This window comes from Balaenoptera acutorostrata, chromosome 5, assembly GCF_949987535.1.
Source record: "Balaenoptera acutorostrata chromosome 5, mBalAcu1.1, whole genome shotgun sequence".
Lineage (NCBI taxonomy): Eukaryota > Metazoa > Chordata > Mammalia > Artiodactyla > Balaenopteridae > Balaenoptera > Balaenoptera acutorostrata.
In genome coordinates, this window is record NC_080068.1 from 10718225 (window position 1) to 11006582 (window position 288358).

Here is a 288358-nt window from a genome sequence, read left to right on the forward strand (position 1 = left end):
GCATTTTTACAGACAAGGAAACAGAAACACCAAGAGATTAAGTAAATTGTTCAAAGTAACACAGGTAGTAAATGACATAACTGGGAGTCAAACCTACATAGTCTACTTTTAGAATCCAGGATCCTCACTACTACTCCTGCCAACCTAATTAAGCAAGCACCCCTGATTATTTTTGGAAAAGAATATTGTATTCTTTTCTAAGATAAACACATAGACTTGCTACTATATTTGTTTAGATTTGACTTTACTGGAGCCCAGTTTAGCTTTGACATTTACAGATGGGCTAGCTTTCATCTCACTGCAAGATATAAAGCAACCTGGTATTTAGTCTACCTGCAAAAGGCAGTTAGGAAGCCCTAGAGGAACCTATTTAAAATGCAGCACATTTCCAAGGCACTGTATCTTGCTGTGTTGCCATAGAAACAGTGGGAATTTCTGGTCACTGACCTTTAAGGGAGTCTGAGAATACATTTTCATAAGGTTCATAAGAAGAGCTAGCCCAGTGTATTAACTATAGTTGCAGGATCAACTTTGGAAATCCACTGTGCAATCCTTCCTGACTTTAGAAGTATATTATATCAGCAAAACCTACTAGAGGCTCAAACTGGACTTTCTGAAGGAATGCTTTTTAACTGCTTCCAATATACCATCTGTACCACTGGATCTTAAATAATCAAAGATAGTGTTGTAGCAGCAAAGAAACATTAAAGAAAATCTTAGATAATTATACAGGAGATATTGGAACTAAAATAATATTTAGAAATAGTTTTGGTGTTATAGCTATTCTATTGCATTTGGATTTCTGAAATCTAGGTTTACTCAAAGGATAAAATAGAGCATTACTATATCAAAAAATATACCTAGAAAATCAAGGCTTAATATAATTTAAAAATATAAATTATTATTTCATTCACTTTCCAGTTTATTCATTTATAAATTCAGCCATCACATTAATAAATATGTATAATTGAACAGTTTTATTTATACTTTATATATATGTATGTTTGTCATTTGACAGAAGCTAAGTACCCATGATGCAATAGGAAGATGAAAAAGCCTGCCTTACAGTGGACTACTGTTATTATGTTGATATTTTTATCTTCTACTGAAAATAAATAACTTAGTTCTAGCAACAGGATGTGCATAGTTTAGTTATAAGGAAGGATCATTCAGGGTAATCAGGAGCTGGCTAATTTCTCCTAGAATTAGAAATAAATGTCCGTATACATGAATATGACTTATTCTAGACATAGATGCCTGAAGAAGGCTAGAAATATACTAATAATTATATCTAGAAAAGCAAGGCTACGATCCCATTCTCTAGACTTCTGGGGGGTTACTGACATAGTTGTATGTCCTCACTCTGAGAGATGATGTGACCTAGGGGCTGAGAGCACAGACTCTGGCCCCATATTGATTGGACTTCTGTTTTGGCCACTTCTTAGCTCTGTGGCTATGAGAACATTACTTAGCCTGCAGGTGCCTCTGTTTGCTCATATATAAACTGAGGATAGTACTGGAACTTAGAGATGTTTTGAGAATTAAACAAGTTACTATTGATAAATCACTTACATCTATATTTGACACATAGTAATAAAAAAAAAAAAGTATCTCCAATTTAAATTCCAGGGACAGAGCAAACACGGAAGTACCAGCCCTGTTGTACTCCTGCCCAAGACAGAAACAACACAGTGGGATGAACTCATCCCAGATAAAAAGAGTGTGGTGTCAGTGTGGTGGACGGAGGAACCTGTCAAGTTTTCAGTTAGAACATTGCGTTTTTTTCTTCCGCAGTGTGGATGTGGAAAGCACTATCCCTGAGAGCTAATGGGTGTTCTGAAGCGTGTGTATGTGTCTGTGTGTGCCGATCCAATAGTTAGCCACTGGATGAGCCAGAAGGACAGGGAGTATATCTCATACTGGTGGGAGGTTTTGAAAAAGATCCGACTTGGAATGCCAAACCATGCATTAGACTGTTGTGCTGCCAATTGTGGCCAAAGCCCATCCTGACCTGTTTTGCTAAAGCCCCATGGAGCATATGAGGCTGAATAACTCAGACTTGGGGGGATGATGTCTGCAAAATAAGCCTGGGAGCAGACTAACCCTCAGGCCACTTGTCAGGTAGTTGTCTCCGCAGTGGCTGTGAGACAAGAATCCTGAAAAGGCTTACGTGCCTTGCACACATTTTGTTTAAGTGCTTGGTTCAAGACGACCACTACTGGTGTATATCTTCCCGTGGTATTTTCTATGCACATATTGGTACTGGAAGGCTTCTTGTACAGAAAGGCTGTAATTTTCCATGTGGTTTCCTCATGAATGTATCTAATGAAACAAGAGACTTAACCGCTTCTCTGCAGTTTAAGACTACATACACAGCAGCTTAACACTCTAGTCTCTTTCCAATTAGGCAAAAAACTAAGTTTCTGTGGTGATCATGCTGATAGTCATATTCATTCTGCCTTCCTTCCTTGCCAATGCCTAATATACATCAGATCACTCATGATTACATATGAGCTGCCTAGCACTTCTAGAATATTTTCTTAAAATTATACTTTCTGTTGGGGACTTTTTAAAGGGGCTATGCCATTTGTCTCCTGAATAATTAAAAAGCTAAAAAAAATTATTGATTTGTGTAGGTCTTTTGACATTCAAGTTTATTGTCAGCACCTATGGGGAATTAACAGATTTTCCCTAAGTAGAAAAACCTTTCCTAAAGAAATATCCTAGAATTCATATGTTTACCAGAATTTAAAGGAGTCCAAGAGATTTTTATAAATCTAGAGACATGAAGGCGATTCTCTGGTAGTTCCCAGAGATGTTTAAAGGTACTTCCTGGAAGGAAAAGATTTGATTTAAAAAAGGAAAATCCTGGGTTAAAGTTAAGCAGTTTCTCTCAGAGCCGTTAATGTGCTAACGTTAATGTGCCTTATGAATACCTAAAGAGGATGTAGTCAGTATCATTTCTTACACTTCTGTTTTCTATGGAACCCACTTTTTTGTTTTATTTATTGATTTATTGAAGTATAGTTGATTTTGATTTACAGTGTTGTTAATTTCTGCTGTACAGAAAAGTGATTCAGTTATACATATATATACATTCTTTTTCATATTCTTTTCCACTATGGTTTATCACAGGATATTGAATATAGATAGCTCCCTGTGCTATACAGTAGGACCTTGTTGTTTATCCATTCCGTATATAATAGTTTGCATCTGCAAACCCCAAATTCCCACTCTATCCCTCCCCACTCCTCCTCCCCCTTGGCAACCACAGGTCTGATCTCTATGTCTGTGAGTCTGTTTCTGTTTCGTAGATAGTTTCATTTGTGTCATATTTTAGATTCCACAAAATGATATCATATGTCTCTTTCTGACTTACTTCAGTTAGTATGATAATCTCTAGGTCCATCCTTGTTCCTGCAAATGGCATTATTTCACTCTGCTTTATGGCTGTGTATTGGGTTGGCCAAAAAGTTCATTTGTGAAAAACCCACACAAACATTTTGGCCAGCCCACTATATATGTACCACATCTTCTTTATCCATTCATCTGTCGATGGACATTTAGGTTGCTTCCAAGTCTTGGCTATTGTGAACAGTTGCTATAAACACAGGGGTGCATATATATCTTTCTTTTTGAATTATAGCTTTGTCTGGATATATGCCCAGGAGTGGGACTGCAGGATCATATGGTAGTTCTATTTTTAGTTTTTTGAGGAACCTCCATACTGTCTTCCATAGTGGCTGCACCAACTTACTTACATTTCCACTAACAGTGTAGGAGGGGAACCCACTTTTTTAGTAAGGCCTCTTAAGGTACTAGTGCACATCAGAACATATTTTGGGCAGTGCTGCTTCAGGGAATTCCCACAATAAAGGATTAATGTTTCATCTCGTCTTTTTAAACTCCTCTAAAATCTATCCTCCTACAAATGGCCATTAACAACTTTATATTTAAGTTAATTGTGTCAGTTCTCATTGCATGTTGTTTATAAGCATGGTTTTATTATTAAAGTGAGATGGGATAAAAATAAGATTTTTGTAATGAGAACATTTTATTTTAATTTTCACCATTTATATACAAACACAAGATAAGAAAACACATCACAAAACTAACATTTTATAGTTAATATTTATAGGTGCATAGTTTCATGCTCACGTATTTAAGTATTGTATGTATTAAATTTCACAATACATCAATATATTTAGAATCATTAAAAGACACCTTAAAATCTTATAGTATATGCTAGTAAATCACTCACAATTTTTCAACATCAGCAACAAAAAATTAGTGAAGATTTAGAAATAAGTGGTAGTCACTTAGGTGTTTTTAATTTAATTTAACATTTTAGATTTGAAGCCACAATATCCACAGCACACAGAGACCCTGCTATCATATATTAGGTGAGAGGGAAGCACCGAAATGCTGAGTTGGGGCAGGTACAGATACTCCAATCACTGCTGATGGAAGACTTCAAAACACACTGAAAACTTTGAGAAAATGTCATGACGGGGCACGCTGGAACTGAGCACTTGTACAGGGTGAAACATCTGTCAGCAGATCTCAGGAAACTGGGAGCAAAGATACTTCTTAGGCTTCAGGTTCGTAGTCCTGATACCCTTCCTAATAACAGGAAAATCGGAAAGACAACACGAAGTTTTAGTATAAGTGACCAGTAATCAGGGCTTTAGGGCAAATGAGATGGGACATGGCTTGCCACTTTGAATAAAGGTTATAGTCTTAACAGTTCTGGAACTATTCTGCTACATCCAGTATAATTTTCTTTTTAATAGTTTTGTCTTCCTGTCAAATATAAAAGTGAATTATTCTTCTTGTGGTCAGCGTTAGGGTGTCTGAATTTCTACTTCCACATGCACCATTTAATAATCATATGACCTAGTCCTGTAGGACACAGTAGCCGGTCTATCTTATCTGGCTCTCATTTTCTTCAACTAAAGTGTTTGTTAGTTTCTTTCTAAGAAATCACCTGATTGATTTGGTTCTACAACATTTAAAGGCAAGTCACATTTTCTCTCCTTTTACTTTCCCAGTTGGGAATATCATCATCTGTGGCTTCAATTATTACTATTTCAAAGCTCCTCCTCTCCCCCTATAATACTTGGGTAACATATACAATAAAAATATTGATGGTCTTAACCAAAGTGGCCAGATTAGTCCTCCTAAAAAACAACTCTAATAATATCAGAATCCTGCTTAAAAACATATTTTCAATAACTCAAGCTGCTTTCTGAATGAAGTACAAACTTAAATGGCCAGGTTTTTCCAGTACTTTACAATTTGTCTTTGACCCATCTCTGCAGCCTTCATCTGTCACTATTCTCAAAGCTTGAACCACATTAAATTACTCACTGTGCCTCAGACATATCCCCATGCACTCTCAGACATGCATGCCTTGGAGTTTTCCTTGTGTTAGAATGTCCTCCCTTCATTTTGGCCTATCAATCATATCTCCCACCCCTTCCCACGCAGATCACTACCACCTCTGCTATAAAACTTCTCCTGATTGACCTAAAGAAATCTTGTAAAATGTTAACCTTTTTTGTGCATCGTGTATATTTTTGCCCCTGTGATGCCTGGTGCATAAAAGGCAGTCAATAATGTTTGTTAAGGGTATCATGATGAATAAATGAAGGGATACACTTGTATTTGTTTTTCAAACCTACTAGACTGTAAACTCCTTGCATCCTGGTACTAGCAATTACTCTTCCTGTATTTCTATAGTGTTTATTAGCATCGTGCCATGTATAAAAAGACCCCCCAATATTGGTAAAATTAATTAGGCAAATAATTTAAGCTCAATTTCTGCAAATGGAATGATTATCAATATGCCTTTTAATAATGCCATGAAGAAGAAGAAAAACCTAACTACAACACACTTTAACTCAACTTTTAATGGTGATGTCTGGTTTTGATATCAGGGTAATATTGTTCTCATAGAATTGGTTAGGGAGTGCTCCCTCTTCTATTTTTTGGATGATAAGTTAATTGGCATTAACTGCAATTAGTGGTATTTCTTCTTCTTTAAATGTTTGGTTAAAATTCACCAGTGAAGCCATCTGGTCCTGGAATTCTCTCCCTGGCTGGGTTTTTTAATAATTCATTCTTTTTTAATTAGAAATCTATTCAGATTTTCTATTTCTTCCTGAGTCAGTTTCATTCATCTGAAAGTATTTTCTAATTTCTCTTGTGATACCTTTTCTATTAAAGAAACTTGCTTTCAAATTAAAGTATGCTGTTTACAATGCTGGACTGAAATGTATCCATTATTGCAAACTATGCATTTATCATATTTCTACTCTCTAATTTTTTTGAGTAACTTTTATTTTACTATGCAAACATCTCACTAGGAATGTATGGCAAATAATAATTACGACTTATGGCATTTAGTTGACTTCTCTAACTTTCCATTTTGGCATTTGTTTTAGAAGGTAAAGTTTCTAGTAAAATAATTCTTCAACGTAGGGGCCAGCAATCTCTTTCTGTAAAAGGCCAGGTTGTAAATATTTTAGGCTGTGTGGGCCACATACCGTCTCTATCCGTGCTGTTGCCTTTTTTTTTTTTTTTTTTAAACTCTTTACAAACGTAAAAACCATTCATAGCTTGAAAGGTGTCCACACAATACATGTCCTGGATGTGGCTAACTTGCGCATCTAGAGAGTAAGTCATTCTCTTTAAGGACAAACATAAGGGGAATCTGACAGTGACAGATTTGGGGTACTGATTATGGGACCCAACTCAAACTCTTATTTATTTTCGGAGTTGCATGTGTATAAACTCTTACCTCTGAAGGCATTTCATAAGCCTCATTGTCAGGATCTACAGGTGTATCTTCCAGAATTCCTTCCTGGGAGGCTCCTTCACTCTAGAATTTAAATGAAAAGCCTTCAAAGACTTTGAGGAGGTACCATTATTCACTTTTAAAAATCACAATCATATTTTGAAAAAATTCTAATATACAGTACTGGAAGGGATGTAATAAAAATGGCACTCCTTAGCATCACTGCTGGCATTCTAAACTATGCAGTGCCTTTGGTAAAACATCGAGGCAACAGGTGTTATTAACGCTAAAAATGTACAATTTTTTGGCCAAGTAATGCACCATTTGGGAAACAGTCCAAAGCTAGAGAACAAAGGTGTTTCTCACAGGATCAATGACAGCAGTAAAAATTGTTAACCTAAATACTCAATGGATGATGAAGGATTAGGAAAATTATCATTCAACAATTCAATAGATTATGAAAACATCTATTACTATGACATAAAAATTATATAAAAAATAAGAACCTCTTTATGATACAATGTTTAGTAGTATATAAATGTTGTTGTATATAGTATGGATACAGCCTAGGTAGAATTCAGATACAAAGGTGAAACAGATTGGAGGAAGGCACAACAAAATATTAAAAGTACTTTTTGTTGGGTAGCTATGCATGGTATTTTTACCTTTTTTGTAAGTTTTTAACTTATATAACCATTTATAATGTAAAAGCATACATATTTTATACTTTATTTCTAATAACGGCAAAGAAACAAATTTAAAAAACAAATTTCAAGACTGAAACCATACATATTTGGCAGAAGAAAACTCAACTATTCGGTCAGTTTTCCAATTATCTCTCCTTAGGATACCACAAATTCAACCTGTTGTGGTCATGGTTTTATTAGTGTTCTTCATTAAATACCTTTTGTTGCTTTGCATTTATTCCAGAAAAGGAATTGTAAAAAGAAGTGGTTGAAAATTAAAAGAGCAGGGAGGCAATGTGAGCCTATATGAACTTGCTCAAAGATATCAAACAGTCCCTCAGTCAATGTGGCTTCTGTTTAAAACTATGCCTGATGTAAATAACATCTCCCCATGTCTTCATCTTGAAAATACTGACAGGTAGGGAAAGGGATAAGGAAATGGATGACGGTGAGAAAACGTCAAACTAAAGCTCATTCTTACATTAGCTGGGCAGAGAAGCTTATAGATTGTCCTGCTCTGCCTAATTCCTGTTCTATAAATTTAAAAAGTCCAAGTTATTTATGAATTAAATAAGATATAAACCATCCCCAAAATACCTTACTTCTAAACATGGAGTAAAGGTACTGTTTTCAGTGTTTCACCTCTTGGTTCAAGTCAAGAACATAGGTTCTGCTGATTGGTGGCTAGACACCAGGGCTGTAATATCACAAGACTTGAGTTCAGATCCTAGCTTCTACAGAATCTAGATCTTTTGTGATGCTGAACAAGTTTCTTAAGCTTTCTCTAAGCATCAAATAGCCTTAGTGATAAAATGGGGCAGCAATACCTCTTTTAAATTGGGAGGAGCCAATGACATCATTAGTCCTCTCATTAGCATTTAGATAACTTTTAGTGATAGTCAAGTATGAGGAAAATAAGGTAAATTTCCTGTTTCTTTGCATTTTAAGCTTTTAGGGATTTATTTTTCTAACCAATTTGTTAAAAGATTTTGATATAGACTGGACAAGTAAATATGCAGAACTGACTTGCTTTCTATCACAAATGAGGTGCTAATTATACAACTAAGACTGGTGAATGTTATTGGATATGTGTGTGTTTGTGTATTTGGGTGTGTCTGTTGCATTCTTCAAAGGTCATCCAAGTAATGGTCAATGTTGCTGGTGAATTCTTTGGCTAGATTGATCATGTATTGGGATCAAGTGAAATCCATCCCTATTAATTTTAAACAATGACTTACTTAGGTTGCAAGTACATAATAACTGCTATTTTTAAAAGTATATGTATTTCTGAGCATGTATTTACCTAATCTTTAAAACCATACTCCAAATATCTACAGTTTATAAAGTAAAATATGTATCACTTGTGGGTAAGGATTTGAGAAGCCACAGAGGAAATGCTAATATAATATTTAAAAAGAAGTCAAATAAGTGATGAGACAGAAAGTCAGCTACAAAAGTAAAGACACATAAATAAATGGGAAAAAGAGGAAACAAGTGAAATATAAATACCAGGATGGTCAATAAGTATCAACATGTCACAAGAAGACGCCTATACTTTCAGGTATCTTTACTCACTAAATGAATGAATATGTGTTGCTTTCACAAGTTTGCTAGACTTTATGTGTTGTTCTCTGGTGAATGAGATTATTGATTTCATTAAGATAAAAATACATTAATATTAATAAACTATCATTAAGGTTTAAACTGTATTACATGAAGTGGAAATAGCTCATAGACCTCCCATGAGGCAGGCTATCCTTAGCCACATCTTGCCAAGGAAATTTGGCTTTAGAGGTTTAGTAATTTGCTCAAACTAGCAGAGGTGACTCCAGACTCTGCCCTTAACCACTATCCTGAGCTTCTTCCCCGAAAGAATTTTGGCATTCAGAATGTTTTCTTTAACTATCTATAAATTTCAGAAACTGAGAAATAGGACATTCTCTCACGTCCCTGACTATGCCTTGCCTATTCCTTTAAGACCCAGTTAAGAGTCTATTCCTACTAAACAAAATTATCTTATAATTTGATTGCTGAAACCCATCAAAGAAGTTTTTTCAGAAGCACTGTATGCTCTGTGGGGCCATTATACCTTTCATACTATCAAAGTTTACCCAGAAGGAAAAAACAAACAAAAAGCATTAGTTAAAGCACAGTGAGAATTGCCTTTGTTTATCAAAACACTGATGAATTCTCTAGTGTGTAGAAAGAAACCACCTCGAGGGCATGGCTAGAGAAACCAGTGAGGATTAAGGAAATAGTGGGGATGAAGTTGCAGAATAAAAGATAATTACTCAAAATCCTTTAAGAACAGGGGTGTATGATATTCAATTTCCTATTTTTCTATCCAGTCTTGTGCTGCAATATAATTTCACCATCCTACCATATCCTTCACACATAGCCTGTTGGCCCTAAATATTCACTGAAGTGCTACCCAGTGGTCAGAATAGGACGCTGCAGTATGAGGAAAGCACAGCATAGGTAGGAGATAGATTATATAATGGAAGCAAGAAACCAGAACCAGAACTGACCAGGAAAAATGTAATCACAGGAAAACCATCAAACATGTATCTTGCCTTTCCTATACAAACTGTACCTTAGCACGTCATTGGATGCAATCAGCAAATTTTGGACTGTGGGAAATGATACAGGACAAATAACTACTTCAACAAATAAACTGCAAGAAAAACAAAAGTTTGGGGAAACATATAGATTAAAGTGGACTTCAGAGAGCATTAGAAAATTACAACTTAAGCACCTTATTTCACTCTTATTTGGAATCCTGTTTTCAGAAAAGAGAAACAAATATGAGATGGGGGAATTTAAACACTGACTGGATATTTAATTAAAGAGTTACTGTTTACTTTTAAAATGTGATATTATATTTGGGTTTTACTTAAAGTCCATAAATTAAAAAAAATAATCAAATGTTTTTATATCAAATAAGATATCTAGGTATTGCTTTGAAATTATCCAGGTTTGGGTTGGGAGAAGTGAATAGGCTGTAGAAGAAACAGGAGTCTATGTGGTGGTGATTGGTTGCATTTGAAGGGGAGCATAGTAAGCACCCTAAAATGTGGCAGGTAGATTAATGTGAACTGAAGGCAATTGAGGCCCAGCAGACTCAGAAAGAGCTTTTTACATCCTCCATAACTGCCTAAAAGAACGTAGATTAGAGGCCTGTACCAGAAAGAGAGCTTTCACCAGAGAGAACTTTTTGTTTATCTGAAAGCGTCATCTACGTGGCAGGGAAAACATCTGATTACCAAAGATCTGCTCTTCTCATCTTCCTGTAATCGTCCTCCTCCCCTTTGAAGCTCTGGCCCCTATCCCATTCTTTAGCTCAGGGTAGTATATAAACCTCAATTGCCCGACTGCCTTTGAGTTCCATATCTTTGTGGGGCTCTCATACATATGAAATTAAATTTGTTTTTCTCCTGTTAATCTGTCTTATGTCAATTTAGTTACGAGACCAACCAAAGAACCTATAAGGAATGAAGGGAAAATTTTTCCTCCCCAATAGTTTGGTGCCGAATGTGGGGCTCTCCTTTGGCTGGACATTGCTTGTTCTGGGGTTGCTGCAGCTGAGAGATCCTGGAAGCTCTGGTAGAAGGTAAGAATCCTAACCACATCAGTCTCCTGGATCTCTGCCTGCAGGATCTGGTGGAAGCAAGAGTGGGGAGAATCCTTTTCCTTCTTCTAGATTTAGATTAGCAGGAGACATCATTTGTGTGAGTCAGTTCCTTTGGTATAGTGACTCTGGTAAAGATTTGTTATGAGTATTCTGGCTTTCTATTGATTCCTTTCCTCCTAGGTCATTGTTTTCTTTTGTCTTTTGTGTTGTTTGTCATAAGGAGGAAAATCATAGGGTTGAATACAGGCATAGGTCCTATAAGCTTGTTGTTTGAGCTAGCCTTACAGACTGCTGAGTTCGTGATTCTCACCAGACTGGCATCTCTTTAGACAAGCTTTGCTGTGGTCCCTATATTAAAGACAACAACAACAACAGAGATGAAGTATTCTTTTTGTCTTGTTCATCTGCCTGTTTTAACTTCCCTTTCCTGTTAAGATCTGCAGAAAGCACTGTCCAGATCACCAGGCCCAGGGTATAAAGATTACTTGTGTAACTCATGAAAGCCAGGAGGTGAATTTAGCAGAATCACTTGGGATGGGTGGTAGGGCTGGCTTCGCTGCCCCTTACAACTCCTTCTACTTTTCCATCTACTTTTCTGATTACAAGGCCCTGTAATCGGGTTCTGCCAGCTTCAGGTTTTCCTATGCAATGTCCCTTGCAAACGTTTTCTGGACCCCCAATGCAAGAATTAATGTCTATGGATGGCGGTAGTTCTATTAAATTACAAAACCCTTTTACCTCTACTTTCAGTTCCTACCAAATTTAGGGAAGAGTTAAAAAGATTAATGTACATTCACAATCCCACTTACAGCTGCCAAGGTGTGTTTTTCCCCTCCATAAAAATTATTTTGGTTTATATATAATAAAATTATGTTGTAGTTAACAGACAAAACAGACAGCTCCTGGCGGTGGCAGGGAACTCTCACAGAAGAAACAGATGACCCAGGCCCTCCTATAAATGATCAGGAAATGGATCAGCTTGAGGCCAATATTCAGGGGCTAATAGAAGCAACAGTAGAGGTTTTTTCCTCCTGAAGTGAACTGGTCCAAGACTGAATTGTACATTCAGGAAAAGGAAAACATTTGAAGGCCTTTGTTAAAGACTTTATCCAGACTTTTAAAAGGCATACTGCGTTAAACCCTGAAGCTCCAGAACATAGAAATCTTTTGATTTCCATCTTCTTTGGAAATCTCCCTGATATAAGGAAGCAAATTAAAGAGAATGTAGTTGGATGGGTGGGCCAGCCCCTTGATATTATTCAGGCTGCAACCCAATCTTTGAGGAATTAAAATCAACTGTCCTTATCTTGCAAACATTTGCAAAACCAGAAATGCAGCTCTAGAAACAATTCAAAACACACCTATCTTTACCATCCCCCAAGCCTCCCCTATTCATCTCAAAATGCTTGCACATATTGTAAAAAATCAGGACATTGGAACAGAAGTGTTCTAAAAAGAAGGAAAATAGTAATTACCCTAGACTTCTGATAATTATAGAGAAACATATTCCAAAACTCCTTGGAGACAACTCACATTCTTTCTTTGTCCCTTGAAGATGTAAATCTTCCATGTCTTTGAAATGTAAACACCCCAAGGATATAACTAATACACAGCCCACAATCCTCTGAGACTGAAGTAAACAAAAAGGGGGGCTGGGGGGAGAGGCTTTTTAAAATAAAACACAAACTGCTATAAAATTTCCCTTGCCGAAAATTTAATCCACAGCTTCCATAAGATTACTTATTTTGGACAAATAAAAGTCCTTGCCACAAAAATTAAAGCATTTTACTAGCCATTTGAGTGGTAACCTTCACTTGTTCCATCTTCCAGAAACACAATTTGGATTCAACTGTTATTTACGAACTAATGAGTTTTGTATTGTTGTACCTGATTCTTGGCTAAAATTTAGGGTCCCTGTTTGTATCTGTGTGTTTATATGTGTCTATGGATGTATGTTATGTATATGTGATATATTTCTACCTCTGGATGGTATGGCCAAAATTAGTTTGCCAAAAAAAAAAAAATTTAACTGACTTTGTTTAACTGGCTTAAAGAAAAACATGCACTTATCAATTTAAATATTTTTAAACAAACAATCTGAAATATAATAGACACTAACCCAAATGCTTTTCAAGTTCATGTGGTCTGGGACAATCTTTGGTAAATAAAAGCTAGTTTAAGTTTGTTGGTTTAATTAAAATTGGCATGTCTTTAGAGTTTTCAGCATTAAATATAATTTATTCTACCTAGGTTTACTAAAAGTCAAATAAGCTCATGTTGTCTCTGTTACAGAATTTGTCAGAAAGAAAAATAACCTAAGGTGATGGCTAGTTGCTTTAATGTCTCATGAAATTTTATGAGTAATCTAAATATGATGGTTAAGAACAAGTGAATTAAATAATTTTAGGGGAGATAAAAATTTTAAGTGAATTTTTCAAAAATAATTATGGTTTATGATATGTCTACTTAAATAGTTTTCTAAATCTCTTTGGTAATTTAGAGTTTTGCTATGTTAAGTTAAATGATGGAAATTCATTGAGGTCATTTCCAAATAAGATAAAATACAGAACATAGGTTTATCCACTTTTGGCTTCTTATTACAGAGAAACTAAAGATATTTGGATCTGTCAGTAAAATGTCTTGTGTCACATTAAAAAAAAATTGTACTATGAGAAAGCATATACTTCTAGAAATTATGAAATGTACTCCTAAATTTGCCAGTCTATGGAATGATAGTATGACAGTTCACAATTGCTTACTTAGTTTTCACTAGATATTAAAGTTTCCAAGAGTTAAGGATTCTAATTAATATACGTACGTAATTGAAACGACTAGAAATAAAAGAAAAAAACTCTGTATGCAAGGGAATAAGATGTGTTTTTGGCTAAGAAAAGGTATGAGGTATGGAGATATGTTTTTATTAAGAGAAAAAGACTAATTTTGTCCTAAAATAAAGTAACTAATTATTTCAGAATGAGAAAGCAGAAAATAAAAGACAAACTAAGTGGATATACAAAGTTGGGGAGAAAGGGAGGGAGGGAGGGAAGGAGAGGAAAAGAGAATTCTGCCTTGTGTAGTAGTCAAACTGGCTAAAATTGAATGAATTTATTATAAATATTTAATAAGCTTTAATAACAATAGTATACTTATATTTGTGTAAAACTAAAACTTAATTTTCTTTCATCTGCTAAAAGAACAAGATTTTCTTAGACTAGTTTGCTCTTCATAAGATTGTGAAAGGTTAAAGATTCTGTATTTTATCAAAATAATTTATTGTGTTTCATGTTCTCTTTATCAAGTCTTTGATTACTTAAGAAAACTGAGTCTTCTCTATTAAAAGAACTCATTTTTTTTTTAACAATTATGTAACTTTCTCTATCTGCCTGCAAAGTATTTTGTTGTCACTTTGGTTAAATGGATGACTAAATATTGTACCACAATGACCTATGATCCTATTTGAATCCCCCAAATCAAATTCTAAATGAAATCTTTTTGTCCTTGAAATAATTGGGATTTTCAAGCGGGTCCCTGGAACATCCCAAAAGATTGGTTCTCTCACCTTATATTTAAAAAAAAAAGGAGAGAGAGATGTTAAACTAGTTAAGTTTATTTGATGTTAAATTACATGGTAAGTATTGTCAGGCAAGAAGTAATACTAAACCTTCTTTATGTTGTATTTCTATGGATGTATGTTATTAATATGTGTTCCAGAAATTGTATAAAATTCCTAAAAATGGTATGTACTGTTTTCAGTCACAATTCCAGTTATTACTTAAAAATGTTGTATATCACAAAAATAATCAAATTTCCTTATCAACTGCATTATAATGAACTCTCATCAAATCTTTAACTGTGACTTTTCTTTTGTCATTAACAGACAGTTACTCTTTTACTCTGATGCTTTGGAAAAGGTTTCTTGCAAAAGTGCTTCACCTTCAAGAAACTCCTGGAAAGGAATCTAACAAGTACAGGTTTTTGATAACTTTCTGATCATACCACTAAACTGGGTAAGAATTTGCATTAATCTAATGGAGAAACTGACGGCTTCATAAAACTGCTAACAAAAGATCAGTATCAGTAAGAATTAATTACATGGGAGTGAATGACTGATGAGGATGAACAACTTTTATGACTTTTTGTTTGAAATATTCTTGGTTCCTTGGTTTTGTTTTTCTAGATTTAAGGAAACCTTTTTCTTTCTCTCTTAAGCTATTAGCAATTTGGTAAATATACCTTTGTGAACAAAGATACAACAATTACTTTTTCTCACTATCTGATCCCTCCAGAATTTGGAGACTCTTAGTGAGTATTATTTTCATGGCATTACAATTATTTGCATAAGTTCAATAGGAATCTGTCCTCATAACATGACACAATTGGAAACATTGGTTATACACCAAGGCTTTGACTGGAATGTCATATTTGAGAATGTGCACAGAGTCAGATATGACCAGACAGGTTTAAGGAACTAAGGTTGACTTTATGGAGCCAATAATAACCCCTTGAAAAACCAGCCTGGTACCCTCCTTACAGGGTTCCTGGCAGCCTTATCAGATGAGTAAGGAAAGTCACTTCCTGGCAGGTGCAGGAACCTCAAGATATCTTGGGGACCTCAAGAGGAGAAGAATTACCCCAAATATATAGGTACTGCAGGCAAAGTCTGATGGTAAGTCCTTGGCTTGGCTGCGTAGCCTCCAGAGGCGTTTAAAAGGTAAATCTGAGATTCCTTATGAAAGGTTCCAACAAAGCAGATTTAAAAGAGCCTATATGGTCAGCCACTATTCTTGTTGCACTTATGTAAATAATAAGGCCAAGTCTGTTGAAACTAGACGTAATTTGCAGAGACATTAGTCTTACCATGATTATCTTTGGTAGAAATGAAGCTAACTGTAGAGAGAAAAATCATGTCTCAGTAATATACCTTTGTGTGTATCATATTCTAGTGCTATTAATTGTCTTTGAGGTTTTGTTTTCTACCTGTTAACTGGACTGGATCTTGAATTCTTCTAGTTTCCTTCAATATTTGGCTAAAACTCTCCAAGCTCACATTTCCAACTTTTACCCACTTTTTGACTTGGAATCACTAAGAACAAAAACCGCTCTCTTCCTGAAGCTCTGCAAACTAAATGTGAACAACTTGATATAAACTTCCCAGAAATCATCACAGCAGCTCATGTATAGATAGTCTTTATGCCTGTTGCTGTGTGGGCCCCTCAGAAAGTTTACCTGAACACCCAGTGACATCAGAAATATTCAAACTGCAAAAGATGTTTTGGCCCTGACAGCTAAAAATCTTCTTAACTGGCTGCCCTTAGGACTCAAACTGGGTTTATAGTCTGCTCCAAACATTAACCTTTGCTTTTCTTTTATTTCCACAGAAATGCTTTTTTATTGAATATCTAATTGCTTGCACAATATAGGCCTAACTTTGGGAGCCCAATGGCATCACTGCCTTCTGAAATGAGACAGCTCTTTAACTGAATTGACCCATTCTCAGGACTCAGACACTGGTTCAGTGAGAGGAGCAATCTACCAGCTCAACTTCTGGACTGTGAAACTTCCTGGAGAAGTTTTAAAGGTGGGACTGAAGAGGAGCAGAATGGGCCACCCCAAAATGTGCTACTTTGGCAGGTAGATTATTTTAAGCTGAAAGCAGTTAAGGCCCAGCAGACTCAGAAGAGCTTTCTGCCCCTGCCCTTAACTGCCTAAAACAATTTAGACAGGGAGGGGAGGAGACAAGATGGTGGAGTTGGAAGGACGTGAGCTCACCCCCTCTCACAAAAACAGCAAAATCACAACTAACTGCTGAACAACCATCGACAAAAAAGACTGGAAACTACCGAAAAAGATATTCTACATCGAAAGACAAAGAAGAAGCCACAACAAGATGGTAGGAGGAGCACTTTCGTGATATAATCCAATCTCATACCTGCCAGTTGGGCAACCCACAAACTGGAAAATAATTGTATCACAGAGGTTCTCCCACTGGAGTGAGAGTTCTCAGCCCCACGTCAGGCTCCCCATTCTGAGGGTCTGGAATCGGGAGGAGGAGCCCCCAGAGCATTTTGCTTTGAAGGCCAGCGTGGCTTGAGTGCAGGAGCTCCACAGAACTGGGGGAAACAGAGACTCCACTCTTGGAGGGTGCACACAAGGTTTCACATGCACTGGGACCCAGGGAAAAGCAGTGACTCCACAGGAGCCTGGGCCAGGCCTACCTGCGAGTCCTGGATGCTCTCCCGGGGAGATGGGGGTCAACTGTGGCTCACTGTGGGGGCAGGGACACTGGTGGTGGAGGCCCCAGAGAATGATCATTGGCGTGATCTCTCCTGGAGGTCACCATTTTGGCACCGAGACCCAGCCCCACTCAACAGTCTGCAGACTCCAGTGCTGGGACACCTCAGGCCAAACAACTAATAGGGTGGGAACACAGCCCCACCCATCAGCAGACAGGCTGCCTAAAGTCATCCTGAGCCACAGCCACTTCTAACACACCACTTGACCCAGCCCTGCCCACCTGAGGGGCAAGACCCAGTTCCATCCACCAGTGAGCAGGCACCAGAAGCAAGAGGAACTACGATCCTGCAGCCAACAGAATGGAGACCACAAACACAAAGTTAGACAAAGTGAGATGGTAGAGAAATACGCTCCAGACGAATGAACAAGATAAAACTAAGTGAAGTGGAGAGAGGCAATCTACCTGAAAAAGAATTCAGAGTAGTAATAGTGAGGATGATCCAACATCTCGGAAAAAGAATGGAGTCACAGACCAAGAAAATACGGGAAATGTTTAACACATTATTGACTGGGGGATTTTTACAGAAACTAATGCCTGTGGCTGTAATACATCTCCAGTCAAAAATGTGTTAACAAAGAGCTAGAAGATTTAAAGAACAAACAGAGATGAACAATATGATAACTGAAATGAAATGAAAAATACACTAGAAGTTATCAATAGCAGAATAAATGAGGCAGAAGAACAAACAAGTGAGCTGGAAGAGATTGGTGGAAATCACTGCCATATGGTGCTGGCATGAAAACAGACATATAGATCAATGGAACAGGTTAGAAAGCCCAGAAATAAACCCATGCACCTATGGTCAATTAATCTACAACAAAGGAAGCAAGAATATACAATGGAGAAAAGACAGTCTCTTCAATAAGTGGTGCTGGGAAAACTGAACAGCTACATGTAAAAGAATGAAATTAGAACATTCTCTAACACCATACACAAAAATAAACTCAAAATGGATTAAAGACCTAAATATAAGACCGAATACTATAAAACTCATAGAGGAAAACATACACAGAACACTCTTTGACATAAATCACAGCAATATCTTTTTGAATCCACCTCCTACAGTAATGAAAATAAAAACAAAAATAAATAAATGGGACCTAACTAAACTTAAAAGCTTTTGCACAGCATAAACAAAATGAAAAGATAAACCACAGAATGGGAGAAAATATTTGCAAATGAAGCGACGGACAAGGGATTAATCTCCAAAATAGACAAACAGCTCACGCAGCTCAATATAAAAGAAAACAAAAAACAACCCAATCAAAAAATGGGCAGAAGGCCTAAATAGACATTTCTCCAAAGAAGACATACATATGGCCAATAGGCACATGAAAAGATGCTCAACAGAGCCAATTATTAGAGAAATGCAAATCAAAACTACAGTGAGGTATCACCTCACACTGGTCAGAATGGCCATCATCAAAAAGTATACAAATAATAAATGCTGGAGAGGATGTACAGAAAAGGGAACCCTCCTACACTGTTGCTGGAATGTAAGTTGGTGCAGCCACTATGGAGAACAGTATGGAGGTTCCTCCGAAAACTAAAAATAGAATGACCATATGATCCAGCAATCCCACTCCTGGGCATATATCCAGACAAAACTATAATTGAAAAAGATACATGCACCCCTATCTATGTTCATAGCAGCACTATTTACAATAGCCAGGACATGAAACCAACCAAAATGTCCATCAACAGATGAATGGATAAATAAGATGTGGTACATATATACAATGGAATACTACTCAGCCATAAAAAAGAATGAAATAATGCCATTTGCAGCAACATGGATGCAACTACAGATTATCATACTAAGTGAAGTAAGTCAGAAAGAGAAAGACAAATACCACATGATATCACTTATATGTGGAATCTAAAATATGGCACAAATGAACCTGTCTACAAAACAGAAACACACTCACAGACATAGAGAACAGACTTGCAGGTGCCAAGACGGGGTGGAGGAGGGATGGACTGGGAGTTTGGGGTTAGTAGATGCAAAGTATTTCATATAGAATGTATAAACAACAAGGTCCTATTGTATAGCACAGGGAATTATATTCAATATCCCAGGATAAACCATAATGGTAAAGAATATAAAAAAGAATGTATATATGTGTATAACTGAGTCACTCTGCTGTACAGCAGAGATTAACACAACATGGTAAATTAACTATGCTTCAATTAAGAAAATAATAAATTAAATAATTTAAAAACACAATCCCATTTTAATTAAATGATACTTTTAGAGAAACCAGTCTTATACAGAAATATGTATTTAGAAGCTATTCATGCTCTACTTTGGATAATCTGTTAGCATATTACTCATTTTCTTGCCTTTTGCTCTTCTAACTCTTTCTTTAGTCTAGGCAATCCCTTCAGAAAGAAAGAGGGAGAGAGAGGAAGATAAAGTGAACAGATGAAATGAGAACTAGTTTGACTGTTTTTAATAAAAGGTTTGGGATTGGGGGAGAGAGTAAAGCTAATACATTAAATCTATTTTAGCGTTATTTTTGGATGTTCTTTATCAGTATCCTTGAATCTAGTTTTAAATATATTCAGCCATAAATTATAAAATAACTAGTCTATTAATTGGTCTATAAATCAGGAATCAGTGTGAAATCATTTTTTAGAAGAAATTTTCATTATATAGCAAAGAAGTAGTATTCTATCGTAAATCTTTACCCTTGGTAAGCATAACAAGTACCTCAGTGACTGCCATATTTATGAAAGTGGCATATAATTAGCTGACTCACCTAATAAGACTTCACAGCAGAGCAAAAATTGCCAGCTTTTCTCATGTTACTTGGATATAGACCTAGTTGCAAATACTAATACACAGTAGGAAGTCTGGGGATAAAGTATTTTCAGTTTTCATGTCCAAAGATTAATCCTCCTCATCCATTAATAAAATAATATTATTATATATGTCTAAATATATATTTATATTTGCTTATTATTTAAGTTTGCATGGATAGGATTCTTGAAGATCAGCCCCTTGGCTAGTACTTGAATAAGATATCATCAAAGTGAAAGTGGGTCAGCCTGAGGAAGATCTACTCTTCTGTTGAGCCCAGAAGGAGACAGTTCTTTCATCTTTGCAAATGCATTGATATTTGGAGGCAAGTCTACAACTAGCAACTGGGGGAGGAATCAGTGGGGAGTGCAGGTTTTGACAAAGAGAGAGATAGCGAGTCTGCTTTCATATCTTAGGGAACCTAGGGAAAGCTGAAAGGCTCCTGGGAAGGAGGAAATTCCTGTGAAGAGCATAGTGAACCAAGGCTTCAGTGTCTGCTTTCAAAAACAAGTGGGAAACTGGTCTTAATACCTGACTGGGAGAAAATACTTCAGGCAAAACAAACTGCTCATACACGAAAGGGTGGATAGGACCCATAGGGCTCTGAAGCAGAGAGAGAAGGCAAGAGCTTCAAGATTGGTGCATGTGAAACCCAGAAAAAGAAGCTTAAAGAATGAGTAAAGATCTGCCTTCTTCATCTAAGAGAGGAAAGACTAGGAAAAGCTGTAAGAAAGGCAGAGTGGGAACACAGTACAGTCATGCACAGGTGGTAACCTGAGGTTCCAGGAGTCTCCATGCTACTGGGAACAGATGCCAGTCCAGTGTGAAGGGCTTTCAAGATGTGGAAGGAAAACTCTTCAAGAGGATCTCAGCCTTCAAGTTGGAATATCTTTGTTTAGCATCTAAGATGGGATGTGAAGGGAACAATGCCCCACAGACCACAGTAGTCAATTTCAATAGATGTTGCAGTTACTCTACCCTATAATTTCTACCATTGTTAAGTTCTTTTCACATTAATTGTGGTTGTTTCTTTTGGTTACCTAGAAAAGCTTTCCTCTATCCTTGTCTCAACAAATCTGAGATAAAACGGAATTTACTTAGAAGAGTATCAAGAAAGATAATGGGCTGGGTATATCCTCAGAAGATCATTCAAATGAAGTATTGTTAAGTATTGTTAAGCTTAATTTTCGATCTTACTCTTATATGGAATAACAATAAGAGGTAAGGTTCATTTAGTGTGTACTCTGTATTTGTACTGTTCCAAGAGTTTTACATGCATTATTTCATTTTAAAAACCAATTACAGGAGGAGCTTCAAGATGGCAGAAGAGTAAGATGCGGAGGTCACCTTCCTCTCCACAAATACATCAGAAATACATCTACATGTGGAACAACTCCTACAGAACACCTACTGAACGCTGGCAGAAGACCTCAGACCTCCCAAAAGGCAAGAAACTACCCTCGTACCTGGGTAGGGCAAAAAAAAAAAAAGAAAAAACAGAGACAGAAGAATAGGGACGGGACCTGCACCAGTGGGAGGGAGCTGTGAAGGAGGAAAGGTTTCCACGCACTAGGAAGCCCCTTCGCGGACGGAGACTGCGGGTGGCAGAGGGGGGAAGCTTCGGAGCCACGGAGGAGAGCGCAGCCACAGGGGTGCGGAGGGCACAGCGGAGAGATTCCCACACGGAGGATCGGTGCCGACCAGCACTCACCAGCCCGAGATGCTTGTCTGCTCACCCGCCAGGGCAGGCGGGGCTGGGAGCTGAGGCTCGGGCTTCGGTCGGATCGCAGGGAGAGGACTGGGGTTGGCAGCATGAACACAGCCTGAAGGGGTTAGTGTGCCATGGCTAGCCGGGAGGGAGTCCGGGAAAAGGTCTGCAGCTGCCGAAGAGGTAAGAGACTTTTTCTTACCTCTTTGTTTCCTGGTGCACGAGGAGAGGGGATTCAGAGCGCTGCCTAAATGAGCTCCAGAGACGGGCGCGAGCTGCGGCGATCAGCGCGGACCCCAGAGACGGGCCTGAGACGCTAAGGCTGCTGCTGCCGCCACCAAGAAGCCTGTGTGCGAGCACAGGTCACTATCCACACCTCCCCTCCCGGGAGCCTGTGCAACCCGCCACTGCCAGGCTCCCGTGATCCGGGGACAACTTCCCCGGGAGAACGCACGGCGCACCTCAGGCTGGTGCAACGTCACGACGCCTCTGACGCCGCAGGCGCGCCCCGCCTCCTCCGTACCGCTCCCTCCCCCCGCCTGAGTGAGCCAGAGCCCCCGAAGCAGCTGCCCCTTTAACCCCGTCCTGTCTGAGAGAAGAACAGATGCCAGAGGGCGACCTACACGCAGAGGCGGGTCCGAATCCAAAGCTGAACCCCGGGAGCTGTGCGAACAAAGAAGAGAAAAGGAAACCTCTCCCAGCAGCCTCAGGAGCAGCGGATTAAAGCTCCACAGTCAACTTGATGTACCCTGCATCAGTGGAATCCCTGAATAGACTACAAATCATCCCAATTTGAGGAGGTGGACTTTGGGAGCAAAGATATATGTATTTTTTCCCTTTTTCTCTTTTTGTGAGTGTGTATGTGGATGCTTCTGTGTGACTTGGTCTGTATAGCCTTGCTTTTACCATTTGTCCTAGGGTTCTGTCTGTCTGTATTTTTTTTTTTTTTACTTTAAAAAATTTTTTTCCTCATAATTATTTTTTACTTTAATAACTTCATTTTATTTTATCTTACTTTATTTTATTTTATCCTCTTTCTTTTTTTCTTTCTATTTTTTCTACCTTTTATTCTGAGCCATGTGGATGAAAGGCTCTTGGTGCTCCAGCCAGGCATCAGGGCTGTGCCTCTGAGGTGGGAGAGCCAACTTCAGGACACTGGTCCACAGGAGACCTCCCAGCTTCACGTAATACCAAATGGCGAAAATCTCCCAGGGATCTCCATCTCAACGCCAAGACGCAGCTTCACACAACGACTGGTAAGCTACAGTGCTGGACACCCTATGCCAAACAACTAGCAAGACAGGAACACAGCCCCATCCATTAGCAGAGAGGCTGCCAAAAATCATAATAAGGCCACAGACACCCCAAAATACACCACCAGACGTGGACCTGCCCACCAGAAACACAAGATCCAGCCTCATACACCAGAACACAGGCACCAGTCCCCTCCACCAGGAAGCCTACACAACCCACTGACCCAACCTTAGCCACTGGAGACAGACACCAAAAACAACAGGAACTACGAACCTGCAGCCTGCGAACAGGAGACCCCAAACACAGTAACTTAAGCAAAATGAGAAGACAGAAAAACACACAGCAGATGAAGGAGCAAGGTAAAAACCCACCAGTCCTAACAAATGAAGAAGAAATAGGCAGTCTACCTGAAAAAGAATTCAGCATAATGATAGTAAAGATGATCCAAAATCTTGGAAATCGAATAGAGAAAATATAAGAAACGTTTAACAAGAACCTAGAAGAACTAAAGAGCAACCAAACAATGATGAACAACACAATAAATGAAATTAAAAATTCTCTAGAAGGGATCAATAGCAGAATAACTGAGGCAGAAGAATGGATAAGTGACCTGGAAGATAAAATAGTGGAAATAACTACTGCAGAGCATAATAAAGAAAAAAGAATGAAAAGAATTGAGGACAGTCTCAGAGACCTCTGGGACAACATTAAACGCACCAACATTCAAATTATAGGGAAGAAGAAGAGAAAAGGAAAGGGCCTGAGAAAATATTTGAAGAGATTATAGTTGAAAACTTCCCTAATATGGGAAAGGAAACAGTTAATCAAGTCCAGGAAGCACAGAGAGTCCCATATAGGATAAATCCTAGGAGAAACACGCCAAGACACATATTAATGAAACTATCAAAAATTAAATACAAAGAAAAAATATTAAAAGCAGCAAGGGAAAAACAACAAATAACACACAAGGGAATCCCCATAAAGTTAACAGCTGATCTTTCAGCAGAAACTCTGCAAGCCAGCAGGGAGTGGCAGGACATATTTAAAGTGATGAAGGAGAAAAACCTACAACCAAGATTACTCTACCCAGCAAGGATCTCATTCAGATTTGATGGAGAAATTAAAACCTTTACAGACTAGCAAAAGCTAAGAGAATTCAGCACCACCAAACCAGCTTTAAAACAAACACTAAACGAACTTCTCTAGGGAGGAAACACAAGAGAAGGAAAAGACCTACAATAACAAACCCAGAATAATTAAGAAAATGGGAATAGGAACATACATATCAATAATTACCTTAAATGTAAATGGATTAAATGCTCCCACCAAAAGACACAGACTGGCTGAATGGATACAAAAACAAGACCCATATATATGCTGTCTACAAGGGACCCACTTCAGACCTAGGGACACCTACAGACTGAAAGTGAGGGGATGAAAAAGATATTCCATGCAAATGGAAATCAAAAGAAAGCTGGAGTAGCAATTCTCATATCAGACAAAATAGATTTTAAAATAACGACTATTACAAGAGACAAAGAAGGACACTACATAATGATCAAGGGATTGATCCAAGAAGAAGATATAACAAGTGTAAATATTTATGCACCCAACATAGGAGCACCTCAATACATAAGGCAAATACTAACAGCCATAAAGGTAAATCGACAGTAACACAATCATAGTAGGGGACTTTAACACCCCACTTTCACCAATGGACAGATCATCCAAAATGAAAATAAATAAGGAAACAGAACCTTTAAATGATACATTAAACAAGATGGATTTAATTGATATTTATAGGACATTCCACCCAAAAACAACAGAATACACTTTCTTCTCAAGTGCTCATGGAACATTCTCCAGGATAGATCATATCTTGGGTCACAATTCAAGCCTTGGTAAATTTAAGAAAATTGAAATCATATCAAGTATCTTTTCCAACCACAACACTATGACACTAGATATCAATTACAGTAAAATATGTGTAAGAAATACAAACACATGGAGGCTAAACAACACACTACTTAATAACCAAGAGCTCACTGAAGAAACCAAGGAGGAAATAAATTAAAAAAATACCTAGAAACAAATGAGAATGAAAACAAGATGACCCAAAACCTATGGGATGCAGCAAAAGCAGTTCTAAGAGGGAAGTTTCTAACAATACAATCCTACCTTAAGAAACAAGAAACGTCTCAAATAAACAACCTAACCTTACACCTAAAGCAATTAGAGAAAGAACAAAAAAACCCCAAAGTTAGCAGAAGGAAAGAAATCATAAAGATCTGATCAGAAATAAATGAAAAAGAAATGAAGGAAATGATAGAAAAGATCAATAAATCTAAGAGCTGCTTCTTTGAGAAGATAAACAAAATTGATAAACCATCAGCCAACTCATCAAGAAACAAAGGGAGAAGAGTCAAATCAATAAAATTAGAAATGAAAAAGGAGAAGTAACAGCTGACATTGCAGAAATACAAAGGATCATGAGAGATTACTACAAGCAACTCTATGCCAATAAAATGGACAACCTGGAAGAAATGGACAAATTCTTAGAAATGCACAACCTTCAGAGACTGAACCAGGAAGAAATAGAAAATATGAACAGACCAATCACAAGCACTGAAATTGAAACCGTGATTAAAAATCTTCCAACAAACAAAAGCCCAGGACCAGATGGCTTCACAGGCGAATTCTATCAAACATTTACAGAAGAGCTAACACCTATCCTTCTCAAACTCTTCCAAAATATAGCAGAGGGAGGAACACTCCCAAACTCATTCTACGAGGCCACCATCACCCTGATACCAAAACCAGACAAAGATGTCACAAAGAAAGAAAACTACAGGCCAATATCACTGATGAACACAGAAAAATCCTCAACAAAATACTAGCAAACAGAATCCAACAGCACATTAAAAGGATCATACACCATGATCAAGTGGGGTTTATCCCAGGAATGCAAGGATTCTTCAATATACGCAAATCAATCAATGTGATACACCATATTAACAAATTGAAGGAGATAAACCATATGATCATCTCAATAGATGCAGAGAAAGCTTTCGACAAAATTCAACACTGATTTATGATAAAAACCCTGCAGAAAGTAGGCATAGAGGGAACTTTCCTCAACATAATAAAGGCCATATATGACAAACCCACAGCCAACATTATCCTCAATGGTGAAAAACTGAAACCATTTCCGCTAAGATCGGGAACAAGAGAAGGTTGCGCACTGTCACCACTATTATTCAACATAGTTTTGGAAGTTATAGCCACAGCAATCAGAGAATAAACAGAAATAAAAGGAATCCAAATCAGAAAAGAAGAAGTAAAGTTGTCACTCTTTTCAGATGAGATGATACTATACAGAGAATCCTAAGGATGCTACCAGAAAACTACTAGAGCTAATCAATGAATTTGATAAAGTACCAGGATACAAAATTAATGCAGAAATCTCTAGCATTCCTATACACTAATGATGAAAAATCTGAAAGTGAAATTAAGAAAACACTCCCATTTACCACTGCAACAAAAAGAATAAAATATCTAGGAATTAACCTACCTAAGGAGACAAAAGACCTGTATGCAGAAAACTATAAGACAATGATGAAGGAAATTAAAGATGATACAAATAGATGGAGAGATATACCATGTTCTTGGATTGGAAGATCAACATTATGAAAATTACTCTACTACCCAAAGCAATCTACAGATTCAATGCAATCCCTATCAAACTACCACTGGCATTTTTCACAGAACTAGAACAAAAAATTTCACAATTTGTATGGAAACACAAAAGACCCCGAATAGCCAAAGCAATCTTGAGAAAGAAAAACGGAGCTGGAGGAATCAGGTTCCCTGACTTCAGACTATACTACAAAGCTACAGTAATCAAGACAGTATAGTACTGGTTCAAAAACAGAAATATAGATCAATGGAACAGCATAGAAAGCCCAGAGATAAACCCACGCACATATGGTCACCTTATCTTTGATAAAGGAGGCAAGAATATATAGTGGAGAAAAGACAGCCTCTTCAATAAGTGGTGCTGGGAAAACTGGACAGCTACATGTAAAAGTATGAAATTAGAACACTCCCTAACACCATACAGAAAAATAAACTCAAAATGGATTAAAGACCAAAATGTAAGGCCAGACACTATCAAACTCTTAGAGCAAAACATAGGCAGAACACTCTATGACATAAATCACAGCAAGATCCTTTTTGACTCACCACCTAGAGAAATGGAAATAAGAACACAAATAAACAAATGGGACCTAATGAAACTTAAAAGCTTTTGCACAGCAAAGGAAACCATAAACAAGACCAAAAGACAACCCTCAGAATGGGAGAAAATATTTGCAAATGAAGCAACTGACAAAGGATTAATCTCCAAGATTTACAAGCAGCTCATGCAGCTCAATAACAAAAAAACGAACAACCCAGTCCAAAAATGGGCAGAAGACCTAAATAGACATTTCTCCAAAGAAGATATACAGATTGCCAACAAACACATGAAAGGATGTTCAACATCATTAATCATTAGAGAAATGCAAATCAAAACTACAATGAGATATCATCTCACACCAGTCAGAATGGCCATCATCAAAAAAATCTACAAACAATAAATGCTGGAGAGGGTGTGGAGAAAAGGGAACCCTCTTGCACTGTTGGTGGGAATGTAAATTGATACAGCCACTATGGAGAAGAGTATGGAGATTTCTTAAAAAACTAAAAATAGAACTACCATACGACGCAGCAATCCCACTACTGGGCATATACCCTGAGAAAACCATAATTCAAAAAGAGTCATGTACCAAACTGTTCATTGCAGCTCTATTTACAATAGCCAGGACATGGAAGCAACCTAAGTGTCCATCAATAGATGAATGGATAAAGATGTGGCACATATGTACAATGGAATATTACTCAGCCATAAAGAGAAACGAAATTGAGTTATTTGTAGTGAGGTGGATGGACTTAGAGTCTGTCATACAGAGTGAAGTAAGTCAGAAAGAGAAAAACAAATACCATATGCTAACACATATATATGGAATCTAAGGAAAAAAAAAACGGTTATGAAGAACCTAGGGGCAAGACAGGAATAAAGACACAGATCTACTAGAGAATGGACCTGAGGATATGGGGAGGGGCAAGGGTAAGCTGTGACAAAGTGATAGAGTGGCATGGACATATATACACTACCATACGTAAAATAGATAGCTAGAGGGAAGCAGCAGCAGAGCACAGGGAGATCAGCTTGTGCTTTGTGACCACCTAGAGGGGTGGGATAGGGAGGGTGGGAGGGAAGGAGATGCAAGAGGGAAGAGATATGGGAACATATGTATATGTATAACTGATTCACTTTGTTATAAAGCAGAAACTAACACACCATTGTAAAGCAATTATACTCCAATAAAGATGTTAAAAAAAAAAAAGCAACTACAGTTATTTACTTTTTCAATTAATGAACAGACAGGCCGTGTAGCTCCAAAGCCTGAACTCCTAGCTACGATGCAATATTATTTATCAAATTTCTTGACAAAAACTTCTTACTAAAACATTAAGTTGAGCTGCTAACAGAAGATAAAATTCAGTTTTAAAAAATTAATACTCTCAATATGCAATGTAAAATATGTTATGAGTAAATATTGAGCTATCTCTACTATTATTTAAATGTTTGTCACCATTTTATCAGAAAAAAGTTAGAGGCTGAAAGAATTGTTGATATATATGTGAGTGGTATATTTACAAGAGCAAAAATCAGAGAGAATATCATTTTACCCACATGGTTATTAAATCTGCAAACACTAAACTGATTAACTTGTTACAGAGTAAAATAGCTTATTATGAATTCAATGCATAACATTTTTCAGGTTTAGACCTTTCCATTAGAGTGGTTCTTACAGAATATAATGATAAAATTGTCAGAAATAAATTGTTCATTTTTTCCCCTAAATATGTGGCACAGAAATTACAGTTTTCACAATGGTTTGAAACATCATCACTTGAGTTTCTTTCTTCACTCCTTTTGACCAATCAACGAAACTTATGCCTGGGGCACAGGCCTACTCTTCCTAGCTTTATACTGGAAATGGTCATCTCTCCCAATCCCCAGCAACAGAATTTATCATTCTCATGATAAAAAGTAATGATCCAGGGACTTCCCTGGTGGCACAGTGGTTAAGAATCCGCCTGCCAATGCAGGGGACACGGGTTCGATCCCTGGTCCGGGAAGATCCCACATGCCGCGGAGCAACTAAGCCCATGTGCCACGACTACTGAAGCCTGCGTGCCTAGAGCCCGTGCTCCGCAACAAGAGAGGCCGCGACAGTGAGAGGCCCGCGCACCGCGATGAAGAGTAGTCCCTGCTCAACGCAACTAGAGAAAGCCACGAGCAGCAGTGAAGACCCAATGCAGCCAAAAATAAATAAATAAATAAATATATTTTAAAAAAAAAACAGTAATGATCCAGTAAGTCTCTGGGCAGATGTTACACTTAGTTATGATGTTTTATTTACCCTGCATTATTCCATAGAGAATTTGGAGAGGAATAAAAGATTATTTCCTTATCACAACAAATGAATAGCCTTTGCTTTGTCTAACATTGTCTTTTTTCTACCTTCAATTAAGCACTAAATGTTTATTTGTGTTCTTTTAATTACTTTTAAAGCATCCATTATTTCTGGATTACACTATTGAACTCTCAGTAAATCAATATAGAGCTCTGTATTTTTTTCAACCATTCTCTCTTCTTTAATTTGGTTCATTTATATCTCCCTTTGGGTTTTTTTTGTTTTTGTTTTTTGAGTAGAACTCCTGATTTTTATGTCAGAGGGAGAAAAGACAAAGAACACACAGAATATTCTGTGTTTAAGATGCTGCAACTGTCTCAATGGTCTCAAGGAGTAGGTGGGGTGGGTACATGCTTGTGTGTGAGTGTTTGTATGAGTGTGTGTGTTGGAAAACTGTATACTGAGGATAATTCCTAATTCTAGTTCTGCTGAGAAACTGAAACTGGCTGCACAATCACTGTGAACACCTTGTACAATAGTCCCTTTCCTCTAACAACTGTATGTACTATTTGTAGTTTGGAAGCACAGAAGAAAATACGCTTTAAAGTGCATGGGATATGGTGGCAGACTGACCTAGTGGCAGATGATATCTGTGAGATTTTGAGCAATTTAGATGTCTCAACTGGAATATGGTAATGATAAAACCTTTCTCAGAGTGTTGTACTAAATGAGGTGATAAACATAAATTAGCCTATAATGACCACAGCACACAGTCATAGTACCAAATACTTAACTGAGCATCTACTAGGTGGCTAAACTGTTTTAAGTACTTTATTTTTGTTATCTAAATAGCCTAATAAATGCACATCATATATTGTCTCAATACATATTACCTATTGTTTTTGTTAGACTTTCACCTTCTTGCTAATTTTTTTTTTTTAATGCTTTTCTTGGAAAAGACTGAAACAAACAAAAACCTTAAGAATGACTGCTTTTCCCTTATCTGACTGGCCACCTTTGACTCCCCGGTGAACTGCAGTGTTTTGCTTTGCTCAAACTGGTGCACAGGCTCTCCTCTTTGTTCCCTTTCTCTCAGCTGCCTAGAAACACAGCCGAAAACTTTTGTACTAAATGATAGATGGGCCTGTTACACCCTGAGTACATCCTTGTGATTTAGATAAGAGGCAAATGCTACAGAACTATCAGTGCAAATGCTACAAGTACAATGTTCTAATTGTGTTTAACTGAAGACTTTGAAGCAGAAGCAGTGTTATATTTAGACCATATCAAGGGTGAGAAATATTCACAGAACCAGTACTTGAAGATAAATATATTTTTCTTGATATTTATAATGCTGGTAAAGAAACACGTCTTATCCTTGCAATAACTAGCTTCTCATAATTGAAGCAGAACAAGCTATATATTAAAATCCCTGACTTTTCCTTTGTAGACTCTTGGGTCAACCTCACAAAAGGGTCAGTACTGTACCTGTGAAACTCTAGACTGCTAGATCAGTCAATTATAACCTCGCCATAAAAAATAAAACACAGGGAAAATATAGAGAACTGAGATCTTAGAAGTGGCAAATACCAATAGTGTAACATTACTACAGATTTTCCTTGATGTACAACGGGGTTACAACCCAATAAACCCTACGTAAGTTGACAACCTCCTATATGGAAAATGCATTTAATACAACTAACCTACCCAACATCACAACTTAGCCTAGCCTACCTTAAATGTGTTCAGAACAATTACATTAGCCTACAGTGGGGCAAAATAATCTAACACAAAGCCTATCTTATAATATAGTATTAAATATCTCATGTAGCGTATTGAACGCTGTCATGAAAGTGAAAAACAGAATGAGTGTACAGCTATAGAACGGTTGTGTATTGGTTGTTTACCCTCCTAATCGCATGGCTGACTGAGAGCTGTGCTAGCTGCCACTGCCCAGCATCATGAGAGAGTATCATACTGCGTACTGCTGGCCTTGGAAAAGATCAAAATTCAGAATACGGTTTCTACTGAATGCATATCACTTTCACACCATCATAAAGTCAAAAAATCCTAAGTTGAAGCATCATAAGTCAGGGGCTGTGATATACTGTCATAAATACAATCACTGGTAGCGTTGTGACTTGCTTCCAAAAATGTGCAATATATTTGTGTTTAAAGGGCTATAAGATTTTGGAAGGCAACTTTAGAATTAAGTTGTTCTGTATTAAGAACTGACCTTAAAATGATGATTTCTGTCATACTGTTTATCCATGAGCACCTCCAAATTTTGATTGAAAACTATGATACAGAAAAATGTTTCTCTACAGCCTAATTCAGAGATAGAGATTCTATGTTTTGTGTTATATTACCAAATATGCAATCATATTGCCAATATTAACCTACTCAACTAATCAAAAGAAAGTAATTAGCAGTATAAATCCAATAAACATAATTATGTATAGTACTTATATCAGGAATCATAGAATGTACAATGCTATATAAATGCTAGATAAATAAAAAGTTAGATAAATAAAAGTAAAACACAAGGTAGTAAATGTGATAAAAGGGCATAAGGAAAGTTAAAGTAAAATGTTCAGAATGGGGTATGATGACTTCTGGCTAGAGGAAACATCATTAGAACTGGGTCTGAATATTCTGGTTAGACTGGGAACTTCAGGGAGAGGACACATCATGGACAAAACAGAGTGGCAGGGAAGTGAATCTGTCTGGCTGGAGAATAGGGTATGAAGATAGAGGAGTATCCTGATAGCCATTCAATAGGGTTTAAACATTCAAGAATCGTTCTGTGTATCACACAGAGAAGTTATATGGTACATATTTTGTTTGAAAAAGAATGTTCTGGAAACGATGTACAGAACAGTTTGGAAGGAAGGGAAGCAGAGATGGATGGATCACGTAGGGGATTAGTCACAGCAGTAATCCGGAGAGAGGTAATGAGATGACCAGAGGAACGGGAGTGGAAATGGAGCAAAGGGATTGGTGTTGAGAGCTACTGTAGAAGTTGAATGGACAGAATTTAGCAACTGTTATTTATGACTGTGATAACTCAGATTTTATCCTACTTGCAAGCTAACAAGTTAGCCTGCCACAGCTTTATGGATGCTGGCCAAAGACACAAGAGTCCTTGGCCAAAGGGACAGAGACAAATGACTTTATTCCTCATAAAAAAAGCAGTAGCCAGCGTATCATCATTTTCTTGACCAGATTCCCCAAGCCCTAATTCCCACAGAGAGGTTCAGGTAATGCCTACACAGCCAGTGGGTTGCATTATAGAAGAGGAATCCACGGCTTAGGCAACCTGAATCTTTTATAATCACCAGTTAACATGTCTTTCCTTTGCCCCAGAAAGAGACACTATCTCTAACCAAGGCTGTAAGCACATCCGCTCTTTGTTTTAGAGAGAGAAACTGTTTCTCTCTTCCAAGCTGTTCACTATACAAAAATCCTTGAAACATAGCCTCAAATACAAGGCACAAGGTGCCTTGCTTGCACAATGTGCAGAAATGTGAGCTACTTGTTCTCTCAGCACTGCTTGGATGTGGGCAAATGACATAGGACATGGGATAAAAACAACCAGGTTTTGAGTTTGACTGACTAGGAAAATGAGGACCATTATTATGGCAATATAGTAAAAGAGGAGGAAGTAGATTTTAAGGGCCAAGTCATTTTTTGCTATGTTGAGTCTGAGGTGCTTCCGTAAATATATGTTGAAAATGTGATACTAGAGTTAAGACTTCAGCAACATAGAGATATGTTTTGAATATTTACTCCATAGAGGTATTTGAGGAAGTTGTCAGGGCTCACAAAACTAAGAAACAGAGGCAAGTGAAGAAAAGACAAGCTGGCATCACATGAAGAACCTTCTGAGTTAGGAGGCATGGCAGGAAAAAGAGGGAAAAAGCTAAGGCAAAGTAAGAGATGGAGTATGAAAAACAGCTAGCAACAGTGTTTCAGCAGCTAAATGAAAAAGGCCTTTTACTAATGGGTTGGTACTACTGCTAGCAGTTTCAGGCAATGAAAAAAGAAAAGGAGGAAGAGAACCACATTACATGTACTTCCAGTATTAAGCATTTTTTGCTTGGGGGATGCATGTATGTTTATTAAACGTTTGTTTAAGTTTGTTGAATAGTCCAGAAAAAGATGGAGGAAAAAGTCAAATTTCAGGGGACAAAGAAATAAGCAAGACCACTGGAGGCCATGACAGCAGACAAAATTTTGTGAGGCTATGAGTAGGGAACGTTGTTGGGACATTTAATTTTGAGAGCAACAGAATTTGAGATGAGTAGGGTTTTTGATTTTTGTTTGCTATTCTAAAGAAATGAAGAGGCTTATTAACGATTTCAATAGGAGCAGAATTTCACAATACAAGGCAGAGAGGGGTTGGTTCATAGAATAAGATCTCAAAAGACAGAGAAAGGGATGGAGTCAAGAACACGGGTGATGTTTACTTTGGGAGAGGCAGGACACATTAACATGCAGAGACCTTTCTAGATGGAGACAAGGGAACTCAAAGGAGCCTGCAGCAAGAAGTCCCTATTTTCTAGGTAAAATAGTAATGAGATCACACAGATGAAATGCTTAGGGGTGGAAAAGACAGGGGAGGGGACTTATATTTATTAAATAATCTTGTAAAGTAGTCAGTCATCCCATTTTATTGATGATAAACATGAATGTCAAGAGATTACGTTTTTGCCTAAAGTCACAAAAAGATGATTAATAGTCAAGGTGGGTTCAAAACCTTATCAATCTTATGCTAAAGCTAAGTTTTTAATTGTTGTGGTCTTTAGGGAAGTGGACCACAATGGACTCTGAAAAATAAAATATCAATTAGAAAGAAATAAAACAACTGCTGAGAAGCTGGGAGTGCCAAGTGGAATCTGGGTATCATCACTTGTTAGTTGAATCAACCAGCCCAATATCCTGATTTTCTTTAGCCTAAATTTTGAGGCTTTCACATGGGCTGAAACAGTTCATTGTGAACTGTTTTACAGCAATAATGTAAGAGTGCTCAACAGATAAAGAAGTGAAAAACCACCACTGCCTCAGAGAGTTCTACTGCCAGTTTCTCCTCTAGGCTGACCTTCTGGGCCTTATAGCTAGTTTGTCAACAAAGAATCTGGCTGGCCCAGATTATCTGACATTAACTAAAAGCCAAATCTAAAACACATAAATAATACCATACGTGTCTACAAAACCACCTTCTAGTCAACCAAATTTCTAAATCATACAATAAAAATTTTTAAATAATTCCAAGTATTTGGAAACAAGAAAAAAGTCACTTTGACATAAAATTGACATATATAAAGGAGACTGTGCATAATGCATTTTTAAATGAAATTCAAACTTGAAATTTGATTTTTAAGATAAAAACAATTCAATATAAATCTATATTTAATTATTCTGAATGAATATTATATATGTTTTAACCTCCTTCTAAACAAACTTGTTTTGGTTACCTTCATTTTAGATTCCTCTTAATTTTGTTTTATTTTGATATCTCTGAAATTTAAGTCTAGGGAACTATTCCATCTTCTGTCACCCTAACCTTTCTAAGTGCTGGCATTCTTTTATTCTGTGTGGCTTTCCTATTTCCATTTTTTACATCTCAAAGCATAACTTGGTGTGGAGTGTCCATGAATCCCATCTCCGTGGAAACCAAGACATAGGCAGCAGAAAGGTGATTTTATAAGAAAGTCCACTAGAGCAGAAGAGCCAGTGCACACAATTTACTTTCCTAGCAGACTCAGCAACTTACCCTGGAAAAGAACGTCTGCCTCTGTTGAATTTTACTAGGCCAATGGAATATTTGAAAGCCGTTGGATGTTTCAAACAAAACAAAACAAAAGATAGAACTGTGCTGGTGTTCTCACGTGCTTATGCCCAGAAAGTAGCAGGCTGAGCTTCCCTGTGACTAATTGGTATCACAGTGCAATTCCTGCCCAGAACTGACAATCCAGTCATTTTAAACCTTTTCATCATCATCACAGTGTAATTGCTATAAAGTATAAAATAACTACTTTTTATAAGAAACTTAAAAAAAATCTCTGTGTAAACAGATAAAAGTGGTTCCTGCCCATCATTCCCTGTCCCCCAGTACCAGGGACTTAGGCATGTCAAAGGAATTCATGGAGCTCCTTGGAGCAGGTGTGAAAACCGCAATGATCAACTACATCAATGTTGCCCGCAAAAGAGAGATACCAACATTTTACTTCAGGAAAAAAAGCAGCCTGATATAATAGAATATCACTAGTTAAGAAACTTCTCGAAGCCACTTTCAAGGTACTGCTGGTAAGTTATCGTAATTTGACAGATTATCTAATCTATATGTCACCTGCATACCTGTAAAATGAGACTTTCAAAACACACATACCCACCAGTTACACACAGGTGTTTTAAAACAAGTGTTCCCCGAGTATCTAAATGTGAAAGCTTAGATCTTCAATTTTACGTTCTTCACGGACAAGCACAATATGTATTGAATGCATTAATAAATTAACGAACAAGATTGACATGGGTTAATCTGAATCACATTCAGAACAGAAATCATTTCCATAAATATTTAAAGATGAACCTGCACATCCATTCCCCTTAAACCTCTCTGTAACTGATATCCCAATTTCACTCTTAGTAGCTATTCAGCCTTAGGTGTTAAGCACACCTCTCTCCTCTGGTCTTCTCTTTCAATTTCACAGCTACTTCTGGCAGGAAAGACAACTGCCTTTGTGAGTGTGAATACATATCACCGTGGAGTGCAAGGCACCTGAGAAAAGAGGATGCCAAGATAGGGAAAAAGACAGGGAGCTGGAAATATAACATCTATGCATTTGTCTGCTTATAATCTAATTTATATGTCAGTCATTTTAAGAAGAATAGAAGGTGTTTAGAAAGTCAGTGTTGCCTCTGGCTGTACTTCATGCTGTGACCACTTAATACGAAGCAGTGTCCTTACTTGGTATCACAAAGGACAATTTAGAATCGAGAGCTCAATCTCTAAGGACGGTTTATGCACTCACTCTATCTTGAGGTACACCAAGGAGAGAGTTTATCATTTTCAGAAAACACTACCATTATTCAAGTTAGAAAGAGGGCTGATGGGAAATTTATTTTTCTTTTTAAGATTTAGAAAGATCATGAAGGCAAGCTGGCTTTTAACAAAAAATATTTTTATGCATTTCCTGAGTGACTGAATTTATAAAGTCCAGAAACTCAGCTGATAGCTTAAGCTTTTTTTTTTTTTTAAATTACAATGGGGGAAACCTGAATATTATTTGGACTATCAGTTGTGAAATTAAACAAAAGGGTAGTTTTGCTAATGGGTGATTTTAATATTCGTGAATGTGATGGTTCAGCGTTTTCTCCAATGTTTCCCCCAGCAAGACCACTAATTAATGATCATCTTTACGAACGGAACATGTCATTGAGAATATTTTTTTTCTTTGCCAAGAGTTAATACTTCTTATTTTGAATATGTTTCATTATTCCACTCCACTTTTCTCTGTTTATTTCCACCTGAAAATTTCTTGATTTTCTTTTCATTCAGCCCTCTTATTCTCACTACAGGATTTTTAAAAGCCTGGTTTACTATATTGAAATCCTCCAACTATGAAGTCAGCAATGTTTTGATTTGATCCATCTAACATTAGGCTGAATTTGTGAAGCTTAGACATCAACATGAAAGAAAAGATTTTTTAAATAAAATGCCTGAATCAAAATGAGAGGTCAAATTTTTACAGGGTGTTTTGCGTCTTGAAAATCTTCCTGCTGTAATTATCTGAAGCCCTTTGCTAATCATTAAGGGACTCTTGCAATTGTCCCTTTTCTCTACATTAATTAAGACAGGATCATTGGAGACACGTTGCTGTTCTGCATCTTTAAGTATTTTTAGTTCTTCATTATCAAAAGAGAAAAAAATGCATTAAGAAACAGTGTGCTTCTCAGCCAAATTTTCTGATATACAGATATTCTCAAAAAGGTCTCTGGAATGGGCGTTAATCTTATTTCTGCACTTTTTTTTTTAAAGAAGGTCATTATGAATTTTATATTTTTTAACCTGTAATGTACTTTTCTGATTTGATTTCAATTGAGCTAGTAAAGAAATAAGAATCAGGTGCTTGCTGCAATCAAGATGCCAAAGAAGTTATATTTACACTGTATCACAGCTTAGGTAGACAAGAAGAAAACTGATAATTGATTAGCCCCAGAGCAATTCAGATCTACCTAGAGGGGCCTTCCCCACTTAATGCAGTGATAGGAGATCCTGGCTCCTGGCTATAGGGATTCGAACCAGAGTACATCCAGTCCTAACCTTTGGAGGATGTCATTGCATTGTGCTGCATTAAAATAAAAATACAAACAAAAGCAAGCAAACTGAGTGATAAGAAGCTGCTTCATTTTCCTTCATGTCCTTAATTATTTTTTTCTAAGGCCAGCTCACATGCCCACTAGAAGAGAAAGGATCTGAGAGAAGTAACATAGAAGTCTTTTAAGCACCCTTAGATCCCAGAACAGGGCATGCACCTAGTACTTGCTTTGTAAATTTTCATCGAATGACTGTACCTCACCTATGAATTCTTCCATGATATCCTCTGTCAGAGCTAATCTCTCTCCTGGGTGCTCCCCTAAACACCTTCCCCGTAGAGGTAGTTCAGCAGAAGCTGCCCATTTCGAAACTATTGGTGTAGGCTGGTGTCCTCTACTGGGTTGTAAGTTCCCAAGAGCAGGGATGACATTATATTCATCTTTTCCTTCTACATTTCTTTGCCCAGTGCCTAGCAAATAATACCAAGTAAAAATTTTTTTAAAAAAAAATGAATAAATTAATGTATATAAAACACCAGTGGAGAAAACAGAAAATCAGAGTTACTAAAAAATTAACTCAATTTAGTTGTTTTAAAATAGGAATCCCTCAGTGATTTATATAGCAGAAATTAGGATTCAGATCCAAGTAAGAAGAGATACGATCACCCCATAAAGATAGCACAATTTGTTGTATAATATGTTAAAAATATATTGTGTGATACTACGTTTTTACACAATTTTAAAAACTTATTTACCTTTTATGTATAGTTAGTTATAAAACATTAACACCAATATGCATGGGTAACACCTGAGGTTCTCATTATAAATGCAGAGTCCCAGGCTTTTGCATACACATTGACTGGTAAGTCTCCTTTTTTTTGAGAAAAGGACCTTTTATCTGGGGAGAAAAAAAGATAATCAGCTTTTCTGAGAGAAAAGCCTTGATCCCTGTGGCTCTATCACCCAAGGCAGTGAGAGCGACCTTCACTCTTTAACCCTTACTCCCTTGCAAAGGAAACTCCCAAATCTCATTACACACGGTGCATTTTCTATTCCTGGTGTTATCTATGGGACTCCCACAGCAGCTTAGGAATCTGGATAAAGAAAGAACCAGTCTTAAAGTACTTAATAATAAAAAGAGCAGCCTTTCAGAATTACAAAAAATGAATGGGTATACACAATGTTTTAACTGAAAGTGTCTTGACAATAGAATGAAATTGTAGGCTAGATATTAATAGTATATAATATATATATTTTTAAAAATTTACCACTTGTTAGATACTTATTGGGGGCTTTACCATAACTGTAGGAGGTAGGTGCTAGGATGAGGTCCACTCTACAGACATAACTAGTTTACCCCACTTCTCTCAACTTCTAGGAAATGGAACCAGGAAGCTTGGCTGCAGAAGATATACTCTGAACTACCAGGCCGAATCGCCTCTCAAAACAAGCCTGGGTGTATGTGGGTGTGTGTTTAGGCATATATGCATACCTGGGAGCTATTTGTGTCAAAACCGTCTACTACTGTTTACCTTAATGGTTGGAATTCAGGCAAATGGGACAATATTTATACCTTGAATACCGTTAAAATTTTAGCAGAATTAGTTAACAGTTTTATCCCTGTGTATCTCAGCAGTACATTTAAAATATAACAGTTAGATGGGAACTTTTATAACTGTGTGATTCAAACACAAGTACAAGAAATATTGAAGAAAAAAAAAACTTGCTCCAATTACCATCTACTCCTAAGTCTCTCCTTCCCTCTGGATTTGATGTTAAATCGTGCCACATTTCTCAGAAACTAATATCTTACAACTGACTTCTAAGAAAGGGTTTAGAAAAAGAAAAAAAGAAGTTTGACTACAATGCAAGCCTCTATTATAATACTGTTTCATTCTCCTATTATCTCTCATTAGAGCATACCACCTGCTCTAAAATTAGTTAATAATGGTTTCTCGGCATATTTAGTTTTGTTAATACACAAATACACAAATGCATCTGTAAATATACACACACAAGCACACATACATATATATATATATATATATATATATATATATATATATATATATATATATCATAGACTAGAATGCTTTCTTGGAGGGGTTTTGGGGCCTATGTGATGTCTGTTATTTGAATTTTCATAGTACTTGCACACATGAGAAAAGTAAAAACTTGGGAATAAAGAAAGGAGATGTTTTAATAATCATTGGTGGCCTGTTAAAAATAACATTTAAATGTTCTTTAAATGATTATTAAAACATCTAAAAGAAAACATCTCAGTTAGACTGTGATTAACTATTTGATTTGAGCCCAAATACCTTGAAGTTGTAAATTAAGTTTTGTCCAGTAGAATACGTAATCCCAAAGGTTACAGCTTGTTTGGCCAGTAAAATATTAACTGGTTTTGTATTTATTAGCCAATTCATTTCAGAATTCCTTTGACTCACTGTTTCTATAATCTTTATTCCTCAAATTCTCCTTTGAACCAGCTTAGTGGTTCCCATATTAATTAGCCAGTTGAACAAAACCTTTGACATGCATTCATTTTATTTTTGTGTGAAACATTTTTTACTTTGTGAAAACTATACTTTAACACACTATAGAAAGACCAATTGCTAAGTTTACTTGAAGCATTGTTGAATCGTCTTTTTCCTTTTCAGTTTTAACATTCTGTATTATTTCAGATGATTTAAAAACTCAGAAAATATTTGGGGCTCATATTTATAGTCTTCCTAAGTAGTATAATCTGTTACCTAAATTAGGTTAAGTAAACTTCCTTGAACATTTTCATCCTTTAAAGGTAAATACATGAAAAAAGAGCTATGTTCCAAATCTCTAAGCCATACTCAATATTACTGACTCCTTACTTAGGAACTCAGCAAGAATAGGTGGATTTTTTTTAAAAAACATACATCCCATAGGGTGTTGCTGTGAATTATTTCTATAAATTATACTGTCTCTTTCATTTCCCTTTTTATCTGGAACGTATTACATACTCTGGTGGTTTCAGAGAAAGCATGTAGGTCATTCCAAGCATCTTTTCTGGAGAGTACAGGTGTGACAAAGTATGAACAAGAACAATGGCTACCCAACCAATCAAGTGGCCTCCGAAGGACAAAAACCGGAGCATCTAAAGCCATGAAGGCGTCTGACCACTGAGGAAGCCCTAGGAAAGCGGCCACTCCATTTCCTCCTTCGAAAGCTTTGCATATGGAACGTCTATCTGCTCTCCTACAGAGATGAGGGAACCCCCTGGACAACTCCTCCTCCTCCCCTCCACATTCCCCAGTTTACATACACACCCAAGGAGATTAATTAACACTTATTCCAGGAAGAAACACAGACACTAGCATCCGATATTGGAATAGTCCTTGGTGAATAACTATAACACTTACGGAGGGAGAGGGAGATATTTTGAGAGAGGAAACAAGCATTGGACTTTATTGCTTAAAGTCAAAAGACATTGGTATTTGTGGTAGAAGTATGAACAAAACATACCTTTTTTGAAAAACAGAAATATGAACAAAGCAATGTAATTTTGTACTAAGTATCTTACTGTTTTTGTGGCAATGGCCTGTCACGTTAAAAGGCTTACATAAAATGAACAATTGGATCTAAGACAGCTACTATTATAGCATGCTCTGAAGATCTGACCACCTTCAACAAATGGCTGGCTGTGATCCTACAGGCAGGCACGTAACTATAGATGCACAAGTAGAATGGTGTTCCTTTTAAGTATAATATAAATCATTTAATATCATATAGTTATAAACATATAGTTTGTTTTTTCAAAACAAAATACAGTCAGATTTAAAATTACTCTGAGACGAACACTTGACAATTTAAATTCAAGAGTCCTTGTTTTTTGAAGGAAACAATGAAAGCAAATGCTTTTGAGAACTTGGCTGTTATCCGAGCCATTTCAATAGTCAAATTCCACATTCACTTCTGAGTGATGACTTTGGAAGCTGTCAGGACATACCAGTTATAAGTTTTCTATTTATAGAGTTACTTTCTTCAAAGAAACAAAGTGTTTTATGTACATACCTAACAATTTCTTTCCAGGAAGATAAACTCAATAGGTATTGAGATGTTTCCCACTTGTTGAGTTGCATCCATGCAATAAATCCCATGTTTAGCAATGTTCCCCAATAAAGCTTAATATTTATAAACTCATGCATATCCAAATTTCCATGAGAAGATTTTTACATTGTGAAAATGGATATATAGCATTTTGTGGCCAAAAGCATCACACAGTTCCATTGTTGTTGTTGTTTCTTTTTTGTTTGTTTCTTTCTTTCTTGCACATTTTTTGGTCATAAATCACAGATGACATAAATAGGGCAATCTTAATTCCCTTTGCATAAAATTCCAATGCCTTCGCATAGCTTATACAGAAATCCAAACTGTTTCACCATAAGATCTGAAATATCTACAGCCTCTATCTCCTCCTTCCGCTCTCATATTCCCTATATTCTAGGTACTCTGGTCATTTCACACCATTAAAACCACCAGATTCTCCCACCCTCAGGGCTTTCACATGTCAGCTTGTTCTGCCCTATACTTCTGTCTCACATTCTAATCACCCCATCCCCAAACATTCTCTAGTCACATGGTTTACCCCTTCTTGCCTTTCTGATCTCAATTTAAATGTGACCTTCCTATATAAACTTTCCATAAACTGAACTGACTGAATCCAAATGGTTAATGGGTTTCCATTCTTATTACACATTCTCTGTGCATCTATTTTATAATGCTTTGGGAAAAAAATGAGAAGGAGGTGGTCTCAGGAGAACGGAAGTACTGGTGTAAAGGTGCAAAAGGGGAAACAGTATCTGTTCCGACACCTGGCTCTAGGGATCTTAAGGAGGGGAAGAGAGAGAGAAAACTGCAGCAAATGCTGAAGGTGCCCGTTTGATTGACGTAACTGAAGTACTCAGGGCACAAGAGGCAAGGTCACTGGCAAGGGTATCAGTGGCATGATTCCTCCCTTAGTAACTCAAGGGCAGCAGATTCCAAAAAGGAAAGGAAAGCAGATGAAAGTGAGCAGACTTGTTCTTGAGCACATGTGAGATACCCTTGGAGACTGCAATAAATCACTGGGAGACTGAGGGGAGGTTTAGGCCCTGCAGATGGAACTCTCCAATGGAGAGGAATATTGTTTATCCTCAGGCTGTTCAGATCCAAAGATACTTAGGTCAAGTAAATGACCCCTGGGATGGTAACTGTCAGCGATTATCTACAGTTACAGATCTGTCTCTATACTAAACCAGATAACAGCATCCAGGAATTATCAAAAGCCACAAATCAATCCCAGTGTCTTATCATGAGATCACATAGTGCTTTTCCCTTTCCTCATGGCTACTTAATGGATTCTGGTAAGCTGTCAAATAAACAAACAGAAGTGAGGATAAATGACGCTCCCCAAATATAAGGTGAGACATCAGTCAGACTTGGCATGGTCAGGGAATTTAGGCTGGTTTTTAGCTAGCTTTATTTTAGCACAGCCATAAATCTAGCTGTAATTAGTCTCTAACTTCAATGACTCAATACATTTAAACATTTCACTTGACTCTCAACCGTGAAAAACTGCAACTGATTTGACACTAGTAATGTGCTCTCACTCGCATGCATTACGATGCTGTCAGTACAACATGTGCTTTCAGTATCTGGACTTTTCCTTGTGATACTGATGGACTATCACGAACCATCTTATATCTCTCCTAGTTTCCTCTGGCCTAATAGGATGCATTTGAGGGGCAAGTGAACATGGTAGAGCCTGTGGCCATTGGTTAGATTTCTCCCTCAATATGAAACAAATTAGCTTCTACTGACACTCAACAGAGCATGGGAATAATTTTTATTATTTTTTAAATAAATTTACCTACTTGAAACGTCACCCCAGTCAATGAAGACACTGTATCTTCTATAACTGATCGTAAAGATTATTTTTAGCTGAGATATGACAAGCAGATTGCTGTTTTAATCACTGGGATTACCATTTAAAATAGATAGTAAGCATTTCCTTTTGAATCTGGAAACAAATTAAAGCAAATAGTATTTCATATCTAAATCACATTTAACGTGTTTTAAAATGGATAGTAATTTTTTTTTAAACTTTACAAATGTATTTGATATGTGTGGGTATTCCTGCACCTGAGCAAGATTTTCACTTCTCCAGGGATTTTTATTGACCCACAGAATCATAATAACAGGGCTGTGTAAAATTTCATCAAGTGCTAATTTAACATCTAAGTTTTTATTAATTGATTTGTAAAGGAGACAACAATGAGATTCAAAGGAAGAGGTACTATCTGTGGACAGCTCCATTTCCAGATCCAAGAAAACTATTAAAACATTTACAGCACTGAGAGTGAATCAGATGGGGGGATGTACTCGTCTGTGTGGCCATATTGCATAGCGGGGGGGGGTGGGGGGGGGTGTCAGGGTCATAAAGTTCAGTCATCCATTTAGTCTCCAGTTGGAGCTCAGGCAACTGTAATTTGTACTTATGATGATCAATTTCTGAAAACGATGCAGTTATTTGTAGACCATGTTAAAAATTATTCAGTGGAACTAGAAAATTACCTATTTTGAAAATAAAAATGCACATATATTCAAATGCAAGAGAAACTGGAAGATTTAAAATGCTTGTTTTAAATAGAATTATCATAAAATTTTGATAGAAAATAGCTCAGCATATATTTGTTAATATTATATACTATTTTCATTTCATCAGTTCTACTAAGGCAAATACATGATTTTTTGTATACAAAAAAAAAAAAAAAAAACCCTTCAGGAAGTATACTCTGACCACAGGGTAAAATTTTTTATGATTATTAGCATGGGGAAAGTGTAAACAGGTAGATACTTTTCATAATTTTAAATTATTAAATATATTTAATAGAAAGGAAATCTTATTTTACAAATAACTTGAAACCTTAAATATATATGTGACCTCAAAACACACAATGTTACTTTGTCCTGAGAATAACAGCTTTAAAAGAATTTAGGCTTAAATATTCTCCTAAATGCTTTGTCAGACTTAAACTATAGTCCCTCAGAGCTCTTGACAAAAGGGAATAGAAAGAAGCAAAGATTTTACAGAGCTCAGGGAAAGTTGAAAGATGGCCTGTGTCATCTATTCCTTACATTTTTAAAGAGTAAATGGTAGACGGTTTTCCAGAGAGCCTGCAAAATTGCTAAAATTAAATGTTTGGACGTAAATGTGGAATGCAGAATTAGCTACCCTATTTTTAATTTGGCATTTTCAAAGGCAAATTAAAAGGAAATATATATATTTTAAAGTACTCAACTGTAAAATGGATATTATAGGAGACCTAGACTTATAAGAATAATATGTTTTAAAGGCTCTAGATGTCACACAATATAAGTATATTTACAAATAACGATTTTGTTTTCCTTTTAAGTGTAATTGTCTAAAATTTTCAATACTCTCCCCCCTTTTGACCTGTGATATCTTGACATTCAGCAAATGGGTAAGCAAAAAATTAAGTGGAATAATTGGAAAGAACCATTAAATAATCAATATCTGATAACTTAGTAATGTGAGATAAGAATTTTATGCATTATTTGGGCTTATAAACTAGGTCCTTTTTATAGATATTTGCTCTTATTCTAGTCATTCTCCAAATAATTTTTAGGCACTAATTACAAAAGATGGCCAGAAATGGAAATTCTGTGTATATAATAAAGTCAGGTCGTCATTCAATAAAATCAGGTCTATATACCAGAAAAGACCTTTACCTTCAGGCTAAGGCAATCTGGACTGCACAAATATATTTCTTGTTGGAACCATTTCCGTCTATAGTCCTTAAACATTTCACACACATTTACTCTGGGGGTTTGGTTTATTACTTCTCTTCACTCCCAGTCTCTTAAGCACTGGTATCACACTTGCAGAAATATCTCTACATGAGACATTTTTGACGGAATGAGAAAGATTAAAATATAGATGTTTATTTCAGAGATGTTGAAATGGTTTATAAAAACTCTCTATGAGGAATACATGCATAATGTAATCTATCAGGAAAGAGCAATGCTATCTTTAAATAAAAACAGTATGTGTGTGTTCTGAAAGGTTGGACTTCACTGTTCTGTGTCACTTTTTTAAGGCGTGCTTGAATCAAAACTGACAGCTTTGGCTTGAAATAGGCTTTAAAACAATGTCTGTTTTAATGCAATGAATTCCGACATGAAATTTGCTGGAGCTGGCCAGGATACCTGCTACGAGTCAAAATGTTTATGGCAGGGAAGAAAGACCTGAAATGTAGGCATTTAGGGGGTTGCTATGATAGTTATTCTAAACAGTTGAGTTCAAAATTGTATTTGTCAATTCTATTATCAAATATTATAAAACATGAGGTAAAAATAGATGTTAGGTAATTGAAAAGACTACAATAAAACTTATTTCAGAAAACTGCTGGTTTCCTAATATATGCACAGTTTTCAGTGTCTTTGGAACTGTGAACTCTGCCAGTGAGATGAGCAGATGATGGGCAGATGGGTGGGTGATATCATCAATTACACAGGCAGAAATCAAAGTCTTCCTTTTCACTTTACAAGCTGTCTAGGAAGAAGGTGTGTGTGTGTGTGTGTGTGTGTGTGTGTGTGTGTGTGTGTGAGTGTGTGTGTGTGTGTGTGTGTGTGTGTGTGTGTAATGGGGAGCTGGAGGAGATTAACTTGTAAGCCAGTATCTGATGCAAAAACAGACATTTACTAAGTCATCTATGAGGAGACGTTTCAATAAGAGCTGAGCATTCATATAAATCTTCAGGGACCCAGATTCTCTCAAGTGTGACAGAATACTCATCTTAACTGCAAGCACCCCTATTTTAAAAGATTACATTTGGCAAATGGCTCTGGCGTTTTGAGTTCTGCTCAGTGCCAGGTTTGTTTTCAATCTGATTATCTAATGACAATAAAAAATGACCTGCAATTAAAACCCCTTTAAAATTTTCTATGTGAGTCCCACCATGGATGTTCTTTTTAAGAATGATCTCTAAAACACTTAAGATGATTATAGAAGAGATGTCTTGGAAGCCATAGAAAATAACCATTGTTCAATGCTGGTCTGTGCACCATTAGGAATACTACATGAGAGGACAAAAATTTATCCCAGAAAAAGGATATCATCTAGCCGCCAGAATCCAACTGGATTCGGTATAAGTCAGCAATGCATGAAACAGACTTGTGGTTTAAAACAGTGATGTGCAAGGTGCATAGGCTAAGGTCCTCACTCAATTAATTCCATTACCTAATCTGTTTGACATTTAATCTTTTTATAGTACAGTGTGTGAAAAAATCCCTGTTATAGGATTCTAGACATACATTATATAGTTCTCTAATTGTGCTTGTATAATCATAAACAAGTGGGCAAACCCCTTGCTGGGCTATATCAGCATCTCTACCTACACGTCCACACTGATTTTGTGAATTTTGCAGTAATTTATATTGGGAATGGCTCCCCCCATGTAGGGCCCTTGGAAATAAATAGTGCTGAATTAACTGAGACACTTTTCATATTCTCATGTAATAAGAAAATCTAACCAATAATCCTTCTTTTGAGGCATTCATACAGAAATGTTTGTAGAAAAAAAGTTATGTTGTTTACTTTGGCATTCTTTTTATGAGAAGAAAAAAAAAAAAACAAAGGTTATATCTACAGAGAGGGAACAATCTAAATCACAGACACATTTATTCGTATGTTTCCAGACCTGTGACTGAACTCATTTTAAATAATGCTTTCATTTATAATCTAGCCCCTCTCTTCTATAATAGGATGGTTTTATACAATTATACTATCATCATTTCCATTATTTATAGTTACACACATCTTCCACCTAATTTACCCTTTTAATCCTGTTTATTTGCTAATATTTTGGTATATTTATTATCTTTATATATAAATACAATTTACCAGCATTAGGCAGGAAATATTTAAGAGACCCCAAACTTTTTTATGCCAAGAAAGATAGTGGTTTGCCAAGAACCACAAGCTTTTTGAACTTAACTTTGATCTGTGCCAGCTGCAGGTTTGGGAGAGGGCTGTCTGAAGTGAAGAGAGGGCAAATGAATGGGTCAGTCGAATGTCCAGTGGGTTATTCTTTCTTGTGGCACCTGACCTAGAATTGTTGCCTTTCCTCATAAAACCATGACAGACAAACACCATGAACCTGGGTAGGCACAGCTTTCACAATCCTAAAAGACTAGTTGATATGTGTTATATGAATAGAGAACTAGAAGTGTTATCTGAACAGTATGGCCACAGTGGATAGAAATGAGAGTGGAGAGCAGACTGGATGTGTGTCTAGATATGGTTTGGAGCCAAAGGACAGCTATTAGAGGCACTCCTAAAACGGCATCTACTATTTGGGAACTGGGTCGAGAAAGCCTATAATTACATATCTACTCTGTCTACACAGCACTCATTCATCAGAGAGCTCTTCCAAGAAAAGAGAGGACAGTGCATAAAATTTCATTACTTTCTCAACCCCGAAGTACATAAAACTTGGCATGAGATATTTTCTAGCTAAAAAAACAGTCGTAAGTTCTAGCATCAGCTTTAATGTCTCCCACATCCATTTTCTGTGACAATAAAGGGATGAAGCCATTTGTACTTTATGCACATTTGTTACATCTTATTCTTTGTTTTTCATTTAGGCCTTTATACCCTAGGTACTATAGGAAATCCCAAAGCTCAGAAAACCACTAATGAGAGTGGAAGGAGTTAACCATCACGAAAGCTGAAGTCGCAGCTCCTCCGCAACACTGCTCAGGGTTCAGGTAACAGTGTCACCAGTGGAGCAGCTATTCAGTCAGCTTTATTGGAACCTGAGTCTCACATCCTAAATCTGAAATGTCTCTTCTTAACAAAGATGGTAACTTTATGCTTTGCAAAAAAAAAAAAAAAACAAGAAAAATCCTCAAACATTTTTTAAAAATGAATCAACCCTTTGTCTTTTCTCAGACCTTTTCTCTTCATCTTCTTAGGATCTTTGATAATATTTGAAGGATAAGCTACGTAACAGTGTAAACTCTAGGCTAAGTACAATGCCTTATACTTTGCAGGCACTCAAATATTTTTTCAGTAAATGAATAAGTGAAGTTTGAATAGGAAATTGTACTGTAAATCGTAAACTGAATTTAAAATGGGTTGAGAGTTAATCTCTAAATTAACTGAATTACATAGGGTTAAGCTCACTGATAAATTTTCACTACTAAATTTCACATTATTCATTAAGGAAAGGTGGTGTTGGAGAGTTATAGAGTTGATGGGTGAATTATCTATAGATCCTAATATACCCAGAGAACATGAGTTTTCCTAACATGTAACTTTTAAAATATAAATTCCAGAACATTTAAAGCTGTAACACTTTTGATTAGTCTTTTAAGAAACTTCAGATCAACTTCAATAGTTGCTTTCCATAAGGAAAAGCCTATTAATATGTACAACATAACAAAATTTATAAATCATATGTACTACTGCAAGAAATCTGTAAGAGTGAAATTATGGTTATAAAAATCAGCAGACCCAAACAAATGAATACATCTTTCAATAAAGCTTATAGGTACCAAAGGACATTCAGCTTCAGAAACCCTACCTGTGGAAAATAGAATGGAAAATGATAAAAGGACCAAAGCTGTAACTGGTAACATAATTGCTGCCTAACGACAAACTAATTTATTTTAATAGCTATGCTGGAACCAGTAAGTTGTCTTTTTTGACCTTAGCTAAAGAATATTTATACACACCTTGCTATGCAGAACTATCCTACACAAGATCATACCCTTGAAGAAAAAGGAACTGGGGAGATATGAAAAGTTCTCATTTTCTAATCCCAGCAGATACTATTTCATTGATATTCCATGTATGTATAAATTCACATAGAGCATGAATATTCCTTGTAGATCAGTTTTACTGACAATCAAATTGCACAAATCATTTTAGGGCTATGTGGTACCTAGAGATATTGTACTGTTAACTGGCATCATTAAATAACATTTTGAAATTGTGGTGAGTCTAAATGTACTAGCTGAAGGTTTGATTGGATACTGATAAATCACAGACTTGATCTCTAAAGAGATGAAATTCATATCTTAATAGGATTTATCCTTACATTATCTGTCACAAATTTGGAACCCATTTCTTTTAATTTGCAACTTATATTGGAAAATTAAACTACTATTTTAATAATTAACAGATGAGTTTGAAATTCAATGCTCCCCATGGTTGCCTCTGATCTTTTGGGCTTCTTATTGATTCTTTTTAGGGATAAGTATTCTGTGGAAACCAAATGCTATGGTTGCCCTAATTTTTAAATCCCAAATTTCTAATATGCATTTTGGCAAAAGAGGCCAAAAACCCAAGAATAGTCTTTTTGATCTGTCCTTCCCTTCTCCAAGATCCTGCAAGACCTGGGGCTGCATTCTTCCTCTCAGTAAAGGTTTACCCTTTACCATCATCTATTATTCTTCCATCACTGTCTTCAATCATCCTGTAGCCAATTCTTTCCAGGGCATTCTCTAACCTCTATTTTATAGCTATACCTCTCTGTCTATCAGAACATTTAAAACATGGATATAAAGTTAATAGTCTTCCTGTTCTTTAGGAGGAGGAGTCAAGATGGTGGTGTGGGAAGACGCGGAGTTAGCGTCTCTCCACAACTAGGGCGCCTGCCGGCAGCTGGTGGGGGACTCTGACCCCCAAGGAGAGGGGAGGAACCCCAGAGTGAACTGTAGGAGGTAGGGGGATCGAGGGGGGAGGAGAAGTGGAGGCCAGACAGGATGGGCGCCCCTGGGGCTGGGGAGATCAGGAGAGGCAGGCGGGAGGGGCCCTGTGGGAGAAGCAGGAGAGGAAAGAGGGTGATTGCCCAGCCCACTCAGGCCCAGGGCGTCTGCTGAGCTCCCAGGCCGATCCCCTGCCCTCCAAGCCCCCTCCAGGTCACGTGGGTGCTGGGGGCATAGGAAGGTGGCCGAGGGGAGATCAGGAGAGGCAGGCAGGAGGGGCCCTCCGGGAGGAGTTGGTGAGCAGAGGGTGATTGTCCCGCCCACTCGGGCCCGGGGAGCCTGCTGGGCTCCCAGGTGAGGTCCCCTGCCCTCTGAGACCAGGGCTGAGGGGCACGGCCCCAGGGCCTTTTCCAGCCCTGTGGGTCCTGAGCATTGGCCCCACCCACCACCCAAACCTCGCCCTTGCTTGGCGCAGCTCTCCACAGCCAAGGCCTTCCAGCCTCCCGCCCCCCCTTTTTTTTTTCCCTTCTCCTCTTTTTTACTATTGTGGTACTGATGTATCCAGTTGTTGATTCATCTATAATTTTATTTTTACATTCTTTCTAACATATCTGTTAGTTTCCTAGTCTAATTTCAGTTTTTACTTTGTTATTGTTCTTTTTTTTTTTTTTTTGGCCACCCCACTCGGCTTGCGGGATCTTGATTGGCGAGCCCGGGGTTGGGCGGAGGCTCCTGCGGTGGGAGCTCTGAGTCTGAACAACTGGACTAACAGAGAACCTCAGACCCCAGGGAATATTCATTGGAGTGAGGTCTCACAGAGTTCCTCATCTCAGCAACAAGACCCAGCTCTACCCAATAGCCTACAAACTCGAGTGTTGGAAGCCTCAGGCCAAACAATCAGTAGGACAGGAACACAATCCCACTCATCCAAAAAAAAAAAAAAAAATTGAGATGGGAAAAAAATATGTCACAGATGAAGGAGCAAGGTAAAAACCTACAAGACCAAATAAATGAAGAGGAAATAGGCAGTCTACCTGAAAAAGAATTCAGAGTAATGATAGTATAGATGATCCAGAATCTCAGAAATAGAATGGAAGCAGGGACTGAGAAAATACAAGAAATGTTTAACAAAGAACTAGAAGAACTAAAGAACAAACAGAGATGAACAACACAATAACTGAAATGAAAAATACACTAGAAGGAATCAATAACAGAATAACGGAGGCAGAAGAACGAATAAATGAGCTAGAAGACAAAATGGTGGAAATAACTGCCGAGAAGCAGAATAAAGAAAAAAGAATGAAAAGAATTGAGGACAATCTCAAGGACTTCTGGGACAACACTAAACACACCAACATTCGAATTATAGGGGTCCCAGAAGAAGGAGAAGAGAAAAAGAAAGGGTCTGAGAAAATATTTGAAGAGATTATAGTGGAAAACTTCCCTAACATGGGAAAGGAAATAGTCACCCAAGTCTAGGAAGCACAGAGAGTCCCATACAGGATAAACCCGAGGAAAAACACACCAAGACATATTAATCAAACTAACAAAAATTAAATTCAAACAAAAAATATTAAAAGCAGTAAGAGAAAAACAAAAAATAACATACAAAGGAATCCCCATAAGATTATCAGCTGATTTTTCAGTGGAAACTCTGCAGACCAGAAGGGAGTGGCAGGATATACTTAAAGTGATGAAAGAGAAAAACCTACAACCAAGATTACTCTAGCCAGCAAGGATCTCATTCAGATTTGACAGAGAAATTAAAACCTTTACAGACAAGCAAAAGCTAAGAGAATTCAGCACCACCAAACCAGCTTTACAACAAATGCCAAAGGAACTTCTCTAGGCAGGAAACACAATAGACAGAAAAGACACACAAAAACAAACCCCAAACAATTAAGAAAATGGTAATAGGAATATACATATCAATAATAACTTTGAATGTAAGTGGATTATATACTCCAACCAAAAGACACAGACTGGCTGAATGGATACAAAAACAAGACCCATATATATGCTGTCTACAAGAGACCCACTTCAGACCTAGGGACACATACAGACTGAAAGTGAAGGGATGTAAAAAGATATTCCATGCAAATGGAAATCAAAAGAAAGCTGGAATAGCAATAATCGTATCAGATAAAATAGACTTTAAAATAAAGACTGTTACAAGAGATAAGGAGGGACACTACATAATAATCAAAGGATCGATCCAAGAAGAAGATATAACGATTATAAATGTTTATGCACCCAACATAGGAGCACCTCAATACATAAGGCAAATGCTAACAACCATGAAAGGAGAAATCAACAGTAACATAATAATAGTAGGGGAATTTAACACCCCACTTACACCAATGGACAGATCATCCAAACAGAAATTTAAAAAGGAAACACAAGCTTTAAATGACACAATAGACCAGATAGGTCTAATTGATATTTATAGAACATTCCACCCAAAAGTGGCAGAATGCACTTTCTTCTCAAGTGCACATGGAACATTCTCCAGGACAGATCACATTTTGGGTTACAAATCAAGCCTTGGAAAATTTAAGAAAATTGAAATCATATCAAGCATCTTTTCTGACCACAGCACTATGAAATTGGAAATGAATTACAGGAAAAAAATTGTAAAAAACACAAATACATGGAGGCTAAACAGTGTGCTACTAAAAAACCAAGAGCTCACTGAAGAAATCAAAGAAGAAATCAAAAAATACATAGAAACAAATGACAGTGAAAACATGATGACCCAAAACCTATGGGATGTAGCAAAAGCAGTTCTAAGAGGGAAGTTTATAGAAACAAGAAAAATCTCAAATAAACAATCTAACTCTACACTTAAAACAACTAGAGAAAGAAAAACAAAGGAAACCCAAAGTCAGTAGAAGGAAAGAAATCATAAAGATCAGAGCAGAAATAAATGAAATAGAAACACAGAACACAATAGCAAAGATCAATAAAATTAAAAGCTAGTTCTTTGAGAAGATAAACAAAATTGATAAACCCTTAGCCAGACTCATCAAGAAAAAAAGGGAGAGGATGCAAATCAATAAAATTAGAAATGAAAAAGGAGAAATCACAACTGACACTGCAGAAATACAAAGGATTATAAAAGACTACTACAAACAACTATATGCCAATAAAATGGACAACCACAAAGAAATGGATAAATTCTTGGAAAGGTATAATTTTCCAAGACTGAACCAGGAAGAATTAGAAAATATAAACAGACCTATCACAAATAATGAAATTGAAACCGTAATTAAAATCTTCCAACAAACAAAAGTCCAGGACCAGATGGCTTCACAGCGAATTCTATCAAACATTTACAGAAGAGCTAACACCGATCCTTCTCAAATGCTTCCAAAAAATTGCAGAGGGAGAAACACTCCCAAATTCATTCTATGAAGCCACCATCACCCTGATACCAAAACCAGACAAAGACATCACAAAAAAAGAAAAGTATAGAACAATGTCACTGATGAACACAGATGCAAAAATCCTGAACAAAATACTAGCAAATGGAATCCAACAGCACATTGAAAGGATCATACACCATGATCAAGTGGGATTTATCCCAGGGATGCAAGGATTCTTCAATATATGCAAATCAATCAATGTGATACACCATATTAACAAATTGAAGAATGAAAACCATATGATCATCTCAATAGATGCAGAAAAAGCTTTTGACAAAATTCAACACCCATTTACGATAAAAACTCTCCAGAAAATGGGCATAGAGGGAACCTAACTCAACATAATAAAGGCCATATATGACAAACCCGCAGCAAGCATCATACTGAATGGTGAAAAACTGAAAGCATTCCCACTAGGATCAGGAACAAGACAAGGATGTCCACTCTCACCACTCTTATTCAACATAGTTTTGGAAGTCCTAGCCACAGCAATCAGAGAAGAAATAAAAGGAATACAAATTGGAAAAGAAGAAGAAAAACTGTCACTATTTGCCAATGACATGATACTATACATAGAAAATCCTAAAGATGCCACCAGAAAAGTACTAGAACTAACCAATGAATTTGGTAAGGTTGCAGGATACAAAATTAATGCACAGAAATCTCTGGCATTCCTATACGCCAACAACGAAAAGTCAGAAAGAGAAATTAAGGAAACAATCCCATTTACCATCACAATAAAAAGAATAAAATACCCAGGAATAAACCTACCTAAGGAGGCAAAAGACTTGCACACAGAAAACTATAAAACACTGATGAAAGAAATCAAAGATGACATAAACAGATGGAGAAATATGCCATGTTCTTGGATTGGAAGAATTAATATTGTGAAAATGACTCTACTACCCAAAGCAATCTACAGATTCAATGCAATCCCTATCAAACTACCAATGGCATTCTTCATGGAATTAGAACAAAAAACCTTACAATTTTTATGGAAACACAAAAGACCCCGAATAGCCAAAGCAATCTTGAGAAAGAAAAATGGAGTTGGAGGAATCAGGTTCCCCAACTTCAAAATATACCACAAAGCTACAGTAATCAAGACAGTATGGTCCTGGCACTAAAACAGAAATATAGATCAATGGTCCAGGATAGAATGCCCAGAGATAAACCCACGCATGTATGGGCACCTAATTTATGATAAAGGAGGCAAGAACATACAATGGAGAAAAGACAGCCTCTTCAATAAGTTGTGCTGGGAAAACTGGACAGCTACATGTAAAAGAATGAAATTAGAACACTACCTAACACCATACACAAAAATAAACTCAAAATGGATTAAAGACTTAAATGTAAGACCAGACACTATAAAACTTTTAGAGGAAAACATAGGAAAAACACTCTTTGACATAAACCACAGCAAGACTTTTTTCAACCCACCTCCTAGAGTAACAGAAATAAAAACAAAAATAAACAAATGGGAGTTAATTAAACTTAAAAGCTTTTGCACAGCAAAGGAAACCATAAACAAGACGAAAAGACAACCCTCAGAATGGGAGAAAATATTTGCAAATGAAACAACAAACAAAGGATTAATCTCCAAAATATACAAACAGCTCATGGAGCTCAATATCAAAAAAAACAAACAATCCAGTTAAAAAATGGGCAGAAGACCTAAATAGACATTTCACCAAGGAAGACATACAGATGGCCAAGAGGCACATGAAAAGATGCTCAGCATCACTAATCATTCGAGAAATGCAAATCAGAACTACAATGAGGTATCACCTCCCACTGGTCAGAATGGCCATCATCAAAAAAGCTAGAAACAATAAATGCTGGAAAGGGTGTGGTGAAAAGGGATCCCTCCTATACTGTTGGTGGGAATGTAAATTGATACAACCACTGTGGAAAACAGTATGGAGGTTCCTTAAAAAACTAAAAATAGAACTACCATACGACCCAGCAATCCCACTACTGGGCATATACCCTGAGAAAACCATAATTGAAAAAGAGACATGCACCACAATATTCACTGCAGCACTATTTACAATAGCCAGAATATGAAACCAACCTAAGTGCCCATCAACAGATGAATGGATAAAGAAGATGTGGTACATATATACAATGGAATATTACTCAGCCATGAAAAGAAACGAAATTGAGTTATTTGTAGTGAGGTGGATAGACCTAGAGTCTATCATACAGAATGAAGTAAGTGAGAAAGAGAAAAACAAATACCGTATGCTAACGCATATATGTGGAATCTAAAAAAAAAAAAAAAAAAAAAAAGGTAGTGATGAACGTAGTTGCAGGGCAGGAATAAAGAGGTAGGCATAGAGAATGGACTTGAGGACATGGGGTGGGAGGGTGAAGCTGGGGCGAAGGGAGAGTAGCATCGACATATATACGCTACCGAATGTGAAATAGTTGGCTGGTGGGAAGCAGCTGCATAGCACAGGGAGATCAGCTTGTTGCCTTGCAATGACCTAGAGGGGTGGGATAGGGAGGGTGGGAAGGAGGCTCAAGAGGAGGGGATATGGGGATGTTTATGCATATGGCTGATTCACTTTGTTGTGCAACAGAAACTAACACAGTATTGTGAAGCAATTATACTCCAATAAAGACCTATTAAAAAAATATAATCTGCCCTTTATAGTAATCACCACCACTGACTTTGCAGTTGTTACCCTAAACACTTATTTGGCACTTAGCAAGTGTACTATGCCACACTTTATTTAAATCCTATGAAGTAGGTGTCATTTTTATCCTCATCTCACACGTGAAGAAACTGAGGCACATAAAGATTAAGATACCTTGCCCAAAATCTCATAGCTGGCAAATGGTCTGACTGTAAAAATGAAGCTTTCACCCACTGTATCGTGAGACTTCCTGTGTATCACTATAAACCTTTCATTGCATGGTCATTACATTTGGGATCTTCCGCTTTAAATTTATTCATCATGCGCTCATGACACTACGTTCTCAATGGCATTGGAAGTCAATAGCAAAAAATTAGTCTGCGGCAGAAAATAAAGCTAGGCCTCGGGTACCTGACTGTGTTAACAAGAGGTGTGAGCTTTATTTTGCCTGGGGTGGCAAGTCACTGAGGGGTTCTAGCTAGGGACATGCAGACTCGCACTGTGGAGGACTCTGAGGCCACGGGAGAGGTGAGGGGGCCCTGAACGTCGTTAAGGTTGATACGCTTGGGAGGAGGGACAGCATCAGAAAACACCTGGAAAGGGACATCTTCTAGGCACCTGTGACTGCCTGGATGGAGGATGAGGGAGCTGTTGGCTGCTACACCCCAAACACTGAGGACGGTCATGGCCACAGCATCAGAGAAGTGGTCTTGCTTCTGGCCCTGCTCTCAGTGCCACTCTCGGCCTAGACCCACCGCCTTCCTACCCCCAGTGGCTGCCTCCCCACGCAACCGAACTCCAATTTCTCAGTCACCCAACGGATCTGGGTCGTAGAAACGGGAAAGAACATGGTTAAGGCTGAGGCTGCTGGGCTGTGAGCGATCAGGTAGTTCGGCTGTATGTTTGCTTATGTTTTGGTGAATATCTCAGTCATGGACAGATCTGTTCCAAATAATGTTCTTTACAACAAAAGTCTGGTCGAAAACAGGATTTAAATGGTTCCTTATATCTACAAGTAAAACTCTTCTTTGCATCAAAGCAGTCTTCAGAATAGCATAGATGCTGACCCAATTCAGGTAATTATCACAGTCATGCTTCTGTAACTTAAGGGGCTCCGTAAATTAAACATACACACACAAGTACTGTGTAATTAAAATCATGTGACTTGCAAGACACTTGCCTAGCTGCAAAAGTAAAATAGGTGTCATAACTCATTGACCTCTATTACTTCAGCAGAAAAGCTGATCTTAAAATGCATTTTTTTCCTAGCTCTACTTATGAAATCCTGTGACAAGCCATGCTTCATACCAGACAGGTGAGCCCCGGTTAGAAGAAGTCCAGAGTCACGTAAGTTAATGCTCAACTAGCTCAAGAAAGTATCAGGAGATCGGGTAAGAAGCAAAATGAACTAACTCAGGATGCAAAACAATAATATGAAAAACAACAACAAAAGAGTTAGGTACATAAGTATATTTGTCTATGTGCACATGAAGAAAAATTTCTGGAATGGTACCTGCAAAACTTATAGTAGTAGTTTTAATAAAATAAAATACGTATTTTGGATGAAAATATACTTTGTTTTAAAAAATGGTTTACTGCATATGTTTATGGTTTGGGCAGTAGGGGGAACAGAAGACAACAATATAAGAAAAGGCAGATCAAGCCAGGGGCGAGCACAGAGACCAGCACAGAGCAGGTAGTTCGTGAATAGCCTGGGAATGAAAGTCATGGTAGCAGCAGGTAGGGCTTTTATGCAAGTGACACACAAGTTGACTTGGCAAGATGCTGCATCTAAGTCGTGGCTTTGACCCAGGTGCTGACTTAGAATATTCCCGGGAAGCGCATGCCTATACAATAAAAACCTACTACACACAGAATTCCCTGGACTTACTATCTCTCCAAATCACAAGAATTTAGACTGCTTAGAGGGGAAAATTGCTTTCACTTAGCTAGGCACCTGGGCTGGATCAGGTGACTCTCAAAGCTGGGGCTGGAGGGTGTCTACATCCTTCAAGAAATTCTTTGCAGCCAAATAAAGGACTCTACCTCTTCCCCATCAGTGCATCTTTATCTCAACATGGAGGCAAGATGCCCTCTCATTTGAAGCTAGAGTGAAACAGTCATGTCCTAAAAACATCTGCCAAGACTCCAGAAAAGCTCTCTTAAACAGACTGGTAGTTTTTCCATTTCTGTCACTTAGGAGGATTTTAGGGACATAACTCTGATAATTCCACTCTTTACCTCCAGAAAGGTGATAAAATCCAATACTCACTGAATGCTCACTAACTGCCAGGCACTTTTCTAAACACTTTACACGTTACAGCTTGTTTATTTGGAGTATTCCTATTGTCCTTCACTTGGGAGATTTGGGAGAGAAGCACAGTGACTTGCCCAAGATGGCAGAGTTGGTAAATGCGAAAGCAGAAATCTAGCACCAGTAATGCAACCTGGAGACCCTTGTCTTAACACTTTTACTATATGCCTCCTAAGAAATCAGGGCAAATTAAAAGTACACCATGTCCTATTAAATTTGAAATAGGCAGAAGAAATCTTAGGAAAAAATAAATCTGATATTCAACAGAAACAGTAAGTATAAAACACAGTTTGTTTAAACAAAGTGGTCTTTTTATGAACTTGGCATGAAAAAATTTAAGTGTGCTTTGGTTATCATTTTTCCTAGTCTGTGACTGAGTGGCCTTTGTTCACTGAAATACTTCACATGCTTTCTCCCTCTGTTGTAGGTGTGTTTATTTCGATTCAGATACCACAGGCCTACAGGTATCTGCAAATTGTTTCATTTTGTTGTTGCATTTCACCATTGTGAAAAAGCACAGGAAATAGGTGTATCTGTAACCATGCCCTTCCATATCTATAAATAAGACCTTGTTATATAATGCGAAGAGATGAAACAATGCCATACTGGTTAATCTATAAACTAAGATAAAACCACCATTTGAAAATAAAGCTTAGTAAGTAGATACATGAGTAACACTAAGTTTATGACTTGCCTTTTAATGTTCGGATTGAAACTAAATTTGGGAGCTAATGTTCCGATTGCAAATAAAGTTTGGAGCTAATGGTTAAAAACATGAGCTTTGAGCTGGACATGTTGCGAATTCTAAATACTAGGTCTTTGATCAAAGGCAAGTTATTTTTAACTTCTCGAAATGCCTACATCCTAGGTTATTGTGAAGATTAAATGGAATAATACATGTAAAGGACATAATCCAGTGCCTGGTACATATTGAATGCTCAATATGTCAGTGATAATAATGATTTGCTAACAAGTCATAGTAAACTCAGTAGTTTAAAATACTGTGTTCCTTTGGTTCAATGACCCACAATTGTCCATATTTTTTTTGGCTTCTGATATTGGGATACATTTTTTAAATTAGTGTGCATATTCCCCTCTCTGTCCATCTCCTCAAATTCTTACAGTAATACTGTTAAGTCCATAGTATACATTATTATTAGGTGTCAGATTCAAGAACATATAGAATTAGTATTATGCTGTATGTTTGGTTCAATGGCAGAAATCTAAGGGCAGTTAACCAAGACATAAAGAGAGATTCTTGGTTGCTCTGAAGATTTACCCTTCAAAGCTGCTACGTATTTTGTTACATCACCTCCAACAAAACTAATTCTGTTCCTTGTACATATTCTTATTCAACTCTTCAGCAAACATCTGCCTTGTTACCAGCATAGCACAAAGTGTTGGAGATTCTGGGAAGAATAAGATGGTATCCCTGACCTTCAGGATCTTGAAGCCCAGTAGGGGTAACACACACATGAAGACAGTCTTACAACATAGTTGTTTTCTGTAGCAATAGATGGGGATCCAAGGAATGAAATTATTTGGAGGAGTGAGGGATCTCCTTGAGGAATTCTAGCTACATGTTTGAATATAATTAAAGTGTCTAGCCACTGGTAGATGACAAATTTATGATTTGGGAAGTCATGTGATCTCCTTGGTCTTAAAAGATATTGAGGGTCTTTCTCACTCAAATAGGGTGACACTGTTAATCCTTAAAGGGAAATTGCTCCCAATCACAAATTCCCTGCCTCCTAGAATCTCTCTGAGCCTCAGATGAGTGTGTGGAGGGAAGGACCTGCTGATCTAAGAATATCTCCAGTGTCAGAGAAGCAGAGAGACAAGCATAGACCAAGAGGCACAATCTTTAGACAGCTGTTGCCCATGTGGGTAAGAATCTTGACATTTGAAGTGTTCACTGAACTAAATTTCTTGCTGGATATTCCTCCCACAAAATCTGAGAAATAGAAAAATGGGTGTGGACCTATGTTTGAAAGTGATGAGAATTTACTGTAATTCATTTAATTCTTTGTAGATAACCTCTTTTAAGTTATCATTGCTTCTGTAGGTTTATATGCTTACAATTGATTAAGCAAGAACAGATTTGAAAATACAGAACAAAAAAAATTGTTTTAATTTCAGAAGTAGATTCTTCTCCTCCATGAACAATTGGCATTCTGTTTCTATTTCATCTTAGGCTGAAATTGCATTTTTGTCATTTGATTTCACATGCATTTTAATGCTTGCTGAAAGATTTAAACAAAAATATTGGGTAGTGAAATTGAGAAAGAAATAAAGTAAACAAATAGCTGGCTACAAAAATGACCTTATAAGTCTCCCAGTCTATTCAAAATATACCAGATATTTACATGGAGAAGCAACTGCTTTATAAAGTTATTTAAATTTAAAATAAAAATGCATAGCTATGAATGTATAGCTATAAACTGGTAAAAAAAAGTTTAGATATGTTTAACCCTTTTCTTGTTCTACTTATATATATGTATATAATACATATATATTATGTATATATTATATGGTTCTCTATCTTCAAATCTGCTCTTGCTTAATCAATTGTAAGCATCTTGAAGTTTCTATGCCTCTGAGCATAGATTATCTTTAAGATTCAAGATTCATGTTTATCTGGGTGGAGTTACAGAGTTGCCTTGGTAACAGCTACTTTCATCAAACTGAGAGTTAATAATGGAAAATTTTAAAAATGCAGATGCCAAAGTAGGGCAGTGTAGGGAAAAAAATGTTTTAAGTTACTTTTTTCCTATATCTATTTTACATTACAAAATTCGTTATTACTTCTAGAAATTTGTGAATGTTTAAAATATGTAGATATATGAAGTCCTTATTATTGAAATAATCAACTTAAAATTATGAAATGTAAAAACAAAAAACAAAAAACAGAATGGTATATGACCAAAAAGGCAAAGGACCCTTACTGTGAAAAACAAGAGGGGTCACATATAATCGTGATCATGCTTCTTGCTTCCTATTACTGGTGAATAGAATTCTATACCGAGAACCAGAACAGTTCTGGCATTTGGTCTAGAATCATTTTGAAGGGTAAGCCTGGAGCTGCGATACTAAGCACAGGCAATTTGGCATTTGGTTCCAAAAATATGCTCAGAATTTGTTATTTCTTCCCTCAGCAACAGGCTCTCAGCCAAATAATTTTTAACCAAATCTCAAAGCCCAATTTTTCTTCAACTACTGAGATCCTATTTCAAGTTGCTGTCAAGATATGGGGGAAAGTGAAATATCAATACCAACACTTGTGAGATCCCAAGACTAAATCCATACAAATCCTGTTTCTGCATTAAAAAATAAAAAAGATATTGAGGGAAGAAAGTGTGATATTATTGAGCCACTTAATCAGTTTCCTCCAACTTAAAGTCCAAACGGGTAAGTTTTTTTGGTTTCTTTGTTTTTAAATCTAGACTTGGTAGAAGACAAAGCATAGACATTTTAAACAACATATTAAAACTTCTACTATAGTGAATCACTTAAAATCTAAATCTTGGACTTTCCTTAGACTGAGTCTTCAATTCAGTTTTTATAAAAAGTAAAATTTGAATTTTATTTCTAAAAGGGGCAGGAGAAAGAAGTGAGTAAAAACACTTTGTCTCTTTCTTGCTTTTAATACTGATATTCAATTCTTTTGACACTATGTAAAAATTCTGTTTTTTCTTTCCAAATGATAGTAGAATGAAGCATTTTCCTTTAATGTATAACTGATAAAATTTAGAGTTACAAAGTATCTTCTACCTCCTGGTGTAACTGTGTAGCTGAATTTCTTTAAGCTTTTTTTCCCCCTCCAAATATGAAACTGTTCCACATCTTAGCTATGTCTTAAATTAGAAGTCAAGATCTAGTACTAACTTCAATTTAATCTCTTCTAAAATTTTAAATATAATAAATATGGTTTGATGCTCCAAACATGTCATGTTTGCTGGCCTATAACAGTTGTATTGAGTTTTCATTGAATAAAATATATATTTCCCTTAAAATTTTTTGTTTTTATAATCATGTCTCATAACCCACCTCTGAATCCATGAACATGTGTGTAGGTAGATAACACAAAGATCCATTAGAAAGACTTTCAGTGTGGTATGCTCTTTCTGTTTCTTTTTCAATAGCATTAACTTACATTTCAAATTATTATAATTCATTCTGTTTTTCACAATTCATCAAATAATACTTTATGAAATGAAAAGAGATCACCACATAGTTCACAGAACTACATTTTAAAAGTAATAATGAATTTTAAATTCCTATTTTGGCAACAAAACTCATAATCTTTTCTAAATTCTTTCAGTATTATGCCTACTTAATTTTCCTTTATGATTTTTAATTATATAGTTTCCTATTGCTGCTGTAACAAAATACCAAAAATGTAGTGGCTAAAACAACAGAAATGTGTATCTTACAGTTCTGCAGGTCAGAAGTCTGAAATGGGTCTCACCGGGTTAATATGAAGGTGTCAGCAGGGCTGCACTTCTTCGTAGAAGTTCTAGAGTAGAAACCATTTCCCGTGTGTTCCAGCTTCCTGAGTCTACCCACATTCCTTGGCATATGCCTCTTTTGGCGTATGGCTTTTCTTGGAAAGCCAGCAATGGCTGTTCGAGCCTTTCTCAAGCATCATCACTCTAACACTGACTCTTCTGCATCCCTCTCTCATTTTATAAGAACCCCTGTGATTACATTGGCCACACCTGGATAATCCTGGTACCCTCCCCATCGCTGGGTCAGCTGATTAGCAAACTTAATTCCATCTGCAACCTTATTTCCCTTTTTCGTAACATAAAACATTCACAGGTTCCAGGGATTAGGATGTGGACCTCTTTAGGGGGTGGGAAACCGGGAGGAGGGAGCATTAGTCTGCCCACAATATTAATATATCATTCTTAAAAGAAAGACAAAGTCTGTTTTGTAAATAATATTTTTTCTCGGTATTATGTCTTCCCTTCACTCAGGAATTTAGTTAGAAATTAAGATTAATAAATATTAATTAAATAGTAAAAAGTACCAGTACTAGCACTAAGTCATACAAACTGATCCTAATATTTTAATAATATTAAGTAATGGCACTTGTGTTGCATTTGATGCTAATTTACTATAGTTCTTACCTATCAGTAGATGATTTATATCTGGTTATCTTTTCTTAATTCCAGGTCTTTCCCACAAACACAGAGAAGAGTCTACTATGACACAAATTAAAAAGTCATCGTCTCACCATTTCTCTGTATTCTTTCTCTTCAACAGACTCCATGACTGGAACTATTACACTATAGTAAATCTAAAAATCACTGGGCCACCTTCTTTTGGAATTCTTTCCTTGTTTTTAATTAGTATAGAGTATAAATTTATGTTTTATCATATCTTCAAGTGACCAATATTCTACCTGAAGTGGTCAGGTAGACCCCAAATTATAAAAAATTATCCCCCAAATTATAAAAGTGTTCCAAGATTTCACCAAGGACTAATCATTGGAGATAGAAGTCTGCCTGTTTTTCTCTCTCATGCATTCTGCTAAAACAAACACACACACATACACACACCAGGTTCTGCTAATTATCATTTCTTTGGTTCCAAATCATCCCCCAATCCTACCAATCCTAAATCACCTGTGTCCACACCAATCTTTTTTTTTTTAACATCTTTATTGAAGTATAATTGCTTTACAATGTTGTGTTAGTTCCTGCTGTATAACAAAGTGAATCAGCTATATGTATACATATATCCCCATATCTCCTCCCTCTTGTGTCTCCCTCCCACCCTCCCTATCCCACCCCTCTAGGTGGTCACAAAGCACCAAGCTGATCTCCCTGTGCTATACAGCTGCTTCACACTAGCTATCTATTTTACATTTGGTAGTGTATGTATGTCGATGCTACTCTCTCACTTTGTCCCAGCTTACCCTTCCCCCTCCCCGTGTCCTCAAGTCCATTCTCTATGTCTGCGTCTTTATTCCTGTCCTGCCCCTAGGTTCATCAGAACCATTTTTTTTTTCTAGATTCCATATATATGTGTTAGCATACGGCATTTGTTTTTCTCTTTCTGATTTACTTCACTCTGTATGACAGACTCTAGGTCCATCCACCTCACTACAAATAACTCAATTTCATTCCTTTTTATGGCTGAGTAATATTCCATTGTATATATGTACCACATCTTCTTTATCCATTCATCTGTCAATGGGCATTTAGGTTGCTTCCGTGACCAGGCTATTGTAAATAGTGCTGCAATGACCATTGGGGTGCATGTGTCTTTTTGAATTATGGTCTTCTCAGGGTATATGCCCAGTAGTGGGATTGCTGGGTCGTATGGTAGTTCTATTTTTAGTTTTTAAGGAACCTCCATACTGTTCTCCATAGTGGCTGTATCTATTTACATTCCCACCAACAGTGCAAGAGGGTTCCCTTTTCTCCACACCCTCAAGTGGCAGGACATATTTAAAGTGATGAAAGGGAAAAACCTACAACCAAGATTACTCTACCCAGCAAGGATCTCATTCAGATTCAACGGAGAAATTAAAAACTTTACAGACAAGCAAAAGTTAAGAGAACTCAGCACCACCAAACCAGCTTTACAACAAATGTTATGGGAACATCTCTAGGCAGGAAACACAAGAGAAGGAAAAGACCTACAAAAACAAACCCAAAACAACTGAGAAAATGGTAATAGGAACATGCATATCGATAATTACCTTAAATGTAAATGGATTAAATGCTCCAACCAAAAGACATAGACTGGCCAAATGGATACAAAAACAAGACCCATATAAATGCCGTCCACACCAATCTTATTTGCCTACCAGTCCCTTGTCAAATTACTTCCTTCAATAGTACCTCCATTTACGATGTGCTGCTTTCCTGATGCATAGTAACAGATGAGATGTTGAGACAAAGGAGAGAAAGGGCATTACTCTCATCTGCCTGGAGAGCAAACAACCAGCAAATTGTCCCCCATTTAAGGGAAGCTGGCTTCACCTCAATATATTTTCAAGATATTTCAAAATTGCAACATATCGTGTTCAGTTATTTTGCTTTCATCCATTATAGAAAAGATCAACTTTTAGATTGAGGCAATACAAGCTGAGAAATTTTTACTGGGATGGCCTTCGTGTTTGAGAGCTGACTGCTGCTTCAACAACACTTCACCCATAACTCTTCCTCTGTATTCATTTAGGGAAGTTTGATTCTGAAACACATAAACAGCTGTGTTTCTCCTGAGCTACGACCACATTTATAGGTGGATAAATCATAGATTTTTCTCGATTTTGATGGCATTTTCTTCTTCATGCACTACATACTGGCCCTGAAGACTGCATGTTTTAAAATGTTCAGAATTATTTGGATCACTGATTTCTGATTGTAGAAAAGTAAACGGTAAAACATATAACAACACTAACACTAATTTGAAAGAGAAACATTTTCCAACTAGCAAAATATGAGTATAGATATAAAGATCATGGACAAAAGTCACAAAGCACACTGCCAGCAAAGAATTGAACCAAGTCTCGCCCGCCCGAAGAAATCTGCTTAGTGCTTTAAAAAAATGTTTATTCCTAATATTTATACTTGTTTACACACTTCCAAATATATAAAGGTTTATTTGTTTCATCTAAGAGACAAGTAGGAGGGACACCCAGAATTTTTTGATATAAGTATTTTAAAAGTTTATCCACACTCAGATGGAGGGGTGAGTAAAAAAAAAAGAAAAAAGGAGAGTAAACAATAAATAAACAATAAACTACTTCTTTTTTTCTCCCTCTCCTTTCATATCAAGTCTGTTAAATCCTCTTGATTATATATCATAAGCATCATGCATTGGTTTAAGATGACATTTTTCTCATACCTGCCTCATTATTCATCAGAATGGTCTTCTTGACTTTAGTTTTGCTGCCTGTAAGTCAGACCTCAGTATTGGTGGGAAGGCACCACTAAAACACAAATCTTAAGGCCCTTCAGGGGCTTCTCATCACCTGTGGGATAAAGTTAACTCTCTCTAACCGGAGATCTAGGCCCCCAACATTCTAATCTCAACTCCTGCCTCTCTTCCACATGCCTCCTCTTCCTAACTGACTCAGAGTCAGGAAAGGCACAACAGAGCTTACCTTTTCTTGAATTTAATTTGTGCTCTTTGCCGCCCATGCTTTTGTGCATGTTAATCCATTGGTCCAGCATGCCTTCACTAACCTGTGTACAAGGGGAACCATGGTTCAGAACAAAAGGAACATCAAGAGTGCCACTCCTCATAGCTGCTTGCCAGTTCCTCTGACGTCAGCCAGTGCCGGATGCACAATTTCTTAAGGGCTTTGATTCATTTTGTGCCAGCACCTTGCCTTAAGTAACGCCGTGCCTTCTCGCCTTCTGCCTAGGCGTTTCTCCAGCGCCAAAGCTAAGATGGGACCCCTGCAGAATTGCAGAGCTAATACCCTAATGGCAGCTCTCAAACAATGGGACACAGGACCTGATGGATAAATGTTTCTTCCTCTTTTCCTTCAGGTAGATAATTCAGGGAAGCTGTCTACATGGTTCTTGAGAGGCTGCCGAGACTTAAAGGCCCCACTGCATCCAACAGCGTACCTTCATACTGGCTTTTTCTCCTGACCTGCCACACTCTTTCCTTTTCCTTGGGATTACCACCCAAATCAACTACCTGCATTCGGCACTGTATATCGGACTCTGCTTTGGAAGAATCTGACAAAGCTAAGAGAAGGCCCAGAACACAACCTGCTTCTACGCTCCCAGGTCTCTGAACCTACTCCTATCACAGAACTTATCACAGAAATTTCTTTAAGTGTGAGGTTTCTCTCATTCGTCTTTGAATCTCTAGTGTTAATTCAGTCCCTGACGAACTACAAATGTTCAGTAAATGACGATTAAATGATGAACTCATAATTCTTATTCATGGACTTTCTGTTAAACTGCAAACTTTAGGAAACAGATACAGACCTGTAAAACACACCTGCAAGTGTTATAGCACCTAGTACTGACAACTCAAAAAAATATTTATGAAACAAAAGAAAATGAAGGAAGCTGACTCACCAAAAGAAGAGGCATGGTCAAAGTCTGGAGAAAAGATACATTGCCCCAGTGTAACTTCTGATAAGTTGTAAGAGAGAAAGAAAAACAAGACAGGTACCTTTTCTCAGCCTTCATATCTAGAGGTATTAACCTGGAGGGGGAAAAAGTGTGGTCTGAAGAAACAAGGGACTAAAGCAAGTGTGTCTTTCATCTCTCTCAGAGTCAGCCTTGCTGCAAAGCAGCCCCAAGACAGCCCTGCCTGGACAAATCACTAGCACTCTGACCATTTATATTTTTATTCTTCAAGATCCACGGCTATAAATATCTAGTGCTTCCCAAGTTGTCTTCTTAGTCTTTTAAAGTTTCAGGAAAACATTACAGGAGAGCATGGATACTGATGATTTGCTGGAACATGCATAGTTCAGGGTCCCTTTGACCCTCTGATTGCGCAGCCAGAGTGAATTGTTACTTGGGGTCTCCCTATAGGATAGTCACTAATCCACCTACGAAAGTTCATGAGATTTGTAATAATCAACCCAGAGTCTTCTGCCCATTCCTTTGTCGGCGTTCTGAAGGTTTGAAAATGAATTCTATACTTGTGTGATTGCACATAAAATACTATAAAACTTTTTACTTGAAGGTAAAATTCATGCATATTCTTACTACTATTTTAGCAATAGCCTTAAACTAATATCGTTTATTCAGATGTAAATGTAGATTCCAGTACAGTGGTTGGAGTGCACAGAAGTACGCCTTATCAAGGTTTGGAGAAAAGACCACTAGCAGTGGTACAAAAATGTGTAATTATGTGAATAGCATCATTATAAACACATAGAAGACAAAGTTGAAGTATTTTTATAATCATATCACATTTCAAATGACCTAAAATATTTTATATAATAAATATTTCAAAATTATAATTACTTAATTCCAAAAATATTTATTATAACATTTCTATTTTTTATGGAAAAAATAATTTTATCCAGTTGTAAATGTTTCAGGTTAGGGAAACAATTTATTTGCTTGAAGTATTTATGAAGATAAATGGTAATGGTAAAAATTTATTAAAACATAAGGTAAAAGTTCTACCCACACTTAGACATATGACTAGAGAAAAAAGTCAATAAACTTTTCATCTAGAGTTCTGGGGGTAAGTAGAATTCACTTGTTTTATTGGCCTAGGATTGTAGTGGAGTTTAGAGGCAATGAAACTGGCTGGACTACTCTTTTGTCAAATCAGGTATATGAAAAAGGTTGTGAAGATTTATATTTTTTACAGTCCTTGGCCGAAATGATAAGTTGCAAGCATTTTACTTTGTCCAAAAGCAAGTATTAGGCCTGATTAGCTCAAATACTCAAATTTTCATTCACTCCTAATGACACTTAGTCATTCTTCACACCTCTCATTCTCTCTCTCTCACCCTTCTCACACCCAAGTTGTTAACTTTTTTCTCTGTTCTCACATTTGCAATCTGGTTCAGACCTTCAGTGATCTCTCACCTATACTTGTGCTTACATTTCTTAATTGGAATTCCTATCTCTAGTCTCTTATTTCAATATGTGTCATCAGAGCTTTGTTTCTGAAATTGAATTTGATTTCACCACACCTCTGTTGAAAAATTGTCAATGTGCCCATATTCCTACTGGCTAGAGTTCAAATTCACATCACACAAAGAGTCACTCACCACGTGGCCCAAGCCACTTCCCAGGTTCACCTCTGGGTACCCCCTCTTGGGCTCTCAGCAAGCTGTTGAGGATACAAAAGTGAACGCAACAGCCATTGCTCTCAGTGAGCTCATAGTCTGACTCGGGAGATGAATAAGCAGATCACTGTAAAACAGTCTGGCAAGCGCAAGGTCAGGAGTGTGCACGTGGGAGCAAAGAGAAGGGATATATAGTAAGCCAGACTAGGAGGAGGAGAGGTTCAGGAGGACTTCCTGGAGAAGGCAATGCCTGCGGGAAGTTTGAAGTGCGGGGAAGAGTTGTTAAGAGAAGGGGAAAGAAGGCAAAGGAAAGCAGCACATGGCATCAAGGTAGGAAAAGCCTGGTTAGATGCAGTCTGGTGCTGCTAACGTTCAACAACCCTTCTGTTAAGCTTTTTACAATCTTCTCGTTCAGAGTTCAAATCTTGACTCTCAGAGTTCTCGCATCACTTTATACTTACTTCCATTATTGTACTCTCACATTTATTCTAATACTTTGAGATGCCATGACACCATTCATCGTTGTTTCTCAAACCCATAGTGTGAACCGCACAAGTGTTTTGTGCATGTAGAGGTTGCATAAGATTGGGTGGTTCAGTGGGTCTGGAAATTTAAAACCTTCTATTGTGGACTCATAGAGATCAAAGTCCCTGTTATTAAGACACACATGTTCATAAACTATCCTTGTAATTATATTAAATCTTGAAAATTATGTTTAAAAATCAGACGCTAAAAGATTAAAATCAAAAAACATATTCCCAAGAACTAAATATTTGGGGTCTCAAACTACTGTGAGATTAGCTATAATGAAAAACAAATGACCCCTCACCATTTCTCTGAAACTCCTGTAACTCCTGGACCCGCTGATTTCCCATGAGGTTTACCTACCTCTCAGTTTCCAAAACCAGCCTGACTTAAGGCTCTAGACAATTAAGCAGCTTCAAATGCCTACCTACGATATTTCTACTGATATATTGGATCTCTCCCCTATTTCTCTGTCCGTAATATGTCCTTAATTAACTTCTCTCTGTTGGAGTCAGACCTGGGAGGCATCAGACACCAGGTCCCCTTCCTATGAGGCTCATCATGCAAGTACCTGGGAACTGATCACTGGGCATCTACCTTTGTATCTCAGTCTCCTGGAATAATTATCTGTTTACAAGCTAATGATAAGCACCTGGCTCGCAGAATCATCTCCTTCCTATCTGTGTCCCGTAATACACATAAAAACCCCTGTATGGCATACAAGGTTCTGTCCCGAGAGGGTGCTCTTAAGCCTACATTCCAGAGACGTAGTTCCCCTGCCCGAGGTGCCTCAATTTGTACATCTAGGATCCTGCCTTGAATTCTGCTTCTCAATGCCAAGTACCCGTGCCCACTTATTAGGCTGGGTCCATGCCACGTTCCTGTGGAAATAGAAACCCACTCCTTAATGATCATCCAGGAGGTACTATCATGGCCCTCCCTCCCTGCTGCATAGATGTTTACTGGTGTGTGTGTGTGTGTGGTTTTCACTGGTTCCCTGAGGAAGACCTTTCATGGATCTCATCCACGTGCTTTGCCACCTTTTGGTAAACCCTAAGTGCAGAGTTCTGATGCCACTGAGTTTTCTGACCAATGCTACACATCTTAGACAATGGTTCTTTTTGCTGCCTATTATGAGATGTACATCCCTAGTTCAAACCTGAACACAAAGATAACAAATGTCAAAGATGACAAAAATTCTAAAGAGTTTTTAGGAAACATCTGAATGTACAGAACAGTCTGTGGTCAATACCTCAAAACCAATAACAAATATTTCACATATTATTTATAATGGGGACCTTAAGAAACACTACATCAGCTTATCATTTTGTAAAAGTCCATCAATGAGTATCATGCAAATTATTTTTCAGAAGTCTTTCTAAATCCATTTCATAAAATAGGAGAAATACTTTTTAAAAATTATCAATATTATGCATGGGCCATTGTTAGCAAAATTTTTTTATCTTAGAAGAAACAATTTTTTAATTATTTGACTGCCAGTTAGAATATGTAAATAATCACTCCAAAATCTAGAGATTTCAGATGAATCTATTACGGCCTTCAAATTATCATTCCTACCTCTAACTTCTCTCTCCAAAGCATTCTGTGTGTTGCCATCAGATTCATTATTTGAAAGCTTCAATTTCCTCATGTCATTTCTCTCATTAAAATTTTTCAAGGATCTGATCAAACTTCCCTATTGTATGTAGTTCCCAGACAAAAAAATCCTTTACTATAATTATTTATTTTTCTCCAAAATTATTGTTTATAACACTCACATATTTATTTTATTTATGAATGCACTGATTTTATTATTTATTAAATAATTAAAATATTAGTCATATTAAGGGATTTTAAAAAATTAATTCGTTCATTCATCTCGCCTTATCAATTAGACTATAAAGCCTTAAGGGCAGTTGAGTAGAGGCCCAAATGATTGCTGAATTCAATTATACTTCTTCATATAGAGAGCCTCACATATAGGGACTCCCATATGCACTTACAGAGCATACAAAATCAACAGCAAATCAGTTGATTGCTTCATCAACTGGCTATAGTTTGTAACGAGGCTTGCATTAACAATATCTTGTAGGAAAAGTGTGAAATACGTTTCACTATCCTGTAAAAATGCAACTGGAAGTCGTGTGGTTTCCTAGTTTATACTCTGTGTATAAAGTCAAAGCCTTTATTGACTCATAGCTTCACACCAGGTATCACTCTTCGACACAAGGGGAGAGCATCTCTAAGCCTGACTAGTTGCATTGCCACACAAACTGTGGTCACAAGAGAGGTAGATATCTCAGTGCCATTCAACACCACTCACAGAAAAAGCAAATTATATGTCCCAGTGAGTACAGAAACCTGATCATAGCTCACACTTAATGTTAAACAAGAGGCCCTCTTCTTATATTCTCAGTTAAATGGCTCTATAGTAAGACAATAGTGCAGTATTTTACCTAATGACAGCGGCACCCCACTTTCCTTCACTTTAGGATTATACACTGGCTTTAGGTATTTTTTAAAAATCCTTCACGCTTTGTTTCTAAACAAGCACATAAAAGGAAAACATTTCCTAATATTTATTTTATAAACTTAATTCGCAAAGGAGAGATTGCCAAATACCTGACTTTTGCTATTTTTCTTCCAGATACATGTCTTTTATAAACACTTAAAACTCATCAACTTAAGTAGCAAAAATGTCATTTGGTTCCTCTCTCCATCTCAGAAGGGAGTATTTCATTCGGAATTCATCATTAAAAATAATGATGTGGAAGGTGTTACTTTTACAGTTTTCTTGTCTTTAAATATGGTGACATTATTTTAGTAATGTGAGAATGAGTATAATCTAGAAAAGAGAAAACTCTTTAGATTTGAGAACAGATGGCTAATAATCACGACAGCAAAGAACATAACGAAGGTTAATGACCTACATGCTGAACTTCTTTTAATTTTTACAAGCCATTACCAACTGAAAATATCCGGTTTTAGATGAACCAACACTTACAAGCCTTTTAAAAAATTTCTTTAAACCTTTAGAACGGTACTCTTGCCACTGGTCTCTCTGGAGCGACAGCATGAACCCGTGTGGTTAGCCCTTTGTGAATACAAGGTGCATCCACACGGACTTGGTGGTTTCTGAATGCTTGGGAGACAGGTAATGTCAGACTAACACCTTAACTACAAATTCTTCTAGAATTATTTTATTTCTTATCATTCCAAGCCTACTTCTAATTGCCCTTGGACTAACTGCCCCCTCCATCAATGGTTAAATTATTATTTATCTGCTAACTAAGGCTACTCTAAGGTTCTATCATAAAGTGTTGGAAGAATCAGGTAAGACAAAAAATTATGCTTATGCCGGTTACCAACAGAATGTTAAGAAAGATTTTTAAGAATGAGAATGGTAGTTCCAGGCTCCAGTTGTTTGACATATTTCACCAGGGAACAGGAATGACAAACAGGTTGGGTCTGCAATGAAATTTCAAGGTCAGACTTCTACTCTGCTATTTAAATTTTTTTACAGAGGTGACTTGAGAAAATACACATTTCTCCCTAATCATTACATACATACTTTTGGTGGATCAGACACTCTTCCTTGAGCCTGGTGATCTCATATCATTACCTGTAATTATTGTTCTTATGGTCAAGTGAATGGGCCATTGGCAATCAAGCCAAACGAATTCTGCTTTCATACCCAGTTTTAGTATCTATAAGTGTGGCTTTTGAATGGCAGAAAAGATATCTTATATTTTCTAGAGTCTACATTTAGGTATAGTTAAGGTTACATTGCAGGAAAAACTTTTCAACATTTTTCATTCACAAAGGGGATGAAAAATAATTTAAACATTTCATTATCTCTAGCTTCAATATCTGCCTTTACCAAAATTTTTAAGTATTTCTTTTGAAGAAGAACAAATATTTGCATTCAATCTTAAAGGTCTAACATGTAAATGGATGCTTAGGAAAACATATTCTTAACTGTGCGTTTATAAACTGTATGAAGATACCTTTATTTAATAACAGGCCTTTTTCCAGGATAAATGTCTTAAGACAGCTATTTTTTCCTTTTTTTAACATTGATTTTCAGTATGGGGTGGGGAATAATAAAATCTACTTATTATTTATATGAGGCATATATTTTTCAATGTCTGTATTTGAAACACTTTAAACTATAAATTTGACATAGACAGTATTATAGATTATGGTCTATGATTTATAGTAATCTTTGGGTCATTTTTCTGAGTTACCTTCATAAGTGAAGAAACAAAGTTACCAAGAGAATAATCTATGGTACAGAAATAACTTTGAACAATAAGAAACTTGAAGTACAACAAAGAGGCCAGAGTCTGGGCTAGACAAGATAAAAGGAAATACACTAAAAAAGGAAGAAAAAGAAAAGAGTATGCTATGGCTCTCCCCAGATTCCTCCATGACAGAATGAGAGAAACTAAATCTAAGGGCAACTCAATAGCAGTCAGTAATCATCCGCTGAAGGAATGGATGGAAAGGTGGACGGATGGATGGATGGATGGATGGATGGATGGATGCTTGTGTCTGGTGACCCTTGGCCATCTTGCATAAGCAGTCCAAACCTCTTAGATAAATTCCATGTGACGTGCTTCTTTCACTTGTGAGTAAAATGGACATAAGCACAGGCATTAGGAGAACATGGGACTGCAACATTCAGATTGCTATAATAAGGGGAAGGGGAAAAAAACTTGAAAGTTCTTATTGAAGAAAAATTTTGTACACTTGATAATGTATAATATTTCTAATAATCAACAGAGAAAGCCTGCCTTGGAGAGAAATGTTTATACTGGATGTTGTCACTATCAATCATCTTGCAGCAAAAGGAGAGAGGATGACAATAATTTTTTTTTAAGGTCTCTGTAAGATGGGTTGGAAATGGGGGACAGAGGAATTGTATCTCCACTGCTTAAAAATATGAAACATCAAGGAAAGGACGTCTAGAGCAGAAAGGGTCTTCATTACTTTCAAAACAAAGAAGCCTTAGTAGTAAGACTATAGCATTAGGGAAAGCAATACTTATTCTAGCACCCATCCTACTACCTGCTAGTTTTATGACCTTGGCCAAGTCACTTGATTACTCTGGGTCTAAAAATGAATCTGAAGATGAGGGCCTGTGGTGGTCCATTCCAATGCTAAGACTGATAATTCTGCATTCACAGTTACATTTGAAAACTTCCCTGGTATTTCTGAAGCTTCCCAAGGCTATCAGGAATTTAGTATATGTTTATAAGATATTCATGGTAGTATTTTCTAAACATAACACTACCACGTGTGTAAAGAGATGTCTTCATTAAAATTTCTCTTAAGTTGTTCCTTCCCAAAGTAATGGAAGCTGAACAAATCTTAGAAACTCATTTAGAATTCGTGATCATTCTACTTGACTAAATTTAAGATTCCAACAATCTTCCTTTTAGAATAACAATATATTTTATTTTAAATATCTGAAAAGCAATTTAGTCATTTTCATCCATATGCATAAATTCACCTTAAAGTAACTCTTTTTTAGAAATATGGAATGGCACTATCAACAATATTTATCAAGCAATGTTTACTCTTCTAAGAGTGAGGGAAGAGAATGTGAAAGTCTAGCAACATAAAAGAGACTGATCCCACACATCATGTAATACAGATTTGGAAGATGGGGTGGCAACATTTTATTAGTAAAGAAACAACCTGTTCTTTAGAGCCAGAACATTGAATTCTCTGGTTTCCTCCTTCTAGTCCCACTATGCCTCTGGCATCATATAACTGCTGCCAATCAACTGCATCCAGAAGGTGGGATAAGATGCCAAATTACCCTTTCGGCAACATTCCAGAGATTCTCAGATGGCTCTTTCCTTTTCCCGCTTTAAAACAGCATCATATGAGCTAGGTTTATTTTGAAATGTCCATGAAAAACAAGTCAGATTTTTCCTGAAATTGGGCCCTCTTGGAGTTAAATGTTTTTGAAAATGCTTCGTATAAGTCCATTTGTTCATTTTATTATTTTTAATCTTGTTCATAAATCTGTCCTCTAAAAAGACCTTGAAAATTTCACCATGTTCTGACATTACTGTAGAAATATATCCTATTTATTGAAAGACAGAGGTCAATATATTTATTCATTAATTTTAAGAAATGTTAGAGGAAAACTAATAAAACCTGAAAGTGATACTAAAGGTCACTCAATGAAGTTGAGCATTTTATCACAAACTAACGATAATAATAAAAAATATATAGTGTTTTACCACTTGTAAACTGCATATGTTTTCATTTGATTCTCACAACCACTGTGCTAGATAGATAATATTATCCTCTTATAACACAGAAAATTTACGGAGGATAGTGTTTTGTCACTTGTAAAGTGCATATGTTTTCATTTGATTCCCACAACTACTGTGCTAGATAGATAATATTATCCTCTTATAACACAGAAAATTTACAGAGGGTAAATGGCATGAATGAAGTCAGAGAGCTCTCAAAATATGTGATAATTATAATTCCTAAATTATTTCTATAGGATCAGCTATTTCCTTTGATATCAAAAGATATATTCAATTACATGACTCTGTAAAATTCTGCTAATTCTTTAGTGACCTCGTATGTGTTTGTTCAGGAAACTACTGCAAAAACAAGAAGGTGAATACATTAAAAATGAGAAATATTTACTAAGTGTAATACATTTATTGTACATCAAAAATTTTTCAATATTTTTAGCAGCAGATATGCATCTTCAATATTCTCCAATCTCTTCTAAGGATTAATGAAGATATAAACAAAACTTTAAATTTAAAGATGTTCATCAAAACATTATTTATAGTACATAAAATTACAAATAAAGTGTGGTACTGTATTCATAAGTAAACTGAGACCCACGTAGTTTGATCATAGGCACAGTAGTAGTTAGGGACAGATCTGGAACTCAAATGTATGTTAGCCATCTCTAGATATAGAACTCTCTGTAACAGGACACTATTTATACTGCAGAACTGCAGAACTCTAACTGCATAACTGATGGTTTGCTTAATTGTTTGTTGGATATGGGTATGGATTTATGTGTAATTGTGATTAAAATTATTATTCTTTTAAGTTAAAAGAAAGGGGAGGGTAAACAGATTATAGCACAGCCATACAACAGTAGGTTGCTATGCTGCCACACGTACCAAATGCTAGATAATACATTTCATATTAAATATATTTTCAAGGTAGAGAAAAACTGTACCTCAACATAATAAAGTTTATATATGATAGGCCAACAGCTAACGTCATACTCAATCGTGAAAAACTGAGGCTTTCCCACAAAGGTCAGGAAAAAGACAAGTATGCCCACTCTCACCACTTCTATTCAACACAGCATAGAAATCCTAGCCAGAGCAGTTAGGCAAGGAAAAGAAATAAAAGGCATTCAAATTGGAAAGAAGATAAATTGCCTCCATTTGCAAACGGTATGATCTTATATATAGAAAACTCTAAAGACCACAAAAAAACTGTTAAAACTAATAAATAATTCGGTAAAGTTGCAGTTTACAAAATCAACATGCAAAATCAGTTGTGTTTATATACACTAACAACAACTATCCAAAAAATAAATTAAGAAAACTAACCCATTTACAATAGCATCAAAAAGAATAAAACACTTAGGAATAAATTTAATCAAGGAGGTGAACGATGTGTCCACTGAAAATTTCAAGGCACTGATGAAAAAACTTGAAGACAAATAAATGAAAGATATCCTGTGTTCACGGATTGAGAGAATTAATACTGTGAAGTGCTCCCCAAAGCAAGCTACAGATTCAATGTAATCCCTATTAAAATTCCAATGGCATTTTTCACAGAAATAGAAATAGAAAAATAATCCTAAATTTCCTATGAAATCACAAAAGGCCCTGACTAGCCAAAGCAATCTTAAGAAAGAACAAAGTTGGAAGCATCACACTTACAGATTTCAAACTATATTACAAAGCTATAGTAATTAAAACAGTATGCCACTGGAATTAAAAACAGACACATAGATCACTGGAACAGAATAAAGAGTCCAGAAATAAACCACCTCATATATGACCAAGTAATTTTTCACAGAGACCCCCAAGAACACACAATGGGGAAAGGATAGTCTCTTCAATAAATGGTGTTGGGAAAACTGGATATCCACATTCAAAGCAATGAAACTGGACTCCTATACTACTCAAAAAAAAAAAAAGAAAAAAGAAAAAAAACCACAAACAATATATGCTCTCCCTGCCCACCTACGTGTGTGTGTGTGTGTGTGTGTGTCTGGCATGGTGGTACATTAACCTAAATAGTCCAATATGTACATCCCCAAAACAAAAAGATTCTTCTACACTGACACAATACAACTCAAAAACAGGAAGTCAACAGTGATACAACACTACCATGAAGGCAGAGTATACTGAAATTATTATATACTTACTGTTTGCTCAAGTACTTGTTCAGTGTGACAAATATTATGATCATTCTGGCTGCATGTTTCACCCACCATCTCTGCACCCCTTCATCCCCTCTCCCACTTCTTTGGCTGCTGGGCACACCGCAGTTAACCCCTGCAGGGCAATCCCTTCCCGCAACCTTGCTCAGACATCCAGCACCCATGTTAACATGTCTCCATACCAAGAGGGAAGGGAAATGAGGGAAGGAAAGGAAAATGAGAAGAGCAAGGGAAGATGATGAATTAATTAATTTTTAATTAAAGCTTCATGAAAGGAAATGTTAGCAAGTGACATTTTTGAAAGTTAGTAGTAAAAACATCCCCCAGAGACTACCTAATGTGGACATGTATATTTCTTTCAAAATTCTATCTGAATTGAAAAGAAGAGCTGAAAGGACTGAGAAACCGGAATTGGCTGCCTGGACTTATAATTCTCTTTGATGACCAGCATCTTTTTACTACCTCTCTAAATAGCAGGATTAAGCACACAAAGATGAATGCTTCACTCAGATTGAAATCTAAATCTTTCTTCTTTTGTTCCCTTAATTGTAAAGTATGTTCCTGGGCTTGAGACAGTCTAAAGGTGGCATGAGGACACTGAACATTTTTTTTAATTGTCAAGTAGCATAACTCAGATGACCAACAAGATTCTAATTATGTGGACCTAATGTTTTCACCTTTTCATTTCCTTTATCACAAACCAAAACGCTGCTTACTTATAAAATATATGTGTAAGCCAACATGATTTTTTTGTCGAAACAAAGCTTTTCTCTGAAATCTAGCTACAGAAGAAAAGAGGTTTATAGGAGGTGTACAGTACACATGCAGAAACATTTTGCCTCATAAATGTTTGGTAAATGCTTCACTTCTATGTAGGAGGTATGAGATTCATGCTAAAAATACACTCCCTTCTTTGATTATTCACAATAGATGCCAAAAATTCTCACAAACAAAGACAGGGCTGACAGGACAGTATCTTGTTTAAGATGCAATAATCATTTAGATTTTATATACAATTTCAACATTTATCTATTATGTTGACTAATCTTATAAAAATCTCCTGATTAATGTACTACATACAAAATTTTATCAAGTACTTTGATAAATTAACAAAAAATACAAGTTTTCTTCAGTATCTGTAATACTACTACCAAACTGGGCTGAAAAGAACCAATACATGTGAGGATAAATAAGAAAACAAATTATGACTTAACAATTATAACAGGAAGAGAACACTGTTACCTAGGGCACTGTCTCCTCAATTATGAATGTGTCTCCTCAATTATGAATGTGTTTCCTCCAGAAATGTGTTTGTAAGTCATGTGCTGGAATGAAGACCTTATTTCCAACACAGGAATTAAATGAAGAGGATTTTTTAGTTCCCAAGGCAAATCCAAAACAGTCTCTCTTATTTATTATGTCATGAGACTATGACACTGTATTATTGGTACTACTATCTAACCAAGAAACCCAAAAGTTCATTCTCAAGACCCAGGTTTCTCTACTAGCTCTAGTTATCCTAGTTGTCCTAGTTCTCAGTAGTAAGTTTTTCTAGGTCTCAATAGGAAGATGAGAAGTCCCAAGGTTCTAGGCAGGAGGGGGGTCCCAGGGTAAAAGGAAAGATGCTGCAAATAGGGACTGAGTCTTCATGAGCAACCATGGGCAGTACCTGTGGTCTGGTTCTTGGTAGGTAGTGAATGCTACCTAAATCTCTGTGCGCTAGGTCTTTAGCAGCAGTTGGCAGGTAAAGGACCACATCTTTGATGACAAGTGATGGTCAAAGCAAAGTGAGAACTACAGGCAATGAATAAGGACAATGGAAGGGTGGAAGGATAATTCTAGCAGTAGCTTATGTGGATAACTGAATCCCAGCCTTGGGAAAATCACCTCTGCTGTGAATATACATACATACACACACACACACACACACACACACATGCACGCACACACCCATGCACACACACAGCAGGTATCAATTCAATACCCTAAATGGAACACTGCAAGCTAGTTCAAAATACTAGTTACTATTCAATATTTTTAACTGCCCTAATTCAGTATTTTATGCTATGCTCTCTGCCATTAGTGAGAATGATTTGTACTCTACGTATTTAAGTGATGCTTGGTGTATAATGCCTATTAAAGATTTTGTGCTAGGTAATATTTGTGGTCTTGTCTCACCTTTCTCAGGGGACTCACTGACAAAATTGAAACAGCTCAGCATGTCATATGGAAAAATCTCTTAGAAAATAAAGGTCAAAGATTAAGTACGATAGTCATCGAATTAATTTGTTTTTCTTAAGAGGAGTTACTCCACAGGTCAACACTAATGTCACTGACAGATATGTTTCTCATCTTGTTCTCCGGGTGTGAGGAGAACAAGTTGTTGATTTCCTTCAGTGGCAGTTTTCGTGTCTCAGAAGAATATATTCATAAATTCTGCACAGCTGTGATTTAGTAGTGTGACAAAAACGAAGAATGCGTTCCTTTTCCACAAAGAAAACAAAGTACAAATCTTCTCCCTTCATCACCCTCCCCCAACATAAATACTTAGCCTCGTGAAGGGTTTTTTACCCCAACCATTTGCAAAGGTAATGATATACTGCTGCCTCAAAATCATGCTGATTAAAATTTTCAAGCTTTGTGTAAATATACCTACTGCCGAATTGCTGGCTTCTATGTTATATGGCAATGGTTCCTACAGGTAAAATAACTTACAAACAAGTAATTTTGACCTGACTACCCTCAAACATAAATATTGAGCCCTCCAAATTGCTTTTATTTATAAAAATTAAAAGGGCTCAAAAATGAAAAGGGCTTTCCAACTTCAGGAAAACAAATCTTTCACTTGTACTAATACATCATAAAAATTTCTCACCTTTGGATGGTTTGTATTGTGGACACGTTTTGAAGAGAAATAGACATATAGAATCTGTTATCTGTGTTTACTTGTAGAATGCTTATTTTTTAATATTTTATTTTTTATTTTTATTCTTTTTTTTTCATTTTATTTATTTTATTTTTGACTGCACTGGGTCTTAGTTGCAGCACATGGGACCTTCGTTGCAGCATGCGGGATCTTTTGTTGTGGCGTGCATGCTTCTCTCTAGTTGTGACGTGCGGGTTTTTTTCTCTCTCTAGTTGTGGTGTGCGGGCTCCAGAGGATGTAGGCTCTGTAGTTTGCGGCACACAGGCTCTCTAGTTGAGGTGTGTGGGCTCAGTAGTTGTGGCGTGAGGGCTTAGTTGCCCCGCGGCATGTGGGATCTTGGTTCCCCAACCAGGGATTGAACCCGCGTCCCCTTCATTGGAAGGAGGATTCTTTACCATTGGACCACCAGGGAAGTCCCTATATTTAATGTTTTTTAAGTGAGTGTTTCCGATCTCATACATTTAGAATACTTGTATTGGGGTGGCCAAAAAGTTCGTTCAGGTTTTTCTGTAAGATGTTACAGAAAAATCCAAATGAACTTTTTGGCCAACCCAAATAATGTAACAGCAAATTTCCACTGTGGAGACAAGGAAAAGTTATACAATGTTACAGCTGGAAAGAACCTCAGAGATCCTGTAACACATGTCCTCATTTTTACAAATGGAAACAGGGTATGTGAGTCTGAGTGACCTGCTTAAGCCGTAAGCTAGCGGTATAACTGACTTATTAGGTCTATCTTGTTCAATTTCTCCCTGGTGAAATCTAGTGATGCAGTTCCTTCACAGCAGCCCAGCATCTGGCCAGAGAATCATTCTGTGGACACTCCCTGATATTAACACCACCTCCTTGGTTTACTTCTGGTATAGTTATTTATTCCCATTGCTAATTCCCTGGTCATGACCCTGTCACTTGTATAGAAAGTGTGTCAACCTATTCTCTTGATACTTCCATCATCTCTTTATTCTTATACACAGAGTAGTCAGAGTCTAATCTATCCTTTAGCTTGCATTTTCCTCTTAAAAGCCTACCATACATCTCGTATGGCCTTTTAAATTAGATTTAACCCAATAAGACATTCAGTTTTCCTTAATTTGACAGCTGTTATCTACCGTTATATCCTCTGTTATAACTTCTATTTCAGCAAGGAAATCTTCTTATACCTCCTTACGTGTATGCCATTTGTTTTAGTGCCTAAATTTTGATTATAATGATAATATTATAGCATCTATTACTTATGTCAAACACTGTTCTTAGTGCTTTGAATCCACTCACCTCTTTAGCATTTACAATAATACCATAGATATTATTTGTCACATTTACATTTTATTGTTCTATAATGTAAGTATTTTGTTAGAGTTTTACTCTATTGTGGCAGTAATGAATTATCACACATTCAGTGGCTTAAAACCACACATATTTATTAGCTTAGAGTTCTGTATAAATCTGACAGGCGTCTCACTGGGTTAAAACCAAGGTGTTGGCAGGGATGTGTTGATTTCTGGAGGCTCTAGGGGAGAATCTGCTTCCTTTTGCCTTTTCTAGCTTCTTAAGGCCATTCTTTGTTCTTATCATGACACAGTATCCCATATATTATACCTATTTTTTATTTATTGTTTGCCTAACCGCTGCGAAAATGTCAGTTCCTTAATGGCAGGACTTTTTATTTGTTCTGTTTGTAGCTGTATTCTAGTGCCTTAAAACAATGTCTGATACATAATGGGCACACAGTCTACATTTTGAATGAGCCAAAAGTTTTGTTCTGTCACTTAATAGCTATGTTATCTGGGGGAATACAGACTTTTAAAGCCTAATTTTCTCATATGTAAACTGGTGGTATTAACACCAAGATGGTGTTCTGAGGATTTATTGAGGTTATGTTTGTGAATTCCTGAAGCTTAGAGCCTGGCATATAGTACGAACAATTAGTATTATTATTATTAAGTAAAACAGCATTCTGTTTCATTTTCTTCAGAGCATCTACACCTATCCAAATTACTTTGTTTGTTTATTTCTTTACTCATTTATTAATTGTCGCATGAAAGCAGAATCTTATATGCTTTGCCTCTGTACCTCTAGTACCCAGAGTAGGAACTGGTACAAAGTAGGAGTTGAAGAATGTTGAATTAATGCTACTTGTGTAGGTAAAGAACCTTAGGGGCCTTTTATTCTACCACTTAAAGCTGTGTCCACTATTATGCTGACTTTGTTGTGTGTCCATACGGATTCAGTTTCAGAACCTAAAATCCGATGTAGAGCGGTGGTTGAGTTGACGGTGGGGATGGGAGAAGCTTTGAATTCTCCCTATTGTAAAAGTTCTTAATGTTTTATGTGTTACTTAACCCTAGTAGAACGTGATGAAAGCCATGAACACTTCCCTCAAATTTCACATCCCTACCACAGCACAGTATTTCGCATAAATGTCCAAAGGACCACTGAGGTCCTAAAGACTCTCCACTGATCAAACAGATGTTCACAAGTCTCAGATAAAGAACCTTAAAACAGGCTCTTACCTACAGGTTATAGTGTGTTACTAATACGATACAGTATGTTGATGTAGCAGGAATAGGCTATGGTGACAGAAAGCAGGCAGCAAGTTATTATTATAGTCTAGGTGAAATATTCTGAAGACCTGAATTGACACTGTCATGGTGGAGTTAGAGAAAAGACTTAAGCAAAGTCAAGTCAGTGGTCTGAGTGCTCTGGAGAGCGAGGGAGAAAAAAATCGTCCCTGACTCCAACATTGCTCTCCTCCGCAGATCCGTATTTTGTATATTTTTTACTTAAAATGAAAACAGTTAACAATATTAGCTATAAGAAGAACTTCTGAATAAAGAAATAAAAGTTCAGGAGCATTTTAATGAACTTTTCCTCTATTTACTTCCCACATAATAAGCTTAAAGCTATTTTAGTTCTCATCACATTACAATCCAGGCCTCATTCACCACATGATTATTATTTGGGGATTCTTTGATCTATAAAGAGTGGACTTGACAACTGTTAAAAAAGTCCATAGGGCTTCCCTGGTGGCGCAGTGGTTGAGAATCTGCCTGCCAATGCAGGCGACATGGGTTCATTCCCTGGTCCGGGAAGATCCCACATGCCGCGGAGCAGCCAAGCCCGTGCACCACATTACTGAGCCTGCGCTCTAGAGCCCGCAAGCCACAACTACGGAGCCCGTGTGCCACAACTACTGAAGCCCGCGTGCCTAGAGCCCGTGCTCCGCAACAAGAGAAGCCACCGCAATGAGAAGCCTGCGCACCACAGTGAAGAGTAGTCCCTGCTCGCTGCAACTAGAGAAAGCCTGTACGCAGCAAGGAAGACCCAACACAGCCAAAAATAAATAAATAAAATTAATTAATTAAAAAAAAAGTCCATAATACATGCTCCCATGGAACTGCTTCAAGTAACACTGCAATACAGTATTATACCTAGAAATATCACCAAGTCATGCAATGAACATAGTATTCCTACTTCCATTGTCAGGGTGTCAGGAAGGACCCTGAGCTACTTGATCATCAGATAGAGGAAAAGTCAGCTGTTTCATTTCACTGGACATAGCCACTACTGCTTACAGGTCCGGGTAAGTCTTTTTCAATTTGGATGGGGGACTGACACTTAAAATTGCTTCTAATATACATCGGCTGGATAGACTAAAATTTTTTAAATTTCTCTTCTTTAATATTACAAGAGAAAATAACTCCTCACCACAGACAAAAAAGTCCAATTTGGAAGCTTCAATGAAACTAATTTACATTAAGATAAAAAAATCTAGCTTGATATCTGCCCCTATTAAAAGTGGAGAGATTCAAGTAACTTGTGAGCCTCATTCATCAAAATATCACTTCATGGAAAGATACTGAAGCTCTTAATTTTTTTCTCTTACTTTTCACCTAATGGAAAAATATTTAGGATGATTATTGAAAGACAAATTTTAGAAAGAAATACCTCCAGCTTTCCTAAAATTTATGTCAAACTCAGCATTATTTATTTTACAAAATAAAAAGTCATAACTTTTACTTTTTATTAAAAAACTATAAAGCAAAAGAGAAGTAACTCACTAAATAACAATTGATTTATTTCATTTGTGGCTCCTCTCTATCTAAGGACTTTGTAAAATGTTGTGGATTTTTCAAAAATGAGAAGGGTGCAACCCTTGCCTTCAGGAAGTTCCTTGTCAAATTTTGGAAATAAATTATTTAACAAAGTTACTATTTGTCAAAAGCCATAATATTTATGACAAGATATGTGGAGCACGCCCAGGGAGCACCAAGCAACCAGAGGGGAAAATGTGGGGCAACAGATGAGGCGGAGAGAAGGCCTGAACTGGCACACAGAGGGGCTTTTACAGCCAGGTTGATGCCTAGGAACGCATCCTGAATCTGAAGGAGAGACGTCCACGGGGGTTAAGCAGGTAACAACCCTGACAATTATGAGACATGGATTTGGATACAGCAGCAGACAGAAAAAAAGAGACGAGTTGGAAATACAATACTGTAATTGTCCACCTAAGAGATTTTGAAGTCTTAAGACTAATTCCAGAAATACGGTATCTACAAAGTAAAATCACAGAACGTTATGACTGACTAAGGTGAGAGAAGTGAGGGAGGGGAAGAGTTGAAGGTGACTGAAACAACAGACTGCAGGAGGAGGAGAGGGGAAAGTTAGGGGGAGGAAGATCAGTTCACCACAGGCCCAGTGATGGAAAATCACCCCTGCATTACCAACACAACCCTATTCCACATGTTCTGAAAGCTCAGTATCTCATCTAGCACAGAGATCCTTCCTAGTTTACTTGTTTAGACTCTTCAATAGATCTTCAAGGTTTTATTTCCCTGGACAAATCATCTAACCCTTTTGTAGATCCACTGTTTTTGTAGTTCCACTATTTTATAAAGGGAAAATACTGTAACCCTTTCAAAATGTATGCTATTAGTAGACCTTTTAAAGTTTATTAATTTAGGACAAGGTCCATCTTCTCCTCCCTTGCTAAATGTCACATGTTTCATTCATCTTCTTCAAGTTGACTTCTGCTGTGCTGATCACAGGGTAACTAATTTTTGGAAGGAAGGGTGATTTTAGATTGTTCTCATATATAAAGGAGAGTCTGTGACTTTAAAAGGTCAATTATATTGAGGTATAATTTGCCTACAATAATATACACACATTTTAAATGTACATTTCTAGAGTTTCGATGTATTAATAATCCCATATAACAACCAGCACACTGAAGAAATCATATATTTTCACTATCTCCCCAAAATTTCATTTATGTCTTTTGCTCGTTAATTCCCTCCCCCTACCTCCACGGTGGCCCAGTGTGGTAGTAATGAAGGTACAACTCTCAGGTCTCTACTCAAAAGTTTATTTGGGGCAAGGAGTGCTGTCAGTTTCCCACTGCAGCAGCAATGAGATCCACTGCAGTATAAGAACTAAGGCCAGGCTCCAGCCAATGACTGAGAACAGCAATAAAACTAGGATCTGGACATTTCTGCCCAGTGTATGACTCCTCAAAGAGCAATCTTTGTACCAGAGCTCCCCACTGGAAGCCAGGACATCCCCGGAGCTGCACTGCAGCCTGAGGCTCTTGTCGCCCAATTCTCCCTTCTGCCTCTTCTTAAACAGGTCACAAACCTACATGGTGGTCTCAAGGCGCTCCCAGCCTCCTTTTGCTCCCATTCTCCCTTTATCCTTCACAGGTATTGCCCCCAATAGATCTCTTGTAATTCTATCACCGTCTTAGCATGTGCTTCCTGGATGACTTCCCAAGGCTTCCTGCATTGACACTCCACCTCCAACAGCCACTGATCTACTTTCTGTCACTGAAGATGAGATGTGTGTTTTCCATGATTATAGTATGTACTCATTTGTGCTTGGCTTCTTTCACTCAGCATGACAATTTGGGGGCTTATCCGTCTTGCTGAGGTTATCAGGAGTTAATTCCATTTTTGTTGCTAAGTAGTATTCTACTGTGTGAATATAACAAAACTGTTGACTGACAATTGGGTTGTTACCAGTTGGAACTAGTAAGAGTGAAGCTGCCATGAACATTTCTGTATAAGTCTCTGTACGGACATATTTTTCATTAATCTTAGTTAAATACGTAGCAGTGAAACTACTGGTCATGAATTGTGTGTTCAACTTTATAGGAAACTGCTAACTGCTTTTCTAATGTTACTACAGCATTTTACAATCTCATCAGAAGTATGCAAAAATTCTAGTTGTTCCACATCTTTGACAACCTTGGTAATAATGGTTTTTTTCATTCTAGCTATTACAGTGGATATGTAGTGGTATCTCATTGTGGCTTTATCTTACATCTCTCTATTGACCAATGAAGGTGAGCATTATATGTCTTATTTTGCCCATTAAAATTTTTTTTTCATATTGAGTTGGAAGAGTCATTTAAATATTCTTCATACAAGTGTTTTACCAAGTCACACTTGGTAACTTTCCATTGTTTACCTACAAGTTTTATCTGAAATATTAACTTTAGCTTTATTGATAGAGAAGAAGCTAAGATTTTTAAAGGACCGAGATACCAATAGCAATACCTAACATTTTTTGAGAGCTTACTATGCACCATTTATATTCTAAGTGCTTAATCTCATTGAATCCTCATAGCAACACCCTGGAATTTATTATTATTATCACTTTTCAGATGAAGAACCAGAAGTACAGCATATATGTAACTTTGCACCAGAGGGCGGCACAGGCTTCCTGGCTCTAGATCCAACACTCTACACTGTATCACTCCTTATGGAAGAAGACCTATTTTTATTGAGCCATTTAGAGATTCCATAATGTTTCATCAAAGTGTTAACATTTAGGTTAAAAACAGCAAATGTTGGGACACAAACTCAAACACCCCAGGGATTTGAACTATTAGAAGAATAATGAGCACGTAATACATGCAATCAAACTGTGCAACATGCAGCACACAACCCAAAGTGTTCCTGGAAATTTCAGTGCCATAAAAAGGGAATTGTAGAAAACAAGGATATATTTGAATACTATGTATTCATTTTAAGGAAAATTTTTACTGAGACAGCAAATTAAAAGGAATATGAAGATGTATAAAGATGCTCAGAATTCTGCTCGTGAAAAAATTTCTTGAGTTAAGTATTCAGATAACTTGGGTCCTCTCCTGTAGCCTTACAAGTTAGTCCGAAGATGAAAACCTGTAACTAACCTGCACTCTCATATTACCATTGTTAAACAGATACACATGAGGAACAAGTTTAAAAATAAGGTACCATCAAGAAATATTAATATTTTATCTAATCACATCACTTGCAGTACACATTACTCATGTGCTTTATTGTCTAGGGCAACACTGCGCAATATAATTACCATGTGCGTCATATATGCAATTTAAAATTTTCTAATTGTCACCTTAAAATGTAAAAAGAAACAGATGAATTTTATATTTTGTTTAACATACCATTCAAAATATTACAGTCTTGACATGTAATCTACATAAAAATTCTTGAGAAATTTTATGGAGTTTTTTTCATACTAAGTCTTTGAAATCAAGTGTGCATTTTACACCTGCCTCTCAGTTCAGGCTGACTACATTTCAAGTGTTTAATAGCGACACGAGTTTAACGTCTACCGTATTGGACAGTGCAGGGGTAGAAATCAACAGGAAACATTTATTAAGTACCTATCATACGCAAAAAAAAAAAATTGTATTAGCTACTAAGGAAACCAAGAGGAAAAAAATCACAGTGCACCACTAAAGTAATTACAAGGAAGTTGAAAAAAAGATTTTGTACTGAAAAGATAATTGACACAATGCAGCCATCTCTGAGAAGTTCAGCAGAAGCAGTAGAGGGCAGGTTCTGTACGAACTTGTGGCAGGGATTTTTGAGATCCTGGGCAAAAGTGTGTCTTAAATATGTGAGATTTAAGAAAGGGTTTTAGGTATAGAAGATACACACATACACAGAAGTAGGAAAAGCCTGATATATCTGGTGACAGTGGATGAACCATCATTAGAGACTTCATAAGCTAGATATTGAACTTGGTGGGTGTTCAAAGGTTAGCCAGCTCTTAAGCATATGAATAAGCAAATGAAGAAAGATGTAACATTGGAACAAAAAAATGTAAACACTAAAATATCAGTCTAATGACATAAACGTTGGCTTCTAATGAATGAGGAGCCAGTTAAATGTGGCTGAATGGGATATGATGTGTGAGGTGGAACATAACGGCAGCTAAAACTTTACTGGGAGGAAAAGGAGAGCCCCAGGTTGATGAGCTGAGAGCCTAGTGCACTGATGTAGGCATAAGCTGATGAGAGTCTTATCCAAACCACAATGGAAGAGATGGGAGAAATAATGGAAAAGATAAGGATCCCAGAATCATTTTATGGCTAAATGTGGGAAAGATGGTACTATGAATACACCAAAGGTTTATATTGTGGGTCAAAGGGAAAATACTTGTGTCAGTGGTGAGAAATCAGTGGAGGGATTCCTTGTTTGCAATAAAGATTAAGTTCAACTTTAGAGTTGATGAAATCAAAGTGATGGTGTGATATCTAAGTAAATATGTTCAGTGGACAAAGACATATGAGAGTGTATATTAGGAAAGAGATCCTGCTAGAAACATGCAAAAAAATAGTCATGAGAATATCTGACATTGCTGAGAGAGAAAGAGCAAAACTCAGAGGACAGTGAGTCAGGAATCTATATAACATTAAAATAAAGGCCTTCACTGTGAAAATATGAGAAACAGTTTTTGTAGAGAATGTTCTAGGGAATAAACTAGAGAAGAAAAAAAAAAATGAATCCAATATCAGCTAGGTAGAAAGGCCATGCATATTGGTGTGTGCAAACATACAGTTGCATAAATGTCAAGTTTACTATCTTATGTGGCTATATTACTATGTACACGATAGCCTTTAACAGTACATAAATGAAAGCAATCGAGGATTGCCTGTGTAGTCATGAAATCCTTTGTTCTATTATATTCTTGTCCATGTTTTGTATATCATGACTGCCTGTAATCTGAGTACTGTGTGTGCTCTTTATTAATAAATCCTTGTATAAATCTCACAGGGATTTTTCTAAAGACAAACCTGGCCTGCCAAATATTATACACTCCAGGTTGAATTTTAATAAATTCCATAAAACGTTACCAAACATAGTTTTGAGACTTTTATATTTTCAGTGTTATTTCTTCCCATGTCTTCCATTTTTATTGGTTTCTTTTGTGGATATACTGGTTTCTTCCTTTTACCCTCCAGAAATTCTCTCCACCCTACTCTTATTCTGTGGTGATAATAATGTGATACATTATTATGACTAAAGTCCAGAGTTTACCTTAGGGTTTACTCTTTGTGTTGTATAGTTCTGTGAGTTCTAATAAATATATAAGGCCATGTATACATCATTACAGTATCATTAAACATAGTTTCACTTCCCTGAACATCCTCTGTTCTCTACCTATTCACTCATGCCTCTGTCCTTACCCCAACCTCTGGCAACCACTGGTCTTTTTACTGTTCTATACTTTTTTCTTTTCCAGAGTGTCATATGGTTGGAATCACATAGTATGTAGGCTTTTCAAACTGGCCTATTTCACTTAGAAATATGCATTTAAGGTTCGTCCATGTGTTTTGTGGCTTGATAGCTCATTTCTTTTTCTCACCACATAATCTTTCATTGTCTGAATGTACCAAAGTTTATCCATTTACCTACTGAAGGATGTCTTAGTTTTCCCCAAGTTTTGGGACTTATCTGTAAAGCTTCTAGAAACATCTATGGGCAGGATTTTGTGAGAATATATTTTCAACTCCGTTGGGTAAATGTCAAGGATAAGATTGCTGGATCACATGAGAAGAGTATGTTTAGTTTTGTAAGAAACAGCCAAACTGTCTTGCAAAGTGACTGCACCACTTTGCATTCCCAATGTTTTGGATTTTACTCATTCTAATAGGTGTGTAGTGGGCTTTACAGTTTGATAGCTATTTTGTGGATAGGCAAATGGCCAAGGAAAGATCAGGGTACCAAAGGTTCTGCTTTTCTATGATGGTGATGAGGAAATGTATTGAAATTATAAAAAGGCTGTATGCTAAATATAAAGAATTTTCTAACAGTTAAACTGTTTAGCTAAGGAGAGGTTGAAGAAAGCTGACTTAATGATGTACATAGGATATAAACCTTTCCCCGTGCATTCTTGCATTGATATCAATGTTTTATTTGGTGAAGATATAAGCACTAATGGCTGTCAGTACCTGCTAATTGTTAGCAAGTTTGAGTAGCAGGACACTTTTTCTGGTACATACGAATACACAGATGAGAATCATGTGATACAAGATGTGAAACTCTCCTGGGACATGCAACGATCTCTATGATGTAGTGGGGCAAGTGCTGAGCTTTGCATCACTGAGTTTCCGTTGGTTCCATCTGAGCCACTCACTAATCATGTAACCTTGGTTCACTTGATTTCTTCAAGCCTCAAAAATGAATTTGTAAAAAGGAAAATACATTCTTTTTTTCTACCCATCTTACTTTGAAGGTCTTGTAACAAAAACAACAAGCACTTAATAACTATGCTGTATGTCTGACACTAGGCGAACAACTGGAGAATCACAAAGCACCACGTATAAGATAAGGTCGTATCAGTGATGGTCTTTACCCTAAAGAGTTCACCGTGTGGCAGGGAAGTTCACAACTAAGTACAGCACAGTATGATCAGTGCTGTAGTTGTGGTACTACACATGTCCTCTGGAGCACTAAGGAAGAACGGGAGAGAACTATAAATATGAAACTCTCTTGTGCCAGGTTCTGGGCCCACATTTACCCCAGGTGGTCACCACATCTCTGAGATGTGAATTTTATTATTCTCATTTCATGCAAATGATGTGACTGAATAACAAAGCACTTTGTTCATGGTTACACAGCTAATGACTGTAGCGTAATTCCATTCTTCATGGAGAACTTGAGAAAGCTACATCATATATCCTGAACTGCAGTGGCCATTTCTAAAACTCAAATTTCTAGAACTCAAACTATACCACATACAATAGATTACTCTGTTGACAGTAGGAAAATGTGGGAACTCTTTACATGGCGATCCTTAAGGGCAAGATTCCTATTTACTCAAGAATTAGTTTTAGATATTGGCCCTGTGCTCATATTGCTGTTTTACGTTTTTCTCCTATCAACCAAAAAAAGAAAAGAAAAATAAAGAAAAATACACATAACAACAACCTCATTCTATTTGTGACCTTCATTACCAATCAAGAGTGAATAGAATATCAGGATAAATTTGTTGCAGATTTAGTATCTTCTCTGTCTCATTTTCATGGTTGCCCAGAAGCTAAGAGGCTTGGAATGATTCCAGCCTGATAAGGAGAAAAAGACATGGAACTCAGTGTCTAGAGTCTAAAATAGATCTGGGAAAACTATTCCTTTAGCGTTACTGAGATTTGTCAGAATAACTGTTACACAGAGATGGATGTTCTTTTTTCCTAAGATGTAAGAACATTTCTTGTTCATTCTTATATCCTAAAAGTTACCAAAGCATATGGCACTGCACAGAAATTCATTAAATATTAGTTGACTATTAGATGTGAAAAGAGGTAGTAATATAAATAGGACCTCATATAATTTGCATGGGCTCTTTAAGTTCTATATTTGCCTATAAGGTTGCTTTTTAAAGAGTTTTGCTGTTACAGTCATTACTGGTTGCGATCTAGGGAATCACCTTCAACCGTCATTGAAAATACAGTGTTTAAAAAGAATGAAAACTAAGAAAGCAAATTGTGTTTAACATAGACCACATGAAGGATCTGAAATGAGTACATAAAAAATGGCAAGTTTTAATATCTAGACAATAATTGGTTCTGAAAAGAAGAATTGACTGTACCAACTAGTGAGAAGTGTGCCTGAATAAAACCAAACAATGGTATTCTCAGAAACAATGCACCTTAGAAAAGTTAATATCAGCCAAGTACATTATAACAGTATCATGCCAACTTTTCTCCCAGTGAGATGTAGAGAAAACAACATATCTCTAACAGGAAAAACACCAATGTTATATTAACTGGGGACTGCATTTTAAATATTTTAAAACAGATTCCCTAAAGTAACAAATACAGCTCTAAAAAAATAACGAATAAAGCTTCTATCAATAATCTGAAAAGGAACACATAGAAAACACATTAAGAAAGAAATATTTAGAATTGAGAGAGAAGCTCATAGGTACTAACATTAAAAGCAAGTTGCAGGAGGGAGGCCCAAGAGGGAGGGGATATACGTATACATATGGCTTATTCACTTCATTGTACAGCAGAAACTAACACACCATTGTAAAGCAACTATATCCCAATTTAAAAAAGCAAGTTGTAAATCAATTTGAACAACAAATAATATAGACATATAATTAAAGTAAAAGGGAAGAAATCATGAAAAATAGTACATGAATACACCTTTTCAAAAGCACATTTTACCAAGTTTTTAAAATTCATTATTAAAAAAAAAGGAATTAACCGTGAGGGCAGCAAAAACCATCTCTTTCTATGTGTTTGGCTGATTTGGGTTCAAAGTTTGGGTAGAGATCAACTAAATGAACATCTTGGACTGAAATAATTCCACAAAAAATACAATGAATAAATCAAACAAAATTTGGCACACTGATTCACATAACCCATTTCCCAAAATGTTTGATGTGGCAGATAGTATGAGCTCCAAATGAATATCCAAATTTACCTGGGCATAAAAAAAGTACAGATGATCGCCATCACTATGGTTGCCATGACCTCTACCTTTGTGAGGCTGTATGGAGAGGGGCACAATGGGCTGCTCTCGGGCTCCTCAAATTTGACTCTATCAGTTAGAAGGGGTCTGGGCACAGGAAGTGAAAGGGGCTGTGGTCCTCAAGTCATCTTGCTCACACAATTTTCCCTGGCATCGAGATCTGAGAGATATATTTTGGATTAAGAAAGAGCAAATATATGCAAATTTTGCTTTGGCTGTGAAGCTAGTGGCCCTTACACATAATTTTCCTATAGATAGTTTATCTATTGATTCCCTCCTACAAAGGAGGAATTGTTAAACTAAAATGGTTTCAGCCAGATCAGACATTACAGAAGGCAGAATTTATCTGTGGTTTTCAATGAATCTTATTGACTGTAAAGAAAATCTATCACACCCAAAGATACACCCTGAAATTAGAATATTCTGGATAAACCAGTATAACCTAGAGAGAAAATAAGTTACAAAGCCTTTCTCTTGAATCTTGATCAAAATTCAGAGATGACTACTCCACATCACAAAAGCTATCTAATTCTTTTTTTTTTTTAACGTTTTTATTGGAGTATAATTGCTTTACAATGGTATGTTAGTTTCTGCTTTATAACAAAGTGAATCAGTTATACATATACATATATCCCCATATCTCTTCTCTCTTGCATCTCCCTTCCTCCCACCCTCCCTATCCCACCCCTCTAGGTGGTCACAAAGCACCGACCTGATCTCCCTGTGCTATGCGGCTACTTCCCACTAGCTAGCTATTTTACATTTGGTAGTGTATATATGTCCATGCCACTCTCTCACTTTGTCCCAGCTTACCCTTCCCCTTCCCCGTGTCCTCAAGTCCATTCTCTGGTAGGTCTGCGTCTTTAGTCCCGTCTTGCCCCTAGGTTCTTCATGACCTTTTTTTTTTTTTTTTTTGATTCCATATATATGTGTTAGCATACGGTATTTGTTTTTCTCTTTCTTACTTACTTCACTCTGTATGACAGACTCTAGGTCCATCCACCTCACTACAAATAACTCAATTTCATTCCTTTTTATGGCTGAGTAATATTCCATTGTATACATGTGCCACATCTTCTTTATCCATTCACCTGTCGATGGACACTTAGGTTGCTTCCATGTCCTGCCTATGGTAAATAGAGCTGCAATGAACATTGTGGTACATGACTCTTTTTGAATTATGGTTTTCTCAGGGTATATGCCCAATAGTGGGATTGCTGGGTCGTATGGTAGTTCTATTTTTAGTTTTTTAAGGAACCTCCATACTGTTCTCCATAGTGGCTGTATCAATTTACATTCCCACCAACAGTGTATGAGGGTTCCCTTTTCTCCACACCCTCTCCAGCATTTATTGTTTGTAGATTTTTTGATGATGGCCATTCTGACCGGTGTGAGATGATATCTCATTGTAGTTTTGATTTGCATTTCTCTAATGATTAATGATGTTGAGCATTCTTTCATGTGTTTGTTGGCAATCTGTATATCTTCTTTGGAGAAATGTCTATTTAGGTCTTCTGCCCATTTTTGGATTGGGTTGTTTATTTTTTTGATATTGAGCTGCATGAGCTGTTTATATATTTTGGAGTTTAATCCTTTGTCAGTTGCTTCATTTACAAATATTTTCTCCCATTCTCAGGGCTGTCTTTTCATCTTGTTTATGGTTTCCTTTGCTGTGCAAAAGCTTTTAAGTTTAGCTATCTAGTTCTTAATGTTTTTCTCTGCTCTTAGTGAAATCTGTATTGCTGAAGTATTCCAGAAGAAATAAGAAGTCTGTTGTCTCAGCCAGTACCGCTCAGAGTTCCACACGGCTGATGAATCCAGGCAGTGACAAATGACACCCTGTTCCTCAGTGTGCAGCCTTTTCCTCCCTCTCATTGTCTTGCGACTGAACACCGTCAAATTCCATACAGAGGAAAGACATTTCAGAGCTGTCATCCTTGCATAAAAGGCAAAAGCAGGGGGGAAGTTCCTTTTTCAATCTGCCTAAACATTTCACTTAATTATTTATATATCAGTTACCACGTGAAAGCTCTGAGTGTGTGTTTGGATATAAAACGTGGAAAGTTGTTTTGGAAGGCATTACTTTCAAAGGAAAACATATAGCGAAAAGTCAGAAGCAAAGGATCATCCCTTTTCAAGAGCAATGGGAAGCTTCCTGCCTTGTTGGTCTTAATCTTCTTTCTGGCATCTTATGCTCACCAACTGCTTAATATTGGATGCCTGTGGTTCTGCCCATCTGTTCAACAGTCGTTCTAATTTATGTGGTTTACTAAGAAAATGGTTATTGCAAAATGAATAATGTATAGTGATAAGCAGTTTTGAAATCTCCAGGATTTACCTTATAATTGAAATGGTTGCTTTGTTCTTGAGAAAGTTAATTTCATGTATCCATGTACCATCAACTAGAGTGGTTATAAAAGTATGGAAAAGCCAAAACTTTTGTGATAAGTATGAAGGATACAAGTCATTTCGTTAGAACAGGCTCATATTCTATAATATACCAAATTAATAATATGCACCAAAATCACATGGAAATCTGAAGGAGAGAATATCTGCCATTTCACACATTCTTTATTTTTTTTTAACATCTTTATTGGCGTATAATTGCTTTACAATGGTGTGTTAGTTTCTGCTTTATAACAAAGTGAATCAGTTATACATATACATATATCCCCATATCTCTTCCCTCTTGCGTCTCCCTCCCTCCCACCCCTCTAGGTGGTCACAAAGCACCGACCTGATCTCCCCATGCTATGTGGCTGCTTCCCACTAGCTATCTATTTTACGTTTGGTAGTGTATACATGTCCATGCCACTCTCTCACTTTGTCCCAGCTTACCCTTCCCCCTCCCCATATCCTCAAGTCCATTCTCTAGTAGGTCTGTGTCTTTATTCCTGTCTTGCCACTAGGTTCTTCATGACTTTTTTTTTTTTTTTTTTAGATTCCATATATATGTGTTAGCATACGGTATTTGTTTTTCTCTTTCTGACTTACTTCACTCTGTATGACAGATTCTAGGTCCTTCCACCTCACTACAAATAACTCAATTTCATTTCTTTTTATGGCTGAGTAATATTCCCTTGTATATATGTGTCACATCTTCTTTATCCATTCATCTGTCGATGGACATTTAGGTTGCTTCCATGTCCTGGCTATTGTAAATAGAGCTGCAATGAACATTGTGGTACATGACTCTTTTTGAATTATGGTTTTCTCAGGGTATATGCCCATAGTGGGATTGCTGGGTCATATGGTAGTTCTATTTTTAGTTTTTTAAGGAACCTCCATACTGTTCTCCATAGTGGCTGTATCAGTTTACATTCCCACAAACAGTGCAAGATGGTTCCCTTTTCTCCACACCCTCTCATTTCACACATTCTTACAGTTTGTCTTTTTAAAATTAGGATCAGAAATTCTGGGTAGTTGTTTTTTTTAAAGGAAACTGTAGCATTTGTATTTGCTTTTAGAAGAAGGAAACAGTTCATATTTAAATGAATAAAACTCATTTTACATGTATTTCGTGAGTATTGGAAATGTGCTTGGCAGGTCTGAAGAACAGCAAGAAGCCCAGTGTAGGTGGAGGGCAGTGTATAAGGGGTAAAGGGACAGGAAATGAAACTTAATGAAAACCAGACGACATAGGGCCTGTACCCAGAGGAAGGATCTGGATTCATTCTATGTGTGATGGGAGGCCACTGGGTGATTGAGAACAGGGGAGGGATGATTTGGTTTGTTTCAAAAGAATTACTGTGGTGAAGAACAGACTATCTAGGTTGTGTGAGTGGAATTAGGGAGATCAGTTAAGAAGCGAGGGAAGGAATGTAGGTGAGAAATGATAAGGGCCTGACCTAGGGTGGTGGCAGTGGAAAAGGGAGACATGGGGAGATCACGCATATATTTTGAAATACAGGTAAACTGATTAGCTAAAGGCCTGGATGGAGGATGTGAAAGGAAAAGAATCAAGGTTTTGGCCCAAGCAACCAAATATGTACGTTATATCTGCAAACGCTAAGAGGACTAAGTGAGGTGAAATTACTATGCGTTTCAGTAGTTAGGGAAAGTTTTTGGAGTTCCGAAGGCTTGAGCTGGACTTTTTAGCCTGGATAAAGTTCAGACAGGAGGTATAAAGCCCTCTCAAAGGTAAGGCAGAATTAAAAGTTACGTATTCTGTTAAGTAACTGGAAGGTATTTTGAAGACACTTGTCTGCCTTGACTGAAGAGTTTTCTTGAGTAATTGTGAAACATATGGTTGAAAAGAAAGGAAGGCTGGATAAAGAAGGGCCTTGAATAACAGGATTAGACCTTGGGGCTTCATTCTATGGGTAACGGACAGCCACTGGCTAACCTGGCTAGTAACTTTCAAATTTCCAGTATACTATATTAAAGGAAGTACTGCCAAAAGCCATTTCATGTATTCCAAAGATAGAGATTTATGGAGATGCATTTATAAAATGGTTGAATTCTGAGAAGCTCAGGAAGATTTCTAAAGAAAACGCTAGCATAAATCACATTTTACACACATACAATCCACACCCACATTCACACACACACACACACACACACACACACACACACACACACTCACTCTGAACCACCCGTCATAACATGAGCACCTCCCACCCCATAAGTCTTTGCAGTTTCTTTTTATAAAGGAATCAATTAGTTTCAAATAAGGAAAAGGAATGTGTAAAGGAGGAAAGAAATTTCATTCTTTCTATAAAGAATGAAAACACAAATATTTGTTAGATATAAGAAATATACTTTCTTTCTCAAATAGTTCCAGGATATTTATCACCTAAAAAATAGGCACTTTGTGGAATTTTTTACCCCCTTAAAGCCTTAATTTTTTTTCTTATAGTTGCTTATATTTTTTAAGTGTGAAAAACTAATTTCTATTTGCAACTGAATTCTACTTCCAAATACATACATTAATGGTTCAATCCTTGTTACATTTCAATAAACCTTAGGTCCAAAAATATAAATTTATTTCAAAATGTGACCCTAGGCATTTGGAATGATCAGATCTGCTAGTTACTATTAACCAAAGGCAGTACCTATTAACGAGATGATACTTGAGGTTATAGAGAGTCTAAAGAATGTAAGGTCCTCCCAGCCCAGGGACAAGGCCTTTGTTCCTATGTAAAATAAATTGAACACTGTGGATGGAGTTATCTAATTCCAATAGAAATAAACCGACTATAGTAAAAAGTCTATCAAAAAAGTGACACTTTTACAACTTCCTAGATATTATGAGACAGGTTAACAAAAACATTGAAAGGTTATTTGTAAGCTTGGGGATTTGGGCATGTTGTGGCTAAACCATATTGAAATGAGAAAGGCAAAGTTTTTATGATACATGAATATAAGAGGATGACAGCCTTCTCAGAGCCCAAAATATTTATAATCAGATTTTGTTATAATATTTGGCAAAGTCAGATTGTGAGTAAGGCCCTAAATGATCAGATATACTTGCCAAAAATGAGAGAACAAAGAAATGATTCAATTCACTTGGACAGAACACCCCATTACTCCTCGAAAATCTTTGTTAAAATTTATCTTGGAATTTGGATGTGGAAACCAATATTATTAGACAGCAGAATAGAATTGCTGAGATAGTATGTTAATTTGGTTTGATAACTGTGATCAAGAGGAATAAATGGAAGAAGTGTATTAAACCAGATATTTTGAGAAATAATAAGAGACTGTGAGTGCTATGATACCTCACTCAGAGACAGCTTTCCTTCAAACGTGAAGGGAAGAGAAGGAGGTTGGGGAAGAAATCTTCAAGCCGGGTCCACAATATTAATACACTAATAGACTCCTACATATACTCATCATGATTAACAGCTAGATGTCAATGCCTAGAGCATAAGAAATTGGTCTTATACATCTCTATATTTCTGATGATGCCTGGCACAGGAGTTTACACATAGCATAATTTTAATAAATATGAATCAGATGAATGGATGAATAAATAGACAGGTGAAGGATGAACAGGACATACTACAACTGTATTTTCAGTACCTATGAAGCTAAGATGATTTTTTTTTAATCAGTAGAACAAAGGTAAGCAGGAAGTAGGGCACTAGGAAAGAAATTAGTCTAAGTTCTCATTATGGTTAAAGCAGAAGAACGCTTAGTCACATAAACGTTGAATAGTGTGGAATAGTACAAACACCATTCCTTATGCTTTTGTTATGAATTCAATACATACTTATTAAAGGAAATTGAAGAAAGTGTAAGTAAGCAAAGGGAAACAATAAAATGACTACAATCCGTGACCCAGAAATAGTCACTCAGTTGCAGTGTTTCCTCAAGGAGGGCTTTTTGTGGTTGGCACAATGCCTGGGATGCACTACTGGTATTTAACAAGTAAGGCCCAGGGCTGGGAAACATCCCACAGTGAATGAGAGAGTTCCCCAAAGCAAAGAATTATCCAGCTAGAAATGCAAAGAGTGCTTCACCGGGATAAACTGAGAGCCGGGTGCATTCACCTCAGATCTTTGTACACACGTATAACACACACGGTTGTTTTTGATAAAAATAGGTTATACTATACAAACTGTTCATATTGTTTTATTATACGTTGTTTTCGCTTAATGCAGCAAGAGCTTCCTTCTTCTCCATCAATTATTCTTTTACACCAACATTTTGATGACTGCTCAGAGTAACCACAGTACGGATCAACCATAATGCATTTCACTAAGTCCCTACTGTCAACCTTCTAGCATTTTTTAAAAATTTAATATTATAGTCAATGATGAGGTGAGCATCCTTCTATTTAAGTTTATGATCATTTAAATTCTTTGAAATTGTTGATTTAAAGAATATGCATAATTTCAATGCTTTTAATAAAGATTTCCAACACGTCCTCAAGAATGATTTGTATCAGTTTTTCTCCAACCATATTGTTGGAAGGACATTCACCCAGGACATCAGTGGCTGTGTGGACTGAAAACCAGAACCCATCAAGAGCAAGGATATTCCTGCCCCCATCCCTTGTCCTTTCACCCTTTGCAGACCTACCATCCCATTTCAAGTGAACTTGGGGAGAGGGAACTTGGAGCTCATGTTAAGCTCTGGCAACAAATAAATCTTGAATTTGATTGAATATTTATACAAGGAGTCTGTTTTATACCAAAAATAACTAAAATAAGATTAAATACAAGTCCTTAAAGATTAAACTAGGCCTTAGCGCTTATCGTGAAGGTGCCAAAGTCAGATGAGCATGGGGTTGTTCCTCCTCTGGAACTGCTCCCATTCTAGAAAATTAGCTTGAGGAGAACCTCTCTGGCCTCTTCCCTTTGATGGACTTCCTCGCCTTTCAGTAAAAGGGAAAAGGGCCAAGAAGATGCCTCCGCCAATTTTCACAGTTGCAAGCTACTTAGACCTGCCCCCATCTGGGAGCTTTTTCAGGATTTGGTACCAAAGCTTCATATGAACAGAGTCCTTTCCTTGGCCTTGTCCCAAGGGATCTTATAGGAAATGGGTATAAAAGAAGAGGATTTGGACACACGGTGCTGAGTCCTGGTAATCTAAGTACCTCTAATCCAGAACCAAAAAACAAGGCTTATTAAGAAGAGGAGGGGGCTTCCCTGGTGGCGCAGTGGCTGAGAGTCTGCCTGCCAATGCAGGGCACACGGGTTCGAACCCTGGTCTGGGAGGATCCCGCATCCCGCAGAGCGGCTGGGCCCTTGAGCCACAATTGCTGAGCCTGTGCGTCTGGAGCCTGTGCTCCGCAACAAGAGAGGCCGTGATGGTGAGAGGCCCGCGCACCGCGATGAAGAGTGGCCCCCGCTTGCCGCAACTGGAGAAAGCCCTCACACAGAAACGAAGACCCAACACAGCCAAAAATTAAATTAATTAATTAATTAATTAAAAAAAAAAAAAAAAGCTTTCTCTAAAAAAAAAAAAAAAAAAAAAAGAAGAGGAGGAAAAGAGTGAGTGGGGACAGTTTCAGTTAGCCTGGGGCATCTCAAACCTGTGTTCCACAGAATACCCAGAACTACTCTCCATGGGTTTTGCATCAAAAAAGCAATAGGAAAGACAGCAACTATATCCCTAACACAACATATTAGGGCTCTAGATTTTCTTTAGTTTAAAAGAGATTTTTAACTTTGTTTACTCCAGTGTTTCCCAAAATTGTTTCTTTCTAATTATAACATGTATGTAATAATCAGTGGAACCGTACTGGGGAAATCGAACACAAAATAATAGTAGTATGACTTTATTTTATTTAGTAGACTGTTCAGTGAATGGTTTTTCCCTTTTTTGTGTTTACAATTTACTTGTTAAATATCATCAAAATATAAACAAATATAGAAGGAGACCTCCTATAATCATATATCTAACACAACTTAGAGAAAACGTAGGCTCCTCTTAGCAAAATGTTATAACTACAATGCATTGCAGTTGGTTGTTTATCTTTTGTCTGCCATACCTCATTTCATTCACACTCCGACTGTGTGCAGTGACTGGCCAGTTACAGATGAGTAGGTTTGGTTTAGAAAGGTTAAATGAGTTGCCAGAAGTCTGGCAATGCGGAATTGAACAAACTGGCCTAAAATTCAAGCCATTGAACACAGACTCAAAACATTTTGAACTCATTTAATCCGACACTGTTATTTCACAGAGGAGAAAATCCATGCTCAGAGGGGTAAAATGGCATCATCCAAAGAGATAAGACCAACTCCATGTTCCCTGACTTAAAGCACATGCCCTCTGCACTAAGCCATGCTTCTCCTATAGCTGACCAAATCCAATGGTGTGGGTAAACCAGGAACCCAGTACAAAGGTAGAGGCCAGCCAGCTATCATGGCGGATGAAACAACAGATAGAGAGCAGCTTTAGTCAGAACACTTGTGATCTGCGTCAAACACAAATGTTCGCTTCCCTTTGCAGGAAGAATACCATGGAAGAAGGATTGCTACTATAAGCAGTTATTAGTATTTAGTGGAGATTATTATTTTTAAAGGTACCTATTTTACATATGTTGCAATGTTAGAAATTAAAGGTGAAGTATTTTTAAAGACATTATATGCTTTGCGTGATAATTATATTAAGCCCCAAATTCAGGGACATAAGTAGGAAGCACATGCCGCCTCCATTTCTGCCACAGACAGTATATAATACACAAGCCACTGAGTAAAAACTGGGGCCTTAAGGCAAAGCTGTATGTACCAGAAAACCCGTGTGGCAAGAAATAGTACAGTGTATAATGAAAGGGCAATTTTCTGCTTTTTTGAGGATCCCCAACAATCAAATAGGATGAAATGTGTACACGTGTTAATTGGAGATGATTTGCTAATATGGCTTCTCAGACTTACATCATCCCCTTGTAAGCATAGACAGTTAAATTCTATGTGATTTTCTTAAATTATAAATTCACATTATTCTTCACAATCCCCAAAGCTGCAACTGAATTCATTCTTATGATGTGAGTTCCAAATACATTCATCATACTATGTAGTTGTGAAGAACACACAAGAAAAATAAGATAGCTTCCACCTCTAATCAGGAAGATAAAATATATATTCTTTCTATTCTTTTTTTGTTCATTCAATTGTTTATTTACTCAACAAACATAATTTCTGTCTCAGTGTTCTTTGTATTAATGTACACTATAGCTTTAATAAGAATTAAATAATACTTTTCTTAATACATCTGTTTAGTGACACCAGAATTACCTGGTAAAGAGGAATATTTAAATTGTAAGATATACAAATGTTTGGTAAAGTTTTAATAAAGTTTTTTTATAAAAGACTTACCTCATATTTGAGTTGACAAACTACTCATTTTCCGCTCATAGAAGAACAATTAGATTGATAAGATGAATCGCCCAACTCTAGCTCCCATAATTACGTATTCGCATGCACAATCGGAATCTCATTTATCTTATTTCTGTTCCTCTAAAATTCAAGTAAACATATTTTGTTCTAGATTTGTGTATATTTTGAATATTTTGAGAACCTAGGACCTCTTTTTCTATTGTCTCTTGATAAAGCAAACACCAACATCAAACATCTCCCTGAAAATTAGAAAACTAAAAGCCTTTCTTTCAAGGGACAAAAATATCAAATTATTCTTACTTTTTAGGAACACACAAGTCGATCATCATTGAAGTGTGGAATAAGATTACTGTATATCATAATAAATAAACACACCTTATTTCTTTTATTCCTGCCACTTAAAATTATTAATGTTACTAATGTTGTTTTTCATTGAATTACAAGGTGGAAATATGGCTCAGATGGTAATAGAGCTTTTTAAAAAACACCTAAATTTGAAATCATCTGACACATAATAGTATCTGATTAATGAAATACTATCAAAAATATCATGTCATCTTTGCATGTGAAGGGACGGTAGCAATACACGTTAGCCACAAGCGCAATGACAATGAGCTCATAAAAGTATGGGTATTGCTCTCACACTGCATTCAGCAAAATTGCAATCCATGTTAAGCATTTATGAAGGAATAAACCAATCACACAAATATGATTTAAAGCTATCTGTTGGTGTGCCTTGGAGCAGTTCTATCATACCCTTCTTATAATATATTTCTCTAACAAACAAAACTATCATCACAATTGGTTTTCTGAAGACTGAAATTGGATCTGTACTCATGTATGTATTGCAGGGTTGTAATGCTTACACATTATTGTTTTATGACAATTTTAAAATTTACTGTTTATTGTTGTATTACACAATGCTTACACTGGTCCTAGGATTCAGGTGGAAGTGTTTTATATTTTAGCTGTGTCTGAACAGCTAAAATATTGTAGCTCTTATCTCTGTGTGCAGTAATTTCACAGTCTACTGACAAAAACAAAATTTAAAGATAATATTTACTGAGAGGATAAGTCTCTCTCATTTCTAACAGAAAGCATTTTTTTCCCTATAATGGCTATACACTTGTTACAAATACATGTTCTCAAAGACCAGAGATGCTCGTTCTTCCCAGGGGTAAATACATCGGTCGCCTGCCTGGATTGCACATTTCCTGAAGGCAGGAGCCATTCACGTGTTATTCGCCTTTGTATTCCCCATAGTGCCCAGCTGGGCATCAGCACATACAAAGTACCCATTAAATGACTGAATGCTATTGAATTTTAATGAAAATTTATCCGTAAGCCTATGTCCCTTACAATCTTATATATAATTATAGGGTGCTTTCCTACTTACAACCTTACAAGATTAAGGGTCATTAAGAATCATGATTCATCCATCCTGAACCCAATGAAATATTATTAGATACACAGAAATCCCATCATAATAGACGAGTTTCTTAGTGGAAACAGTTTACGTAACACTAGTAGACTTTCATACGAGTATAGAATATTGACTTTTACATACCACACTGCAAACTATTACTGATCATATTCATTTTGAAACAAATCAACTAGGTCAATTCATTTTTTTCTTTATTTACCACATTATGCTTTCATCTAAGATTACAATGATATTAGCCATATACACTGCTTCCACCACAAACACAAATCAGGCAGAGCATTGTGCCTCAGAAGTTTTAGTTTAGGTTTAAATACAACTAACAGTCATGTTGGTTATGTTCTAAGGTCAAGCACAAGGCAAGACTCAAACTTCTAATTATTTGAGAAAATACATTGTATCAATCATTAATAAATATTAAAGGAAAAAGTTTACTGTAAATTAAAATACTTCACTAATATTGACATCTCTTATTACCTTCTTATAAACAATATTAAGATCACGTCCGTGATATGTGTATGCTTCTTCAAAGAAATCTGAAAGGTTACCTGTGACCTTTGGCTTATTTGTGAAATCAGCATCAAATGAGCTAGCTGATGCCAACATTCATCATCTGATTAATCATTTAATTAGAAGGTCCGTAACACTCAAGTGTTTAAAAATAAATTTGCATCAAGCTAAACACAATAGCTCTGGTAAGTCAAAGGAAATAAGGACACTTAAATGTTATAGATCACAATGTCAAATCGGAAATTTTTCATTTCTGCTTTGTTTTAGTCACCTAGCACACATTTGGTGAGCTATCCTCTTACAAATTAAGGCAGGATTACAGATTATGCATGCTTCTATACATTTGACATCAATATTTTCTGGGTAACTGTGCTGGGGATATTAAAAATTGTTTATAATATGATCTAATTTTTCCAAAATGGCACTGTTTAGGAACTTTATTACGATTCTGAAGAAAAAAATAAACAGATGAAACCTGAATATTTCAAGTATCTGAGGCCATAAATATTTCAAGCTTATTTCCTCCATAAAACCTATTCATCTCCATGTAGATAGGGCAGTGCCTAAATGGGATGTGATAATGAAGTTGACTGCTGTACTATTTGTCAGGCAGTGGCTTTATAGCTTATTCAGAGCTTTCACTCTCCACATGTGCAGAAAATTACAAAAATATAAACCTCAGGGACACCGAGGATCCAACTGTTCTAGGGCATTCCAGATAGCATTAAAGAGATGCTCATGTATTCAGTAAGGATTTATTTGAGCAGCAAACACATGCAGAGCACCATTGAGGGGTTGGAATGGAGCAAATGCCGTAGTGAACTGCTGTATATTGTAAACACAGACGCACTACATAATAACTCTTACTCAAATGCCTTTCTTTTATAATATTCTTGGTACAAGAAGATCATTTGTTCTCAATAGAAGTGGGAAACATAAATTTTATTTATATAACATCACTGTTTGTTTGAACTTAAAACTTGAATACCTCTGCCAATGCATTTGTAGCTTGTTTCTACTGTGCTAATCAGGTGAATGAGCTTCAGGAAATGAATTGTATGGCTGGTAACCTCTTGTGTGTACATAGGTGAAAACAGAGATCAGTAGATGTATTATTCTGATGTATTAAATAAAGAAGCTAATAATACTTGATTACAAAAAATTCTTAAAATTCGGGACATCTTATTTGTCCTTTAATCTAGTATCTTATATTTAGAAATTATTACTAAGGGTGGCTTCATTCATATGATCAAATTCACAAAAACACTTAGGTATCTGTGGTCATACCTCTCATCAAAAAGAGATGAGTACACCAGAACAAGCATTCCCGAAGAGATGAATTTAGCAAACAGAAAGAGAAAAATAAAAATGAGTACTAGAGCTCTTGGTTTAAAAAAAACACAAGAAAACACAAAAGGCAGGAAAGAAAGAAAAGAGAAAGGAAAGGGAGGGAGGGAGGGAGGAAGGGAAAGAGAAAGAGAAAGAGAAAGAGGGAAAGAAAGAAAAAGAAAGAAAGAAAGAAAGAAAGAAAGAAAGAAAGAAAGAAAGAAAGAAAGAAAGAAGGAAGGAAGGAAGGAAAGAAGGAAGGAAGGAAGGGAGGGAGAAAGGCAGGAAGGAAGGAAGGAAGGGAGGGAGGAAGGGAGGAAGGGAGGAAGGAAGGGAGGGAGGGAGAAAGGAAGGAAGATTTGTCCCCTCATCAATCTGGGAATGATGGGCCAAATACCCTCAAATGACATGCGGGCTGAACACCAAAGCAGCCAGTCCTTTTGCAGTGTTCCTGATATTCAAAGGGAGAAACCAATGACCAAGAGAACGGCACAGCCACTAAGCCACTTCAACACTAGTAGCCCTGCTTATCACATTCCTCTTCCACCAAGCCGTGTGAAATGCATCACTGAATCTCGCTGATATTACTTCCTGTGTAGTCTTTGAATTAATCCATTTCTTTCTTTTTCCCTGACCAACACCTTGGTATTCACAATCATCTCCTCTTTCTATCATAGCCCACTAACTGGTCCCTGGTTTCCTCTCTTTCCTCTTTTTAATCTGTTTCCCACCCTACAGGCAGAGACATCATTTCCACAGGCAAATTTATAACCTGACATCCAGATTAAGTGTTTAAAATGCTTTAATAGGTTCCTTTATTTTTAGAACAAAGAACAATATTTTTATCATGGCCAACTGTGACGTGACCCGGCTACATCCTTATTTTCTCTGGTCCCAGCTGTCCTCTTTGATTTGCCATGCTCCCCTCCTACCACATTAGATTTCCTCTTGCTGATGCTTTTGCCTGGAATGCTTTTCCTCTAACTCTCACTTCTGAAAATTGCTAGTCATTTTTTGGATCTCAGTTCAAACATCACTTCCCCAGGGAAGCCTTTGTATTGCCCTCCCCCTCACCCTTACCCTGCAGTAGCTGGGTCAGGTCTCTAGTTAGATATTCTTGGCATTGTGTACTCCATTGCATTTATCACAGTTTATAACTACACATTTACTGTGTGGTGATTAGATGATTACTACTGATTTCTGTCACTAGACTATAAGCACAACGAAGAGAAAAACTGTATGGTTTTCTCATCATTTTAACCTCAATATCTAGCAAGGTTTCTGGCACACAGCAAGCATTATTTCTTCAATGAATAATGAGTGTCAAAATGGGGGTCACTAACAAGTGGTTAAAGCAACAAATAAAGTGCTTATTTCCATTCACCAGCATCACTTTGATAAGAGTTTGAAGGATTAAATTATTTCAAATTTCATAACGAACAAATTCAACAATTTTGTTTAAATTCGGGAATTTTTGGCATCCCGTAGATGTGGCCAAAATGAAAGTTTAGTAGCATCCTCCTTGAATTATTACAGAAACTCAGAACTTTATTGCTAAATTGGGATTTAACAATTTTCTAGTATATCCCTCATTATACAAGAAAGAGTCTTATGAGATCTTCAAAAGGTCATTTAGCCTGTTCGTGACAGAGCAGGGATGAAAATCAGCCATTTAAACTCCCAGTTCAATTTTTTTTTTGCTACAGCTACGCTGTAATTTCTAGGTTTATGGCTTCATTTTCATATTAGAAATTTGTAAGACCCTACAAGTACCCGTAAGAGAAATATCTCCAAATGGTTAATTTTGTCACATCATTTAGATTTCTGCTTTAAAAAACATTAAAATAAAGAGCAATATTTTTAGAAAGGTAAAAAGCAAGCCCAATTTTGTAAGAAATGAAACATTTTCATGCCTTATTTGCAATTCACATTGTACGCCTTAAATGAGGGTGAGATGCAGACGGTACATGTTTCCCTGGTTTCTTAATATTCTGAAGTAAAGAATTTTCCCAGTTAAACCTGGTTGTCCAAATTTCACTTATGAAAAACCAAAAGGAAGGTAAATTTTGACGAAGGGGTTGGAGAAATGACATTAGTAGATGGAAAAGCACTGCTGGTATCCAGTCTATTACAATTGGCTATGTGACCTTGGACTGCTTACTTCCTCTCTGTAAATTTCCTCATTTGTACAATCAGGAAACTGATCTAAATCATGGGCTCTGTCTGTTGATGGGCTTCCATGATCCCACTAAGCCCTTTGGTGTGTGTATGTGAGTGTACATTTTTCTGGGAAGAGGGTCCATAGTTTCTATTATGTTGGCAAGGATCTGGGACACAAAACACATTAACTGCCTTTGTGCTAAAATCTGAGGGTCCCTCTGAACTTTGGAAATGGAATAAAGCTGTACATAGAATTATAATTTCAGATGGAAACAGGAATTAGTATAATTATTAGCATGAGTAATAAGATAGTTTGAAAAGCATAGTCTGTACAAAGGAATACTGCTATCATCAACCATACATTCAAGTATTAGCTGAAGAACTTCACTGGAAGCCCAGTCCAGTTTTCCAGAGGTAGCATCAATTGTCCCAGACAATGTAACTACATGTGATAATATCTCAATATGTCACAGGTTTTCAGTCCTTCCTTTTTATTGACATTTTAATGATCCATCAAGGTAGGCCTGCTACATAGGATTACATGGAGTGGAAACAATCCAGTGTAGTCTGTCAGCAAATAAAGATACTTTGTTATAGCTTTCAGGATATCTATTCCAAAACATTTTGATGATAATTTTTGGGTGGTTGAAGAGCCATGGTTGCTATAGTACACAGATATTTACTAAAGACACAGAAATACAAGTCACTCTGCTTATCACTGATTTCCTTCCTTCTTTTCCTTCTTAATGTAATAAATATTCCTTAATTGTCTCCTATGTGTCAGGGCACTCTTCTAGACACTTGTGAAATATCAGTGAACAAACTAATATCTTCTACTTTCATGGTGCTTACATTTCAGAACGGGAGAAATAAAATAAACGATATGCATAAAAATAAGTTAGCTATTATTTTTAAAGGTGATAAATGCTTTGGCCAAAAAAATAAAAAAAGAAAGAATAGGGAAATTAGGAATACCAGAGATGAGGAGAATGGTTCCAATTTTAAATAGGTCAGAGTAGGCCTCACTGAGAAGGTGTTGATGAGTGAAGACCTGAGGAGATGAGGGAGTGAGGCAAAGGTATAATCTTGGGGAAGAGCTTTCCAGACAGTGGGAAGAGTCAAGGCAAGGGTATGCTTGATGTGTTCGAGGAATAGCAAGGAGGCACTTTGGCAGGGAAAAAGCAAAACTCATTCTGCTGCTAATCATACTACTGACAACGGTTTAATCTCCAAAATATAAAAACAGCTCATACAACTCAAGAACAACAACAAAAAACAAACAACCCAATCAAAAAATGGGCAGAAGACCTTAATAGTCATTTCTCCAAAGAAGATCTATGGCCAGTAGGCACATGAAAAGATGCTCTACATCACTAATTATTAGAGAAATGCAAATCAAAACTATAATGAGGTATCACCTTACACCAGCCAGAATGGCCATCATTAAAAAGTCTACAAATAACAAATGCTGGAGAGGGTGTGGAGAAAAGGGAACCCTCCTACACTGTTGGTGGGAATGTAAGTTGGTGCAGCCACTATGGAAAACAGTGTGGAGGTTCCTCAGAAAACTAAAAATAGAATGACCATATGATCCAGCAATCCCACTCCTGGGCATATACCCAGACAAAATTATAATTCAAAAATATTACATGCACCCCTATATTCATAACAGCACTCTTCACCACAGCCAAAACATGGAAACAACCTAAATGTCCATCAACAGATGAATGGATAAAGAAGACGTGGTACCTATATACAATGGAATACTACTCTGTCATAAAAAAGAACGAAATAATGCCATTTGCAGCAACATGGATGTAACTAGAGATTATCATACTAAGTGAAGTAAGTCAGAAAGAGAAAGACAAATACCATATGATATCACTTATATGTGGAATGTAAAATATGGCACGAATGAACCCATCTACAAAACAGAAACAAACTCACAGACATAGAGAACAGACTTGTGGTTGCCAAGGGAGAGGTGGGGAGGGAGAGGGATGCACTAGGAGTCTGGGGTTGGTAAGTGAAAACTATCGCATTAAGAATGGATAAACAACAAGGTCCTACTGTATAGCACAGGGAACTATATCCAATCTCTTGGGATAAACCATAATGGAAAAGAGGATTAAAAAAGAATGTATTTATGGATATAACTGAGTCACTCTGCCGTACAGCAGAGATTGCCACAGCATTGTAAATCAACTACACTTCAGTTAAAAAAAGAATCATTCTGCTGCTGTGGTCAGGAAATTTGTAAAATTTCATCTTCCAGTTGACACTTCATTTTCTATTGCTTACTTGTTTAAAATGAAAGTCATAATAACTATTGAATAATCTTCCTAGAGTCTCACATTTGTCAAGAAAGGCAAAGTCAGAATTCTTCTGAGAATTTAAAAACCACCCCAAAACAAGGATCTCTGGTTGGTAATGTAGTTTAAGTCTCTCAGTTTCCACAGACATATATTTGGCAATGAACTGTTATGTAATAAGCAAATCTGCCCTTTAATAAGAGATGATGTCACTATAAAGAAATCAAGTGAAAGATCTTCATTTTTGAACATTTAGGGATTGGGCACAAAGCATTTGCTATATTCCAACAAAGGGAAATTCCAAGATTCATAGCTAACATAAAAGCACCCATTCTTTCTGAATGTCACTGTTCTTTCGGGCATTTGTTAAACTGTCCATTTCATTAACTTTTTTCCAGAAAATAAAACAATCATGATTATTGTACAATTTTCATGGCATTTATCTGGGTGAATACCTCCAAAAAGAACACACATATAAAGATAGTACATTTTTATAAGGGAAGGTCAGTCAGCCCTCCCACAAGTAAGCATCTTATTCCTGCCTAGCGCCTTGCCTGAAAACTCACCGCGATCCACAAGCTTACATATAAAACAAAAAAATGTACACAGCCATACCTTGCCCAGCTGATCCTTTTTGCCAAAGCCAGTGGCAGCTGCAATGCTCCCTGCTCCTTCCACTGTCTTCTGTGCTACTGCAGTCACCCCTGTCACCACTGCCTCTCCAACATTTGTCACTTGCTCTTTGGTCTTCTCAGCCACTGGAATAAATCAAGAATGACAGATTAAGGGATGATGGACCGATCGCCACTTAAAATAATTTCATTTCCACTAGACATCAACTTCTAAAGGCCTATATTTGCACACGTAGATAACTAAAGAGTCAGAAGAAATAAAAGCTACCGAGATTTCTAAGTGAGCGTGGCTTAGCCAAACATATCAATAGAATCTTTGCTAAGATAGTCTGTTGTAATCATGCAGATATTAAGTGGTGTTTCAAGCTAAATGATCACAAATTTAGAACCACAAGCAATTTCAGTTTGGTTTACTTTTTATTAAGGAAAGTTTACAGAAAGCAATGCTTACAGGGGCAGTTGTATCAAACTTAGCATGAAATTTATTTCTTTATTTCAATTTCAATGCCAATTCTTTGATCTCACTCAGCATGTTTGTTTCATCACACCTTCTAAGTCACAGCTCTCACACGTCAGAAATAAACAAGAGTAAGGGAAGATTAGGAAGGAACTTTGATCCTTTTATGAAACATCAGGTAGTTGAAACAGAAGGGGTTTTAGTGATGAGATTGATTTTCAACCATTTTAATGGGAACAAAAGAGCTAGACATTAAGTATGAAAATGAAATGGTTTGTTGAGCACACTTACAAGTTCTTTTCATTAAAAAAATATAATATAGGGGGCTTCCCTGGTGGCGCAGTGGTTGAGAATCTGCCTGCTAATGCAGGGGACACGGGTTCGAGCCCTGGTCTGGGAAGATCCCACATGCCGCGGAGCAACTAGGCCCGTGAGCCACAACTACTGAGCCTGCGCGTCTGGAGCCTGTGCTCCACAACAAGAGAGGCCGCGACAGTGAGAGGCCCGCGCACTGCGATGAAGAGTGGCCCCCACTTGCCACAACTAGAGAAAGCCCTCGCACAGAAACGAAGACCCAACACAGCCAAAAATAAATAAATAAATAAATAATTAAAAAAATATATATATATAATATGGGGACTTCCCTGGTGGCACAGTGGTTAAGAATCCACCTGCCAATGCAGGGGACACGGGTTCGAGCCCTGGTCCGGGAAGATCCCACATGCCGCGGAGCAACTAAGCCCGTGCGCCACAGCTACTGAGCCTGCGTTCTAGAGCCTGCGAGCCACCACTACTGAGCCTACATGCCACAACTACTGAAGCCTGTGCGCCTAGAGCCCGTGCTCCACAACAAGAGAAGCCACCGCAATGAGAAGTCCACACACCGCAATGAAGAGTAGCCCCTGCTTGCCACAACTAGAGAAAGCCTGTGCGCAGCAACAAAGACCCAATGCAGTCAAAAATAAATAAATAAATAAATAAATAAATTTATTTTAAAAAATTATATATATATATATATGGTGATTCAGCAGGTTTTTAAAAATAAGTTAAAATTTTAAGAGGGTATAAACAGTTTGGGATTAGACTTAGAAGAGATTTAATCTCACATCAAAAATTCTCTAAGACTATATCTGATATAACTGTTGATTTAATCTTTCTATATTACCTCCATACAAATAATAAAGGAAGTTGCAATTAAAAAGTTTGTTTCAATTAAATGAAGAGTTTTATGAAAAAGAGGTAAAAGATGAGATTCTGCACTGTTAACAATTTCAAGGTCAAGAGAGAAACAAAACAACCCTTCACCTAAACTTTATAACATTTATACTCATAAAGCCTGGGTCTTGCATTCTTACCTTTATCTATGTAATGTTTGCCATCTTTTCTGAGGAATCCGATGAGTTGCACTACGTTAGCTGTTAAGTGTTATGGGCTAGTCACATGATTACTGTACAGATTTCATGTCACCAGTTGGGAGAGGCCAATGATTAAACAGTAATCGTGTGGACAAAACAACTGGGTTCTGAAAACACTATGTAGGTCAAGGAAGCTGAAGAGGTCTGTACGGACAAAGAGTCTCACTCCTCAGTCTAGGCAATGTGGGGAAGCAGAAGTGACCCTAGAGTCTAAAACCAGGACGAGTTCACAACAGGTGATATGGTTGATGCTTGCTAACTAGTCATGGCTATTTTCAATGCAAAGTTCAGTTTAAATGCCGGTGAAAAGCTGTACTGGAAATCTCATGTTTTTAAACATTTACAGAATGTTGATGCTTTAAAAATAGTGAATTATGGGCTTTAAGTTTTCATTTTTTTCTTTTCTAAGAACATGAATAGAAAATTTTACTTGAAAATGAACATTTCTTGTTACAAAATCACAAAGACAAATATAAATTTTGATCTTTTTACAGACTCATGTTTCTGCCAGCCACGAAAGTTTATTTTTATAATTCTAGATTTACATACATATACACTTTTTTAATGCACATAAACTGCACAGTAAAATGCACTTTGTACTTCATAATAATTTTATTAGATTTTATCACTGTAAGAATAAGTAAATTAGTTACATTACAAAATGGCAGAGTTTACATAAAGCAATGATAGACACATTTTAAAAGACTGCTGTAGGACTTGATTTATCTAGTGGATTATTCACTGACCTTGAACTCCTTTGTTAAAAGCCACCTCAAATGTCAACCTCCATGTTAAAAACCTCTCCTCCCAACAAATGTCCTTGTTCCTCCTCCTGTGATCCCATAAAATTTTAGGCATATCTTTACTACTGAACTGTTGTTTTGCACCATAATTGTTCCTTGCCCAGTATGTCTCTCCACCTCCAGCATGCACATACGTGCGTGCGTGTACACATACACACACGAACCCCAAAACCCATGTTTACATTTTGTCATTCTGGAGAAGACTCGAAAATTCTGACTTTGTCAACAGTTATCCTTGCAGCGCATCACCACAGTCTCCATTAGATGGTAGTATTAGTTGTATTCTTTAATTTTTACCACAGGCTCTGAACCTTGAAACGTGCTTATCTGCTTTCTCAACCACATGGATTCTCTTTCAACTATTAAAATGGAAAGCTGTTACTATACATAGGCTCCCTTCATACAGCATAGTCTACAACTGTCTGATATCCATTTCTTACAAAAATCATACTTCATAACATCCCATTTAGAGAAGGTCCCTAGAGGGCAGTTTATATATATCTTGGATTGCAACAGAGCAAACCTAAGCTGAATACTTTTTTTTTTATTTGATGATTAACTTAATTTTTTTAACACCTTTATTGGAGTATAATTGCTTTACAATGTTGTGTTAGTTTCTGCTGTATAAAAAAGTGAATCAGCTATACATATACATATATCCCCATATCTCCTCCCTCTTGCGTCTCCCTCCCACCCTCCCTATCCCACTCCTCTAGGTGGTCACAAAGCACAGAGCTGATCTCCCTGTGCTATGCGGCTACTTCCCACTAGCTATCTATTTTACATTTGGTAGTGTATATATGTCCATGCCACTCTCTCACTTCATCCTAGCTTACCCTTCTCGCTCCCCGTGTCCTCAAGTCCATTCTTGAGGTCGGCGTCTTTATTTCTGTCCTGCCCCGAGGTTCTTCAGAACCATTCTTTTTAGATTCCATATATATGTGTTAGCATACAGTATTTGTTTTTCTCTTTCTGACTTACTTCACTCTGTATGACAGACTCTAGGTCCATCCACCTCACTACAAATAATTCAATTTCATTTCTTTTTATGGCTGAGTAATATTCCATTGTATATATGTGCCACATCTCCTTTATCCATTCATCTGTCGATGGACACTTAGGTTGCTTCCATGTCCTGGCTATTGTAAATAGTTCTGTAATGAACAATGTGGTACATGACTCTTTTTGAATTATGGTTTTCTCAGGGTATATGCCCAGTAGTGGGATTGCTGGGTTGCATGGGAGTTCTATTTTTAGTTTTGTAACGAACCTCCATACTGTTCTCCATAGTGGCTGTATCAATTTACATTCCCACCAACAGTGCAAGAGGGTTCCCTCTTCTCCACACCCTCTCCAGCATGTATTGTTTGTAGATTTTTTGATGATGGCCATTCTGACCGGTGTGAGGTGATACCTCATTGTAGTTTTGATTTGCATTTCTCTAATGATTAGTGATGTTTAGCATCCTTTCATGTGTTTGTTGACAATCTGTATATCTTCTTTGGAGAAATGTCGATTTAAGTCTTCTGCCCGTTTTTGGATTGGGTTGTTTGTTTTTTTGATATTGAGCTGCATGAGCTACCTGTATATTTTGGAGATTAATCCTTTGTCAGTTGTTTCATTTGCAAATATTTTCTCCCATTATGAGGGTTGTCTTTTTGTCTTGTTTATGGTTTCCTTTGCTGTACAAAAGCTTTTAAGTTTCATTAGGTCCCATTTTTATTTTTGTTTTATTTTCATTTCTCTAGGCGGTGGGTCAAAAAGGATCTTGCTGTGATTTATGTCATAGAGTGTTCTGCCTATGTTTTCCTCTAAGAATTTTATAGTGTCTGGCCTTACATTTAGGTCTTTAAGCCATTTGGAGTTTATTTTTCTGTATGGTGTTAGGGAGTGTTGTAATTTCCTTCTTTTACATGTAGCTGTCCAGTTTTCCCAGCAACACTTATTGAAGAGGCTGTCTTTTCTCCATTGTATATGCTTGCCTTCTTTATCAAGAATAAGATGACCATATGTGCGTGGGTTTATCTCTGGGTTTTCTATCTTGTTCCATTGATCTATATTTCTGTTTTTGTGCCAGTACCATACTGTCTTGATTACTGTAGCTTTGTAGTATAGTCAGAAGTCCAGGAGCCTGATTCCTCCAGCTCCATTTTTCTTTCTCAAGATTGTTTTGGCTATTTGGGGTCTTTTGTGTTTCCATACAAATTGTGAAATATTTTGTTCTAGTTCTGTGAAAAATGCCATTGGTAGTTTGATATGGATTGCATTGAATCTGTAGATTGCTTTGGGTAGTAGAGTCATTTTCACAATGTTGATTCTTCCAATCCAAGAACATGGTATATGTCTCCATCTGTTTGAATCATTAATTTCTTTCATCAGTGTCTTATAGTTTTCTGCATACAGGTCTTTTGTCTCCTTAGGTAGGTTTAATCCTAGGTATTTTGTTCTTTTTGTTGCAATGGTAAATGGGAGTGTTTCCTTAATATCTCTTTCAGATTATTCGTCGTTAGAAAATAGGAATGCAAGAGATTTCTGTGCATTAATTTTGTTTCCTGCTACTTCACCAAATTCATTGATTAGCTCTAGTAGTTTTCTGGTGGCATCTTTAGGATCCTCTATGTATAGTATCATGTCATCTGCAAACAGTGACAGTTTTACTTCTTCTTTTCCAATTTGGATTCCTTTTATTTCTTTTTCTTCTCCGATTGCTGTGGCTAAAACTTCCAAAAACTATGTTGAATGATAGTGGTGAGAGTGAGCAACCTTGTTTTGTTCCTGATCTTAGTGGAAATGCTTTCAGTTTTTCACCATTGAGAACGATGTTGCCTGTGGGTTTGTCATATATGCCCTTTATTATGTTGAGCTAAGTTCTCTCTATGCCTACTTTCTGGAAAGTTTTTATCATAAATGGGTGTTGAATTTTGTCAAAAGCTTTTTCTTCATCTATTGAGGTTATCATATGGTTTTTATCCTTCAATTTGTTAATATGGTGTATCACATTGATTGATTTGCGTATATTGATGAATCCTTGCATTCCTGGGATAAACCCCACTTGATCATGGTGTATGATCCTTCTAATGTGCTGTTGGATTCTGTTTGCTAGTATTTTGTTGAGGATTTTTGCATCTGTGTTCATCAGTGATATTGGCCTGTAGTTTTCTTTTTTTGTGACAGCTTTGTCTGGTTTTGGTATCAGTGTGATGGTGGCCTCAAAGAATGAGTTTGGCAGTGTTCCTCCCTCTACTATATTTTGGAAGAGTTTGAGATGGATAGATGTTAGCTCTTCTCTAAATGTTTGACAGAATTCGCCTGTGAAACCATCTGGTCCTGGGCTTTTGTTTGTTGGAAGATTTTTAATCACAATCTATTTCATTGCTTGTGATTAGTCTGTTTATATTTTCTATTTCTTCCTGGTTCAGTCTCAGAAGGTTGTGCTTGTCTAAGAATTTGTCCATTTCTTCCAGGTTGTCCATTTTATTGGCATATAGTTGCTTGTAGTAATCTCTCATGATCCTTTGTGTTTCTGCAGTTCAGTTGTTACTTCTCCTTTTTCATTTCTAATTTTACTGGTTTGAGTTTTCTCCCCTTTTTTCTTGATGAGTCTGTCTAATGGTTTATTAATTTTGTTGATCTTCTTAAAGAACCAGCTTTTAGTTTTATTGATCTTTGCTACTGTTTCCTTCATATCTTTTTCATTTATTTTTGATCTGATCTTTATGATTTCTTTCCTTCTACTAACTTTGGGTTTTTTTTTTGGTTCTTCTTTCTCTAATTGCTTTAGGTGTAAGGTTAGGTTGTTTAATTGAGATGTTTCTTGTTTCTTGAGGAAGGACTGTATTGCTATAAACTTCCCTCTCAGAACTGCTTCTGCTTCATCCCATAGGTTTTGGGTCATTGTGTTTTCATTGTCATTTGTTTCTAGGTATTTTTTGCCTTCCTCTTTGATTTCTTCAGTGGTCTCTTGGTTATTTATAGCATATTGTTTAGCCTCCATGTGTTTGTATTTTTTATAGTTTTCTTCCTGTAATTGATATCTAGTCTCATAGCGTTGTGGTCAGAAAAGATACTTGATACGATTTCAATTTTCTTAAATTTACCAAGGCTTGATTTGTGACCCAAGATATGATCTATCCTGGAGAATGTTCCATGAGCACTTGAGAAGAATGTGTACTCTGCTGTTTTTGGATGGAATGTCCTATAAATATCAATTAAGTCCATCTTGTTTAACGTGTCATTTAAAGCTTGTGTTTCCTTATTTCTTTTCATTTTGATCTGTCCATTGGTGACAGTGGGGTGTTAAAGTCCCCTACTATGATTGTGTTACTGTCGATTTCCCCTTTTATGGCTGTTAGCATTTGCCTTATGTATTGAGGTGCTCCTATATTGGCTGCATAAATATTTACAACTGTTCTATCTTCTTCTTGGATTGATCCCTTGATCATTATGTAGTGTCCTTCTTGGTCTCTTGTAATAGTCTTTATTTTAAAGTCTATTTTGTCTGATGTGAGAATTGCTACTTCAGCTTTCTTTTGATTTTGCATGGAATATCTTTTTCCATCCCCTCACTTTCAGTCTGTAGGTGTCCCTAGGTCTGAAGTGGGTCTCTTGTAGACAGCATATGTACGTGTCTTGTTTTTGTATCCATTCAGCCAGTCTATGTCTTTTTGTTTGAGCATTTAATCCATTTACATATAAGGTAGTTTTCAATATGCAAGTTCCTGTTACCATTTTCTTATCGTTTTTCGTTTGTTATTGTAGGTCTTTTCCTTCTCTTGTGTTTCCTGCCTAGAGAAGTTCCTTTAGCATTTGCTGTAAAGTTGGTTTGGTGGTGCTGAATTCTCTTAGCTTTTCCTTGTCTGTAAAATTTTAATTTCTCCATCGAATCTGAATGAGATCCTTGCTGGGTAGTGTTGGTTGTATGTTTTTCCATTTCATCACTTAAATATTTTCTGCCACTCCCTTCTGGCTTGCAGAGTTTCTGCTGAAAGATCAGCTGTTAACCTTATGGGGATTCACTTTTATGTTATTTGTTGCTTTTCCCTTGTTGCTTTTAATATTTTTTCTTTGTGTTTAATTTTTGATAGTTTGATTAGTATGTGTCTCAGCGTGTTTCTCCTTGGATTTATCCTGTAAAGCGCAGGGATTCTCTGCGCTTTCTGGACTTGATTGACTACTTCCTTTCCCATTTTAGGGAAGTTTTCAACTATAATCTCTTCAAATATCGTCTCAGTCCCTTTCTTTTTCTCTTCTTCTCCTGGGACCCCTGTAGTTCGAATGTTGGTGTGTTTAATGTTGTCCCAGAGGTCTCTGAGACTGTCTTTAATTCTTTTCATTCTTTTTTCTTTATTCTGCTCTGCGGTAGTTATTTCTACTATTTAATCTTCCAGGTCACTTATCCGTTCTTCTGTCACAGTTATTCTGCTATTGATTCTTTGTAGAGAATATTTTATTTCATTTATTGTGTTGTTCATCATTGTTTGATCTTTAGTTCATCTAGGTCCTCATTAAACATTACTTGTATTTTCTCCATTCTATTTCCAAGATTTTGGATCATCTCTACTATCATTACTCTGAATTCTTTTTCAGGTAGACTGCCTATTACCTCTGCATTTGTTTGGTCTGGTGGGTTTTTACTTTGCTCCTTCATCTGCTGCGTATTTCTCTGTCTTCTCATTTTGCTTAACTTACTGTGTTTGGGGTCTCCTTTTCACACGCTACAGGTTCATAGTTCCTGTTGTTTTTGGTGTCTGCCCCCCGTGGGTAAGATTGGTTCAGTGGCTTATGTAGGCTACCTGGTGGAGGGGACTGGTGCCTGTGTTCCGGTGGGTTAGGCTGGATCTTGTCTTTCTGGTGGGTAGGACCGCATCTGATGGTGTGTTTTGGGGTGTCTGTGAACTTATTATGATTTTAGGCAGCCTCTGTGCTAATGGGTGGGGTTGTGTTCCTGTCTTGCTAGTTGTTTTGCATGGGGTGTCCAGCACTGGAGCCTGCTGGTCACTGAATGGAGCTGGGTCTTAGCATTGAGATGGAGATCTCTGGGAGAGCTCTCACCAATTGATATTACGTGGGGCCAGGAGGTCTCTGGTGGACCAATGTCCTGAACTCGGCTCTCCCACCTCAGAGGCTCAGGCCTGACACCAGGCCGGAGCACTAAGACCCTGTCAGCCACCCGGCTCAGAAGAAAAGGGAGGGAAAAAAAAGAAAGAAAGAAAAAAAATAAAATAAAATAAAATGAAGTTATTAAAATAAAATATAAAGTAATATTAAAATTTTTTAAAAAGTAAAAAAAAAAATAAAGAGAGCAACCATACCAATAAACAAATCCACCAATGATAACAAGCGCTAAAAACTATACTAAGATAAACATAAAAATCAAAAACTAGTCAGTAGCATACAGCAAACCCCAAGTCTACATTTGCTCCCAAAGTCCACAGCCTCGATTTTGGGAATCCTAACCACAAGGCCACCAGGGAACTCCCTGTTTTAATTTTATACCCTAATTTTTTATCAAAAATATGTATAAAATAGTCATATAAATACTTTTCTCCACTAGCTGCAAAAATGTAGCTCAAGATAGATCCACTATAAAGTGATAGTAAGTAACACCTAGATAATATATACTATTTGCCTTCAGTATTCTATGTATTTATATATATTCATTCACTGAATTCTTTTACAGATGAGGAAACTGAATCACATAGAGGTTATGAATCTTGCAGAAAAATCACACAGCTAGTAAGGGGTAAGCAGAAATTCGAACTAAAGAGGTCTTGCTCCAGTGTTTATGGCCTTAACCACAATACTGTATTAATATTCCCGTTTGATTTTCCCAATTTCTATTTTATAATTTATCAATAGGAGCATGTTATTTTTCTGAAGCCTTGTTATGTTTACTGTTTTCTGATGATATGAATTATATTTCTGATTATATCTCTTGTTTTACCACACCTGTCAGAAAGCTTGGAGTACGTACAAAATGAAACTCAATCACAGCAAGTCTGTGGGCTTTTAAAGTTGTTAAACTGTGATTTTTCCCTTGATTTTTCTATTTCTATCATTATCCTCCTCCTCTTCCTCATTATCACCACCATAATTTTCATAATTTTTGCTATTCATTTATTGTAATCTTCTTACAGACTTATTCAGAATCTTGGTGAAATTAGGCCAAACAGAGATAAATACAATAAGTAATTTACTGATCATCCCAAGGGTGTTTCCTAAAATGTCTTCTGAATCATCAAGGAAATGTTATAATTCGTATATTGTAGTGTCAGAATATTTCATTATACACTACAGAAAATTTAAATTCATTCCTTGAAAATGGCAATCCTTATATGATATTTATGCTATCGGTTTGCCAAGAACACTAAGCTGGTCTGAATACTCAAATCTACACTACTATAAATTAAACAATTAAACTGGTTAATTCAGTCATCATTCTTGACAGTTACACACATTGTGCTTTATTTATTTACAACAAATACTTAAACTATTTAAAAATATTTAATAAAGAATCAAGATTTTAAAAAAAGATTAAAAAAAAAAAATCAAGATTAAACAAAGCTGATGTTCCCTAGAATGCTCCTCTCTGGGCAGAGTGGTTATTTACAATTACATTCTGAATGATCAATGCTAGGGCTATACCGCTTACTAGATATTTTCAATATCATCCCTGGATATAAGCTCCACGAAGCTTACCTGTTGTCACACCATGAACCACTCCTTCCTTAGTTTTGGATCCTATAAAAACAAACAAATTGAAACCATAAGTCTCAAAGTCGCCTTTACTGCTAATGAGCTACTTTGAAATGCATCTAATGGAAAAACAGTATCTCAATCTTCAGAAGCCCATGTGTTAAGATATCCTCAGGGGGGCAAAAAATCTAAAACAAAGAAATCCAGCAATCACTACAACAAGTAGAAGAAAGCAAAGCTAACAGGATACTTTCCAATTACGATTTTAGCACACGATGATGACTTTTCAACCCGTGTCCCACTTCACACATCAACTTACAGAAGGGGAAAAAAATGGTGAGATAACACTGGGGCTGGGTGGGAAGGTGATTTTGGATTCAGAACTGCAGAAGCTCTACCAAAGTACAATACAAAAGAGAGATTAGGTAACCCATGAAACATAAACAGATGGGGGAGGGAGAGGAGGAATTCACATTTGTTGAACATCTATTATGTAAAAGGTATTTTACATCTCATCTCATTTAAGCTTTGTAATACCCATTTCATATCATGCCCATTTTATTCCATACGCAGCAATTACAAATTAAAGTTAAATGATTTGCCTAAAATCACATAGGTAATAATTGGCTACAACCACATTCAAATTAAGGGGTCTATGACCCTAAGCCCATATTTCCTACGAAGCCAGGCAAACCTTTAGAAGGAATGCAGTATTTTATCATTCAAGTATGATTAATGCCAGCTTCAAGAAGTGGCAAGATAGGAATTTTCCCCAAATCTTGACCATTACTAAGCTTTTACACAAGTAATTTATTAATATGTGTCATTATAACTAAGTTTGTGAACAATTTTATTCATAAGCCCTTTAATGTTGGATTTTTTAGTGTAATTGATACCAGCTTTTTCACAAAATGTTTTTGAAGAAAATAACAACAAAATGAAGATTCATTTGAAAACTACCCTATAAGTCAAATAAAGTAGTTCTATTAGACAGAGAAGAATGTAAGGAAATTAGGACATAATAACTTGGAAATGATTTAAACCTATATTTGGATATTAAGATAGTCACCAATCTTCAGTTTAAAAATGCACTGACTTATAAACCCTTACTGAGTATACTAGAAATAACTGTAAACACATTTTACAACAGGAAAAAAGGGTAAGAGAGCCTCAATTCCTTATCAAATAAAAATCCTTACCAATAAAATTAATATATAAGATTAATTAAATAATCTCTAAGAAGCTGGTTCTTAAACTGGAGAGTGCAGCAGAATCAATTAAGTGGAAGCAAGGTTAAAAAATGTTGACTATTGAGTCAGAGTTTCAATATTCAGTAAATATCAGGTACAGATATTTGCATTTTTAATAATCCTCATGATCTAATGCAGGTAATACACGGATCAAATTTGAGAAACACTGGTCTGAGGCAGTTTCTAGTTCCAAATTTATTTAGAAGTACATATCAATGATATAAATAATATGATGATCAATAAGATGATTTAAATAAATATACATGATCATATTGAAAATTTTCATTGAATTTTTTAATAAAAATATATAAATAAGGCATTAAGTATAACTTGCATGCATTATATTTAAACTTGCACTGTACAAAAGAGTCCAGCTAAGTTTCTACATTTAATAAAGCAATTTAAGTATATTTAAGAACTTCCAATTTGCATGTATTTAAGGACCTCTAATAAATATACAGCATAAAATGAAATACAGCCTTGTAGTTAAGAAAGTGAGCTCTGGATTCTGATTTTCTGGATTTAAATCTTCACTTCACTACATAATAAACAAATACACATCACACGATCAACATGAAGATCAAAGCAAATAATACATGTACAGGTCTTAAAACAGTGTTTAGTACACAGTAGTTAGTAAGTGATAATTGTTATTATTTTTCTTATATAATATTTGTAAAGAGATTTTCAGTTTAAAACACAGGACAAATCACCATATCATAAACTCATATAAATGAAATTGTGCAGTTGTTAAATATGTTAAAGGTTACAGGATAGTATTTTACATATATGCAATATGAAGTGTGTGTGTGTGTGTGTGTGTGTGTGTGTATTTTTCAGGCAATGATCACTTGGCATAGTATTGTGGAATCATAAAATGACTGCACACAAGCTGAGGTGAAGCTATAGAAAGTGATCTCAATAATCAATGAGGAAAATTCTGATTCATCAGTGACAGAAATGACTGTTGTTCCATGACCTTTAAAATTTTCTGTCAAAACATTAAAAATTCTTCTAGTCATTTAAAAATGTACAGGGAAATTAAAAACTAAGTAAAGTAATATTTATTTTGTGTACTGTAATTTAAAACATTGAAAAGTGTTCTATTTCTCTGTAAAAAACTTATGAGTGGTTTAAACAGTGCTTGTCTTCTCCCCATTGTATAACTTTCAATATTGAGCTGAGCATCTTTTCTAGGTCTTAGAAAACTGTCACACTCCTTCGTAAGTTTGGGTCCGTTTCCGAAATCTTAGCTTTTGTATTTTTAACGTCATGATGTATCTCTGATGGTTTCTTTCATGTCAGGTGTTCACATGCTACCACCTCCTCTGGGACAGCTTCAGCCTACTCACCACAAACACATTTTCCATTTATGTTGATACCTTCACCTTCGAGAAGTTCCTCTGGCTGCGTATCAAGAGTCTCCTGAATGGCAGCAGTATCCACATGCTCACAGTCAGCTATTTCTTCTACAAATACATTTATGTCTGATTCAAATTTTACTTTCAGCATTTTTCACTTCATTTCTTTGCTGACATTCACTCCTTTGGTCAATTTCCTCTTTCAATCATGAATTTTTGTAAAATATCATCTGTGTTTATCATTGGGACGCAAGGAGGTAACATACCTATGGGCTTTGCTGTCTGTACGAACTGAATAACAGATCATACAGCCACTGTATGTTACAGCGGACTGATCACAAATAAACTTTGAAAGAAGTCATGTGATTTGGCCACGGATCATAATGAGTTTCTGTTACTTATGTAGTGATTGTGGGCTAAAGAGCTAGGAGCAAAGTTTGTACTTTATGTAATAACTCACAGTTTATGTATTGAGGTGATAGAAATTTGAACTGTATTGTTAGGGACTGGTTTTATTTAACTGACTGTGGTAACTGAAGTTCATGTATACTGGAACTATGCAAAGTGAGAAAAACCTGTATTTAAGAGAATATTTCTTATCACTACCCACCTGCCACTCCTTGAACCCCTTATTTCAAAAAATGACTAGTAAAAAGAAATTTTTAATAGTTGGCCTGTGGTCTTTCCTCTCTACCTCAGTTATAACTGATAATTTGATCTTTGGCTAAATCATGGAATGTATCCTGAATTAAAGATACGTGAAAGTCTTGATGAGGTTGCTTTGCATCAAACCAATCACCTTTTTTTGCTGTCATAATTCTTCATTAGTATATGTTATTGATGATTAACCTTTAATTGATGAGTAATCTGTAATTGAAAAGATATAGCTACAAAATAGGTGCCAAGTGGCTATGTGACTAGTAACATAGATGGATAGATAGACAGATAGATAGATAGATAGATAAGTAGATCTCATAATAGATACAGCTGAAGGGACACTAGATCTGATGGCTTCCCTGAGCTGAGGTGGCCCACACCCATTCCCCTCTTGTCTGTCAGGACTTCACAAAGCTACAGAGTGGAGAAGGTCAGAGTAATGCCTAATCTTTGCAAGGACTCAGTTATGCTCTTGTGCATGTTATGTTGACTATCTGAATACAGTGGATGTGAAGCATATTGTGACTTGGGAGTTGATATCAATCCACAGTCTTGACAACTGCTACCTACTGAGCAGAATGTCATTGGAAGGGTTTTGAAGATCATTTTCTTGCCTTTACTGTTACAATACTTGACATTATATAAAAAGAACTATTTTTTTTTTTTGCTTTTGAATTTGACTCTCAATTTATAATTTCTAAGCTATTTGATTGAGAATTTTTTTGTCCATTAAATTGAAGTAAGTTGATTGAAAATTTATGTACAAAGATATCATAAAAGGAGAAAAAAATCACAAATATAACACTGATTCTTATGGTGTTTCTTCAATTAGTTAAAAGATAGTTGTCAAAAGTATAATATTGTAAAGGAATGAGGTTACTTTTCTCATGAGGCTTAAGAAAACCATGTGCCAAACTTCTTCAGCCATAAGTGAAATTAGAAAAATTTCCTTAGGCATTTCTAATCTTTCAAGCTAGTTATTGATAATAGTTCTTGTAATGAAGGATGAAATGATAGAAAGAAAATATATTGACAAAGTAATTATTCTGTTACAGAGTTTATCTGACAGTAATAACCATGGCTCCTATATATAAAAGTGTGCTTTACAAAAATTCTCAATGAAATATTAACAAATCAAACCCAACAATGTATAAAAAGAATTATATACCACAGTCAAGTGGGATGTATCATAGGTATGAAAGGCTGGTTCAGCGTTTGAAAGTCAATAAAGTAATTCATCACATCAGCAGGCTTAAAAAGACAAATCACATGATCACATTAATAGATGCAGAAAGAGCATTTGACAAAATCCAACACTTATCTGTGATTAAAAAAACTCCAGTAAACTAGAAATAGTGGGGAACTTTCTCAACTTGATAAAGAATATCTACCAAAATACCTACAGCTAACATCATATTTCATGGTGAGACACTAGAAGCTTTCCTACTAAGACCAAGAACAAAGCAAGAATATCCCCTTTCACCACTTCTTTCAACATCGTACAGGAAGCCCTAGCTAATGCAATAAAACAAGGAAATATAAGGTATCAGATTGGGAAAGAAGAAATGAAAATGTCAAGAATCAACAAAAAAATCCCCTGGAGCTAATAAGTTACTACATAAAGGTTGCAGGATACAAGGTTAAAAAGTCAATCACCTTCCTATCTACCAGTAATGAACAAGTAGAATTTGAAATTAAAAACACAATACCATTTAACATTAGCACCAAAAAAAATAAAATGCCTGCATATAAATTTAACAGAATATATACAAGATCTATATGAGAAAAACTACAACGCTCTGATAACAAAATCAAAGAACTATATAAATGGAGAGCTAGCTATTCCATGTTCATGGATAAAAGATACAATATTATCAAGATGTCAGCTCTTCCCAACTTGAGTTATAGTTCAATGTAATCTTAATCAAAATCCTAGCAAGTTATTTTGTGAATGTTGACAAACTGATTCTAAAGTTTGTGTGGAGAGGCAAAAGGTCAAAAATAGCCAAAATGGTATTGAAGAAGAACAAAATTAGAGGACTGACACTACCAAACTTCAAGACTTACTATAAAGCTACAGTAATGAAGACAATGTGATATTGGTAAAAGAATAAACAAATAGATCAAGGGAGCAGAAAAGAGAGCCCAGAAATACACCGACATAAATATAATCAATGGTGTTTTGACAAAGGAAAAAAGGCAATAAAATGGAGCAAAGACAGTCTTTTAAACAAACGGTGCTAGAACAACTGGACATCTACATGCAAAAAATAATTTTATACACCAACTTTACACCCTTCACAAACAAAAAACCCAGTATAGATCACAGCCTTAAATGTAAAACGTGAAACTATAAAACTCCTAGAAGATCACATAGGAAAAAATCTACATAACCTTGAGTATGGCAATGACATTTTAGCTATAACACCACAAAGACATGCTTCATGAAATAAATCATTAATAAGCTGGAACTCATTTAAATTAAAAACTTCTGGAAAGACAACGTCAAGAGAATGGGAAAACAATCTACAGACAGGAAAATATTCATGAAAGATATATCTGAAAAAGAACTGTTATCCAAAATAGACAAAGAACTCTTAAAAATCAACAAGAAAGCAAATAACCTGATTAAAAAATGGACCAAAGATCTTAACAGACACCTCATCAAACAAGATGTGCAGGTGGCAGAGAAGCATTTGAAAAGATGCTCCACATCCTATGTCATCAAGGAAATGCAAATTAAAATAACAATGAGATGCCGCTACAGACGTATTAGCATGGCCAAAATCCAGAACACTGACAACATCAAATATTGCTGGGCAAGTAGAGCAACAGGAACTGTCATTAATTGCTGGTGGGCATGCAAAACGGTGCAGCCCCTGCAGAAGACAGTTTGATGGTTTCTTTAAAAACTAAACATATTTTTACCATATGACCCAGCAACTGTGCTCCTTGGTATTTACCCAAACGAGCTGAAAACTTAGGTCCACACAAAAACCTGCACAGCAGATTTATTCATAATTGCCAAAACTTGGAAGCAACCAGATGTCCTTCAGAAGGTGAATGGATAGACAAACTGTGATACATTGAGACAATAGAATATTATTTGGCACTAAAAAGAAATGAGCCATTAAAAGACATGGAAGCCTTCTCGGGCGGAGACTGCAGGTGGCAGAGGGGGGGAAGCTTTGGAGCCACGGAGGAGAGCGCAGCCACAGAGGTGCGGAGGGCAAAGCGGAGAGGTTCCCGCACGGAGGAGCAGTGCCGACCAGCACTCACCAGCCCGAGAGGCTTGTCTGCTCACCCGCCGGGGCGGGCGGGGCTGGGAGCTGAGGCTCGGCTTTGGTCAGATCGCAGGGAGAGGACTGGGGTTGGCGGCGTGAACACAGCCTGAAGGGGTTAGCGCACCACAGCTAGCCGGGAGGGAGTTCGGGAAAAAGTCTGCAGCTGCCAAAGAGGCAAGAGACTTTTTCTTGCCTCTTTGTTTCGCGGCGGGCAAGGAGAGAGGATTCAGAGCGCCGCCTAAACGAACTCCAGAGAAGGGCGCGAGCCGCGGCGATCAGCGCGGATCCCACAGCAACAGGGGCGCAGAGGGAAAAACGGAGAGACTCCCGCACAGAGGCTCGGCGCCGAGCAGCGCTCACCAGCCCGAGAGGCTTGTCTGCTCCCCGGCCGGGGCGGGTGGGGATGGGAGCTGAGGCGCGGGCTTCAGTCGGATCGCAGGGAGAGGACTGGGGCTGGCGGCGTGAACACAGCCTGAAGGGGCTAGTGCGCCACGGCGAGCCGGGAGGGAGTCCGGGGAAAAAGTCTGCAGCTGCCGAAGAGGCAAGAGACTTTTTCTTGCCTCTTAGTTTCGCTGCGCGCAAGGAGAGGGGATTCAGAGCGCCGCCTAAACGAACTCCAGAGACGGGCGCAAGCCACGGCGATCAGCACGGACCCCAGAGACGGGCGTGAGACGCTGGGGCTGCTGCTGCCGCCTCCAAAAAGCCTGTGTGTGAGCACAGGTCACTCTCCACACCGCCCCTCCCGGTAGCCTGTGCAGCCTGCCACTGCCAGGGTCCCGTGATCCGGGGACAACTTGCCCGGGAGAACGCACTGCGTGCCTCACGCTGGTGCAACGTCACAACGCCTCTGACGCCGCAGGCTCGCCCCGCCTCCTCTGTACCCCTCCCTCCCTGCGGCCTGGGTGAGCCAGAGCCCCCGAAGCAGCTGCTCCTTTAACCCCGTCCTGTCTGGGCGGGGAACAGACGCCCTCAGGCGACCTACACGCAGAGGCGGGTCCAAATCCAAAGCTGAACCCCAGGAGCTGTGCGAACAGGGAAGAGAAGGGGAAATCTCTCCCAGCAGCCTCAGAAGCAGCGGATTAAATCTCCACCATCAACTGGATGTACCTGCATCTGTGGAATACCTGAATAGACAATGAATCATCCCAAATTCAGGAGGTGGACTCTGGGAGCAGGAGATATTAATTTTTCCCCTTTTCCTTTTTTTGTGAGTGTATATGTAAATGCTTCTGGGTGAGATTTTGTCTGTATAGCTTTGCTTTACAATAGCTTTATTTTACTTCACTATATTATAGCCTCTTTCTTTCTTTCTTTCTATTTTTTCTCCCTTTTACTCTGAGCCGTGTGGACGAAAGGCTCTTGGTGCTCCAGCCAGGCATCAGGGCCGTGCCTCTGAGGTGGGAGAGCCAGCTTCAGAACACTGGTCCACAAGAGACCTCCCAGCTCCACGTAATACCAAAAGGCAAAAATCTCCCAGAGATTTCCATCTCAACATCAAGACCCAGCTTCACTCAACGACCAGCAAGCTACAGTGTGGGACACCCTATGCCAAACAACTAGCTAGACAGGAACACAACCCCATCCATTAGCAGAGAGGCTGCCTAAAATCATAATAAGGCCACAGACACCCCAAAATACACCACCAGACGTGGACGTGCCCACCAGAAAGACAAGATCTAGCCTCATCCACCAGAACTCAGGCACTAGTTCCCTCCACCAGGAAGCCTACACAACCCACTGAACCAACCTTAGCCGCTGGGGACAGATACCAAAAACAACGGGAACTACGAACCTGCAGCCTGTGAAAAGGAGACCCCAAACACAGTAAGATAGGCAAAATGAGACGACAGAAAAACACACAGCAGATGAAGGAGCAGGCTCAAAACACACTGGACTTAACAAATGAAGAGGAAATAGGTAGTCTACCTGAAAAAGAATTCAGAATAATGATAGTAAGGATGATCCAAAATCTTGGAAATAGAATAGACAAAATGCAAGAAACATTTAACAAGGATGTAGAAGAACTAAAGAGGAACCAAGCAATGATGAAAAACACAATAAATGAAATTAAAAATACTCTAGATGGGATCAATAGTAGAATAACTGAGGCAGAAGAAAGGATAAGTGACCTGGAAGATAAAATGGTGGAAATAACTACTACAGAGCAGGATAAAGAAAAAAGAATGAAAAGAACTGAGGACAGTCTCAGGGACCTCTGGGACAACATTAAACACGCCAACATTCGAATTATAGGGGTACCAGAAGAAGAAGAGGAAAAGAAAGGGACTGAGAAAATTTTTGAAGAGATTATAGTTGAAAACTTCCCTAATATGGGAAAGGAAATAGTTAATCAAGTCCTGGAAGCACAGAGAGTCCCATACAGGATAAACCCAAGGAGGAACACGCCAAGACACATATTAATCAAACTGTCAAAAATTAAATATAAGGAAAACATATTAAAGGCAGCAAGGGAAAAACAACAAATAACACACAAGGGAATCCCCATAAGGTTAACATCTGATCTATCAGCAGAAACTCTGCAAGCCAGAAGGGAGTGGCAGGATATACTTAAAGTGATGAAGGAGAAAAACCTACAACCAAGATTACTCTACCCAGCAAGGATCTCATTCAGATTCGATGGAGAAATTAAAACCTTTACAGACAAGCAAAAGCTGAGAGAGTTCAGCACCACCAAACCAGCTTTACAACAAATGCTAAAGGAAATTCTCTAGGCAAGAAACACAAGAGAAGGAAAACACCTACAATAACAAACCCAATACATTTAAGAAAATGGGAATAGGAACATACATATCGATAATTACCTTGAATGTAAATGGATTAAATGCTCCCACCAAAAGACACAGGCTGGCTGAATGGATACAAAAACAAGATCCATATATATGCTGTCTACAAGAGACCCACTTCAGACCTAGAGACACATACAGACTGAAAGTGAGGGGATGGAAAAAGATATTCCATGCAAATGGAAATCAAAAGAAAGCTGGAGTAGCAATTCTCATATCAGACAAAATAGACTTTAAAATAAAGACTATTACAAGAGACAAAGAAGGACACTATATAATGATCAAGGGATCGATCCAAGAGGAAGGTATAACAATTGTAAATATTTATGCACCCAACATAGGAGCACCTCAATACATAAGGCAAATACTAACAGCCATAAAAGGGGAAATCGACAGCAACACAATCATAGTAGGGGACTTTAACACCCCACTTTCACCAATGGACAGATCATCCAAAATGAAAATAAATAAGGAAACACAAGCTTTAAATGATACATTAAACAATATGGACTTAATTGATATTTATAGGACATTCCACCCAAAAACAACAGAATACACATTTTTCTCAAGTGCTCATGGAACATTCTCCAGGATAGATCATATCTTGGGTCACAAATCAAGCCTTGGTAAATTTAAGAAAATTGAAATCGTATCAAGTATCTTTTCCGACCACAACGCTATGAGACTAGATATCAATTACAGGAAAAGATCTGTAAAAAATACAAACACATGGAGGATACACAATACATTACTTAATAACGAAGTGATTACTGAAGAAATCAAAGGGGAAATCAAAAAATACCTAGAAACAAATGACAATGGAGACACGACGACCCAAAACCTATGGGACGCAGCAAAAGCAGTGCTAAGAGGGAAGTTTATAGCAATACAAGCCTACCTCAAGAAACAGGAAACATCTCGAATAAACAACCTAACCTTACACCTAAAGCAATTAGAGAAAGAAGAACAAAAAAACCCCAAAGCCAGCAGAAGGAAAGAAATTATAAAGATCAGGTCAGAAATAAATGAAAAAGAAATGAAGGAAACAATAGCAAAAATCAATGAAACTAAAAGCTGGTTCTTTGAGAAGATAAACAAAATTGATAAACCATTAGCCAGACTCATCAAGAGAAAAAGGGAGAAGACTCAGATCAATAGAATTAGAAATGAAAAAGGAGAAGTAACCACTGACACTGCAGAAATACAAAAGATCATGAGAGATTACTACAAGCAACTCTATGCCAATAAAATGGACAACCTGGAAGAAATGGACAGATTCTTAGAAATGCACAAACTGCCAAGACTGAACCAGGAAGAAATAGAAAATATGAACAGACCAATCACAAGCACTGAAATTGAAACTGTGATTAAAAACCTTCCAACAAACAAAAGCCCAGGACCAGATGGCTTCACAGGTGAATTCTATCAAACATTTAGAGAAGAGCTAACACCTGTCCTTCTCAAACTCTTCCAAAATATTGCAGAGGGAGGAACACTCCCAAACTCATTCTACGAGACCACCATCACCCTGATACCAAAACCAGACAAAGATGTCACAAAGAAAGAAAACTACAGGCCAATATCACTGATGAACATAGATGCAAAAATCCTCAACAAAATACTAGCAAACAGAATCCAACAGCACATTAAAAGGATCATACACCATGATCAAGTGGGGTTTATCCCAGGAATGCAAGGATTCTTCAATATACGCAAATCAATCAATGTGATACACCATATTAACAAATTGAAGGAGAAAAACCATATGATCATCTCAATAGATGCAGAGAAAGCTTTCGACAAAATTCAACACCCATTTATGATAAAAGCCCTGCAGAAAGTAGGCATAGAGGGAACTTTCCTCAACATAATAAAGGCCATATATGACAAACCCACAGCCAACATTGTCCTCAATGGTGAAAAATTGAAACCATTTCCACTAAGATCAGGAACAAGACAAGGTTGCCCACTCTCACCACTATTATTCAACATAGTTTTGGAAGTGTTAGCCACAGCAATCAGAGAAGACAAAGAAATAAAAGGAATCCAAATCGGAAAAGAAGAAGTAAAGCTGTCACTATTTGCAGATGACATGATACTATACATAGAGAATCCTAAAGATGCTACCAGAAAACTCCTAGAGCTAATCAATGAATTTGGTAAAGTAGCAGGATACAAAATTAATGCACAGAAATCTCCTGCATTTCTATACACTAATGACGAAAAATCTGAAAGTGAAATTAAGAAAACACTCCCATTTACCATTGCAACAAAAAGAATAAAATATCTAGGAATAAACCTACCTAAGGAGACAAAAGACCTGTATGCAGAAAATTATAAGACACTGATGAAAGAAATTAAAGATGATACAAATAGATGGAGAGATATACCATGTTCCTGGATTGGAAGAATCAACATTGTGAAAATGACTCTACTACCCAAAGCAATTTACAGATTCAATGCAATCCCTATCAAACTACCACTGGCATTTTTCACAGAACTAGAACAAAAAATTTCACAATTTGTATGGAAACACAAAAGACCCCGAATAGCCAAAGCAATCTTGAGAACGAAAAATGGAGCTGGGGGAATCAGGCTCCCTGACTTCAGACTATATTACAAAGCTTCAGTAATCAAGACAGTTTGGTACTGGCACAAAAACAGAAATATAGATCAATGGAACAGGATAGAAAGCCCAGAGATAAACCCACACACATATGGTCAACTTATCTTTGATAAAGGAGGCAAGCATATACAGTGGAGAAAAGACAGCCTCTTCAATAAGTGGTGCTGGGAAAATTGGACAGGAACATGTAAAAGTATGAAATTAGAACACTCCCTGACACCATGCACAAAAATAAACTCAAAATGGATTAAAGACCTAAGTGTAAGGGCACACACTATCAAACTCTTAGAGGAAAACATAGGCAGAACAGTCTATGACATACATCACAGCAAGATTCTTTTTGACCCAGCTCCCAGAGAAATGGAAATAAGAACACAAATAAACAAATGGGACCTAATGAAACTGAAAAGCTTTTGCACAGCAAAGGAAACCATAAACAAGACCAAAAGACAACCCTCAGAATGGGAGAAAATATTTGCAAATGAAGCAACTGACAAAGGATTAATCTCCAAGATTTACAAGCAGCTCATGCAGCTCAATAACAAAAAAACGAACAACCCAATCCAAAAATGGGCAGAAGATCTAAATAGACATTTCTCCAAAGAAGATATACAGATGGCCTACAGACACATGAAAGAATGCTCAACATCATTAATCATTAGAGAAATGCAAATCAAAACTACAATGAGATATCATCTCACACCGGTCAGAATGGCCATCATCAAAAAATCTAGAAACAATAAATGCTGGAGAGGGTGTGGAGGAAAGGGAACCCTCTTGCACTGTTGGTGGGAATGTAAATTGATACAGCCACTATGGAGAACAGTATGGAGGTTCCTTAAAAAACTACAAATAGAACTACCATACGACCCAGCAATCCCACTACTGGGCATATACCCTGAGAAAACCATAGGTCAAAAAGAGTCATGTACCAAAATGTTCATTGCAGCTCTATTTACAATAGCCAGGACATGGAAGCAACCTAAGTGTCCATCGACAGATGAATGGATAAAGAAGCTGTGGCACATATATACAATGGAATATTACTCAGCCATAAAAAGAAACGAAATGGAGGTATTTGTAATGAGGTGGATGGAGTTAGAGTCTGTCATACAGAGTGAAGTAAGTCAGAAAGAGAAAAACAAATACAGTATGCTAACACATATATACGGAATCTAAGGGAAAAAAAAAAAAAAAAGGCCATGAAGAACCTAGTGGCAAGACGGGAATAAAGACACAGACCTACTAGAGAATGGACTTGAGGATATGGGGAGGGGGTGGGGTGAGATGTGACAGGGTAAGAGAGTGTCATGGACATATATACACTACCAAATGTAAAATAGATAACTAGTGGGAAGCAGCTGCATAGCACAGGGAGATCAACTCGGTGCTTTGTGACCACCTAGAGGGGTGGGATGGGGAGGGTGGGAGGGAGGGAGATGCAAGAGGGAAGAGAAATGGGAACATATTGTATATGTATAACTGATTCACTTTGTTATAAAGCAGAAGCTAACACACTATTGTAAGGCAATTATACTTCAATAAAGATGTTTAAAAAAAATAAATAAATAAAATGTAGAAAAAGAATTAAAAAAAAAAAAAAAAAGACATGGAAGAACTTTAAATGCATACTATTAAGTGAAAGAAGCCAATCTGAACAGATAACATAATATATGATTCCAATGATATGACATTTTGGAAAAGGCAAAACTATGGAAAGAAAAAGATCAGTGGTTGCCTGGGGCTGGGGGACACTGAAAATATTCTATAAGATACTATAATGATGAATACATATCATGATACATTTGTCCAAACTCACAGAATATACTATACCAAGAGCAAACCCGAATGGAAACTATGGACTTTGGATGATTATGATGTGTCAGTGTAGGTCCATCAGTTGTAACAAATGTACCATCTAGTGAAGGATGTCAGTAATGGGAGAGGCTATGAAAGTATGGGGGGAGGGGGTACATGGGAAACCTCTGTATCTTCATCTCAATTTCTCTGTTAACTTAAAAACTGCTATAAAAAATAAAGTCTTTAACTTTTTAAAAGTATATGTTATTATTCATATGTTCTGCTTTATTATGATATTCTCGCAAAAACTCTGCAAGGTAGTTAGTTGTATTTATCCATATCATATTTTTACAAATGAGGAAAGTGATGCTCAGATATGTTAAGTTACTTCCCCAGTATCCTAGAGGTAATAAGTGGTGTAGCCTGCAGTGGAATTTAAGTTTGACGTCAAATCTATGTTTTTTTCTCCTTTATCAGGAGTCAGCAAACTACAGCCTATGAGCCAAATAAGCTCCCCAGCTGTTTTAGTAAGTAACGTTTTATTGGAACATAGCCACCCTAATTTTTGTCTATGGCTGCTTTCACACTATAAGAGCAAAGTTGAGCAGATGAAACATGTATCATAGCCTACAATATTCACTATCTACCCCTTTAAGGAAAAAGCTTGACAACACCTGAACTATATTACTATGTCTTCACATGGTCACTCTTCGTCCTGAATCCTGTATTTGTATTCAACTTTTAATTGACTTTAAAACATAACTGATAAACAGTTTATAGAATGCACCATGTGTTAAATACCAAAATAAACATTGAAGATGATTTTTAAAAAACACGTGTCACATAAACAAATTAAAACTTCATATAATAATCTCAGAACAAATTAATCTCTAAAAAGTAAAATAATTTTATTTGCCCAAACTCATAGTTGACAATGAAAACAAATACACTTCCCAGATGATAATCCTGCTTATTACCTGGAAAACTGCAATGTATTAATTTAATATTCAGTATTTTCTGGGCTCCTTAAAAACTAATAAAGTGGATATTATCATACTAAAAAAATCTTTAAAGTTAGTAAGTTATAAAGTAACTGAAATCAAAGAATAGTTGCAAGCATGCACTTGCACAACTTGGAAAACTGAGGACAAATATAAAGATATTGATTATCTGCATGTCACTGATTCAGTACCCCAAATTCCATCTAAAAAGATATAATCCGCACTTCACAAAAAAACTTGAAGTTAACTCATCAATGTTTTCCCTCTTGTAACATCTTTTAATCCAATGAAGATATGTTTTAAGGTAAAGAGTAATTTAACTAGAGATTTGTGGTAAGATTAAGCCAACGTAAAAAGAGTTTATGAACAGTGAGAAAAAAATATGAGAAGGATTCATAAAAATCGTTCCAAGTATAACTTTTCTCCAGCCCGTCGATGCTGGAGAGACGGTGTAGCTTTCTTTCACCCCACAGACACAGGCAGAGTATTCTAAATATGTTCATCCTCCACTTTATTGCTCATCCTTTGGCTACCGTTGCTACAGCTGCTGCCAGAGAATGTGGAAGAGCTCAGAGGAGAAAGAGGAGAGGCAGAATGGGCAGTGGGTGAGTGTATGTGTGTGCATGTGTCTATTCCTATGCATTAGTGTGTGCCTACTTCTTCCCCAAAGAGTTTGAGGTGATTTGTAAAATAACACCCAACCTAACACGGTTCATGAGAGTCAGGGTCTGTAAGAATACTCCAAGGTGGGAATTTATAAACAAGTAGAAATAATAAGCATCAATCTCATCATTTATTGTGTGTATCGCTTGATAAATGAAATATATAAACGTCTCGGAGATATCAGCAGCCTTCAAGCACTTTCTTGAGCTTAGTCCCCAGCTTACCAAGTGGTAGCAAGAAGTAACTCCACCAAAGACTTTTTTGCCCTTTCCTTATTAGGGCCACAGAAGGTCTCTCTTTACATATCTCAAGGTCATATCAAAGTCTTATTTTTAAATTGGAATACACTAAAATTAGCATATATTATACATGATGATAAAAGAAATCAAAAGCCCATGGATGAGTTTGATTCTTAAAATAGTCTCGATTATTTTTTAAGACTGAGTTTTAAAAACTGTCCTCGGAGCTATAGTTACTTATGCATAGAAACATTCATTTTAAAAAAGAAACCAAGTCCTAAGTATTATTGCAAAATTAAATAATCTGGAGAAACAAAATAGCCCCACTTTTTACTGTAGCCCAAACATACACACACATTCACCTACCTACACATACCTCTGATTCAGTCCATCATTTTGACAAGTGAAGATGCAGAACTGAATCAAGTGGGAAACACCAGCATTTAAAACATGAGTCATCCTAACGCATCAGTCATAAATAACGAAGTGACACTTGGGTCTTACCTACCTACGTAGAGAACACCCTCTTTTGTCTTTTCCGCTGCTTCTGCTACACCCTGCTTGGTTTTTTCAGCAGCGGCCACGACTCCCTCCTTGGCCTTTGAAAGTCCTTTCATGAATACATCCATGGCTATTGAATTCCTTTACACCGCACTGGAGAACACAAAATACACTTTGAGAACTTCTGGGTAAAACCAAACGAAATTAGAACCACCCAAGGTAAAAACCACTGAAAGATCAGTAGGCTCCCCAAAAGTGTGGGATTCTTTTAAGTGTACCTCCATTTCCACCATCGGACAAAGCAGCCTTTTTTTTTTTTTTTTTTTTTTTTTAGCTTTTGCATTAAAAATGTAGCATCTCTCATCCATCTTGGCTGGTAAAAGTCTAGCCGCCTAAACATGGATTAGGATGAATCATCTGAGCTGTTCTTACAGCCTTTCCGAAGTGGAATTACATGAAAAGATGGGCCCCTCTTTTAACTTCCCAGGGTCCAAATGGTAACAGTGTAACTTAGAAGTGCGTTTAGAAGACAGGTCACAGAAAAAGCAAAGGGAGCTGGAGGCACGGGGTCAGGGACACTCTTAAAATAAATTCCCGAAGGCGGCTAACAGGTCAAACGTGAAGAGGGCAAGGGAGGGAACTGCTCACTCTGGGCGTGGCTGAACCTCAGCCCCCGCCCCCCCCCCGCCCCGCACCCTAATCCAGCCCACCACGCACCCTAATCCAGCCCACCACGCACCCTGCCCTCGGCCATCGGCCCTGCGCACGCAGGCGCGCGTTCACACCCGCGGGCAGCCTCGGGACGCGCGCCAGCTCCCCGAGGGGGCGTCCTCCGCGCGCTGCACCCGCCAGCCACCCGGCGCCCGCACCTGTTAACCCCTTACCACCTGCTGGCTTGCCCTCTTTGCTCTTGCGTTTAATGATCTGCCAAACACAGCTTGTCTACTTAACAGAGAGAACGGATTGCGGGATTTAAGGAAAGCGGAAAATAAAAGTTGAATACTCATACTCCATCGGGCATCCTCGCCTTTCCCAGAGAAACAGCTTACCCCTGAGAATCCGGACCTCTCAGCCTCTGAGGACGAGAAGCGGGGAGTTCCGGAGGCAGAAGGCAAGCCAGGTGAATTTACTTTCCGCAAGCTCACCGTTAGGGGTAAGAACCCACCTCCGCGAGGGACTCGACTACGGCGGGTCCTCACTGCAGCAGCACCAACCCCGCCTCCCGGGCGTTCGCAATGACTCTTCTCCCACCAGGTTTTCTCCATGATTTCCCAAGCTGCCCGTTTAGATCCACAGGTACTTACCTGATTCCCTCCGCTCCTCAGAACTCGGATTCTTCCCCCACCCGCACTTTTAAAAAATGTAAAACAATTCCCAAATATTATTTAAGTGGGAAGAGGGAGGATGCAGAGCGCGCAGGAAGGGTGGAGGTGGCACCAGAAGAGGGGTGGTCCCCAGAGGAGGCGGCTGTCAGCATAACCGTGCGAGGAGAGGCTGGGGGCGTGGGACGCCAGCCCGCAAACCCGGCGTCGAATTGCCACTCCCCGTCCCCCGCACGGGAGGATCCGGGAGAAGAAGACAGGAGGTCGCAAGGGAAGGCAGGGGAAAAGAGCGCCAAGGACGCTAAAGGCAGGGCTCGGTCCCCGGCTCAGCTCGAAGGCCGGCACACAGCTCACCCCGCGTGGCCGCGCTCGCTCGCTCGCCCCCTCTCCTTCTCCTCCTCGCGGTCCTTCCTTCTCCTCCCCCTCGTCCTCCTCCTCCTCCTCCTCCTGCGCTCGCCGCCCCCGCAGCTGATTTGTCAGCTCCTCGCCCCGCCCCTCACCGGCGCTCGCCGCTTTCCGCGCCGCGTGCTCTTCCCTCCGCTTCTCGGCTGGCGATGGGGGGCGGAGGAAGGTGGTCCCTCCAACTCCAGCAGCCCGCCAGGTCCTGGGAGACGGGAAGGTGGGGCGTGCTGGGGCTCACTGCAAGTCCGGGGTCACGGGGGCTCTTGCGGAGACTCGGACCGGTTAGGCTTGGACTGATGTCTCTCCCTCTTTCCCATCCCCCCCCCCTCCTTCCCCATCTCCGCCTTTCCCTCTGGCTCCTCACGGGACCCCCACGTCAGAACCAGCCTGGGGAAGTGCAAGTCTGGGGAAATCGACCCCCAAAGATAGAGGCAGCCTCTCGGGGAGCTGCGGAAGGAGACAGGCAGCTTAGGAAAGGTGCTCCCACCGGCCCTGCCAAGAGCACGTTTCCCGCGGGTCGCTGCAATCTGATTAATGGTCGTAGGACACAGCGTTAACGATGCTTTTGTTTAAAGAGCCTCCAGATGTACGCTTGCTCTTAACCTCTCATGAGCCCGAAATGGTCTCGCGGGTGGAGAGAAGACTAGTAAAGAAGAGTTACAGGTTGAAGAGGCGGGAGGAGGCTCGTCAAATCCTCTTCCCGCCCCACTCTCACCATTTGCTTTTCCACCAACCAGCGGCTGCCAGACGCTGCTTTTCCCATCAGGGGAACAAGGAAGGAATAGTCCCCAGCCGTCGAAACCAAGCGGCTGTAAGGCTTTTCGTTCTCAGAATGGAATTTACTTTACAGATTCGAGGACCTGGCTGGAAGGGACAAAGCCAGCGTGATTGAGTCGCCTGACCCAGCAGATCCAATTTCTTCCGCCCCTTCTGCAAAGGGAGATGCTTACACACCACTCACCTTTCCGGTTTCTGATTCCCGTTGTCCTCGGTGCTGACACGCTACCGCATCCCACACACAGACACACAGGCAGACACTCGCACGGGTTTCAAGACAATTTTTGCATTGCTTAACAGTTTCACCTTTCAGAGCTGGAGGGAAAACAGCTGTTCTGGATCACACCGGAACGGAGACCCAAGCGCCTCCCCGTAACAGATCTGCCTCTGCTTTTTTTGCCTGGAATGGGAGGGTGCTTTTAGAACTGGAAGGGGAAAAGAAGTCTTTGCTGTATGTTTTTTTGTTTGTGCTGTGTTTATTTTTTGTAGGAAAAAAAAAAAAAGCTTTCTCTGATCCTTGCACTCACATTCTGAAATGTGAGTAAAAAGGAATTTAAATCTACAAAACAACCATTTGAAACCAAAAGAGACTGGAAGCAAGTGTATTTGTTGCTTAAACAACTCCTTGCGCTATCGGTGGGCCCATTTGAAAAGCAGCCTTTCCAGAACGCTCATATTTTGTTTCCTTGGGATCAGAGAAAGTAGGTTAAACTTGGGACTTGGTTTGCTTTCTGGCTTTGAGAGCTGGAACAAGTTATGTCCTTCTTCTGTTCAGTTTTCTCTTGTGAAGGGAGATGAACCAAAATGATCCCTCTTTTTTCAACTTTTTCTTATGGGAAATGTTCAAACATAGACAAAAGTAGAGAGAACAAAGAACTCTCAGTGGAATATCACCCAACTTCCACTATTTTCCAATGCACGATTCATCTATATTCTCAGCCACTCCCCATTTTTACCACTACTCCCTTCCCCCATTTTTCTTTACTAAATCCCCAAAATTGCATGTATCTTTTCATCTGTAAGCAATTAAGCATGCATCCATAAAATATAAGAACTATTTTTAAATAAACACAATAATGTTTCGATGGCCTTTTTTAAAATATAAGTGAAATTTACATTCAGTCATATGGTCATCTCTTTAGTGTTCCTTTAAATCAGTTTTGAAAAATATATGCATTAGTGTTACCCTCACCATTGTGAAGAAATAAAATATTTTCGTCCCCCAGAAAGTTCCCTCACGCCCCTTTTAGTTGTACATATTCTAGAATTTCATAAAAATAAGACCATACATTATGAACATTTTTTGTGTGTCTCTGGCTCCTTTCACTCAGCCTAATACCTGTGAAGTTCATTCATGTTGTTGCGTGAATCAATAATGTTTCTTTTTATTGCTTCCAAATGTTTCTTTTTGTTACTGCCAATAATAAATGTTTTCCATTGTGACCCATCACAACTAGCTATTTAATATAAATATTTGATGAATATTTAATATTCAATTATATGACATATTTATAGGTTAACAGAGACCTCCTTGAGAAGTCAAAGGGGTGAATAAAGTGACAGATATTTTAGGCCCTGTGCAGACCAATGAGAGAATTATTTTCAAGCAGTTGTTACATTTTTGTGCTTCTTATAGGTATGATTCCACACCCTTATATGATACATTATGCTTGGCAAAGGACTAATGTATGATCATTTAATCATAACGAGTAAGTTAAATTTTATTATGTATCTTTTGTAGACAGGGAATCTGAAGCTCAAAGAATTTTGGTAAAACGCAGAAATTGCATAGCTCTTAAGTGGCAAAGCTGAGATAATCCAGCAGGAACTGTTCCAAAAGGCACAACTGTCTCCTGAATTGGCAGTAATCCCTGAAACCCTGCAGATTGGGCATGGCATAGGGTGGGAGGTAAAAAGTGGTACCCAGTTCTGTTAGAAATAGCATTTGAATTTGGAGGTGACAATGGAAATCAAGGAGAATTTATGTTCTAAAACATTGCATTCATATTTGAAATGTTGCCATTTCTATATCGGTAATTATAGGGGAAGATGACTCCTCATCACCCACACACAAAAAAAGAAAATTATAAATTAATTTTTTGTCATTTAAAATTTTAAGTCTATGTTTTACTCCTCTTTTTTTTTACCTTTCAAAACTCTTCATATTATTATTTTTTAACATCTTTATTAGAGTATAATTGCTTTACAATGGTGTGTTAGTTTCTGCTTTAAAACAAAGTGAATCAGTTATACATTTACATATGTCCCCGTATCTCTTCCTTCTTGCGTACTCCTCTTTTTATCCCTCAAAGTGCCTTGAACAAGTAAGCATTCAATAAACTTTTAATTACTGGTGATATTAATAGCGACATTTCTTATATTCTACCTGTATTCTCTTAGCTCAGTATTCCTAAGGAGGCAGAACAACTCAAGGACAAAGAAGGGAACCGAAAGTTAATAGATTTTTTTTTCTTTTCATCATTAGGTGACAACATAGCCTTGAGAAAATTTGTAACTGTTTGAATATAACTTTAAAATTTAAACTACAAAAAAACCAAAATTAACTCATTGAATGGCCTGTACCTCATAAGGAATATGGAAGGATAACCTATTGGGAGGCATTACTGATGTGCATATTTGGTTAATGACTACACTCATGTTTGGTTTTCTCTTTGACAAATGAAATCTAAATATTTTGCTACTTTTTAATAGGATTGTTTTATCTGAGTTTAATAGAGTAATTTAGCTAAAGATTAACAGTCTATGAAATGCATGATTAACCTAGGCTCTCTTTGTCTTCCCCATAAAACAACTGATTTTTTAGGTGTTCCATGTGGTAAGCTTGAGCTGAAAAGTGGAACGACATAAAAAATAAGGAAGCTTCCCGTGACCATATACTAAAGGAAGGATAAGAATTGATTTAATGTGCTTAAGTAAGGAAAATACAGTCTTTACTATCTTTGAATAATATTCCATATTTGTTGTGAACACAAGGAGCAATGTAATGTCGATCCTTGGGCCCCTTGTTTCTTATTCTCTGTCTGTACCTTCCTCTCATCTTCAGTAGATGTATGGAAAACAGGAGGTAGTGAGATCTTGGTAGGCTTCTCTTGTAATTTCATAGTGGGCACAGAAGGGAAAGCCTAATGCATACAGTTGGGATGGCATTGTGTGTGATTTTGGAAAGGGGTTGCACTTGAGACAGGGTTACTCCAAAGAAATATGAAAAACAATAAAGAAGACATAGAGGGTTCAGAGAAGATTATTTAATTTGACCCCATGGACAACTTCATGTTGTTTCTACAGTACCACATGCAACAAAAAATAATGGACATTTATTCCAGCACAATGTATTTATCATATTTATTAATACTGTAGTATATCCTCAATAATGTCGAATAACCATAAATTGTAACCACAAGAAAGTGCCATGTGAAATATGTAAAATTCAGTTGGACATCACTTTAAACATCCTTGTGGTTTTTGGTGCTAAGAATATTAAGACATGCAAGATTCTATGATTAAAGACTTTAAAGCTAGATAGAAAAGATGTTTAAATATTTGGGGATCCAAAAGTTCAAGTAGATGGCCAACAGGCACATGAACAAATGCTCAACATCACTAATTATTAGAGAAATGCAAATCAAAACCACAATGAGGTACCATCTCACACTGGTCAGAATGGCCATCATCTAAAAGTGTATAAATAATAAATGCTGGAGAGAGTGTGGAGAAAAGGGAACCCTCCTACCCTGTTGGTGGGAATGTAACTTGGTGCAGCCACTATGGAAAACAGTATGGAGGTTCCTTTAAAAACTAAAAATAGAGTTGCCATATGATCCAGCAATTCCAGTTTTGGGCATATATCCAGAAAAGACGAAAACACTAATTTGGAAAGATACACACACCCTAATGTTCATAGCAGCAATATTTACAATAGCCAAGGCATGGAAGCAGCCCAAATGTCCATCGACATATATATACAATGGAATACTACTCAGTCATAAAAATGAATGAAATAATGCCATTTGCAGCAACATGGATAGACCTAGACAGTATCATACTAAGTAAGTCAGACAAAGACAAATATCATATAATATCACTTATATGTGGAATCTAAAAAAATGATGCAAATGAACTTATTTATGAAACAGAAATAGACTCGCAGACATAGAAAATGAACTTATGGTTATCAAAGGGGAAAGGCAGAGGGAGGGATAAATTGGAAATTTGAGATTAACATATACACACTACTATATATAAAATAGATTAAAAAAACAAGGATCTACTGTATAGCACAGGGAACTATATTCAATATCATGTAATAATCCATAATGGAAAAGGAATCTGAAAAAGAATATATATATTCTGAATCACTTTGCTGTAGACCTGAAACATTGTAAATCAACTATACTTCAATTTAAAATTTTTTTTAATTAAAAATGAAACAAACAAAAAATTCAAATAAGTTTAATATTTGAAGGGAAAACATACTTATGAACTCAAGAAGTGAGTAAGCATGGTAGACTTCAGAAAGTAGAGGAACTGGGTACAGGTTAAATGCAGGGACTTATCTAGGCTCTACTGCTTGGTAGCAGGACTGAGAGCAAGTATCCAAACTCTCTAGCCTCTAATTTTCTTATCTGTAAAATGGGGATGACATCTTGTGTGATTGTTGTAAGGAATAAATAACATGCTTTTTAGGAAAGAACCACGCACAGTGGAATCTCTCAATACAAGTAGCCATTATTGTTATCTAGCCTCTATATTTTAGGGTACCCTAGGAAACACTTTTTTCCTTGCAGTAGTTTTCAGCATTATTCCCAGCCCTCCCCAACCTCCCTTCCCACCACAACACGTCTGAGGTATCTGATGCCTCCCCATCAATAACTTTGCCTTACTATGGCAAGTAAAACATTTCCAACCAGGGATGGAAGTTGTGGGGAGATTAGCGTGTGGGGAGTCAAGAGACAGTGATAGAGGTCATTAGCGGAAAATCTGCCAATATCTCTTATCTCTCCTTAATGTGTAGATTACAGTAACAACATCACTCATGGTAATTTGCTTCAGGAGCCTGAAAAAATAGAGAAATAGAAATATATCACTGTCTTTACTGATAGTTTTACATTCTTGGAACCTGGTTTCTTTAGAGGGGTGGTGGCAGAGTTCTGTATGAATTATGTTAATTTTCTAAGGGAGAAAAATAAAATGATACAACGAATGGTGTTCCAAGTTTGCCAGACTCATTGTGACAGCAACCCTGAAGGCTTCAGAATGAATATCCAGTTCAGAGATAACCTCAGCCTCTAATGTTCCACCTGAGTGAAGAATGGACAGACTGATGGGACAGTGACAGATCGACTTAGACTTTTCAACAGCATCTGTGTGCAGAAAGGCACAAAATAAATGGATGAAGAAACATTTCAGGAAAATTTATAATGTTTTTGTATGATGTGTTAAACTGAAGTTATAATGCCTTCATAAACAGAAAAATCATAACAAATTAGCAAAAGGACTATGTTTCTTATAATACCATAATTATCAAGGCATCTGATATACTTTCCTCTGTAGATAATTTAACAGTATGAAGTGACATTTAAGAAATTTTCTTCAACACTATATAAAAAGCACATCACTAATGTTTTGAAAGCTAGTTATCCCACCTAAAATTGGAAATTTGAGAGTAAGACCAGAAAAAAAGAAATTATTTCTTAATGGTTACTTGATAAGTACGTTAACATCAAAACATATCCATGTAAATAAACAGAGAGTTGTAATATCACTTTGCCTAAATATATTACACTGTATCATGTATTTAATCAATTGTCTAATTTTAATTTATTTTTGTTACTTTTTATAAATATAACGAGTTTTTTTCTATTATCTTCACAAAAGAAGGACAAGAACTTGTCTATATATTCAGTCTAATAATTTTTTCATATATAAAGTATTATGAATGAGTTCCTTTTAAATCAACTTCTCTATGGTAAACAATGATTGTTCTTTAAGTCACAACTTCTTTTCTGAGCCTATTTCCATTTAAATTCCCCTTAACTTTCCTCCTTAAAATATTGGACTAAATGCTTTCAGTTTCTGTTTTAGTTTTTTAGATCAGGATAAGAAGAAACTCCAAGTAATCAGATTACCACAAAGAAGGATTTTTTAAATATTACTGGCTATTAAACTTATGAAAATGATTAAAAAACAAAGTTGTGTATTTTTATTTTACATTACCAAAATTTAAAGTGCAGAAATAGACTGCCTAAATATGTAAATCTCCAATTTCTACAGGAAATCTAGATGTTTCATAGATATGTCTTCAAATACATGTCTAAGAAAGAAAAAAATAATATTCAGACATCTTCACATAATGTAATCATCAAAAGGAAAAACTGATTTATATAAAAAATTTAACTGATATTACTCAAATGTGTGCAGCTGATTTTCAAGTAAGGAAATAGCATATACTTACAAGATCATCAAGATGTAGACAAAAAAATATAATACACAAACACATACACACATATACACATATGCAGATGTTATATACAGTAAAGAAAGAATAGTAGTCAAGTGCCAGGTGCTTTCAATATAAAAGGGACCTCTGTTTAATGTCTTAGTTTATCTCTGTATGAGAGTCTTTGGCAACAATCAATTAATTGAGAATTCAATCTTCTTGATCATCTTGGATTATGGTCTTAACCTGCAGGAAACATTTAAATAATTAAAAAACACTCTCAACATATGTTAAAAATCAATGGATTGCCATGACAGGACAGACTGAAATGACAGTCTATAAATATAATTCTCCTTTATTTTTTGTTGTTACATGAAAAGTATATGCTCATTAAAGAAAAGTACATAAATGCATATAAGAAAAAGGAAAAAAATAAAATATCAGTATGTCCAGCAACATGAGATAACCTGTTGACTCTCCTATTAAAAATTACCTTTTATAAAAAAATTTTTAAATATATATATATATCAAAACCATTCAATATGTCCATACCTTTGACTGCAATTCACTGCTAGAAATACATTCTTAGAAAAAAAGAAGTCATATTCTCAAAGAAATGTATCTTATGCTGTTTTATGCAGCTGTATGAATGTTCCTGCATTTTACACAAAAAGATTTACCAATGCCATTTTCCAAGTTAAATTTCTGATGAGGTAGTTATCTAAGGTCACTTCCTCTTTATGTGATATGTAACACAACTAGTAAACGATGAGCTATGTTGTCTCCATATTCTTTCTTCTTAAGCAGCACACAATGCAGCCCCAAATGCTTGCTGTTGACCTTTTTCTCTGCTTGCTCTTTGCTCTTGAAAAGATAAGGGTTATCTATACCAACCTCACAACTTGGTGGAAATGGATTGAAATAATGTATATAAATAATTATTTTGATGGTATGTGAAAGAACTGATTCTACTTAACTTATAAAGCATATTTTAGGGGGAAAAAAAAAGCAGGCTAATCAATCATTTTACTGCTCTTCTCCTGAGACAAATGCTGCATATGGTGAAATCATGCGTGCAGAAGTGAGGGATAGATTTTAGTTCTGGACATAGAAGAGCTACTAACTTTAGGAAAAAGACAATGAGGTTATAAAAACTTTTCCAGTTAAGCAGAAAAACACCAAGACAAAGGTCAAGCAACAAAAAAAATTTTTTTTTACTTAGAAGCAAAGGAGAATTGGCCCAAGAGTATCTTGTATATATTACTAATTTCTCAAAATAATTTATTTAAAACCATTCAATTTTATTGTCTGTAAAATTAAAATTTTAAGAAATGATTGGCATCAAGAAGTGAAGCTGAAGGAGTTCGAGTCAGCCATTCACAACATATACATAGTATATGCTGTTGTATTTTAAACTAGACATCTAAGGAAGTTTGAAAATTTGAAACAAATTAGAAGAGCCAAAAGTTGTCAGAGATGAAAATATTTAAAGACATTAAAAATTATTTTGTCCAAGACAATTCTCTTCCCTTCCCTTTCATTAAAGTCACCTCTATTAGAATAGCTTCCCCCAAAATCTATCAAATTGCATCAGTACTGCCAGCTGTATCTTGGGGGCCATCAGTTGAAACAGCTGAAGAGCTTTCAACGTTGTTTGCATATATGCAATATCTAGTTAATAATCATATATATATATATGTCTGTCATTAAAAGAGTTGTTTAACATTAAGTGTATTTAAAATATACTGTTTTTCTTCAGGAAATTTAAAATCTTGACTGAGAATCTTGCCAGTGGTGAGGAGGGTCCCCTATCTTTATTACAAAGCTATGGGATGCATGTTGCAATGGTACACAGAGACTTATCTGAAGATGAACAGAGTTTCTCAGGCATCTTTTATTATCATGGCCTAAAAATGACCTAGCAGAGCGGCAGAGGAGAGCAGTAGTGAAGCAAGGCAAGTGCTTCTCTCCATTGTGGAAAGGGTCAGAATCTGAGAGACCGCTCTCCAAGGAGAAACGTCTAGATAAAGTCACTTGTCCCTATCAGAAAGGAGCATAGTCTTTAACTCCTACCCAAACAAAAGGACACTGCAGAACATGTATTCTATTGATTCCTGCTTATAAGAACTAATAACGTCCATGGAATTATTTTTTGCATGATATTTTTTTCTATAAAAGTATTGGTTTTTTGGCCTGGATGATTTATGCCCTCATGATTACTATAATCCTACTTCTAAAGATTTCTTCCACATCGTTCCTCTCCCCGAGAAAAAATGAATTTAACACCTTTCTGAGTAGAGCTTAATTGCATAGAAAGAAAGTTACACCTTTTAGAGTGCTAATTAGAGATGGGAATAATATGACAGGTCTCATCTAAAATCCTTTCGAATTATTCTATCAGTGCTGGAATGGTGTTGAGCTTCTGCACGCTTGCCAGATATGAACATTTAGTTTTTCTATGGATTTAGAGAAGGCATCATGAAGAAATTTCCCATATGTGAACTGTGTATCCTGATTGACATATTGAGACCTTTAATGAAGGTAGAGCAATAAAGAAATCTCTCTGAATACGTAGAGGATAGAATGCAGAAGCTTTACATAATTAGGCAGCCTGTCATTTAGTCAGGATTTTTCTTTCCCTCTTTTCACCCTAACCTTTCCCTCTTTCAGTTTTGTCTTTTTATTTCTCATGACTTTCTCTTTCTAAAATACTGGTCTTCATTTACCAAGGCACTAACAGGTAGTAGAATTAATATCCCAAGTGTTATGGGCTGAATCATGTCCCTCCCAAACTTGTATGTGGAAGTCTTAACCTCCAGCACTTCAGAATATGACTGTAGTTGGAAAGAGCATCTCGAAAGAGGTAACTAAGTTTAAATGAGGTCACTGAAGTGGGCTTGATCCAATATAACTGGTGGCCTTATTAGAAGAAGAGGTTAGGATACAAACACACACACAGGGAAGACAATGTGAGGACACCGGAGGAAGACAGCCAGCTATAAGCCAAGGGGAGAGACCTTAGCTGGAACCAACCCTTCTGACACACTGATCTCAGACTTCTAGCCCCAGAAAAATGAGAAATAAATTTCTGTTATTTAAGCCACCCACTCTGTGGCATTTTGTTATGGTAGCTCTAGATAACATACTTCAGAATGCTAGTCATATTTTCAAATAAAACTATGTAGCTACACAATGAGACTTGTCATCATACTTTTCCCAGGAAATCTGAAGTTTGTAGAAACTATGGGACTGGCCCAAGATTAACCAACCAGTATCACCCCAGTGGATGATGTGGAGGCTGTAAGTTTCCTACATATACTAATCCCTCCGTCTACTCTCTCATAATTAGATATGCCAGGGAATAAAATACATAGAATTAGCACCAGTGCATCTCCTCTTTCATAAGTGCTTGTGTTGTATTTTACAGGCTTCAGAGGGTGGAGAACAAAATCTGGGGGTAAAGAACAAAAACTGGCACTATGACTATTTTAAAATAAATATGTACAACCAAAAATAACGTTTCAAAGCTTGAATTTAAGGCTCTGAAACCATTCTATCCAATATCATATGACTTACCATTTCAGCTCTCATTCTTAAAAAAGGTGCGGTGGACAGGTTAACCTAAAAATCATTGGTGTTTAGGACTGAGGATTTGAAGAACTGAATTATAATCAGGTTATAAAGAATGTATTGTCGGATTTCACCACCCTTATTATAACCAGCTGGAAGATCAAAAGCATCCATTAACTCTTAAACTTTCTATCCTGCAGGACTTTCATTTCCAAACTGTCCAGACACTTCAATAGAAGGTGTGCACTGCTAACTAGGGCACAGATGATAGAGAGCATCATTTATAGTCTAAGGCATTCATCTTTTACATGTATTTTTCTGGGCTTTGAAATTCTGATGGTGGACCTATGTGTTACTAAATATTCAGTTCATACAATGGCTATTTATCGAACAAATGAGACCCACTCTTTCTTTTATCTTTGGTTCCTGGCATATGTGTCCAGGGGAAGGATCCAGGAGGTTCCCAAGCACTTCTTCACCTCTTGATTTCCAGTTTCCAGGATTCAGTCTCTCCTTGGATTCCAATGTTTCCTTTCGCAGGAAACTGTCCACTTACCCAAGGGAATCCTGCCAGGGACCAGGGTTCTGCTTTGATTTTGACAGTACTTATCTTGAAAACCTGGCAATTTGCTCCAAAAGCTTCCTAAAGGCAGACTGCTGCATTTGTGAGATGATTTAAATGCTATTTTGATTTTGATCCAAAATATTATTCAAAAAATTATTAGGGAAATGCAAATCCAAACAACAATGAGATATCACCTCACACATGTCAGTATGGCTATCATCAAAAAGTTTACAAATGCTGGAGAAGATGTGGAGAAAAGGGAACCCTTGTACACTGTTGGTGGGAATGCCAATTGGTGCAGCCAATGTGGAAAACAGTATGGAGGGTCCTCAAAAAACTAAAAATAGAACTGCCATATGAGCCAGCAATTCCAATCCTGGGTATATCTGGAAAAAATAAAAACACTAATTTGAAAATATGCCTGCACCCCAATGATCATAGCAGCACTATTTGCAAAAGCCAAAATATGGAAGCAACCCAAGTGTCCATCAACAGGCAAACAGATAAATAAGATGTGGTGTGTGTGTGTGTGTGTATATATATATATATATATATATATATATACACACACACACACACACACACACACACACACATATATATGTATATATAGTGGAATATTACTCAGTCATAAAAAAGAGTGAAATACTGTCATTAGCAGCAACATGGATGGGCCTAGAGAATATTATGCTTAGTGAAATAAGTCAGACAAAGAAAGACAAATACTGTATGATATCACTTACATGTAGAATCTAAAAAATAACACAAATGTATATGCAAAACAGAAACAGACTCACAGATATAGAAAACAACCTAGTGGTTACCAATGGGGGGGCAAATTAAGGGTATGGGATTAAGATATACAAACGACTATGTACAAAATAGATAAACAACAAGGATATATTGTAAAGCAGAGGTAATTATACCTATCATCTTCTAATAATTTTAAGGGACTATAATCTGTAGAGTTCATTGAATCACTGTGCTGTACTCCTGAAATTAATATAATATTGTAAATCAATTATGTTGAATCACTGTGCTGTACACCTGAAATTAATATAATATTGTAAATCAATTATACTTCAATAAAAATATTATATCATTCTAGTTTGGCTATTTAAAATTTTCATTAGAATAAGATTGGTTCAGGCATTTAATTCTTTCCCTTTTCTTATCCAGTTTTCTACTTTACTGTTTTTTATTATTCATACTCTCCTATTAATAAAACAAACTTATCCAGATGATAAAATTGTTTATTTTTATAGGGTGAAGAAACATCAGAATAGTAAAGAACAACTATGAAGAACTCACTCATCTTTCTTTATTCTTTTTACCTGGATGTTGGATTGTTTATTTCCCAGACTCAGTTCTGCAGCCGTCAATCCTGGCAAAAACACTTTTCAAAGACAGAATTATTGGAAACGCTGAAAAGCAAATGAAAATGTGAGAGCTGCCATCCAGCAGGGTGTAGATTCATGGATTCCTTGGGGAAAATTAGAATACTCTGGTCATTGTGTTAATTTTATACTATATTTCTCAAATTTCCTGTCCTTCCAACTGTGATAGAATGTGCTTTGTGTTCTGCTATGTATATTCAGTGACAAAACTGTGATTCAAGTGAAACTTTAAAATAAATGCAGCCTCATAGGTGCTAAAAAGAGACACCAGGAACAGAGATGATTACAGAAGCAGGAAAAATTTTGGCAACATGAAGGGCTAGTTTCTTTATATACTAAAATCATGTATTTATGTGCCTAATCAAATCACTATCACATTTTCCATCACTGGATGCAGTAAATAGAGGAGCTTGATTTCAACATTGGGCAGATTCAGGATACAGGACTCTGCTGTACGAATAAATACCAAAGCAGAGTATTTACGCAGATGATAATAATAATAATAATAATTTATTAATAATAATAGTTTATAATAACAAATTATTCATCATTTTACAGAGTCCTAACAGAAGATATATCTTATTAATGAATATTTATAGAGTTTTGATAAAAAGTAATAATTTATCAGAACTAATGCTGACTTTAGCACTAGATCCTCATATTTGGGTAATTAATTGAACAGATGATGATAATTCAACAGTTCTCTGATTGTATTTAAATCAAGATATTTAACATTGAATTGAAAATTATACAACAACACTAATTTGTTTTCCATGAATACCAGGTACTCAATTCTTTGTTGATGGAGTATTACAAAAAAAGCACACATTAATACCTGGGTAACTAAATTTGCTGGAAAAAAGCGATGATAAGAAAGATTTTGCTAAACTTACGAAGTGTCACTCTGCCAGTTACAAAGCTACTGCTGTTAAGTCCAACTTTATTTTTCCTTTCTTTTTTCTCTGGTACTGGGGTTAGGACCCACAGATCATGTTCCCTTGCCTGCTGACTTTCTGTTTGGATTCTGCCAAATGGGGGCCTTAGAGGCATAGTAGATGCAGGGGAGAAGGGATCTGACCCTTCGTACTTGATGCTGTCGTCAGTGTCACCCAACTCCAGCCGTCTTTGTTCATTCCAGCAATCAGTCCTCATCTCTAGCTTTGTTCTTAATTTCCAGAACCAATCTCATTGCTCGCCTCTGGGTTTCCAGGACCAGGAGGGCAGCGCCCTCTCCTCAGATGTCTGAGGCCCTACAATGAGGGACTCTTCTCCTGGGCTTCTGACTTATCAGCACCAGCCACTAGGCATATTCTCTGTTGAAAACTAACTATTGTTCCCGTTTTCCTGACTAAAACTTTATCGATCTACTGAGTGATTTAGGTAAAACAAAGTTAAGACTATTCTGATCTAGTGAAAATAAAATTACAGAATAGTTTACAAAAAGTTTATCTTAGGAACATAGAAAACAGATTGAATAAACAAAGTTTTTAGGCTATTGGTCTTATCTGATACCTAAAATAATTAATATTAAGCATATTAATTAATCAAATGCACAATAATATTTTAGTATTTTTTAAATGTCATTTTTGTAGTTCTTTCAATGAGGCAAGAAAAAGTAATCTTTAGTCTCTGCCTCAGTAACTGATTTAAAAATTTGAATTAGGAGGATATGAACAAAAAAGTTTAATTCTTTTAGAACTGCTCAGTGGAAATTCTGCTTAAACGTATCGATGTATAGAATTCTGTTTTACTATTCCTGCACAAAAGTCTGAAAACTAACGCTCTCGCTATCTAGTATAGCACAGTCAATGCGCAAGGATAATTTGACTGAAAACATGTTTTCTCCAAATCACAGATTAAAGAAAACTTGAGGTAGTTTCTTGCCTTTCCCTATCTGGATGTAAAACAAACAAGAAAATGTACAGATTAAGAACCCACCACCTCTCATAGGGAAAAAGAGAAGGGATAGTATTTCTTGAACACTCATTGACAGCAGGCAATATTCTCATTGCTTCATTATAGCATTTAACCCTCACATTAAATTTTGAGGTATGAATCATTAGTCACTTTCTTTCTTTTACTTGGAACATGAGGAAACTGAGTCCTTAGAGGGCTTCAAGTGTCAGCCCCAGATCTGAACCAGATCTCCTGCCTCCAATCCCAGTGTCTTTTCTATTAATGCATTTCTAGCCTGGTTGGTACTTAGCACAGTCATGACATGAAACTGTGGGTCCAATTTGTAGTTGCCAACATGAGTCGCTTCTCTATTACATAACATTTTCAGAATGCACCAAGTTATCACACTGTTATCCCAGGGGCACTTCCCATTTCCCTCCTACTTCCTCCCTTTTCTCCCCCTCTTGCTTCTCCTCTTTATTCAGTTCTCAAATGCTTGTTTTTAAGATCTGTGAAAAGCTCAAGAGTTGCTTTCCTACTAATGTATAGTCATTTTTTTAATCGTGCAACATATAACTTTGAAATATATCTATATATCTGTAAGTGTATGTGGACATATAAATATACACGCATGTATATAAGTACATGTATTTATGGTGATCAGTAGGAATTCATAACAACTGTCATAATTTCCTCAGCTATATTCGTTTCTAAAATGGCTGGTCTCACAGTAGATCCATTTGGTCTTTTAACTGGCATACAGTCTAAATTAAAGTACATGATCACATTAAGAATACCAAATTAAATCATTTGTGTTTGACATTTTGTTTAGTATCAATTTTTGAGAAAAATTTTAACTCCTACTCTTTTCAGAAACAGTCGAGTATATTAATAGATAGGTCTAATGTTTCTTTGAACTGACTTTAGTAATTTAATAGAGCTCTTGCTCAAATGCTTCAGTTGTATCACATATTTGTTGCTCCTTCTTTAAGACAACAAATTACTTTTTATTATTTATTGACAAAACACTTGAACTTTTAAAATTTTTGAACTATGTCCTCAGTTCTTTGAGATTTAAATTTTAAAAACATTGTAGTGTTTTTCACCTGATTTCACATTTTAACTTTCAGAGCTAGCAGGTGTTAAAACTCTCAAAGTGGCAAGAGGAGATTTGACATGCATTAACACTCAGTGTTTACTTCAGATATGAACAACTCCCACAGGACAAAGTGCCAGACCGTTTTTATCCAGGGAATATGCTGAATTCAGAGGAACCAGCAGTAAACATACTGAATTCATAATGCTAGATTTAAAGCTAGACCTTAAGGGATCAAAATGAAAAATGGACACTTCCAGCAACTTTCTCAGTCAACACGAAATGTCCACAAGAAAGAATAACATTTCAAGTGGTTAAAGTCGGATTTTTTTCCCCAGAGTAATAACTCCATATAAGACTACTGGCTCAAGACCTTTCACGATGGTGTCATCACCAGGATAAGCAAGTATTTTTTCTCTTATCTACAAACACCGTCTTCCCCAAGCCTCATATCTAACTGACATTGACTATCCAGTAGACTATGATCCTAGGGTTAGGAGCAGTCCAGACCAGTTTATCAACCAACCTTAAAAATGTACACACTATTGAAAAGCTTTATGCTTTAGGTAACATAAATACGCACATGTTTAGAATAGCTAAACTGTTGCTACTCGGGTAAAATTCAATAAATATTATTACCAACTGTAGCTGCCAGAAAATCCTTACAGGACCTAAAATGATATTTATAAATTTATGCTTCATTGCAGGAAAGTGATACAATATAGCAAGAACAATAAAGTAAGTATATTCATCAGAGCCAAAGACTGTCTTCCAATAAGGGGTCCACAAAGGTCAAGTGCAGGCTCCCACCGTCATCCCCTCTGTAAGGGCTGTCTACTGCCTCTCTTGGATTAGGAACAACCTACATGGGCACAGAATTCCTCTGAACCAGGGAGTGTAATATGGAATCTAGGTCAGGTTTCTTATACTTTGCTGGTCATGTAGGTATATTCTTGTTATGTAACCGTCCCCAATGGCATAACACTTCAGGGGTCTCAAGGAGGCTAGGTGGAAATCATTGAACCCATAGTTCTTAACGAACAATACTGACAAGCTGATACAAACGCCCTGAAACTTATCTCACCCTCATGGTTACAGAACAATACTACTCATCACCACGTTTCATGCCTTGACTAGGTGTCAGAGACATGCAGGTAGATCTCCTACTCTAGCCCAACCACGAAGGCCAGTTCCAGGGTCACTGGAATTAGCTATTATGGGGCAGAGTGTTCATAAAAAATTTGTGAAGCTTGGTGATGCTCCCTGTTTGTTTATACTCACTGGTTCAGAGGGAGAAGGAGAGGAGCTCACACCTGACCTCTCTGGGCCCCTTGTCAGGAGACAGTCTTTGGCTCAGATGCTGTACTTCTTCTAACGTTGTTGCTATACTGCACCACTTTCCTGAAATAAAACATAACTTTTTAAACATTATCCTTTTGGGTCCCCTAAATTTTCTTTAGCAGTGAAACCCTGTCTAACCTGGAGTTCCCAAGTCATTGGGAAACATACAAACATACAATGAACTTCCTTAAACCTACACCTAAGCCGAAATCCTTCATTAGTCTGAAGTTCCTTTTCTTGTCTGAATGCTGCCTGGCCATTTCCTTTCTATGCACGCCTCCTGGCAGAGACTTTTCTTTGTCCACAACCTCCTCCCATGAACCACTTTATGCGGCTTTCTAGTGATTGGCCTTATGTAATTGGATTAGGAGTGGATTCATGGCATCTCTCCAGGTAGGCAGCATTTTTCTTCAGGGAATTTTAGAGAGAGAAGGACAACTGGTTAGTCAGTTGTCCTTGGGGAATTAAACTGGAAGGTCAGCCTGGTTTTCCTGTTGAGGTAGCCATGATTAGCCATGGCCAAGCAGATTGAGTGAGCGAAGAAGCCAATTTACAGAGAGAGAAGAGAAGAATTAAAGGGAAAGTCATTTGGCCACACAGAGGGAATGAGAGTGATAGAGCATCGCTGCCCAGTGACCTTCCCAAATTCATGGACCTGCTTATGCTTCCTAGAACTAAGTTATACAATATTATCCCACATACCTAAATTCCACTTTACATAGGGTAGCCAGAATGGATTATTAAAAGAATATTCTTAGCATAAACACCATAATCTCCTTAATGAATTCCTACTCATTCTTGAAATCCCAACTCAGACTTGCCTTTTGCTGGGAATCTTATGCTGATTTGCATAATTTCTTTCCTCTTGTTTTCCCTATTTTTAATTACCGCCTCCTCAGTATTATTCTTTATAGATGGTATATGCTTATACTTTTCATACATAATTATATAGAACATAGCATTTTATAATTATTTCTTTAACAGGTTATTGACTGTGACTTTCCCGTATTCCCAGAATTTTGTCAAAGACCCCAAACTGAAGAATAAACAGTGCAAGCACCCACATTCTAAAGAGATTCACCAACAACTCGGGTTAGACACTTTTCTCCAGAATTTACTTAAAGAAAAACTATTTCTTTTAATTCTATATCATGGAGATAAGGAGAGATCTGGACAGCTAAGTTGGAACTTGCTCCAAGAAAAGATGTCCAGAACAAGAGACTGTGTCTATTGCCCTTGTTGGATTGTTGCTGAGCTGCAGGATCTACAGATTCACCTGGTGTGGTCAACAAAATTGAGTTTTGACATGGATCCATTTAAGTTAAGAGGGGGATGTAGACATGGTGACTGGAGCCAGTTTCTGATCTAGACATTTCTGAAGGTGGAAACCACATGTCACCTGAAGTCCTTGGAGGGACAGTGATGGCGTGTGCCTGAGAAGACTTGGATAAGCATCTCTCCATTACAGTTCCCTGCAGCCCCGGAGCAAGTGAGATCATACTCCAGTACTTCCTGTGCCTCCAGTGAAGCAGCACAGAGGTTGCGGGAGGGCGCTATAGGGCTCCTGGCAGAGTCACTAATGAGGCACGTGGAGTAGGGCTATCATGTGAGGGACGACACCTCTCCTCCATCAGGAAAAGAGACCAGGAATAAGTGACACTGCCCACAAATGCTATGCAGAGAGCCAAGTATTGGCAAAGGCTACAATTAACTGATAGAATCCGAAGAAAACAAAAGGGTCTGGGATGTGCACACACCATGTGCAGGCAACCAGCGCCTAAATTCATCTCTGCGAACTCCAAAGGACAGGGAGGGAGGGGTACCTCCAGAGACACCATCCTCCCTCTTCTCACTACAGGTCTTTGGAGCTACAGGTCTGGCCTAATGTGGGGGAAGAGGAAGTTTGAAGTGGTTATGCTACTGAAGCTTTAACATCTCCTGGACTGAATTTAATAACTGAAATGTGTCAGAAAGTTATCATTTCTACCCAGATTCTGTTCAGGTATCAGAAAGAGAAAATGGGCATATTATGGTTAAAGGCAATAAAGGACATGTTTAAAGCTTCACATTTATATTCAATCAAGGTGAGGTTGCTCCATCAAGTGGCTACCTTGGTTGACAAGTTTGTCTTGCCCTCTGGAGCCATGAGTCCTTGAACAGAGCTTGGCTTATTCAGGTCGGTATTCACAGTTCCTTGCCCAGAACTCGAAACCTAGAAGAACTAACTCCAATAAACGTGGGTTGTAACTGAATAAACGTGTACACATTATGCCAAGGTTTTGTCAAAGGCACTATTGAACTCAGTTGTGCATATCTTAATATATTTCTTATGCTTTTCAGTCCTTACAATCCAAGGCTGGCTTATAGCATTTTTAACTGTTGATAATCCTCTACACTTCGAAATCTCCAGCCCTAGGTTTCTACAACATGGTTCTTTTATGATTATTTTCCTACTTTTCTTCTTGGTCTTCTTTACAGACTCCCCTTTCTCTGTGTATTTATTACTCCTCTAAAATTTATTTCTCACCCTGATGTTCTCATTTTGTTGAATGGCAGCATACACCAAACACTAAATTCTTCAAAATAAAAACCTGCAACTTATTGGATGATCATCTCTTTCTTCACCCTTCATATCCAGTTAGTAAGTCCTTCAGATCTACCTCCTTAATATTTTGTCCATCATCGATCTCCTCCCACTTTCCAGAGTGGAGTCTAAATGTACACCCTGTTTCACTTTTGTAGATCTCTGGAATAATTTTTGCCGCCCAAGACAAGTACCTCCCTCCTTCAATATGGCCACCACACTGCCATCAGGCTGCTCTTTCTGAATTTCCATAATTCTCATGCCCTTCCCGCAACTCACAGACATCAGAGACTGACCATCGTTTATAGGGACTGGCCAATAATCCTCTCTGGGTTTGGCCTCTGTGTACCTGTTTAGCCTCCTCAATGGCTCCTCCTATGTCCTCCTCCAGTTCTACTGAATAGTTATTCCTTTCCGAGTGTGCATATTTCACACCTCCAGGCCCAGACCTGAGATAGCCTCTCCCAAATTGTCCCTCAGAGAAACAATGGCTCATCTTCCAGGATTCCGTTCAAGAGTCCTTTCTTTCATAAAGCCATTATTTTCTCTCCATTCCCTGATGTTTGATCACTTCCTCTTTTGTGCCCTTACTGTACCTTGAATCTAATTACAGCGTCTTCTTGTAACACTTGTGCCCTTATTTGGTTACATGTCTGTTTTTTCAGTTTCTCTGGCTCCAAGCATTACCAGGGCATTGCTCAGCTAGTACATATTAAGTGGTCAATAACAGTTTGGTGAAAGAGTAAATATGCATGTTAAAAAGAAGGTCAAAAACCATATATATACCCAGTAATCCGAGGATGATACACGTAGACTGTCACTAATACAAAACTTTAATTTTAAATACAACTATTCAAAATTTGATAATCATCATTAAATGCCTATTCACTGCCAAACATGGTATTGAATACTAGAGGTACAAAAATGTTTAAGACACAATCCATGATTTTGATGCACTCGGATTTTACAACAGACAAATCAGGCTGTGAGATCAAGCATGTCTCTCCTAATAGAAGGACTCATATTGTGAGCGAAGACTTTGTATATACAAAATATAGAATTCAAACTAAATAATGAAAGCAATGAAAAGGGTAATTACATAATTTACTATTCAAACCAGATACTCGTTAAGAGCAAAAGGAAGCACTACAAATAATCGTACTAGCACAACAGATGTAAAACTGGACTGTCTACATTTGGACAAACATTTGAGATGTATGTTTATCCTAATGATAGGGAGAATGATAAAGAGTTCAAACAAGGGAGAGATGTAATCAATGTAATCTGATTCATTTTGCTTAAAGAGCACACTCTGATGTTATCCTGTAGATGTTTGAAAACTACATTCAGGGAAATCAGTTAGGAAGTTGTTATAATTGTCTAGAAAGAAATTATGAGAACTAAAGAGAAGGCACTGGCAGTGGGAACATAAAGGGAGAAAATAGATTTAAGAAACACAGGAGATACCATGGATATGATTTAAGGAGATCTTGGATGTGAGAACTGAAGGAGAGGGAGAAGTCAAATGACTTTCTGATCTCTGTGTTGGAAGTATGTAAGGATGTTAAGAAACTCTAATAAGAAGATGGCTCCAAGATATATTTGGTAATGCTTTTAAGTTAATGAACTTTTTATTTCAAAGAAAGTATATGAGACAAATCTATTTTGCTATTGAAAATGTGATCTGGACTAATTTGAATAAAGCATGCTATTTATAATAGTTATACAACATATAAATTTATCGTCTCTCGAAACATATTTAGCAGTTTAAAAATAGATGCAAATTTTATCTTAAAATACTCTTAAAAACCTTTCCTGATCTGTGAAACTGGCCTTAGCATTCACAGGTCACTGTGTATACTATTCTGTTACAATACCTATGACTATTGGGGTATACGCACTTCCAATCCAGGGAACACACCCTATTATTCTTTCTTCCCAGTGCTTTGTCAAATGCCCAGAGGCGTTAGGCACGCAATAAATATTTGTAACTTGAAGTAAGCACAGTGTAGACAATTTTATAGAAAATGGCATTTCAAAGTTTTAAGTTAGAATGCTGGTTTCATTGTGTGCCTGTTATTTGCCATGTACCGGTTTGGAGCAAAGACCTGCTTACAATCTAAGGTCAGAGGCAGTTAATTAAGAATTATATAATATAAGGTAGAGGTAATTAATTTTAAAAGAAATAAAGCAGAAGAATGGATTGGAGAGTTCCTGGAGGGAGGGGCGTGGCCATTTTTGATGGAGTGGTCAGAGAAAGACTCCTGGGAAATGATAACTAAACAGAGAACCGACAGAAGAGACAGAGTGAGGATGTAAAAATATGAATACCGATCTAGGCGGAAGGAATAGTGTGAACACAGCTAAGACAGAACATCTTCCATTCCTTACGGAGACTTTGTCTTTGGCACTTGGAGCTTCTCTGGGTTCTCCGGCAGCAGCAGGGGCTCCAGCTGTTTGGATGGGAAGGAGAAGACGACTGTTTTGGTGAGTAGATTTGGATGGACATACAAAGCAGAGCAGGCTAAGGGCTCTGGGGAAAAGAGTTCTATGAGGACCGAAAGGAGACTAGGGGTCCAGAGGGAAGGAGGGGGGGTGAGAAGAGAGACCTATAGGTAGAAAACAGGCTGATTCTGGGTGTAAATTAGGGTTCAGGGATGAGCATTTCCCTAAACATAGAATACAATAGAGAAAATACCTAGTGAAAAAAAAATTACAACTTTATTTTTAACCATATAGTTAGATCTTATTTCTATAAGCAGAAATAGTTAAAGATGAAGAAAATATCGATATTAGATTTCCTTTTCTCCCTACATAATGCTAAGTAAAGTGTTTTGGTTGATTTTCCTCTGAATATACTACATCAGTGGTTTTCAGTCAGCCTGGGCTGAGGCCCAAGAATGTGCATTTCTAGCTCCTTCCCCAGGTGATGGTGACGCGCTGGCCCAGGAAGGATACTTAGAAAACCTCTGAACTAAGCTGGTTGAAACATCCAAGGCGCTGATGTCAAGGAAACACAAGTTAAAGTAAATGACAATTTTACTATTTTAATTTAAGTTTCTTTTAGCACCTAGACTATGAAAATTAGTTTTTCTTTATATTAATCCTGTGGATATGTTAAGTTATAAACATACTATGATTGCACCACTCAAATAAAAGTAGAGATTGCTAACATCAATGGTAAGTGTTGATTGATATTCTATTATGGCTCACACAGTGACCTTAGTGCTTTAAATTAATTAACCTCATTCAATCCTCTGAACTGTATTGGGTATTAATAACGATATTCACTTTGCAGATAAGGCAACAGAATCACAAAGCCAGTGGTTAGGGCTAAGGACCCTGGTTGGGCTGATCTACAGTCTTGTACTTTTCCACACACTCTTGTTCTGCTTTAGGCAATGAAGCCGACAACATATTCACATAGGGGTCATGGACATAACCTGGAGCTACTGCTCCTCTTTTTCTAGCACGGATGTTCTCTGCTTTGAAATATCAGGGGGTTTTGGCAGTATCACAGTGTAACAGCATGTTGTTAATCCAATAAAAAGCATACGGAGCTGCTGTGCATATTTATATATTTAAACAACACTGGGTATTTTGCTCTTGGTATGGTCCACAATTTGTTCCGTAGACAATAATAGAGCCTCATTTAAATGTGTGTTTATAGGGTCTGTGGAAAGATCCCAAATGGGGAAGCAGGAGCTATATCTCAGGAAGGCATGACAATGCTGTAAATTCCAGTTTGAATGCTAACCTCCTCTCACGAGTCAGGGGAGATCTGTGGTTGAAATTAATCTTGAAACAGAGGTTATTTAAAGCAGAGAAGAAGTAAGATTGAGCCTTTTCCAGGTGGCTTTTAATCAGGAATCTTTTCATATGCATCACTCTTTGTTGACATAGGAAGTGAATGTGTACAACTGAGGTATTTGAATCTTCAAACGGGTAGCGAGGGAGCTAAAAAGTATGATTTAAGTGAGTCAGTTTCGTAGGCATTACTTATAAGATGATCAGAAGAGAACAAGGATTGGAGAGTGGGGAGGGTGAACGAAACACTCTTCATTACATACATATTGCTTTGAGACTCACTTCCGATTATTGGGACCAAGGTATTAGCAGGTGAGAGGAGAAGTACATGAACTTTTTAAATTTCATTTTGGCAGCTGAAGGAAAAGGTAACTATTTCTATTATTGGGGTCAAACAGTCTTCCCACATTTCTTGCATTTCCATAAGGAGAGATGTTCCCTAAATTCTCCTGAATTCTTTCCCTAACACTTACTCTGCCCCAGGGGAGATGGGGCAATTTAAACAATGGTAAAACTGGGAAAGATACCTTATTAGGCTTGGTTCAACCTCTTCCTATTACCACTTTGGGGAAAGATTTTTTTTTTTAATTTCTTCATGACAGAACTCTGCACGTACCCTTAACCCTGCTGCCCTTTGGAGTACCTTCCTCAAAATTCTCTAAATCCTTCTCCCTCCAGTGTTGGGATCTGTCAACAGAGCTTTCCAGAAGGGGCACTCACAGCCTAGAAAAGGATTCCTGTTGATCAGTCCCTTCTCCCTACCCTCCAACCCTCTAGTTCTGTTCCATGTGGAGTTGACCAGATGCCCTAAGAATCCCGAAGCTCATGTTTATAGCTTTGTTCTGGGACCCTATGGTCAGGACAGATCCAGGAGGGCACCATGGCATCACTTCGAGAAGCATTTCTTTAGTGAGATTGTGCACAACTGGACAGTCAGAATCTATCTCGCTAATACGCCTTATTTTGGTGACCCACTCATGTTGGACATAGGACCAGCTCAAGGCTCTGGGCTAGCTACCAACTATGGCTGGCTCCAGGGTCTTGAGCCATATGTCTGAGCTCTTGCAAGCCCTCTCGCCTGTCCACGTTTCCTTCAGGGTGCCACCTCTGGTCTACAGCACTAGGAGAGACCGAAGGGCTGAAAGGCATCCTCTGCCCTGTGTGCCCCTCCAGCCACTGTGCTACTCACTCGGCAGCCTCCGTGTCACCAGCCAGACAGACCTCCAGACTCCGGGGTAGCTGCATCTATCTCCTTTGAGGGCTTCCAAGACATCTGCTCTACATCACCTATGGGTCTTTCTGATACATGTCCTCTCTTGCCTCTCCTCAGTGTGGTGAGGTCATGTTCTCATGAATGGTCTGAAACCGAGTTGGGGTGGAATGCACATTTTGGCACAAATATGGCTGCAGTTCTTGCTCTGTCCCTGGCCCTTCCCCAATCCCCCCTCTGGTGGTGGTGTTTAAGAGGCAGGGTGAAGTCAACATCAAAGGAGATCACGCTCTGAAAGTTTAGTGGTTATATCCTAAAGAGTTCAAGAGGAGACACGACCGAAAGATGTGTTGTTCTAAGTTCACAACATAAAATTCCAAACAGTAAATTTAACTGTTTACTGTTAAGGGGGAAAGCAACTGTGGTTGACACTTCCCTGCGTATTCAAAGACTTGCAGGAGTGGTCCTCATCAACAAAACACAGGAACAACCTTTGAATGTCTTTGGAAGCTAGTATTCATTCACAGACAGCATCACGAGTAATTCTGTAAGGAGCATTAAATAAATGGTATTAGGGAACTGTGAAGGCAAGCTTCTTGCATCTTGAAACTTAATAGGGCATGTAGTAATAGTGTAAAAAAGTTTCCTTTAAAAGAAAGTGAGGAGATCATTTGTTGCTGTATGGTTTAGGGAAAAATTCACAACAGAGATCCTTCAGATCAATCTTTGTGGACAACTGTAAAGAAAATGATAGAGAAAGGGTAGGCATTTTAAATGAAGGGAAAAGAGGTGTGTAGAGCAGATCTAGAAAATCCACAGTCCATTTGGACTAAAATAGACCAAATTTGGACAATACCGAAAAAATATATAATGTTAGATGGCCAATTCCCCCACTGTTTTTGCAAGTGCAGGAATTTGGTCTTAATTCTCTGTGAATGAAAATGTTTAGGGATTTCCCTGGTGGTCCAGCAGTTAAGACTCCGCGCTTCCAATGCACGTTCCAATGCAGGGGAAGAGGGTTGGATCCATGGTGGGGAACTGAGATCCCACATGCCCCGCGGTGTGGCCAAAAAAAAAAAAAGTGTTTAGTCTATAGCCTAGAGTAAAATATGCTTTCGATTTGTTGAACTGAGTAGAAGCAGAGTTCAGTGTTGGGCCTTAAAATCCTTGAATATGTTTGTATGTATGTTGTGGGGTGTGTATGTTTCAGGGAAGGTCCAGAGATATGGACATGCACTAGAAAAAGCTGATGGTCTGCGTGGAATGAGTTGTATGAGCAACAACAAAAGGTAGGGACTATGCGGAAGCCGATGCTGGGCAGTTCAGATCAAGAGCAAGCTGAACTGGAGGGTTCCATGGAGAGGAGGGGCCCAACGTAAACAACAAGCCCATATGTGCGCTACAAAAATCATACGGTAATCTGAATTAGTTTTTCTCTTGGGCATCTGGGGGAATGGCGGTAGCTTCAATTGCGAAAAAGGAGGTAGGAAAATACTTGGGCTATAAGGAAACCTGAAATAGTTTTTCTTTTTTTCAACATTTTAATGAATCCTTGGATTAAATATTTCCTTCCATGCTTGCCTTTTGAAGCTGTAGATCACCACTTGTGAACGTAGAGTGTGCTTTCTCTAAGACAGCCTGGAGCCGGTGCAAAGAGGTGGTGGGACTTTATCATTTCCTGACACATAGTGAGTCCTTGATATCTCAGTGTTCCTGCTATTTAGTTTAAACGCTGAGTGTAACCATATCTAAGTTGGGAGGTGATATACTCTGACTTGAGGTAAAGTTGATAAGGCTGAATGTGAATGACTAAAAACAAGTCACATTCAAACTATTTTCCCTGTCTTTCTGTATGTAATATCAGTAATATATTAGCCATAACACCAATAAAACTCTGAATAAGTATTTCTAGTATATTTAAGACTAGACTTTTTAAAAAACCTTTTTGTTTTGAAATATGAAATTTACAAAAGAGTTGTAAAGTACCAAGAGTTCCTGTGTATCTCTCACTCAGTTTTCCCTAGTGTTAACATTTTATATAACCATGGTGCATTTATCAAAAAACTAAATATTTAAAATTTTGTTTTGAAATCTGAAAGTTTGAACTGTGGTCAAAAGTTTAAAACTTGCCTTATCTTTCACAACTTTATACCCATTTATCCATATATACATCTTATTCATGCATATGACATAAACAAACTGTTTTTCTGAATATATGGACTGTAGCATTTTGTGGACTATAAAAACATAACCTTAATCTGTAGGTTATTTTTTTTTTAACTTTTTTTTGACTGCACCTCAGGGCTTGTGGGATCTTCCCCGACCAGGGATTGAACCCAGGCCACCACAGTGAAAGCCCAGAATCCTAACCACTATGCCACCAGGGAAGTTCGGTAGGTTACTTTAAATACCTAGTGAACTTGCACTTGGTCATGTTCTCTTTGAGTTGGCTCACACCTAGTAAAATGACTTATTCTGTTACTGAATTGCCAATGAAAATTATAAGTAGTTCAACCAATACATTCAAATTTAAATTTCTCTCATTAAGACCTTTAAATTTTATTTCAAATTACTCATTGTGAAAATAAGATGAAAATTTAATTAAATCAAATAAATTACAGAGCTGCTAAAGATTTGTCAAATTAGTCAAAACTGTAATCTTTGCCAACTGAGAAACAAATATTCCTTTGTACTCTGGCTATTAAACAAACCCTACAGCAAGTTTTCAAAATACATGCTTAGAATTGTATCATTTATGCTGTGAAAATAATGCACATATTTCAACTATTCCAGTTACCATAACAACAAAGTATACTGCATTTTCCCATTTTTCAGTTTCATTCAAACTCATTTGGATTTGACTGCCACAACCAATAACGAGAAAGACAATCAGTACAGCATTTGTACTTCCACTCTGGTTTTTTGACATTGGTTACATAGTTTTGTGGGTTGAGAAATGCTCTGGGCTAATGTCCAGGCAGAGTGGAGAAAGGTATATTTTCTATAATCTCTTGCAGTTAGGTGTGATGTAAGATTAAGTTCTGGCCAATTATATGTTAGCATAAGTGTCACATGACAGCTTCTGGAACCCTCTATAAAAGACAGCTGGTGCACACCTTTTGGCTTCCTTTTCTTCTTCATATATTTCTGCATATAAATCCTGAAACACAGATATGGTGCTGTGTTTTCTTATTGCTTTGTGTTTTGATGCTCATTTCCATTTTGGACCCTGAGGACATGGGCTATATACTAGAGATGGCAGAGCCGTGGATTAGATGTAGTTTTGTCTCTGAGAACTTTCTGGAATGCAGTTGCCATCCCAGCACTTGACTGTCTCTGAATTTCTCCACAGGACAGAAATTATTCCCATCTTATTTAAGCCATTGTTATTGACATTTTGCATTTTTCTGTTGTTTGCAGTTGAAGGGAATCCTAATGTGACACATCTGTATGAAGAGTGGAAATAGGAAAGTAGCACTAGATATCTATATTTTTCAAGAAACATTGATCTTTCTTCATTCACGTATGTACTTACTTGTCACCTGTAAACACTTGGGTTTGCTACTTCCGCTACTGCTCTTACTCTCTGGGTGGATTCTAGATGGTTAATAGGATGCCAGCAGCTGTCACCCCTGCCCTTACCTGAGTCCTCCTCAGCTCCCAATCTACCTTAGACACTACTGAGTTTTGTCTTGGTTTGTTGGTTCATTTGCTCGTTTGTTTTTGAAAACATCATGACATCCCAGTATAATAACATCCTAGAGTCCTGCACAACCAAGAATGAGGCGTGACTTACTTAAAGCTTTTTGTTTTTCATTTCTGGGAAAATAGATAAATTTAGTTAACTCGTATTACTCTTGCTGTGATTAAATCAGCAGAGCAAATGTACACTGTTTATAGTAGAGTCAAAATACTTGAACAAACCATTTATATAAATGCAGTAGAGAAGGGAAAATAGAGAATATATAAACTGCAGTGGAGGTCTCTTCTAAGCTACACGTGCAGCAATATTCTGATATAGAAAAGAGAAAATAGAAAAAATACATTAAAGGGGATTTTAAAAGTTTAGTTATATTCGAAATCTATTCTGTCAAGCATAATAAGAATTTGAAAAGAATGAGGTAGGAAACATGGAAAAGGATAAATTATTAACACTTTGCTAAGTGATGAGAACAGAGCCATATGATAATTCACTGTTCAGTGATAAAGAAAATAGAAAGGAAAAGTGTGTTTTTAAGGAAAAAGGATATAAACAAGTGGGATGACTATAATCATTCAAGAGAATATTTTAGGCTAAATTTCCAAAATGTTGTTCTAAGAAAAACACCTGGCACAACAGCATGGCATATCACTGGGAATACTGAAAGTGAGATGTAACAGAACACATAAACACATAAGCACCTCAAATTGGCAACACTACCTCCAGCGCTACCTGAAGCTCCAGGATGCACTAGAAGAGAGGAGCCAACGGGATGAAGCTGCTGACTCTAAATTCTTCTACTAAAGAACTAATGTTCTTGGCAAAATTCTATGGTAAATGCATCTGTTCTTCCTACACCAAACTGGACTGTCTCTGTTCTGTGAGAACAAACTTTTTTTTTTTCCATCTTTCTTCCTTGTCCTCAACTCTTTCCACATATTCTACCCCAGACTATAGTTCTTGAGGAAAAAAAAAAAAGGCGGGCTTCCCTGGTGGCGCAGTGGTTGAGAATCTGCCTGCCAATGCAGGGGACATGGGTTCGAGCCCTGGTCTGGGAAGATCCCACGTGCCGCGGAGCAACTGGGCCCGTGAGCCACAACTACTGAGCCTGCACGTCTGGAGCCTGTGCTCCACAACAAGAGAGGCCGCGATAGTGAGAGGCCCATGCACTGTGATGAAGAGTAGCCCCCGCTTGCCACAACTAGAGAAAGCCCTCACAGAGAAATGAAGACCCAACACAGCCATAAATAAATAAAAACAAATAAATTAAAAAAACAAAAAAAACAAAACACAGAGGCCCCCCATCACTGCTCGTGAAACCATTGCTTAAAAAAAAAAAAAAAAAAAAGGCGATTTGGCAAATTTTATATTTTATTTTACCTTTTAAAATCTCTGTGACTGCCTTGGGCTTCCCAGTGGCTACTTAGTCCTTCTGTTCTTCAGTGCAGCCTTTTCCCTCACGAGCCATCCTAATCCCTACTGATGCTCAGAGGAGATTATCCTGGTTTAACAGTGGAGCATTCCAGTGCTATTAGTGTCATCAATTAGATTATGAGTTTGACGTCATTTGTTTTGATGCTAATGCCTCTAAAATTTGAGCAATCAGCTTTTCAACTGCTGTCAGTCATTAATTCTGAAAGAACAGTATTTTGTTCAAGATATTGCAGACATTTTTCTTCAAGACTTATTGTCGGTAAAACTGTATTTCCTGAATTAAAGCTAATTGTGTTTCCGAGGCTAAGACAGTCATTATGAGTTAAAAAAAAAAAAAAAGAAAAAATAGAAAAAAACTGTAAAGTGAATATAGAACTTGATACTGCCATCTGTTATTTAAAAACAAAATTTCATGTGCCTTAAACCTACAATTTCTTTCTCTAATTTTCAAGAAAAAATAGTATAGGATCCATTTAGCTCATGTTGTCAATCCATTAAAAAGAGAAAAATATGGTGCTTTATTCACAATATATTTCTGAAATTGGATTCAAGTGCATGTGCCATTTCTTTTATACTGTATAACATATGTCATAGTTTTGAAATTGCTACAAATATAAATATTATATAAGTATCTATTTCAAAGTTAACAACTATTTAAAAAGATACTTAGTTCAATGAAAATGAACTAAAAATGAAAAGCAAAATAGCAGATATAGGAGATACTAAGGATTGTTTCAAAAGATAATAAACCTTAATTTGTATACAAATGTTAAAGATGAGAATGGCTTTTTGTTCTGAACAATGACGATAATCAATTATGAATGATCATGTAACTATGGCAATACATAAATTTATATTTTAGACTTGGAAGAATAAAATTCAGTATTTTAAAATATTCAACTTATTTAGCAATGTGAATTATATAATTTCCTCTTTGTTTAAATAAAATATCAGAAAACTTCAAATACTCTATGTAATTAATATTATAGAAGCAGATAAAACTAAAAGAATGACTTTATTCATTCACTAAAAATATTTATGTGTAGATTCTTATACAAAATAATTTTTATAAAAATATATAAATATATTTTAATTATTTGGATGATACAAGAAAAATATTTTTATGTGATTATCTGTTTAATTGCTGTAGTTTTTGTTTTTATTTTGCCAGAAGATATTAAGTACTAATAATAGCAAAATCAACTTACAAAATGAATGTTGGTATTGCAGAGGAAAAAGAAAATTCAAATTATATATGATTGTTGTCTGTGATTATTTATTACTAAAAAAATCCTGAGTTTATTTCAGTATGTTAAAAAATAAAACAATTCTACAATTGACTCTGTGTCTTGCTTAAATAAAAGCAAAATTCCAAAGAAATATGTTAAATCCTCTATTTTATTTTCTCTTTCATAATCAGCTAATATTCTGTATATATAAATTATTTATTGCTTCATCTCTGTCACCTTCTTCTTCCCAGTTTGTCTAAAAGATTTGTTGGTGTAATGAATTTGTTAACATATTAACAGATAAAAGGAGATCCAGGAAAGTTCTGAACAATTTAGGTTTGTGATGTTACAAAACTATCCATAGTTTGAGCAACATTTCAAATTATTTATGCTGTTGATTACAGAGGTGGTTTAACGTTCCATAGTAGGTAATTTCAACTTGGCTTAAGTCAGAGTCTTTTCTAATGTTATTACATGGAAATTGTAGTGGAATTGTAAAACTACTTTTTAGAATTAGATTCTTACCTATAGTTATTCTAAAAGTGGAAATGGTAAGAAATAGAAAAGTCCCATTTATTTTTTCCAGAATGAACAAACATGTTCATCTCCTTGACACTACTGATAGCTCACATAAGGAAAGATTTCATGAGGATTATTTTCTTCTCTTATGTTTAGCTGTATATGACATTCATTGGTAATAATCTCACAGTAATGAATTAATTTTAGAGTATTTTTAATATAACCTGACAAATCAGTATACGAACCCAAATGTTTAAACAAGTCCTCAGTCTTACATGTCTTAAGCAGATATAGACCCCAAAGGAAGATGGATTAGCTAATTTCATCCAAGATGGAGTAACAGGGATTGGCTTTATCCCCTTGCTCGATACAACTAAAAAAATTAGAAAAATATATGGAACAATGGCTTTCTGGACATTGGATATCAGGCAACAGTGATCAGTGATACATGAGAAACAAATGAAGTGAGCCCTATGGTTGCCTGAGATTACTACCTGGAGAAAGGGTCCAGGCCATGGCATGGGGAGCTGAGGGTTCTCTTTGAGTTACGTGAATGGAATTGGGAGACTGGAGAAGCAAAGGCAGTGAGAGTTTGCAGGGCAGAGTAGTGGAGAGAGAGACCTGCACAAAGAGAAAACACCAGAGTTCTGTGGAGGGTCATCCTCGAGTGCTCAGTTGAGTACTACTGAACATATACATCTGAGGAAGCAACCTGAGGCCAGGGAGAAAACCATGCGGAAGATTTAGAGGAAACAAACTCCTAAGGACACATAGGGCCAGGAATAGTGTGTGTTCTTAATACACAGAGCAGAAAACCACACTATTTCACAAGGCCTCAAGAGTATAAGGAATGGTCTTGCCTCAGCAGTCAAGAAAAATTAGCCCTTAACTAAGTGCTTCTCTGGTTCTGCCTCACAAATATAAGAAGCGAGAACTGAAACGGACACACTGTTTCCAAGTAACTTAATCGTATCCCAGAACGACACTTAAGAATATTTAAAGGAATTCGACAAGGAAAAATTTACAATGTCTGACATACTGTTGAGATTTATGAGGCATGCAAAGATAAAATAAAAAACAATTCATGTGATGAGAAAAATAAATCCATTAAAATGATTCTGAAATGACACAGAAGATCTAGTAGACAAAGATACTGAACACTTTTAACTGTATTCCATATGGTTAATAAGCTAGAGGTAAGATTAACATGATAAGTATAGACATAGAAGATATAAAAAAGACACAAGGTGAACAATATCTAAGATGGAAAATACACTGGATGGGATTAATGGCAGATTAAACATTGCAGAAGAAAAGATGAGTCAACTTGAAGACATAGTAGTAGAAATGATCCATAATGAAAGAGTGAAAAGCAAGTGAAAAAAAATTTAACAGAGCATCAGTGAACTGTGGGATAATTTCAAGTGGTCATATATATGTGTAACTGAAATCTTTAAAGGTAGAGGAAGAAAAAATACATATATATAGATGTGTTTGAAGAAATAATGGTCATTTTCCCCAAAATTTGATGAAAACTTTAAACCCACAGATCCAAGAACTGCAAGCACAGGAAACATGAAAAATACATCAGTGCATATCATTATCAAATTTCTTAAAACTAGCAATAAAGAAAAATTTTAAAAGCAGCCAGAGAACACAGATAACTTCATATAGGAGACCAAAGATAAAGATGTCAATAGATCTTTTTTTTTTTTTTTTTTTGTCAGAAACAATGCAAAATGCAAGCTAGAAGACTTTGGAGTAACATCTTTATAGTACTAAAAGAAAAAACTATTAACCTAGAATTCTTCACCCAGCCAAAATATCTCTCAGATGGAATCTTGTGCTGTGAAAAGTTGTCTGAGATATTTTTGAACCAGCAGAACGGTTCTGTGCTTCTTGGCCTGTCTGGGATGAACCACATTTGCAACACTGCCCTTCTTCCTTCAGTACCCTCTCCCATTCTCCAAATTCTTGTCTGGTTAACATTGGTAAAAATATAACAATTGCTGTATTTCTACTCTTCTATCTTTCAGAATCTGCCCTATTAATTTAGTCAGCAATACTGGAACTATGGAGGTGCCTTCATAGAGTTTACATTCTTTTTTTAATTGAAGTCGAGTTGATTTACAGTGTTGTGTTAGTTTCAGGTGTACAGCAAAGTGGTTCAGATATATATATATATTCTTTTTCAGATTCTTTTCCCTTACAGGTTATCATAAAATACCTAGTATAGTTCCCCGTGCTATACAGTAGTTCCTTGTTGGTTATCTATTTTATATATAGTAGTGTGTATATGTTAATCCCAAACTCCTCATTTGTCCCTACCCACCTCTTTCCCCTTTGGTAACCATAATTTTGCTTTCTATGCCTGTGGGTCTATTTCTTGTTTATAAATAAATTCATTTGTATCATTTTTTTTTTTTTTTTTTTTTTTAGATTCCACATATAAGCAATATCATATGATATTTGTCTTTCTCTGTCTGGCTTACTTCACTCGGTATAATAATCTCTAGGTCCATCCATATTGCTGCAAATGACATTATTTCATTCTTTTTTATGGCTGAGTAAGAGTTTACATTCTTGTTGGGAGGAGGCCAACAACACACAAAATTATAAGTATATTGTATAGTATATGAGATGATAAAGTAGAGAAACAAAAACTATTAGGGCAGGGGAGGTGGGTGTTGCTATTTTAAATTAAATAATCAGATTTAATGTATTACATGGTGACTATAATCAACAACACTACTGTATCATTGAAATTTTTTGAGAGTAGAACTTAAAAGTTTTCACACACATAAAAGGTAAGTCGGGCTTCCCTGGTGGCGCAGTGGTTGAGAATCTGCCTGCTAATGCAGGGGACACGGGTTCGAGCCCTGGTCTGGGAAGATCCCACATGCCACGGAGCAGCTGGGCCCGTGAGCCACAATTGCTGAGCCTGCGCGTCTGGAGCCTGTGCCCCGCGACGGGAGGGGCCGCGATAGAGAAAGGCCCGCGCACCGCGATGAAGAGCGGTCCCCGCACCGCGATGAAGAGTGGCCCCCGCTTGCCGCAACTGGAGAAAGCCCTCGCACGAACCGAAGACCCAACACAGCCAAAAATAAATAAATAAATAAATAAATAAATAAATAAGAAAATCCTTTAAAAAAAAAAAGGTAAGTCTACGAGGTGATGGATGTGTTAACTTGATGGGGGAATCCTTTTGCAGAGTATAATTATATCAAATCATCAAGTTGTGCACTGTAAATATCTTACCATTTTATGTGTCAATTATACCTCGAATTAAAAATCACAAAAATAGATAAGTAAAATTAAATAATCAGTGAATGCCTCAATGGTAGGACAAATAAGGAAGACCTGAAGGAGTAAGGAAGCAAGCTCTGTGGTTACCTGGGGAAGAGTGTTCCTAGCAGAAGAAATAGCCTGTGCAGAGTCCTGAGGTAAGAGCATCCAAGGAGGCCAGTGTGGTGCCCGCAGGGAGGAGAGTTGTGGTCAGATGTGGTCAGGACTTAGCTGTATGGCCTCATCCACCATTCTATAAGGGCAATCAAGTGGTCCACAGACAGTGACACAAATCCCTACAGTGGAATTCTTTGGTCTAAATCACCTTCTGCGCGAGAAGTAAAGTAAATAAGCAAAACAAATGGCAATTTTAAAACCATCAGCATTTCTTTTTTTATGCATTTCTAAGCAATTTTTCATTGCTTTTGCATTCAGTCCTCCTTTAAAAAATATATTTAGAAAAAAAGAAAATAATAAAAAAACTCCCACATGCCCTAGACCCAAATGAAAGTATCAAGATTGTGACAAAATTCTGGTCATTATTCTTTTTTCCTTTATTGAAATATATTAAAGCAATTCCAGATCTAGTCATGGCATCCCTCTACCTTAATCTGTATCTCTAACAATAAAGCCATACTCATAAGTAACTACCAAACCATTATCACATGTAACTATATCAGATTATTCCTGTTTATCGGATACCCAGTCCATAGCCAAATTTCTCTGATTTTTCAAAATGGGTTTTGCAATTGGCTTGTTTGCACCAATCCCCAAACTCAGTGGCACCTCTTTAATAGAAATGACCATTTTACTGTTCATATAGTTTTTCCTTGAATCTACTTATTTTAAAGTATTTTAATCTTCTTAAGCACTAAGTCAGAGAATTGAGCAGTTAATTATAATCATAAGCACCCTACATTCTGCATCATCTGTAACTTTAAATGAGGAGGCTCAAAAATAATGCACTGGTATTATTTGTATTATTGTTACTACTAATGCAACTAATTCGTTATACTATCACCTGTATCACATATCTGCTGTTTTATTATTTTTTTTAAATCATAGAGGGCTTAGCTTACACACATAAAGCTCAGATACATTTAAATGTTACATGAAATAGCTAGAGAAAAGAAAATGGAAAAAGCAGACTGGGGGATAACAGCATAGAAAATGAAAATGATCCCAGCAGGGATAAATGGAGGCCCAGGTTTCTTTCAAATAAGCATTTATTCCACATATTACAATTAGAAATGGTAGGTTTTAGTTCCAGTATTATTGTGACACATTTACAAAGCAGCATTTGACTTAGGTCACATGAAGACTTAGCAATAAAATCTGTCGGGATTTTTACAAAGCCTTCCCTTTTTCCTTCAAATATTTCCCTAAAGGTTACACATGTTTTTATAAAAATTAAGCGTTCCTATCCCTTTTTGGCTCAAAATCAATGATAGTACTTTCTCTTTATGTATGTTTTATTTTACTTTTCTCTATTAAACACTCTTCAAGAGCAAACCAGTTGGTGTAGAGAATGCTCAAAATTATTTGATGCTGATGACCTCATTTTTCAAATACCAGAAAAATATGATTTTGTGTCATTTTCCATTGCACATTACTGAACTTGAACTCAACCTTAATCATTTCCTCCTCCTTTTCCCACAATCATATGCTGACTGATGGTAAATTTATCCATGTCATTCAAGTTTGAGGGAGAGGGGATTTGAAAATTCTAAGATATTCAAGTCACCATATAAATTTTTCATAATATAAATTGATCTCTGACTGACATTGAATATTATAACATCAATATCCTGCAACTAGAATTGTTTTTCCATCTTCGCAGGTATGCTTTGACTGTAGAATACTGTACAGTCCTCCACTCTTACAGATAAACTTTATTCTACATCAATTAATTTTTGGTGGTCTGATATTTTTTTTCTTTCCTATGATCCAGTGTAGTCCCTGGATTCTTTTCTATCAAAATTTCTATGGATTATTTAATAGACAAAAATACTTGCTTTCAACTAACTTATGTCTTTAATTTAAAAAATGAGTCGTTGTGTTCACTCAAGGATGTATCTCTCACATGGATGGTTTATTTCTCCCCCCAGGCTGGCGATTTGGCTTAGAAATATGCAAAGATAGAGATAAAATAGATATTATTATTGATAATAACTTTATCTAATATTTACTGAATTAGAGACATAAATGTCAGAGTCAACTGGACATAGGTGATATTAAAAATTTTTGGATATGAGATGACGTCTAAGTACTAAATGGAGACAGGGAATGCAAGGGGACCACGTACTGTACTAAGCTAGGGGACGCTCTAACTTTAGATGTTGGGAGCATAGGAGGAGTAAGAAACAAACTTGGGAAAGAGTGGCCAATGAGATGAGATGAAAATTCAGGACAGTCTTATTTCCCACGTTCCAAGTGAAGAAAGCATTTCTAGAAAGATCGTGGCACCAACATGTGAAATGCTGCTGATCACTTGAATAAGAGGAAGCCTGAGAATTGACCATTAGTATTTGGCAAAAAAGAGGTCACCAAGAAGCCAGGTCAAGGCAAGCTTGAGTATATCTGATTCAACTGAAATGAGAAGCAATAAAAACCTTCCTCTTGGTGGGGGTGTGGGAAGACCAGGGGGTAAAGAAGTGGACATGTGGAGGAGAGTCCACTGGTTTTCTGAAAAAATAAGAACAGAGAATTGGATTATTTTGAAAGCACAAAGTTTAGGAAGGATTTTCCTTTCTTTCTTACTTTCTTCTTTTCCATGTTTACGTTGACAAAGACATCTATTAACGAAGAAATATATGATTTTGCCAACTTCAAAATTTTTTATTTTATTTATTTTACCTACCATTACCTAATGGCTCACTGAAACACAAATCAAATGGTAAATATATTGAAAGTAATTTACCAAATCTTATCAAAATTACTCAGGTTGTTAAAAATGGTTTTAGAGTAGACAAACAATTTTAAAGGGCTGAATGTTACTTGAAAGAAACATTTCATTTCATTTTATCAAAAAATGTTTTGCTTTATATCCTAAAAGGCTACAGAATGAAGCATGGCCATAAATATTTCAATTAAGAATATCTAAACTTTGATGCTAAAATAACACTTACAGTATTTAGAAAATAATGTAGAAAAAAACAAAAGCCGAGAGAAAACCAGGAAAGTGTGATATTCCCAAATTAATAATAAAGCAGTATTCAAAGGCTTTTACTTTGGCCCTACTAGATAAATTTGGGAATATGCTAAGTGCTATAGGAGACACTCAGAAGTATGAGGCATGGTTCTACACACCAAACAACATACAGATAGAGTTGGGAAGATAAGGAGTATGAATAAGAAGTTAATATTGCAAAGCAGTAAATAAGTGGGCAGTGTAGACAGTAAGTGCCATAAAGTTCAGGACAAAAACAGACAAAAAACAACAACAACAAAACAACTATGAGCTAGAATCATTGGTTAAGTCTTCTGTAAGGGCAGTAAATGAAAAGCATGTGTAGAATCTGGAAAGGCAAATAAAATGGGAAAGAACATTCCCAGAAAAGAGAAGAAAATTTTGGAGTAATTTGGTAACAATTTAATTAAAAATATTCTCCTTGACTCCTATTGTGTTACATGTTTAAGAGCAGAAATACAAAAATAATGATGATCACACCCAATGGAATGACTATAATCAAAAAGTCAGAAAATTACAGGTGTTGATGAGGATGTGGGGAAAATGGAACCCTCCATACATTGCTGGTGGGTATGTAAAATATTGTAATCACTTTGAAAAAACATCTAATATCTACTTAATGCACTGTGGTGTCATAAGTGGGAGGGAAATCCAAAAGGGAGGGGATATATGTATATGTATGGCTGATTCATTTTGCTGTGCAGTAGAAGCTAACACAACATTGTAAAGCAACTATACTCCAATAAAAATTAATTTTAAAAAGTCTAACAGTAACTCAAAAACAGAGAGTTGCTTTATCACCCAGCAATTCTACTCTTAGGTGAATTGAGACAGATGTCTACACAAACTTAGACACATATGCTCATAGCAGCATTATTTATTATAGCCAAAAAAAAAGAGAAATAACCCAAACCTCCATTAACTGATGAATGGATAAACAAAATGTAGTATATATACACAAGCAAATATTATTCAGCCTAAGAAAAGAATGAAGTACTGGTACATGCTACAGCAGGAGTGAACCTTGAAAACATTATGCAAAGTGAAAGAAGCCAGACACCAAAGGCCACATATTGTATGATTCCATTTATAGGAAATATACAGAACAGGCAAATCCATAGTGACAAAAAGTAGATTCGTTTTTGCTAGGGGTTCAGGGGAGAATGGGGACTTACTGCTAATGGGCTGGGGTTTCTTTATGGGATGATGAAAATGTTCTGGAAATAGATAATGTTGATGGTTGTACAGCCTTGTGAATATACTAAAAACCACTGAACTGTAGACTTCAAAAATGTGAATTTTATAGCATGTGAATTATATCTTAATTTCTTAAGTGGGAGACATTACAAAGTCATAAAGAAAAGATGAAGACATTATGCATGTCTTTGTGTGTTTGGGAGTCACATAGGAGAAGTTGATGCAGAAGATGGGGAGATACTGAATAGACTAGGCTGACTAAGGAGGAGACATAAATAAAGTTGGTAAGATGGGTTATGCCAATCAATACCAAGAATTAGAAAAGACTGAAAGATCCAAGTCAACTTAGTACAGGCTACGATATGTGAAGAAAGCATTATTATGTACACCCCATTTAAGAGGTAAGGAAACTGAGACAGAAGTACCTGAGTAGTTTGCCTAAGGTACAGCAAGTAAATGATAGTCAGTTGACCTCAGATTTGACTGATTCCAGACTCAACACCCATGACTATTCTTTCTTCCCTTGAATAATGACATTTTATCTTGATGACATTTCTGATATAAATAAAATAACTTTTAGAGTACCAAATTTTATTCTTTTCCCATTATAAGATGAAAAATTAAATTTGAGTTATATTTTATTAGTACACTAGTTTCTTAGGAGCCAGCTGATTTTCACCAAGTGCAGAGAGAAATGTCAACTTTTTAGCATGATTTATTCTTTTTGAAGCTGAATAATTCTAATAGAGGATTGTATAGAACACTCCATTCTTCTTAGACTTTACCAAATATATCTAAGAAGGTATGAAATTATATCTATAATAGAGACGCAAGCAAAGAGGGAAATTGGGGCACTGGGAAGAGGATGTATATTTTTATAGTCCTAGTCAAGGTCATTTAAACCAAAGGATAATATTTGATGTTTTTTTCTGTCTTCAACCATAAATTGTTAAGGTGCCATTCAAGAAATAGTCTCATTATTAAGATATTTTTGCCTTCTTTTGTTCTGTTATCTTTTAGTCATAATCATAGTAAAAACTTGCCTTAAAAATAGTAACTTTTCCATAATTACTTATTTATTGATTGATTTAACCTTCAAAATTATTTTCAAAGACAGTCTACAATGTTTGAAGCTGTGTCAGTTACTATGTTAGTTAGCATTTGAGTTGGATGTCCATCCCTGGAAATTCTCATTAACTGTGAATTAAACTGGATAGAAGTTTACTTCTCTCTCTTACTCAGGAAGTCTGGATATGGTCAGCCTAGCATTGGAATGATAATCATGATGTCAGGGACCCAGGTGTGTCCATGCTAACGTTTTGCCCTGCGTGAATTTTGATTTCTTGTTATTTTCATGATAACAGGTGATTGTCAGATCTCCAGATATTCCATCCAGCAGGAAGGAGGGAGAGGTAAAGAAAGATGCAAGCGCATTTCTTTCCTTTAAGATATTTTCTGGCAGTTGGGCACACAATTTCTGCTTACAACACACTGAACTTAGTCACATGGCCGTGACTGACTGCAGGGAAAATGAGGATGTGTAGCCTTCATTCTGGGTGATACAGCTAAAAATAAGGTGTTCTATTACTATGGAAAAGAGGGAAATAAATATTTGCAGATGTTGCAGTTCAAGTTCCCTGGGAAGCATAACCTGAGATGAAGATTATTTCCAAGGGAGTTTATTAGAGAGTGTTCCTGGGATCAACACTTTATGGAAGGTTGGGGAAGGGAATGGCTGTGGATAGAGGGAGAAGATGAGCTGCTCTTCAGTCCCAACAAAGACTTAAGCCAATCCCACTAAGAGTTGTCCATAGTTGGAGTGAGGGGGAATGGTCGGTCTTTATATTTCAACTTTGGTCATTTGCTGCAGGCTGTTGCTGGGAAGTATGATATTGGACAAGACAGTTCTCTTCAGCTGAGAACATTCCCAAAGAAGACTGACAGTTAAGGGCTGTCTTTCAGCAGTTGGGAGAAAATTCTCCATTCCTGAAAAGGGGCCTGGGTGGTACATCACAGCATCTACCATAGCAGACTGCTAGTGGTATCTACGCTATGGAGGATAAAATAGGAAATACAAAACGCATTTTGCCCTGGACAAATGAGGACCTTACCTCCCAGTTACACTCCAAAGAACTCTAACATAAGGTTGGAAGAATTAACTGTTTAAAGAGAAATACAACTGAAGAGGGATGGGTTTTCAGAGGGTAATTTTAATCCACTCATTTACAATTCTTATTAAGCACCTACTGTGTGTTAGATACGATGCTAGGCAATATGATAAAACAAATGAATGTGACGGCGTGTTCCTTTGCCATCGTGGAATTTAGTGACTCATTTGGGAGAATGACTGAAAACAAGTCAATAAGTGAAGTAACAGCTAATTGTGACATGTGGTGGAAAGGAAATAAACAGTAAATGAATGACTAATTGTGCAATATATATTGAAGGAGATGCTCATAGGAAAGAGGGAACTACATAAGCTGAGAATTAATTGTGAGAAGGAAGCAGCCTCTGGAAGAACAGGAAGACAGATTTCTAAGCAAGGGGTCTAAAAAAAAGTTCAATGACAAAGTGACAAGTTTGAGAACTAAGAGAGCACCTGCTTGACTGGGACACAGTAGCAAAGAAGAGAGTGGTGTGAGATGAGACTGGAGTGGTAAGAAGATCATTCAGTGCCTGAGAATCTGGGTGGTATTCTAGGCACAATGGAAGACAATGATTTAACATATTATGTATGAAAGCATACATAATATGATTAACACTGTACATAAGTTACCTCTGGCTCAGTGGAGAAAGTGATATTTAGGGATTCAAAAGACTTCAGAAAACTTGACATTACTTTTGAGAACTGCTTTCAACAATTATTTAATAAATACGTAAATATGCCATGCTCTAGAGATACAGTGATGAGATAAAAAGACAAAATCTCTTGCCTCATGAAGTTTAATTTTCCATAAAGAGATTCTCTTTCTATCTCTATCACTCTCTCTATGCACAAGCATGAATTTATAATAATGAAAGGATGAAAAGTAATCTTTGAATAACTCCCATAGCTCTTCATTTATTTATTTTTGCTTTTTAAAAATGTTATTCTTTTACCTTGTATTAGAGTTATTTGGGATACAAACACACACTATCTCTATATATACTAAATTATGTATATATCCTACATGTTGTATGTGTATATTATGTATATATGTGTATATATTAAGTATATGCAGTATAGATACTATATATAGTATATATAATACTACATAGTTGTTATTTATAATACGCTTATGCTAAATTATGCATTAATATAGAGTTTTCATGTTTTTTTAAATATTTGAGTAAAAATATTTTTACTAGAATAATTTATAGTGTAATCTTAATTTTTTTTTTTTTTTAAAGAACTTTATTTATTTATTTATTTATTTATTTACTTCTGGCTGTGTTGGGTCCTCGGTTCGCGCGAGGGCCTTCTCCAGTTGCGGCAAGCGGGGGCCACTCTTCATCGCGGTGCGCTCTCATCGCGGTGCGCGGGCCTCTCTCTATCGCGGCCCCTCCCGTTGCGGGGCACAGGCTCCAGACGCGCAGGCTCAGCAATTGTGGCTCACGGGCCCAGCTGCTCCGCGGCATGTGGGATCTTCCCAGACCAGGGCTCGAACCCGTGTCCCCTGCATTAGCAGGCAGATTCTCAACCACTGCGCCACCAGGGAAGCCCCTGTAATCTTAATTTTGTCATGCCCAATACTGTATATCAAACCCACAGGATATTCTCTGTTGAATTCACAAACTTGTGTTATGTTTTTATAAAAATAATTTCATATTTTTATTTTAATAAATTATTATTTAATTTTATTTATTTATTTATGCATTTTTTGGCCATGCCACGTGGCATATGGAATCTTAGGTCCCAGGCCAGTGATTGAACATGTGCGTCCTGCAGTGGAAGTTTGGAGTCAACCACTGGGCCACCAGGGAAGTTCCAACAATTATTATTTTAAATATCTTCATCTTTTTCAATTTTATGTGAAAGTATGTGTCTAATCAAGCATAATTTCTTATTTTAAAGTATAAGTTCAAGTCAAATGTTAGTGTCAAGGCAAAAATATTTTCCTTTACCTATGACTAATTATTATTTAATTCATTCTATTTGTGATAGATACCTATAAAGCAATTCAGAAGTTTTCTAGATTGACTCTAAATAGGATAGGTTAGTGGAATGTAGAGCTGAATGCAGTGTTCTTTTAGACGTTGTATTTTCATGAAATCTGTGAATGAATTTTGGATTATTTCACATGAGAGATTTATGATACTTTGTTATGGTTCTACCCATTTCATAATAGTCGGGTAGCTATTGGAATGCTTACATCATTAAAGAAAAAAGAACATTTGTTTTCTTTTCAAAAGGTATAAACAATTTTTGGACATGAAGCATGCAAATATTTGAACTATAAATGGAATTTAAATTAAAAAAAGAACACTGTTCTAGTTGATTTTTTGTTTTTTGTTTTGTTTGACTTTTTGTGTGTGTGTCTCAAAAGCAGAACACTGAAAACTCACTGGAATTTAGGTACACTTCCATCCATAAGCCTTTAAACTTTCAAAAGTGTTTTGGACGGAGATCTACATGTGCTATAATCTGGAGACTTTTTCAACAGTAAAGCTCTTGGTTGGGGAGTCTCAGCTGATCAGAGAGAGAAAAATCTTCAAGGGATCAAAATATACATGGGAATGAACTCAAACTTATGTCAAAGCTTCGAGCTACAGAAGGGAACTCCACATTATTTACTGATCAGCAATCATGTGCACGATTGGGCCTGAGGAATTCAAAAGACAACAAAGCACAGGGCCCTTCCCACCAGCTTGCAGAGGAAAACCTATTTACTCAACAGAAGAAATGCTACAAATGCTGAAACAGAGGCAGAAGCTAAGTGTAAAGAGATTCAGCTGACAGAAACTTCTCCACGCTCTAGAAAAATTCTGTCAGAGATGCAGACTCCCAAGAACTCATTTTCCATCCACTCTCTGGAGCTGGGTGAGAAACTATAGAATGCCTTAGCAAAGAATTAGAGCAGATTTTATTAGTGAGGTATGGCTGACGGTGAAATGCTCTCAGTAATGCAACCCAGGTCTGCGGTAATGGTGTTAACACAAAGCTAGAGCAGGTTACCCTAGCTTCCACCATTTTTTTTTCTTGTTTCCAAATCTGGTAGAATTAAGTCTAAATCTTAATAAATAAGATTTATATATTATGTCTGTTTTCAATAGTGGCTTAAATATTATTAATTAACAAAATATAATGCCATCAAGATTTTTGAGAAAACTCTCTTAGCCTTGCATTAGTAAGAACACTTTCAATGCAGAGGCTAAACCTCCAGGTTGGATAACACTTTTTAGTAAGACCCTTAGGCTCACATCAACACAGAAAGGACAGGAGGCGGGCTGGGGGGTCAGTGCCCTCAGGCATCTTAGTTGCTCCCTCTCTGGGCTTCTGTTGCTAGGCGCTCACAGAAAGAATAATGGCAGGGCTATTGTAAGGCTGTTTTTCCTCTTGCCCTTCTTAAGCTCCTGTTTCTCTGGTTCTGAAAATAAGTGACTATTTGGAAACAGCCTACAAAGAGGCCAACAGAGGTTTCCACATGCTTCCATCTAGTTTATATCCCTGGGCAAAGAATTTTAAGGTAAGAGCTACCAAGGATTTTTTCTAAATTAATATTCTGCTTGAAAGAATTTTTTTTAAACAGAAGTTTGCTACTGTTGCCTCTAATGAGATTACAGGTCTATTTTAAGTATTAATAGTGTTAGTATTTGTGGAACATATAATAAATTTATTTTTGAAAGCATTAATTTTCCTTTAAAATATGTGGCATTTATCATAATCCAGTCGGAGCTTGTGTAGAGAAAAACTTTTTGGCAGAAATTAACGATATATATGAAAACAGCCTGAAAAAAAGCATTTATGTTGAAAACTGTTATCATGTTATTATTGCTTATGGCACAATTATTTAGCTATTTCTTTAATTGATAGACTAAATCAACTACTAAATCAATAGACTTTGTACTGTGAAACCGTTAATCTTTCGGACAATAGAATGTTGCGGCTTTAATTTTACAGATATTCTGATCGCTCTGGATATAGAAACCCTGGAGAAGGACATTTGGTGCATTTGCAAATTTGACTGCTTTCTTTTGTTTTGCAACCAAGCTCTGTGTTAACTATTTAAACCAGTTTTCTAATATAACAGAAACTGACCTCTGTGTGTCAACAAAAAGTAAGAATCTAACTTAATACATGAGATCAGGGTAACCTGGAAAGAGGGCAAAGCCTCAGAGTTAAAGGACCTGGGTTCAAATGGCGGTTCTGTCACTTTTCAGCTGCCATGCCTTGGGCGGTTACTTGACTTCTTGGTGAAATGGGGATTATGAGTCACATATCAGGGGTTGTTAGAGAAATAAAACAACACAGTTTATGTGCCACTTAAGATAAGGCTTAGCACAGAGGCAGTGCATACTAAGCTAACAATTATTATAATTATCAGAAGTTAAATCAGCGTTAATCTTTCTATTGGCATAAGAAGGAAAAACAAAATTTATGTGTCCACCAAAAATTTATAAAGCAGATGAACCACACAGAAGGCTTTCTGGTGCTTTGAGTAAGAATAATCCTTCCTTGAAGATCAAAGGAATTCACGAATAGGTGGGTCCAAGCTCTTACTTTGTCAAGAGTAGAGAGAATATAATGGAAATTAAGCATAGGGTTGATAAAATATAGCTCTGGTTTCTTGATATAGTAACATCCCAACTTTGACCAGCATATTACTTGACATTGTATAAAAAGTCTCATGTGCACTGACCCATGTAATCATTGGAAGGAGAATACAGATGAGATAACTGAAGCGTAGCAGGATCAAGGGACATGTCTAAGATCATACCAGCAGTCCATGACAGAGCAAGGATGAGAAAGAAGATCTCAGGTTCCAACCTGAGATTATTTGCCATGCTGCCTTCTTTCTACACTGCACTGCCTATGGTTCTAAAAGAAATAGTTAAAGAATTTGGAGAGAAGGGGTCCATGAAAATATGAGAAAAACTATGTGCTTTGTTAGGGTAGATGTTTTTGGAAGAGAGATTTATTTACTGGGATTTAGGAGCAGAAGTACTGATAAACTTAAGGGAAAGTCATTTCTTGACTGCTTCAATGCAAATCCAGAGAGTCCCTTTACCTATAGTCATAGGGATGTTTTGAATGGATAATTCCTTGTCTTATTTCTTCAGTTTAACCAGCGATACACAGATGTGCATACTCTAAGCTAAGCAATGAACTGTTACTGCCAATGGAGACAATTTCTTAATTTTATTGGTGTGTGTGCTAATGTCTAGTTAAAGTTTAAATTCCAATCTGGCAAAACTGCATTTGTAAAGTTGAAGCAAATGCATTTGTAACAGATTTCTTAAATTTAGGAACTGTTTATTCGAAGATATTAAAGGATCTAAGGTAATGTGGCTGTTTTCTAGTTATGACATACGATATCTTCAAAACTTGAGAATTACTCTTAGATGTACTTGTTTTGTTAAAATGATTTCTTTCTAACTGTAAAAGCAAGTGTTCTCATTTTGTGTAAATGCTTCTGTGTGTATGAATAAGTTATACGCCTTTTCCTTCTTTCTTTTTTTTTTTTAATGAAGGCTTGAGACAAGAATGTTAAAGCTGTTTTGTGTTTGTCAAAGTTGCCCATGGTGAATGTAAGATGTCTTTTTTTTTTTTATTTACTCTATTGTTTCTCTGTTTTATTTTTATTGAGATATAATTGACATAACACTGTATTAGTTTCAGGTGTACAACATAATGATTCAATATATGTAAATATTGTGACACAACCAACACAGTAAGTCTAGTTAACAACTGTGACCACATGTAGTTACAATATTTTTTCTTGTGATAAGGACTTTTAAGATCTCTCTTAGCAAATTTCAAATATACAATACAGTATTATTAACTATAGTCACCATGTTGAACATAATATCCCCAGGACCTACTTATTTTATAATTGGAAGTTTGTATCTTTTGATACCCTTCAACTATGTCATGCCCCTCCCATCCCCTGTTGGCAATCACCAATCTGTTCTTTCTCTCTATCTATGAGTTCAGGGTTTGGTTTGGTTTGGTTTAGTTGTTGTTGTTTTTTTTTTTTTTTTTAGATTCCACAAATAAGTGAGATCATACAATATTTGTCTCTCTCTGTTTGACTTATTTCTCTTAGCATAATACACTTAGTCATTCCATGTTGTCACAAATGGCAGGATTCCCTTCCTTTTTATGGCTAAATAATATTCCATTGTGTATATCATATATAGAACTTTGCATGGTATTTCCTTATCTATTCATTTTTTTAAACATTTTTATTGGAGTATAATTACTTTACAATGTTGTGTTAGTTTCTGCTGTATAACAAAGTGAATCAGTTATACATACACATATATCCCCATATGCCCTCCCTCTTGCATCTCCCTCCCACCCTCCTTATCCCACCCCTCTAGGTGGTCACAAAGCACTGAGCTAATCTCCCTGTGCTATGCAGCTGCTTCCCACTAGCTATCTATTTTACATTTGGTAGTGTATATATGTCCATGCCACTCTCTCACTTCGTCCCAGCTTACCCTTCCCCCTCCCCATGTCCTCAAGTCCATTCTCTAGTAGGTCTGCGTCTTTATTCCCATCTTGCCCCTAGGTTCTTCATGACTTCTTTTTTTTTTTTTGGATTCCATATATATGTGTTAGCATACAGTATTTGTTTGTCATACTGTCCTGATTACTGTAGCTTTGTAGTATAGTCTGAAGTAAGGGAGCCTGATTCCTCCAGCTCCGTTTTTCTTTCTCAAGATTGCTTTAGCTATTCAGGGCCTTTTATGTTTCCATACAAATTGTGAATTTTTTTGTTCTAGATCTGTGGAAAATGCCATTGGTAGTTTGATAGGGATTGCATTGAATCAGTAGATTGCTTTGGGTCATACAGTCATTTTCACAATGTTGATTCTTCCAACCCAAGAACAGGGTATATCTCTCTATCTGTTCGTATCATCTTTAATTTCTTTCATCAGTGTCTTATAGTTTTCTGCATACAGATCTTTTGTCTTCTAAGGTAGGTTTAATCCTAGGTATTTTATTCTTTTTGTTGCAGTGGTAAATGGGAGTGTTTCCTTAGTTTCTCATTCAGATTTTTCATCATTAGTGTATAGGACTGCAAGCAATTTCTGTGCATTAATTTTGTATCCTGCTACTTTACCAAATTCATTGATTAGCTCTGGTAGTTTTCTGGTGGCATCTTTAAGATTCTCTATGTATAGTACCATGTCATCTGCAAACAGTGACAGTTTTACTTCTTTTCCAATTTCAATTCCTTTTATTTCTTTTTCTTCTCCAATTGCCGTGGCAAAAACTTCCAAAACTATGCTGAATAATAGCGGTGAGAGTGGGCAACCGGGTCTTATTCCTGATCTTAGAGGAAATGGTTTCAGTTTTTCACCATTGAGAACGATGTTTGCTGTGGGTTTGACATATATGGCCTTTATTATGTTGAGGTAGGTTCCCTCTATGCCTACTTTCCGGGGAGTTTTTATCATAAATGTGTGTTGAATTTAGTCAAAAGTTTTTCTGTATCTATTGAGATGATCATATGGTTTTTATCCTTCAATTTGTTAATATGGTGTATCACATTGATTGATTTGCAAATATTGCAAATATCCTTGCATTCCCAGGATAAACCCCACTTGATCATGGTGTATGATCCTTTTAATGTGCTGCTGGATTCTGTTTGCTAGTATTTTGTTGAGGATTTTTGCATCTACGTTCATCAGTGAGATTGGCCTGTAGTTTTCTTTTTTAGTGACATCTTTGTTTGGTTTTGGTATCAGGGTGATGGTGGCCTCATAGAATGAGTTTGGGAGTGTTCCTCCCTCTGCTATATTTTGGAAGAGTTTGAGAAGGATAGGTGTTAGCTCTTCTCCAAATGTTTGATAGAATTCGCCTGTGAAGCCATCTGGTCCTGGGCTTTTCTTTGTTGGAAGATTTTTCATCACAGTTTCAAATTCAGTGCTTGTGATTGGTCTGTTTATATTGTCTATTTCTTCCTGGTTCAGTCTCGAAAGGTTGTGCTTTTCTAAGAATTTGTCCATTTCTTCCAGGTTGGCCATTTTACTGGCATATTGTTGCCTGTAGTAGTCCCTCATGATCCTTTGTATTGCTTAAGTGTCAGTTGTTACTTCTCCATTTTCATTTCTAATTTTGTTGATTTGAGTTTTCTCCCTTTTTTTCTAGATGAGCCTGGTTAATGGTTTATCAATTTTGTTTATCTTCTCAAAGAACCAGCTTTTAGATTACTCGATCTTTGCTATCATTTCTTTCATTTCTTTTTCATTTATTTCTGATCTGATCGTTATGATTTCTTTCCTTCTGGTAACTTTGGGTTTTTTTGTTTTGTTTTGTTTTTCTGTCTCTAATTGCTTTAGGTGTAAGGTTTGGTTGTTTATTTGAGATTTTTGTTGTTTCTTGAGGTAAGTTTGTATTGCTATAAACTTCCCTCTTAGAACTGCTTTTGCCACATCCCATAGGTTTTGTGTCATAGTGTTTTCATTGTCATTTGTTTCTAGGTATTTTTTCATTTCCTCTTTGATTTCTTCAGTGGTCTCTTGGTTATTTAGTAGTGTATTGTTTACTCTCCATGTGTTTGCATTTTTTACAGTTTTTTTCCTGTAATTGATATCTAGTCTCATAGCATTGTGGTCAGAGAAGATACTTGATATGGTTTCAATTTTCTTAAATTTACTAAGGCTCGATTTGTGACCCAAGATATGATCTATCCTGGAGAATGCTCTGTGAGCACTTGTGAAGAAAGTGTATTCTGTTGTTTATGGATGGAATGTCCTATAAATATCAATTAAGTCCATCTTGTTTAATGTGTCATTTAAAGCTTGTGTTTCCTTATATATTTGCATTTTGGATGATCTGTCCATTGGTAAAAGTGGGGTGTTAAAGTCCCCTACTATGATTGTGTTACTGTCGATTTCCCCTTTTACGGCTGTTAGCATTTGCCTTATATATTGAGGTGCTTCTAAGTTGGGGATATAAATATTTACAACTTATATCTTCTTCTTGGTTTATTCCTTGATCATTATTTAGTGCCATTCTTTGTCTCTTGTAATAGTCTTTATTTTAAAGTCTATTTTGTCTGATAAGAGAATTGCTATTCCAGCTTTCTTTTGATTTCTATTTGCATGGAATATCTTTTTCCATCCCCTCACTTTTAGTCTGTATGTGTCCCTAGGTCTGAAGTGGGTCTCTTTTAGATAGCATATATACAGGTCCTGTTTTGTATCCATTCAGCCAGTCTGTGTCTTTTGGTTGGAGCATTTAATCCATTTACATTCAAGGTAATTATCGATATGTACGTTCTTATTATCATTTTCTTAATTGTTTTTTGTTTGTTTTTGTAGGTCTTTTCCTTCTCTTGTGTTTCCTGACTAGACAAGTTCCTTTAGCATTTGTTGTAAAGTTGGTTTGGTGGTGATGAATTCTCTTAACTTTTGCTCGTCTGTAAAGGTTTTAATTTCTCCATCGAATCTGAATGAGATCCTTGCTGGGTAGAGTAATCTTGGTTGTAGGTTTTTCCCTTTCATCACTTTAAATATGTCCTGCCACTCCCTTCTGGCTTGCAGAGTTTCTGCTGAAAGATCAGCTGTTAACCTTATGGGGATTCCCTTGTATGTTATTTGTTGCTTTTCCCTTTCTGCTTTTAATATTTTTTCTTTGTATTTAATTTTTGATAGTTTGATTAATATGTGTCTTGGCGTGTTTCTCCTTGGATTTATCCTGTATGGGACTCTCTGTGCTTCCTGGACTTGACTATTTTTTTTCCCATCTTAGGGAAGTTTTCAACTATAATCTCTTCAAATATTTTCTTGGACACTTTCTTTTTCTCTTCTTCTTCTGGGACCCCTATAATTCGAATGTTGGTGCGGTTAATGTTGTCCCAGAGGTCTCTGAGACTGTCCTCAATTCTTCTCATTCTTTTTTTCTTTATTCTGCTCTGTGGTAATTATTTCCACTATTTTATCTTCCAGGTCACTTATCCATTCTTCTGCCTCAGTTATTCTGCTATTGATTCCTTCTAGAGAATTTAAAATTTCATTTATTGTGTTGTTCATCATTGTTTGTTTGGTCTTCAGTTCTTCTAGGTCCTTGTTAAACGTTTCTTGTATTTCCTCCATTCTATTTCCAAGATTTTGGATCATCTTTACTATCATTACTCTGAATTCTTTTTCAGGTAGACTGCCTAGTTCCTCTTCAGTTTTTGGTCTGGTGGGTTTTTACCTTGCTCCTTCACCTGCTGCATATTTCTCTGTCTTCTCATTTTGTTTAACTTACTGTGTTTGGGGTCTCTTTTTCGCATGCTGCAGGTTTGTAGTTCCTGTTGTCTTTGGTGACTGCCCTCAGTAGGTAAGGTTGGTTCAGTGGCTTGTGTAGGCTTCCTGGTAGAGGGGACTGGTGACTGTGTTCTGGCGGGTGGGGCCGGATCTCATCTTTCTGGTGGGCAGGGCTGCATCCAGTGGTGTGTTTTGGGTTGTCTGTGACCTTAGTATTATTCTAGGCAGTCTCTCTGCTAATGGGTGTGGTTGGGTTCCTGTTTTGCTAGTTGTTTGGCATGGTGCATCCAGCACTGTAGCCTGCTGGCCATTGGGTGGAGCTGGGTCTTAGCTTTGAGACAGAGATATCTGGGAGAGCTCTCGCCAACTGATATTATGTGGGGCCGGGAGGTCTCTGGTAGACCAATGTCCTGAACTTGGCTCTTCCACCTCAGAAGCTCAGGCCTGACCTCAGGCCAGAGCACCAAGACCCAGTCAGCCACAGGGCTCAGAAGAAAAGGGAGAAAAAAAGACAGAATAGTAAATAAATAAAATACATAAAATAAAAAATATATTATTAAAATAAAAAAGTAATAAAAAAAAGAGAGTAATCAAATGGATAAACAAATCCACCAATGATAACAAGTGCTAAAAACTATACTAAGATACACATAAAACTCAGAAAGAAATCAGTCACAGACAGCAAACCCCAAGTCTACAGTTGCTCCCAAAGTCCACCGCCTCAATTTGGGCTGATTCGTTGTCTGTTCAGGTATTCCACAGATGCAGGGTACATCAAGTTGATTGTGGGGATTTAATCTGCTGCTTCTGAGGCTGCTGGGAGAGATTTCCCTTTCTCTTCTCTGTTTGCACAGCTCCCGGGGTTCAGCTTTGGATTTGGCTCCAGCTCTGCGTGTAGGTCGCCCTCAGGCTTGTGCTCCAGACATGACGGGGTTAAAGCAGCAGCTGATTGGGGGCTCTGGCTCACTCAGGCTGGGGGGAGGGAGGGGTATGGTAGTTATAATTGGAATGTGGGGTGAGCCTGCAGCGGCAGAGGCCAACATGACATTGCAACAGCCTGAGGCACACTGTGTGTTCTCCTGGGGAAGTTGTTCCTGGATCACTGGACCCTGGCAGTTGCAGGCTACACAGGCTACCACAGAGGTGTGGATAGTGACCTTTGCTTGCACACAGGTTTCTTGATGGCTGCAGCAGCAGTGTTAGCATTTCATGTCCGTCTCTGGGGTCCGAGCTGATAGCTGTGGCTTGCTCCCATCTCTGGAGCTCGTTTAGGCTGTGCTCTGCCTTCTGTGGGCAGACAGGGGAGGAATCCCCTCTCCTCATGCACTCCGAAACAATGGTCTCTTCCCTCTTAGGCAGGTCCAGAGTTTTTCCCAGACTCCCTCCCAGCTAGCTGTGGTGCACTAGCCCCTTCAGTCTGTGTTCACGCCGCCAACCACAGTTCTCTCCCTGGGATCCGACCTCCGAAGCCCGAGCCTCAGCTCCCAGCCCCGCCCGCCCCGGCGGGTGAGCAGACAAGCCTCTCGGGCTGGTGAGTCCTGGTCGGCACCGATCCTCTGTGCGGGAATCTCTCCACTTTGCCCTCTGCACCCCTGTTGCTGCGCTCTCCTCCGTGGCTCTGAAGCTCCCCCCCTCTGCCACCCTGTCTCCGCCCGAGAAGAGGCTCCTAGTGTGTGGACACCTTTCCTCTTTCACAGCTCCCTCCCACTGGTGCAGGTCCCGTCCCTATTCTTTTGTCTCTGTGTTTTCTTTTTCCTTTTGCCCTACCCAGGTACGTGGGGAGTTTCTTGCCTTTGGGGAAGTCTGAGGTCTTGTGCCAGCATTCGGTAGGTGTTCTGTATGAGTTGTTCCACCTGTAGATTTATTTTTGATGCATTTGTGGGGAGGAAGGTGATCTCCATGTCTTATTCCTCTGCCATCTTGAAGGTCCCCCCAAGATGTCTTATTCTAATCAGTTCTATTATTACTACTCTGATAATGGCTTTACTAGCATTGATTTATATTTTTACCCAGTTATATACTGTATACCTTCTTCAATGTGTTGTATTATTGCAAGTTATATACTGAATCCATTTCTGCAGGTCTACTTTTCAACTTACAATTTTGCTTTTGGGAACTGAACAGTAATGATACAACTAATGAAGGAGCTGAGTATAGTAAGTTGTGCATCACAATTGCTGAGAATCCTTCAGATGAATGTAAAGTGCTTTGTGAGCTATTTCTGTTCTGATTATAACACTGGTTTACAACATCTGGTCACTTCCTAAATTTATTACTAATGAGAGTTTGTTAGCAGCTGGGATAGCTCTAAATTTAAGCTAAGCTTATTTAAATTAAGCTATTATATTAAGCCAATTTCCTGCTGCTTAAGAAAAGTAACCCTTTCAGAAAAATTACTTTCATATTTTGGTTCTATATGTTATAATCACATTTCTGTAGAATGACCACACTTCTTTAATTCCTCTAAGATGGGAGGATATTATTGGCTTTTCATTTTTCTATTTTAAGTGAGCTTTGTCATGGTAAAAAAAACAACAACAACAAACAAAAACTGTTGGATTGCTAGTCAACTACTTATTTTATATATATATAAAATAAATGACATATATATATGTCATGGGTAGTTAGTTGGAAACAGCACTTAACATTTTTTCCAGTTTAATAAAATTAGAACAAATCTTCTAAGTTCTAAATTTTACTAAGATGGTTGTAAGAGAATGTGTATGAAGACAAAATTCGGTATAGAAGGACTATTGAGTCCATTTTACAAACTCGGGATTTTAGTCCTGATTCTAACAGCAAAATTTTCTCAGTGTCCTACTGTATTTTTTCTTTCATGTTCTAGGCATACTAAATTTTTGGTAAATATCAATTCAATTGAAGTTGACTTTTACCCTGAAGATCATCTCTCCTCTACAGATGAATGTAAATATTAGATTTGTTGTATTTGATAAAGGAAAGATTGTACACTTAATATAAGAAAGTTCAACACACTGCTAAGAAGGGGCAAATGTTCTTGATTTCAAGCTTATTAAATTCTTTTTCTTGCACTTAAAAAAATTAATGTGTAAGTTACATACAATAAAATTCACAGCTCTTAAGTGATTTGACAGTTGTGTATAATCAGTACTCACAACCCAAAGCAAAATGTAAAATATTTACATCATCTAAGAAAGATCTTTCATGTCCTTTTCCAATAAATCCTCCTACCCCCAGAAAAAACTACTGTCTGATTTCTACCACCATAAATTAGTGCTTCCTATTCTTGGATATCATATAGATAGAACTGTGTTCTTTTCTATCTTTTCTGTCTCAGATCTCTCATTCAACATATTGATTTTGAGACTCATCCATGTTACTGCACATATCAGTACTTCATTCTTTTTTGTTGCAAAGTAGTGTTCCACTGTATGAACATTTCCGTCTTCATTTATATCTTCTTCTCTTGATGGACATTTGGGTTGTTTCCAGTTTGGGGCTACTAATATGAATAAGGCTGCTCTGATCTTTTCTGATCTTTCTGTGGACACGTTTTTATTTCTCTTGGGTAAATATCTCAGTGTAAAATTCCTCCATCAAGGGTGAGATATATATTTAAACTTTATAATTGTCTCACAGTTCTCCAAAGTGGTAGTACCATTTCACACTTCTACTGGAAATATATGAGAGTTCTGATTGCTTTACCCACTTCCAACATTGGGTGTTGTCTTTTTAAATTTCAGTTCTTCTAATGGTAGTAAAATGGTATCTCATTATAGTTTTAATTGTTTTGCTTTGCTCTGATAACAAAAAATGCTGGGTACCTTTGCATGTGTATGGTAGCCATTTGTGTATCTTTTTTGTTATGTGTCTGTTCAAGGCTTTTGCCAACTTATTAACTGGATTATTTGTCTTTTTATTATTTATTTACAGAATTCACTTTATATTCTGGATAGCTAGTTTGTTCAAATATCTGAATTTCTACCATTTTTCTACCATTTTTTCGCCATGGGGTCATGATATAATAGCCTTTTACATAGTGTGCTTATTTAGTTATTTTTGTTTTCATGTCTGTGAAGGACATTAGTCTGTGGTTTTGTTTTTATTGAAGTATTTGGTTTTGTAATATTTTGTATTAGTGTTTTCCTGACCTCATGAATTGAGTTGGAATATATTACTTCCTTTTTTAAAAGAGTTCATGAAGGCATAATATTTCTTCTTTAAATGTTTGATAGAACCTACTAGTGAAACCATCTGGGCCTGGAGTTTTCTTTGTTGGAAAGTTTATTATGAATGGGGCTTTTTAGATTTTTTTATGATTCTATGAATTTTAGTAAGTTTTTAAAAAAATAATATATCTTTTTCATTTAAATTGTCAAATATATTGGCATGTGGGTCTTCTGGAGAAAAATCCTTTTAGGTTTTGCCTACTGAAGATATCTTTATTTCTCCTTTACTTTTATGGATATTTTTACTAGATAGATATAAAATTCTAAATTAACTGTTTTTTTCCCTTTGAGTACTTTAAAGATGTCATTCCACTGTCTTCTCTCATTCATTGTATTTAATAAAAAGTCAACCATAATTGTTGTACCCTTTATGTAATTGTGACTTTTTAGAAAAATTATTGAGTGCTTTCAAAATTTTCTTTGGTGTTTCAGGATTTTACCTACAGTATGTCCAGGCACAATTTCCTTTTCATGGTTTTCTGAACTTCTTTAGTGTTTGGGTTAATGTGTTTCACCTATTTTGGAAAATTCTTATCTATTATCTTTTAAAATTTTATCTTTTGTCCTAATCACTTTCTTTTCTTTTCTTTTATTTATTCCTATTATATCTATGTTATACCATATGAAAATGTTCCACAGATCTCAGGCACTGTTCCTTTTGTCTACACCTTTATCTTTTTTTTTTTTTTTTTTTTTTTAATTTTTATTTATTTATTTATTTATTTATTTTTGGCTGTGCTGGGTCTTCGGTTCGTGCGAGGGCTTTCTCTAGTTGCGGCAAGTGGGGGCCACTCTTCATCGCGGTGCGGGGACCGCTCTTCATCGCGGTGCGCGGGCCTTTCACTATCGCGGCCCCTCCCGTTGCGGGGCACAGGCTCCAGACGCGCAGGCTCAGCAGCTGTGGCTCACGGGCCCAGCTGCTCCGTGGCATGTGGGATCTTCCCAGACCAGGGCTCGAACCCGTGTCTCCTGCATTAGCAGGCAGATTCTCAACCACTGCGCCACCAGGGAAGCCCTACACCTTTATCTTTTTTGTGTTTCAGTTTGGACAATTTATTTTTGACTTGTCTTCAAATTAGCCAGTTGTTTTCTTTGATATTTCCACAGTGCTATTAAGCTTATCAAATTAATTATTTATTTCTGATATCATATATTTTGTTTCTAGCATTTCCATTTTCTTTATAGTTTTTGTCTCTGCTGAAATTCCCTTTCAGACATGCTGCCCTCATTCTAGCAAAGTTAGGTTAAATTCTCTGTCAGTACATCTAATATCTGAGCCTTTTCTGGATTTTTTTCTACTGATGTTTTCTTTCTTGACTATGGGTCACATTTTCTTGTTTCTTCATTTGTCTCATAATTTTTGAGAGGCATTATGTGTAAAAGAACTGTAGTAAATAATATTTACCTCAGAGAAGGGCATACCTTTTCTCCTGTCAGGCCTCTAGCACCAATTTGTAGTGAGCTCGGTTTAATCTAAACCGAGTTGTTGCATCTTTTATTAGTTTTAACTCACTATAGTTTTTAAATACTTTGAGAGCGTGATCAGTATTTTCCTTTCAACTAAGCTTAAGATCTGAGCAGAAACAAAGCTCCAGAGAGTTCTTTATTCTTTGCAATACAGAAAAAGCTCTCTGAACTTTGTGTGTTATAAGACCTAAAATTAAGGTTTACTATCATATGCTGCCTTGGCATGTGAAACCCCGAGGGCTTCATATGGCCTAACCACAAGTTCCCTTCCCCACTCTGCTCCAGCGGATAAGGTCCCCTGGCCAAATAATTCTCCTTATCAAGGGGACCAGGCACAGTTCCTGCTTGTCCCTGAGTAGTGGATTTCAGTTCTCTGCCAGACTGTAGAATTACTCAAACAAGCCAATTGCATCCGCCAGTGAGAGCTGGGGGCGGGGGGTGGGGGGGGGGGGGTGGGTGGCGGGGAACCTATACTCTTGATATTACACAGCCTGCCTCTTACAGCTCCTGGCTGTTTGCTCTGTTCTCAAGTGCAACCCCTGTGTCGCCCTGCATGGTGTGTGGTGTCTTCCTTCCCAGCTCTGTGAATATATGTATAAACTGCTACCAATCTCATTCATCCAGTATTGGGTGTCATGTTCTGCCACCCCCATAACCTTAGGGTGGGAATTCCTTCCTCACCAGTGAAGAGGAGATGATTAAAACACTGTGGGAGATCTCCTACTTTACAGTAAAAAATCTATTTTTTTCATCTCTGATGAGTTATCTTTCTTCCCCAGAACCACCCCTGGATTTCTACACCATGGAAGATATTTCTCCGACCTTTTGCCATATCACCTGCCTTTGGGGGACCATTGAAGTGTGCTCAGTGAAGACCTGGCATGCCTCAAAGTTATTTTTTTTCTATTCTCTTGCCCTTTACCCAGCCTATGGAGGGTTATGGCAGTGACTTAGTGGAGACTAAGTTCTCCTCTGTTAGCCTTCTCTTGTCACTACCCCAGGGAAGGGATGGGGGCTGAGGCTGCTTGTACAAACCTTGTGAGTGTGGAAGCCTAAGCTCTCCATTCAGCCTTTGCAGGCAGGGATGGGGCAGCACCACAGTTCTTTCTGTGGTATTTTGTGCTAGTAGAGCAGTTATTGTCTAATAAGATTTCTTTCTTTCTTGACCATTTTCTGGTCCTTTGGCTTTTCTTGGGTTTTTTATTGTTCATGCCATTGGTGTTTCTAGTTTGCCAAATTCTCCAGTACTCAGTCTAGGAGGTATGAGGCAAAAAGAAAATCTAGAGAACCCAATGCTATGTTGTTCCTTGGGTCTCCTAGCCAATCTGCCTTCTTTTCTTCACCTTTCAGAGTCTTATGTTTGTTTTACATATAGTGTCCAGGATTTTTAGATGTACTTAGCAGGAGGAATAGGGAAAAGTATGTCTATTCCATAGTTCCAGAAGCAGAAGTCACTAATGATAATCACTCAATGACCAAACATAACTTTCATGAAGGTAAAGAAAATGTTATTTCTAAAATGTGCAAAAGAAATTAGTCTTAAAGACTTTTTAAATTTACTTTTTCAAGTGTATTGCTCTACTTAAATTGGAAATATAAAATAAGCAATAGTATAGTTTTGCATCCTACCAATATAAACATTTGCTTATGAAGGATATTTGGTCATCTTTTATCAGTTTGTTCTTAATGTTCCTAATTATAAAGTTAAAATTTTTATGTTATTACAAAATATGTTGTGTTTTTTCCTGACAAACTAATACATTTCTCTCATTTAATATTAAGAATTATATGACTCATTATACTTCCATATTCCCTTTTCTACCAGCTTACTTAGACCTAAATTTTACTCTTAATTTCAGTTTGTTGCACACCTGAGATTTTTCTGGCATAACTACTTTGTTATTACCCTTTCTTATACAGCCCTTAGACTTTGCTTTATAGTTCTCATGTGTCTGCAATGGTTTCAAAATAAACTGTTTCAAATATACTTTGAAAACAGATGAGGTAAAAACAATGGACTTTCTGAGTTTTACTTAGGAAGGACTTGCAAGAGGTAATCTGATTGAAAGGGTATTCTAGGAGACCTTTTGAAGCTGTATTCATAAAGGGAGTACCTTGTGTTTATTTACATTGCTTTTTTTTCCTTTTGTGTGGCTATGAGTTGGGGAAATAGATCCTCCTCTCTAACCCCTGACAGGTGCTACTACAGATATATAGAAGTACATTCATAGTTTTATCCATTCATGTATTTGATAAATATTTATTGAATGCCTACCAAACACTGTTCTAGATGCCGGGGATGTAGCAGTCTTATACTGTCCTGGAGGTTCCAATCTAGCAAATGAAAGGAGCATATTATCTGTGCTGTCAAGGATAAGGCAATGTCATCACTTACAATACTGCACAGGAATTGAAAAAGGCACCCAACCAAAAAGAATAAAAGAAAAAGGCACCCAACCAAAAAGAATAAAAAGTAAAGATTAGACTAAAAGCAAACTTATAAACACAACACTTCCGCTCTAATTCCATAAATTTGAACAAATAGAAATCATAATGTTATTAGCATTATCTCACTATATGTTTTAACTGTGAAATAAAAGCTAAATATTGAGTTAAAAACAATAGAGAAAATGAATTTAAGATAATTTGAAAATTATTTTCTCTAGATTTTTGTAAACTTAGATGTTTACTATTTCTTTTGGGGGCATATTTTCAGATGATCGAAAGAACCAGAATTGGACATACATATCTATCGATTACCAGTGCGTTACCCTAGGAAGTTACTTAACTTCTTTAAGCCTGATGTTCTCTCAGTAAAATGAGAGTTGGATACTTACTTGGCATGATTAGGAGAATTAAATAATATGCCAAATTTAACTTATTTAGCACATTGCTTAGCTCATCAAAATCACATGTAAATCTGTTTCAGTCCTTCCCCCAGCCCTTTTACCGTATGGTTATAACCCCCTTGGGTCCACATATAAATGTAACACGTTTTTAATACTTTCAACCAACAGAAAATCGAAGAAAGCTTAGAGCATTGTTTTCTGCAATTATCTTTTGACAGTGACAATTTATGGAGAAGGGCTGTAGTGAAGTATTATTTTAAAAGTTTCACACTATTTTAAGAAAATAATAATTTCTCATGTAAGAAAGAAAGAAAGAAGCCGCTAAGAAGTCCTATTAATCTAGTGGAAGTTATTCCTTACTCCCAATATTTTACAAAGGATAATACCTCTTGCAGCTGTAAAAATGGCTTTAAATAATACATGGCACCATTTACAAACCATGAAATCCTTAATTTAAGATTCTCTTTTAACTCATATTTATATTTTTGTTTCAACTTAATAACTTTTTTGTTTTTTCTTATGATTAGAAGACTAAAATAATAATGTATAATAAATTAAATAATAATACATTAGAGGGCTTCCCTGGTGGCGCAGTGGTTAAGAATCCACCTGCCAATGCAGGGGACACGGGTTCGAGCCCTGGTCTGGGAAGATCCCACATGCCGCGGAACAACTAAGCCCGTGCGCCACAACTACTGAGCCTGCGCTCTAGAGCCCACGAGCCACAACTACCAAGCCCGTACACCACAACTATTGAAGCCTGCGCACCTAGAGCCCGTGCTCTGCAACAAGAGAAGCCACCACAATGAGAAGTCCGCGCACCACAACGAAGAGTAGCCCCTGCTTGCCACAACTAGAGAAAGCCCGTGCTCAGCGACAAAGACCCAAAGCAGCCAAAAATAAATAAATAAATTTATTTTTAAAAATAATAATAATACATAAGAAAAAGAAAACTGAAATAAACCCATTATATCATCACCTAGAGAGAACCACTTTTGCAATACATATTCAATCTTTTGTTTATGGTACAATGAAAAATGACATAAAAACCTCCTGATAGCACATAATATAATGAGTTTCATAGTTTCTTTCTTGTAAATTACTCAGTGGGAAAAAAAGGCAATAGGGTAAAACATAATTTAATATAAAAAATTTAGCAGGCACAGGGATGTAGCAGAATGATGGGGTCCAGGTATACAAAAATCTGATGATATAGTTTAATCCAAGGACAGTATTTAGAGTAGTTAGAAAAATGATTGCGTATTCTTTAGGCAATAATCCGAGGAATATTATTTTTTAACTGTTATTTGATAAGTATTAATGAGTCTCAGAAAGCAGTTTCTCTGACAGTTTCTGGAGTACAGATACTTTTTGTCTCCAGTTAAGGGAAGATCCATGTATCTAAAACCATCAGATGAGCTGGGGCTTCTCTGGGGAGTTACAGCACAAGATGGCTTAGTGAATTGATAATGAGATACAGAACCTTTAGCCTTTTGATTGCAAGGTCACTTGTAAGCTAGGATAAGAGTAACCAAAATCATTATTGGTCAATACCTTACAGGAGGAGGAATGGATTGCTTAGCTCAGTTCAGTTTTTATTACCATTTAAGAGCCATTTGTTATCACTTATAGATCCAATGAGTGACCCTTTACCACTCAAGTTCACTTGTCCTAAACAGGATCAAGATGTTTTTTTCAAATCATAGAAGCAAAAAAATCTACGTGTGTCATTATTCTGGTTGTTTCTTAAACTTTCAAGATGATTTCTTCATCGACTTTTACTAAATCTAGGAAAATGGATTTAAAATTGTACACTAAATAGAAATACTTTACTTGGATTTTTCTAATTACTATTCTGCTCTAAGCCAAAGATAGTTGCTTGTGTCTTTTCCAGATTAAGAAGCTGTAATGTCTTTTTCTTAGTACTGAAAACCATGTTTGTGTTGTGAAAATTATGCAGTTTCATCACCCTTTTTAGTTATTAATTGCTGCCTGAATTGTCTGTGCTGGACCTTTCTGCTCTTTTACTAACGCAAAGTTTGTGGGATTGTTCTGTGATATATCCGAGAAACAGATGTTTTGTAATCCATGTCAAAGTCCACTGGGGTTGCTGCTGACTCCTGTGTATCGTAGTTTAAATAACCTCACACTATATACTCTCTAATATGTCAACAATATGCTTGTATAAGTGAATGGCAAAGATTAAGGGGAGAAAAGAGTATTAACACCAAAAAGTTAGTAGTTCAGAGGAAAACTAGGTCTTGTTTCAAATCCCGGTGTCCTGTATCCAGGATTAGAGACAAGAGTATATATCTACAATAATATATAACCAAATAGTCACGAGGTTTCCAATTTTCCAGTTCTGAAAGAAAACATTCCATGACTGAATATTTAACAAGAACTTAATGCCACACATAGAAGTTGACAGAAAGATTAATTACACAGAGATCTAGCCTTCAGATAATGTACATGGGCCACGAGCAAATTGAGAGCCAAGAATATTCTTGCTTTATAATCTCATCACCTAAGCGGGTACCTTACTAAAGCTGACTGAGGGTTTGGGTAATTACTAAATGAATGAAGGAAGGAAGAAAGGAATGTATGGATGGATGAACAGTTCCAGCTTGTTACTTGTATGTCTGAAAAGTTTGCTATGGAATATTTTACAGATGAGAGAACTTAATGGAAGTCTGAGAATCAGACATTTGTTGGAGTAGTGAAATCATAAATCCCATGAAGCACCTCTACTGGGAAAACAACCATAGAAAAGTCTTTGATCAATTTAGTTCCTCTTTTCTGCAGCTGTTATATTTTGCACTACAGAAGAAGTACAAAAACTGATCCCAGTTTAATTTATTTTCATGTGACTCCACTTTTTTTCATCCCTTCCTTAGTGGGAAAATACTAATCACCCCCAACCACTGGAAGATAAGGATTAGAAAATAGAGGAAGTAAATTTCTGATTATTCGTTCCATTAATTGGTTCTAATAGAAATTTGGAGAGCATAATTTAAAGTGATTTTCTTGTATACTCGCATAATTCAATAATTTATGCTTTTCTTTTTTATTATCATCATTGAGATTAACTTCAAATAATGCTACAGCTGAAGTGTATATATAAAAATAGGGAGGTATATATATTTTTCACAATTCAGCCTGTGATGTGTGAAAGAGCAGAGACATTGCAGATGAGTTTTTGTTTACGTGTGTACATGCACATATGTCCTTGAACAAAATGTGGCTCTCTGGATGGGGCACAGTGGAAAGGAAGCATCACAAAACTTTCTCAAGTTCCTTGTATAGCAGAACAAAATGATAAACTCCTTGACTCAGCCCATCCAAACAAAATTCCATTATCAACGTGAAATTTCTCTTCAAAATCAGCAACACATGAAATATGAGTGAACCTAGGAAAGTTACTTCATGTTTCTCTCATGGGTTTTCCTGATAATAATTGCCTGTGTTTTTCCATTTACCCTTAGCTTCGTCAGACACCCTTCACTGCTTCCATAGATTATCCTACCAGAGGTCACAGATCACACAGAACCTACAGAAACAGGAAATCAAACTTCCTGAGTCCACTACAAAACACAGAAACCTGTTTCCTCTACACATCTCAAATTGGCAAAGTTCTGTCTTCGCAGATTCAGTGTGGAAGCAGCCACCGAAAAGGCTAGAAGGACTTTATCCCCCTCCCAATTTCACATGAGCTTTCTAGCTTCAAACTACTGAAATGAAAGGAGCAAGACTATTCATCCTGCTTTCTAGTTTATGGAGTGGGGGGATTGGGCTTAACAACACTACACATACTTGGACTACACCCGAGGATGAGAACTCCTGGAACCCCCAGACCTCTGCTCCGGTTCCTCTGAGCAAAGTACAAAGTCTTCAGGTGCAGCCAACCACCCAGGTCACATCCGTGGAGATGGCCACAGCTCCTGAGGCAAGCACTTCCGAAGAGAGTCTTCTGAAATCAACACTGCTTCCCTCAGAGACAAGTGCATCTCCCGAGCGTGTGAGAAACCCAACTCCCACACCCACAGGGAAGACAGAAGCGGTACTGAAGTTACAAACTCTTGCCCTCCCGGCCAAATCGAGCATCAGGTTCAGTCCTAAAGCAGAGTCAGTGGTCCTTTCCAACTCCACCCTGCAATTTCTTCAGAGCTTTGCCAGAAAGTCGGATGAACAAGCCATTTCTCTCAACTCGGTTAGAGGCGTGGGAAATCGATCCCCACGGGAAACGTACCTCAGCAGAGGTGACAGCCCTGGAAGCCAAAGAACCAGCTACCAAAAATCAAGCTTTGAAACAACTAGAGGAAAGTAAGAAACATTCTTTTCTTTTTTCTTTCTAACTATAAGGTTTATAAGATTGCAAGCTAACAGTTGTCTCACTTTCAGAAAACGATTTCATGTCCAAGATGAAACCAGATCATATTTCAGTTAGGTGAGGTAGTTAAGTGTTACCTTATCTAAAAGGGAAAAGATGAACAAACAAAATGCAGCAATTTATTTTAATTGAAGTGGTCGAAGTTACTAATAGAGGTGCTTTAACTGGGGATAGTCGGTAACAAACAATGTAACCTCACAGTGACTGTTAGTTAATTCAGATCAAGGGTATGTTGGTTGTGCTGAGAATTACACGCACAACATGAAAGAAAAAATGTCAATACAGTTAAGATGTGAACAGATTTAAAAACTGAAACAGCCTGCACTGTGGAAAGTATATGGTTATCAAGCTCAAACTAAGCAGAGCTAGGTTGGAATCCTGGCCCCAGTACTGTCTAGATCCTTGACTTGAGCAAGTCAATTGATGTCCCTGAATCTCAGTTTCTTCATTTGTAAAATACAGGTATGGTATAAGGAGTACAGATAAAACTACCAAATTTGCAGGGTTATCATGCAAGATTCAAATAATTGAGATGTGCTTAGACACATGCTTCTCACAGAATAGGTACTCAACAAGTCATATTTTACTAGTACCATTATACTGAATTATGCCATCATTATGAATGTGTTGACTAGAAAGGCCAATTTTTCAAATTGATTTAAAATTAGAGAAAATTCAATTTGAATTCTTGAAGCAAAATAATAAAACAAAGCTTAAAAGAGTATCATTAAAGAAGTCTTTCAAAAGGACCAAAAAACAAAAACAAAACCCTGGAAAATGCACTTCAATGTTCTATTCATTTAATGTTCAAAGTTAAACACCTGACTATATAAAATAATTCAAGTTAATAATAGCAACTAACACCTGCTATATGAAAGGCATTGTGTTAACACTGTTGTTGATATAAACATGAGACACTGGGAAGTATATAAGCCAATAGATTTGTATTTATGTATTCTTTATTATTCAAATCCATTTTTCACTGTATTTCAAAGGTTATGGAATTTTTTAAAACATGAATGTAAATTTGATTTTATAAAAACTTATTAACATGGTGGAATTTGGAACAGGCCAATTTACTGTAAAAACAAATGCTACAGATTACAAAATGTTCAACTTAGGATAGATAGACTGTCTAAAACAGACATTTTAACAGATATAAATTAAACTTTCTCATGTTTAGGAACAACAGAATGTGGTCTATTAAGTAAAAAACGTAATTTATTGAGAGTCTTTTCTGAGTCTTGTATAAGATCATTTCTATTAATCATATTTTGTTAGACTATGATTTAATTTTTTAAACCAATTGTATAGAAATCTTAGGCACTCATAGGAAATGATTTGAACCTTTTAGAGATGTTATTATAAAGGGATTTTTCAATAGACTAGTAAATAAAACCAAAAGAAGGAAACAGTTGAAAGTAAAATACCAATTAAATTTTACATAGCATATAGAAAGTGGCATATGGTTGTTTCATAATTAGAACTAGTAATTGATAATTTGATGAATACTAGTTTTTAAATAAATGCTAGTTGTTTTATCCAAAGACCTCACTGTCAAAGCTTATGAACCCTTACTTATTTGATGACTGTTTATACATTGCTGGTCTCGGGGGAAACATAGAATTTTTAAAATAAAAATAATTCCTGCTCCCAAGGAATGTGTTATATAAAAAGCAAGCACCAACATATCTCAGATTTTTAAAAATTCATTATATGTTAGGAGGAAACAAGATATTAAAGGTGTAACTTGCTGAGCAGAACTCCATCCCACGCATTTTCCAATGAAAAGAATCTTAAATTATTTCTAGAGAAAAGAACTAACTGTACTTAGAGATTCTACATCCTGAGGTCCTAGAGAGCTAAGATTCTCTTTGGTAATACTTTTCTTTTTTTTATAAATTCATTTATTTATTTATTTTTGGCTGCATTGGGTCTTCATTGCTGCGTGCAGGCTTTCTCTAGTTGCGGTGAGGGGAGGGCTACTCTTTGTTGCGGTGTGTGGGCTTCTCACTGCCGTGGCTTCTCTTGTTGCAGAGCACGGGCTCTTCGCGCGGGCTTCTGTAGTTGTGGCACGTGGGCTCAGTAGTTGTGGCTCGCGGGCTCTAGAGCGCAGGCTCAGTAGTTGTGGCGCACAGGCTTAGCTGCTCCACGGCATGTGGGATCTTCCTGGACCAGGGCTCGAACCCGTGTCCCCTGCATTGGCAGGCGGATTCCTAACCACTGCACCACCAGGGAAGTCCCGGTAATAGTTTTCATTAAGTATTCATTCATTAAGTAATACTTACTTCATTAAGTCCCAGACTTCTTACTCATTAGCCATGCCATTGATAATGGTATTAGAGAAAACTTAGGTCCCTCTATTATGGACACAGTGCTGATGCAAAGAAGCCTTGGTAAGGTCAAAAGAGGTCTTTCATATTTTCATTTGATTAGCAAATAATAATAATAGCAAACAGTTTACGGCATTTTTCCTAGTACTGTGCTATTCTGAGTGTGTGTGTGTGTGTGTGTGTGTGTGTGTGTGTGTGTGTATATATATATATATACACACACACATACACACACACACACACACACACACTCACATATTTTCAGTCCTTTAATCATAACCATAATTCCATGAAGAAGATTCTGTGACTATTTCATTATAGAGAGGTTAAGAAAATTAACTAGGGTCACTTAGCTAGTAAATCCCAGGACAGAAATTCAAACCCAGGCTGGCTGGCTTCAGAGACGTAGCTCTCAATCCGTATGTTATACTCCTTCAGCAAATACAGTCTATTATCCCAACTGGGAAAATACAAGTGGCCAGTTTATTTCCCCACTTCTTAGGCTTCAGAGGCTATGCTTTGCCTCCAGAATAAATTCCAGATTTCATTCGCAGTCGGTCATACAATGCCATCCTTGATCTGGCTCCTGCCTACCTTCCCAGCCTCATCTTCTGTGACTTTCTGGCCATTAAAATTTGTAGTTTTCTAGTCCGCAATATGCTGTTTGTTAAACCTACCTTTGTTCCCTGTTTGTCCCTCTGGCTAGCATGGTCTTCTTTTCCCATCACCTACTTCTTTTACACCTGATAATAATACCTCCAGGAAGCTTTCTCAGGCTCAGTTATGTGGCCCCTCTACCTGTTCATATAGCTCTTTTTGAATTCTTCTATCACCACACTTACAATGGTATGTTATAATTACAGTGAACTTGTGATCTCCTTGTGTTTAGGGACATATTTTCAGTGCTAGTAAAGTGTTTGGTTTACAATAAGTACACAGTATTTAACAAACTGAATGTAAAGTTTATGGATCTATATGTGAATATATAGATGAATCCTTCCCAAAGAAATATTTCTGTATAATAAAACCTTGTTGACTTGGGATAAACTCATCTTAGGTTTTGGGGTTTTTTTCCTTACTATTTTTGGAATTTTATAGTGGTTCTATGTAAAAGGAATACATCTGTCAATAGAATTTTTCTGGCATATTTTTGTCTCATCTTGTACTTTCCCTCATCTTACCACCACAGGAACTCCTGGCTACACCGGAGCTGTGGTTTCCTGTCTGGGACAGTGGGTGTTGGTCAGTGACCAAGCACTTTGAAACAGGCAGGATAAAAAGAAGAAACTGGGATTAATGCATTTAGGTATTGAACCAACATTTGCTGAGGACCTAATATGTCTCCAGCATTGTGCTTGTGCTGAGGGTAAAACAGTGAAGACAAACTCCCACCTGTTCTGTCCTCATGGAATCTGCAGTCCAGTGGGAAAAGGGCAATGGGGAGGAAAAACAGTACATCACAAATGCTGATGTTGAATCAAAATGGTGATGAACAAACATTCTGAACGAAGTTTATGAGAGTACATAAAAGGATGAGTGGCCTACCCTGGAGGTTATGAGTCTTCCCTGTGAGGATAGTAGGTGAAACGAGATATTGATAGGCATTAACTGCCTACCTAACTTCTCTCACAATCCCAACCCCTGCACACACGTACCTGAATCTTCATCTCAGTGAATGGCTAGTTCCATAACTAGAAACCTTGGGTACATCCTTTATACTTTTTCTCTCCTGGCCTTTATATAATCAATCAAGAAGTCTTCCTGGTGTTCCCTCCAATATCCCCCAAATCTGCCAGCTTCTCTCCACCTTCACCATACCATGCTATTCTTAACCACCATTATCTACTACTTAGTCTCCTAAGTTGTCCACGTTTCCACTCTTGCCTCCACAGGAGTGTGAGATCTTTCAAACTTTTTTTATTGAATACGTTTGACATAGAACATTGTATACATTTAAGGTATTTAAACTTTAATTCAGGTTAATGCGTTTCATTGGATGTAAGACTTCATCTATTGTGATGTGATTTTATGTACTAATCAGAAAGTATGACATTATTTAAAGTTTTTAGATTTATCTCAGAGTTTTTATATCACTTTTGCCTCCTTGAAATGAAGATATAAATGAAACTGGTTAAGACATTTCTAAGGCAATGCAGTAACTACTGTCGGACCAGTAGTGACTAAAATATATCATTGATTTCAAAATATATTCCTGATTTCAGAGATGTCTTAAAACCTGTGAAGTTTAGTATTTTGCTCACATGCCCAAAATCACTTAGTAGCTTTCAATACATTTAGAATAAAGTCCTAAATCCTCACCATGCACACAGGGTCCTGCCTGACATGACCCCTGCCTATCTTTATGATCTCATTTTCTACCATGCTCCAAGCTCGCTCCACTCAATCTCCTCCAGCCACACTGGCCTTCCTCCTGGTCACTGACCATGTCAAGTTAATACATATTTCAAGGAAACTCCTGTTTGCGCTTGAGAGAAGGCTCTTCCCTCAGCATTTAGACAAATGACTCCTTTTCTTACGCAACTCGAGCTTTAATGTCCCTCCCTCAAGTAGACCTTCTCTGACCACCCAATGGAAAGTTGCCATCCTTATCTTATCACCCCTATTTTTTCTTCAGAGCATTTATTTGAAATTATTGGGTCTATTTATGCAGACAGTTGTGTATTTTATATTTTTCCACAAAATACATTCTGTAAAGATAGGACCCTTCAACTTCTTACTTATTATTATTCTATTCACTACCAACAATAGTGCCATGCACATAGAGAGAGCTCCACAAAACTGTGAAATGACTGATTATTGGATGGATTTGGAGTTCACAGCGGAGATAAAGACTAGAAATATAAGTTTGGGAAATATGAGAACTATAGAAATATGGATGTTCAATTGAGGAGTTTTTTTTCTTTTCTGTTTTTTTTTTTTTAATGAAAGGGAGGAGGGAGAGAGGGCAGAAATCAGAGCTCTTCTAGAGAGTTTCCCACTTACTTGTTTGTCAATGTATTTTATTTTGCATATAGAATGGCCATAAATATGGTAAAATGTTAACGAAATGGCCAGAAGGGAAAAGTTGAATATGAAACAAGACGAATACTATATTTGCTGAGTTTATTGACTTTATTTATTTTAGAATTTCATTTGTTTATTCTTTCTATAAGCCATATAACTTGCTTTATGTACAAATAGGTGGCTCAAGTTAAATGAATTATGATTTCTAATATGTCTAACATGATAAATTCTACAAGTCTTTTATTAAACCACTTGTAAATAGAAAATTTAAATTTTAAAATTTAATGGTTTAAAATTACAAAAACTAACCATTAAATTAATTCTGCTGCCTATCGTAATATGCATTTTTCTGCTTAATTCTGTAAATTATGAGGTTTTAAATGTGAAAAATCTGGTCAATTAAATTCAGATGCCATCTTAGTCCATTCGGGCTGTTATAACAAAATGAGTGACTGGGTTCCTTATAAACAACAGAAATTTATTTCTCACAGTTCTGGAAGCTGGAAACCCAGGAACAGGTTGCCAGCATGGCCAGTAAGGGCTCTTTTTCAGATTCCCGACTTCTCATTGTACTCCCACATGGTGGAAGGCATGAGGGATCTCCCTAGGGCCACTTTTATAAGGGCACTAATCCCTTATACCTAACCACCTCCCCAAATCCCCATCTCTCAATATTATCATAATGGGCATTTGGATGTCAACAAATGAATTTTGGGGGGACACAAACATTCAGTCTCTATCATGTGTAGTTTGCAAAGTTCTTATCAGTGGCCTAGTAGCATCCAAGGGGATTATTCTCACATGCTGTTAAATTCTAAAAAGAAACACACCATTATATTAAAGAGTATTTTTTATGTCCTTGAGAAATAAATGTATCTACTACATTACTGCCAGTGAAAATACTAAAGTATATTCTGTATCTCAGTTTTTTCTCATTAATCATTTCCTTTTTTCTTTCTTTGATACTTCTACTCACTAAATTGCTGCTGAATATACACATACATATTGTATGATACATGCCAGAATTTAAGGAGTGCTTATACAGTCTAGGTGATTAAACAAGAAATGTTTGTACACCTTCTGTTTCTTTAAATACCAAACTATTAATTTAAAAATGTGTTATTTGGGGAAATGCTAAAAGAGTCAGTTTACAGGAACAACTGGTTTAAGTATAGAATTAAGCATCACAGCACCTATTAGCCTGCCTTTCCCGAGGCTCTGTGGTCTGCACACTGGGAAAGTCTGACACCTACTGGAATAGAATTTACAATGTCCCTGAATACGTTGAAGTAACAGGATGGGGAAAAGAAACAAAAAAATAAAATTAGGTGAAATAAAACAAGTTTGTAAAAAAAGTTTAATTAAGGTATCTTTAAGAATTGTTTCTTAAGTATAACATATGTATTTTTATATCTAATTCAGTGTACCTCTTAAAAATGTACTGTCATTGGCTTTAAAACTTTGAAAATAGGTTGGATCCAAAAAGTAAACTCCATGCACATCCTGAGAGGGGGACACACTCAACTCATTCTCCTAAAATATTACACTGAGAAATTATTAGTAGTATTATTATTGTATGTACACAATGATTTGTGACTCTGAGGCACTATACAGCATATATCATTAAAAACTCAATTACATTCACTACACTGTGATGGAAGAAAAATCAGTGATGCCTGACAAAAGATTTTCATTGCAAAAGTTGGTATATAAAAGGGGTTTCATCTTAAAACCTAAATTAACCAGAAAGTCCCCGTAATCTGAGCTTTTCATGATTGCCTCTCAAGATTTGTTTCAAATATTTACATGATTCTTTTATAAAACTAATACTTCTATCCCAGTTTATATATTATATAGACTTTTGAAAAAGGATGGACTATATAAAGGTATTTACACTAAAATAAAATGAACCACAATATTTTTTTAATTTGAAAATAGTCATTTTCTTAAGGAGATTTGTATCAAGGTGGACTTATCTTTTGGACTAATAGCCAAAACTAAATATAAAAAATCTAATGCTTAAAAAAAAAAAAAATCTAATGCTTTATTTGTGTGTGATTTACATATTAAGAATCTTTTTACTAAATCTAAATGCTTACTTCCAATTTCTGTTAATATTTCTTTCACACTGGGTATATTTCCTTTCTCATTTATGACTGATGAACTACCTGTAAATCCTGGTCTCTCATAATAATTAATTATTAATAATTTCATCTTTTTAGTTTGATTGAAAAAATAAAGATTCCTATAAAGATTACATAACATTTAGGAAGTATTTTTGTTCATAACTACTTAAGACTATAGAGACATTTAGAATATATTTCTTCTGAAAGCTAAGCCTCATCATATGAATTGAACATCACCAATAATAGTCTTTTGTCATGGTTTTCTGGAACTTATTATTGACCTGATATACATAAGCAATTATGGTTAAGATGAATTTATCAGGTCATTACAGAAGCAAGAAAGGAGCAATCTCTACTTGTGTACGAGGCCAAAAACAAAATGGGAGATATATACATACATATATATAGCTATATAGGTATCTATTCCCTTCATAAAAAATCCTACTGAGCTCTCTGAATCATGTAGGCATTACCAGCAGCAGCAAGTATTTTACATACATTAAGTCATTTAATCTCACAACAATCCTGTGAGGTAGGTAGGTAATATTATTATACGTATTGTGTAGATGAGGAAGCCACATTTAATAAACAAGCTAATGGCTAATAAGTTGTTTCATTTTCTCTTGTTCCTCATTGAATCCCTAAGTTCATCTCAATAAGGGGATGACAGGAAACAAAGTCAAAATGTCCTTAAATACATCGTCTCCCCAAGCAGAAAATCTTCTCCAACGTCCAGGAGAAAATTACATATCATTGGCTAGTTTATGGAGGGGATTTTGCTGGTTTACCTTGATTTCTAGTGAATAGCCTCAGGACTTGGTATTTTCATGCTATCGTGTCAATTCAAATCACAAGTTATGAATATAAATGTTTAAACATTGTCTTCTATGAACAGGATGACAAGCAATTTATTAATCTGTGTTCTAAGGACTAGTATAAATAAATAACGTTAATTCTTAGATTGATGTCTTCTATTTCTTAAGGAAAATACTTGTCATGGTCATTATTTAAATGAATCCTTTGTTGCTTCAGTCCACTCTCAATTCAGGATAAGAATGGATATGTTTGGACCAGGGTTTGGTCAGGGTACACTTCAAATGGCAAATGACCAATTAATGGAATCTTTGTTTTTAATTTAGTGTTTTCACGGCTCCTTGGAAGACTGGATTTCTAAAATGTTTCAATCAAAAGTACAGTGATTGTTTACTTACAATGCTTTTCTTAGATCATTATCCACAAGACTTCAAGTTGTCTATGTCAAAATAGAATCCTTTTCTCCCTTTTGTTTTGTAAGTTCTGCAAGCCAGGCTCATGTTCATAAATAACAAAAGATGTCTGCTTTTTCTTCAAACAAACATTTTACCTATTAACTTGGAAAATCCAAAGGATCAATACAAGCTTTTTTCAGTACATGTTGCTGCACAAAAGCAACAGTGTTATTACCATTAAAGAGAATCCCAAATGCAGTCTGCTGTTTGGAGTGTTCGGACCCCACAGAAAGCTCAGTACTTCAAAGAAACTGCTCTCCGTCCGCCATAATCACTCCGGAAAAGTACAAAGGATTTCTAGATTTAAGCAAAATGCTTGTCTGGGATCATTACATTTGCTTTTATACTTGCCTGTCACCATTTCACCGTGCTGAATTTTCTGTTTTTAAACTTATATTTTCAGATTATTTCGTTTTAAATTTATATTTACATTTTTAACATCCCTTAATGAGCTTATTTCATCGGTAGCATAAACCTAATTACAAGTCACACCAGGGGCTCTTTGGCTGTGGATTGTTCTTCCAATTTACACTGGATCAAAGATTGCTGGGCCACTGGCAATCTGCTTTTTTGCCTACTCAACTATTTTAGTCATGAAATGGTTTTACTATTTAGGGTTTTAAACAATCTCTGCAGGTGACACTGCAGAGATTTAGTCTCACAAACAATATCTTTCTGTTTGTCTATCTATCTTTCTAACAACCATCTCTTTTCTTTTTTTTTCAGTACCCAGGGTATGTAGGGACGGTGGTACTTTTTTCCTGCCTCGCCCTGTGCCCTCCATAGTCATTCAGCCAATGCTCACGTGACAGACAATTTGTGCTTCTAATGAAGTTAGACATTCTCTGTAATTAGGATAATCAGTGGATTTGCAGGAAAAATCTATTTTTAAAATATCCCTTTATCATGGTGTCTTTATTAATTTTAAAATGTTTATTTTCTGTTTTTGCCATACTTAGTTTCACATTATTTTTCCAAGTATCACCATGCTTGAACAAAATGTGCCAATGTGTCTTTTTATGCCTTTATGGAACTGAATTTTCAAACTTCTCATTCGAAAGAACCTTGCACAATAAGCTGTATAGTGCTCAATTTATCTGCCTTAGACAGATGAATGACTGAGTCAGCTTTATTTGTAGAGGGACATTTGGTCCAAAGAGGCCTAAATATTCCAAAGCAGATGTTTACTAACTTTAGTGACTCTACTCTGGGGAAAAATGTGTTCCTTCTTTGTTTTTTAACATTTAGGTTGACTTTTACATTATTTTAATTATAATAATTATTATTTTAAGCAGCATAGAGTTCCTATGTTTTACTGATTTAGTGGCATACATCTCATATTAATTTGAACTCAGTGATTTGATTTTACAGTCATGTAGCATTTCCTTTAGTACTACATTTTGTAAATCATTTCTGCCTCTACCCTTGATTAAAAACCTCAGAAAACAAATGAGAGGGAAGAATGTAAATTTAACATAACAAGGTACATATTCACAATAGGGAAAAAATGACAGAAACAGAAAAATAAAGAGAAAAAAATCATGTATAATCCAATCATTCAATCTATAGCTATTAAGAACTTTCTACAGTTTAGTATAGGATGTTTTATAATAAAATAACTGGTATTACAACCAGAAATGAGGCTGATTTTTGTTTTCCTAAGCGGTATCTATATGATTTTGGATGGCTTCTACCAGAATGTCATCTAAAAATAGGTATTTTAATAAAGGCTGTTTTTGTCTGATCATGGCATTTTTGTGGCAAATGGCCTACTTTGATGCTGTTAAAGTTTCTCAGCTTCACTGGAGCATGGTCAATTCATATTCCTCCACTATTTTATATGTTGAAGACAGTAAGCATATATGGATGGATATGAACAAAGGTTTTTAGAAACGGGCTTGAGAAAAGTTATGGATATAATATGGTCTAATTGATAAGACATGTGGGTCAGAACAGCAATTCAGCTAAATCTTTCTGTAAGGCAGGATTTATTTATTATTCTTAATCATATCATTTAAAATTGTGCTATATCTGATACAAAATAGATGTATTATAATACCTAATTTTACCATGTGTATCCCTAACAGTGTATCATTCACTTTTATTTTTTAGCTTTATGTAAGAAAAAACCATTGTATGGTATTATTTCTGTAACTTGCTTGCATCACACAAGTTTATTATAAGTTAAATTTGGGTTATTGAATATTACAGTTCATTTGTTTAAGTGGTGAATAATACCTATATGTAAGTATTTCAATGTATTTCTCCATTCTATGGTAAATGGACATTTAAACTACTTTTAGGTTTTGATAGTTATGAATAATGCTTGCTACTATAAATACTCAGATAACGTGATTCCTGGAACACATGTGCAAGAGTTTCTCTAAAGTATCTAGAAGTGTAACTGCAGGGTCAGTATAAGCATGTTCATTATTACATGATATTAACACATTGTTTTTCAAAGTGGTTTTACCAATTTATACTGCTACCAACGGTATATATGAGATTCCAGTTCTCTATATCCTCTGAACACGTGAGATTGTCAAATTCTCAAAATTTGCTTATTTGGCGACATACACCAAGAGCCTGGGAAGGCCTTTCCTAGCCTTCATCAATTGGGCCTGGTGTCAACCAGCAGCTTTACCAGAAACTCGAGGTCTGTGTGATGCAGCAATGTTGGTTGCTCCTGGAAAGCCCTTGAGTTCACGGGAGATGAAGGAACGCACATCTGGGGACTCAAAGCACACTTCTTCCTTTATAGGAAGCACATCGGCACACTAGAGGCTTGCCCCCTCAAAGGCTTTCCCCCTTAGTGCTGGTTCTGAAGGGTTAGCCAGCCCCTCTGAGAATGGAGGTTTGGAGAGAGAGATCATGAGACTCCTAAGTCACAGCTCGGTCAATAGCCCAGGTTTTTTTTTTTTTTTTTTTTTTTTTAATATTTATTTATTTACTTATGGCTGTGTTGGGTCTTCGTTTCTTTGCGAGGGCTTTCTCTAGTTGTGGCAAGTGGGGACCACTCTTCATCGCAGTGCGCAGGCCTCTCACTATCGCGGCCTCTCCTGTTGTGGAGCGCAGGCTCCAGACGCGCAGGCTCAGTAGTTGTGGCTCACGGGCCCAGTTGCTCCGCGGCATGTGGGATCTTCCCAGACCAGGGCTCGAACCCGTGTCCCCTGCATTGGCAGGCAGATTCTCAACCACTGCGCCACCAGGGAAGCCCCAATAGCCCAGGTTTTAAACGCAAGAGCTGAGAACAGTCTGTGGGTTGCAAATCTCTAGAAAAGGACCTTCCCTCACTCCCCTCAAAAAGCAGAGGGAGGGACTTCCCTGGTGGTGCAGTGGTTGAGAATCCGCCTGCCAATGCAGGGGACACGGGTTCGATCCCTGGTCTGGGAAGATCCCACATGCCGCGGAGCAACTAGGCCCGTGAGCCACAACTACTGAGCCTGCACTCTAGAGCCCGTGAGCCACAACTACTGAAGCCTGTGAGCCACAACTACTGAAGCCCGCGCGCCTAGAGCCTGAGCTCCGCAACAAGAGAAGCCCGTGCACCGCAACGAAGGATAGCCCCCTCTCGACGCAACTAGAGAAAGCCTATGCACAGCAACGAAGACCCAACGCAGCCAAAAATAAAAATAAATAAAAAATAAATAAATTAAAAAAAAAAAAAAAAAGCAGAGGGAAATCAACCAGCCTCAAGAGCCGTGAGAGAGAAAGCAAGAACCTGAGGGTTTAGGAACCAATTCCATCTCCTAGTTTGGTTTCTGGAAAGAAGCAAGCCAATATAGCAGCGACTGTCTACAACTTGGCTATAAGAATTCCCTGAGAAGCCACCGAGGAGAAAGTCTCCCAGATGACTAGCTTGGACTTGAGGATTCACTTAGGGAACGCCGGAAAGCTTTCCATTAGATAGAGATGGCTGTCAGAACCGTAGCCTACACGCATGCTTCCCAGCTGCCGAGGAATCCGTCCAAGCAGTTCCAAGACTGTAGCCAGTTTGGTCAGAGGATCCTAGCAGCTCTCCCCCACGTGCTGAGGCGGACCTGCCTACCGCAGAGGAGCCTAGGAAAGGCCAGCCTCTGTTTCACTCGCCACCCTGAAACACTTACCCGATGCGGAGAAGGGTGGAAGAGATGACTGTATCACCTTGAAGAAAGTGAAGTGAAGCAGCTGCTTGAGACCCAGAGCTGAATGTGACAGAGGATACAGGTTGAAATAATCAAGGCCTCCCTTCTTTCTGAGCATGCTGGGGTTTAATCTTCATGGGAGAAAATCAAAACATTTTACCTCCCCAGCAGAGATCATAGATGAGCTAGTCTAGACGTCCGGGCAATTTCCAGGTAGAATGCATTTAGGCCTCTGTGTAGCCCACGGTGTTTAGCACCACCGATGTTTGTTCCTCCTGGCAAAGTTTCCTTTTTTACATACATATTTACACACTTAAAAGCAGTTCAATGCCTGCTAGCTTGGCTCATACAGAAGAGGGTTAAAACTCTCACTGAGGAAAAACCAAAATGTGTCCAATTGTATAAAGGCCTCTTCCCTTGCAAGAAACAGGGACACAGCTGATTTCCTCCCATTTTTCCTCTCTTTTGCAAAAGAAGTCTTAATTGTAAGTTCGTGTTGTAATTCAAAGACCCATTCTCAGGCCATTTTCCCCCTGACTCTAGCCGATGTTGGAGCTAGGCAGTGTTACAAAAGAAAGTCATTTTCTTCTTTTTCATAACTCCAGTATACCATATACAGTAGGAAGTCATATAGAATTAAGAACATAATACGTTACCATTTATAGAATAAAAGCACGTAGCTAAAAGAGCCATATTATCCGAAAGGACAGGTACAAACTTACTGATAAGAGTTCTATAACCAGTTGATTCTTAGATATTATCTCCATTAGAAAACATTATCTCCATCTTCAAAATACTTCAACCCTCTCCAGCCACTCTCAGATGTGTTTAATACTTAAAAGAATTCTTAGTGAGATTGTTGAAAATAGCTCTTATCAAGTTTTGTCTGTGTTTTGGAAGATTTTTTTCCTTTGCTTTACAGTTGGCTAAATGTAGGCCAAGTCTGACCACCATATTTATTACTTAAACCTCAAGTAATTATACACAATACCTCTTTGTCCTATTACTGCCTTAACAATCTCAACCTTCCTTAAATCCCTGTTTGTCTAATAACATTGTCCCACCTGTTTTGTTTCTTTAGTCTCTGCCTTTCATTAACTCACTCTAAAGACACAGGTGTGCTTTTTATTCCATGCTGACCACCAATTTGGAAATAGACGATTTTTCTCCTAGCTCCCATTTCACTAATTTTACTTCTTATATTTCCTATTTATTTTTACTGTGCTTACTCCTTAGACTGACTGGTATGATCACATGTTTCTTCTTTTCCCTTCCTGTTAAATTAGCAGGTATATCGTTGACATACCCCATTTTGGAAGGGCTTTTTCTCAGGACGACCAGAGCAAAATGACACCAAGGAGGCGTCTTGGGTGGGAATTCCTCTAACCCAGGCACAGAACATGTTCTGGAGTGGAGAGTTCTCCTGATTTACAGTCCCTCATTTCTCCTTTACCCTCTCACACAACATGGTAATCAGGGCAGGTTCCATTAAGGATACACACCTGTATCTATACCTCCAGGTGATCATATTAGGCTTGGGTTTAAAAACCAACCCTTGCGTAAAGCAAGATTTCTAGTCAGGGAGCAATGTCTTACCTCCTGATTCAGAGGACCCTCACTAATATCAGGTTTAATATTTTGCTACAGTCATCCACGAGCCAACCCCTATTAACCACTCCTAACAAAACAGACATAGACAAACACGGACAAAGAAATCCAAAGTCTTAGGACTCAATCCTTTGAGTACCTCAGCAGCTGTAACCTTTTATTTTGTCTCCCGTAGGGTGGGAATCTAACCCACAATCCTGAGAAGGTTATTAGACAGCTTTAGGTCCTGGCACATTTTAACAATGTTACTCACCCAAAAGACATCTGATCCAGGAGCGGTTTCTTCTCTCAAAAGTGAAAGTAGCACCAAGGAGCCTGGAGGGCAGCAGCGGGAAGCAGCAATGTGACAGCTGACCCTCTAGACAAGTTTGGTCTGGGTGACCGCGCAGGATGGGTGACGAGGGCCTGCGCTCTGCCAGGGGCTGCGATGCCTTTGGCAGGCAGTCATGAGATTTACATCCCTCTGTGGTGACCAACATTGCTACCGAGCAAGGGCTCCTTGCCCGATGCGCACAGAAGCCAATACCAAGGCACCGGCTTTTGAGAAAATAAAAGCTCTACCGCGAGATCGACTGGCAAGGAAACAGGAAGCAGGGCTCTCGCATCTGTCTTCTCCATCCAGGGCTCGGGGTGAAGTTTAGGGGATTAGGGAAACTTCAAACTTGGAAGCTGATTGGCTAGTCTTGAATTAGTCCATATAAGCTCCCACTGTGGCTGGGAGCCAGATTTTCCTTGTTGAAGAACTTCTCATTTCATAAAAGCCTCAACACGTCTATTGTTTGAGTTCCATAGACTGAAGATTCTCGGCTCTGGGGTTATCCTGGACACATGGGTTCCTGTCTTGCACGTGCCCAGGGCTGTCTGTAAAATAACTCAAGGTCTGATTAATCAGCATCCTCTTGAAGGATGCAAAACCAGTTTAAGCTGGTCAATGTTTTACATGCTGTTAAATTTAACGAGAACGATGTTATTTTTCCTATTATAAACAGTATCTTTTTAAAATTTGTTGTTAGCACATCAAACTATAACTGATCTTAACCGCAAGGCTAAACTTTTTTATTAATTATAAAACATTTTATATTGATCTTCACTAAATTGATGAACTCATTCATTATAATCATTTACATATAGACTCCTTTATATTTTCTTTATTCACAATCATATCACCTGCTGCTAATAACGGTTATTTTTTTCCTCTTTTTCGATCCTTACATCATTTATTTATTTATTTATTTTCATCTTACTGCACATTGTTCAATGGAAGTAACAGATCTAGGTCTGAGTCACTACCTCAGTCTAATATTGATATCTGCATAAGGGCAATTTTGGATTTTGACTTAGCTTATAGCTAAACAATAGAGATTCTGGTTTTAGTTCTGATTTATTCTTAATTTACTTTTATCTTACAGTGTTTCTTTACTATCCATGAGTACAGTAATGAAGTAACATATGTTTTCTGTCATTTCTAGATATTTTAAAGCCAGATATCAGGTTTTCAATGTATCTGATACACAGTACTGACAGTAGATATAGGTCTATGCAAATAACTTTGATGAAAAGAATTCTTTCTGACAATAATTTTTTTTCTAACAAAAATGATCTCTTCCTTAGGAACTGGTGTGCTTATGTACATACCAGATTATCTCCAACAGTGATACTGGACAACCAAGTCACTTATGTTCCAACTGGCAGAGGGCCCTGTGGCTGGACCAGTGGATCCTGTCCTCAGAGGTATGTAATATTTCTTGAAAATACCCACTTCTTGTACCATAATCATGTGTGGCCTGGAATGTATAGAGAAAGTTAATCATGCCAGGTACACATAAGTATAGTAGGGTCAGGGTAGGGTCATCACATTAAACTGGAAGTATGATCTTAAATAAGTTAAAATGCAGAAACTAATTATACTTGCCTCATGTGGGTGTTTTTAGAATATGTGAGATAAATGGAGTAATATGTTTAGCCTAGTGCCTGGTACTCTGTGAGTCTTCAGTGAGCGTTAACTCAAGTTTGTTTCTATTTTTACTATTACTTTTATTCTGTGACCTGACCAACAATCCTGTCCTTTAATTCCATTAAATTCATACACAGTTTTAAAGGGCTATTGATAATTTCCCTTTCATACTAGGTCAAAGAGAAGTCCATAACTTTGCAAGCCACTAATTGCTATTATGCATGGTAAAGCAGCTAAGTAGGGCCTTTCTTCTTGTGTCTATTGTAATTACTTATTTAGGGTTTTTGTTTTAATGATGTAATTGTCCTAAAATGTGGGGCTGAGTAATTGATAAATTCTCTGAATTCATACAGTCACAGTAGCTCAGCTGGAGGTGTTTCAGGAACGCCCGCAATAAAAACTAAAATTGTCATTCAGGCCATGATGGCTAATGTTATACAAATAGTCATACAAATAACTCAGGCAGTGAATCTGACACATTGGCAATCTGGAACAGTGTGCAATAAGGATACATAAAATCAAGGTGTTTCGTAGTCCCTGAAGGAATAGCTAGGGCTCATGGTCCAGAGAGCTAAGCATGTCTTAGGGATTTGGGAGATGTGAGCTCCAGTTCTGTTTCTGGCATTTACTCCCTTTGTGACAATTTCCTAGTCAACCTGAGATACAAAGAACACACTGTTAATTCTTTAGTAATGAAACTATTACCACAGTAACCCCCATCATACTGCCCTTCTGAGTTCAAGGTGAGCTTTTTTCTCTCTTTAAACAAACTAGAAATAGGTATCTTTATTCTCATTTCTTATCTTTCTCTGCATTTGAATGGCTCTCTCCATGCACTCACTATTTCAGTGCATATGCAATGTTTGTCACTTTTTCTTTCTGTCTGAGACACATACACCTGCGACCCAGTTTGCCAAAGCAGGAACACTGAGTCCAATAATAATGCAACTAACCGCTTGATTTCACCCTAATAAACTCTAAAGAATCCTTTCCAAACTACCTTACTTCCTGTTTAGCACTAGCTGTTGGACTAGATATGATATTTCACTGGACAGAGTTATTTGCTGACTATAATTTACAGAAATAAACACAGATGAATGATTAGCCTACTTTCAGAGATGGAAGGAGTCTTACAGCTCATTTTAAAATTGAGGAATAGGGCTTCCCTGGTGGCGCAGTGGTTAAGAATCTGCCTGCCAATGCAGGGGACACGGGTTCGAGCCCTGGTCTGGGAAGATCCCACATGCCACGGAGCAGCTGGGCCCGTGAGCCACAACTACTGAGCCTGCGCGTCTGGAGCCTGTGCTCCGCAACAAGAGAGGCCGCGACAGTGAGAGACCCGCGCACCGCGATGAAGAGTGGTCCCCGCTCGCCACAACTAGAGAAAGCCCTCGCACAGAAACGAAGACCCAACACAGCCATAAATAAATAAATAAATAAGAAAATACACATAATCAACCATTAGGAATAAAAGATATGAAAATATTAAAAAAAAATTGAGGAATAATTTCACACATAATTAATTGCCCATCAGGTTATAGCAGAAACTAAAACCCAGTCTGTTATAATACATAATCCATGAGAGTGACTACTGTTGTCTCCCCATAGCCATACGTAACAAACTCTAGATAATAACAGGAGAGGCTAACCCATGCAGAGTGGATTAAAATCTTAGCTCGATAACTTTTAGATGTGGGACTTTCAGCAAGTGTTCCATCTCTCTGTTCCTCAGGTTCCTCGTCAGCAAGTCAAGATAACAATAGTACTTTCCTCATAGAACTAATGTGAGGATTAAACAAGATAATACATACCCATTTCATAGAATCATTTGATAGATATTAGCTAAATATTGAAGTCATGGGGATAAGAATAATATGGCCAAATTGTATTTATGATTTACATTTACATACATAAGGCCTGCAATTTAGGGCCAGTCACTACTTATATTGATTGTTAATTTGAAATGTTATAGTTTCTTCATTTCCCTTTCATGGTTTCTTCTCAAAAACAACATTTTCTCATGTTAGATCCTTTTCCCTCCCCCACCTCCCTCTCAGAGAAATACTATATGAGAGAAATAATAGGTAGTACAATTTAAAAACTTGAGATATGAGAAAGCGCAGGTTGAAATCACAGTGGAATATCTAATTTGTTTTGAGTTATTTGATATTGATCTGGAGGAAAACAGATTCTTTTAACTATAATGATATAAGAAATAAGAACTAAAAAAATTATTCCCATAAACTATTTAAAAATTAGAACTAAAATAAGTTTTAACATTGGTTTAGTGAAAAGCATTATCAAGGGAAAAGTTATAGTATCTTTAGAAAACATAATGATAGGTATAAATTTAAAATACCAAAGAGTATAAACCTTAATGCTTTTTGTAATATACTTAAGGAAATCTAAGTTTGACAGTAATATTGATGATGAAGATTATTATAATAAGAAGAAGAACAGATAACACTTACTGAATGCTTATTTTTTAAAAAATATTTACTTATTTATTTGGTTGCATGGCGTCTTAGTTGTGGCAGGTGGGCTCCTTAGTTGTGACATGTGGGCTCCTTAGTTGTGGCATGCAAACTCTTAACTGTAGCATGCATGTGGGATCTGCTGACCAGGGATCGAACCTGTGCCCCCTGCATTGGGAATGTAGAGTCTTATCCACTGCACCACCAGGGAAGTCCCTGAATGCTTATTATTATATTCCAGGTATCATCCCAAACACTTTTATTCCAGTTGATAATTTAATGTGAGACAAATAATCTGTTTTCCCCCAACTGCTCTCCTCTCTAGATCTCAGAAGATATCAAATCCTGTGTACAGGATACAACATAAAATTGTTACCTCATTAGAATGGAAGTGCTGTCCTGGATTCAGTGGACCAAAATGTCAGTTAGAAGGTATATTCTAATATTAATTTCATAATAACAATGAGAAGCATAAAACTTCTAAAGAATAAGCAACTGATTCCAGTGATAAAAAGAGTTGCAATTTATCTTTTGAACAAAGTTAATTAACATGTAGCCAAACTATCAAGACTGTTACTTTCTTCGAGCTTCCTAATTTAGTAGCTGTGATATCTCATAAGCTATCCTTTAACTTCTCTCATCATTTTTATGTTGGTTTCACAGGATGAATAATTGGAGCCCTGACTACATATCTTACTGTTTCTTAGCTATATGGCATAGACACATGCCTTGTTAAAATATCAGAAATCCTAATTGTATATTTTTAAATGAACTGTCATTTGAAGTGACCCTATGTAAAAATAAGATTACCCTCTAGTTTTGTTCCAGTTCAGTTATTTGAAATAATATTGTCTATAAATGAAATTCAGTTGTAAAGAATATACCAATATGACATGAATAATTCTGCTTTTAAAAAAATATCCTAATGGAGCCATTTTTTCAACAGATTTTAAGGATTTTCTGGTGGCAAGGCTGATCAAATACATGGTAAACTGCTGTAGCCTAACATCCATGTGACTATTATTTTGCTTTGGGCTTTAAACAGGTTTCCTTTGAAAAATAAGATATGGCATCAGCATACATATTTTAAATGAATGAATATCACAAGGAAGGCTATTAGCGGTAGTGGGGAATTCAATCAGCAGTGTAAGAGACTGTGATTAAAAATTAATGTAAGTGTGGAGAAACCATTATGATTCACATTTAAAAAAAAGGAAGTTGTAATATAAAAGCTCTAGGAAACCTGCAGTTTAGTTAAGGATATTATATATGGTTCTTCTAGCCCATTCGTTGAGACTCTATAGGCAAATTTCACTGTAACGCTATTTATTCTGGATATGGCCTTAATTTCAAAGATGTTATAAAAATTTAATACATTTCCAGAGTACAGCATGAATATGCACTTCATTTATAACCAGGTAAAATAAAGTTTTAAACAAAATATCATCTATACCAAAAATATTTGCAAACAAGATACTTTACCATATTCTAAAAAAAAAAAAAAAACTCCAAATATGATCCTGCTTTCAAAGGATTTCTAATTTCTATGAGGTGCACAGATATACTCACAGTGGTAAAACATAGTTGTTTATAGTCTGTGTATGTCAGACGGTTATGAGCTCTGGAGAGTATTTAGAATTATATTTCTAAAGTTTAAGATTAATTTTTATATTTCTCTCCTTACGAAAAAGGCTTATTAATTCCATGATCATTTCTTAAATATTCAGTGTTTGTTCGCAATATACCCTTCTAGAAATTTCGAATGTCGTTCCACACCCTGTCATACATAAGGGACAGACAGCAAAGTCTGTATGTCAAAGAATGTCATGGTGTCCAGCTGATGAAGACTGTGCTGCCTCATGCTTTTTCCTTTTACACCTGCTAATCGATTATTAATCACTATGATGGACTGTATATGCCTAGGAGGGAAAAACACAGAATTCCATCATTATAAATATACACACAAGAAACAAGACTGGTTGACAGTTTTGAATACCTGTTACGTACTATTTTTCCCTGTTTTGAAAAAGTATTATATGAAATATTTAAATGGAATTCAAACAGTTTAGCTTTGATTGCTTACTAACACCTCATGTTCTAATGGAAGCAACCTGTGGATATCTTTAATACTGGATTCACAAATCGTTAACTTGAATCCCCATTAACAAAAATGTCCCAGAACAGTTCTGACTTTCTGTCACAATAGTGTAACTAGAATTACTCATAATTCAGGTATCTGCTGATTAAGCTGCTGTGGGAAGGACTTCTTTCTATTGAAATCTATGGTAGGAATAATTTTCTGATGGCAGATATGCCCATTGTGTCACTTTGTCATACAATCAACTCTAATACAACTGTGATTCCAAAAGAACCTACTGTTGCTTCCTACGATATCCTGACCATCCTAGTCTTCACTTTTATTGAAGTACATAAAAGCTGTTGAATTTTTTATTACTGCAATTGATGCACTGCTAGTATCAAGAACTACTGAGTCCCTTTGTCCCTTGAACCATTCTTCATTATCTCATCTATCCTTGGAGCAGCGGGTGGGGAGGTGCACATATTTTCCTTCTGATTCCTACCCAATTATGTGCCAATGTCCCCCTCCCCTTTTCATCACACTTTATATATGTGCCAACAGTCTTTTATTCTTATGTGGGAGAGAAAATTGTCAGGTTTCCTTTGACAGCACTCTCTACACTGTCTCATATGACAAGCAGCTCCAAATATGGCAAGAATAATCAGTGTGGCTGATCCATTCTTTAAATCTCTTCAGAGCCCTCAAGGGTTTGGAAAACCTGGTCATGTAGCTACCGTGATAATTACTTCAGTGCTAGTCCTTTACAACAAGAGGAAATTATTTTATTCACAGAAAATTTGTAAACTATTACATGAATTTCACAACTCCCTGTTTCCCCAACAAGTTTCCTCCCCACAACAAAATTAATTTCATAATAGAAAAAGTAACAATTTTAATATAAATTACAGCAGGGAGGTCTTTTTAAATATACAAAAAAATCAATAGATCAGGAATAAAATGGAATTGCTGGCAACTGTACTCTTGTTTATTTCTCCTCCTTCACTTTCTGTCCCTCTCTTTTTCTTTTTCTGTCTCTCTCTCTCTCTCTCCATAGACCCAACCCCAACCTGTTCGGAAAGGATGTTGTGATTCAAAATTCGGGTCCAAAGAATTTGAAAAAGAACAGATCCATGTATATATATAACTGAATCACTTTGCTGTACACCTGACACTAACACAACATTGTTAATCACCTATACTCCAATATAAAATAAAGAGTTAAAAAAGAATCCATGGGGCAATTATTCCTGTTGTCTTATTCTCCAATATGCTGTTTATAATATTACTAACCCTCCACACATGCTCTTTTTGCTGCAACTCAGATAATCAAAATTCTGGTAATAAGTTCTAGATCAGTTTATTAAAAACATTAGTCATACTGTCAAGAAGAAACTAAGTTTTAAGAAGTCTAAGTGAATAGAGTTTTGCTGGGAAAAAAAGGAGCATTAAGTCCAATGGCAAAGTAACACTTTTTATATATTTTACATTTGTTATATCTTTTTGAGGGTCAACGAGTTTGTCTCAGAAAGGGAGCTAGATTTGTGATATGGTATGCGAGAAATTTTTTTGAAATGTCAGTAACAACATACTTTTTAAGCCAATTTTATAAAAGTGCAATAATTTGCTTTTCCAGTAGATGTCTCTAAAATGTTCTAAAGTAGTACAAGGAAATTGTGGCTTTGCTCTAATGACACAAAGTACAGGAATTTAAGTTCAAATAATGTTAGATCAGAGAGGAGGAAAAAAAAAAAACTTCTTTGCATATCTGTTTTTAAAAAATCCAGTCAGCATACAGTATTTGTTTTTCTCTTTCTGACTTACTTCACCCTGTATGACAGACTCTAGGTCCAGCCACCTCACTACAAATAACTCAATTTCATTTCTTTTTATGGCTGAGTAATATTCCATTGTATATATGTGCCACATGGGAAGCAGCTTCATAGCACAGGGAGATCAGCTTGATGCTTTGTGACCGCCTAGAAGGGCGGGATAGGGAGGGTGGGAGGGAGATGCAAGAGGGAAGGGATATGGGGATGTATGTATATGTATAGCTGATTCACTTTGTTATACAGCAGAAACTAACACAACATTGTAAAGTGATTATACTCCAATAAAGATGTTAAAAAAAATAAAAAACAAAAAACAAAACAAAAGAAAATCCAGTCAGCTTTAACCAGATCCTCTATGTAGGGAAAAGGTATTTTATAAAATTGTGCTTTATAAAATCTATCACAGTTATTATGAATGTTAAAAAATGCAATTATGCAGTAATTGGAATAAACTAACCCTGCCATATGTTATGAATATATAAAAATATTTCATTTCACAAGTGTGCACTAATTCAATAAATTATGTAAGAGCTATTGTAACTAACATTTTAAATATGGGGCTTCTCTAGTAAGATTATTTTAAATATTACTCCAATTACTATGCCATAAAAGTTATAATATTTAAAAGAGAAAAAACCCTGTATTTCTTATATTTTTGCATATCTGGTTCTCCTCGGTGGTGATTAATGCTTTCCTCTTTGAAAAAGAACATTACCTCCTTAATTTCAAAGATGTAGGCATCATGCTCAATAAAATTATGATACATTTAGTCAAAAAACACCAGGGACCTTTGTTGCATAAAACTGCATTCTACTGTTAAACTACTAAATCTCGGTAAATCTTTACATATGTACTGAACATCATCATGCAAGCATTCAGTTGATATCAAAGAATCAGCTGGAAACTGGTCTTGTCAAGCCACACAGGAAAGTTTCTGTTTCTAAGGCAGAGAGAGCAAGCTTCCTCATTACTGAGTTGCCATTAATGACTTCCACGATATGCCTCAAAGGCCTGGAAGGAAAAAAAAACCTCACAAATAATACCTGTCTAATTAAAAAAAAGAAAGGAAGACAAAGCACCTAATAAGAAAACGGTTGCTCTTGACACTTGCTGACCTTGCTTCTCTAAGTCCTTGATCCACCAAGATCAGAGTTTCTAGTGCAAGGAGAAAAGAGTAATTGTATTGGGAGAAGAGAAAAAAGAAATCCAATTTTTAAAATATATTGAATTTTTTAAAAATGAGAAGTCCATAAAGATCTCTGGAAATTATTTGACTTAAATAAATGCCCTTCTGTCTCAGCTCCAATATCTTAGAAAGGATCAAAAAAAAAAGAGACAGAAATCTGGACCCTATGGAACAAAGCAAAGGTCTGTGCTTAAGTGCAAGATGAGATACATTGCCTGGAAAACCTAGAATCGTGGCAGTCCTGTGGTAGAGAATACGTGGGGAAGACAGAAAGACTGCTAAATGAAAAAATAAAAGAACATCGATCAACCAGGAATTTTATCACAGGAGAGTAACTGACTCCACTGTCAGAGATGGTATCAGTGCTTCTGCACCAGCTAAATACTGAGAAATAAATCGGGATGAATGCAAGTATTGAACTCCAGTCAACAAACAGAGCTAAGAAAAGATACCAAACTATTGAATTTGCTAAACAGGTATTTCAGGTTTTCACAGACCCCATCCAATGAATTCCAGAGAAAAGAGGTTCATATGACAATTGGATCTCAAAGATCTTTGTGTGATGCTTAACAGTTGTTTCTTTTACAATTAGGAGTACAATTTCCTCACCTATTTCCTCCTAAAACGATTAATTTAAAAATAACTATAGCTAAGAGCAAATGGGAAGTTTTATGCACACACACACACACACACAAACACAATCACATTGGTTTTGGTAATTCAATATTGAAAGGATTTTTCCAATTGCATTTTCTTTCAAATCAGTCTCTTTAAAACTTTACAAAAATATGGAGAAATTTTTATTTTTATTTCATAGATATTGTATTTCCACATACTGAGGAGTGAATCACCAAAAATGAGTATGCAAGAAAACTAAAGACTTCCACTCAATACTTCTATGTGTTCATCTTTATCCCTTTCAATTTATTTCTTTTTTCCTTCCTGAAAGCTTTAATTTCTCTTCTCCTACTTGTCACTGATTTTAAAATTTTTTCTTATCTTTTTAGTTTTTATTTCTAATTTGTTGATTTTCTCTAGTATGTCACTTTCTATTCTCTCATTTGCAATGCAATAGGATTTTTCCAGATTGCATGAATAAAACTTATTTGAAATTCTTTTGACCCTAAGGTCAATAGAAAATTACTCTTGAATTCTTTTTGTTTACCTCCTTTCTGTTCTTGACCCTTTCCCTCTAACCTAGGTTTGTTTTCACTTCTTGCACATTCAGGATCTTGCCTGGGCCGAGTGGCAAAGAGAGAACTATGACTTGATGAATTCCCCCCCCTCAAATAGGAATGGAGCACACATAAAATACCCCCTACTTCCTCTTGTGTGTGTGTGAGTGTATGTGCGTGTGTGCGCGTGATTCCCTGCTTTGCCAGTACTTTTCAAATGGAGAATATTCAATGAAATGCAATGTAATCATCTCTGCATTAACTATACAAGATGTAATACTTTGTAAAGAGATGAAGAGACCCAATTTCATTAGAATATGATAATGCAATATAAAATAATGCCTTATGATTTATAATAAAGCTTTAGCATAGTATTTTGAACCCCTGGAAATAAAGCCTATGTAAAATGCTGTTGTGATTTTTATTGAGGTTGCTCCACTTTAGTCAGGATCATGAGCGCCTCAACCAATCTGCCTCTTGATTATGAGGATGGGGTAAGAAGGGGCAGGGGTCATATTCAAACATTTGACAACTGACTCAGTATCAATTAATATATACATTAATATAAAAATCAACAATTAAGAATGCATTACTTTTTATTTTCTTAAGTTAATGCATATGTTATCTATATTATAAACTACATACCAAGTAGTATGTCATAACACAAATCACTTATCATTGAAATAATTTCTAAACAGTTTATTAATTTCTACAAATTATTGGTGTGCTCTTTCTTTTGACATGGATGACACCAGCTAAATGATGTCAGAGAGATGATTTAATATAGGTGACCGCCTCCATCTCCTTTAGAGATTTCTCCATCAGATTTACAGCCATCAGGCGACAGGAAATCTCAGTATGTTTATAATTTCTTTTAACATCAATGATATTGCCATCCTGCTGAATTATCTACTAGCCACTACTGAGTTAACAGTGATTGCATTCCTTTTTTTTCAGTCCTTAAATAGTGTGTGCATTTTTAAATATTCAGTATATTTATTATTAACTAAATCATAAAAATTCTTGTAGGAATGTCCTATTTAATTAATTCATAGAGCTTTGCAAACATCATTTGGTCAAATTTAGGGCATCATAAATCAAGGAACTTAAACATTTATTATACTTTTGAGTTTTGTCATAAAAATTTCATTTTCATATGATTTATTAGAAAATCTATGTTTTCTCATATAGTTTATCCCTTATTAATTTTTGTGTCAAATAGTATGTATAAACATTTTTCATATGTAAAATATCTTTTATCAGTTTTCAATTTATCTCCAGTTTAAAAAGGGGAATATTTTTTTCCCTTATAAAGTTAAAAAAGGATTGACATTTCTAGTAGACTGTCATTTCTGAAAACCAATTCTCTTTTTTCTTTTTGTAAAAAAGCTTGTTTTCCAAATGCTAAACGTAAAACTGATTTGAAATGATATTCTTATATCAGAATTATTTTGTCAGGTAACGTCCATAATATTTTTCTTTTCTGAAATGATCTACTATTTCAATTATATGATAATGTTAAAAGTTCTAATTTTTTCTAAATATTTTAATTTTATTTTTATTAACATACTTGATAAAGTGTTTTTGAAGTTTTTTATTTCAAAAGCGTTGCTTAACTTGAAAATTTTTATCATTACAAAAGCTTATTTCATGAGACTAATTTCAGAAAGTTCTTTAATATTTTTCTCTTGATCACAAATGAATTTTAACAGAAACTGAATGTCATTATGAGGACAAATAACTCTAGTAATTTTTATTTTACTTTTTTTTAATAGGCTTGTATTGTAATTTTATTTAGATCAGTATTGAGGGTTTACTTTTTTTTAATTAATTAATTTATTTATTTATTTTTGGCTGTGTTGGGTCTTCGTTGCTGCGCGCAGGCTTTCTCTAGTTGCGGCAAGCAGGGGCTACTCTTTGTTGTGGTGCGCGGGCTTCTCATTGCGGTGGCTTCTCTTGTTGTGGAGCACGGGCTCTAGGGCATGTGGGCTTCAGTAGTTGTGGCTCATGGGCCTTAAAGCTCAGGCTCAGTAGCTGTGGTTCACGGGCTTAGTTGCTCTGCGGCATATGGGATCTTCCCGGACCAGGGCTCGAACCCGTGTCCCCTGCATTGGCAGGCGGACTCTTAACCACTATGCCACCAGGGAAACCCAATTTTTATTTTAAATGATACAAATTTATATCATTATTTGAAATCAACATTTATATATTAAGTAAAAATAGTCCACTAATTTTTATTGAAAATCAAGTTGATTTTATTTCAAAAATACAAATTACGTTTTAAATTGAATTGAGTTTTTGATATTGATTTGATATTTTTGACTTTGATAGTTTATATATCAAAAGATGTCCCAGGCTAACTGATTTTTGCACTGTATATTAGAGAATCCAGGACTAGGTTTATTATTGAAAACATTTCTGTTTTTTTCTCAGATTCAAAAAATTCCAACTCATGGTATCTAAAAGAAGTACTTTGAAAATTTAAACTTTTGTCTCTTCCAGTGTTTTCAATAATTGATTATAAATTCTTTAATAATATTTAGCAAAAATTACGTGCTGAGGACAATTAGTACTAGCAAGTAAACTAAAGTAAGTACCAAACAATTTGGAAATTCTAACTACTACATAAATCACACATAATGATAAACTGATGATTCTGCCAAAACATAGAATGTTTCATAAGATCTATGTAGTGCATGAAACGGGCCCAACAAACTGCTAGCTCTGAAAAACGGTTCTCGGATGTTATTATAATAGGAATTCCATACATTTATCATGTATCCTATAAGATATATCTTTTATCTTTATCATGTATCCACCATTAATGGGATAAGTTAATATTTTGATTTTTATAATTAATTTTATCAGTTATTACAATTTATCATTATATATTTGCCAATAGGTATGGCTGTATTTCAGTATTTTAATAATTGCTAGGTCACATTGGTGCATACTGACTAAATACAGCTTTGGAGTTGGGGTATGTGGAATGTTACCAGGTGGGAGTGAGGAGCTATAGCCTAGGTTGTGAGTGGAAAGGCCCTTTTATTTCTGAGACATTCTAAAATTGTAAGTGGACTCTAGATCTGATTGCTGGGGAGGTGGCTCAAACACTTCACATGCATCCATGCTTAGGAGTGCCTCCTCAGGGATCTTGTGTCCTAACGACAGAGAGAATAATATCATCTATACTAGGGAGTTGGGAAATGTGACAATCATCCTCCACATCCACCCCACTTCACTTTCTCCTTGTAAAGACCTGCTTCTCTATGGAATGGTAGGAGACTAAAGGTCTTTATTCACTAGAGTTTTAATAAACCAAGTCTTTAACATATGCTCTTGCTATCAACAAGCACTTACGGCTGTTGAAAAATCTCTGAAGATCAATTTCTGGATTGCAATTTTTAACTTAAACATCTGGTATTTTCTGCCTTACACCATTGAATTTACTTATTAGAATTAGAAAATTTTGAAATTTGTTCTAAATTAGTGCTTCTTAACCAGGGTCATGCATCGAAATCGCCTGCAGAGTTTAAAAAACTCTGTACACACAAGCTCAATTCCCCAGAACAGAGTTACTGAATCATAATCTTCAGATCGGTGGGAGGGGGATGGACAGAACATTGACACTTAGTGTCTCAAAGTTAACAGATGCTTCTGATTTCCACCCATGATGAAAAACCACTATTCTAAAGAAACGTAAAAAAAAAAGCAAAAACATAATATGGATTAAAAGTTAATGATAGAAAAAGACATTTGAAGAGCAACCTTGTTTGTATGTCACAAAACAATATGGTCTTTGTTTTTACCATAATTACACATTGCTTCCTAACAAAGTCTTCTGCCTACCAAGTCGTGGTATGCATTTCAATGAACCAGCCCTTTTTGTTTTCCTATGATCTAGCTCAGAAAGGTAAGCAGTAAAAAAATGAAAAGACCAATTGTTCATTCTGTTAAATCCACCTGTTCCTTTTGCTGTAATACTTAACAAGTCTGTATCCTGAACACTCTTCCACTGCTAAGAGAAACAGGGAAGGTAGCGAGGTGGGAAGTTGCTAAGGAAGATCTATCTTGATGCTCTACTCCAGTGGTTCTCAAACTTTAGTGTGCATTGGAATCAGCTGGAGAGCTTGTTAAAGCACACATTGCTGCCTCACTCCAGAGTTTCTTAAATTAGCAGGTCTGGGATGGGGCCCAGAAGTTGTATTTTTAAAAGTTCCCAGGTGATGCTGATACTGATTCAGAGACCCTGGTTTGAGAATCATTGCTTTACTCTCTGGTAACCCTCCTGGGTAGATAGATTTTAGCTGCCAGGAAAATGCTTTATTACATCATCTAAGCAGGAACCTTGATTTTAAAAACCATACAATTATTTAGCAGATATATTTGTATGAATTAATTTGAATTTGGGCTATAAGAACTTTATTACTAGGATCTAGCAGACATTTAATACTTTTCACCATCTACTGCAGCCCTCAAATACATACACTTTTCCCCAAGCTACAGATTGTCTTCTTCCACCAAATAAATCAACAGTTATGCAGGACCATCTATTATGCAGTGGAGAAAAAGAAGAAACAAAATCAAAGCAAAAACCTTGGACATGAATGGAGATTCATTAATTTAGCTCAATGCCCTGAAGAAAGCAATGCAAAATTCAATCTAACAACAGAGACTAACTCAAATTAGTGGCAAATATGTTTTCTATGGAGTAGAGATGCTTTAGTATTATTGTCCCAGCCACATATGCCTTAGGGAGCATAACATGTGCCAGAGGTGCAGTTTCATTGGTACATAATTTCACATGGGAAGAAGCACAGTCAGACACCAAACGCTTGTTTTCTCACGTCTGATATGCAGACTTCCATGAATAAATTTGTTCTTTAGAAGTCTGCAAATTACAGACATACATTACTTGATGTGTTCAACATGTTTAATAAATCTTCCCTCTAAATTGTTTTCCCCAATGAAAAATTATATTGCCATTTAAAATATTACTTGATTCACGGGAAATGAGAAGCAATTCTTTAATAGAGTAAATTTATTTTATAAGAATTTCTGGGGCTTCCCTGGTGGCGCAGTGGTTGAGAATCTGCCTGCTAATGCAGGGGACACGGGTTCGAGCCCTGGTCTGGGAAGATCCCACATGCCACGGAGCAGCTGGGCCCGTGAGCCACAGCTACTGAGCTTGCGCGTCTGGAGCCTGTGCCCCGCAACGGGAGGGGCCGCGATAAGTGAAAGGCCCGCGCACCGCGATGAAGAGCGGTCCCCGCACCGCAATGAAGAGTGGCCCCCGCTTGCCGCAACTGGAGAAAGCCCTCGCACGAACCGAAGACCCAACACAGCCAAAAATAAAATAAATAAATAAATAAAGTAGCTATAAAATTAAAAAAAAAAAAAAAAGTTTAAAAAGTCTATGTACTCAAATTTACAATTAACTTGCCTCTCATTCAAAAAATCAATAAAAAAAAAAAAAAGAATTTCTATTTTTCTGAAATTTCACTGACTTTACAGGTTGATCCCCTCGAGACATGCCCTATAATGGTTTACTTTTACATGCAGTCCTTATGTTTTGAGCCTATGTATTTCTTAAAAATCTGGGAACAGCCCATTTAAGCGGCACTATTACGCAGGTATTCTTTTAGTAAAGACCCTGTAGCTCTCCCTTACTTCCAAGTGGCCACCAGTTGGAAACTGCATTGTTAAACAAGCCATCTGTGTGACAGCCCACTTAGAAAGCTGCTCTAGCTTTTAACACAGCTGATTTTAAGGTTCCTCTCAATCATGCTGGCAGTTTACACACCCCGGTTTACACGGCTACCACCCATTTTCACCTAAAAGGAAACCTGAATAGTTTTATTTTTTCCAAGCAGAACTAGGGTCTTGCACTTCCAACACCAATGTGGGAGCACATCACCCTGTGGATGGGGGCGGAGCCTCTTATTCTGCAATCATCGCTGACCATCAAGCTTCCGTGCACGGGAAAAGGCACGTCAGCCATATTGCTGCTCAGGACTGGAGAAAATGAGGCGGTCCCTGTGCTTAACTCCGTCTCTTCTCTTTTTGCTTCCGTCTAGCCCAGCAACAACAGCAGCTGATACACAGTAACCAGGCTGAGAGTCACGCCGCAGGTGGCAGAGGGACGCCCGAGCAGCAGCAAGACTGTGGTGACCCAGGTCACAGACTCTAATTACTGCCATCCCTACCCCAATCATTGTCAACACTATTTGTGATGACTGCCAAACAAAACATCAGTTGGTTGTCAAACGTTTGATGGTGACATTAACATACCTCTCGATCCTTTGCTGTTTGCATGTTGGGAGAAACTGGGTGAGCTGCAGGTTCCCAGCCTGAAGGGAACATGTGTAATTATTGGAGCTCTGTGTGCAGACACAGAAGGAGAATAAACATGCTGTCATACTAGGTTGTAAGGAAATCACAGGTTTCCAAAATTAAATCAGACTTTTGTCCTGCAAAGAGTACAGTTATGGAAGAACCTTGACATAGATGGGAGGACTGGATCATTTTAAGGGAGCTAAGAAAGCTCCCTTCCCTTGGTTGAGAAGAGATCACTAAGGGGTATTGCTCACTGACTAGGGCAAAGAATGTGGCTCAGAATCAACAAGAACCTCGTGTTGATCTAAAGTTGGCACATTACATATTTTCTCATCTTTCTGATCATAAATATTTTACCATTCCTTTTAGACTTAACCTCATCTCTTAGAAACATAAAGTGGGTTACTGCTAAAAACATCTCACTATGTTTGGCATATATCTTGTCATACAAAATAAGGCACCCAAATTGAGAAATCTGATTTAAGGGGATCTCTTTAAGAAAGCAGGTGAATATAGATTAGGATCTGTACTCAAATTTTTTTAAGGGATTGAAATTCAGTATTTTCACAAGATACCATAAAATCCTCCTTGAATTACTGAAACGCATGTGTAATGGCATGGAAAGTATCATTGCTTTATAAAGTGATTCTAACCAAATTCTGAATCTCTTTATCTCTCTAAAGAATACCTCAGTAAAGAATAAAATTCTCAGAATATAGATACAAACTACATATATACATGTAGTATATATACATATGTGTGTGTGTATATATATATGGTTACACCTATTTAATGCTGGAGCATTGGATTTGAAAGCAGAAGATAAAGCATTAGCTCTGTAACCTCAAGCAAGGTATTTCAGTTTTCTGACCCTCAATTTCCTCATCTATTGAGAGTTTAACAACAACTCTTTAAGGTTAGCAAAAGAGAGACTGAAAATTCTGGACAAAGTTAAAACATTTTAGAAATCTAAGATATTAGAATGCTTTTTACAAATTTCTACCGCTAAATATTAGTATAAAAGTCAGGATGCCATTTGCTAAGTGCATGTAATCTATATTTTCAAATATGAAGTGCAAACATGGCTTATTTGAATTACCCTTCAATCTATCATGAAATCTGAGTGGTTTTTAAATATGTACTTTTAAACGTTTCCTATTTTCTCTTCTTCTATATGCAGCAGTGACACAGAAAATGACAGACCAGCTGAACTACCAGGCAATGAAACTGACCCTTCTGCAGAAGAAGATTGACAATATTTCTTCAGCCGTGAGTGATATAAGGAACACATCCTCCTCACTAGAAGGGAAAATCAGTGAAGATAAAGGCAGGGAATTTCAATCTTTTCTAAAAGGTAAAAGTAAAATAAATTATTCATTCAGTTGAGGCAAACAGCAAATGACTCATTTATCTTTTCTCACATCATTTTGGGATCTTTGCTTTAGATTGGGTGATAGAGAAGTCTACGATTTTTTTTGAATAAGATACTTTTAAATCCCTCTATTTCTGAAATAACTCAAAGCATCTAAATATTTTTTACTAATATAGTCAACTTTTTGACTGAATATTTCATCTGACTTATTGACATTATGTACCTAGTTACAGTCTAACTTGTATTCCTTTACAGTTAAAATGAGCCATATTTAATCTGCTTCCATTGTGGTTCACAGCTCAAGATAAAGATGAGGTTAAGGGATGATTATCAGGGACAGCTAGATCCATGGTTATCTTAATGTTGATGAAGATAGTGAGGATAAATCTAAAGTGCATTATTATCCCAGAAAGTATCTCACTCATGGAATATAATCAATAAAATATATTCTAAAACATATCAGGTTGTTATTCATAGAAATGTGAGTCAGTTTTGCCTGAATTTTGTGCTCTTAAAATAGCAGACTGTGTTCCTTTCTGGAGGATCTACAGGATGATACATTTCCTGCTAATCTGAGTTGTCAGAATTCATTTTCTTGCGGTTGTAGGACTGAGGTTCCATTTTCTTGATGACTGTAAGCTGGCTTTTTCCCAGCTTCTGGAAGCCACTGCATTTCTTCGCTTGTGCCCTTGTTGAGCCCTCATGGCAGCTCTCAGACCCACTCTTCTGCCTTCTTCTTCCTCTTTAAGGACTCATATGATTACATTGGACCTATCTGGATAATCCGGGGTAATCTCCTCATTTCAAGGTTCTTAACCTTAATCACATATGTCGAGGCCCTTGTGCCATGGAAGGTAACATATTCACAGGTTAAGGGAATTAGGGTGTGAACATCTTAGGTGGGGCAGCGTTTTTCTGCCTACCAGAGAGACTTATGCTGAATATATAGTGAGTAATTGCTATGGGAGAGTTATGTACAATACAGTGGGACCCCTTGATAGTTTCAATAAATCCAGTCTTAGACTTCAGGGAAGGTTTCTGCAAAGAAAAACCACCTCAACTGATAATGGATCAGGAAGAGTTAATTCGGCAGAGGTTTCAGGTAGGGCACAGATATTCTAGACAAGTATTTTGGTTACTAGGAGCATCTCAATTCACTGGGCTTATTGTTTGTTCCCAAGTCTCAGGATTATTGGTCCCTTTCACTTTGTTTTATACATAAAACATACTCACTGTACACCCCATTTCTATCACTCACAAGTTATTTTTTCTCTATTTTATGTGGTTCACAGGTAAAAGAAATAAAAAGGTGATTTCCATATCCTTTACCAGTACAGAGCAATCATGATTTTTTTTAATCATGTAAATTATTGGTGCTATTAACCAACTGAAAGAAAGACTCTGTCCTACATTTCTGGCATGCTCCCTATGGCTAAAACTTACCCATGGCAAGCATGAGAGAGGAATGTATTTTCCCTGAAGTGAGCATGAGAAAGAAGTCAAATAGGAAGAGTACATAATTGACTATAACCATAGTAATGCAATTTGTTTAGCAAAATTTGGTTATCATAACCTGAGAGAATTAGGCCTGTCAACAGCTTTTTGTGAACCTACTAACAAAAATTCTGACCCTGACATGGGAAAAAATACACACTCATAGCAACAACAACAACAGTATTCCCTCTTCAACAGGACACGTTAATCATGTACTGAGCACAGTCAATTATGAGAACCAGATGGCTTGTACTTAATGAATGTTTATACAGGAAACAAAAACTAAATTCACCCCCAAGGTACTGTGCTTTCCTAAAACCACGACCCCTTCTCTCGCTTACTCTACATCCAAGTTGAGAAGCACTGCTTCATCTGCTAGTAGCCAGCGAAACTGTTCAAAATCAAATGTCCCAACACCTTAAGAAGTATCTGAATCTTATGAATAGGCCATGCATTCACAACCACAGAAGGGACATGCCCAAGTGTCGGATATCAAATATATCTGTTGTTACCAAATACAATATCAAATCGTTTAGGAAGTAGAAGCACATGAGTCACATGAAACAGAATCAAATAGAGTTCAAATGATGTACCCACTCGTATATTGACATAAAGCACTTTGATGTATCTTTGCAAAATCAGATTCTTGCACAGTTGTTTCTTTAGTAACAAATTACAGAAATATTATCTGAAAAGCGTGTTTTCCTGAAACAAGCTTTTAAGCTAATAATCTGATTCCTTTTCAGACACTGCTGTGATTTTTACCCTTTGCCCAATGTAGTTTTCCATTGAAGTTTTTTTTTTTTTTTCTCCTTTTTTACTTACATTAAATACATCGGTAAATCAGCAGTCGCATTCTGTTACCATGATTGTTATGTTGGGAGAGGAAGAAAGGGGAAAAAAGGCAAATGCTTTCTTAGAAGCCAAAAAAGAAAAAAGATACCCACCCTTAAAAAAAAAAAAATGATCAGAAGAAAAAAGTGAAGAGCTGGGAAATAAAAACTAAGATTCCCTAAGCCCAACAGAGCTCAAAGGAAAGCAGAAGAGCTAATAGGAAGTAGAAGGAAGGCAGCAGATAGGCCCAGAAGCTAAGGCCAATCCTGTTCCTAAGGGGGGCAGGGGAGGGGAGAAGAAGCCTGGAGAAATGGTTTCCCAGCCCCAAGGCAATGAAACAGCTTCACTACTGCTCCATGGGGAAAACTACACAGACAAAGAACTTCATTTCTAAGAAACTTAAGGGAGCCGTTGTAGTTCTTCCACTTGTAAGGATGCACTGGCTGCTCTGGGGGGCTAGTGGGTGCTGGGAAAAGGAGGGAAAATGTGTATGTGTTTCAGGGCCATGGGAACTAAGGCTGCCCCTGGTAAAGGAAGGGAATTTAGGTGTAAGTGGAAGAACCTAAGCTGGGTCCTTCAGAATCTCAGCTTCATGGATTTCGCAGCTTCTCTGGGACAGGAGGCAGTCTGCAAGCCAAAAGGGCAGAAAGGTTCCAATCCTAGGTCACCATGGCCTCTCCTATCTTATTTCCTCCAATTTCCTCAAAACCCTGGGCTAGAACAAGAAGGGATTTAGAGTTCTCTCTTGCCTTGATGGCTTCCCAAAGACATCTGAAAATACCTGATGAGGGATGTGAAGAGAGACTACAGATTTAGAAAGGACCAGCGTCCTCTGGTGATGTGAGACAGTTGTGAGGGACCTTCAGTGCCAGTCGTTCCCTGTCCACAGGAACAGGTGTTATGATACTAGGGGGCCACAAGTAGGCTTCTGTGGTACTACCCCCCTAGTGGTACGTGGATTAAACCACTGGTTGCATGGGGGATGGGTTTGGGGGGTAAGCATGGAGGGACCAAACTGAAGACACTAACAAAGGAGAAAAGATATAGGGCCTGATGGGAGGTGGGGTCAGGACAGACTGTACAGTGGGAATAAACATCATACCTATTTACAGGGATGTAGAAAAGACAAATTGAATGGGAACCCTGGGAAAGGACAGAAAACTCCTCCCTCTTGCTGACTCCTCTTGACTCCCCTACAGCCTGTGCTAGCCTGAGACTGCTCTCCAGTTGCTCGGTTAATTCCCCAGGAAAGGTAAACCTACACCCAAGAGTTAGGCTGGCCAGAATATAGGTGAAGTAAGAATCAGAGTTGGAGGAAGCTAGCAGGGGAGATTGAGCTAGAGTAGCTGCCACCGGTACTATTCTCTACAGCCCCTACCCAAACCTCATATACACCTCGGATTCCACTTAATTAAAAAGTTAAGAGGGCAGGTAAATCAATCAAAACCCCCATAAAACAGTATCACAACTGAACTACCATCAATTAAAGTGCAAACTGCAGGGGGGGATATAGTGTCTGGGGCTGAGGCCATCTGAGGGCCAGAGAGAAAAAAATGCATATGTGTAAGTCAGAGGATGGGTATCAGAAACTGGTCCCTCCATTTAGATCACAGTAGAGCCAAAGATGCACGCATCTTTTTTTTTTTTTTTCACACACACACACTGTATTTTATTTTTACAAGAGATAGACTGACACCAAGCATTGTACATGGATGACCACAACAAAAGCAACAATGATTGCAATTACCAAACATGAAACACACTCATACTATGTCATAATATTGACATTCAGTCCAGTAATCCTCCACTGTAACAGCTCCTTTACTTTGCAGTGAAAATTGATTTGTATATTCTTTGCCTCTGAGTCCTTGTGGGATTTTTTTTTTTTTAATTTAGACAGAAAGTCACAAAAATTATACTCATTCTCATCAGTTCACTCAGTCCCATGTAATTAATTTTTTTTTTCATCTTGATCTTTTGTTAGCACTTTTATGAGTTCATCAGTTTTTCATTAGAGTTCTGAAAATGCTTATTCATTCGGTTCAGCAGTACAGTCAGTTACCAGAAACCTGTACTCGTCAGAGTCTTTTCCATGAATTTCTTGAAGATGAAAGCCTTTTATAGGAACATATTTGCAAAAGCATCAGAGTACACCCAGAACTGTCTGTAAATGACAAAAGGCTTAAAAATGACCACGGTTAAAGATTTGATGAAAGTTCATAATAATGCAGTTGACAAGAAAATTAGTTATTTCTGAGATATACATTTTAAAGTAATAACTAGGATTATGACTTATAACATTATACCAGAACATATACGATTTTTAGATGCGTGCATCTTTGCCTCTACTGTGAAGATTCTTTGGAGGACTCTGGGGTCCAGAGTCTCCCCCACGGTGGGGGAGAAGCTACCTAAGAGGCTGGGTGAGGGGAAGGTAAGCCTTGGACGAGTTCCTGAGCCACAGATGACACTGCATCTCCGCCTCTGCCCAGTTAGCTAACAAGACTCCAGTCTGGCACCTGACAGCGTGCCTTCCCGTTCTCACCTCTACCTAGAAACTCCCTCCACAAGGCCAACTCAGTGCTTTCAAATATGAGAAGCTCCAACCAAATAAAAACAGAAAGGAAATGTTTCCTTACTCCCCTCTGCTCTGAGGCTTACTTTCCCCCAGGGCCCCTAATGTGACTGAACTGGAAACCTCCTTCCTCAGTTCCTGGGTTCACCACCTTCTCCATCCCAGGGAGGGGAAGAAATAGGGGATCAAGAACAAAGACTGACCAAAAGCAGAAGGGGAAGGGGTGGGAGACAAAAAAAAGTTTTCTGAAAAAAATGGGGACGAGGAGGAGGAGGAAAGAGAAGTAGGTCACTGTCTTGCACCTATAATACAAAGTGAAGAAAGTTTGCTTTGGAAGGTAAGTCCTGGGGGATCTGACCCCCAAGCCCGGAGTAGGGGTAGGAGGTCAGTGGCAACAGCTGCCTGGTGTTGTTGCTGAAGCGTTACAAAGTGCCGTGACGGAGCTGTCAAGAGGCAGCCCTTGGGAGCCAGGGCCCCGTGTGCTGTTACCGTAGGGGCTGTGTGCTGAGCGATGGGGATGGAGGTTATTTCTTGGCTCTCATGCTAGCTCCATACTTGTTCACTGCTAGCCACGCCCTCAGGTGCTGCAACACTGGCTCTTGTTCTGCTGGGACTGCTCGTGGAGATCCACACCCCGGCTTCGGCCTGCTGCACCCCCCAGATCCTGGGGTTCACTCTTTGGCAACTTCTTAGCTATTGCCAGGAAGAGATCGTTCACATTCTTAGCTGTCTTGGCTGAAGTCTCCATAAACAATAAGCTGTCGTCCTCAGCACACACCTGGGCCTCTTCGTACTCCGCCACGCGCTTGTTGGCCAGGTCAGCTTCGTTCCCCGCCAGGGCAATAACGATGCTAGGACTGGCCTGTCGCTGTAGTTCCTTTACCCATGTCTTTGCTCGGGCCAAGGTTTCCTGATGAGTACTGTCATGAACCACAGTTGCAGCTTGGGCACCTCTGTAGTACACGGGGGCCAAGCTATGGTATCGCTCCTGCCCCGCTGTGTCCCAGATCTCAGACTTGACTGTTGTGTCATCTAGACAAACCGACTGGGTGAGGAAGGCCGCTCCAGTGACGCTCTCCTGGTACTCGTGGAACTGTCCTTTGACAAAACGTAATTCCAGGCTAGACTTCCCCACTGCAGACTCACCCAGCAGGACCAGTTTGAACTGGCATATTTTGCTGGCCTGGGGCTGCCCACTGGGCCTGGCTGTGCTTCTGCTAGTCATGGCTAGATTATAAGAGTGGGAAAGGGAGGGGGATGCCACAAAGCGGCAGAGGGGGGAGGGGGGGAAGGGGAGGAGGGAGGGCGGGGACTTCCAGGCTTCAACAGTCCTGGGGCTCCGTCTCCCCGGTGGGGCCCGAGCCTGTGTCTGCAGCTCAGCCAAACCCCTCCCCCTCCCCCTCCCCTCCCCTCCCCCTTCTCCTCCCCCTGCCCCACCCCCTTCCCCTCCCCCTCCTCCTCCTCCTCCTCGCCCTGGGGCAGGGCCCCAGCCTCCATTGAAGTTTTAAAGCATGAGAGTACCTTCTAATTTTTACTTTGATTGTTTACTTTTTTTCCTAATTAATTTGATCACGGTTCTGTACTGAATTTTACCTGTTTCAGTGTTTTCGCCTATTGTCATTCTTTTTCTGACTTTCAGGTCATGTAGTTTTTCTCTTGCTGAAGCTTAAAATCTGTTGTTATTGTCCACAATTAACTAATTCATTTAATTACGCTTAAGTTTTATTTTACCTTGTCAATCTTGAAGAACATTTTAAGCCAAAATTATGAGGTTATAAATCCTAGGGAAGTCTGATTCCTAAACTTAATTATTTTATTGTGTTTCATCTAGTTGTTTTTGTCATGAGAATTAAAGACAATCTTAACTAACAGGAAATGACTAAATGATCCTGTAGAAAGTGCAATAAAAATAACTTTGCTATAAAAAATAAATAAATAAATAATAACTTTGCTATTAAGTAGTGCCTTATACTCAGTGAAGCTAATATATTCTAAGTATAAAATCTAATTTTCCAAATTTCATCTTCTGTGTAGCATCTAGAATGTACTCAGCGAAGATTTGTTGCATAAATGAGTGACATGTCAAATGCTGAGTAAAATTTAGAAAATAAAAATACTTTAAAACCTTTCTTGGTATGATTATTCATGTTAGTAAATGCAAAAGTTAGGACTGTTTCAGTATAATTTATCTTAACTGCAGCTATTTAATCTTTTCTAAGCCTTTCCTTAGTACTTTGGTGCTGTGTGTCACTGATTACTATTTCATACTTCACATGCTTTTATTATTTTTTTCTATTACATACAAGTTGATTTTCACTTACTTATAGTTTTTAGACTTTTAAGTTTATATCAGTTTCCACTAGGTTTAGAAATGTAAAATAAATTTTTGTACTCTGGAAATCGACCTTAAAGATCAATTAAAAACATGCATCTTTAAGGTCTAGGATTTCCAAGGAAATATTTATCCATTCACAGCTTTGTCTTTGTACCACATTAATTAGTATCAAGACCCTCAAGCAATACATCATTCTATTTGGTATAATTGCTCTTTCACAATATGTTTTATGTAGGTCTCTCAAGCAACTTAAACACTTTTTAAAACTTGCTTACAAAATAGAGACATGTAGAGACTATGTATTTTTATCCTATAATCATCTTTCTTGAATAGACTTCATAGTAGCCATAATTTACTTCACAATACCCCATTGTACAGACCTTCCTGATTAAAATGCTTTGTATTATGTTGCCTGTATTTTACCTTATAGATATTGGCTACATTGGCTACATGTTTGAATGAACATATCTTCCATTTATATCTGTTTCATTGCCATGTACTATAAATATGCCTCAAGCATGTTTTATTTTTCCCGTTTTCTGTTTTTGTATGTAACAGGTTTGTTTCTTTGTTTTTACATGTTTGAATATTTATTTCCTGTTCTAAGTAGTTCTGAATAGTTCAAGACCCTTTTTTTCTTTTTCCTTTTTTTTTTTTTCTAATGCTACGTTTATAACTATCCATAATTCTGGCTCGTGATCATTCTATTCTTTCTAAAGGGAGATACTAGTATGTGCTTCATTAGTGGCAAGTTTCCTCTCCTCTTTTTGTTAAGAATTAATGTCATGATATTGTAAATCCACTATATTTCAATAGAAATATTTAAAAAAAGAATTATCAAACTAAAAATAAATAAATAAAATCACCTAAAAAATTAATGTCATATTATGAGAGTCAATGTGGATCTTAAATTTCTGTCATTTGACTTAGTTTTGTGATCCTCAAACCTCTCATTATTTTTATTTTATTGTTATTATGAACTATTGTTGAATCTTGTGAATATTACTTCATATTGTTCCTCCTCTGGGAACCTCATTAAATTTCGTCTCTGCAGTCAATATATTAAATTTTATAAGCTCGAAACACAAGTTCTGAAACCTAATTACAGTTGACCCTTGATCAACATAGGTTTGAACCTCCTGGGTCCACTTACATAAGCAGACTTTTTTCAATGGTAAATACTACAGCGCTACACAATCCACAGTCGGTTGAATCTAAGGATGTGGAACTGTGGATTCAGAGGAACCTTGGATATAATGGAGGGCCAGCTATAAATTATATGTGGAGTTTTAGCTGTGCAGAGGGTCGGCACTCCAATCCCTGCAATGTTCAAGGGTCAACTGTACTAGAAACCTAATAAACAGTCATGAGCTAACATCAGGTATTATTTACTAAGGCAGAAAGCCCCAAACCATTTATTTTTATACAAGACTAAGGCTAGAATCATTGCATACAAGGCTGTATTAACTGAAGTCGGTAGTAGTTCCTTTATGCCTTTGTCCAGAGAACCTTAGTTCTATGATTCTAGCATGTTCCCAGCAACTGATTTTTTCCCTCAGACTTATCAGTTAAGAGGGTGACCACCTTATATGAACTCTAGTAATTTTTTTAAATTTCATAAGTAAATGTAGTCAAGAGATATTTTTATTATTTCATGTCATTAATGTTTAGTCTCAAACTTTTATCTTTTTAGAACTATCTCAAGTTTACATTATTAAAATCATGTATCATTTATTGTTGTTTATTATTTCTTTCTCCAGGTCTAAAATCCAAAAGCATTAATGATCTGGTGAAAGAAATAGTAAGAGAACAATTTAAAATTTTTCAAAATGACATGCAGGAGACCATAGCGCAGCTCTTCAAGACAGTATCAACTCTCTCGGAGGACCTTGAAAACACCAGACAGATAATTCGACAAGTTAATGAAACCGTGGTTTCAGTAGCAGTCCAGCAAAAGTCTGTTTTAATGCAAGAAAATAGGCCCACTTCGACTGATATACTGGATCTAAAAAATCGCATTGTGAATGTAAGACAAGAAATGACTTTTACATGTGAGAAGCCTATTAAAGAACTAGAAGCAAAGCAGACTCATTTAGAAGGTGCTCTAGAACAGGAGCGCTCAAGGAGCATTCTGTATTATGAATCCCTCAACAAGACCCTTTCTAAAATGAAGGACGTGCAGGAGCATCTTTTATCAACTGTACAAGTATCAAATCAGAAGAGTGTTCCAGCCGCTGAATCAGTTAGCGATAACGTCACTGAATACATGTCTACTCTACATGAGACTGTAAAGAAGCAGGGTTTGATGCTGCTGCATATGTTCGATGATTTGCACACCCAAGACAGCAAGATTAACAATCTCACCCTTGCTTTGGAGATGGAGAAAGAATCTGTCAGGGAGGAATGTGAAGACATGTTATCCAAGTGCAGAGATGATTTTAAATTTCAAATTAAGGACACAGAAGAGAATTTACAAGTTTTAAACCAAACATTGGTTGAGGTTCTCTTTCCAATGGACAATAAGATGGATAAAATGAATGAGCAACTAAATGATTTGACTTACGATATGGAGATTCTTCAACCCTTGCTCGAGCAGGGAGTACCCTTTAGGGAGACAATGACATATGAGCAACCAAAAGACGTAGTAGCTACAAAGAAAAAAGTGGAAAATTTGATTACTGCTGTTAACAGTCTAAATTTGCTTATCAAAGAACTTACAAAAAGATACAACTTACTTAGAAATGAAGTACAGAGTCGTGGGGATTCCTTAGACAGACGCATCAATGAACATGCCTTAGAAATGGAAGATGGTCTAAATAAGACAATAACTATTATAAATAATGCCATTGACTTCATTCAAGATAACTACATGCTAAAAGAGACTTTAAATACAACAAAGTATAATCCTGAGGTCCATCACAAATGTATCCAAAATATGGAAACTATTTTGACATTTATTTCTCAATTCCAACGTTTGAATGAGTCTATTGAGATTTTGGTCAATGACAATCAGAGATATAACTTTGTTCTGCAAGTTGCCAAGGCCCTTGCATATATTCCTAAAGATGAAAAACTAAGTCTGTCCAACTTTCAAAAGATTTCTCAAATGATCAATGAAACCACTTCCCAAGTGATAAAATACCAGCAAAATATGAGTCATTTGGAGGAAAAAATACTCTCAGCCACAAAAATTTCCAAAGATTTTGAAACTCGGTTGCAAGGCATTGAGTCTAAAGTGACCAAGACGCTCATACCTTATTATGTTTCACTAAAAAAAGGCTTTGTAGCTACAAATGAGAGAGACCAGGCTCTACAACTGCAGGTACTAAATTCCAGATTTAAAGCCCTGGAAGCAAAATCCATTCATCTTTCCATTAATTTCTCTTTACTTAACAAGACTCTCTATGAAGCTTTAACAATATGTCATGATGCTTCTACAAGTATATCAGAACTGAATGCTACCATACCCAAGAGGATAAACGGTTCCCTACCAGATATTCAGCTTCTTCAGAAAGGTCTGACAGAATTTGTGGAATCAGTGATTGAAATGAAAACTCAAATTGCCCTATCTAATTTAACTCGGTATATAAATCAATCATTGTCTGGTAGTCTTGCAAATATTGTCAAGTCACAGAAGCAAATAAAACCATTGCTGAAGAAACCCAATACACTTAAGAAACCAACAGTGAATGTGACCACTGTCCTGATGGGCCGGACCCAAAGAAACACAGACAGCATTCTACTTCCTGGTAAGCTATTGTTAAAAAATAACTTTTAATCTCTTTTCCTATTTAAGTGGTGTTTAGTAGGTCTGTATGGTTTAGCAAGAGCATAAGATATAAAGAGCACTTACTTAAACTTGAGTAAATAGTTAAGAAATTCAAAGATCCCTGATATATTATTTGAATCTGATTTTATCCTATATAAACCAGGCATCAATACAAAACAACTGTTTAGAGTGTAAATATTTTTCTACATGTTTCTTAACTTTTTTTCTGACAAGATCCCTATAAAACAATCAAGTTTGCCCTTGTAGAACATTTTTCTTTGCATGTGTAATTAAAGGAAGCTATTAGACAATGAGCTCCCTGATGAGTAAGACCAGATTGTATCCTATTCCTTTTGGTGTTACCTGGCAAAGGGTCAGTATGCAATAGGAACTCAGTGAATATCTGTTGAATGACTGTCTGGCTGAGTGAAGGTACAGTGAGCAGGTATTCAGTTTGGGCAGATCACAGAAGGCCTTGAATGACAAGCTAAGTATCTTAGTCCCTTTGGGCTGCTTTAACAAAACGCCACAGACTGGGTAGCTTAGAAACAACAGAAATTTATTTCTCGACGTTTTAGAGACTGGAAAGTCCAAAATCAGGGTGCCAACATAGTCACATTCTGGTGAGGGCCCTCTTCCTGGTTCACTTGGTTCCAGTAATTGCATGCTGTGTCCTCACATGGCAGAAGGGGTGAGGGAGCTCTGGGGCATCTCTTTTATAAGAACACTAATCCCATTCATGAGGGCTCCATCCTTATCTCCTAAGCACCTCCACAGGCCCCACCTCCTAATATCAGCATCTCTGGAAGTTACGATATCAACATATAGATTTTGGGGAGATACATTCAAGGCATGCAGACATGATTTTGTGAAGAGTGGTCTTTGAAAATTTCAAGCAGAGCATTGGGTATGGTGAGAACTGTGTCTCAGAAGCACGAAGCTAGCAGTAGTGTGTAGCATGACCACAAAGAAGGAATCAGAGATACCAGTTAGGACACTATTGGCAAGATCAATGAGAGCCAGATCTTAGGAAGAGGTAGTTGAATCAGAGGAGATGGGTATGAATAGTGTCATGAAAGTAATATCAACAGAAACAGAAAGACTGTGGGAAAATTAATGGTCTAAGGAACAACAAATCATGATTCTGGTCCTAGTTATTTCCGTATGTTTTTGTGTAGCCTTGAGTAATTCACCTCTCTGGGTCTCGGCTTCTTCCTTTTATGTGATGGGATTGCAATAGGTATTTTTCTGAGCTCACTGGTAGAAATATGTTGCAGGCTGGATTGCTGTAAAAAAACATGAGCTTTTCGCAGCCTGAATACACAGCCCTTGGGGAGGGGAGAGATCTAGAATATACTGAGGTTTTGCATTTGGGAAATGAGAGGGTAGAAGTACCATTGATAGATGTTGTAAACACCAGAGAAGCATACATTTGGGAAGAAAGAGGAATTTAGTGTAGTGCATATAAACTACTTAATAGTCTCTCTGTATGAAAGAAGTGTTTTATTAAGATGTCTGGCATATGAGTAATATTAAATAATCTTTCCATAATGAAAAGAATAGCTACGGACTCTTACTAAAAGAAATGACAGTGAACCTCTCATATGAGTTTGCTGTTAAAATATACACTCATTTGGATGAATTTTGAATTTTATTGCTTTTTCATTTCAAAAGGGTAATCATTATCCTAGCTTAATATGACCCTTCATGTTTAATCTCTGAATGTTCAGATAATATGAAAAATCACAGAATAATACAAAGTTGAGTTGTCTCTTGACAATTTAAACTATCTTATTTGTTTATGACTCCTTCCAAATTAATCTGACCCAGGAGGACTAATCTTACCATGTGGGATCACAGAACAAATTATTTAGGCTTACATGTTTCCAAGAGAAAAGTAGTATTTCAGTACAAGATGTTCTTACAATAATAATTTTAGGAAAAATATTGACTTGTTCTTTCTTCATACTACTTTAATCCTTGGTCCTCTTGTGGCCACTGCAAATGAGTTTCAGTTAAACTCCACAGGATGTGTGATCATACACCAGGCAAACTGTGTCATTTTTTTTTCCTTAAACCAAAAAATACCCATATCTATCCAGTAAGTATAAATTTAAATAGCTTCAAAATTAATTGAGTTAAGAGACTCAGTAGAACATAAGAACTAATAAACTTTTAGACTATAAAGAATGCATGTTAGGAGCTTATAAAAACTGCATTGAGATATTTATATCAAGTTGACTCAATATTGGGCTTAATGGGCTAATAATTAACTTAGTACTGATTCTCTTTTTTTTAATGATGCCTGGATATAATTGTTTCTTGTTCCTTTATTTACTGTAAGTAGAATTTTTATAGGCCTCAAGTTAATAATTAATTAGAAGTTCTTTATCTTTGTAAAGATAACCCATAATGATGTCAGGGCAATAAAGGTATATTGGCCTAATTTCATATGTGAGGCAGATATTCACTGTATACAGGATCAGCAACAAAAATGTGTGAGGCCCTTTCAAGTGGATGCGTAGGTATGCGTGCTCATTAAGCCGGCTCTGCTTCTATGGGTCATAAAACTGATGGTATTCACTAAACAGCTGAGCAGGTAAAGTCTGTGCAAGATAATAAAACCAGTGGACTCAGGCTAAATTCTCCTCTAAGAATAAACCAGTTGCAAAATAAACTACTTCCTTTGATACCAACTGTGAGACACACCGACACACTAGTTAAATTTGGCTGTGTTTCCTCTGACTTTTCTATGATACTGTAAATACTGTCTAGCCACATTACTCCCCTACCTAACACCAGAAGGTAATTTATCACGATTTTACAAATCTCACAATAATATTATTCAGATTATAGCCACTATCATTTGCAGAATAAATGCAGTTTGTAGAAACAAAAACCACAGAAACATAGTTTATAAAATTTAATCATTTTTTTTCTTTTTTTAAATTGAAGTATAGTCGATTTATAATATAGTGTTAGTTTCAGGTGTACAGCACAGCGATTCAGTTATACGGTTATACATATATGTTCTTTTTTAGATTCTTTTCCCTTATAGGTTATTACAAAATGTTGAGTATAGTTCCCTGTGCTATACAGTAGGTCCTTGTTGCTTGTCTATTTTATATAGAGTAGTGTGTATATGTTAATCCCAATCCTCATTTATCCCTCCTCCCTCCCCCTTTCCCCTTTGGTAACCATAAGTTTGTTTTCTATGTCTGTGAGTCTCTTTCTGTTTAATCTTAATTTTAATAACTGATAACCTCCTTTGAAGCCTAATAATAGTAATACTATAATGACATAATATTGGATACCATTTATTAACACTTACTACATCCCAGGCACTGTACAAATTCTACTACATATGTTCTTTCATTTAATATCTATGAGGTAGCTATCATTATTCTTATTTTGAAGATGAGTAAACTAACCCTCAGAGAGATGAACTAAGGTATCCTGCCTAAGGTCATGCAACTAGTAAGTGATGGAGCCTGACTCCTGGTCTGTTGGACTCAGGGCTCTGCTCAACTACTGTACTGAAGTAGATTGTGAAGTCTATTCACCTGCCTTTCTCTTCCTTCTGCTTGTGTTTGATGAATCATATCTATCTCAGAGTCTGGCCATATCTGAATATTCCGTATGGCCAGAGTTGATATTCCCAGGGAGTTTGCTTTCTTGAGGATCCAAATATTACCACTTGTTTCTGCATTGACCAGAAGGAAGTAAAAGGGATACTTTTCAGTTTAGCTTTTCTGTGTTAATGGCCAGTGGGCAGTTGTCATTGAAAGTTGGCATCAGTTGTTCACCATATCTTCTTTTTTTTTTTTTAATTTATTTTAATTTATTTATTTTTGGCTGTGTTGGGTCTTCATTGCTGCGCGTGGGCTTTCTCTAATTGTGGCGAGTGGGGGCTACTCTTTGTTGAGGTGCACAGGCTTCTCATTGCGGTGGCTTCTCTTGTTGTGGAGCACAGGCTCTAGGCGCACAGGCTTCAGTTGCTGTGGCACGTGGGTTCAGTAGTTGTGGCTTGTGGGCTCTAGAGCACAGGCTCAGTAGTTGTGGCGCACGGGCTTAGTTGCTCCGCGGCATGTGGGATCTTCCCGGACCAGGGCTTGAACCCGTGTCCCCTGCATTGGCAGGCAGATTCTCAACCATTGCGCCACCAGGGAAGCCCCACACCATATCTTCTTTGAGCTGATGCAGTAGGAGGTAACATTCAGAGTTCTCTTCCATATCGCTTTCTTCTGAGCCATTCCCACATTCAGTTATGCTAATTACGATTCCTCTCAGGCCAATGCTGATAAACTGTTCTGGTTGAATCCCTAAATATTTGATTTGTTTCTAAACAATAGTCCAGTAGACACCAAGAGGATTTTATTTCCTCTTTGAAGATTTGTTGGTGGAGCAATCGGCAGATTTGACCCTGCAGAGCGGGTTTGGCTGCTTGCCTTGCAAGAGGAGCTGAATCCTGAATTGAATTGTTGTAACGATGTCAGCAGCACGGCTGGGGATGCGTCCTCCGCTCGCGAGACCATGGACTTTTTATTGTAACCGTTCCTCCAGTGTTTACCAAGTGTATTTAACTCTCCTTAATAAACCTCTTTTATTCATCACTGTCACTTTAACTACTCTTCTTAAGAAAGACTACATTCTGTAACAGATTTGGCAGTATACCAAATACAACTTTTTAAATGATCATTTCTGTGAATATAAGCAATTTAAAAGAAAAACTAAGAACCTAGTGAATATTTTACTGTCTTACATCACTTTAAAACCATTTCTAAATTTTGTGACACAGCATAGAGGCAGTTGTGGTGACTAAGAAGCACTGAACTTGGAATCAGGAAAACAAAGTTTAAGTCCTGCCTAGCAATGTGTTTATTTGTAAAAGTCATTTATTTTTCTAAAACTTACTTCCCCCATTTATAAAATTAGAATAACATATCTACCTTACAAAGTTTGAGAATCAAAGAAATCAACTTTCATACAGTGTATTATTGAGGTAGTTATGACTATACGATACAATTTTCTCAGCTATATTCAATGTTTATATTTTATTTTCTCTAAAAATTTCACTTAATATTTGATACGTAATTATTTCCATGTAGCAACATAATTTAAATGCTCATGGTATTCCATTGTTCCATCTTCAATTTATGTCACTGTGTTTTAAACTCAGCATACGTTGATAAATGAGCTTATGCTTACCACATAATAAATCAAAAAGAACAGGATTAAAAATATAAAGGCTTAAATGTATAAAAATGCATGGGTACTGACAAGCACTAAAAAATATCCACAAAAGTTTTAATAAGAGTTTTTTCCAAGGTATTTCAGCTCTTTATATGCTTTTCCATATCATAAAAAATAAACATTCTCACATATACCTCAGGATAAGTTGACTTCTATACAAAATATTGAATATAAGCTAATTAAAATTTGAAGGATAGCTACTTGAATTGAGTTTACGATGTGTTTTGTAAGGTATCCAAAATGACACACAAGCTTGCTATGCTAGAAGCATTCATGGGACTCAGCATTTAGTTATACACACAGCTAAGGATCATTATAGTGAAATAATAGATGATAGGATCAGCAAGGGGAAAGACCCAGGAAGAGTCTGGAGAAATCCATGCATAGGCTTTCTTTTTCTTTTTTTTTTTTTTTAATTATTTATTTATTTATTTATGGCTGTGTTGGGTCTTCGTTTCTGTGCGAGGGATTCATCCAGTTGCGGCAAGTGGGGGCCACTCTTCATCGCGGTGCGCTGGCCTCTCACTATAGCGGCCTCTCTTGTTGCGGAGCACAGGCTCCAGACGCGCAGGCTCAGTAATTGTGGCTCACGGGCCTAGTTGCTCCACGGCATATGGGATCCTCCCAGACCAGGGCTCGAACCCGTGTCCCCTGCATTGGCAGGCAGATTCTTAACCACGGCGCCACCAGGGAAGCCCCATAGGCTTTCTTATGCTCCCATGAGGGGGTGTACTTCTATGTGTTCTGTTTTCCAGTCACCAAAAAATGCAGTCACATGTGTGCAATTTTTCTGCCCAGAGAAGACCCTCAGATATTAAGCTCTCAAGGGTTTTATTGGGGTTCACACTGCTATAACAATGTACCATAGATAAGGTGGCTTATAGTCAATAGAAATTCACTTCTCACAGTTTTGAGATCAGGCCGGCATGGTCAGGTTCTGATGAGAGCCCTCTTCTGGATTGCAGACTGTCAACTTCTTGTTTTATTCTCACACGGCAGAAAGGGAAGGAGTGAGAGAGTTCTCTGGGGTCCCTTTTAAAAGGGCACTAATCCTATTCATGAAGGCGCCACCCTAAATACCTAAATGACCTAAATACCTCCCACAGGCCCCACCTCCTAGTACCATCACCTGGGGAGTTAGGTATTCCACCTATGAGTTTGTGGGGGACACAAACATTCACTCCATAATAGGGCTGGTCACATAAGCACCCTCTGTTGAGCACATACCAAAACTCCATACTCTAAAAGGAAAGTAGACGTTCAGCATAAACCATATAGCTTGTCTGAAGAGTCAGGGCACTGCAAAAGACACTTTTTAAATAGTTAGAGAATAGAGAGAAGCCAAGTTCCCAGGCATAGATCAAGGGAAAATCCTTGCAAGTCAGCCTTTCTAATGGCAGCAGTCTCAGGCCTGTTATATTGACTCTTTTCTGCTCATGATATTCAAGATATTCTTTGTGTCAGAGTTGGTTAGCAAACCTGTCTTCTGGGGACAGCCTCCCCAGTTTGTGTCAATAAAACATATCAGTATTGAAAAGAATATTAAATGAACTAGTTTTTGTTCATTGTTCCCTGGGAGAAGAAAAGACTCCCCTAGCTTTCCAGAGGATGCCCCTTTGTAAGGAAGGATGACAGTTGAAGAGAGGATGCTGACAAAATTGACAATCCTTTCCTGCTTCATGTCTTGCAATAAAGTGACCATGGTACCTAAGGTGAACAGTCAGAAACTCATGCATTTGACACTCACATCTGAACCAAAATTTATGACACATGGTCTGACAATAAAAAGGAAATGGGACAGGATACCAGGTTCCATTTACATAGTCACTGCATATGCTGGGATTCGTTTTCTAACAAGAATCACAGGAGCTATTTCTCAACAATAGACTCTTTCTTTGACACCAAAGATTTGACACCAAATTTGATTATTAACTGGTCTGTAATTAAATACACTGAATAGATGTCTTTCCACCAGTCCCTGACAACACTGTAAGTTCAAAATTGCACATAGTATTATTTTGTGCTGTGTTGATTATCAAACATGAAAAAGAATGTGCTGGGATTATTACATCACAGATTGGGACCATGTGGCACAGCAGTTTGAGTGGACATGATACTCGCATCCTGACAAAAAAATTGCAGCATAAAAAAATAGCTCTGCCGTATATTAACTGCGTATGAAATTTGAAAAACATACCCTAAAAGTTGTAATTGCCAGTTTTACTCTACACAGCCTCAAAGCGGATCTGAATGGAAATAATAAGTATTTTATTATAAATTTAATTTGAATTATTCAAAGCTGCTTATTTTGAATATCATTGTTTTAGGGGAAAATATCACATGGGACTTTGTTGATACTGTGGATTAATGAAAACTCAAGTCTCTTCACCTCTCGAACAAATTACCAGAAAAATTATTACACGGTGTTTGGACAGCTAAAGAAATCAGTGAAAGAAAGTTATTGTGTGTCACTGTGCCAGAGTCATATAGGAATTAAAATACACATCTAACTTTTACAAAAAAGGAAATCAATTTTTATAGTTAATCAACAGTCCTTTAAGAACTCTTTTCTAGGCTTTATAATCCTAAGCAAGTGTTAAATTTAAACATTTTCATGGATATTTAGATTCGAGAGGCATCAGCACAAATATTGTGCCAATAAAATCAGGTATTGTTATAGATGCTTTGGATACATCATAACATTTTTAAAAATTTCTATCTTCTTGGAGTTTACACTCTAACAAGGATAGAGGAAAAAAAAACCGTAAGTAAAAATGTAAATTACATAGTATGTTAAAAGGTGATAAATATTATGCATAAAAGAAAAAGCAGAGAAAGGTAGAGAAGCAGAGTTTTGTGGGATGTGCTGAGTGTTTTGGGAGCCAAGTGCAGTATTATTAAATAAGATGGTGGGATAGGCTTCAACTGTGGGAAAAATAGTGAATTCTGCAGGCAACTGGGGATATAATGGAAACTTTGTTAAAAGTTGACAGTGGAAGATGTACCTATAGAGTAATGTGATATTTGGTTGTTATGTTTTATGTTTTAAAATTTTTTCCATGTGCTTTTGAACACTATGTTGTTATAAAGCTGTTTTGAATGTGAAAGAAAAGAAACATGCCACAGCATATACTAAGCACTAAATGAATGTTATAGGAGTTCATTATCATAAGAGTTTCGTGTCTTACTGAGAACTGGATGTTTGGGCAAATCTCATGGAAGAGGTAGCTTTGGGCTGAGCATTTATTCAACCATTTACACATTGTGTTGAGTATAATATGTTTAAATTCATCCTGTTGGTAACAATTAAAAATTTTTGAGCAGGAGTATGACGTCACCTTGTATGTGCATTATTAAGATTTATTTTGAGTTCATTCACAGATCAGTTAGAAAATTATTACAGCAGCCCTGGCTTGAATAGATTAAGACTTCAAATAGTGATAGAGAAAGGAACAAAATGGAAACTAGGAATGTTAGTTAAAAGTGAATAAATATTTAGTAGAAAACAGCTAACTGAAAATACAAACTCTTAGAATAAAGAATAACACCAAAGTTTAAATAAAGCATCTGTGATGGGAAGTTGGTCATTCCATTAATGGAAATAGGAAGGTTAAGGAGGAAGTACAGTTGTACACAGGAAGAGAAGTTTATTCTGTGACACATGAGTTTAAATATCTCTTATCCCTATGGAAATGTCCAGAAGTCATTTACAAATGTAGGTCTGGAACCAAAGGAGGGCTTGTAGCTAAAAAGTGGAAATTATTGCACAGAGGTGATATTTGAGGGCAAAGAAGTGAATTAGGTAGCTAGAGAAAAAGAAGAGAACTGAAGACAGAAACATGGAGATTTCCTTTATTTGAAGAGAGCACGGGGGTTGGGGGAGGAGTAATCAGCACCATCAGAACAAGGAAAGTGTGTGATTCTCTGAACTCAAAGTCTTTAAGAAAAAGAAAAAGACAAAAAGACATAATGATGTAGGAGACCTGTGCAAACAAAATAATAGAAGTAAAAATATTGGGGAGAGGTTTGTTTTTTTATGGTATGGTTTACATAGAGTTCAATTCACTGTTTTTGATGTGCAGTCTATGAATTCTGACAGATGTGTAGTCATGCAATCACCACAACAATCAAGATGAAGAACAGTTCCATCACCCCCCAAAATTCTCTTATGTAACTTTGTAGTCAAACCCTACCTCCACTCCCAGCCACTGGCAACCAGTGATCTGTTTTCTTCCCTTACCCTTTTATCACTTCCAGAGTATCTTTTAAATTAACTCATACACTGTGTGTAAGCTTTTGAGTCTGGCTTCTTTCACTTAGTATAATATGTTTGAGATCCATGTTCTTGCATGTATTCCTCTTCATTACCAAGTAGTAGTCCGTTGTATGGCTGTCCTACAGTTTGTTTACCCATTTAGTAGCTGAAGGATATGTTGGCTGTTTTCAGTTTGAGGTGATTCTGAATAAAGCTGCTATAAACATTCACATACAGGTTTGTTTTTTTTTTTTAATTTTATAGCTACGTTATTTTATTTATTTATTTATTTATTTTTGGCTGTGTTGGGTCTTCGGTTCGTGCGAGGGCTTTCTCTAGTTGCGGCGAGCGGGGGCCACTCTTCATCGCGGTGCGGGGACCGCTCTTCATCGCGGTGCGCGGGCCTTTCACTATCGCGGCCCCTCCCGTTGCGGGGCACAGGCTCCAGACGCGCAGGCTCAGTAGCTGTGGCTCACGGGCCCAGCTGCTCCGTGGCATGTGGGATCTTCCCAGACCAGGGCTCGAACCCGTGTCCCCTGCATTAGCAGGCAGATTCTCAACCACTGCGCCACCAGGGAAGCCCCACATACAGGTTTTTGTGTACACATATGTTTTCATTTCTCTGGAGTTAATATGTAACAGTAGCATAGCTTGGTTGTAAGATAAGTACAGCTTTAACTTTATAAGGACAGGCCAATCACTTGCTATTTCCATGAATAATGTAGGAGAATTCTAATTGCTCCACAACCTTGCCAGCACTTGGCACTGTCAATTTTGTTTATTTTACCATTTTAATAAGTGTATTACTGTATCTAATTGTGATTTTATTTTGCATTTTCCTAATGACTAACGTTGTTGAGCATATTTCAATATATTTGCCATTTTTAATACTTCTTTTGATTGAAGATTATGAGAAAAAGGCAAAACAGATGATAATATCAAATAAAAAACATTAAATTTTCTGGGTCATGGCTTAAGATAAATGAAAACAGTTTAATGACAAGGGTTATAGTAAATCATCTGGGACAGGGCTACTTCATTTGGTAAAGATTGCTGATATGATTAAATGAGCTTTAAATTATATTTGAAAGGTTAAGAAAAAAGATCCCAGAAACAATATCAAGAACAACAGATGTGATTTAAAAAGAAGAACAAAAATTAAAACTGACAGTTGAAGGAAAAGTAGTAAAGATGATTGGAAACAATATTTCCATCTGTCTATACACCAATGAACAGAATATGAGTGATTAGAGCAATGAATTTGAAAATTTAATATAAACAACTGTTCACATTTCTAGAAGTTGTTGAAAAGGGACATATGAAGTATTTTTAGAGCAATGGAAGGATAAGCATTATTTGATAGGTATAATTTTGATAAATGATGCAACAGAATAGCATTGAAAATTAATGTATCCATTGGTATGAGGGTGAAAACATGTTAGAGAGCATTGGCATCAGGAGGAAAGATAAAGAAAAATTCTAATGTTGTGTGGATACAGTATCTAGAGCAGATACTGGTGGATTTGTATAATGCTTTCCTCTGTGTATGACAACTCACCCAGAGGCAGTGATAGGTCTCCTCAGTAACCTGTTGCAAACTCCATTCTGCCCTAAGCAAGGATCAGAGTTATCTGCCCTCTACAACGTTACTGTTTAAATGAAGAAATAAAAAAATAAAATACTGATGCTAAAATAGAACTAAGCTTTACAAATTTAAAAATAATTTAAATAAGTAATTAAGAAAAGTAAAACATTATGTTATGTAAAACGTATTATATATGACATGTTAGGGGTACTATAAATAAAAATAGAAGACATCAATATAAAGTGCCCTTTCATTTTATTCATCAAATACCTATTGAATAGGTGCTGAATGAGCGCCAAGAAAGGTTGAGTGGACAGAGTAGTAAATTCAACACAATCCCTCTTCTCATGGAGTTCAGACATTAAGCAAGTAATTAAAATAAAGAATGGTAAATATTGACAAAGACAGTGCTTTGAAAATGTAAGGAGCTCTTCAGTCAGTTCAAATTTAACATGAATATTTATGAAATATGGAAGTAGGATTAATAGAAAAGTGTAACTTGAGCACACATTAGGGCACAGAAAGCAAAGACCAGAACTAATTGAGACTTATGAAACATTCCAAGACAGCGGTAAAAGAATGTTAGTCATGTTCAGAGTGGGGAAATGAATATTAAAAGATTAGTTATACTCTTTGCACAAGATAGTAGAATGTTGAGTTGGCAGAACTTAACTAATTGTACAATCTCCAACAAAGAAAATAAATGGATTGGAAGGAGTTTAAGAGGTTATGGAAGCCCAAGGTAGAAGCTGTGGAAAGTTTGCTTGAAATAATTCTATGTCTCTAGAAAAACATGCCAGTGACATCATAGCAACAAACTCTACGTGATGTTTGAGAAACTGTGATGAAGGGATAAGAGTATTAGATTAAGGATGAGGTCATCTACTCCATCTTCCATTGATTCGTTTATTCGTCTTTAAAAAGACAATTTAGCACTTCTATATGTCAGGCACTGTGCTAGTCAATAGTGACACAAAGTTTAAGAAATGGAGGACCTGAGCCCTCACCTCACAAAAGCCCACACTCATTGGAAGTAAGGACAAGTGAGCAGTTACAGTAGGGTATGATCAATTCAACAGAACTTCAGAGCATCAGACAACAAATAAGAGAATTCACACAATTAATTCTATCAAAAGGGATGAGGAAAGATGTCAAAAAGAAAATGATGCTTTATTGGAGTCTGATTTTTGCTGTTAATTCAAGAAGAAATTGCCTATTGAACACAAATATGTACAGGAACTTATTATAAAGGTACCTAACCATTTTTAAAGTATTTTAGTAACAAAGTAAAAAAATATGAGTCAGATGATATACAAAAGTAGATTTGTAGCTGGTTGTATAATGAAATACAAATAGTTTCAACTGACAAATCAGTGCCAACCAATCTTTGGTTGTATGTTATAAGGCTCTGTACTTGACACTGATCCATTAAATATTTTTCTCAAAATGGGAATATAGTCAATATTTTATCATTACTTTAAATGTATAGTTTGTTAAAATATTGCATTATTATATTGTACACCTGAAACTAATAACATAACACTGTAAATCAACTACACTTCAAAAAAATTTTTTAAATTCTAATTATACAGGCATACAGTTTGGTCACATTTTATATGAATTAGAATTATTAAGTATGAGGTAGAATCATTTAAAATATTTATAGATCTCACTCTTGAGACAAATGTTAAAACAAATAACCCTAAATTTAAAAATCATCAGTGACCGTGATTTGAAATGAGTGAATTGTAAACTGTTTACACCATTTCCACAAGGTGGAGCCATAGTGGTAACTGTGGCCAGTAATGTATTCTTCCAACCTTTTCTCTCCACATAATTATGAACTATGTTTATAACCATATTCACAATTTGAGGCTTCCTAAATAACTGAAATTATTCTATATCTAATAAGTGAACTGAAATTTGCCGTCTTCAGCAAATCAAACATATTGGGGATTTACCCCACTCTTTTACTGCTGTCTAATATTCCTTGATGGAAAGATACTATAATTCATTTAATAAGTCCCTCATCCGTGGTCATGTAGGTGTCCTACAATTTTTCACTAGTGCAAGTAATGTCATAAAGAACTTTCTTGAATAATTATCTTTGTATACATATGCAAGGGTGTCTGGAATATATATTCTGGCCAGGAGAAATTTCTGGCTCCAAAGCAAATGAACCTTCTTAATTCTGTCAAATATGGTCAAATTATCCTATTCAAAGGTTCCAACAATATAAGCTCTAACCAACATTGTATGAGAATGCCCATTTTCCTTCATATTGCATGATTATTTTGTTTTTAAATGTTGCCACCTGATAAAATGTTGTTGGTGGTAATTTGTTATTCCTTAATTAGTAGTGAGGTTGAATAAGTTTTGAAAATTTTAATGAGCTTTTGTAGTTTTTGTTCAATGATTTGCCAGTTCATATTATTTGCCCACTTTTCACTATTTTTACAGGGTTACATACTTTTTCTTCTGGATTAGTCAGAACTTTTCATTTGCTATGATTAGTCATTAGATTGTTGTAGCTGTTAAAAAAATAGTTTCTCTTAATCTGGCACTTTGAAATTCAATAATGGGTGGTTTTCATTGCAAATGAGTTTTAATTCTTAGGTCGTCAAATGTCAGGATTTTTCTTTTGTGGCCTCTGTGTTTTGTTTATTTTGTTTGTGTTGAAAGAGCTTTCCAAAATTTTAAAGCTCAACAAAGATACTCTTTTTATTTGACTGTAATGCAATTATATATGTTTTTTTCACATTTAGTACTTTTGCACACATGGAATTTATATTTTTATGGATATCCAATTAGCTTAGCACCATTTACTGAATAGACTTTTTTTTTTTTCTCCAATGATTTGAAATATTACTTTTGTCATGTACTGGTTCCAAATATCCATGATTGTGTGTCCAGATAGTCTATCTGTTCTCCAGTTGACCAAAATCTTAATATTTATCACACATAAATGCAGTGAATCACAGAATTAGTCCCACTTCCAAAAAGCAGGAAAGGGCTTCAGAAGAAGCAGCTCAGGTAGTTCAGAGATTCGCATGAAGTCCCATGATTACATTGGTGGGTGTCCTGGGCCTGGGAATGCATTTTCCTTATTTCTCATTCTGCTGCAAACTATGATTTGAGATCAACAGGAAAATAGGTCACTTTTACCCTCTTTTATCTTGATTCTTTTTCAGTAACAGAGGAGTATTCAGACTGTAGTAGATCCCCATGCCAGAACGGGGGCACATGTATAAATGGAAGAACTAGCTTTATCTGTGCTTGCCGACATCCTTTTACTGGTCACAACTGTACTGTCAAGGTGGTGGAAGAAAATGCTTTAGCTCCAGGTAAGAAAGTACACGCATCCTTGGATTTGCTCAATGTCATAAAAACAGTTTTTGAACTGTTTACGAATGAATGTTTAGACCTGCTTCATCTGGACTCACTTGAGGATTAATTCCTTTTACTTCTCAAATTAACTGAATAACATACATGATTTTGTCAGGTGAACTCATTGATATACACTAGTTGAAATTTTCAATATTGGTATAATAGAGGCAGTTTATTGAAAATTCCCCCCCCCCCCACTTATTTTTTTCCTAGTGCATCTTAAAAGAAAATACATATATATGTATATATATGTCAAACTAGTATAAACTTTTTCTCCTCAAACAAGTTGTTAAAGAATACGTCTTTGATTCATATCAGATCTGATCCTTTAAATGAAGCCATAATAAGTGAATAGCAGTATGTCTTCTGTGAAGGTCAAGTTCATAGTGTCATTTTGACTGGCTAAGGGCTGTTAGAACATGCTCAGATGTATTGAGTAGAACAAGATGCCTTTTTGCCCATTTACTTTCATAAGTATTGGTTGCTATAGATTTACTTCCAGAGTGTACCATTTCTGATTTTTATACAAGAAAATGTGTGCAGGGCTTAAAATATATTCTCTTTAAAATGACAGCAAAAAATATGTTGCAGATCAGCCTTTTCTTAATAGTGTGCTGCATAATAAAGAGTAAATTTTTTAGTCTGTTTTTAAATCTCAGCCTTTGTAAGTACATTTGGCATTAATTACATAGAAGATGGCTTTTGTCTACTTCTCGATTGTGCATACAATTTCATTGGGTTTCTGTTTTAGCCTCTAGAAACTGTTTGACAAGGTGCTGGAAAAATTGTTTCTGCATCATGTCAGCTTTAATTCCTGCAAGAGGCTTTAAAACATTCTGACATACCATAATAATCATAGAGTGCTTTGAATTCCTTCATCTCTGGAGAGATCAAAGCAACATGCAAATTAATCTTTGAGGCATTTCTATGAGGAAGGTATTGAGTGTTACTACCATTCTATCTTGATCTAAATGGAGAAACAGTCTCAGAGAGGCTAAGCAATTTTGGGTAGTTCAGGCAAGAAAAGGGGCAAACACTCAGACACATATGCTCTTGTTAAGTCTGATGAATGGCTTTTTTTCTTCTACTAACGCTTTTTGTAACCAAGATAAAATGATAAAGATACAAACAGAACAAGGTCAAAACATGAAAATTAACTCTTTCCATTGTTTTCCGCTAACAGATTTTTCAAAAGGATCGTACAGATATGCACCGATGGTGGCATTTTTTGCATCTCATACATATGGAATGACTACACCTGGTCCTATCTTATTTAATAACTTGGATGTCAACTATGGAGCTTCATATACTCCAAGAACTGGAAAATTCAGAATCCCCTATCTTGGGGTGTACGTTTTTAGGTATACCATTGAGTCATCTAGTGCTCATATCTCTGGATTTTTAGTGGTTGATGGAGTAGACAAGCTTGCATTTGAGTCTGAAAGTATTAACAGTGAGATATGCTGTGATAGGGTTTTGACTGGGGATGCCTTATTAGAATTAAATTATGGGCAGGAAGTGTGGTTGCACCTTGTAAAAGGAACAATTCCAGCCAAACTTCCCCCTGCTACTACATTTAGTGGTTACTTATTATACCGTACATAAATTAGTGGGAAAGACAGACTGTCACCTTTACTGAGAAGCAGCCAGTGTTTTTATTTATCTTTGCATGCACATTTGCTCTGTTTTTGGTTTTTCCACATGAATGAAAACCAACTTCTTTTTGAAATCTGAGTAAGGCTGCAAGTTTGTTTATTTCATAAAATTATTTGAATATCTTTTGGACAACCTGTATATGGAGTTCTTGCTCCTAAGGAGATTTAGTGGCATGGAAAACAGAGTGCATTTGTTAGCATAAACATTCCTATTTTTGTCTTTTCATGTTAAGGCATTTCAGTGTAAAAGGAATATTATAAAATGACAATCACTCAATATTGCCAGTCACAGTAGTCTTTCCAATAGAACATTTAACTTTTGTTATTCCCTGTGTACATAAACATATAACATATGTTTCTTAAATTCACAAATTCAAATAAAGTACTCAAAGACCAAGAAGTGTTCTTTTAACTTTGATTTTTATTCTTTACTGTTGAGTTGATTAATTTTACATATTAAAATTTTCATTTGTAATGAGAATTTTTAAAGCTGAATTAGAAACTTAAAATATGCTTAACTATTGTTCCCTTCCTAAACTATATTCAATATCCTGTGATCAATCATAATGAAAAATTTGAAAAAAAAAATATATGTATTACTGAATCACTTTGTTGTACTCCAGAAACTAACACAACATTGTAAATCAACTATACTTCAATAAAATTTTTAAAAAACTATTGTTCCCTTCCTATAATTAGAGAATAAAGTAGTACTTGACACATTTGAACACTTCACCCAAGTCTAAAGATACAGAAGTGGATATTTTACCTGCCTCTATCATACAATATCTACAGGGGAAAAAAAATAACACTTTTCTCTAATGAGTATCCTGTGGTAACACATGCAGACCTGTCTTATTCTTATAACAGGTGCATATATGCCATGGTGATACTACAATTTATGGATTTATGGGATGCTTCCTCTGCCTTGGTTTTCTTCTAAGCAACTTATACTGATTCCTTACAAAAGCTTTTATAAGGTGGGTATTATTATCATCATTTTTATGGTTGAACAGTGACTGACCAAGGAATGGACCAAGCTTCACAAGTAGGAAGGACTGAGACAGTATTTAAAATCAGCCATTCTTCTCCAGCACCCAAATCCATCCTTTCTGTATGTTACCTCCTAAGATGTACCATAACTGATTTAATAATCCCTTATGAAGGCCATTTGGATTATCTCCAATGTTTCATTATAACAATGTTATTGTAGTGAACACCCTTAAACATATATTCCCTATATATTTAACAAGATAATTTTGAACAAGAGATTCCTATAAGTTATCCTAAAAATAATAAGTAAGAAGTTTTTGGTATGGCAAACATTTTTCATGAATTAATTACTTTAATGCTTACTATAATCCTATGAATAACATACTAACCGTTTGAGATATGTATCATGTATTATTCTCTTTACACTTATGAGGAACAGAGGCACGAAGAAGGTAATTTTCCCAATAGTTCAGCAAACTGTGAGAATTTCAGGAACAAAGGATAAGCATATATTTTTATTTTCTAATGTACTATCAAGGCGCTCTTGAAAGGATTTGTACCACTCCATAGGCCCAGTTTGCTCATGTTTAAAGAGTACTCATTACCCCCAACACATACTCATCAAAACTCACAATTTTTAAAAATATTGCGGGGCTTCCCTGGTGGCGCAGTGGTTGAGAGTCTGCCTGCCAATGCAGGGGACATGGGTTCGAGCCCTGGTCTGGGAAGATCCCACATGCCATGGAGCAACTGGGCCCGTGAGCCACAACTACTGAGCCTGAGCGTCTGGAGCCTGTGCTCCGCAACAAGAGAGGCCACGACGGTTAGAGGCCCACGCACTGCGATGAAGAGTGGTCCCCGCTCGCCACAACTAGAGAAAGCCCACGCACAGAAGCGAAGACCCAACACAGCCAAAAAATTAATTAATTAATTAATTAATTTTTTTAAAAAAATCTTCCAACGCACGAAAGTCCAGGACCAGATGGCTTCACAGGTGAATTCTATCAAATATTTAGAGAAGAGCTAACACTGATCCTTCTCAAACTTTTCCAGAAAATTGCAGAGGGAGGAACACTCCCAAATTCATTCTACAAAGCCACCATCACCCTGATACCAAAACCAGAAAAAGATATCACAAAAAAAGAAAATTATAGACCAACATCACTGATTAACATAGGTGCAAAAATCCTGAACAAAATACTAGCAAACAGAATCCAACAACATATTAAAAGGACCATACACCATGATCAAGAGAGAGGCCCGTGCAATGCGATGAAGAGTGGTCCCCACTTGCCACAACTAGAGAAAGCCCTCACACAGAAACAAAGACCCAACACAGCAATCAATCAATCAATCAATCAATAAGAATGTGAATTTCTTTAAAAAAAAAAAAAAAAGGACAGAGACAGATATTTAAAAAAATAAAAATATTGCCAATCTCAAAAGTGAAAATATTATCTCCTCGTAGCAGAAACATAAAAGTTTTTCAAATGTGCTGAAACTTGAAAGCATATGTTTGGACAAAGAGTTGTACACAAATGTTCAGTGTAACTTTATTTATAATAGCCAAAAACTAGGTTCCACCCACACGTCCAGCAATAGATGAATAGTTAAGCAAACTCTGGCATACCCATACAGCAGAGGACTGCCAATCAATAAAAAGGAATGAACACACTACAACACATATCACAGATAATCTGTAGAAGATTTCAAACTGCAGCCTAATGAACCTTGAACAACCCTGCAGGTAAGTGTGAAGTGAGTATTGCCCATCAGAATGTCTCATGCTGAGCCAAAATAGCTGTGCCTTCATAGCTGAGCCTCACGCAGTACACTGGGGAAGAGTGTGAGCCAGATGCTGACAAGCAAACGCTGAATGATTGACAATTTCTATTCTGTGTAAATGTGTCATTTTCAAAACTATTGGGAAAGTTTTCATAATTTCTTTAGTCCTTGCCTGAAATTACATCACAATCTACAGGAGAGGCAGGTGGGAGGGGCCCTCCAGGACCTGAGGAGCGGGAGAGGAGTGGAGGACGTTTGCCCCACCCACTCGAGCCCGGGAAACCTGCTAAGCACCCAGGCTGGTCCCCCACCCTCTGAGATCAGAGGAAGGAGACCCGCCTGGGCCCCTTCTGTTCTGTTGAGCCTAAGCACCACACCCCAAACCCCCCAGGGCCTTTTCCAGCCCCGTGGGTGCTAAGTATAGGCCCCGCCCACTGCCAAAAACCCACCCCTGCTTAGGCCCCACCCTCCACAGCAAGGCCTTTCCCCCCCATTTTTTTCCTTCTCCTCTTTTTTTACTATTGTGGTTTTGTTTCACCTTCCAGTTGTTGTTTCATCTACATTTTTATTTTTATATTCTTTCTAACATATCTGTTAGTTTCCTAGTCTAATTCTATGTTTTACTTTTTTATTGTTCTCCCTTTTTTTTTTTTTTTGCCACCCCATGTGGCTTGCAAGATCTTGGTTCATGAGCCAGAGGTCGGGCTGAAGCTGCTGCGGTGGGAGCTCCAAGTCCGAACCACTGGACTAACAGAGAACCTCAGACCCCAGGGAATATTCATCGGAGTGAGGTCTCCTGGAGGTCCTCATCTCGACACCAAGACCCAGGTCTACCCAACAGCCTCGAAACTCCACTGTTGGAATCCTCAGGCCAAACAATCAGTAGGACAGGAACACAATCCCACTCATCCAAAAACAAACAAAAAAAAGGGACAGCAAAAAAATATGTCACAGATGAAGGAGCAAGGTCAAAACCTACAAGACCAAATAAATGAAGGGGAAATAAGCAATCTACTTGAAAAAGAATTCAGAGTAATGATAGTAAAGATGATCCAGAATCTCGGAAAAAGAATGGAGGCACAGATTGAGAAAATATAAGAAATGTTTAACAAAGATCTAGACGAACTAAAGAACAAACAAACAGAGATGAACAACACAACAACTGAAATGAAAAATACACTAAAAGGAATCAATAACAGAATATCTGAGGCAGAAGAACAAATAAGTGAGCTGGAAGACAAAATGGTGGAAATAACTGACAAGGAGCAGAATAAAGAAAAAAAATGAGAAGAATCGAAGACAATCTCAGAGACTTCTGGGACAACACTAAATGCACTAACATTCGAATTATAGGGGTCCCAGAAGAGGAAGAGAAAAAGAAAGGGACTGAGAAAGTATCTGAAGAGATTATAGTGGAAAACTTCCCTAACATGGGAAAGGAAATAGTCACACAAGTCCAGGAAGCACAGAGAGTCCCATACAGGATAAACCCTAGGAGAAACATACCAAGACACATATTAATCAAACTAATAAAAATTAAATTCAAAGAAAAATTATTAAAAGCAGCAAGGGAAAAACAAAAAATAACATACAAATGGATCCCCGTAAGGTTATCAGCTGATTTTTCAGTGGAAACTCTGCAGGACAGAAGGGAGTGGCAGGATATACTTAAAGTCATGAAAGAGAAAAACCTACAACCAAGATCACTCTACCCAGCAAGGATCTCATACAGATTCAACGGAGAAATCAAAAGCTTTTCAGACAAGCAAAAAACCAGCTTTACAACAAATGCTAAAGAAACTTCTCTAGGTGGGAACACAAGAGAAGAAAAAAACCCACAAAAACAAACCGAAAACAATTAAGAAAATGGTAATAGGAACATACATATCGATAATAACTTTGAATGTAAATGGATTAAATGCCCCAAACAAAAGATACAGACTGGCTGAATGGATACAGAAACAAGACCCATATATATGCTGTCTACAAGAGACCCACTTCAGACCTAGGGAAGCATAGAGACTGAAGGTGAAGGGATTGTAAAATATATGCCATGCAAATGGAAATCAAAAGAAAGCTGGAGTAGCACTACTCATATCAGATAAAATAGACTTTAAAATAAAGACTGTTACAAGAGATAAAGAAGGACACTACATAATGATCATGCGGTCAATCCATGAAAAAGATATAACAATTATAAATGTTTATGCACCCAACGTAGGAGCACCTCAATACATAAGGCAAATGCTAACAACTATGAAAGTGGAAATTGACAGTAACACAATAATAGTAGGTGATGTTAACACCCCACTTACATGAATGGACAGATCATCCAAACAGAAAATAAATAAGGAAACACAAGCTTTAAATGACACAATAGACAAGCTAGATTTAACTGATATTTATAGAACATTCCACCTGAAAGTGGCAGAATACACTTTCTTCTCAAGTGCACATGGAACATTCTCCAGGATAGATCACATCTTGGGTCACAAATCAAGCCTCGGAAAACTTAAGAAAATTGAAATAGTATCAAGCATCTTTTCTGACCACAATGCTATGAGATTGGAAATCAATTACAGGAAAAAAAAACTGTAAAAAACACAAATACATGGAGGCTAAACAGTGCACTACTACATAACCAAGAGATCACTGAAGAAATCAAAGAAGAAATTAAAAAATACATAGAAAGAAATGACAATGAAAACACGAGGACCCAAAACCTATGGGACGCAGCAAAAGCAGTTCTAAGAGGGAAGCTTATAGCAATTCAATCTCACCTCAAGAAACAAGAAAAATCTCAAATAAACAATCTAACCCTACACCTAAAGCAACTAAGAAGAACAGAGAAAACCCAAAGTCAGTAGAAGGAAAGAAATCATAAAGATCAGAGCAGAAATAAATGAAATAGAAATGAAGAAAACAATAGCAAAGATCAATAAAACTAAAATCTGGTTCTCTGAGAAGATAAACAAAACTGATAAACCCTTAGACAGACTCATCAAGAAAAAAAGGGAGAGGACGCAAATCAATAAAATGAGAAATGAAAAAGGAGAAATCACACCTGACACTGCAGAAATACAAAGGATTATAAGAGGCTACTACAAACAACTATATGCCAATAAAATGGACAGCCATGAAGAAATGGACAAATTCTTGGAAAGGTACAATTTTCCAAGACTGAACCAGAAAGAATTAGAAAATATAAACAGACCTATCACAAGTAATGAAATTGAAACTGTAATTAAAGACCTTCCAACACACAAAAGTCCAGGACCAGATGGCTTCACAGGTGAATTCTATCAAATATTTAGAGAAGAGCTAACACTGATCTTTCTCAAACTTCCAAAAAATTGCAGAGGGAGGAACACTCCCAAATTCATTCTACAAAGCCACCATAACCCTGATACCAAAACCAGACAAAGACATCACAAAAAAAGAAAATTATAGACCAATAACACTGATTAACATAGATGCAAAAATCCTGAACAAAATACTAGCAAACAGAATGCAACAACATATTAAAAGGATCATACACCATGATCAAGTGAGATTTATCCTAGGGATGCAAGGATTCTTCAATATAAGCAAATCAATCAATGTGATACACCATATTAACAAATTAAGGAATAAAAACCATATGATCATCTCAATAGATACAGAAAAAGCTTTTGACAAAATTCAACACCCACTTATGATAAAAACTCTCCAGGAATTGGGCATAGAGGGAACCTACCTCAACATAATAAAGGCCATGTATGACAAACATCATACTCAGTGGTGAAAAACTGAAAGCATTTCCATTAACATCGGGAACAAGACAACAATGTCCACTCTCGCCACTCTTATTCAACAGTTTTGGAAGTCCTAGCCGTGGCAATCAGAGAAGAAAAAGAAAGGAATACAAATTGGAAAGGAAGAAGTAAAACTGTCACTGTTTGCAGATGACATGATACTATACATAGAAAATCCTAAAGATGCCACCAGAAAACTACTAGAACTAATCAATGAATTCGGTAAAGTAGCAGGATACAAAATTAATGCACAGAAATCTCTTGCATTCCTATACACTAATGATGAAAAATCTGAAAGAGAAATTAAGGAAACACTCCCACTTACCACTGAAACAAAAAGAATAAAATACCTAGGAATAAACCTACTTAAGGAGACAAAAGACCTGTATGCAGAAAACTATAAGACACTGATGAAAGAAATTAAAGACTATACAAGCAGATGGAGAGATATACCATGTTCTTGGATTGGAAGAATCAACATTGTGAAAATGACTCTACTACCCAAAGCAATCTACAGATTCAATGCAATCCCTATCAAACTACTACTGGCATTTTTCACAGAACTAGAACAAAAAATTTCACAATTTGTATGGAAACACAAAAGACCCTGAATAGGCAAAGCAATCTTGAGAAAGAAAAACGGAGCTGGAGGAATCAGGCTCCCTGACTTCAAACTATAATACAAAGCTACAGTAATCAAGACAGTATGGTACTGCCACAAAAACAGAAATATAGATCAATGGAACAGGAGAGAAAGCCCAGAGATAAACCCACGCACATATGGTCACCTTATCTTTGATAAAGGAGGCAAGAATATACAGTGGAGAAAAGACAGCCTCTTCAATAAGTGGTGCTGGGAAAACTGGAAAGCTACATGTAAAAGAATGAAATTAGAGCACTCCCTAACACCATACACAAAAATAAACTCAAAATGGATTAAAGACCTAAATGTAAGGCCAGACACTATAAAACTCTTAGAGGAAAACATAAGTAGAACACTCTATGACATAAATCACAGAAAGATCTTTTTTAACCCACCTCCTAGAGAAATGGAAATAAAAACAAAAATAAACAAATGGGGCCTAATGAAACTTAATAGCTTTTGCACAACAAAGGAAACCATAAACAAGGCGAAAAGATGACCCTCAGAATGGGAAAAAATATTTGCAAACGAAGCAACTGAGAAAGGATTAACCTCCAAAATACACAAGCAGCTCATGCAGTTCAATATCAAAAAAACAAATAACCCAATCCAAAAATGGGCAGAAGACCTAAATAGACATTTCTCCAAAGAAGATATACAGATTGCCAACAAACACATGAAAGGATGCTCAACCTCACTAATCATTAGAGAAATGCAAATTAAAACCACAATGAGGTATCACCTCACACCGTTCAGAATGGCCATCATCAAAAAATCTACAAACAATAAATGGTGGAGAAGATGTGGAGAAAAGGGAACCCTCTTGCACCGTTGGTGGGAATGTAAATTGATACAGCCACTATGGAGAACAGTATGGAGGTTCCTTAAAAAACTAAAAATAGAATTACCATATGACCCAGCAATCCCACTACTGGGCCTATACCCTGAGAAAACCATAATTCAAAAAGAGACATGTACCACAATGTTTACTGCAGCACTATTTACAATAGCCAGCACATGGAAGCAACCTAAGTGTCCATCGACAGATGAATGGACAAAGAAGATGTGGCACATGTATACAATGGAATATTACTCAGCCATAAAAAGAGATGAAATTGAGTTATTTGTAGTGAGGTGGATGAGACTGTCATACAGAGTGAAGTAAGTCAGAAAGAAAAACAAATACCGTATGCTAACGCATATACATGGAATCTGAAAACAAAAAAAAATGGTACTGATGAACCTAGTGGCAGGGCAGGAATAAAGACCTAGACATAGAGAATGGACTTCAGGACACGGTTGGGGAGGGGGAAGCTGGGGCGAAGTGAGAGTAGCATTGACATATATACACTACCAAATGTGAAACAGTTAGCTAGTGGGAAGCAGCAGTATAGCACAGGGAGATCAGCTCGGTGCTTTGTGACCACCTAGAGGGGTGTGATAGCGAGGGTGGGAGGGAGGCTCAAGAGGGAGGGGATATGGGGATATATGTATGCATATGGCTGATTCACTTTGTTGTACAACAGAAACTAACACAGTATTGTTAGCAATTATACTCCAATAAAGATCTATTACAAATAAATAAAAAGTAAAAAATAAAAATAATTTTTCTTTTTATTTCTTCAAGTACTCCTAGATTAAACAGAATTTTTTTCTTCCAAATATACTTCAACAGATACCAGTGATTTCAATGTCCTGCCTTTTCTGTAATATTAGCAAGAACAGAAGGAAGTAAATCATTTGACAATATTTGTCATTGCCATGCACAATTTAATTTTTGATTTCATAATTAGATAATTTAGAACATTTAGCACTAAATGATGCTTTGGTGTTTGGAGTTTTAATTACTAATATTATCCTTTATTTTTATACATATTTGTATAAATACACAGTTAAATGACAAATTGCCACCAATAGCCAAAAAGCATTTTAGCCACTTCTAAGTTGCTGTGACCTTGTCTCGGTATCTTTTAAAAAGCCACCCAATAAAATGTAGGACAGCTGAGCAATATATTTCTAATCATCATGATCAAACTCTCCATGTATAAAAAATATAACACTGGGATTTTCTTGATTTTTCCTATGGAGACAGCAGACTTTAACGGATATTATTTTCTAGATTGAATTCCAGAGCTCTTCTCTCTCACCAGACCTTCTTGCCCAGCAAACTCTCAAAGCATACTAAGACTCTAATTACTGATGACAATTTCATACCCATTCATTCATCAATTATTTAATAAACACCTACTTCATGACAGGCAGGATAAATCATATATTAACTAATGTAAAAATAAGTATCAAGTAAATCAGTACAGATAGATACTGCATTTTAAATACATTACTCAGAGTCATGCTGGGATTCACTCCACCAAATCGTGAGTAGTTCCCTAAGGATAGGAAATGTATCTTTAATAACCAACCCCTCTTTTTTCTGCACCTCTGACTGAACTTCCATTACTTGCTTTTGGATCACTCTAAGAATTAAGAAACTTCATATTCGAAGCCAAGTGTGCCTGCATTGCTCTTTCTTACTGTCTCTTACCAAATTTCTCATTTTGGTAGAATGGGCTAATACCATTTGGGCATTAAGATGCTAAAAATAAGCCATATTGATTTTCCGTTTACTAGTTTAATGCTCTTAAAGGGGATTTTTTGATGTTGTTCATCTGTTTCAAAATATAAATTTACTGAATTGAATGAATTTCTAATTTGTAGAAGTTCAGTTATATAGAAACATTTTATATATAATACATATATTTATATTACATCTACATTCAGTTATGTTATATATATATAACTTAAGGTTTTCACTTACCTAATATATATCTAATATAAATATTTTTCTATCTAATATACATAAATTATGTATATTATACATATAAAACTTAAGATGTTTATCATGTACTTTTTATCCAGGTCTAAAGAAAATGGGTATACAACTTGGTACTTTAAAAAAAAAATTGCTATGGTTTATTACTGTCAACTTTTTCACATTAGAAACTAGCTGAGTAATAATCTTTGTCTTCAAAAGCAATTTTTGATGCAATAAAATTCTCCTTATTCAAAATAGTTTGCCTATCCTCTATCCTTGCAAGCATGTGTGGGATGCATTAGAGCAGAAATGATAGCCTGCCCTTCCTAGATTGTACATTGAGTTAGGTTGATCTTCCCTGTAAGAGGCAGAGATGTTTGCTGCCCCAGTGGTTTCAAACCCAGGGTTTCATCAATGACCAGAGGAGTGTTATAAAGCACCTTCCCTTGGGAGCTTTTATCACAGCTCAGTGAGAACCTTCAATGAGCTATACTGCGTTTGTGCTTGGAGAAAAACAACAACAAAGCAGTGTCCATTTCTCTGGGCTCACATCCTGATTAAACAATCCCAAACTCTGGAAAAAGTCCAAATTTAGGATTTTTTTAGTACTTTTATTCGTGGGTTTCTTCATGAAATATCAAAGCCCAGACTTTGGTCAAAACATTTCCCAGGTACCAAGTGTTGGATGTAGTAATATTTAGTATTACGTAGTAATATTTAGAATATTTTAAAATGTTATTCCCATATTTTAAAAAATATTAGTCCATAGCAGATCCTGGTTGTAACATGATTTTCTGTTGGATTCAAATAAATACTTATATCAAGCCCATTGAAAACTACAGTTAAAATGCTATAAGACTGCAACCTAGGAGTCAGTGGGTTTTTTTCAATGTATTTAAATCTACATCCAAATATTTGGATTCAAACACTTGAATTCCCTATATCTTTTAGATTCAAACAAATACTATATCAAGTCCACTCAGGTTAAGAATGAAAATACTACATGACACAACCCGAGGGGTGAGTGTTCTTATAAATACTACTCTACTTTGCTTACTTTAGTCATTAGTGAAGAAATTGACTAGATTCTTCTTACCAGGAAACAGACAATTACAGATAGTTTCTAAAATTACAGATAGTTTCTAAAATTTTTTTGGTAACTTACTTCCCTCCATTGATCTTTGCTGTCACCATCATCACCACCAAAGCATTTAATTGTACATAATGTGTATAAAGAGGACTGCATATCTATTTCTTCATCTATATGAAATTTGTGACTTAAGGATGACAATAATTTGCCAGAAAACATGTGTAGAAAAAAATCCACTTATTTGTACCACCTAGCCATTTCCAAAAATCATTTGAGGTGGCTAGATGAATAATATATGATAGGAAATATATTAAACTTTAACAAAGAGAGTTGCTACTTACACATCCAATATATGTCAAGAACATGTGCTTTTCTTATCCTAATTTCTTAGATATACTCACATGTACTACTTTTCAAGATTTGTCACAGAGTAATCTTGTGGTTAACACAGAATACTCTACAGAGATGCTTCCCGCAATCTGAAACCCTCTTTCAATCCCCTACTGCACCTGATTCCCTATCCCACCATCGCAGAATTGCTGTTTAACGAACATGTTTAGATCTCTTTAATCCTGCTGAGGAGGCAGCTAAATAGCGTGGAAATTATTCTGTAGATGAAATTTAAAAGGCTCTCCAGAGATTACATGTCTTTTTAATGCTACTTTCATTGCCCTTTCTGAAGCCTGTCATTAAGTTTTTGAATCATGATTCTATTTCATAAACACTAATTCTCATTCCTTTAAATGGTTGGCAAACTGACAGGTCATCCATGGGTTTTAGCCTTTCACAGAACTCCATATTAACAGCAAACTGTGAACTCTACCCCACTCAATGAATGGAAGCAATAAACAAAGACCATCACTGAATGTCTGTATAATTTTGGCTTCTCTCATCCCTTGTGGTATTTTCAAAGTAGAGCATATTTGAGAAAGCAACCACACATCATCATTACCAACAGCAACCACCAACATGCCCTAAAGGCATTCTTGGGTATCACAAAGGAACCTATCTTTTTATATTTCAGAAATACATTGTAAATATTACTGGAGCAGGATCAGTACCTGAAAACTGATTCTGTAGTGTATTCTGAAAAATGGGCAGACTAAGATGCCTATAAAGCATCTTACAATAGAATTCCATGAGGCCGGGTACCATTTGCCCATCGATAAAGTGCTTGGCACTGCAGCCAGTGGAAGATCACTGAGATCAGTAAATACACAGAACATACTGTAAACTGAAAAGAATTAAATGTCTTAAATGTATTAATTAAATTTTACTAACAGAAAAATTTCTAGTAAAATTCATTTTACTTATTTTAATGGAACAAAAATAACTTGAATATTCAAATTTGTGATCACCAACCCCAAAACTAGTCCTGATTTTTTTTTTTTTTTGATGTAGAGATTTAAAATGTGACATCTATATTTGGCGAATGTTGTTACCTTTGTTAGACAGAGGTTTTAGCCCTGTGATGAAGGCATCGAATTTTCTTAAATTTTCTTAAAATTTTCTCATTCTGGGCTGTAACAAACAGCTACTTATTTGCCCTAGATACATCCTTAATACACTGATGCAGTTTTGCCAGCAAGTTATGTCTTCTTCACACCAATGGAAAAATTATCTTGGCAAGTGACCTTGTGAGGAAACTATTTGCAAGAAGGCAAAAGAGCTACCACCTCAGGGAGAACGACTACTTTCACTAGTAAGTAATTATGCAGAATTTGAATTGCCATTCCTGTTTTGAAGTACACATCACACCAAGTTACTAACCTCCCTTGTATCACTACAGTTTAAAAGTCATAACATCATTTTTTCCCCTACAACTGTAAAATCAAAAGCAACACAGACTACAAAGAGAAAGCTCCTAAATATTTTCTTTCCCTCTTGCTTCTGGCAGCTATCTGACGGAAAATGTATGGAGACAAGAGAAAGGAGAAAGATCAAAACAGAAATAAGGAGGAGGAAAAGGAAGATGATAGAAGGAGGATGCCCATGAGAGGAGGAGTGGTAAGAGGGAGAAGAAAAAACTAGAGCCCAATTGGTTACTGTTGAGAGACAGCGTATATAGTCAGACACAGGGTGAGACAGCATGGAGGAGTGAAAACCACCTGAGATGTAAGGTGCTGGTACCATTTCATCAACTTACCTCTAAGCCCAGGCGACATCGTTACCCAGCAAGGACTTGCTGCCTCTCACACACAGAAGCAAATACTTCGGCACTGGCTTCTGAGAAAATAAAGAGCCTTATTCTGAGGTCCACCAGCAAGGAGACAGGAAACAGGGCTCAAATCCGTCTTCCTGCTCTAGGCTTCAGGGTGAAATTCAAGGGGTTTGGGGAATTTCAAACTTGGAAGCTGACTGGCTAGTCTCAAAGCGGTCCATATAAACCACTCGTGCTGCTGGAAGCCAGACATTACTTACTGAAGGAATTTTTGATTGCTAAAGGGCTCTGGTGGCAACACTTCTATTCTTTGGGTTCCATAGACGGAAGATCCTTGACTCTGGGGTTATCCAGGAGACATGAGTTTTCACCTTACACATGCCCAGTGCTGTTTATGTAAAATAACTCAAGGTTTGATTAATCAACAGCCTATTCAAGGAGGCAAAACCAGTTTAAGCTGATCAGTGCTTTACCAGCTGTTTCAGTTTGATTAATCAACAACCTATTTAAGAAGACAAACTGGTTTAAGCCGGTCAATGTTTTACGCAGTGTTTCAAAGTGTTTTCTCTAGCAGAGAAAGTGTACAAGCTCTATCATTACTGTCTCTCCTCACTCCAGCCGCCTTTTTGAAAACCTGTAACTTTGTCTTGAAAAAACTTTGACATTGTCCTTTGGGCTTTGTGGAATACTATGCTCTGAGTAATGTAACACCAGCTTCACAAATTAGGAAGCAAATGGGAAAGTATTACTCCCTCATTCCAAAAATTCTTTATGATTGTTTTCTCATATTTTCCCTCTTGGTTCTTGAAACTTGGTAATGTGTCTAAGAAGAGAAAAAGTTAGCATTCCCACAAATTTTCTTTTAGTGGCATTTTAAGATTATTTCCTGGTATAACATGATTATTAGTGTGTTTATTCAGCATACTCTGAAGTCCTATGAGGCAGGTCTGCACATTAAAACAAACGGCATGAATGGGTAACGTGGGCACATTTTCAACAAATGAAGCTTATGCTCCAGTAATGCTAAGAATCGCCAAGCATCTAAACTGGCATTGCTGCTGAATAAAGGTAGGAAGTTAGCAAATATAAACTTTCTATATGTTTTCTGAGATCTAAAAGCGAAGAAAATGCTATCGAATTTTTAAAAATTTAGAGTTAGTGGCTTTAAAATGAATCTGCATTTAATTCAGATTGCTTTTAATAGAAAGTATAATATGTTCTGTATAAATATTGATCATAAAATGATGTCATAATATGCATGTCTCTCTCCCCCAGATTTCTCTCTTTTTTCTTAAAAGATAAAAGAAATTTCCACCTAAAGTAACATTTCATTGATTTCAGCCTGCATGTCTTTTGGAAAAGGAAAGAATTTGATAATCAAATGTGTTATATAAATAATTAACTGTAGGGGTGGAGTTTGGGAGAGGAAGTTCTTTATAAAATCTCAGAACAGATATCAGAGGCACATAATTCTGATTTTCCCTTCCTGAAATATAACATCATCCGGGATTAAAATGACAATTTTTTCAGAATAAATGGAAAGACATTCTGGAAGGTATATTATTTTATTTTCCAACCCTTTTGTTGGAAAAGGCAACGAAATAGGGGCAATTCTATTCCTTTTTCTTGCCCACTGTAAATCTTACTTTGACCTCTAGATTCACCCTTCCTGTGTTTCTCGGCAACTCCCCACATTTCCTCAGGAGCCTCTCAAACTGCTGTCATTTACCCAGCAACCAAGACGGTTGCAGGTGCAGACGAATGGCCTCTGCAAGACCTGAGAACCAGCCAAGACCTAATTGCCTCTCTCCAGGTCCCATTGGCAGGAGCTTTCATTCATTTCTCCCCCTACAACCACTCCTTTTCTAGGAAAGCAAGCCTCGAGGCAGGATATCACCTTCTCATTACCCAACAGCTTGGCGAGCTGCAGGAACCTCTGAGCGTTAGTCTGAGAATGTCTGGCCTTGCGAGTGAAAGGAAGAGCTTTGGTCTTGAACTTTCACGATTCTGCTTCTCCTTTTGCAGGTCCCTTCTATTTCCCATTCCTTTTGCCTTTGCCCTCCGCCTCTTCCTCCTCCTCTTCTTTTGGTTTTCTAACTGCCTGTGTTTTCTCTATTTACCCCTGTTGGCCTCTTCTTTCAGTTTCATGATCTCTTTGGCTCTCTCCTTTGTCCTGCTTTTTCCTCCCCACTCTCCATTTCTTACACACATTTCCATAAACCATCATTTAAAGAATGTACAGATTATAAAGTCCTGCTGTCCCTTTTTTCCCTATTTTATTTTTTGCCCCATATTTTCTAAGGTCCAAGAATAATTCAAAACAAAACACTCTCTAGGAAATTCTATATTTTCAATGAAATTTATTTTCATTGTGTAATAAACCTGAGGGAAGCCTAATTGTATTTTCTTTTTTGCAAGTATTACTACTAATGTGCTGTTCAATAGGATTCTGTAACTGTCTAAATTAATTAAACTGCCATCTGGGTAGTATATTTCAAAGAAATAATTTAACATTGTTATTTACAAATTGCATCCAGTTTAAGCATAGATTTTACTTATTTAGGTGAAATATTTATCTTATTCAGAGAAATACTTATTTAGGTGAACTATTTGTCATGTGCAAAAAAAATATGGAATGAATGACCCAAAAAAAAAAAAAAAAGGACTGTATAGGGCCACCTTTATAATCAAGTAATATGAAAATAATACACAACTAAATAACATGATTTGTAATAGGAGATGAGGCAATCCTTGGGGTAAATTAGCCACTAAACAAAAAATGTCCCAGTCAAAAGAATTTCTTCCTAAGTATCAGAAGCCTTTTGAATGTACAGAGCTCACATTACTGAAAATCAGTACAGTTCAATCGATGAAGATTAAGCATGATGAATGCTTGATTGTCTCAGATGAAATCACATGTGCTGACAGAACATCTGTTACAGCCTTCCTGTTATTTTATTGCAAATTTACAACCTATTGCAACTAAAATAACATGATTAAAATTATAGACATTTTGAATAAAGGCTAATTTATAGACCTCTCTAAATAATCAAACTTATTGCTCAAATGACCAAAATTTTAAAAAAGAAAAGATTTCTGAAACCCTATACGTGTTGCTTTTCATTACAAACACTGGTATTTGGTATCTACATTCAGGCATAGCTACTATAGGGAAAAAAAAAAAAAAAATGAATCCCAGAATCAGAAATCTTCAATGTTCACTTATTTGTTATATTTATTAAAGTTATTTCACAGACAGTTAATCTTGGTTTTTCATGTTTGCAATACCCACAAGGACTAACCCAATGGTCAACATATAGTAGACATTTATTTAGTATTTGTTTACTGAACACTTGAATAAAAATGTTGAGTAAAGTGTTCATAAGGTCATGTTTTAGGTAAGTACAAATGTTTCATGTTGCCTAAGAAAGTAACTAAAATTACTTCAAACAGAAAGATGCCATAAAGATTTGCATAATTTGTACATGCAGGTGTGTGAAATAGTAAGTATAATATTTAATGTTTATAAAAACAATCTCCCTTATATAATTGGAGTTTCCTGTAATCTGTCTGTTCTGTGTAACAAACCTATGGAACTGGGTCGACTCCAAATAAAAGGCTATAAAAACCATTTGTAGGGCTTCCCTGGTGGTGCAGTGGTTGAGAATCTGCCTGCCAATGCAGGGGACACGGGTTCGAGCCCTGGTCTGGGAGGATACCACATGCCGCGGAGCGACTAGGCCCGTGAGCCACAACTACTGAGCCTGTGCGTCTGGAGCCTGTGCTCCGCAACAAGAGAGGCCGCGATAGTGAGAGGTCCGCGCACCGCGATGAAGAGTGGTCCCCGCTTGCCACAACTAGAGAAAGCCCTCGCACAGAAACGAAGACCCAACACAGCCATAAATAAATAAATTTAAAAAAAACCATTTGTAAACCACAGCTTCCCTATTTGCATATTGCTAACTAAAAGTTCCAATTTCATTATTTACTTACCTTAAATCAAATTTTCTGACTAGAATTAATTATAGATTTAGGAGCCAAGATGGTCAGGAGTTTCTTTAACAAGGCTTGAAATCAGTTGTCAGTTGGTCAAACCCAGAGGTCACACCTGTTTTATGGGAGAGGCGGTCTATTAGGGGGGCCGATCTTACGCGCATGGATTACTGAGTTCAAACTCCAGTTATGAGCACTGGACTCTTTTGTGCCTCATTTTCTTTATCTGTAAATAGACATAAAAATAGTTCCTACTTATTATTAAGATTTTTTTACAGATTAAATATGATGGTGCATGTAAAACGTTAAATGCAATGATTAACACCTGGTAAGTACTCAATAAATGATGGGCTTAGCACTGTGATGTTGGAAAGAAGATTGTGAAGGGTAAAGGGGAAGGCACAGAAAAGCGGAGGAGACAAATAGCAAGCTCACAACTACTGTTGGATTCAAGTTTTAACAAAGAAATAAAAAGCAATTATTAGTACAGTAAGAAAGATTATGAAAACGGATAAGACAAAATATACCCTGTTACCAGAAGAAACTTGCATAGTCATCATGTAACAGACTGAAAAACTGAAAGAAAAATAAGTACAAAGAAACCCTTGCACACTGGATAGCGTACTTCTGAAATGAAATGTATCCTTAGCCTGTGGTAATACATCAGTGTTTGGGGGCAACATAGAAAATGAGGGCATATGAAGAAGAAAATGCAACAGGAAATTATTTGTTGAACTTCAAACGCGATATCAATTCTTCACCTTTCTTTAGGTCATAGTGACACAAACCTCGCAGGGGTGTAAAGAAGTTTTATCTACAAAAGGATATGAAAAAAAACATTGCTGAAATGAAAAAGGATTTCTCATATAGGTAAATTTTTAAAAATTCAGATATAATTGACATATAACATTATATTAGTTTCAGAAGTATAAATAAGTTGCTAAATAAAGTTTTAGCCTGATTATTTGGCTTTTTCTTTTTCTTTTTTTTTTTTTTGTGGCTGTGTTGGGTCTTTGTTGCTGCGCGCGGGCTTTCTCTAGTTGGCGGTGAGCGGGGCTACTCTTCCTTGTGGTGCGCAGGCTTCTCATTGTGGTGGCTTCTCTTGTTGCGGAGCACGGGCTCTAGGCGCACAGGCTTCAGTAGTTGTGGTGCGTGCGGGCTCAGTAGTTGTGGCTCGCGGGCTCTAGAGTGCAGGCTCAGTAGTTGTGGCGCATGGGCTTAGTTGCTCCGCGGCATGTGGGATCTCCCCGGACCAGGGCTTGAACCCATGCTCCCTGCATTGGCAGGCGGATTCTTAACCACTGCACCACCAGGGAAGCCCTATTTGGCTTTTTAAAATCAGCTTTACCATAGTATTTGTATCTTCTTTAGGTATTATATTAACCATAGTGTCAAGATAACAGATTACATAGAACATATAGAAGTTAAAGCTATTGAACTTCACAAACTGTTCTAATATATCAAACTTGCATGAAAATTAAGAAAATCATTTTATATTGCTAAGAATTGTTTGGTTCAGTAGTGGTAAAATGCTTCCCTAAAATTTCTTGATTTATATAAAGTAAGAATTTTTAAATGTTGGATTAAAAATATTTTCCCCCGCTCTAGCACACTAGAAAAGACCTGAAAGAAAAAGCAGAGCGGGAGCAATTAAATAAAAGTTTTTTTTTTAATTAATTAATTTATTTATTTTTGGCTGTGTTAGGTTTCTGTGCGAGGGCTTTCTCTAGTTGTAGCAAGTGGGGGCCACTCTTCATCACGGTGCACAGGCCTCTCACTATCGTGGCCTCTCTTGTTGCGGAGCACAGGCTCCAGACGCGCAGGCCCAGCAGTTGTGGCTCACGGGCCCAGCTGCTCTGTGGCATGTGGGATCTTCCCAGACCAGGGCTCGAACCCATGTCCTCTGCATTGGCAGGCAGATTCTCAACCACTGCGCCACCAGGGAAGCCCAAAATAAAAGATTTTTAAGGAGGTAGAATGCATAATATTCACAAGTAAGATTGCTTAGCTCAAAACCTGACTCTGCCACTTACTGGCTGTGTGACCTTAGGTTAGTTACTTAATCTCTCTGAGCCTCAGTTTCATCTTCTGTAAAATGAGTGGTAATAATATTTACCTCATAGGGTTGGTGCAGGGATTAAATTAATAGACATACAGCATTTAGAATATTAGCTGGCACATAATCAGTACTCTTGAAATATCCACTATTAGCGTTTCTGGAATTTCACTTAAAGGCGATGGCAAAAAATAAATGAAATAATCTTAAAGTTAAAAAAATGATAAAAACTTTTTGGACATCAGTACAGTGTTGCTCAGAGTTGTACACTCCAATTTATTATATAACAAATTATTTGTTTCTAATCTCAGAGATTTCACTTTAAACAAAGATTTTGAGATTCCCAGAAAATCTCACTTGAAACAAATATAAGGAAAAAACTATAGGAAATATTTTATTAAGAATATCTTGAGTAAGCTAATGTAGAACAGAAACATTCAGATAGTACTAAAATGATTTCCACTTATCTCTGTCGCCCACCCGAAGCTTTTTCCAGTATCTAGTCTATGGTACAGGTAAATCACAGATTTCAAACTTAATCCACTTGGATTCCTGCATGCTTGATTTAGTTATTTTTCACTCAAACAGAAGGTCAGAAAAGATCTAATTAGCTATTTTACAAAGTGGTTAAATCCACTGTGATGTTGTGATATAATTGAAATAGATATTTGGTTTTTATCCACAGTTCCTGGCATAGAGCTTCTAAAACCCTCATCATTTCTTGAATGATAAGGCTGAGAGGATTGTCTTTTGTAATTCATAATAAGTCCCTTTCAACTATACCTGAGTATATGTTAATGACATGACTGGTGGCTGGAACCCCTAGATAGCTTTCGGATAAGGTTCTGGTTGCCAGAGGGACCAACCATATGATTAGAGGCCTGAACCTTTCAGTTCCATTCACCGGACTTCCAGGGATGGGAGAGAGGCTGGGGACTGATCTAATCACCATAAGCCAGTGATTTAATTGATCATGCCTAGATAACAGAACCTCCATAAAAACCTTGAACAAAGGGATTCGGAGAGCTTCTGGGTTGATGAATGCGTTCTTGAGTGCCAGGAGGATGGTGTACCCCAAACTTCATGGAAACAGAAGCTCCTGCACTTGGAACCCTTCCAGTGCCTCTTCATCTGGCTATTCATTTGCGTCCTTTAGAGTATCCTTTATAATAAACTGGTAATAATAAGTAGAGTATTTTCCTGAATTCTGTGAGCCATTATAGTAAATTATTAAAACTGAGGAGGTGGTTGTGGAAACCCCCAGTTTGCAGCCAAGTCAGACAAGAGTGTGGGTGACCTGGGGACCTACTACTTGTGATTGGCATCTAAAGGTGGAGGGCAGTCATGTGGGACTGATCCATTGAGCTGTGGGTCTGGGTAGATAATGGCAGAATTGGTGTAGGAACTGAGCTGGTGTCCACAGAGAACTGGAGAATTGCTTGGTGTGGAAAATCCACACATTTGGTGTCAGAAGTGTTCCATGGAGGTAAAAACAGATCATAATAGTAGACCACTGTAAAGAACGAAGGAGGGCTTCCCTGTTGGTGCAGTGGTTAAGAATCCACCTGCCAATGCAGGGAGCACGGGTTCAATCCCTGGTCCGGGAAGATCCCACATGCCGCGGAACAACTAAGTCCGTGCACCACAACTACTGAGACTGCGCTCTAGAGCCCGTGAGCCACAACTACTGAAGCCCTGTGAGCCTAGAGCCCGTGCTCCGCAACAAGAGAAGCCACCGCAATGAGAAGCCCGTGGGCACCGCAACGAAGCGTAGCCCCTGCTCGCCGTAACTAGAGAAAGCCCGCACGCAGCAACGGAGACCCAACGCAGCCAAAAATTAATAAATAAATTTATTTAGAAAAAAAAAGAACAAAGGAATATTGATGAAAGAATAAGTGTATTAAAACAATCGAACACACCTTGACAGTGAATGCAATTAGGTGGAGTAAAATGGGAATAGAACTAGGCTGAGACTGACCCTGTCGTCGAGTGACCGACGCAGATTAGTGATTTGGCAAAGAGAGAAAAGAGCAGCAAGGTGAGAATGGACAACATATTCACAGAAGATACGGTTTCTTTTGTCATATACATATACATCTGAAAAGTTGAAATATTGAAAAAAAAAACACTGGGAGAAAATAATTTTGCACTCTAGATTTCCCACCTATTTTTGAAATGCACATGTATCATTAACCCCTAGGAAATCAGTCATACTGTGTTTGGGGGAAAAGTTGGGTACTTAAAATGAGAGCATAGACAGAAGAAGATGTAATAGAAGATTACTTTCTGAAATTCAGAATTCTCTTATCTTTATGCTGTTGTATAAAGCAAGTAAATACCTTGTTCCATTTAGAGTTGAAAGTAATAACATCAACATGAACTATAACATGTGTTTATAGATTTAAAATATCTTTATTCACAAAGCACTGAGCTGATCTCCCTGTGCTATGGGGCTGCTTCCCATTAGCTATCGGTTTTACATTTGGTAGTGTATATATGTCTATGCCGCTCTCTCACTTTGTCCCAGCTTACCCTGCCCCCTCCCCGTGTCAAGTCCATTCTCTAATAGGTCTGCGTCTTTATTCCCATCCTGCCAATTATACTCCAATAAAGATGTTAAAAAAAAAAGATTATAAACACAGGAAAAAAAATAAACTATCTTTATTATATATCTCAGATTTGGAGAAAAATCACAATTTTTTGTTTTATTATATGATATTTGTTCCCTTTACTATATCAAAATGTTGGGGAAAAATTCAACTTAACATCAAATATGGGAGAGAAGGATCAAATAACTTGCTAGGTGTAGCAATATGACTCTCAGACCAGGAACGCAGGGTCAAATGCATTTCCCTTTCTCCTAGAATTGGTTCTGCCCAAGCTAAACCTAACTTCTGAACTCATGATCCTATATAAAGTACACAACACTCTGGGAAATGTAATTCAGTCCCTTCTCTCAATCCCCATGTCCCCATCTTCTGCCCTATTATACCTGCTTCTCTTTTGGAGAGCAGTTGCCCAAGCAGGGTCCTTTCTAAATCATTGGGAATAAAAATTTCTTCAGTTAATTTGGTCTCATTATTTGATTTGTCATGAATTAAGAGACAATACAAAGAGAAGATGCACAATCAGAGGGTGTCAAGCTTTTTGAAATTATTCCAAAAAATCCATTTATATATTATACTAAGCTACCATAGCTCTTAAGCCATACAATGGACTGTACAGTTAATTCTTTGAAAAAAAAGAAAAATAATGCACCAGCATATATTTGCTTTTCCATTGAGGATAACATAACTGCTTCATGAAAAAAAAAATCACTAAAAAGAAGGAGTTCTCTTGTTGATTTTTTACATTTATTAAATTAGTTTTACAGTTAAAAGTCCTCAAAATATTGAGAAACTGAAGGAGAATAAGGTG

At 37.0% G+C, this 288358-nt stretch overlaps 3 protein-coding genes across 7 annotated transcripts; 1 reads left to right on the forward strand and 2 right to left on the reverse strand.

Moving 5' to 3' along the window:
- Positions 1–4037: 4037 nt before the first annotated feature.
- On the reverse strand, positions 4038–142120 carry SNCA (synuclein alpha). Of its 4 annotated transcripts, none has more exons than XM_007184097.3 (6): positions 142097–142120; positions 139297–139442; positions 123107–123148; positions 112717–112859; positions 6803–6883; positions 4038–4623 (listed from the first exon to the last, which is right to left on the reverse strand). In XM_007184097.3, the coding sequence occupies exons 2-6, from the start codon at positions 139415–139417 to the stop codon at positions 4591–4593; spliced, it is 420 nt and encodes a 139-aa protein (XP_007184159.1). In that variant the 5' UTR covers positions 139418–139442; positions 142097–142120; the 3' UTR covers positions 4038–4590. The 4 variants fall into 4 exon arrangements, with proteins under 4 accessions (XP_007184159.1, XP_007184158.1, XP_007184157.1 ...); XM_007184096.3 differs by lacking the exon at positions 142097–142120 and adding an exon at positions 141975–142073; XM_007184095.3 differs by lacking the exon at positions 142097–142120 and adding an exon at positions 140966–141060 and having other exon boundaries at positions 4039–4623.
- Positions 142121–204864: 62744 nt separating this feature from the next.
- MMRN1 (multimerin 1) lies at positions 204865–266292 on the forward strand. The gene is made up of 8 exons (XM_007184093.2): positions 204865–205516; positions 221678–221797; positions 224820–224926; positions 236842–236940; positions 238281–238454; positions 247471–249459; positions 263764–263916; positions 265143–266292. Exons 1-8 carry the CDS (start codon positions 204930–204932, stop codon positions 265562–265564), a joined length of 3651 nt encoding a protein of 1216 aa, XP_007184155.2. The 5' UTR covers positions 204865–204929; the 3' UTR covers positions 265565–266292.
- Positions 243950–244615, reverse strand: LOC102997545 (ras-related protein Rab-5B-like). Of its 2 annotated transcripts, XM_057546220.1 has the most exons (2): positions 244277–244600; positions 243950–244153 (listed from the first exon to the last, which is right to left on the reverse strand). In XM_057546220.1, the coding sequence occupies exons 1-2, from the start codon at positions 244598–244600 to the stop codon at positions 243953–243955; spliced, it is 525 nt and encodes a 174-aa protein (XP_057402203.1). In that variant the 3' UTR covers positions 243950–243952. The 2 variants fall into 2 exon arrangements, with proteins under 2 accessions (XP_057402203.1, XP_057402202.1); XM_057546219.1 differs by having other exon boundaries at positions 243950–244615.
- Positions 266293–288358: the final 22066 nt, after the last annotated feature.

Coding starts and splice junctions, on each gene's coding strand:
- SNCA (XM_007184097.3), bottom strand. CDS start 139,417: ATGGATGTATTCATGAAAGGACTTTCAAAGGCCAAGGAGGGAGTCGTG. Junction 112,860..123,106: donor GGTTCATGGTGTGACAACAG/GTAAGCTTCGTG, acceptor GATTTATTCCAG/TGGCTGAGAAGACCAAAGAG. Junction 4,624..6,802: donor CTTATGAAATGCCTTCAGAG/GTAAGAGTTTAT, acceptor TCCTGTTATTAG/GAAGGGTATCAGGACTACGA.
- MMRN1 (XM_007184093.2), top strand. CDS start 204,930: ATGAAAGGAGCAAGACTATTCATCCTGCTTTCTAGTTTATGGAGTGGG. Junction 205,517..221,677: donor TTTGAAACAACTAGAGGAAA/GTAAGAAACATT, acceptor TCTCTTCCTTAG/GAACTGGTGTGCTTATGTAC. Junction 221,798..224,819: donor AGTGGATCCTGTCCTCAGAG/GTATGTAATATT, acceptor TCTCCTCTCTAG/ATCTCAGAAGATATCAAATC.
- LOC102997545 (XM_057546219.1), bottom strand. CDS start 244,600: ATGACTAGCAGAAGCACAGCCAGGCCCAGTGGGCAGCCCCAGGCCAGC.